We start from the raw sequence: 288,358 nt of genomic DNA, 5'->3' as shown, positions 1-288,358 counted from the left end.
TTCTATATACACTACCAAGAAGTGGCCTATAATGATGTGTTCCTCATGTGACTTTTTCTTAAAAGCTTAGGGGGGCCTACCCTCGAATGGTTTTGTCGTATACCCTAGGGTACCCTTAAGAACTTTGCTAATCTTTTTGAAGCCTTTGTGGCTCAATATGTTCATCTAGTTGAGACCAAGTTATCTATAATGGACCTAGTGCATACCAAGTAAAAGGGAGGAGAAAGTCATGTTGAATACTTACAATGTTGGCAAACCCTCATAACTAGGATCTCATGCACTATCCTTGAACATCATCCTGTCAAAATGTTCATTAACAATGCACATCCTAGTCTTTCCCATCACATGGTTATGAACTATTTACAAACATATAAAGACATTAAACAAAAAGAGATGGGACTCGAGTAAGGGCTCATCAAGGATGGTCACATCAAAATTTATAAAGAAAACACCCAGGACTGAGGTCCAAGCAAGGACAAACCATGTTATTGGAATAAAAATAATAACATAGTTACTGATGTCATCACCAACTCTCGATATGTTCATATTGTTGGGGCAGAAACTAACATTCCCACCATGTTTTGTCAACAACAACTTTACCAGCAACAACCACTAGTGTATCAATAGCCACCTATGCAGAACAATCAACACAATGTCCAAATACCTAGCCATCACAATCAAACTACCTAAACCATGTGTTCAAAGAAAACCTCATGTATACACCCCATTGGGGGAGCCCCTCGATGCAATCATTGAAAAACTAGCCAAGGATAATGTTATTTGACATCCACAAACACAACCCTTGGAACCAAATTAGCCTAGGGCATCCTGGTATAAAGATAATGAGTTTTACAAATTCCATCCTGTCAAAAGACATACCACCCTCAAATGTATGCAACTCAAGGACTATGTCCAAGACCTTATTGATCATAAAGAGATCACAGTGGGAGCAAAAGCCTCACCAAATGCAAGATTACTAATATACCAAAAAAAAATTTCCTCCCCATAACACAAACATAGGTAAAGCACCTACAAACACTCCTATCAACAAATCCAACAATGCTGAAAACAAACAAGGAGATAACCATGATAAGTCATAGAGCTATACCTCAACATACTTAGACTATGGAAAACTTATCGGATGCATATCACAAGTTGAGCCTTCTATCAATGTTATAAACATCAAAGGCCTAAATGCCCAGTGTGTAGTTACTACTCGACAAGATCAACTCAATATAGCTAGCCCATCTATATCTATACCATCAAGAACACCTCCATTGAGATTACCTTCATCAGGAATGTCCCTATTAGGACCACAATATAATATCTTGGAACACCTTGGAAATATGCCAACCCAGATTTCCATTCTAGATCTCTTATGAACAAGCCCACTTTATCAACAGATCCTTGATAGTACTCTTCATGAGTCATGCATCCCCACTAACATAAATGCCACTGAGTTTCACAAATTGGTCAAACACCTTTCTACATCATGCACTCTATCCTTCAAATCCTTTAACATCCCAGCAATTGAACCTAATCATATATTTCCACTTTGCATAGCTATCATGGTTTCTAACTTTGCAATCAAAAAGGTCATGATAGATAATGGATTGGCTTTAAATCTATGTACTTTAAAATTCATCAAAGAAGAAGGATACATTGAGGTAGATATTCTTAATGAGGTAATTACCATCAAAGCAAATGACAACTTGGAGCACACTACTAAAGGGACCATCTTGCTACCTCTCTAAGTCAACCTGGCCACTCAAGAAATAGTTTGTCATGTAGTTGATCTTAACCTTCCATACAACATCCTCCTTGGTCAACCATGGATTCATGCCATGAAGATTATTCTATCCACATACCATTAGTGCATCAAATTTGTGCATTATGGTACTGAGGTAACTATCCATGCAAATCCTGAACCCTTTGCTTATTGCAATGTGGTCAAAGTTTCATACACCAACTATTGTCCTAGCATCAAAATTGGCCACACCACAGCTAGTTCCTCTGGCACCTGCCATGATCTAGATAACATTTTAGCCTCCACCCTCTCCATAGTTAAGATAAAGTACCAAGGTTGTGGCGAATACAATCTCACAAATGCTTCACGCTCTACCACTTGATCCACATACTCAAGAGCACCCAACACATCAAGGGACAAGGCCAAATACTACATCTCAACTCAAATAGCTAGGCCCTACCATATTTATTACCAAAGGTATCCTTGATGGAGAGGAAACAACTCTAGACATTAGTACATGGCTATACAAAGAGCCACCTCCAAAAAGTGAAGAACTTCTTGATCACCTTAAACAAAAATATGCATGGTCACATTGCCTTGCTACTAAGCAATGGGATTATCAAGGAGGTGGTCTAGGTTGTCTAGAGTCAGGCATTAGGTATCCTATAGAAGCATACCAAGAAAGAAAAAGAAAGTCTTACGCAACAGACTCCTCGTAACTAGGGGCACCACACAAGAAGGCCATGCCTTCACAAACATCCAAAATAGTCTCATTGAGGTTGAAGACATTCCTAAGGAGGTAGAAAATAAATCCTAAAATGATATCTTCCTTAATGATATCTTCCTTGATGAAATCATCCTTGGAGCCTCTGTGCTCTATCAATTATCCCTAAATCTCATAAACCTATGACTCTCACCCTGAATTCATTGATTGGGACCAACCAAGTGTTGTCCATGTTGATGAATTTTCTACAAAGCACATGCTTCTTAGATTCATGGGGGTAGAAATAATACATAAATGACCACCACCACCATTAGGATATGTCTAAAAATTGGATCTAGTAGGTTACTTTGGGGAGGATGAAATCTCCAGTCATAAAATTGAATCAAAAAATGAAACAAAAAAGAAAAAAAGCAAAGTAAAACCATCCTCTAGTAAAAACTCCTCTGGAGCGCCATTGAATGATTCAAAAAATGAAAAGAAAATAAATGATGTATCTAATGGTGAAAACCTCTTATAGGCACTCAAGGATGGAGATTTCATCCTTTCCCCACAAGATCATAGGCCTACCATTTCATCAGTCTTGATAGAGGAAACTAGACCAGTCAATATCAGTTTAGCCATTGTACCACAGATCACATATATCGTGGCATCTCTACCACCTTCACAAGCAGAAATTCTCATTGAAGTCCTCCATGAAAATGTTGGTCACTTTGCATGGTCCTATCAAGACATGCTAGGTTGGAGCCCAAGTTAGTAGTACACCATTTGGCCATGGATCCAAAAGCTAAACCTGTCAAGCAAAAGCTTCATAAGATGCACCCCAAAGTTCCTTTGCTAGTTAAAGAAGAGTTAGAAAAATTACTAGAGGAAAAAATCATTAGCTTGATTGACTACTTAGAATGGATCTCTAACATGGTACGTATCACAAAGACTTCTGGTTATATTGGAATTTGCACAAACTTCAAAGATCTCAATAAGGCTTGCCCAAAAGATGATTTCCCTTTACCAAACATAAAAATGATTATTGATCTCATTGTAGGCCATGAGCTCTTATCACTCATGGATTGTTTCTTTGGATATACTTAGATTTAGATAGTAGAGGAAGACCAGCATAAGATAGCATTTAACACCCCTTGGGGGACATTCTATTATAACATGATGCCTTTTGGGCTAAAGAACACTAGGGCAACATATTAGCATGCCATGATAGTCATCTTCCCTGACCTCATCCATAAAACTCTTGAGGATTATGTGGATGATATCTTAGTCAAATATCTTAATGCCCTTGATCACTTATCTCATCTTAAGGAAGTGTTTGATCGACTGGCTAAATATCATCTCATGCTCAACCCTAAGAAGTGTGTCTTTAGCATTACCTCAGGAAAGCTCCTAGGATTTATTGTATCATGGTGTGGTATTGAGATTGATCCTAAGAAGTTCAAGGCTATCATGGATGTGGCTCCTCCTAAGACACTCAGATAGCTTCACTCTCTTCAAGGGAAGCTACAATCAGTCAAATGATTCATCTCCTAGCTCGTTGACAAGTGCCAACCATTTACACATTTACTCAAGAAGGATCAAAATTTTAGGAGGGATCCCATTTGCCAATGCAACTTTGAACTAATCAAGTAGTACTTGGCTAATCCATCTATTTTGGTTCCTTTGATTGTAGGCCATTCGCTCATACTATACATCATAGCTACCCAACAACACTAGGTGCTCTTCTAGCACAACTTGATGATGCAAGCAAGGAAAGGGCTATTCACTACATCAGTCGTACTCTAGTAGGATATGATCTCAATTATACACCAATAGAAAAAGCTTTCTTAGCTATGGTATTTTCTACTAAGAAGTTGTGTCATTACATGTTAAGCTACACTATGCAACTCATATCCAAAATTGATCCTCTAAGTATATGTTGTCACACACAGTGCTCACAGGGCATCTAACTAAGTGGTTCATGCTTCTCAATGAATTTGACATCCAATATATTTACCAAAAGGCTATCAAAGGCCAAGCTATAGAAAATCACTTGACAGATGCACCTTTGGTTGTAGATCACCCTCTCATTATGGAATTCCTAGACGAACACCTTTGTTCAATAAAAGAACAACCATCCTAGAAACTATAATTTGACAGATCTTACACCTCCTATGCTCCAATTTTGGCATATTCTTGGTCACACCTTAGGGGGATTGCATTCCTAAATTTTTTAAACTATAGTTCCAGTGTACCAACAACTTCTCAGAGTATGAGGCTCTTATTGCAAGGCTCAGAATCGTAGTTGAGTAAAACATCACAGAGCTATAGGTCTTTAGAGATTCACAACTTATCATCAAATAGGTCCTAGATGATTATTAGACCAAATATGAAAAACTACAACCTTAAAAGGAGTTAGTAGATCAATTAAAGGAGCATTTTACTCAAATTCAATTCATATAAATACCCAAATTGCAAAATAAGGTCATGGATGCCATGGCCACTATTGGTTCACTTCTCAAGATCCCTCGAGAGGCTATGCAGTATGAATTCTTAGTAGAGTAGCTACACGAGCCTGTGTACAAGGATGATGAATCAATATGGGTATGCATCTTGGTTGGTCCCCAATCCCCATGGTAACAAAAAATTCATGCTTACCTACAAAATGGTATCATATCTCCCCATCTCACACAAACCCAATGCTAGAACCTTATTCACAGAGCATCTCGTTATACTATCATAGCTCAAACCCTATATCACCATGGCTATCACAATACTCTCTCAATGTTTAGACCAAAATGAGGCTGCAATGGCCCTTAAAGAGGTACACATCAGACTCTATGGTGCTCACATGAGTAGAATAGTTCTAGCTAAGAAAATCCTTCAGGCTGGATATTATTGGCCTACTCTAGAGCATGATGCATGTGACTTTGTGAAACAGTGTCTACCCTATGAACAACATGCTAATCTAATTCGAGCCCTAGCTCAAGATCTACACCCTATTACACCACCATATCCATTTTCATGTTGGGGGTTTGACCTTGTTGGTGTTATAGCACCTCTCTCTTCAGAAGGACACAAGTGGATAATCACTACCACTGATTATTTCACTAAATGGGTAGAAGCAGTCCCCCTTGTCACTACCATAGGATTTCAAGTATCCAAGTTTATTCTCTATCATATCATATGTCACTTTGACATCTTGACTACCTTTTTTACTAACCATGGAGGTAATTTTAAAAATCTCAATATGGAGGAATTGTACACTTCCATTCATATCCATCACCATTTTTCTATCCCATACTTCCCACAAGGTAATGGTTAGGTGGAGGCAACTAACAAAACCCTATTCAAAATCCTAAAGAAAGTTATCAATTATTTTGGCCATGATTGGCATTTACAAATCAACCCCGCCTTATGGGCCTACCACACCTCATACTTTACATCCACAGGCACAACCCCATACTCCTTGGTTTATGGTGATGAATTAGTATTACCTATTGAAGTTAAACTCCCATCCCTATGCATTTCTTTGTGGGGCTAGATATCATATGAGGATTACAAAGTGGCTAGACCTACCTAGCTAGATTTACTTGATGAAAAAAGGCAATAGGCCTATGACCACCTCATGGTCTACCAAAATTACCTTAAGCACAACTTCAACAAGAAGGACCATCCATGCCAATTTCAAGAAGGACACATGGTCCTCAAAGAAAACATGAAGGTCTAAGCTAACTATGAAAAGAAAGACAAGTTCAAGCCCACATGGCTTGGCCCTTACATGGTCACAACATCTTTTGGCTCAAGTGCCTATTAGTTATACACACTTGAGCTTGAAGTCCTAAATGATCCAACCAACATCATTCACGTCAGTAAATTCTATACGTAAAAATCCTCAATGTATCCTTCTCCCTCAAAACAAGAAAATGGAAGAGAAAAGAAATGAAAAACAAAAATAGTAAAGATAAATAAGCATCCAATGTTGAAAACTTGGCAATTCAAGTATCTTGGATAGGTACCTTGGTGAAAACCTAGCAATTAGGCACTAGGTGTGCTTAGCCTTTTTATTATCTATCAATGGCATGCCTTTTGCCCCATCACCCCCCCACACCACATTGTCCATCTTCCCATTTCTCAAAGTGTTCCAAGAATTCCATCCTTGCACTCCACCACACTCCCAGCATTTCCTTTTTGCATCCATTAGCATAGAAATCCTACCTAAATCACATATTCTACCATGATTAGCATATCTATCCCACCCTTGTACCTTACCATATGTACCATAGCAAGTGTAGTTTATCCTTGTACCTTACCACATGCACCATATCAGATGTAATTTATCCTTATACCTTATCACGTGTATCATATCAGATGTATTATTATACCCTGCCATGTGTATTATATCAGGCTTATTTTATCCTTTATATCATGTCTATGTATCATATCCTTGTAACAATAATAGTATTCTATGTACCATACCCTAGTAACAAAAAAAAACTTTGTGTATCATACCCATGTAACAACAGATGTAATGCATCAATGTTATCTTCAAATCCCAAGCTTTTCCCTATCATACACACACCCCCTACTATATTCTATCATACATTCCTGAGTCACCTTCCCATTGAATAGTCCTTCTTGTACATTTTTTTGAGTCTTATAGCAAAACCCTATGTTGCTAGTCTATTTTCTATAGATACGTATAGTTGCCAATTTTTTCCTCCTCCCAACCATACTATCACTAGGTCCTTACATGATTCATGCTTCCTCATCCTTAAAATTGACCTATCAATATCCATTATCCTAATCTCTTTGGCAAAAGTTTACTTTATCATGGATTTATTCTTTCTTCTACTATTTTTTTAATGTATTTGCATAGGTCATTTCCAAGCGATTTGGGTTGTTCCCTCCTCAAGGTCACCATGATATTTTAAATCATGGTGTGTTGTGAATGGGGAAATTTGAGAGAAAGGTTTTAATCAGGTCTTTTTCATCTTCTTTTATGCTTGTGAGTTAGTTGGATATGACCCTTGCATAGTCCAAACATGTGATCACTTGTGGTTACATGGTGCACTTGGGAGATATCATTTTCTTGTGGGTTACCCAATATCATTTCCACTCTAATTCCTCTAGGATTCATGAGTGATGCTAGGGCAATCCTTGTGTGTTTCTTTCAAGTCAATCCTATGTAATATTGGTGCAAAGGCCTTGATTTTCTTAGTAACCTTGGCATATCCCCAATATTCCTATATTGAAATAAGTTCTCAACTATATGTGGCTCTACCCTTTGGAACACCCCCACACTCAAGCTTCAACGGATTACTTCACATCCCATCCTATCCAAGCATCCCATCCAATCAATCCTGTCATCATGATCAAACAATCTATCAATTCCATAGTATCCAATCCTACATCAATCATAATCATAGCTCCTACATCAAATCATAATCATAGCTCCTACATCAATCATAATCTTAGTCATCACCAATCCTAGAATCATAAATTCCCCAACCTTACCATCTTCCAAATCACTTCCTTGGGCTCAATTTCAAACAACCAATCACCCTCCCCCCTCCCCTTATAACTAGTGTTCTTAACTATTTCTTTCTTAACTATTGCTTATCCTTGTGCACAAGATTTTCCTTTTTATCATTCTCCCATAGTGAGAGTATGAGCTTCCTTAAACCCCCTCTCTTAGCCACTCTTAGTCCTCATACTCGCCTTTGATTCTTATACTTTTCAAGAAGCTATCAGGCCTCGCCTTCTCTCCATGCCACCTTCTTGAGGGGCATCATGTAGTCTATTTTCTCCTCTTCTACTCGAGATTGGGGACAACTTTGTTTCTTTAAAAATCTTCTCCGTGTCATTTATATACGAACTTCTTTGAAATAATACTATTCCAACACTATGTCAAAGAGGTACAAAATGTAGACACCTAAATCTGATTACATCAAATAGGTAATCGTATTTAGTCATCTCCTAGGACATTACTAATTAAATATTTAATATTTAATTAATTAATCGTCATCTCCTAGTTAATTAATTAATTTAATTAACTATAGTCCAATTGACAAAATCAAATGATAACCCAAAATCAATTTAGCAATTAAATCCGTATTCTTCTATTAAATTAAATAAATCCTTAAATCTATTTAATTTAATCTCACATCCCCCGTTTATTAAATAAATCATTTAATAAATTATCCAAACCCCTAAAAACATCCCTAAACCCAACCTTTACCCCTAATCCATCCCATTCACCCATACTAACCTCACTTAGCCACCTAACTAACCCATCCCATCAAAGCTAAGCCACTTACCTACTAACCCCCTTTCTAAACTAAGTCTAATCCCCTCCTACACATGTGCACAACTTTAAGAAAGATTTAAGACTTGTTAACCCAAGCCAAAGTCAACAAGTCTCTCTTATCTTCTTCAATCCCTATCCAAGAGCATTTATGGCTCTTACATGCCATTAATTCCTCTTACATCCCTCTTACACACTCATCCTCCCTTATTACTCCCTTTGACCAACCCTTATCCCATCTTCTCACACTCATCCTCCTTGTGACAAGTGTCACTCCCCTATTGGCTCTAAACAAGCACAATTCATTTGCTTCCCTTTCAAAGCATCTTAGTCTTCCCTCACCATTCTCCCATCCTTGCATGCTAACCCTCCATTTTTATACCCCTTAGCTTATAAATAAATCCCTTCCCTCTCACAATCCATCATCCACTTTTATGCAAACTTATAATCCTATTTTGAGATCCTAAAAGCAACCAAAATACCATCATAATGCTTAAATCCATCCATACCTCCATTGTTGAAACCCTCACCCATGTACACACTTGGTAAAAACTTTCCACCTATTGGAAGCTTGAGCAAACCATGAGTATACATCCCCATCCATCGGGGACATATCTATTTCATCATAGGTTACACCATAAGGAGCCTACCATTCTTGATTTTCCTTCCTTCTTGGTAATAGCCTTGGTCATATCATAAGTGTTAATCTTTTTAGTATTGGGAATGCTTTTGTTAGTATTAGTATTGAATTTACACTAGTAGATTAGGTGGTACAATCTCCACCTAATTGTCTCAATTCACAACCACATGAGGGTACATTTGTCAATAAATATAACTTTTGTTCAAGATTTTGATTTCTTGGTTTATGGCCCTTCACAACTCAATAATGCACACAAGTGTGAGACTCCATATTATCTATGCCTGATTTTCTCAATTCACAAGCACGTGGGTCTACCTTTATCAACAAGATATAATATTCATTCAATATTTTCATTTTTTCAGCTTATGGTCTATTACACAAATAACACACACCAGTTCCCAACTACTATGGAAGTGACATTGTATAAAAACTTGCATGCAACCTCTATTAAGTAGAATAAAATGTTGCACAAAGATCTATTTACTACTTACAATCAAGCATGATCTTGCACAACATTTTCATTCTCTCATTTGCTATATTTATTCCCCAAACTCTATTCTAAGGAAATGTTGAGGACTATTATAACTAATAGTGAGGTGCTCCAATATTTCAAGATTAGCAATGTGTATTCTTAAGCCAAGAATGGATAAAAAATTTGGCATAACACGTGAATACATGAGTCTTTAAAAGAACAATGTGACAAAATGATTATATCAAAAGATGAAAAGGTGTGGAAAGAAATTACTTACATTTTGCAACAAAGTGTATCACTCTCATACTCAAATAGAATTTTTTTCAAATTGCTCTTTACACCATTGCTTCAAATTGTGAGTTGTCCTAATTGGGTAACCATGGTGGGGAGAAGACTGGTGGCCCCCAAATATTGGCCTTGGGTCTCTTAGGCATTGCAAAACATTAACCAAGAATCAATCTTAAATACTTTGGGTACCATTTTTAACTTCAATTGAGAAGGACACAAAAAGAAAATGGTAGAATCTAAAAACTATTTAAGTCATGTAATGTATGATGATTTTTTATCCATACACATGATTCATGATAGCAATGAAGGCTTCTTCTCAAGCAGAGAGAAGAGAATGATTATAAATTTTCCCTTTGGCTTGGTGCTAATTGTTGTCAAGTTAAAGGAGTTTGATTAGTAGGTGTTATGATGAAATGTATTCTTTCTTTTGTGGTCTTCTCTTAAATCAAGAGTTATGTTCATTAGTAAATGTTTGGTGTGCCTTCATGATATTTTTTATGTCAATTAGTGATCTCTCTTTTGGAAGCATTTTAGCGATATGTGGTAGGTAGCTTTGCTATCAAAGATTGTTTGTATTTTTTTGAGGAGTGGGGAAGCATTCCTACCATTTTGTATATTTTCCTCTAGTACTTAGAATTGTTATATGTTCCTTTGTAGTTAGATTTCCTATGCAATGTTGCTCACTCTCACCATATCACTACCATATGCATTTTCTACTTTATACTCCTTTATTATGCTAATATAATGAACACTTCATGCATTTTACACATAAAATAATAAAATTAATAATAATAAGACAAATATTACCTTTTTTTGGGTAATTTTATCCATCGACACTTGGGATCATACTTCCATATGAAAGAATAGCATGATATCCAAAATAGGAAAGAATATTAATAATAATAAAAAGCAAAATATTTTATTCAATTGTCAACTACTTAATCTCAGAGATCATTAAAATATTTTTTTTCATTCAAATCTGGCCCTCCACATGGCCACCCTTAAACATCACACAATAAGGGAAGAATTAAGCTTGGAAAATAAAGTCAACTTTCACTATTTAACACTTTTGGTCTAGGAATTAATCTTAGTGTGTGATGTTTAAATATTTTCCACATGATTATAGATGAATGCCTAGTACAATAGTTCATTTTCCCTTAATGGGGGCCCAGAGCAACAAGAATAACGTGTGAGATCCTTTGTTTTGTTTTGAGAGGCTAATATTATAATACTTTTGATCATGTGTAGAGAAATCAGTGAGATCCAATTAGGAAAATGTATTGTGATGTATTTAATGTATATATATTCTAGTTCCTTTCTATGTGGAATGGCTGACAAACTGAGACAATTAGCAAAGTAAACTAGATTAAATGATACACTTGCAAGTGAAATTAATATAGAATGTAGGCCCTCTAATGTTGTTGGTAAATAGATTTGTCACTTAAAATGGACCAACAGAGTGTATGTGGCAAACTATTCACAATAGTTGGATAGGCCCTTGATACGCAACCTTCCTCTATGTTTAGAGTGCTAGCTCCCTCATATGATATAATTTTGAAGTTTTTCAAATAAAGATGAAATCAAACTTTAAAAGATCAATAGAAATCCATTGATGATGAATGCACCACATTACTTCAAAGCTTTCCTGGACTAACTTAAACCGCTAATAACAACAATCAAGATCTACACTTGAGAATAACCACTAGCACAATGTTGATCCAAAGATTCATAAACATCTAAACAATACCATGAAAATGCTCACTACAAAGAGAATCAACATTTTTAACAATTTATATTTTGAAAGAAGATAACTCAAATAGCATTTTCCTTTATTTTCTCGCACCAAGAACCTAAGAGGAATTTTTGATTGCAAAGATAAAATTTGTACACACTTTCCAAATATTATCTTATCACCAAAATTTTAACCCAAGCCTTCTCCTATTCAAAAGTCCAAAAAGTCCCTAGAAAAAGGTGAGATGATTCCTTATATAGAGATGGAGGTTAAGAACTACCCTTTTGTGGTTAATAACTACTTCCCAAATATGTGATTGGGTGAGGTTAATTAACCTCTACAAAATTAACCCACTATGACTTGAAACTTAGATCTTACATCTTTCAAGAGGAAGATTAAATAGTCAATCCTTATAGATCTCCTTGTGATATTTGAATGATTTATTCTTGAGTTATATCACTTTATTAATGAACATGTATCCTCTTTTCATGAAGAGATCATGAGCATGAGACATACATGAGTGCACCGAACACTGACTTTATGTTAACAATCTTTCCAATTGTGCTTATATCTACTCTACATTTGTCCTCTCACAAATTTGTGAGACGAATGCTAAATCACTTTGTAAATCAAGTGATCCCTCAACTATATATGAAGATTGATATTGTGGTGCTCTAGAAATGTTATGTAGAGGCTTGGTTACAAGAAAAGGGAGATTGGTAAATAATTTTATATTTGTTTCTATCCTCCACCTCCCAATGTGTATGTATAGTGTTTGTCTTCCTATGAAGCTTTATAATTGTGACCCTCCATACTCCAATTATTGCTCCTAATGAATCTAGTCAAAGCCTGTTATGCCACTATCAAATGATGCTTTCTTTACACCCATCAACTTTTCGGTCATAATAATGAACTCTACATCAAACACCTCCATGTTTCCATTATCTACTAAAGATGTCTTATGGAGGCTATCATATGGCATAGTCATTATGTCAAATAGATTACATTCTTAGATTAACAACAACCTATCAGCATTGAGAAACATCCATTGCATTGGTGTAATGATATACATTTCCTTGGTACTTCATCAAACAAATCAGTGGCTTCGCTTGGTAGAATCTTGACAATGATTGATCACAAAATCCATCTAAACACCCACAATTGCATCTATTTTTCCAAATGTATACAAAATTTTTAATTATGATGAATTCTCTTTAGTGTGGAATTTGGTCAAATAGTTTATGTGCTTTGTCTATACTGCCCAAACTGCAAGGATACCATCATTTTGAGATAATTGATCAACTAGTTTCCATATCTTGTTTATGTTTCCACATAATTAGCATGTCACACAAAGTGCCCGATTGTGAGTAGAAAGTCTATATCTTAGTGCATTTTCTCAAATAGGTCATGAACTTCATACTTTGGCCAATGTTTTCCTTAGACTAGCATATGGCTTCACCAAGTTTTTCTCATGTTGATATTTGCAATCAAATAGAAGGTATGGGGACTGGTTTCCATACAACCTTATCTACATAGGAAAGAAAGCCACCACCTTGAGATAATTGATCAACTAGTTTCCATATCTTGTTTATGTTTCCACATAATTAGCATGTCACACAAAGTGCCTGATTGTGAGTAGAAAGTCTATATCTTAGTGCATTTTCTCAAATAAGTCATGAACTTCATACTTTGGCCAATGTTTTCCTTAGACTAGCATATGGCTTCACCAAGTTTTTCTCATGTTGATATTTGCAATCAAATAGAAGGTATGGGGACCAGTTTCCATACAACCTTATCTACACAGGAAAGAAAGCCACCACCCTTCTCTTATTATCAAAGGTTGATAATAATTGGCTTCCTATACACTAGCACCCAATTCTAGTCTCCTTCATCAATTTACATAGTTGGCTCTTCAATAACCAACTTCACGCTTTACTATCATGCCTCCTACATATTTTTCTGCACCCTAACTCCTACCCAAGCTTCCTCCTTAAGGTTCTCTCATGACTCCTTCTTACCGTTGAAGCTGCCACCTTTCTAACTACCTCCCTTTGTCTAGTTTCATATTGCTAACACTGCCACCACCTTTACATTCTGAATACTAATAGTTTGGCATAATAACTATCTACTCACCTTCTATCATGATCATCAAAATGACAAGGTGAACTTCATTAACACCACATGTACATAGTAGTCCATCCCACTTAACAAGCTTATCAGGCTCCTTCCATTTACACTTGACATCCTTCACAAAACTTTGCAATCCACTACCCACAACATCCACCTATAGCTCTTAAAACTCAAAGACATTCGCATATAAAAGCTGAATGCAAGAAAGAAAAGGTGTACAAAAAATTGTAATTATAAGCACAACTAAGATATATTATAAAATTGCCAATTTTTGTATAACATATATGGGTCTTTTCCAATCTTTGATAACACTAATGAGCTTCCCCTATTGTGTGCCTACTCTCGCTTTTCGCAAATTCGTTTAAAAATTCTAACTTGAACATGGTATTTTGTGGAATTCTACCACAAACCTCATTCAATGGTTTCATGTTTCACCTTTATATTCACCACACTTTCAGCATGAACATTTTGATCAAACATATTCCATGTTATCCATTGACATCTCAAGTATACAGTTTCAGAAGACATTCTAACAAACAATTTACATGCTCTATTTCATATTAATTCATTACTGATTCTATACTCTCATCAAAGGCCACAGATTGGGAAACTGATGGATGATCTTGCCAAGTAGTTCACAAGTTCTGTCATTCCTCCTATGCCAATGCTCAAAGAAATCTTCATAAATTTGGAACTCCAAACTCATTGCAAGAATAAGTTACTAATTCTCTAACACAAACTAATGTCCACGTGGGTCAGAGCTGGGATCTTGATCATGGTACTAGGCACCAAGGATCTGAATCTTCTCCATTTAGTGCTTTGGAAGTATCAAAGATGAGTGGGCTGGAGTTAAGGTATAGGCTGCTTCACATTCTCTTTTCAAGAATCTCAACTCCCCAATGATTCCTCTACACATTCTTTCTTTTAGGATTTCAAAACCTCCATTGAATACCTTGAAGCAATATCTTCATTCTTTCATGATTGAGATGTATTTTCTATCATAGAAAGGATTTTGAGATTACTCACCTTTTGATTCTTATCTTTTAGCATTTAGAAACATAAGTTGATAATTGTTTTAGAAATGCATGTTTTGAGGCTCTAACCTAAACATTTTGGATAAGAGGTTAATTTTGGAAACTTATCTCAACCTTTTTGATGGAGAGGTTAAGATTTTGAAATGAAACACATGTTTTGGGATGCTTCATTAACCTTTGATAACTTGGGACTCAAGAACTAGATTGAAAAAATTTGAAGTGTTGGACGAAGTTGGAGACAAAATGGATGCATCAAGATCAGGAAGTCATTAAAAATACAATAGATAATTGGCCCTTTCAAAGCTTGAAGTTTGATACATTCGAACTAGTTTTCCCTCAAAATATAGATGAAATTTTTGTGATTTGGCAGGTACAAGATCCATGGAAACAAATGTTTGTACTCAAAACCACAACAAAGATTTCATGGACTTATTTTAAATTTGTTGGTTTCATACATCAAATTTTGTGGAATATGTTTAATATTGTCCATTGTTTATGCATACATGGAATTTAAAATTTAGTATGCAGTGTTAAGAAATAAAGGATAGTTAAATATTGAAGATATGGATCAATATAAAACATACATGTTTTTTATTTTCAAATAGAACTGTACACAAGGAAATTGTAGTTTTACTAAACATGTCTTATAAATATCTAAAGTGATGTGAAAGTAAGTCATACAATAGTTAACTTCAAACTGACAAGAATTGAGTATTAAGTGTAAAGATAATGGTTTTTTATACAATCATTTAATTGTGCTTAATTGAGTGGGTAATAGAATATGATTTTCAAATTCTATTTAACTCACAATAAAACTAAAATTAAAGATAAAATCAATACAATATTTGTAATGTTAAAATTTAATATAATTCTTGTGCTCACCTCTCTACAATTTGAAATGCACTCTTCATTGTCTAACGAGGCCAATGACTATCCAACTAGTTTGTTCGACATAGCTGGGTATGCCCATGACCATAGAAGCCATCATATTTGACAACATACTGTCAGAGAACATACTTAATGTATTGTTGATATACCAATATATATAGGCGCGTGTTGAAAATGGTAAAATAATAGACAACAATGTTTACAATTACAAGTTATTAATCATTCAATACACCATTTCCACTTATGATAATATGGTTTTTTTTATTGTTTTCAATGATTTGTTTTGAAATTATTTTTCAATTTCTTATTTATTAGATTATAAAAATTAAAATAAATATATTAAAAGTTAAACATATATTCGCAAATTTTAATAGTGAAGTAATATTACTTTTCAAAATTAAATTTTTTTTTTTTTTATTGCTATATGACAATATATGTAATATATACATACATATATGTATGTATATATATATATATATATATATATATATATATATATATATATATATACATATATACATATATACATACATATATATATATACATACATATATGTATGTATATATTACATATATACATATGTATATATATATACATATATGTATATATATATGCATATATTACATATATACATATATGTATATATATATACATATATATATATATGTAATATATACATACATATATGTATGTATATATGTATATATGTATATATATATATATACATATATATATGTATATAGATATATGTATATATGTATATAGATATATGTATATATATATTACATATATAAATACATATATATATATATATGTATGTATATATATATGTATATACATATATACATATATGTATATATGTATATATATGTATATATATGTGTGTGTGTGTGTGTGTGTGTGTATATATGTATATATATGTATTTATATATATATATATATGTATATATATATATATATAATAGAAAGTTTTTAATAAAAATAATTATTTTAATATTATATATAATTTAAAGGATATTCTTTAAGTTTTTCTTTTATTTATCTAGATTAAAGATGTGATTTTTTATTAAAATGAGTTAAAAATACAATTAAAATAAATCTATTTATTAAAATAAATTAAATTAAATTACACTACCTTGTTATATATATGTATATGTATATGTATATGTATATGTATATGTATATGTATATGTATATGTATATGTATATGTATATGTATATGTATATGTATATGTATATGGAAAGATTTGAAACACTACCAATGTTGTTAGGATAATAAGACGTTCAAAGGTTTATGAATAATCTATTTTAATAATCAAGTTTATTTTTGTATTGGATAGTATTTGTTATAGTTATTTTGATTATTTTAAATTGAAAATAGAAATATAATTGATTACTTCTTAAAAAGGTAGAAAAGAAATATGGTTGACAATATCCTTGATAATCTATTTATATGAATAAATATTTAAAATTTGACTTATTTAATAAAATTTAATATATCATATATTGCAGTTTGTTTGACATGGCTGGGTATGCCCATGGGTAATCAGTTAAAATTAATTACATTTTTTAATTTATAATCTATAAAAATTATTTCTCCAAACCATAAATAAATTGACTAATAAATATCATTATTAAAAAATGATTTATTATTTTACTATGTACAATATTTAATTTGTAAAATTGTTAAGAAAATAAATTACTTAATAAAAATGTTACTCATGTGTGTAAAATGTTTAAGTGTTTCTTTTATTTCAAACTTATTGTCAAGTACATACAATAGAGAGACCTGATATGATATGTTAGTCATGATAGTTGCAAGTGTATGATGGTTTCTATTAACATGGCCATGGGCATACCCAGCCATGTCAAATGAACTAGATGGGTAGTTTTTGCCCCTAACAAGGCATTGGGTGTTAGGGTCCTTGGTCAGTGTTGGTAATGTTGTATTGGCAGTTGGGCCAACAATTGGTGAAGGTGCTTCCCTAGTTGTTGTGTCTAGGTCCTTGGAGGGGTCGGATAAAGTTGCTTTGTTTGTTGTTGTTGGGATGGTGAATGGTGTGCCCAAGCCTTCTTCCATTGCAACCATTACATTAGATAATGTTGTGGTGGACTCTATGTCAGTTTCAGACTCATTTCTCTTCAATTTGGGGGGATCTCTTCTTGGTTTAGGTGGTGGTTGATGTTCCAACATTAGTGTTGTGTGAGTTGGGCTTCATGTTTCTAACATTGTTACTGACCTTGTCTCCCTGATCTACATCAATGAGTGTCAGATTGTTGAAGATAATTATTTACTGGAACATGGAACTCTTCCCTTATGTTAGAGCCTTTCTTATTGTTGTTTTGACTTTTGATAAGGAATGTGTTTTGATATTGAGAAAATTATGGCTATGGGGGAATCCCTTTCTCAGCTAAATATTGGTTAGCTTCCTTCAACCCTCTCACTAAACTGCACAATGTACTCTAGTATGGATTCATCTCCCAAATTTACCACTACATTTTTGGGAGAACTCTTTCTTGGAGGCCATAGACAACTCTAATTGTCACTTACTAAAGGTGGATAAGGCTACTGCAAAAGTGAGTCATTATACCTTTTCTCACAATTTGGTCGACATTGACATCTTGACTCCTCTCCTAGGGATATGGTACTAATGGTTGGGGACAATCCTTAGAACCAACCATTATATTTTGATGACCTTCCTTTTCAATGTAAGTGATGCTTTTCTACTAGCCATTTGGCCACCGATTATTGTTCCTTGCATCACAAGGTTAATGCCACTAGGAGGAAGGATGCAAATGATGATCATTAAATGTTTTGGATTGTGACTTTTCCTTTGAGGATTGTTGATGATGTCCACCCTTTGTATAATGCTCCTATTCTAACCTCTTTTGCTTCATGGGTCCACCCCTTGTTGTTGAGTCAACTCCTAGCGACATAAACTCTTCTTTGAGTGTTGGTGCTTATGATACACTCCAAACCAGAATTTTTAATGTTTGTCAATGCTTTTCTCATGTTGAAATTTTTGGTCCTCGCTCTTTGAGAGCTTAATGGGATTTGCACATGTTCAGGTAGTAATGTTGTTGATTGTACTCTAGGTGTTGAGGACCCCTTTAATTGCATTGTCTAGACATTTGTACATTAGTGAAGGAAGAAACATTCTTCAGCCTCTTATTCTTCATCTTTCTCTCTAGATGCGATGTCTAACCAAACTTGATGTTGACTACTAGTTATGTGGTTAGTCTATTGGCAATTGTCCTTTCATGACCTTGTTCTTCATTATTTTCTAGTAGCATATTTTTGCTTTTGATTTGTGAGATTTTAGGGTCAACCTCATTGATAGACTTCTTTAATTATAATTAAAAATAATAAATCTAATATATAATTGTGAAACATAAATTAAAAAATAGACAGGAGTATGGAGATGGACCTCATGTGTCTACTTCATGTGATATTTTTGTGGCTATCAATTCTCATAGCATGCATGGTGATGCATTTCCTAAAGGAAAAAAAATGTGATGATGTATTTGAGATGGGGGTATTCCCTAAACAAGAAATATTCCTTGGGATTTTAGTGAGCTAATGTTGGGTTTTTTATTTTGCTATGATGTGTCTACTAAGGTGGAAGAGAGTAGGATATGTGTTGAGGGAAAGAATCTGAGTTGTCTACACCCTCTTTTGGCATGCCTCATCACCCCCACAAGGGAAGTGCTTAACATAAATCTTGATTATTCCTAGTTGTGGGTGGTGCTTGGGTTAGAGTTTTCTTAGTTTCTTTCTTTGGCTTTGTGGGAGCCTACTAGTAAAACCCATGTTTTGGTCTTGATTGGTTTGTTCTTGTTTAGATGGGCTATCAATGTATATCTTTTGTAATCTTTATGTAAAGGGTTTCAGACCCCTTCAAAACCTAATTTTTGTGTTAATCAAAAACTTTAATTTTTCATTTGATGTCACTCTCTTCGACAAAAAAAAATGTGCAATAATATTTGGGAGGCAATGCAAATGCAATTGTGTCATCATTTGATTATATCATTCGATGTGATTCTTTTCGCTCTTTAAAAAACCTTCTATAAAGCTATCATCCTTTTCTATATTTAATTTATTCATCAAAATATCTCTCCGAAATACAAGTCTCTATATTAAAAAATTTAAGCATAATTATAAACTACACCAAATACAAGATGTTAAACACACGAGCCCAACTATTGGAAATAGTGTTGTACACCTTGAATAATATTTGCAATGTTAACTTTGATGGACATATTGTCATTGATGTCAAAGTATATTTCATGTACATGAACAAAACTATAAATGGCAGTATCATCAATGTCAAAGGAAATGAAAGATAGCCATTAAACTATTTAGAATCCAATGCTATAGAGATGATTAAAGGAATAGGTGTTTGATACGACTATGAAAGAAACAAATCTCTGTAATTATATAATACATCAAGCTGAAAAGAAGTAGTTTGTGATCTGTGAAAAGAGAGAATAAATACGTAAGAAAAGAAGTGTATATTTCAATGCAGAATATCTAAGAGAGGTGTTAAAAAGGAAGAATGAACAAAAGAAGCGTATATATAAAAGTATATATATAGATTTATTTACATGATATATATTATGCTGAAAGTATGCGATAATAATAAGGACACAGAGAATATCTGAAGAAGTATGTACAAATAGAATATAAGAGGAGTTATATGGATATATTATATCACAAGCCAAATATATATTATAACAAGGAAAATAAAGAGCAGAGTAACAACGAAAGATATGTAAGAAGCTAAGATATATAAACAAAATAGAGGTTGATAAATTAGAGGTCCATTCTATGCAGCCCGATATAATTTAGTAAAGGAATGATCAAATAAACATATCATCTTGTATTGCAAGGATTTATAAGACTATCATGAAAGAACCAGAAAATGATGGTGTATGTAAACAAGGATGATACCATGGAGCAATGATATAAAACAATAGTTTGTTTTCTATTCTAACGATGATATTGTGTTTTTAGAACTAACAAGGAATGATTAATTCAAAGTCTACGATATATTTTTAAGAATAAGATAGAAAGGCCTTGATGAACATTGAACGACAACACTTGTATTATATAAAGTTGAACTTATTGGCACCATGCATGAGACATTCAGTTGTGGGAATAAAAATATAGAAATAGGAATACATATTTTGGAATTGTTATTCTAGTATAGAAAATAAGAATACACTTTCTTATTTTTGTTTGGTTTAGTTAGAATTCGATGGGGAATTCACGGACCCAAGAATTTATGATTTCTAAAATAAATAAGACTAGAATAGGAAAACGTATTCCAATTCCACCTATTTAAGTGGAATTACGAATTCTCATTTTTGGGCTAAAATTGTAATACGTATTCCTATTTACAGTTTTGATTTGGTGCACTCAAATAGAGGATGTTAAATTTTAAGAATTTACATATGCCTATTCCACTCATATTCCTATCCTGAGAGTCCAGAAGTCATGCAATATGTCTGACTTGCCAAAATCCGAAGTGATGACCAACAAAGGTTGACTTAAACATCACATGCTAAGACTACATTCCTAGGCTAAAAGTGTTAAATGGTCAAAACTGACTTGTTTTTTCAAGCTTAATTCCTTCCTTAGTGCATGATGTTTAGCAATGATCAATACATTAATTTTATTTAAAAATAAAGAAAAGCCCAATCACATGATTGTGTAAATGATATACGTGTGTTTACGACCACAAAATGGCAATTATAAAACATATTTATAGTGATATAATTGATAGCAAGAAATATTGTATACACGAGAATTGTTGAAAGGTGCATATCGAAGTCAATGGTCATTATGCAATATGAAAAGATGCCACAATATACTTACAATGGATTTCAGATTGGCAAGGAAATGAAATGGGTTTGGCAAATAAGAGAAATGATTAATAAGGTAGCAGTCGTACTAATTGGTTTTCAAGACCACAAAAATGGTTAAAATAAAAGTTAATAGATACAAATATATGATATCGACAAGTTTGATTAAAAAGGAAGGAGATATGACTCTTGACTTTGAAAATTCATACACTTAAATTATATTTTCAAATATAAATAAAGGTTGTTGGGGATAAGAATAAAAATCAAATATTTTCAAAGAAGCTACATATACATGTGAAATGAAAAAGAATATAGATATGGTTGAAAAATTCAGAAGTTATGTCTCAAGCATATTGATGGAGTAAGGAAGATAGTTGAATATATATATATATATATATATATATATATATATATATATATATATATATATATATATATATATATATATATATATATATATATATATAAACACACACATACATACATTATAAGTGTATATTAGTATTATAATAAAAGTTTAAAAAGAACGATTACTATTTTCAAGACAAAATAAAGAAGGATATTTGTAGAAGTGAATATGGATTCAAAGCTAATATACATGTTAGTTTGAAGAAAAGAAATTGTGCAATTAAAATATCCATCATCAATTGAGTAAGAAACATTGATAAAGTGGAAAAGGAGTTTGTGTGTAGTGGGTAGGTGTTCATGAAGACAACAGTATGGGTTGGCGCTTCCAAAAGGTCGGAGCTTGTGAAGTGGGGGAGGAGGAACTTCAAGTGAGTCAATGCTCATAAACATAGAGGTTGTAGCCTCTAGAGCCTACAAAACATTGTAAAAGAACAATTTATATTTAAAAAAAACATTTATTGTCATAGTTTTCTCCTGCATTGGGTTTCCATGCAAATATTGTGTTATTGTGTCATGTGCATAGTTGTTGATTCCATCATTTAAAGTTATTTGGATAAAAAAGTTTTGAATCCCCCCTCTTAGTATAATCATGTGTTCTTCTAACTTTTATTATTATGTGTGTTGCACTTGGAAGCACTTGGATGGATCTGCCTTATGTTAGAATATATAGTCTACCAATATAACGAGGGGGGAGGGTGAATCATTTATCCAACTAAGATCACAATTATCAACCTTATTAAACTTTAACCACATGAGCAATATAATCAGAAACCACAAAAAGATTCTTATACACAATAACACTGGATATGTTAACTAGGGAAAACCCTGGTGGGGATGGTACCCACAAGATGATGCTAATATAAATGTTCCTTGTTAGAGGATGGACCTTGTTAAGAGTCTATGAATACATTCATTATATATGAGTCCTTGTTAGGAGACTTTGAATCTATGTTAGGAGATTCCAACCCTGTTAGGAGTTGTGGAAGACAGCTGGACCCACTGCCCAATTAACTTCAAGGTTAAGACTCATGAACCTACTATCCAAATGATCTTTGTAGAATAATAGAAAAAAATGCACTTCCTTCCTCTTCCTCTGTCTTGTCAACTAGATTTCTACTCCTTCAAATCTTGTAACCAGGTCACAAAACTCGCATCCAATAATCCCTTAGATCTCTTACACACATTTACCAAAACACTACTCCATTTCACACTTTTCGCTTCATACAATGATCATGACTCATTACAAACCAAGAAAACATCTTTCCTTTATACCATATTTTCAAAATAATTCCTTGGGTCGGCCTTGAGACTTTCCCAATTAATTATAATAAGATAATTGATTAATTATAATTACAATAGCACTGTCAACTCACATTCTATATAAAACTTCACACGTGTGATACTAGGGCTTATGCACTGGCTAACATCACCAATAGATTGTCCTCTATCACTACCTGAAAATGCATCGTCTCATTACATCTCAGATGAAAGATATCGAACAACCATTAGGAACTACTTTCCTAATGCTCTGTCTCTATACTGCTCTTAGTAAATCAAGTATAGCTTACATATGTCATTGATTTAGACTTTGTGTAGTTAACCACATCATCAGGACATATTATAGAACATGTTCATGTCTATGTATCACCAGACAATCAAACCATTGTTCGTATGACTAAGATCTATGTCTGCTACTCAACTAGTCTTCACAAAAACCATATTATGTTGTCATCAATGACAAACACAGTCATGAATGCAACATGTCAATACTTTTCAATGTTTAGGATACACTGCCAAAGTAGTATCATCAGCATTCATGCTAACAATCTCCCCCTTTGGCATTGATGAAAACATAGATGAAAGACATCTAAGTTCCAAGAATACCAAAACAATACTTTGTTGTTGTTGCTCTCATCTTCACAAATCCTCTTCATTATCCAAGTTTGAAATCCTCTGGATTCTAGAATTAGCATCAGTTGTTCAAATGCTAAAAAAATCTCAACAAATCAGGTGCATATCTCCTACTTCCTTACATGAATCTTTCTAAATCTCTCTAAAGAGATATCTCTCCCCCATTGCTTAGGATTTCTTCTCCATTACTTAGGAGATATTTTTCATCCATATTCTCCCCCATTGGCATCAATGTCAAAAGCCTCAATATTACAAATACCAATTGTTAATAAACTGCTTGTCTTCAACCAACTCGATTGTACGACCCTATTCAAAAATAAATTCCAAGAATCCTCAATGACTCATCTCATCATAGATACTACCCCATACAAGAAGCATCAAAATTCAATCCAGTCTAATAATAGTGCTTTGATACCACTTGTTGGAGTGGGATTGTTGTTGCACCAAAAGAATGATATGTCAATGGCTGATACAAGCACTCAACTTATAGTGCACAAGAGGTAGTTAAGTCATTGTCATGAATCTCGAGGGGAGCGCTGATTTTTTTTCAACAATCTGCCCCTCAATGTTACCTGAGGGTCTAAAAATTTGAACTTGTGACCAAGCTTTGATACCATTGGACTAATGCACTTACCGCATCATCTACTCAAAAGTAGGCAAGGGGATAAACCCAAGCATACCTCTCAAGTACTCAAATGTATCTTTAGCAAAAGGTTTCGTAAAGATGTATGCAATCTGATCTTTATTACTCACATACTCTAATCTCATCTCCTTTTCTAATGCTCTCTCTCTCAGCACATGATACTTAATAGATATATTCTTAGTCATAGAATGCAATATAGGATGCTTAAACATACTCACTATACTTGTGCTATTGCAATAAATGATAATAGGTTCTACAAACTCAATTATGATATCCTTCAATATTTTCTCCATCCACATAACTTGGTTGCAGTTATTTGTTGTTGCAACATACTTTGCCTCAACTATACTTTGAAAAATATAATCTTTCTTCTTGCTTAGCCAAGAAACCAATCTTCCTCCAAGAAGGAATGCTCCACCACTGGTGCTCTTTATGTCATCCATATTGCCTTCACAATCCACATCAGTATATGCAAATATAGTAAAATCACTTGATCTATCATATCAAATTCCATAGTCAGATGCTCCTTTCAAATATCTGAATATCCTCTTTACTACTACAAAATGATGCTCCTTAGGATTAGCATGAAATCTAGCTACAATCCCAATTGCATTTTCCATATCTGGTCTAGTGTGAGTCAAATATTACAAACCTCCAATCATGGATATGTACTTCTTCTACTCTATTGCAGGTGTCTCATTTTTGTTGGATAACTTGTGACCAGTTATCATAGGTGTACCAACAGTCTTACAACTTTCCAATCCAAATCTCTTCAACAAATATTTCAAGTACCTAGCTTGTGAAATGAAAATACCATCATTATTTTGCACAATCTACAATCCTAGAAAAAACTTCATTTCAACTATCATGCTCATTTCAAACTCATTCTTCATTTCTTTAGTAAATTCATCATTTTCTTCATCATTTCCTCCAAATATGATGTCATCAACAAATATTACTACTATCAAAAAACTATTCTCAATTTCTTTCAAATACAAGTTACTATCTATCGTACCTTTAGCAAATCCAAGCTTTGCCAAATAGTTGTCCAACCTTGCATACCAATTTCTAGGTGCTTTCTTCAGACCATATAAAGATTTCTTTAGTCTACATACCATGTCTTTTTCTTTTGAGCAAGGAAAGCCTTCAGGTTGCTCAATATATACCTCTTCTTCAAGTTCTCCATTCAGGAAGGTTGATTTAACATCCATCTGATAAACTTTGAACTTCTTATTTGTTGCATAAACTAGGAACATTCTTACTTCTTCCATTCTAGCTACAAGTATATATGTTTCCTCATAGTCTATGTGTTCTTGCTACGAATATCCCTTGCATACAAGTCTATCCTTGTTCCTTACAACTTTACCTTGCTCATTCATCTTGTTTCTGAATACCCATTTGGTTCCTATCACATTCTTATCTTTAGGTCTAGGAACTAACTCCCATGTTTCATTATTCATAATATGGTCTAATTCTTCCTTCATTGCTTGAATCAAATGATCATCTTTACATGTTGCCTTTGCACTCTTAGGTCCAGCTTGAGAAATCAAACATATCTCTTCATTAACTTTGTTTCTTGTCATCACACATTTGTCTCTACTTCCAATTATCTGCTCTAGAGGGTGATTCTTTGTCAGAGTCCTATTAGGAGTAGGAGTTGACATCTCAACTCTTATCTCATCTTTAGGTTCATATCTCTGCTCTCCTCTTTGCTCAACAGTTAGCACAACATTCTACAAATCATTTTTAGTCTCAAACAAAACTTTTGCATTTTGCCTACCAATTCCATAATTATCTTCTTCTCCATCTGAATTATAATCTACCATATTTTCCTTAGTTTCAAACTTTTCATCAATCCTTACATTTGTGCATTCAACTATTATCTTAGTTCTATAGTTAAAACATTTGTATGCCTTGTTTTTTAATGAATAACCAAGAAACATACCTCAATCACTTCTTGGATCAAACTTACCAATGTCATTATCTCTCTTAATGCAACATTTTCTCCCAAATATTTTGAGATACTTAACTAATGGTGAATGACCAAACTATATTTCATAAGGTGTCTTGCTCATACCTTTTCTAATTTGTACACTATTCAGAGTGTATATTGTTGTATTTACTACTTCTCTCCAAAATGTCTCAAAGGCATTATTCTCAAACAACATTGCTCTTGATGCCTCTGCTATTGATTTAATTTTTCTTTCAACAATCTCATTCTACTCAAGTGTTCTAGGTGAGGATAGTTGCCTTCTAATTCCATTTTCTTCACAAAAATATGTTAAATGCTCTAGAGGTGAACTCTCCTCTATCTAATCTCAAACACTTTATCTTAACACCAGATTCATTCTCAACTATATTCTTAAATATCTTAAACTTCTTAAAAGCTTTTGATTTCTCTTTAAGAGATGCTACCCATATCATTCTAGTGAAATCATTAAAAAAAATTCATAAAATACCTTTCACCATAGAATCCTCTTGTTCTTGAAGGACCACTCAGATCTATGTGAATGATCTCCAACTTCTCTATGGTAGTGAACTTCTTGTTAGGAAATGATACTTTCTTCTATTTGGCCAAAATACATTCTTTTGAAACAACGTTAGTAGGCTTAGTTATCTTAGGCAAGTCTCTGACTACAAACATGCTACTAACCTTTACAATATTATCAAATTTTATATGATAGAATATTTATGCCCCAACCAACTATTGTCTACTTTAGCTACCAAACATGTCATTTTAATAGGATTCAATTGAAATACATTACCTCTAGATCTTGTGCCTATTCCAATCAGCTTACCATATTTGTCTTTGATAATGTAGGTCTTCTCAATAAATTGCAACTGATAACCCTCAACTGTCCAACACTCAAAAAATTATGCTTCAATCTGTCAAAAAAATAAACATCATTAGTGTTATTTTTACCATCAAGAGTAATGGATCCAATTCCTATTATATGATAGGTTGCACATTGTTACCACTCTAATAATACCTCCATCATAATTTTTGAACTCAACAAACTTATTCATATCACCAATCATACGATGTGAACAACCAGTGTCAATTATCCAATTAGATTTCTTTTCGACTTGGGAAACTAGAGCTCTTTATTCTCTAATTTCTTTATTAGGATCATCTTCCTTCATAGCCACAAATCCCAATTCATCGTCACTTTCACTTTGACCACTCTATCAGTTTCTTCATCTTCATTTGCATATAAATAATTTCTGTCTCTTCTAGGCTTAAACTTTCACTTATACTTTTTCTCTCTTTGAGGACATTTAGATGCATAATGGCCAAATTCATCACAAGTCCCACATTTAAACATTTTTTTACCATCTTTTTCTCTTCTCACAAGAAGGGTTATACCTTCCTCAATCTTCTTATCTTCATCAAATATGTTGCTACCAGCAAAATCTCCACATGTGCTTGCACTCCTTGTCAAGTTAGGTTGAATGTTAAGGGCACTAAAAGTTGTTTTGAATCTTGCTAGATCTCCAAATTGTCTCAAATCTACTTTTGCAGCTTCTAATCTACCAAGCAATGTTTCCTTGGTGAAATCCTTAGTGTTGGTATCAATAGTTGAATCATCTGAGCTACTTGGTTGAATGGTGGCATCAAACTTTTCAAGACTTCCATACTACCTCATCTTCTTCCTTGGTTCCACCATGAGACCAAATTCTTGTAATAATTTTTGATATTCTATCAATATAGCTTCTTACATATTCATCTTCCATCATTTTAGCATCGTGAAATGCACATATCCAATTTTGCAAAATAATTCTCTTTGCATGTGTATCACCTTCAAAAGTAGATTCTAATGACTTCCAAATTTTATGAGATGTTTGAAGTGACTTTGTCTGATTGTATTCATTCTCTAGAAGAGTTGATAGTAGAGCTTCTTTAGCTCTCATGTTACACATGAATAGATCTCTCTTTGTTTCACTGCAGTCTAATATCTTCTTTCACAATTGTCTTCTCACTCTTTGTTAAGATCCAATAACTTGGACCCATGCACAACATATGAGTCTTCATCTTCTCCTTCCAACTGTCATAGTTGGCCACATCAAATCTAGGAATATCCTTTCTAAAAAGATTTGCCATCGATCTCCCAAAACTATTAAGCTTACCCTTCAAGGACCTAATGCTCTGATACCAATTATTAGAATATATATAGTCCTCCAATATAACTAAGATGGGGGGTGTGAATGAGTTCTCCAACTAATATCACAATTATAAACCTTATTAAACTTTAACTATATGAGCAATATAATCAGAAACCATAGCAAGACACTCATACACAATAACACTAGATATGTTAACTAGGGAAACCCTTGATCAAAGGGAAAACCCTAGTGGGGATGGTACCCACAAGATGATGTAGTAACATAAATATTCCTACTTAGAGGATGGACCCTATTAGGATTCTATGAATACATTCAATACATATGAGTCCCTGTTAGGAGTTGCGCCAACCCTATTAGGAGTTGTGGAAGACAACTGGACCCGCTACCTAAACAACTTCAAGGTTAAGACCACTGAACCCACTATCCAAATGATCTCTTTATTATTCCTTGTAGAATAATAGAAATGAAATTTTCTTCCTTCCTCTTCCTATATCCTATCAACCAAACTTCTTCTCCTTCAGATCTTGTAACGAGATCACAAAACTCGCATCTAATAATCCCTTGGATCGCTTACACACATTTACCAAAACACCCTTCTTCTTTTTGCACTTCACACTTCATACAATGATCATGAATCATTACAGACAAGGAAAACATCTTTCCTTTATACCATATCTTCAAAATAATTCCTTAAGTTTGCCTTGAGGCTTTTCCAATCAATTATAACAAGATAATTAATTAATTATAAATATAGTAGCACTGTCGACTCATAGTCTATACAATACTTCACATGTGTGATACTAGGACTTGTGCACTTGCTGACATCACCAATAGACTATCCTTTTCCATTGCTTGATTGTGCATCTTCTCATTACATCTTAGATGAAATATATCAAACAACTATTAGGAACTTCTTTCCTAATGCTCTATCTCTATATTGCTCTTAGTAAAATAGGTATTGTATGTTTTTGACTTAGAATATGTGCACTAAACCACATCATCAGAACATATTATAGAGCGCATCCATGTCCGTGCATCACCAAAAAATCAAACCATTTTCTGTATGACTAAGATCTTTATCTACTACTCAGCCAATCTTCACATAAACCATACTAGGTTTTCATTAATGACAAACACGGTTATGAATGCTACATGTCAATACTTTCCAATGCTTAGGATACTCTCCCAAAGTAGTATCGTCAACATTCATGCTAAAACATTACGTAGAGATTCCATTCTTGGGGCCACTCAATGAGTTGAATTGTGATATTGTGTTATTCTTTAATATTGACATCACATTGAGATATTATTTAACATTTCATCACATTGGGGAATGAGATTATATTTTATTTAATATTAGAAAGAGATATTTAATTAAGTGTGAACTTACTACCCAAATATTATGTTCCTATGGTGTTTGGTGGATGATTTCAATTCACCACTAGTTGTATTTTGTGTGTTTATGCCTACAAAAGGAAACACATGTTACTAGTTTGGGTTGTTATTGTTGAGAATTTATAAATGTATTTTTGAAGGAAATAACTCGTGCCTTTTGTAGAAAAGACATGGTTTAAGCCACATGACACTTCATCATATATTGTGCATCATGTGAGGATATCATAAGCAATTTGAAGATAAATTTAAGGTGAGTAGTCTAGACAAGCTCTTTGGGGAGATGAGACATCGTAAGTTTACAAACTTCTTGGTCAAGATTTACTATAGAAGAGTTGATAGTGAAAGAAATATGGAAATGTATTAATGATGTATTTATGGTCCCTTAGACCACTTGGTCTTGAGGAAATTATTAAAATTCATTTAGTAAATCATTTTATTCACATTGGCCATCACCCTCAATGGAGAAATCTCATCTTGTTTTCAAGACTTAGATCACAATATTTTATGGATTACTTACAAAGGTGAAAAAGGCCTTATACTAAAAAAAGTTATTTTTTTTGATAAAAACATAGCCATATACCACAATATGAATATACTACACTTTTTTTTAAAACAAACCAAAAGGTTCTAGTTCAATTGGTTGAGCATTGCTAAAAATAATGGTAGGAGATATGTAAGGTCATCCACCAAAGCTAAAATCCTTCATGTGAATTTGTACATGGCTACTTAGTTGAAAGTGACTTGTGCTTTACATATATGCTTACTCAAATGTTTATAATCCACTATATAAAAGTAGAGATGTCACAATTTATATATTTTTAAATACTTTCGACTTTTCTTCTCCCATCTAAAAAAACAAGAGATAACTGAGACAATGATTTTAATAGGGAAATAATACATGTTACAAAACTATTTTGAAATGAGAAAAGTGAAAAATAAGAAAAGATAACATCTATATAACCACAACAACCATCACACAACCAAGTTTAGATGAAATACACATGTGAAAGGACACAACACCACAAACACCAAATTTATATGTTGCTCATGGAGGCTATCCCACTACCTTCAGACATGCTAGTTCATTCTTCCTTTAGTGGATCCTTTTATCTTTTCATTTTCCATAGTATTGCGCATTCAAAATAGAACATTCAAGTCATCCCAAGAAGGCACCTTGAATTTAGGTATATTAAATTATTTAACTATATCATTGTGTATGTTGTGCAGCAATGTTGCATTCTTGGCTTGGAAAAAGATTATTTCAAACCTTGATTCATTAGTGGTTTGTTCTGTTGAATTAGGAATGACTAGATGTTGTCAATTGGCATTTAGCTTTGGTTATTGCATTCTTAAGTTGTATGGCGCTTTAGAATTTATTACTTGTATTCACATTTCTAGGGAGTGGAATGGAGTAGTAGATTCTCTAATCAAATCCAGGGTTAGAATATCGTAGATAGAGGGAAATTATCTTTGGAATTATCTCACATGTTCGATTTGTTAGTGGATAAAGATAAGGTTTTATAGTTCACTCTTCTTCATTAGGTGGATGGTCGTTCTTAATTTGTACATCAGTTTGTTTAGAATAAAAAAAATTTCCTTTCAATTAAATTAAGTTTTTAGAAGTTAAATTTGCAAGTTCTTAGTCAACTAAATTTTCCTTCTTTGAAGCTACCAAATTGACTCTCTTCAACTTTGTGAGATCAATTCAACTAAACTTACCTTCTATGAAGCTACCAAATTTACTCTTTTTCAAAAGATCATAAACGTACAAGATTTTGTAGTGCTTTTTATGAATCTTTGGGAAAATACAACATCAACCTAAAAATGTGGTTGAATGATTTATTGAGTTTTAAGTGCACTCAGTTTGGAAAATCTTCATTCTCAATGACTCTATCCTGCAATCTATCGAACATTCAAATATGTATTTTAGGTACTATTTTCTATATGTGAAACTAAAAACTTATGGGAAATTTAAATATACCACTAAATAATAGTAGGAAGGTACTCAAATCTCTTTATATACTCCAAGAACCTAGTATGCCTTTGAGTCGTTGAATATTTTCAAATAAGTCTCCCCCAAATAATTTTTAATCGTGATTCAGGGAATAAGACAAAAACCCTGACTAGACCATCATCTCTTAACTTGGCAACAAGTTTCATAATATGAAAGAGGATTATGACCTTAAATGGTATTAGAAAATACACGTTCAACACTCAGGAAGCAATGTGTATGGTCGAATTAGTTTCTTAGCCACCCACAGAATTGATGAAGGGTGCCCCCTTAATACCATTAACACATTACAGAAACAAAAAAAAATAACAACAATTTGTGAGAACATAATATGGGCTTCTTATTATTGCCACAAATATAGAATTATAGAATTTTGAAATACAATATCCAAGCACACATGGCTGCTTTCCTTATAATAATTTGCAAGATAGAGCTGAAGCTATCACCCAAAGTTGTCCTAGACAATCTACAAGCATTCTTTATATAGGCAATTTTACACCACCCAGGAAGTTTCTAGACATCAAACCCTAACCCTTGAGGCCGATCAACCCTAAAATTACATATAGAGTCAACTCAAATCAATTATAACATTTATTTTAGAAATTTTAGCTGGCCCAACTTTGGAAGACCATAACCTGTGAACCATTGATCTAATTGGATATTATAACCCCATTCCAGAATCCCTAGCTCCAATCTATAGGGTCTATCTTTCTTAAGCTCTAGTTAGCCACATTTAGAGCCCATCCAAGGCCTCTAGGGCCTTCAAAACTAAGTCCAGATTCATTCTACCAAAACTACACACCAAAAATCTGCAATAACTTGATGAATACTCGTGATATGGTACTGAACCTCAATTGGCAAGCTTATATATCCAAGATGAACCCCCGCATTTGAAATGAGGAAATTATGAGCTTGTATAACCAACTTACTAAGTAGCAAGCCTCCATAAACAACAACTCTACTTCAAGACAACCCTTATTCAAGAAACATAAAGGAAATACTTTTGGGTGGTGCAAGTTTTCTCTAACACCCAAGATACTCCTGCATCAAGATTGATCATAGACTGTGCAAACTTGTGCTTCAATTTTATCATGCAACTTTGTTTTCCTTGAATTCACACACTGACACAAACACCTTGGGTTGGGTCCTCCTTATTGTTGAATCCAATATGGCTAAACTGTGATATACAATCCCCAACATTCAACAGCTACCAATTCAAGTTTGAACTTGCAATGCACTTTGTGTAAATACACACAAGACATGAACTTGCTAATAAAAATAATGGAATATGGGCGATGTCCTATTTTGAGAAATAGAAGGGATTTTGTCCTTCATAAAACACAATTTACCTTTGCAAAGAAGAAATGTCCATAACTATGTATGCCTTTTACACACTCATAATACACCCAAAAAGACTCTCAACACATGCCAAATGCTAAGGAAGGAGGCATTAAAATAGGCCCAACACGTACTTGAATTCCTAGACATTACAAACATAATTATAGGAGCATATTCAATGACCCGAATCCCAAATAGGAAGCAGTAAGTAGTAATATGCCACGTAAAATAAGAGACCACACCAAGACTTGTATTGAGGAAGATAATTATGATTGAAGTGCAAATTAAAAATAATAAACTTTTACTCCTATTTCCACAGACAAGACACCCCTAGCTTAATGACTTGAGCCTATCGAGGTGCAAAAATAGGCTAGGTGTTAACTTTGAGCTTAGTTGATAGGAGGGAACAAGACAGTTCTACCTTCTCAAGATTGTTTGTCCCTAAGAAATTGAAGCACTAGGTGTTGGAGAATCTAATCACCTTCCCATGTTGTATCTTCAATTAGCGAATTGGCCCATTTGACTAGATACTCTCTACTGGTTATGATTCTAAATTGCTTTTCTCTTCTGTCAAGCACTTTTGTAGGTCAAATTCCCTTCATCATCAAGTGGAGGTAACCCTAGTGAGGTCGTAACATGTTGCCCCAATTCCCTTTTGAGGCAAGCAACATGAAAGACATTATGAATTCATCTATCTAATGGCAAGTCCAACTCATACACTACTCCAATTTTTCATGCCATCTTGTAGGGTCCATAAAATTTAGGCTTGAGTTTCTTAGACCCATTATTCTTTAGTGAACTCTTCCTATAGGGTTGGAGTCATAGAAATACCATCTCCCCAACCTTAAAAACTCTCTCAGAACAAAATCTATCTTCATAAATCATTTTTTGATTCTAAGATCGAGACATATTCTCTTAAAGAGCAGCTATAATATATTGTTTCTCTTGCAACCAATCTTTTACCAATAGTGTCTGACTATCTGATGAAGATAAATCCATAAAAGAGAATGGTTCATAATAATTAAGTTCTCTAAAAGGGGACATGTCAATGGTCATGTGATAAGTGGAATTGTAGCAGTATTCACTCAAATACAACCCTCTAACCCACACTCGTTATCCAGAAATTTAATTATGGACGTACCCATCTATCTACTTCCTTACTATCTTTGTCTGACCATCTGTCTGATGGTGGTAACTTATGTTGGGTATCAGTTGAGCCCCTTCAAGTCTAAAATGTTACTACCAAAGCATGCTAAGCAACTTCTTGTCCCTATCATTGATAATGGTGTTTAGCGTATTTTAATGTTGCAAGTTTGTAATCTTCCAGTATCATTATTTTTATATTCTATTTTTTTAGTAGGATACATTCAATATTATAATTATGTTATATTCAATAATATCAATTATTATTGTTTTTCCTTTTATTCTTCTTTCTCTAACACTTTGTAAATGCAATTCTCTATTCTTAGTCAAGCTTTTTTTACTTGCAGATTATTACTCTATCAATTATGTCCTTGTTAATTATTGCACTTTATATTGGGTTAACATTTTGTCTCGAAGAATTCATAATAGTATTTTAGTTCAATAATTTTCAACTCTAAGGATAAAAAGTTGAAGTTCATTATTGCATGTTATAAGCTTCTCTCTCTCTTTTTTCAGAGGTCTTTTTTTTTTTCTTGTTTCCATTTATAGTTGGCTTTTATATAGAGTATTTTTAAAACAAAACGTAATATTTCAAATTTATATCTTTAAGTAAAAAATTGATAACTTATTATCTTTAAATCGTTAATTTAAATTCAATAGTTAAAAGGTTTAAATACAACTCAAGGGGGATTTTTTTCTTGCAATTCATTTTAATATTTTACCATGTCTAATTTAATTGCTGAAATCAAACTTAAATAGTTCTAATTATCATTCATGGAAAACTCGCATTTCATTTATTTTCTATTTTAAACATATTTTGGATGTTGCAACTGATGCTTCTATTTGAGCCTGTTGCATCTGCCACCCAAGCTGAAAGATGTTTGGAAAACTAAGAATGAAGAAGCCTTGGGTTTAGTTGGAATTTCAATGATTCCATATTTATATGTATTACTTGCAAATTGTTCTAAAGATCATGAAGCATGAACCATTTTGCAAACCACATATGATAGCACAGATGAATCCCACAAAATATAATTGCAAGACCAACTCAAAGATTTTAGATATACCGATTTCAAAACCATGGATGAATTTATTTTAAAATTTGATTATCTTAAAACTCATTTGATTGGTTTAAGTGCTACCTTTATTGATATTCATTTAATGCATATTATTCTTTAAAAATGTTTACCTAGATAATTTTAGCAATTTATTACTAACATTCATGCTCAACTTGCAATTCCTAGTTTATCTTCTCAATTGACTGATGTTATTTTTTAGAACTTATTGGTCAAGAAGCTAAACTAATTCAATTTGGTAATCTTAAATCAAGTGAACATGCTTTCATGTCTAGGAATCAATATAATAATTTTATATCAAATCATAATAATAATTATCATAAGTCTAATCATTCAAATAACAAATGTCAAGTCTCTTCTTCATAATAATAATTGTAATAATACAAACCATAGCAATAATAATCAAAGGAATAATTCAAGTCACAAACCTCATTGTACTTATTGTGGCAAAGATGGTCATGTGATTAATAATTGTTTCAAAAAAAAGTAAAATGATAAGAAACCCACGAACAACAATAATCAAATGATAAGAAACCCAATAAACAAGAATAATCAAAATAAAAAATCTAATCATAAAAAGTGGGAATTTAATGGTTGTCATTCTTGTCATGCTTTTACTTTTACTTATAATATATCTAGACCATTAGAATGGATTGTGGATAGTGGTGCTTCTCAACATGTTACTTCTCATAAGGAAGTTTTTGATTCTTTGCAACCTTGTTTGGCTAACATTCTTATTCAATTAGCTAATAATCATACTTGCAAAGTTGAAGTCTTAGGTGATATGAGTGTTCCTAATGGTAAATTGCATGATTGGCTTTATGTTCCTGATTTGAAAACTAATCTTATTTTTGTTGCCAAGTTATGTCAAGATTATAAAGTTGAATTTTATAAGGATATATGCTATGTGATTAATCCTCACTCTAATCAATTTGTTGCTAATAATAAATTGGATCATGATAATTTATTCAGGTTTCATGAATTTGCAAATTCAAGGTATTCCTTACATACCACTATTGATTTCAATATATGGCATGAAAGACTTGGCCATTAAATTTTGATTATATCAATTTGATGCAACAAAAAAATGGTTGATGGATTACCTCAGATCATTCCTTCCAAAATTGTTTGCATAGGTTGCACGAGTGGTAAGTTGCACAGGGAGACCTCATAGTGGAGGGCAACTCATAAGTTGTTCCTAGTCCATAGTGACCTGTTGGGACCCATGGAATAAATCCATCCAAGGATCAAGGTATGCACTTACTTTTGTTGATTTTTCTAGAAATGCTTGAATCTATATTTTGCATAGAAAAGATTAAGTTCTCGATACTTTTGTTGAATTTCATTTATATGTTTAGAGACAATCTGGGAACTGATAATGGGAAGGAATATGCCAATAATATTTTTCATTCTTACTTGAAATCATGTGGAATTAAACATAAGCTAACTATTCCTTATACACTGCAAAAAAAAGGTGTGGTGGAAAGAAAGCAAAGGAAAATTGTGGAAATGCCTAGATGTAAGTTACATGCTAAGAATATATGTTATAAATTTTGGCCTGAAGCTATGGCTTTTGCCACTTATCTTGTTAATAGCCCTCGTACCAAAGCTCTTAAGGACATAACTCCCAAAGATGTTGCTCAAGTAGGAAGTTCGATTTACATCACTTGAGGATTTTTGGATCTATTGCTATGAACATCATACCCCTAAACAAAAAATACAAACTACATGCTAAGCCTTCTCCTTATATTTTTGTTGGGTATGATGAAAATATTAAGGATTATAATGTTTATGATCCCAATTCTAACAAAGTGCAAGTTGTAAGGGATGTTTGTATTGTAAAAAACGGAGATCATGATTGCTCTAATATGCAAAATGCAAAATTTAGTGGCACTAAAGTAGTGCTAGTGGAGAGGACCAACCTCCTTCTCTAAACCCTACTCCTACTCTCAACCCTACTCCTCAAGCTCTGTATTTTGCTCCTCCTATCTAGTGATAGTAATGATGATAATGTTGACGCTAATGATGCACCTATAAATCATGACTCTTTTTCTAGTAATGAATCTATTACTACCAAAAAAATCCTAAACGGTTTCAAAACTTAATGAAAGGGATGATTATCTTACTAGATTTTGTGGACTAAGCCTAGGAGGATTAATTATTGCAATTATGCTCTAACGAATTATACTATGAAATCTAATGATCCTAAGTCTTTTGAACAAGCCACCTCTCAACCTCATCGGCAAAAGGTCGTGCAAGAGGAATATGATTCAATTGCTAATCAAACTTGGTATTTAGTTTTTGATTAAGGAAAACAGATTTCGAAGGGTGCCTAAAACCCTTTACACAACAAAAGATTTTCAATGGAACCCAAACAAAAGATACAATAGACCAAAAGTGAAACAGGTCACCAACCAAAAAAAGGTGACCAAGGTGGCCTCATATATAACATAGTACACATTTGCCACCAAAAAAACTCAAAAAGAAAAAAATCAATTAAGACCCCCGGCTCCCAAAAGAGTGAGATCTGAGAAGAAATCAGAGGACTATTGGGAATGTTTGTATTTTTTACCTTTAATCTTTGTCCAACCTTCCGCCACCCGAGAAGCCTCCTTCTTCCAAACCAAAGCTTCACAATCTGACCCAACCAAAGAACCGGACAAGATCACACCCAAAACTTTATCCACTAGAACCTGACCCATAGAGGGAGGGGCAACTGTGACAGCCATATCCAACAATGGATCAAAATCTGGATCAGACGGCATAGAGCTACTGGCACCATCAGCAACCCTAGATGAGGGGGAATCCTTCAGAGCATGGTCTTTAAGGATAGAGTAATGCTAAACTAAAGCCCCGGACCACCAACATCTTTTCTTTGATTTATGTACATCCATAGGGCAGCGCGCAACAATATGTCCAATCCCGGAGAAGACCCTACAATGGAAAGGAATTCCTTCATAGTCTAGAGTGTGAATCCAAGAACCATTAGGGACCTCAAGTTTGATCTTCTCAGGAAGGCCCTTCGACATATCAACCACAACTAGGATGCGAGCATAAGTAGTATGCAAGATATCAGATGATTTAGAATCCATCATTTGGAAGTCACCAATGGCATCTCCCACAACTTCAAGGACCAAATCTAGCCACAGGTGAAGGGAAAGATTTGGGATCTAAACCCAAAGGGGCATATGAGAAAAATATTTTGATGCAGGATCGAAGCCCTCATGCCATGGTTTGGCCAAAAGAGGGTAACAATCCTCCCAGCTGAAATGACTACACAAAATAGTCCTCCTATCAACAGCAACATCAAATTTTACTATGGAAAAACCCCTAGCCATAGGGTAAATCTGGACAAATTCAGAAATCAGCAGATCTCAGTGCTTAGACATCCAAGCATAAAGAGCCTGTAGGGAAGGCCAAAAGCCATGAAATCTGAAAATAGCAAACCTCCTAAACAAGTCGTCACTCATATGAGCAATTTCTTCAACTATAACATCCTCCAAAACCAACTTGATAGGACTGCTAACTGAGACAAGAGTCACAACCGAGGGAAAAGTCGGATGATTCACAGATTGAATCCCCAAACCATGGACATCAGCTTTGAAAGCTACCACATCCACAAAAGAGGCAACTTTGTCACCAGCAGCAGAAGCAGACCTAAACCCCAAACACCCATCGGAAGAAGCAGTCCAGCAGCCACAAGGTACACTGTGGAAGCAATGTGGAGAGAGGCCATGACCAAAATGCAGTGCACAGAGTGTAGAGTGGGAACATAGAGCGAGAGAGCCGACCCATTCAAAAACTACAGAGCAGGGGTCATTAGAATAAGTTAAATTTTGAAAGTTAAAAAACTTGGGATTTAGTTACTTTACCTTATGGTAAGAATTTAGTTTCATGTAAATGGTTGTATAAAAAAAAATTGAATGCCAACAATCCAATTAGTACATTTAAAGCTAGATTAGTTACTAGAGGCTTTTCACAAATTGAGCAATTAGATTACAATGAAACTTTTACATATGTTGCTAAGATGCCTACTATCAAATTTGTTCTTGTTTTAGCTTCTAAAATGAATTGGCCTATTCATCAAATGGATGTTAAAAGTGTTTTCTTGAATGGTGATTTACATGAAGAGATCTATATGGATCGACCATCAAGTTTTGTTTAAAAAGGAAGTGAAAAATTAGTTTGCAAATTGAAGAAATCTATTTATGGCCTCAAACAATCACCTAGAGAATGGTATTCAAAAATAAATTCCTTCTTTCTTTCTCAAGGATTTTCTATAAGTAAAAATGATTCTAACTTATATATTAAGTGTGCTCAAAATGACATTATCATTGTTATTCTCCATGTGGACGATTTGATTCTTACTTTAAGTTCAAATGCTTTAATTTCTAATATTAAATTTCAACTTAATCAAAAATATTAAATGATTGATTTATGTATTTTACATTACATCTTAGGCATGAAAAATTGGCAAACACCTAAAGGTATTTTTTACTGAAAGCAAGTATGCTCATGATCTTTTGGAAAAGTTTAAGATGAATGATTCTAGCCATGTGAATTAGGAACTAAATTAATGGCTGATATGAATACTCCCTTTATTGATGAAACGTTGTATAGGCAACTAGTAGGAAGTTTGAATTATCTAACTCTTACTAGACTTGATATTGCTTATAGTGTTGGTTGAGTTTTAAGGTCCTCAACAAACACATTTTAAAGTTGCTAAAAGAATATTAAGATATGTCAAAGAAACATTTATTAAGCGTTTATTTTATGATGCAAATTCTGATTTTACTTTACAAGGCTTTACTGATTCTGGTCTAGGTAGAGATCCCAATGATAGGAAATCCACTTGTGGTTATTGCTTCTTTGGTGGTTCAAGCGCAATGTCTTGGAAAAGGTAAAAAAGAACATTCCATTTCTCTTTTCTCAACTGAAGTTGAATACATAGGTTGTACTAATGCATCTAAAGAGGTTGTGGCTTAGAAGGATACTTGAAGATTTGGGTCCATCTTGACAAGCACCTACTCCACTATATTGTGACAATCAAAATGCTATTGTCTTAACCAAAAATCCAATTTTTCATACAAGGACAAAGCATATTTCTCTCTAACATCACTTCATTAGAGAACAAGTTGAAGACAAGAAAGTGAAACTTCTCTACTACAAGGGTAAAGATCAAGTAGCCGATATTTTGACAAAGCCACTCTCTAAAGAGAAATTTCAATTTTATTGTTAAAAATTGGATTTACAACCCCTTGATGTAAACTCCCCAAGTAAAGATTAAGTGGGGTGTTAGAAATATTAGTCTTTCTTTGGATGTATTTAATTTGGGATATTCCAAGGGTTTGTGCATGTTGTTTGTCCTCTAGTCCACATGTGAGGCCATGTCATTGACTTGTCCTCTTGTCTATGTGTGAAGACAACTCATTTATGTAATTCCTTTTATAAAGGAAATTAGTTTATCCTCTTTAGGAGGATTTTTACACTTTGCACACACTTATTATGAATGTGGCAGTCATAGAAGTTGGAGTTACAAATGCAACTCCTTTCACATCTCTATAAAAGAGATGCTTCTCTCACATTCTCTCTACTCGTCACATTGATGTTATTGTAATGCACTATTTTGCTCTCTCTCTCTCTCTCTCTCTCTCTCTCTCTCTCTCTCTCTCTCTCTCATTTCCATAGGCTTTGACTTCATTCATAATATTACACAAGGGGTTTTCTTTTCTTTCCCCTTTCAAAATCAGTGTCTCCTTTGTTGCTTCCTTCGATGTATGCTATTGGAACTTGGTTATTTCATGGTAACATCTCTTCTCACTTGACTCGCTTGGATTGATATAGTTTTCTTGTTCTCCTTTATTTTTCTTACAAAACCCTATACGATTCCCTACATTACCGTCATTATTTTTGAAAACAATATGGTTGTTTAGGGAGTGTTTCAATTCCTTCAATTTGTTGCTAGTGTTTATCATTTTCCCCATTGTACCTTAGATTTCATGATTGTGTGTTTCAGATTTGTAATCTTTTAATAAAGGCCATATACAATTCTTTGACTGTTATTAGTCTTGATCCCTAGTTATTAACTTATTTCTCTATATGGTTCCCTACGATGATATCCAACTCTTATCCATTTGTATTTTCAACAAAATAATTATTCTCTTATTCTTCCATATATCACTAACCTCTTGAGGTGAACTATGCTAAAACGTTAGTAATGAGTCCTCATTTATTGGCTACCATAGAAACTCCCAATGGTAGTCCTCTGTTGATTACATCTCCCATTACTGTTGATGGATTTTATTTTATTTTGCACATTGGAAGTGTGATTCTTTGACTCCCTCCATGATTTGATATATGATATGAATGAAAACTATTGTGTAGCACAAATGAATTCGTACTTGTTTACCGATTATGAATAATGGTACGTCTCCTCAATTGATTCTTTGTATCCTCTGATATCCTAGCCACTTGAATATATCTTAGTACTTCTGTGATGGGATGATTGATAATTGATTATTGACTATTGCAAGAAAGCTCAAATTCTCCTTTATTCCACTCAACTTTGATTGCAACCTTTATCTGTCGCTTGTGGAATTTTTTTTGTATAATAAAGGTTGTATATCCATTCATGATCCTCCCCGATTACTAAGGCTCATATTATAGGAGTGGGTAGTTGTTGCTGAGGGTCGTGACTCATGTCTTGGTGGTGATGCTTCAACTAGTCACCTTTTCTTTAATTCGAATATGTATTTTGTTTAGATCATCGTTATTTGGATTATCTAAGTTGACTACAATTTGGATTATGATTATTATATTCAAAATATTATTCTCTTTTAAGTATTTTAATTAAGTATATTTGAAATTGATGTTTGGGCGAGGGCCCTAGCTCGGTTGGCTAAATCTTCCTTGTTGCAGGGAGTTGGTCACGGGTTCTAGTCTCCCTCGTCCCCGTGGTACCGGTGGGCGTGTCGCGCCAGCGCTACCGGTCACATTAAAAAGTTTACCAGGCGCACTGCAGTTTATAGGGGGGGTCATGCTGCACCCGATTCCTGCAGTCTTTTTTTTTTTTTTTTTTTTAAAAAGGTATATTTGAAATGAGTTTATTGCAATGTCAATTTATAATAGTAAGATAATTCATCAAGATTTTTATATTTTAATTAATAAGGTTGATTCTAATTATGTTTGATTTATATTGGTATAAGAATGTATAATATATTTGTTATGATTATAGTTTATGTATTTTAATAATTTTATTTATTTATCATATTATTGTATACATCATATTAATTAAATTATAATCATATTAAATATATGATTATAAATAAATTTTATATGTTACTAATTTCCTCTTATATTTATAATATATAATAGTCAGTTATATTGTAACCTATTATTATTTAGTCTATTATTTATTTCTTTAATATCAAATCTTATAAATATGCAGACATGACAGTCTCACCCTTCCTCAAATTGCTAGGACAAGCAATCGTGAAATGACAATTTCAACTTTAGGTTAGAAGTGTAGTATATTCATGAATATAAACTTCACATCCAAAAAATTCAATTAAAAACTTATCTTGATGTAACGTAACACTTCTCCTTTGATTATTGTTTCTTGCCTCTTATGAATAAGTCTCTAAGAGATAGAATCCCCATAAGTGTTCTCTACCAATAATGGTTGCATTCCACAAGAATGCCCTCTGTCGTAAGTGGCAATGTTCACTAAGAACATCCTCTGCCCCCCAATGGCAGTGCTCACTAAGAACACCCTTTGCCAAGAATGTTGGGGCACCTTAAGAACACCCTATGCCATGCATGGTGAGATTCACTACGAACACTCTCTACCAATAATGGCAACATTCACTAAGAGCGCCCTCTACCAAGTGTGGCCGTGTTCACTAAGAACACCTTCTATAGCCACCATTCACCAAGAATGCCCTCTATGTCTAACATTCAAGAATGTCCTCTATGGTTGGCATTCACATGATGTTCTTTGTGACCACCATTCAAGGATGCCCTCTATGACCGACATTCATAAAAAATGCCCTATGTGGCCAACATTTAAGAATGCCCTCTATGGTCAACATTCACCATGAATATCCTTTGTGACCGACATTGAAAAATGCCCTCTACAAAATCTATTGGATCTTTGAATTCCTTTTAAGAATCTCATCATTCTTTATGAATGTCCTCTTTTAAATCTTGTAAAATTTAGCACACGTCATCCTTAAATAATCTCAGCAGGTTCCTTATTCTTTCATTCTGTAATACAACTTTGAATATATATCATATATATCCCTGCAATTATGTTTTCTTTTCTGAAATTAAAACTTGTCAAATCTTGACTAAATAATGATGTCCCTTCTTTTGAACTATTTAATTGATACTAAAAATATCTTCTGTCAATATCCTCTATAAAAAAGCTCTTCTTCTCCTATAGTAAAATGCTATTTTATTATATTATCTTTTATAATTGTTAAATATCTCCTCAATTTACGTATTACGCACGCCATTGCCTTATTATTTGTATCTGCAATTAATCCTTATCATTATTTGGCTCTATTCTTATTCCTCTTCAAGTTTTACTCTCCAAATATTATATATAGCAGTTACTAAATAAGGTATTCTAGCTTCTTCAAGTTATTTCTTGTTATCGGTCTGCATTAAGTTGTATTTTGTGCTCGATTACTATGAAATCCTCTAATCATCGTTTTATATTTTTTTTCCTCTCATCCTTGTGTTGAGTCAGCGCTTGCAAACTCTTATGTTTTATTATTTCCCTTACTCTATTGCTCTGTAATTCTGATCACCAGAATCTTCCCACATAAGCATGCCTAAATCAAATAGATTGTTTGTGGTTTTTAGGTGTTATTACCATTGTCAAATCCTAGATCATTCCCCACATTACCATCAGTATTTTTGAAACCAATATGTTTAGGGAGTGTTTCGGTTCCTTTAGTTTGTTGCTGGTGTTTATCATTTTCCCTATTGTACCTTAGATTTTATGATTGTGTGATTCACTAAATTTGAGATCTTGTAATAAAGGCCATATACAATTCTTTGATTGTCAGTAATCTTGATCCCTGATTATTAACTTATTTCTCTGTATGGTTCCCTACGATTAAATCCTACTCTTATCAATTTGTATCTTTCGTAAATAAACTAGTATCTTTCGTGAATTATACTAAAAGGTTAGTAATGAGTCCTTTATGCGCTAACGTAGAAACTCCCAATGGTAGTCTTCTGCTGATTAGTTCTCTCGTTACCAATTACCATGGATAAAAATTTAAAAAAATTGCTGCGCATTGGAGTGTGATTCTCTGCTTCACTCCACGTTTTGATAAATGTTCATGTTCAAAACTTTGTATGCCTCCTTCACGACTGTGATACACCCAAAAAGAATGTCAACACACTCCAAACGTCGAGGAAGGAGGCGTTACAACAGGCCCAACATGCGCTCGACTGCCCAGACGTTACAAACGTAACTACTATAGGAGAAGATTCAATGCTGTGGCTGCTAGATAGGAAGCAAACTTTTGCTTTCGGGAAGAAACTGAAATTCCGCTCAAGTATATGCTCTATTTATCTATAAAATAATCATTTGAAAGTGTCATTTGAAGAAAATAATATTCGATTCCACTCTTTTGAGATCTACCATCCATAATGCTCCGATGATTGTTATTCTCCATCTCCCAGTGCCTTAACAATTATGGTGTTCTTATATGTTCATAACCAGTATTCTGAATGTTTTCCCATAGCTACCTCTAAAAAAACTTTTTATTTCTAGTGAAATTTTGAATCAAAAACTAGATAAACCTAACTCCTTATCTACTAGATAGTTCTCTCAAGGGAACGTAAGAAATCGTTTTGAAATCAGAAATACATTACAAGAGTAATAGTTTCATATAGAGCCACCATGACCAGAAATTGTTATATCATTGTTTTATGGAATGAGAGTTACCACTTCTAATATTCTTATATGCCTCAGTTCAATTGCAAAAGCTAACAGTGCAACTTCTGCTTCCAGTGATTCTTAATTGATATGTGTGGTGTATAGGCACTTCTGGACAGAAAAGATGTGATAGTTTCAAAAAATTCTAAGAGATAAAAATGTATTATAAGCTTTTAAGACACAAGAAATGTACACCCTTGGGAACGTCTCATTCTTTAGCCTGGACAACATAGGAAACCAATTTGTAGAGGAAAATTTATTTCTGTTGGACATATTCAACCATTTAATTTAGAAGAATTTAGAGAGATTAATTATCATGCCCTCTAAATCACAAATCAAAACTAACATTTGATTCCACTAACAAAATTTAGAGAGAGAAAAATCAAAAACCAGTCTAGCTTTCTGCCAGCTACAGCTCTGTAGGCAAAACGTTTTAGCTTTCCTGCACTGCTACATAATTATGTTATGGAGAGCCTCCAACCTGAGGCAGTTATTGCAGTATATTTTGGGTCCTTAAGAGAGAAATTGTAGGACCAATGGCACTGCCCCTTAGTGACTTGAACGTACGTGAAGTAGGAGTCACATTCCCCTGTTTAGAAATACATGGATTTTCTTTTGTAGCTTTTGATCTGGACTTCTTTGAGATTTTTGTTGGTTTAGCATCCATGTTTACAGGCTCCAAATGATCCTCCTTAAGGGAAAGTTCAGCTTTCTTAGAACTGAATGCTTGATTAATCTCATCCCACACACTCATATTTTCTCCATCCCCTGAATTATAGAATTATACAAATCAAAGTCCATAGAGAAAGGATATTCATACAGAAATAGAGATTGTTTTCATCCTACTCTATCAGAGAACCCAGTGAAGACTCCAAATTAAATGAGGACATCATCCCTCAACTTTCATACATAGACAGCCAATCTTTCTTGGTAAGTTACAATCTAGCATTCTAATAGTGACTAAAATTGAAATATATTGCTAATAAGCTTCACAGACAAGCAGAGGACTTCAAATATCTTTTATTTTTGTAAATTTATTTTGAATGCATTCGCATTGGGTCTTTCACACAACTACCAAATCTCTCAAGCAACCAAACGAAAACAACTTTGATGTATTATTGAGACTTCCCAGTAGACTGCACAAATGCTAGAGCTTTTGAGAATATCAGAAAAGTATGCAAACAAATATAAAAAGGACAAGTCAATTTAAATAAAGCATGCTGATAGTTTTGGCTCTCCGAAAAGGATCTAGGCTACTTTGTATGTTTTATTCCTTTAAATCTTCAGATAAATCAATAGGCTTCACACGAAAAATTAAAAACAGATTTCTCAAACTTGCGACATTGAAAATTGTCAAATATGACTCTTTGACTTCCACTCACCATTTGCATTAGTTGCAGTAGTGGACTCCTTAGTAATTGGAAAACCTGTGTTCATATCTGCACCGCTATTGCAATCCCTTTCACCATTTCTACCCATTGCTACTTCACCAGCTACATCAACATCTGGAATATCAGTGTGCATATTGGTACTACAATTTTGGTGATAAATCCAACGGACATCAACAAGCGATCCAAAATCTACCTGTTGTGATGACAAAATATAGGTTGCACAAAGCGTCACAATACATGATATGTAAGCATAAACAACATGAAGCAAGAAACAAAATGCAGCTCCTGGGATTCTACCACAACACAGGCTTCTACCTCTAGTGAGCCATCTTCATTGTAAAGTGAGATGTCTGTCTCTTCAGCATATTCTTCACTCAGTGAATTCTTGACCATTAATGGATACTCTGAAACTGGTACCAATCTGATCTTAGTAGAGTGACTATCATATGAAGCAATTTTGCCAACCTGAAAGAATGATATTTGTATACACAATAGAAAAGGTGAGACCTAGTTTTTAACAAGATAACAACAAATCACCACCCATATTTAAAAGAATTAAAAGGCGCATACTCTGAAAGAAGAAAGTTCAGGACACCATGAAGTAACAGATAGTTCCACCAAACGATAAGCAATTACATCACCTTGCTGTACAAGGAAGAATAAGCCCATATCAACCACAGAAACAAAGTATATGGTACCAAAAGTGAAAAATTTAAACAATTTTAGTTATCATTTTCTCTCAAGCAACCTAAAATTTACTAGCAAAGAAGCAAGAAAAAGTACAAAAAGATACTACCTGTGGCAAACCTGACATGCTGGGAAGCTTGTCAAAATCAAGAGGACAGTTGTTCAGGGTCTCTTCCTTCATATCATCTGAGGAAATATTGTCTTCTTCCCTAGGACATACAGGTTCCTTTAACCTGTTGACACTACTATTCTTCTCTTTTCCCCAGTTCTGGCCTTGCCTTTTAGTAGTGATTCCATTCCACTCAAACACAGGCTGCAAGATATATAGTGATGCTAACTCATTATAGTCACTTCATTTTTGATAAGTAAAGGGGTTAAACAGGTTTCTTGTCCGCAGAAAAATAATAAAATGACAATTTAATTTTATGGAAATCAACTCTACCAGCTGGGAGTTTATTATAGTATAGTTTTATAAAAGCCAACAGAAAAATTTATCTTTCAGCATGGCACACATATTACAGCTATTGTAAAAACTAACAGGAAACCAGCCATTTAAGATGGTACAACCGTACAAGGGCCTTCATGTTCTTTTCTAGTAATTTTAGTTTATAAGATTAATAGTTTTATTTTAATTGTTTACTTTGTCTTGTCTTCATAGGTTGCCAGTTCATCTACATCGAAAAGAAATTGGAGCACATATTCTCTCATCCACTCAGTAAAGTGCAATAGGTTGCAATCAAAAAAGGGGGAGAGCTTAGTATATGTGCATTACAACTTGCATCTCATCTCACACAAGAATTAAGAATACAAAGGGGAAACGAAGATGTGGGATCTAAATGAAATGCATTCAGACTTGGATGCTTCCACTTTGCTTCCAGTTGCTAAATTTATAGAATTTGACATCAGTAATGTTATTGGTGCAGCTGATCTCATTGGCCTCGGCACTATTTGTTAATCAACTAATGCCAATAGAGGAGGAGGAGAAGAAGATGATGATGATGATGAAAGGAGAAGAATAAATTATTAATCCATTAGTTGAACTTGAAACAATGATACTTGAACTTGAAGTTATGATTTATCACGTCATTTTAATATTTTGAGTCCTTGATGTTGAACTTGAAGTATATGATGCTATGATGGTACGATCATGATGCTATGATACAAATTTATGGTGTTTATATTTTTTTATATACTCTCTGAAATTCTAATCTTAACTCTTGCTTCTAGGCCGTGCACACGTGCACACACACACATGTATGTATGCATGTATACATATACATACATACATACATACACATAAACATATATATATATATATCGAACCCAAACCCCATTTCAAAACTTTGCCATGTTGGCGAACCAATCCTTTGAACCCAAACCCAAATCAGCAACTTCGAAATATATCGAACCCAAACCCCATTTCAAAATTTTGCCATGCTAGCGAACCGATCCTTTGAACCCAAACCCAAATCAGCAACTTAGAAATTAAAAGCATCTCAAACAGTTATTTTGAAAAAAAAGCCCAATATAAAGTCTCTTTCAGGTGCCTTTTAGTTGCATTCTTCAATTTCCATGTGGCTCTAAGCATTCGGTATTGTACTAAGGGGTTATTCACACTGTTGATTATAAGGGGAGGATGAAAGTTGCTTGAGGAAGAACTGACTTTGAGCACCATAACACAATCTTAACATCAAAGTTTCCACTCATCTGATTGCACCTCAGACATGAGAATGGCTATTTTATCTCCAATGTTTCTAGATCATCCCATGAACCAATACTATCATCAGGCAATCTTCTGAACTAGTCCCTTGCATCCTTAGAAGAGTGAGTGCACAACCAATTTCATAACCACATCCTCATGCTCCAATTCATAGTCATTTAGCATATCAGCGAACTTTTTGAGATGCTCTTCACCAATTATAGCATTGTTTCCTGAGAATTTAGTGATCTTATCTCTTAGGTCATTGGAGATTGCATGGGTAAAGCCAGGGATGCCTACAGAGGACATTTGTCTGTACCTCTCCATATAGATAGTGTTGACTTGGTGGTCAACACCTCCTTCGGGGTTCGCGACATGGCTTAACCACCTCTCGTGGATTTGGGTACGTCTGGTGTTTGTGACATTTGTTGATAGCTCAAGCTTTAGGCGCAAAGGCAAACATACCAACAATTGGTATTAGAGCCTTGGGTTAGGAGTTCGAATCTCAAGAGGTCTCCTTCATTCCATCGATGTGGAACCCGTGGTGATAAGGGGGAGATTGTTGACTTGGTGGTTAGCACCTCCTTCAGGGTTTGTGACATGACTTAACCGCCTCTTGTGGATTTGGGTAAGTTTGGTGTTTGTGACGTTCGTTGATAGCTCGAGCTTTTGGCACAATGGAGAAATACCAACAAATAGGTCTCTTCTGGAAACCTAAGACATTTGAAGTACTTGGTCCAGCCCCTTGGATCTGTGTAGGGATTTGAACTTGTTGAGTTACAACTATTTGGCTAGTAGTTGTGGAAGAGGAAGTTGGTATTGACTGAGAAAAAATTTGGCTATTTATAATAGGTCCACAAATTGGAACAGAAGGTAGAGCTTGTGTAGTCTGGTTTTGCCAAGTTGTTAGGCCAAAAGTGGATTTAAGGAATTGGATCTTCCTTCTTGTCTCTGTAGCTTCAGCTTTATTCTCAACTTTTTCCAACTCTTTTGCAAGCTCTTCTCTCTCCTCCTTTGCTCTCTCCAATTCTAAGTCCAGTTTTAACATGACATTGTTTTTAGGAGGAACATGAGGCTCATTAATTTTTATGCCTACAACCTTCTGCTTACCTTTATTAGGGATTTTAATGGTAAGATCTATAACATTTTCTTCAATGGCTTTGTAGGGTTGGAATTGGGAAATGACAAGTCCTTCCTTCTCCCATAGAAGGCGTTCTTGCTCTTTGATTCTTAGCCTTATATTTCCCACATCTCCAAATATATTTGATTTCAGAGTAGATGATCTATCTTCCAACTTCTTATTTTGTTCTTTTGGAGCTTTCATTCTTCTAAGCAAGCTTTCTCTCTCTATGAGAGCGTTCATGGTGATAGCCTCCTTTTCTTTTTCCAAACGAATGCATTTGGCATCTTCCTCAGCAACCTTCTTCCTTAATGTTTCAATCTCTAACAATAATTCATCAGGGTCTGCAGAGGTGGTCTCAGAATCTATAGGATCATCTAGATCTATAAGGTTCCTTTCAATATATGGGACTTGACCTATATTTGGCCTAGCATTCAAGGTGTTCTTATACCCCCACCTATGATTTATTCTTTAGACACATTGGGTCTTAAAATGGTATCTCCTACAGAAGAGACAATTTTATTTTGGAAGATTCTTTCTTCTGGCAATGGGGTATTGAACATTTCACCTAAAAGCTTGCTATTCTCAGATTCAGAATTTAAGGATGAAGATCCTCTATCTGCCACATGATGGTATTTGGAGTGGGTTGAGGCATTTTCTTTGGGTTTCCATGTGTGGTTAGGATCACCTTTCTTCTTGGGCTGATTCTTCTTACCCACATGAGGTAGTTCTGTGTGTAATGGGACCTCTGGATTGGCCTTTGTATAAGCTCTGGTGTTTTTTCTTCTATCTGCCATTTCAACAACACCTTTCTTTTATAAAAAAATAGCACTAGCTTCTAAAACTTTGACCGAGTCGCCACCCACTTAGAGGAAAAACTTTTAATATGGCTAGAAGACAAAAAATAACACGAGAACAGAATGTTTGACTACAGATCTGACACAAGAACTTCTATTATGACACACTTTTATAAATAGAAACTCTATCACACAGAGAAGGCACTATTTGGACAGGACCCATGTCATGCACTTCCTGTTGTGTTGGAATTTTGTAGATTCTCAAGGTTTGTCTATTAAAATATACCAATACAAGCATTCCCCAGCAGAGTCACCATTTTGTTGGCTTCTGATTTAACAGAATTTCAACAACCTTTTGGATGATTAGAAAACCTAGGAAATAGCTATAGACCATGATGGGCATTCTAAAATATAAACCTAAAGGACCAATTGACAATACTTTGATGTCTTCTCCACTTTGAATTGCAAGATTCGGGCGGGTGTACCTAGGAATTCGCTCCTTCATTAAAACTCCAAACTCAACATGAATTACAAAATAACAAATGGTTTAGCCTTAATTCTTCTAATTCTATGATAGTAAAAGAGATGATAAATGGCTATCTTATTAAACCCTAGAACTCCATGAATCAAGTGCAAGCTGACATTTCGAAACTTCAATACAAAACATTAAAAGATTGATTTATGTGAATTTCTGCACAATATAAGGTATTCCAACTAGATCAACTTCAAAGGACGACCAATGCCTTATCTATTGGGTCATAAACTCACAGGAATTAGACATCTACTTCTGGACCTTATCTTAACACTTTGTGAAAAGATTATCAGTATTAATTTTCAGATCTCATACTTATCAAAAGCTTCAATGAAAACTATAAAGTTCTTCCAATTTACATTAAGCATTTACATAACCCATTAGATTATTAGCAAGCGAATTACAACTGAAATTTAATAAACTTTGCTATTAAATCTCAGAGAACAAAATAGAGATAAGAGAAGAGACAAGATCTAGGATGAACAACTAGCTTCCTGCATTTTGTATCAACTTTTTTGAAATTGTATACAATTCATTGACCGTCCCTATCAGTAAACAACTCAATAGACCAACAACTGTTAGCTTTCTATTCAATTTTGGAACAAAATTACAATGTGCATTGACCAACTCAAAACTTGAACAAAACCTAGTTCAGCAAAAATGAATCTTGGACCCCTCCTTTAGCCTTGGGAACTCACTTATATAGCAAGAGTTGCAACAAGCTTCAGGTCTAGAGGGAAAAGGACGGCTGTCCTTAAACAAAACATTTAAAGATTGCATACAAGACAAAAGGTCACTTTCATCGTTGCACGAGAAAACTAAAAACATTTGTGGCCTTTTGCTTGATAACAGAATGACTCCTTTATTCGTTGCTTTGTGGTGGGGCCTATTATGTTTTGTCCTTTTCTTGTTCTTCCACGATTCTTGATGATTAGTGTTCTTCTTCTTGTTTTCCTTAGGTTGTGGGGCCACCTTTTCTTCTTTAGTTAGGCTTTGATTTGATACTTTAATATCTGTAGCAACCAACTAATTATCCTTTTCCTCAACCACATGTGGTATTATGCCTTTAACTCCTTGTTACATCCCAATTTTCAACCCAATTTAAAATGTTCATACAGCCGTTGAGGTTCACATGAAGCCAGTTAAGAGTTAAATTTGTTATAATCCTACGAAATGGTAAAAAGGTTAGTCGTTATAATTCCATATGAAGATAACATGCTAGTTGATTATTTATCATGAATTCATGGAATTGAAAAGGCGGTTAGCCACTATGATTATTTATGATTAATAACTTGTTATGGTAATATGACTTAAGTGCAGAGAATTTCCTTGTAGGGAGCATGTCAAAGGGGTGGAAGCATTGTTAGAAAAGAATTGGGCACAGGAGCATCACCATCACTGGGAAAATGGGTATAAATCGTGAATCACCATGGTCAAGGACCTAGTGACTGCATAACAGGATACAAACATTAGACACGCATGACCTATTAGATAAACATTAAAAACAGTAATGATCTTAACTGAATTAAAGTACATACCTTTATTGGATTATGGTTGACGTTTCCATCACTTCATTATAATACATATTTATGTACGTAGATATTAAAATAAAGGTGACACCATAGTATTATTTTTATACAAGATTTTATCTATTTAATACGTACATTTAAATGCATGTACAAGAAGATAAAATAATCTTGCAGATGAAACATGTATTTAGATATACAAATTTAAAAGGTACGAACTTGGATAAACATTTAATATGGTGTCATCTTAATAAAATATATTTGCATGCAAGTAAATAAATATGCTTATAAATTATCCTCTTGATTTATAACCTTTGAGTTCTTTTTATTTATTTATTTCCTTATAAGAGGCCGAAATATACACTTGGCATATGATATCGGTGATTCAAGAAGACAAATCTTTTAAATGCTCAAGACTTACGACTTCTTGGAAGCCTTTGGTATTTCCGAATGCCTCCTTATTTATGGAAGTCAGGTGCCAAAGATATATTCTTTCCCACGATTTTACCTTTGCTCTCCTACATTATTTCCCTTTTGTTGCAAGTGATTCAGACTAGTCATAATCCATATCTACTTTGAGTTTGCATTGGGATTCCTCACGTCTAAGGAACCAACTGCTTAGAATTAAGCCAAGGCTCATGTCTTCTTTTATATACCAGCCGGAAGAGCAGAGAAAATGGGACTTTTGCAGTGTCACTTCCGCTCCCCTCCTTTTATCTCATTATTCTTATTTTGTGATGTCCCCTTCTAGCTAGAGACATCACTTTAGCTTGTGATTAGCCTATCAGAGACCCTCGTAGGCTAGTAGGATTGGTTAGAGGGTCACCTTGGTGTGGAGATCTTCCAAGGACCTGAGAAGAGTACACTTCTGGGTTGCCAGAGTTTGTTTATTATGAGATTGGCTTGGTCAGGCTATTTTTAGCAATTTTGGAGTTATAAAGGTGGACCCCTGCTATTTTTAGAAAAAGGGGTATGGTCATATGCAGCTCTATCATGTTAGCTCCCGGTTCAGACGACATTCAAAAATGTTGAGTAATAATGGAGATATTAATGTTTATTTAGTTAGAATAAACATTATTGGTTTTGAGCTTATATTATTAAGTTATAATATGTTTTTATATTATAACTTAAGTGAGGGTCATGATATCATAAAAGGGGGCCATATTTCAATTAATTGTGGGTCCAAGCTTATGGGAAAATTAAAAGGGGTTTTCTAAGTTCTAATGTAATAACATTTTTTATGTTATTATTATATTCTTTTATCCCACATTGAGCGTAGAGCCTCATTCTGGAGTTGAGGAGTCTTTATAAACAAACCTTGTCTTCCTTCAAGAGCATGTTATGAGAATTATTTAAAACCAGGGTTTCTACAAATTCGAGAAGAATTCAGACTGTGGAGGACGTAGTTTCTTCAGAGTTGATGCAATTTGAAGGTGTGAAATATCACCCGAATTTTGCCTGTGAGTTGGCTTCATCCAGAAGTCAATATTGTGTTTCAGTAGGAGAAAATTGGATGGATCTGTTTGCAGATTTATAACAGCAGCTACAGTGTCGTGAACAGTGACGTGAACAGTGCCGTGAACAGTGCCCGTGAACAGTGACGTGAACAGTGCCGTGAACAGTACCGCGCTACAGTAAATTCAAAATCAGAGATTTAATATTGCAGATTTTGATAGGCGCTGCCTAGAGAGGGAGCAATCAGCAGCGTGTTTGCATTTTGGGAGTCAAAAACCAGAAGTAGCTTGAAACATTCAAGAACCAACAAAAAACAATCATTACACTCAGGGAAACAAACAGTGATCAGCATAGAGCCTATTTGGGGTTCTTACAGTGGTATCAGAGCCTAGTTCCTGCCATCCTGAGGGTTTGGGAGTCATATGCAGCCACTGGAAATTGGACCACACAGGTACTATACCCGCAGGAGAGCTTTGATTGACAGAGAACAGCTACAGGAAACAGGAAATATGGAAGAGAGGTATGATGGTAGTCCACCTAGAAACAGGAGGAATAATGATGATCAGGATACCAGAGAATTCTTTCGTGCAATGGTTACAGGGCAGCAGCAGATGACACAGGCATTGCAGGCACTCACTACTATGGTAGAAAGGATGAACCCACCTGTTAGACAGAATGGGGAACAGGGAGTACAGGGAGATAACAGGAGTGCTACAGGTAATCAGAGACCACAACGGACCCATTCTAGAACAGCTGATAGGCCTACACGCCCTACATTTGTTCCGGAGGAGCCAGAAGAAGATCCGACAGAGGAGGCGGCAGGAGACCCCGTATTTGCAGATGCACTCATGGCTGCAAATGATGAATGGGAATTATTAGCTCCACAAGTTCGGGAGAGGATGACCTTTGAACGCTTTGTTAATCAGAGGAGAGAGCATTACAGGTCACTCAGACAGGATAGGAGGCCTAGAGGTCAAAATAGTGAGCTGAAGAGGGCTACAGGCAAGCTTACTATGCCTACATTTGATGGGAGTGGTAAGATGACAGCTCAAGCTTGGATTCATAAGCTTGACACATTTTTGGCACTGAGGCCAATGACAGAGATTGAAGCTATCAAATATGCCACCTTGCATTTGGAGGGAGTAGCACATGATTGGTGGTACCATGGTATGGTAACACTTCAGCATAACCAGGTGACAGAGTACCAGGACTTCGTGGATAAGTTGGTTGAAAGATTTGATAAGAAAGATCCAGAGATTTACTTCCGGGACTTAGCACAGTTGAAACAGACAGGCAACTTGGAGTATTTCATTGGTGAATTTCAGCGGTTGGCAGTGATGGTGCCAAACATTTCAGAGCGTAGATTGATAGTTCTTTTCATTGAGGGCCTATCCGAACCACTGAGAGGGTGGATAAAGGCATTTGATCCTATTTCTTTACAGGAAGCGATGAAAAAGGCAAGAAGTATGGAACATGCAGTCCCAACAAACAAATTTCAGTCCAAAGGAGCATCTTCTAGTAAGGATAACAAACCATTTTATAAAAAACCAGAGAGGACTGATTTTAAAAATGATTCTAAAGATAAAACTCCAGCACCTTTTGACAGGGAAACATTAAATGATTTGAGGAAGAAAAAATTATGTTTCTACTGTAAGGGACCCTATGATGCAAACCATGATTGTCCTCTTAGGCCAAAGGGAAAAGCTAACAGAGTTATGTGGGCATACTATGAGGAATCAGAATCAGATAATTCAGATCAGCAGTCTGATATAGAGGAAATGGATGGTGGAAAAGAGGAAGACAAGGCTGAAAACTTGTTTGAAATGGAGTCCAAGGATGGGGAAGGAGATGGGCAACTTAGGGAAGCTCGTCTCACTAGTATTAAGCAAGAAGGATCATTCCGGATGAGAGGAGTACTTGCTGGACAGCGAGTTATAACTTTGGTTGATACAGGTGCCACTCATAATTTCATCGATGCTAGGATGGTGGAGAAGCGTGGCATACAAACAGAGGAGTTTGGGGGAATTAGAGTGAGGGTAGCGGATGGCTATGTTCTCAATTGTGATCGTAAGATCACTAGACTCCCATTGAAAGTTAATAATTATGACTTTAAGGCAGATTTCTATGTTGTGCCTATGGGAGATACAGATATAGTTCTTGGGATGAGTTGGTTGCACGATATTGGTGAGTTCACTCTTAACCTCAAGGAGATGGAGATGAGGTTTAAAGTGAATGGGAAGACACATATCCTTAAGGCAATTAGGGATAGTGATCTCAGGATGGTCTCTTTTCGGAGGATGGCTAGATTGATTCGACATAATCAGGTAGAATGGGCAGCAGAGTGCATGTTAATGCCATCACAGGAGGGACAGCAGAAGATTGAATATCCTCCTGATATTCAGGAGCTTAGAGTTAAACACTCTAAGGTGTTTAGTGACATTCCACCAGGTAGACCACCAGACAGGGGTATTGAGCACATCATTGAGTTAGAGGAGGGGGCTAAGCCCATCATGATTACACCTTATAGGCATCCGAAGAGGTTGAAGGATGAAATTGAGAAAACCATAAAGGAGTTACTTGCTATGGGCCACATTAGACCAAGTAAGTCTCCTTTTGCTTCTTCAGTGGTGTTAGTAAAGAAGAAGGATGGGACATTGAGGATGTGCATTGATTACAGGGTGCTTAATAGGAAGACAATTAAAAACAGGTACCCCATTCCCAGGATCGATGAGTTGATAGATGAGCTTCATGGAGCTTGCTTCTTCTCAAAGATAGATTTGAGATCAGGTTATCACCAGATCAGAGTTAGAGAGCAGGATATTGAGAAGACAGCCTTCAGATGTCATTGTGGCCATTTTGAGTTTGTAGTTATGCCATTTGGGTTAACTAACGCACCCGCTACTTTTCAGGCAACAATGAATAGGGTTTTCCATCTTCAGTTGAGGAGATTTGTACTTGTCTTCTTCGATGATATCTTGGTATATAGTAGATCTTGGGAGGAGCACTTAGTTCACCTTGACACGGTGTTGGATATATTGGGCAGAGAATCCTTGTATGCAAAGGAGTCGAAGTGTGATTTGGGCATGACAGAGTTGTTGTACTTGGGTCACATCATCAGTGCAGAGGCCGTACGCATGGATCCTGAAAAGATTCGTGCCATTGTGGAGTGGCCTTCACCGGTGAACCTTACACAGTTGAGGGGCTTTCTGGGACTATGTGGTTTCTACAGGAGGTTTGTGGATGGATATTCCAGGCATGCAGCACCCTTAACAGATTTGATGAGAAAGGGAGCTTTTTTGTGGACTCCTGAGGCATAGGAGTGTTTCGAGAAATTTAAGGAGTTGATGACTTCTTGTCCAGTGTTAGCATTACCAGATTTCAACAAACCTTTTGAGCTACACTGTGATGCTTCCGGAGAGGGCATTGGAGCGGTGCTTATGCAGGAGAAGCACCCTATTGCTTATGAGAGCAGGAAATTGAGAGGGCCAGAGCGGAGCTTCAGTATATATGATAAGGAGATGTTAGCCATTATGCATGCTTTGGCTAAATTCAGGCAATATTTGGTAGGTAGCAAATTTTGTATCAAAACCGACCATAATAGCCTAAAGCATTTTCTAGGGCAGCGAGATCTCAATGATAGGCAACAAAAGTGGGTGAGCAAGTTACAGTCCTATGACTTTGATATTACATATTTTAAGGGGACGCAGAATGTAGTTGCTGATGCCTTATCACGTAGGCCCCATTTGAGCTTATTGACAGACATATCGGAGGATTGGAGACACTTGATCCTTGCAGAGTATGCGAAGGATACTTGGGCAACTGGATTCATAGATGGGACTATTCAGGACAACAGATACACCCTTGTGAATGAGCTCATCATTTACAAAGGGCGAATATTTTTGGTCCCAGGATCAGCGGTGAGAAGGATGGTTCTGAAATCTTTTCATGATTCACCTATGGCAGGACATCCTGGTTTCTACAAGACTTACCGGCAGATTAGAGAGCGCTTCACATGGAAGGGGCTCAAAACAGAAGTACTTCAGTATGTTAGGGAGTGTCTCACTTGCCAGCAGAATAAGCAGGAACACTCCTATCCAGCCGGTTTACTGCAGCCACTTCCGATTCCTGATAGGAAGTGGGAGTGTTTGTCTATGGACTTTATCACAGGACTACCTAGAGCCCAAGGCAGGGACTGTATATATGTGGTTGTGGATCGCCTTACGAAGTTTGCACACTTCTTTCCGATCACTGCTACATACACTGCTACACAAGTGGCAGAGTTGTTCTTCAAAGAGATATTCAGATTACATGGCTTACCTCGGAGCATTGTGAGTGACAGAGATAGAAGGTTTATGAGTCACTTTTGGCAGGAGTTATTCAGGTTGTGTGCGACAGAGCTCACTCCGAGTACTAGCTACCACCCTCAGACAGATGGTCAGACGGAGATAGTGAACAAATGGGTGGAGGGATATCTCAGAAATTATATAACAGGGCAACAGAAGGCATGGGTAAAGTGGATTTATCTCTGTGAGTATTGTTACAACACCACTTATCACATGTCTATTCAGATGTCACCCTTTATGGCCCTGTATGGGTATGAGGCACCCAATTTTATGGATCTGCTTTTGAGTGACAGTAGAGTGCCCAGTGCAGGTGATTTGTTACAGGAGAGTCAAGACATTGTTAAGACTCTCAAGGATAATATAACTAAGGCACAAAATCAGCAGAAGCAATACGCAGATCAAAAGAGGACTGAGCGGACTTTTGAGGTTGGAGATATGGTGTATCTTATGTTGCAGCCATACCGTCAATCCACTCTCAAGAAGAATGGTGCCGAGAAACTTAAGCCACGATACTATGGTCCATTTAGGATTATCAGGAAAGTGGGAGAGGTGGCTTATGAGTTAGACTTACCGGCAGAGAGCAAGGTGCACAATGTTTTTCATGTGTCACGTCTCAAGAAGGCGTTGGGGCATCATATTGTGCCTTCTACAGTATTACCGCCCCTGGATGATGAGGGAAAACTTGTTTTGATTCCGGAGGCTATCATTGATTTCAGAGAAAGGAACTTGAGGAGACGTACCATCCGGGAATATTTGGTGAAGTGGAAGGATTTGCCGGTAGAGGATGCTACTTGGGAGAGCGAGGAGATTTTACAGCATCCAGAGTTGATATTGCTTGAGGACAAGCAATTTCAGGGAGGGTGGACTGTGATGTCCCCTTCTAGCTAGAGACATCACTTTAGCTTGTGATTAGCCTATCAGAGACCCTCGTAGGCTAGTAGGATTGGTTAGAGGGTCACCTTGGTGTGGAGATCTTCCAAGGACCTGAGAAGAGTACACTTCTGGGTTGCCAGAGTTTGTTTATTATGAGATTGGCTTGGTCAGGCTATTTTTAGCAATTTTGGAGTTATAAAGGTGGACCCCTGCTATTTTTAGAAAAAGGGGTATGGTCATATGCAGCTCTATCATGTTAGCTGCCGGTTCAGACGACATTCAAAAATGTTGAGTAATAATGGAGATATTAATGTTTATTTAGTTAGAATAAACATTATTGGTTTTGAGCTTATATTATTAAGTTATAATATGTTTTTATATTATAACTTAAGTGAGGGTCATGATATCATAAAAGGGGGCCATATTTCAATTAATTGTGGGTCCAAGCTTATGGGAAAATTAAAAGGGGTTTTCTAAGTTCTAATGTAATAACATTTTTTATGTTATTATTATATTCTTTTATCCCACATTGAGCGTAGAGCCTCATTCTGGAGTTGAGGAGTCTTTATAAACAAACCTTGTCTTCCTTCAAGAGCATGTTATGAGAATTATTTAAAACCAGGGTTTCTACAAATTCGAGAAGAATTCAGACTGTGGAGGACGTAGTTTCTTCAGAGTTGATGCAATTTGAAGGTGTGAAATATCACCCGAATTTTGCCTGTGAGTTGGCTTCATCCAGAAGTCAATATTGTGTTTCAGTAGGAGAAAATTGGATGGATCTGTTTGCAGATTTATAACAGCAGCTACAGTGTCGTGAACAGTGACGTGAACAGTGCCGTGAACAGTACCGTGAACAGTGACGTGAACAGTGCCGTGAACAGTACCGCGCTACAGTAAATTCAAAATCAGAGATTTAATATTGCAGATTTTGATAGGCGCTGCCTAGAGAGGGAGCAATCAGCAGCGTGTTTGCATTTTGGGAGTCAAAAACCAGAAGTAGCTTGAAACATTCAAGAACCAACAAAAAACAATCATTACACTCAGGGAAACAAACAGTGATCAGCATAGAGCCTATTTGGGGTTCTTACATATTTGCTGCATTTTGGCTGATGATAAAGCAAGTCATAGTCTTATCTAATATAAGCTCTACGTTGAATACATAACTCAGAGGAGCCAACTATATAGAAATCAAACCGAACTCATACTTTTGTGATCAAGTTACGTGATCTGTGTTTCCCTTTCGTATTGCTTTACTTATGCAATCAAAATTGCGAATGTAAGAAATTAATTGGTGTCTCACTATTGACTATATATCGACTTGCATATTCGATGAATCATTTTCTCCCTAAGTTAAATCTGAGTTAAATGTAATGTTATGCCAAGATGTGTCTTGTTTCGATTCGGATTCCATTATCAATCTATTGATTTGAAAATTCTCAAGAAGTTCTCGTGTCATAGGAATTGTATTATGATAGTATGGAACCATATTATTCTTTCACCAGCTAAAGTTCAATGAAGGAGTTGAACTACTTTGAGATTTAACACTTAGGACTCACCTAGCTGAATAGCCAAGAAAAAGGGTGAAGAGGTGAGAGAGAATCTGCAAGAACATGAAATCTAAATTAGAAGCGAATCATAAATTATTACATTTAAAAGAAACATTTAATAGCTCATGCATGTCCAATTCATTCTCTGTTGTCAAGTCGAGTGGTGTGATTAAGTACTAGAATGCTCAGTGGCTGACAGGGTGCTCCATGTCTATTCTAGGTAGGGAGGACCTTTCTAGTTAGAGAAAATGTAGGGATTAGTTTAAGATCCGTGTTTGGAAGGTTAAGCCCTTGACAATGTTTCCCCTCTCCACAAGACGCTATGACATCCATCAGTTACAGATGAGCATTCAAACATTTATTGGTAATAGGTATTTTTACTTTAATGATCTTTATACAAGTAGAAGATATGATGGATTAATTTATATTGTTGAATTTAGTTATTTCCTTTGATGAAAGCAACCTTTCTCGTCGATGTAATTGGTAACCAGTTAGATCAACTGACCTTCCAACTGAACATGGAATATATCTATATGCAAGAGATAGGTTTTGTTATTTGAATAATGAATAAGAGCATATTTTCCTAAATGAATGTTGATGCCCTATGATACAGTGGTATTTGAAGCCCTAGATGATCCAATGGTAATTGATGCCCTAATTAATATGGTGGTATGTGATGCCCTAAATGATCCAATGGTAATTGATGCCCTAAATGATATAGTAGTATTTGATGGTAATCGTCATTTGATCCTAAGTGGTAATTGTGGACTAACCTAGGTTTTACAGAAGCATCCCTAGATTGATTTCGGTTTCAAATTCCAAGATATGTAGATTTTGATTTCCAAAGTAAATTCATTGATATGTTTTCAATTGTTAGTTATGAAATTTTTGTTTAACTGATTGTAATCGTTAATCTCATTCACATGAATGCGATTGACATAATTGTCTTTCTATGAAAATGAAGTAAAAGTTGTATTTCTTTGATATGTTAGTTGTTAGTTAAGACCCGAGAAAAGTGGTTGTTACACTCCTAGTGCTGGTTGAGGACTTGTCTCACCTATTTCTGCTATCCGAGCTTCATTCTCCTGAGAGATTTGTAAACTCCATTCTTCTGCTCTCTCATTAGTCGTTTGAATACCTTTGTCAACAAAATGCAATTCTTCTGTAGTTGTTGATTTGTCTACAAACTTATCCTCAGATGCCACCTATAGTATTTGTGAGGCTGAAGAATACTCTGCCATCCACTTGTTGAAGATAGTGTCATCTAGCCAGCTGGAGTTTATGATTTCTTTTTCTCTTTTCAAAATGTCTTTTCCCAACTTCTTTATTTCTTCAAAATCTTGTTGGAAGGAATCAAAGAATATTTGGACATTAACTACCTCCTCAACAGTTCTTGCAAACCAAATATAATTTTCCTTATTAACAACATTATTCATCCTTATGCTCATTATTTCCTTTAACTCATTTCCCCATTCCTCTTTTTCTCTTATAATGCCAAGGCCCTTCAGCACATGAGGGAAAAGATCAAAATCCCTGCTGAGATACTTGGAGAAACACATTTTCAACTTTCTTTGTAACATATCTCTCTTTTGATCAAAATCCAATAGGTCACTTGCCTAGTCATATGTTTTCTCAATTTGATCATCAATCTTGTCAATAATAGTAAAATATAAAGTAGTGATGTTATCCTCCCTACTAATCCATTTATTCAAAATTTTCCTTAAGGTAGCATCATTACTCTCCAACACTTCCCAAATATTTGCTAACCTTAACATATCTAAATGGAAAAGGGGCCAGTTTATTCTATCTACTAGGAACAAAATTGTATCTCTGACCCTATCCTCATATTGAATCTACACCTCTACCTATGCTGCTCTACGTTTGGCCTTTTCCTCACTTAGCTGCTATGTCACAAGGTTCGCCGAATTTCCGGCTTCAAGTTCAGAAATCGGCGAACATATAAATTTCAAAAAAAAATCGTATAAATTCGGCCAAATTTCATACGGCTCAATGAAACAACAGCGTCTGGAAGGCGTTTGTTTATTCAGCACAATTGTTTGTCGTCGTCACTGCAACCAAGGTTTCTCCTGTTGCCGCACCGAGAATGGAATGGAGGCCATCAAAAGTATCGTTATGTTATTTAATTTTGGTTTATAGGGTTCGTAAAACTACAGTATCGCTTTGTTATGTTTCATAAAGTCAAAATAAAGTTATGTTATGTTTTATGTTTCATAATTTTATACTTTGTTCTATAAAGTCGAAATAAAAAAATTAATATATTTCCATTTTATGTGTTTAAAGATAGAGTTTAGTGATTTATTTTGTATTAAAAAAATCAAATTTTTTATGCATAACTAAAGTATATCTTTGTTATGTTATGTTTTATGTTTCATAATTTTATACTTTGTTTTATAAAGTCAAAATAAAAAAATTAATATATTTCCATTTTATGTGTTTAAAGATAGAGTTTAGTGATTTATTTTGCATTAAAAATTTAATGTTCATAAAACTAGCATTATTTTTAATATTTTGATTGAAAAGAGAAAATAAAAATAAATTATTACATATATTATATTTTAAAGAAATTCTATAAAGCGAATTTAATGCCGAATTTTTCTCGAATTTTTTATCGCTATCGAACTCCATCCGAATTTTATAGTTGTCGAACTCGAACTCGAACTCGAACCTTGTGACTTAGCTTAGCTGTGTCTGGGGTTTCAATGATTGGCCCAGTGGGAGGAGGTGTGGCAGGAGAAGTTGCAATCGTGAGCTCGCTGGATCTCTCCCCTACTTTTCCCTTCCCTTTCTGCCTCTGCAATCTTGAAATGATATTTTTCCATTTCATAGATTTTTCTTCCCCTCTCATCATAAGCTTCTAATACTTTCTCAAATCTAGCATTTAGCTCAAGGAACTTATCTTTCATTGCTACTTCCACGCCAAAATCAGCCATCTCTTTATTCATGCGAGCGGCCTTTTCGCTATCTACATCTCCTACTTTGTATACAACCAAGCTTCTTGTATGCTCTACATTTGAAGCTTCCTAGAGTCTTGAGTTGTCTCTCTTTTGAATAGACCATATTACTAGGGCCTTGTGGTCATTACTATATATCAGCCCTTTATGGGCTTCTTTGACATCTTTTCTATTAAATTTTTTTTTTTCCTTCCTAATTGCGTCAAAAACCATTGCATTAGCAATGTCCCATTCTGGAAGTATAAACACACCTGATCCTTTAACAATGACCTTCCCCCTTCAGGGGTTATTTGATTCAAATCTTGCATCAAATCAACTTTGATTTCCTCTTCAATCTCAGAGTCTTATTTATCAGGTTCTGCCTTTGCCTTTTTGCATTTTGCCTAAAAATTGGATATATTACTTCTCCACAAAAATTGGACAAAAGCCCTAGACTTTACAAAGTTGTCATCATCCATCTCTTTCCCTTTCAAATCTTCAACAATGAGGGCTAAGAGTGGCATTGGGGGTTCTTCAGGTGTTCCTTCCTCCACTTCTGATGTAGTAATCAGGACATCATCTTGACTCCCTATTTGTTTCAATTGCTCCCTCAAGGAGTCTTCATTGTCAAAATGAACAGGGGTTTGGGAGGGAGAACACTCTTCCACCTTTGATGAGGATCCCTCCAATTTTTGCCTTTTTGCTGCTAGTTCTAAGGACGGGCTCTCTAAATGTTATCTTTTCTAAAATGGCATAGGACGTGTCCCTACATTCATGGCAACCACATACCCGGTCTTCCTCGAGATGGTATACTGCCCTAGACTGATAACAATCCTATTTGCCATTCTCTTCTCTACCTCCTTGGCTTGATCTGGGTAGGCTTTTATCAATGCTTCCTTATTTTTCATTTAAGGTTTGCATGATCCCAACAAAATGTACCATCAATTTTCACCTTATCCCCCCAAAATTTGATATAAGCCAAAGGGTCATATTTTCTATCCAACATATTAATAAACTCCAAAACCCTACTATAAACCCTTCATTTTTCTTTCTTTACTTCCTACTCTTGTAGAGAAAAATCATTTATGATAACATCTTCAAGAAAGTAAAATATTTGTTCATAGGATTTGGCTCTACTTCTTTCTTTGAACATTTCATAAAATCCCTATGAATCAATAAAACAAGAATGAGATTGGGCCATTAGATATTTATCAAGAAACTTACACAAATGTCTCCATCCTCCTTTAGTTAGCACAAAATTGTGTACAACTATAAAATTAGGAAAAATTGTTCCCCTAGACCTTCCCACCAATTCCCTCTCTTCTAATCTTCCAAATTGCCATAAGAATTCAGCAATTCCTACCTTCAAAGGCACTTGCTATGGTAGGACATGAGGTTTCCCCTGGAAGCCATATACTCTGAAAACAGTAGAAACTTAATATGGGATAATGTCTCCCTAGTTGTGACTAACCTTCAGACCCTTAGCATGATCCTTAGGCTTGATCAACTCCAGTAAGGTTTGGGGAATTCAAGGGTTGTCTCCACTTAACAACACCCTCATCTTTGATGCAAAATACCTGTCAAAATGGACAAAACTGGCATTTGTGACTTCCCAAGTCATATCTGCACTCCAAAGCTACACAGATAACTTCTCTCCATCCTTCTCTCTCTAGTTTCATGTCTTTAGCAAAGACAAAAACAACCTTGTATAGACACATATACATCAAAAAGGAATACCAGCAAAAGGGCTTATCAACCTTACCCTTACTGATGCGAATTAGCCCATTGTGTATCTCTTCAGCTAAATGGGATGCAAATAAAAAATGAAGCTCATTCCATATTGCAAAGTTTGAGCCATCATAAATATTAAAGACCCTGGGATGTGATCCTGCTCATCCATGCCAAAAATTTTGCAAAGGGAAACATAGAGGGAATGTGCCCTAAGGTTGAAATACTTCTTTAACAAGGGCTCTGGGGTGGAAGACGTTGCAAGTATTAGATGCCCTACCTTAGAAAACTGCTCTTGGAGTGGTCCCCCTCGAAGGTATATTCTCTGAGCATCATACCTTGATAGTAAATCATCCAAATCTATCTTTTCATGCAGAGCAAGGTTAGGGTTTGGCATAAAAACCTCTTTGATTACCTCAGCAATTACCCTAAATAGGTTGTCTCCAACATGATTCTTCACCACCCACAACACAAGGTTATACCTCTTTGCTAGTATTGTTAATAAATCATCATCCATGAAAACGCCAGGCAAAATAAGCTTCCCAATGTCGAACGCCCACTCAATGGTGTATCTTGGTTCTTTGAGAAAACCATTTCCTAAACAGCTCTAAAGCACCCATTGATGTATCCGCATCTCTCAACCAGTTCCCCTTGTCATAGAAACCCTCATCAATTCTCAGTCTAGGGTTTTTAAGGACCAATTCCTTTCCTTTTGCTGTCTCATTTGTAGAAAAGGGCAATTGTTCGAGGAAGTCATCATGTACATTTCTATGTTGATAATCTATCTTTTCAGAGAAATCTCTTCGGGGAGGCATCTTGTTAGTTCAAAGAATATTTGAAAATGAAAACTTCACAGCAATGTCAGGGCACTTACTCACAAATCTTCTGATCTCATCAAGACAATTCGTTCACCACAATTCGCAATAAAGAGACTCAAAATCTGAGCTCTATTTACTCTGCTTTAGTTCCATTTTGCTTTGTACCAGATCATGGAATGGATTTCAGACTTTATGCAAATTTCGTTCACATGGGATCGCCTTGAAACACCATTAATGCTCTAATAGTCAAATTTTGCATGTTGCACAAGGAATTTGAACATTGGCCGTTGATCAAGGCAAAATCTGACAACTATGATTCAAACTTGAAACTGCATCACCTTTTAATTAGTGGGACATGTGTCGAGTTCTCATATTGTCGCTTCAATTAAAACCCGAACACTTTCATTTTGCGTGATCATGACAACCCTTGATCTACCTTACATCTAACAATCAGCAAACATGTTTTCTTAACATTCCGCTTGGGAAGTTGGCCCACAAGGACAAGTGGTGATCCCTCGCATTCTCTCTTTCTTTAAGCATCAAAAACTTTTACTTTGTGAGGATGCGAGAATTGTTGATCTACTTTTGATTTGACAGCTGGGAAAAGATATCATTTTTGACATACATAATGCTCAGAACGAAACAAAGCATGTCAACTAGTACTTAATGTTGATATCATCCCTTTTACAACTCATAAAACAAACTAGACCCACAACTCCACGTGTCACTTCCTTGCATTCTCACTTTGGTTAAACAACCTTCATGTTTCCTTTGCGAGGATGCGAGAACCCTGGATCTTCATTTGGATTTGCGGCTGAGAAAAGTGCTCGTTCTTCAAACTAGTTAATGTAATGTGAGCCCACTACGACACTTGTCAGTTGCTTTTGTTGTCACATTTTTTAAATAGCTTGCATCTCCACTATGCAACAACACAAGGATCGTTAATCTTCCTTCTAATTAACAATTGTGAATATTGCACGTTATTCCATCCTTTGGGGACCCACATGGACACATGGCATCCCCTTGCATTCTCGCTTTCCTTAAACACCAATCATTTTCATCTTGTGAGGATGCGACAACCCTTCATCTTCACCTAAATCAACGATCAGCAAATAACCGTTAGATAAAACTCAGTCTTGCTTAAGAACCAATTGTGACATGACAGTTGGCACATGATAATAGAGCATTTGAAGTAGTCTTTTACGGGCCCACACTGTATATGCGTCAAACCCTCGCTAAGTCAAATTAGTTAAACTTTGAACATCTTTACTTTGTGAGAAAGCAAAAATTGTTGATCTTAGCAAGATCTGAGGGTTGTTAAAACTGTCGATTGTTGTGTTTCTTTTGGTCCCACCAAATAGGTGTCATCTCCTCGCATTCTCACTTTGCTTAAACACACTGGATCTTTGAATTGCGAGAATGCGACGATCGTAGACGTTTAGGGAGATCAATGGTTACAAGAATAACTCACCACTAGGGTTAAAAGAAAGTAATTTATGAAGGATGCAGGCTAACCAAAATGAAACCACGGGTTGAGGAGAGACACGACTTAGAGAAATAACCTTATTCTGTGCAATTTCAAGGATAATAAAGAATAAACCCAACCAAGAAAAATTTAAAGTAATACTAGGGTTTTTTAAGGTATTTCACATTAGCATTTAGGGTTCAAATCAAATGTCCCACCCTTATCAAAGGATATAACTGTTAAAAAATTCAAAATCCTGCAAAACTATTTTGAAATAATATGGCACAAATACATGGGCTAAAAAGACCTATGGAAGACGAAACTGGTCAGTTGGATAGATCTAGAGCTCAATTGAAATTGAAGCATAAGATGAATGTTTCTAATTTCTCAGGTACTTTCAATCCTAACGACCTAATTGATTGAATTGGTGAGCTAGAAGACTATTTTGAGTTAAAGGATATCGTAGATCTGCTCAAAGTGAGGTTGGCAAAAACTAAGTTGAAAAGACATATTGCTTTATGGTGGGAAGAATTGCAAAGAGATAGAGAAGAGGGAGGTGAAATGAAGATCACTAGGTGGAGATTGATGATGACAAAATTGAAGCCTAAATTCATTCCTACTGATTATGAACTTGAGTTGTTTAAAAGATTACAAAATTTGAAGAAGGCTATGACTGTAAAAGATTATACCAAGGAGTTCTACAAGTTGACTATTCAGTCTGGACATGAAGAACTTTCTAAGCAAAAGGTTGTTAGATATATTAATGGCCTGAGATTCAATATTCAAGATGAGATTGGCATGCTAAAGATTGATTCAGTTGAGGATGCCTATTAGTATGCTCTGAAGGCAGAAGATAAGTTAAAGCAAAGACATCAAGCTAATTCTCGAGGGAAGTAGCAGCAGGTGAAGGATAAACAAATTGCTGAAGATGAACCAAAACATGTTGAACAAAGGAAGTGAATAGATAGGGGTGTATTTAAAGGTACTTGCTATAGATGTGGAGGACATAGCTCTTTTGAATGTTCCCAAAAGGTTGTTGATAAAAGAGTTGTTGTGCTAATGAGAATGTAGATTAAGTGAATGAACCCGAGCAGGAGGAGAAGAACTTGCTAGTTCGGTGAGTGTTGCTTGGTAAGAAGGTGTTAGAACCTTGTCAGAGAAGAAATTTGCTTAGGACTCGTTGTAAGTCTGCTAGTAAATGCTGGAATGTAATTGCGGATGGTGGTAGTACTAATTACATAGTTGCTAAGGAGATGGTTTAGGAACTTAGTTTGAAGAGAGTGAAACATCCTTGTGCTTATAGGATCAGTTGGTTACAAGAACATGCTTTGAAAGTGAGGGAGAATCGTCTTGTTGATTTTCAGATTGGGCAGTATGTAGATCAAGTGTTATGTCATGTTGTGGACATGAGTAGTTCCCACATATTACTTGGTAGACCTTGGCTGTATGATTGTAAGGCAGTGCATGATTGTGTCAAGAATGTGTTTACTATTGAGAAGGTTGGCAGCATGTTTTAATTGAATCCTTTGCAGAATGCAAGACTTGGTGGGAGAAACCTGAGTTTTGGTAGCCTAGTTGAGTTGAAGGACTCTCGAAGGGTTAGAGATCAGCATGGGAACTAGACTTATGGACACCTAAAGATCCCTTGCAGCAATAGATCTGAAGATACCTATTGCTAGAAAGGATCTACAAATGTGGAACAAAGGCAAGAGTGTACAAGTTGATAATTTGGAGGACGTGTATGTGAAAAACTAGTTCGATGTTTAAGTGTTGAACCCTGAAAGATATTCTTCTATCTATTGAAAACATCTTTTCTTCGCACTTGGGGTATCTGATGCAGGAGAATCCTACAGTAGTCAACAATCCTGTATGCAGAAGCGTCAAGCTTGGATTTGTGGACCTATGGCTTGCGTAGTTGGGGATGTGTTTGAGGCACATTGGTGAACCTTGTCCTAAGTGCGCATAAAGATTGGAGTTAGAGCCTTTTGGTGGCCACTACTAACGTGTTACTCATTTCCTAAACAAACTTTGTTAATTGTTTTCGCAAGTTTCGATCCATGGGAGTTGGCTTAAAGCTCTCGGATTGGATAGTTGGATGACACATGGACCTATGCCTAAGGGTGTATCCTTTTATGTTGTCATTTGAGTTAGTTATGCATTGTAAACTTGGGGCTTGTCCTAAGTATTTAGTTATTTCATGTATGTAATTTTTGTTGTCAAGTAGACTTGTGGCTTGAGGGTTTATTTAATGTAACTTGCTAGGCCGACTTGTGGTTTGGTTTAGTATAAGTAGAGGGTCATGTGGAGTCTTAATTCATTCAATTCATCATGGAGTAGCTGAGAGGAGTGAAGTTAACAAAGTTAGTAGCTATGTGTGGGCTTTGGAAAACAAGAAGGTTGCTTGGTGGCTTGCGAACAGAAGTTTAGATTCTTCCTGAAGTTTCTACCAGATTGTGGATCTGGGCTAGCTAGTGTTTGGATCTTGCAAGGTCTTGCAGGAATTGTTATTGAATTTGCTTTGTATTTGGCCATAACCCGAAAGGCCTTACAATCGGGCATGTTGGATGTATATCTTATGATTCTATTATGAAAATTGACATTATTTTGGATCAAATATCTGTATTATTGTTTATCTTCCGCTGTGTAGTTATTTGCTAGGGGCTAGGACATCTCTGGGGATACACCTGCCTTGTACTATGCCAAACAATAAGATGATTACAGAATTAGATCTCCATTCAAACCACTGAATAAGGAAGAGAATATAGCACTTGTCCCAAGTTTATCTCTAAGACATCTCCTCTGGGGATACACCTACCTTGTACTATGCCAAACAATAAGATGATTACAGAATTAGATCTTAATTCAAACCACCAAATAAGTAAAGAGAATATAGTACTTGTCCCAAGTTTATCTTAATGACAATGAAAATTTATGGGACGGGACTCTAATTGTTGGAAGAACAAATGTTAAGAGATTACAGAATATGGAGAGTTGGGCCCACAGGTGAACCAAGAAATAAGGTAATTAAAGGTATGAATGCATTTGTTCACACTTATATAATATTGGAGATGGTATGGTATGTATGTATATATATGTATATATATATATATATATATATATATATATATGCAAGAATTTTAAATCATATTGCATTTACTTATTTAAGGTGTTCATAAATAGATAATATTTTAAATTATATATTTTTTCTATAATTAAAAGGAGCTTTATTCAAGTGCATGTGATGTATTTCAGTGTCATGGAAGAGGTAGTCTGAAGGGGATATTATAGTTGAAAATATATATATAAATTTTATTGGAATGATCTTATATTATTATGTAAAATTATTCATTATTCTTGAATATTATATTAGTCTTTCTCTTATATTTTTCAATGCTCTGTAAGAGCTATTTGCCTTGATCTTTTTCAAGAATGTTATTGCAGGAAAAAGGAGATTGATTTCAGACTCAAAGGGAGTCTAACACTTCATCACGAGCAACATTGGATGAGTAGCTCAAAAGATAGATGTTTAGAGGAAGTTTGACACATCCATCTGAAGGCGCAGATAGAGGATATGTTTTCGTTGATCCTTGAAGATCTTGATCATACCAAATTCAGAAGGGGTATGACACTTGACCAAAGGCGACTTTGGTTGAGTAGCTCAAATGTGATATCAAACCTTTTGAGTACTTGGTGAATATCGAATGTCAATATTCTAGGAGACCAACACTCATGATATCAAATGTGTTATCAAACCTTTTGAGTACTTGGTGAATATCATATGTTGATATTCTGGAAAAACAATACTCATGATATCAAATGTTATATCAATTGTTACTTAGAGTATTTGGTGAATATCATGTGTTGATATTCTTGAAGATCAATAGTCATGATATCAAAATGGGGGATATCTTCTAATCAAAGATCTTAAAATTTGTCATTCCTAATATTACCAATGGTGTAATATTTGTCTTGTGTTTATCCTCCTTGGCTAAGAGGGAGTGTTGATGTTTGGTTAGCTTCAATAGGATAAACCTATATATAATTATATATGAGATATAATTTATATATGTGTTCATCATATATGAGATATAAGCTCTATTATATTAATTATCTAATTAATGAATGGACATGTCTCATGAAGGGATGTGTTAGAAATTTGTTCAGTGCTCCCATCGGGATTCATGACAAGGGCTTAACCACCTCCTGTGTACTATAAGTTGAGTGGTTGTATTGGGCATTAATAGATCGGTCTTTTGGTGCAACGGAAACCCCACTCTAACAAGTGGTATCAGAGCTTGGTCACAAGTTCAAATCCTTAGACCCTTGGGTAAAGTTGAGGAGGAGATTGTTAGAAATTTGTTCAGCGCTCCCGTCAGGATTCGTGACAAGGGCTTAACTGCCTCTTGCGTACTATAAGTTGAGTGGTTGTATCAGCCATTGACAAATCGGTCTTTTGGTGCAACAGCAACCTCACTCTAACATGTGTCTCTTCATCACTTATTCTCAACTTAAATAAGAGGTTGCTACCAATTGGAAAGCACATACCAATATTAAATGACAATGCTATTACATTTGCAACGATCTCAGAAACTTAACAAACTCTTTATTATTTTTTATCTCAAGTAGTTATAAACTCCCTAAGAGATCCTCCAAATATTTTTGTAAAAATCCATGCCAGTACTTGTTCACAAGTACTATGTTGACTCAATCTTCAAACAAGATAGAAGCCTGGGGACCAATGGTTATGAAAAGCCACTAATTTCTAATCAAACTTGGACCTTGAAATATCTCATATTTTCTAGGAGATTGAGAAAACAACCTTTAGGTGGTGATATTGCTATCAGGATTTAACTGTGTGATTTTGAGTCAAACTCATTAACCCATGTTTCATGAGTAGTGATTCAACATGAATCTATCTCTCATGAGAATAAATGGAACACTTAGCACTCAATGGATCTAGGTGATGCTCACAAGGGTGAAGCACCAGGACTTCCCGAGAGGTCACCCATCCCAGTACACATTCATACAAAGAGATTGTGGACCTCAAAAGCTGCACATATGTAAACTCGCCTTCCATTTCAATCATCCAAAGCCTCAACTTTTTGAAGAAATTCCATCCTTGTGTAGCAACTATTCTCTTTTTGAAAAGCAAATGTGATATCCACATTTTGTGCATGTTGTATGAAATGTAAAGACCTTATTTGCAGACCCGGTAATGTCTAGAGAAGTTCCATATCTAAAGAAAGTTGGATGGGGAAGTCTAGGAATTGTATGAGAGGAGCCAATGGCCTCCTTAGGGGATCAGCGATAGGATACTAGGTTTTAAATTGATGTAAAATGCCTTTGTAAAGTAAATTCAAAGAGTCCAATGTGATCAAAGGTAATATTACCCAAACTAAAAATCCCAATCATTGATTGAATTATTGATCAATGGACAATTATCAACTTTGTAAATAGTAAATAGCAATACACATACCAAAGCAAGTGCTTGAAGCAAAAACTCTAATTTTACAATTAAATTATCTGCTGCATTTAATATAATGTACATTGTATTTGGCATATGGATAACATTGGGACCTCTAACATTGACAATTAAAAAAATATTCAAACTGAAATTATTTAAATACTAGGATAATGAAATGTCCCCACTATTAGGGATGGTTCAGGACAAGTAATACCTCTAAAATAATGTTAAAACTTAAACAATTATAAATCTAACTACACTCTTCTACCCTCTATCTTAACCCCAACCTTAAACGTGTCCCCAGATCGAGTTTCCTAACCCTTAGTTATTCTACCATCTTCCCTGAAGCGCAACCCTTAATATTCTTCTTGGGCGGGACATCCTCTATCTAAGGCCAATAACCTATGCATATGTTGACATCATCAAAATATTATGGCACATGGGGATTGTCTATTAATCTTAGTCATGGTGGTCAGATGGAGACCTTAATGCCTCACATGAGCCATGATAAAGATTCCCTTAATCTCCATTGTGTCAGCCCAATGGACTAACACAATATTATCCATTTCTCCTCTAGCCATTCATACAGGGTTACTCATCTCTCACACCGGCACGATAGCTATTCATACAAGGATCTCACTTCCTGCATTGGCACTATGAGGATTCCATCTAGTTAGATGGAGCTAATCAATCTCTCATACCAACACTATTAAAGTTTAAATAAATCTCTTCCTTATATAAAACTATATCAATCTCTTCTTAACATATCAATTTAATGAACATAATAGGCAAAAGCCTACAACGCAATGGTAACTTGTGAGCCTCTCATGTGGGAGGTCTTGGGTTCGAATCTACCTTCGCTTAACATATAATAATCATTAATTCCAACAAATAATAATAATTAATCTAGGCTTTGGCCATTTATCGATCAAAAGAAATATATATATATATATATTAATAAACATAAAATATCCATATATTATCTATTTTAAAAAATTCTGGGATACATAACTTTTCTGCCCTTTAAACTATTGCTGCCTTTTTCTCATTTAATTGCTTATTTCGTGGTTTTAATGCATTTTGTATGTTATGGTGCATTCCTCCTCCATTGGGTAGGGGTGACGTGGGTCATTTTCAACGTGGCACTGAACTTTCTATTTCGCTGATGTCACCTTGCTTTGAATGTTTATTTTCTTTTTATGTTTGTAGTTGATAGTCTTATGGCTCATATGCCTGATTCCTTTTTAAATATATTTCATTTCATTTGCGCCTTCTCTCCAAGATGATACTTAGAAGTTGATTCCATCGTTTCGTTTTATTATTAATAATTATTTTAAATCCTATTATTATATATGTGAATGGGTGGGTATGAGGTCATGACCAAATAACCGGTTCCCCACTTATTTAATTATAGTATTTGTTTTAAATCAATATAGTTTGTTATATTAAATTTTAGGATTAGCTTTTAATGATTACTAATCAATTATATCTATTTCTTATACTTAATTTAATTATTTGATTATTTATTTAATTACTTAATAACTATTGACTGAATTATATTTGATTATTATTTATTATTAGTATTTATTTATTTATATTTCGATTATTATAACTTAATATTAAACTGTATTATTAGATGGGATATTATGGATAAACACCATATAATAGCCATGTTTGTTGATCCATGTGAAATTATGAAAAAACAATTAAGTAATCGTATATGGATGTGACAAAATCCTAAACTTCTGTTATGAGCCGGTCTAAGAGAAATGATAGGCAATGGCATAACCAAAACAAAAACTGTAACAGACTTGACAAACATAAATATGGCTGGTAAAAAGTAAAACCATAACAACCAGTATTTCAAAAAATGTGATGGGCCCATCAAAGCATTATCATATTGTTGGATTTTACAAAGGGATGTGACAAAATCCTACATTTATGTTCTGAGTAGGTCAAAGATAAATGATAGGCCATGGCATAACCAAAACAAAAACTGTAACAGATTCGACAAAAATAAATATGGCTAGTAAAAAGTAAAACCACAACAACCAGTATTTCAAAAAATATGTGCTGGGCTCATCAAAGCATTATCATGTTCTTGAATTTAACAAAGGGATAAAGATAAAAGAAAAACCTCACTTCAATATCAACTTTTACACTTGCATTTAAATGATTAGAAGCACTCATGAGCACAAAGGAACAAGATGAACTGTAACTATTTCTACTCCTGATTGTAGAGATAAATTCCCAATGTCTTACCACTGAATCTTGAATCTCCTGGGACTCGTACTCTGCAGCCACATGAAGAAATCATAGCTGTAAAGTACAGAGCAAATAAAAAAGAAAAAGCATATAAAGGTCAAGAAAAAGCTACTGCTAAAGATAGTATTATAATTTGTATAACAGAAAGCCTCATTTTTTTAATTGATTGTAGTAACCCCCAACCAGCTCTAACTTTGAAAACACTAATTTTCTTTTACCCTTCAGAGTCTCTTCTGATGCATTGAATTTTATTTTTTTTTTTTTTGTTTTGATATATGTAATTTTTTTTGAGTTTTTGAAGATGGTTTGAACTAAAACAAATTGCAAACTAATACTATACATCAAACTTTCAAATGCTTGGATTAATTAAATCTACATGCCATAATGAATCCTTGTAAGAAGAACTTTTTTTGATTGGGAATGAATACATAAAAACATATGCACAAACTTCATAGAAACCTGGTATAAAACATCAGTTGCTGCTGTAGTATTTTATATTTTTGTCCCTCAACGACAGCATTAAACCTTCTTGCATGTGTTGTAGCAGCTTAGTACTGTAGCATTTACTGTTCACGGGTACTGTAGTGTGTTATTATTCACGGTACTGTAGTGTGTCACTATTCATGGGTACTGTAGCGCGGCTACTGTAGAGCTACTATTCATGTCACTGTAGCAGCAAACATAATTTTGATTTGCAAATGATTAAATCTTAATCTTCCACAACCAGCAGATATACAAACCTCTAACCTTGAAACCCTTGAATAATCTTTGCATTTCTTCACCAATATGCTTGAATAGAACACCTGTGTGATGTCCTCCCAACAGCAAATTCATTGGGTATTTCACCAGCTCAAATGGAGGCACACAAAAGAACTCTGTTCTCCAATGGCAAATGCTGAAACCCTTGCTCAGAGCTCAAAGAAATCAAAAATTAAATATGTAAATAATGGGTGCCTAGCAATGAAGCTCTTGCCTCTATTTATTCATTTCCTTCACCCCGTCTAGAAGGAAATAAAATATTATTTAATTGCACTTTCTAGAACCTTCCCCTTTCTAATACGGTAATTATTTGTGCTTCTAGAAAATTAAATTAATTAAATATAAAGTCGCCTTTAGATTTTTTTATTTATTGACTGACTTTAATTTAATTTATTTCTCCTTGTTTCTCTGCCTAGCCTTCGGAGAATGAAAGGCTAAGAACTCCACTGAAGGCCTAAAAGATGGGGTACATTACAACAAGTATTTTATTTAGTCACTTATACTTTGAACTATCAACATATTGTAGATTGTAATTACAAATTAACAAGATTGATACAAAATCCTGATGGACGTGCCTTAGTATCTTCTCCAAATCGCACAGGCAATGTCTAGGCGCAATGCTTATCTTGCTCAAGTCAATTGCAGCCTCTCAAATCCCAGTCCCAGGTCTTGACATTAAATTGCTGGTCAAATTTGTAGATCGCAGACCTGCTAGCAGGGCCAAAATATTATTCGCAGGTCTGATATATGAATCGCAGGGCCAATATTTGAAACACTGGGCCTGAATATTATTCACAAGTCTGATATATGAATCGCAGGGCCAATATTTGAAACGCTGGGCCTACTAGGATTGATGCAGGCTTCCAATAAACACAATTACTGCCACAGAATGGACAGTGGTCACCTTGTTTATGCATAGGCATTCCTAAACTAGAAACACACGTCTCCAGAATTAAAAGCAGCAGTTATAATATTAAATCCCAGGCAAATTCTTCAATGATATTAGCTTCCCAAGATAAATCACAGGATTTTCAAATAGCAGACAATTCCCTTCAAATCACTCAATGAACTTCAGCATCAAAACTTTCCACTCAAAACACCTGTACATCAAATGCAAGAACAGAATTCTGCCCTTACATATGCAGACTGATTCCTTTCAGCTTGCAAGAGGCAATGCAAGTAAGTCTACAAAATGATATCTCCTAGCAAAAGTAAATACAGTAGGAGACTTTCAGAATCATTGACTTGATAATTCTCAGAATAATGATGACCCAGTTCGCAGGAGCACCAAATTGATTCTCCAACAAAAACCAAAGTTTTTCTAGCCACAATATGAACAGTAAGGAAGATATCAAGAAAATATCAAGTCCATTATACTTCAGCAATGGAATGAAAACACTTCTCAACTTTACAACCCTTATACTTCACCAAGGGCACACAATTCAAAAAAACAAAAAAGATAACAGAAAAGCAAATAAAAATTCAAGCGTGTTTTTCCAATGAAACGAACTCACATTTATAATCCCATGTTGACAAAAATTTCTGAAAAGAACTCAACCTTGGAAATTGTAAAATTTTCTCAAAAGAACTCAGCTCTTGAAACTTTACAACACAACTCTTTTAGTAACTTTTAATAATTGACTTAAGGCATATAATTAATTAAATAAATGGCCCCTTCCAATGATGACTCAACCCTCAACTTAAGTGAAGTTATAAAGTTAAGTTATAACTTTATAATAAGCCATTTAATGATAATTTGGCCACTAAAAATATAATAACTCCCAAAATACTCATCATTTAAATATGTCGTCTGGAATAGGAGTCACACCAATTATTTCTCCATGTGATCAATTGCACTTTCCAAAAATAAAAAGGTTTCATCTCAATCACACCCGACTTACCACAAATAGTAAGTATACAAAACTAAGCCCAAACAAAGTCCATCTAAGCCAAACCGAGACCAACCTGTAACTTACTGAATTGTGGAGAAGACAAATCCCTCCCCAGCCAGGTAACTGCCTTAGAAGACCCTCTATTCACAATAATTAGCCTACGAGGATCACAATAATAGGCTAATATCTCTAACTCCAATGCTGGCAAAAACGGGACATTACATTCATTGACACTCAAATATCTATTTGAAGAGTCAATATGAAACTAGCAAAACAATAAACTTACCAAACTTAACCTTGATTCAGGTCAATGAAGATTATTCTCAGCAATACCATGTCATTAACAAACCACAAACTTAATGAACTATACAAATAACAACCTATCATATCATAATCACAATATAGATTCTTGCAAATACACCTATGTATTAATATAAATTCTTGCAACTGCACAATATAGAATCATTTATCCTTTGCATTCCTTGATTTTGCAACGAACCAATTTCTTTGGATATGTAAGCATGTATGGATTGTGGATTCTTCACAAGACTGCTAATACTTTCTCTCTACTCTTGCTCATGCATATCTCTTTGACTTTGGTTGTATATTCTTTTGATTTCTGTAATGACCATCCCAAATCTGATGATGCCAAAATCTGATTTTGTTGCTTTACTAAATTTCTGATTCTTTTGGAAGGTGTTGTCATTTTTTTATTTCTCGTGATTTCGTATTTTAAATTTTTTTGTTTGTTGTTTATTTGATTTTTCTTGATTTTAAGTGAAGTGCAGAACAAATAGGAAATACAACCTGGAAATGGATGTACAACAAGAACGTACAAATACGGACACTAATACTGATTTTATTTGCATCAAATATTCAGTAACATACCCATACAGTCAGGTATCGATCTGATACAGAGATCTGAAAATGCAAATCGGTCGCTTCATGCTCTAAATGGTCACCAAGAGACACTCCCCTAATGCCCGATCAGTAAATAGGTCTGAACCTTGTGTCTGATCTATGGACACTACGTCCAGCTAGGGCTTGGCTGCAACAACACCAAGGAGGGTATGGCTGGCTGTGTTTGATAATAATTGTTCATAAGTAATGTTAAAAAAATCTAGATCTGCGACTTGTTACTTCAAATCTGCTTCTCACACTAGTTAATCTACGATTTCGTTTCCACCAAGCTACAAGATAATCTTTCTTGAAACCTGTGGATGATAAACTGCGAGAGTGCCCTTGAGCTAAGTCACAAGATACGTCAAATTTCATTCATGAAACTCGAATTTCACCAAACTTTTCCCCTTTCCAAACTTCATCCGAATTTTATGATATTTAATATCATACTATTATTTAATATAATATTATTTTATTTTAAAATGATATTGTGTTATTTAGTTAACTTATTTAGCAATGTTAAACTATTTTGACAATTTTGTAAATATATTACTAATATTAAAGAATACATTATTTAGTTAACTTATTTAGCAATGTTAAACTATTTTGTCAATTTTGTAAATATATTACTAATATTAAAGATTACATAAATATATATAACTTAAATATAACGTCAATTTTTTCTCCTGAATTTTTACCCTTCGTGGAATTTCATTCAAATTTTATGATTGACAAACTTGAATTCAAATTCGAACCTCATGACTTAGCCGTTGGGTGAAAGTCTCACACTTGTAGGCACTTGATCTTCCAAGAATTCTCATTCCCAAAAGCCTGAAAGCTACTTCTGAAACTCGTCTTCACTCCAATTTTTCTCCATGCAAAGAATGACAAATGGAATCCCCAAAATAACACTTTATGTACCTCCAAGATGGATTCATCCCTTTTATGATTACATACTTGAATTTTATTGTTTCGTTTTTTTTCTTTTTAAAACTCATCTCTCTCATGAAATTCGATTCCGTTATGTCTCTTTTTATTAAACTATTTTTAGAATCAACCTATTGAACCTCCCTAGGTGTCATGCACATTGTGGTCTCCTTATTTGCTGTAATGTTCCTTTCCAGCAAAAACCAAGGCCATCCTTCCTCCGCTCCAAAACTACACCTTCAGAATCGACTTCTGCTAGGCCTAGAGGTGAAACCGGTGTCCATAAAATTGATGGGGAGGATAGCGGTTGTATGGTGGCCACAATAGGGGTTGTACGATGGCAATAGGCAAGGTCATACGGTCGGGAATGCAAGCAGCACAATGACAACCAAGCAAAGTTGTACGATGGAAATAGCAAGTCGTACAGTTGGTGATACAGGTAGTACGGTTGGTGGAAGGTCGTATGGTAACCAGGTTAGAGATCGAGGGTCTGTACGGTGTGACAGAAGGATGTTGTATGGTGATGGTAGATGACCCATACAGTGAGGGACTAAATATGTTGAGCATGACGAAGGTGATGCAGTACAACGTTGATCTTGGTATACGCTCAAGCTAAGTCCTCCAGAATGGATTAACAACTCAAGGAAATTGTACAAAGAGACACCAGAATATATTGTGATAAACACAGATATATATATATATATATATATATATATATATATATGTATATATATATATATATTCAAACTAAAATGGTGTTTCGGATTTGCCAGATCTGAAGCAAAGTAATACAATAATGGAATAGGGTGAGGGTTGAATCCCATTGAAACCGGAGAAACCAAGTAGGGAAGATCTTTCACTTCCGAAATGGCGAACAATAAAGAACTCCAATAGGAATTCGTAGTACAAAGAAATAATCCAAATTGAATACCTACTACTACCTACATGCCGTGAGTTACCCTTCGGAGAAACTTCTCGACGGTTTACAAAGATAGCAGACAGCCATACCTACAAAAACAATTAAATAAAAAATGGGTTCAAGATATACTAAAGCAATCGACCCATTAAGAAAGGTTTGATTAAATAATTATTTTATGACAGGAACATTACAATCCTTCTGTCCCAAAATTTGCTTGTCCTCAAGCAAATGTAAATCTGATTCTTGGAAACCTTCTGTAATCAACTTCTTCTATTTCAAGTCAGGTACCAAGTAGATCTTATCGTCGTAGTAAATGATATCATCAATAACTTGGTGTTACATCACAAAATTTTGACCTAAATTAAAATAAATTATAGCCATTGAGTTGATTAGTTAAAAACTATTGTTTTCCTTGATCGTGTGAAAAGGGTAGTTATAATTAATCATTATTTCATATGAACTTGGTTGTTAACAATTATTATGTATTATTGCTTAATGATTATGGTAGTTAGTCGTTACATGTCATATATTCGATGATAGTAGTTAGCACTTGCTTGTTTACTGGATGATGGTAGTTAACTATTTTTACAACTATTTGTGTTATATGTTGATATCAATTTATTATGGGAGAATTTGTTATTATTGTGGAGTTGCACGGGTGGTTGCAGGAGCAAACGAAGGGGAGAAAGCATTGCTAAACGGAATCTACAGAATCAGGCACTACTTTATTCCACTGACCCGATCGTCAAGTATGGCCTCTAACTTCCTTGGTAAGGACCTAGTGACTACATAACAAGGTACATACATTGGACACACATGAGCTACTAGGGAAACAAATAAAAACATTTATATATTTAAATATAATCAAAATTTGTACCTTTGTTGTTCTATGTTGGCATCTTCATTATTCATATAGATATATATATGCACATATGTATAAAGGTATGATGCCACCATGATATTAAATATCCAAGCTCGTCTCTATTAACATATGTATAAATATATGGGGTAAAGTGTTGACTGTCCTATTTTTACTTGCAGCGTCTGGGATCATATCATGTTTAAAAATGGCCTCCATTTTCTTGATTGTCACTTCCCTTGATCCTTTATTTGACATTCCTCGTAGTAACACCTTTCCATCCATCTCAAATGAAAAGTCCATCCTCTTGAAACATTGGGTGTACTAGTCAAGGGTCTCCATCCACTAGATCCCCAAAATGATATCAGTATTAACCAAATCTCTGACAAAGAAATCATCTATCAAGGTATAGTTTCCCATGGAATTTTTTAGCTATGGGATCACATGAGTGCAGGGTAACAAGGTTCCTTTAGCAACCTTAACCTCAAATCCTACATGCTCTACTTCATGCAAGCCCTTACTAGTAACCAAAGATGAATTGATGAGATTGAATGTGGCGCCACTATCAATCATGACTATGACTCATTTCCCGTGAAGTGTGCCACGGACCCTGAAGTTACTAATTCCAGCCATTGTAGTGAGGGTAGAAATAGAACCCCCTTTTTGTATCAATGCATTTATTCTCTCCTACTGGTTAATTTCTTCATCAGTCACTCTAGGTACCTGTCCTTTGCCATCATCAAGAGACACCTCAATGTATTGAATCTTTCCCTTCCCAAGGCAGCGATGACCTAGTCGCCATGGTTCCTTGCACGTGAAACAAAGTTTTTTCCTCTGGAGCTCTTGCCGAGAGTCTTCATCCAATAGAGGTTTTTTCTGAAGTGGCTCCTTGTCTTTGTCTTCTTGTGGGCACAATGTTGGCATAGCTATGTGAGTTTTGGAGGAAGATGCGGCCATGTCACACACCTTAATAGCTTCATTGAGTGAGCACGGATTGAACCCTTTGATCCAACCTCTAAAAGGCTCTCTCAGGCCATCCATGAATAGCACGATTCAACGTCTTTCAGAGATGTCTATGACTAGTACTGATAGCTTTTGGAATTCGGTGATGTAATTGTCTACTATACCTATTTGCTTTAACTGAGCTAGATGTTTGAAGTTTAGCTCAGGATTCTTCCCATTGAAACGGCCAATGAGTCTCTCAATGAACTCAACATAAGGGGTTACTTGGTCGCGGACAAGAGTGACCAATCCATGGTGCCTACATTCTTGCGCCGCGCCACTCCTTCTAGATGGAGTGTTGCGAACTTGATTGCTTCCTCTTCGGGCATCTAGTTGAGTTGGAAATAGGTGTCTACCTTCAGAACCCATGCTTGTGCAGTGATGGCTCTAGATCCATCAAATGGTGATAACTTTAATTTTTCGATCTATCTCCTAAGATCATTAAAATAACCACGATTTCTCCCACCTGAATATCTCATTCTTAGATCAACATAGTCCCTATAAGATATATCACCTTCCATATTCGCGTTCCTCCAATCTTCCTGAAGTTTTTCTTGCATTTCTTGAAAAGTGGGCTCTCTTTCTTTGCGCGGTGCTTATGTCCTTGGAATGAAGATAGGTATCGAGGGTCAAGAGCGAGAGGGTTAAGAGTTTGTCCTTCCCATAACAGATTCGTTGTTATGCCCATTTTGTTCTCCTGTTGTCTTTTCCTCGGCCAATTTTTGTAGTGTTTCCTACATAAGCCTTTGGGTTTCATTGATTTGTATTTGATTTCTTCTTATCTCTTAAAACATTCATAAGTTCTCGCATAGGATCCTGAGGATCTGTCATTCTACCAACAAGGTTATTTCACCCTCTCCTTCAGGCATTCACTTCCATAGGCTAGCAAAAACACTAGCTCTGATACCACTGTAATGTTGCTTTCCAACAATAACCAAGGACCTCCTTCCTCCGCTCCAAAACTGCACCTTCAGAATCGACTTCTATTGGGCCTAGAGGTGAAACCAGTCTCCATACAGTTAATGCGGAGGATAGTGATTGTATGGTGGCCACAACAGGGGTCGTACGATGGCAACAGGCAAGGTCGTACGGTAGGGAATGTAGGCAATACAGTGACAACCAAGTAGATTCGTACAGTGGAAATAGCAAGCTGTACGGTTGGTTATACAGGCAATATGGTTGGTGGAAGGTCGTACGATAACCAAGGAAGAGATCAAGGGTTCGTACAATGTGACAGAATGATGTCGTACCGTGATGGTAGATGAGCTGTACGGAAAGGGATTAAAGATGTGCGTGAAGGTGATGGAATACAGCATTGATCTTCAAATACACTCAAGCTAAGTCCTCCACAATGGATTGACAACTCAAGGAAATTGTACAAAGAGATACTAGAGTATGTTATGATAAACAAAGATAGATATATATTCCAGACTAAAATGATGTTTCGGATTTGCCAGATTTGAAGCAAAGTAATACAACAATGGAATAGGGTGAGGGTTGAATCCCACCGTAACAGGAAAAACCAAGCAAGGAAGGATCTTTCACTTCCGAAATGGCGAACAATATGAAACTCCAACAAAAATTCACAGTACAAAGAAATAATCCAAATCGCACACCTACTACTACCTACATACCGTGCTTAAATACCCTTTGGAGCAACTTCCCGATAGTTTACAAAGATAGCCGACAACCATACCTATTGAAATAATTAAATACAAAATGGGTCTAAGATATACTAAATCAATCGGTCAATTAACAAAGGTTTGATTAAATAATTATTTTATGACGGGAATATTACATTTGCTACTTCATTAAAATAATATATAGTCACTTTATTAAATTGCAAACTTTATTTATTTCATTAGAATACTAAAGCCATTACTTTAATATCCCATTTTATTCCAGAAAACCATCAACTAAACTGAAAATAGAAAACTGAATGTTGCTACTAATCAAAGGGTATTGCAAGTCCCCTCTTAAAAGATTGGACCATCTCCTATAATTTAGAAAACTTTCTACAGCCATCTGAAATGTCTCAAAATGCATCAATGGCCATCTCCTAATCTCCTAAAAATTATGGATCCTCCTAAAAAAGAAGACTACCCCAAGATGTTTAGAATGGCTCGCAAAGCCCCTTGCTAGAGTTGAAAACCCCCAATTAGCTCCTTTAACCACTCTATAGACCTACGGGAACTCCTAATTGTAGGCCAAACCTCTGTTATAGTTTGGATAGCCTAAGAAGGAGGCATTGCAGTCTGCCCTCCCCATGATTGCTTTTCCTCAACCAACTTCAACTTAGGATGTTGGAGTATCTACTTAGTCTCCCTTCTTGAGTTCACCACATAATCCTCCTTAATCTTTGCCCTTTGGTATCAATGATGGCCTTGGGGTGTTAAGATTTAAAGAGACAGAAATTACAATTACATGCAAATGTATCCAATCTCAGAAAATAATAATGCACACAGAAGACAACACAAGACACAAATTTAACGTGGTTCACCCAATCCATGGGCTATGTCCACCAAACAGCGAGTCCTGTATTTTATTATCCAATGATTACAACTTTATTACAATCTGTAGTACCTTACAGCTCAATACCACCATGAGAAGCTATTATTGCATCACACATCATGAAATCCCTAACCCTAAGCCATTTTATACAAGATTTTTTTCACTTTAGGGTTATAGTTAGAACATGTTGGCCCAAAAACTTGTCGATAAAATAGGCCAAAATTATGAATTGTACAATATTTCTCTGATCAGTCACCTCAAACTAACAATCTCCCACTTAAGGACTAATCAGGCTCCACACTAGACAACAATCTCCGACTTGGAGACTGGTCATGTAGCAATACCGGTACTTCATGAGGCTCTTACTGGATCGAACCACCCTGGACTTAGTTGTTGTTTTATTCTATTTAATCTAGAAGACCAACTGAAGTTGAAGATGTAATGTTCCTTTCCAACAATGGCCAAGGATAGCCTTCCTCCGATGCGAAATTACTCCTTAGGAGTCGACTTCTGCTAAGCCTGGAGGTGAAACCAGTGTTAGTACGGGGGGAGGAAATGGTGGTCACAAGTAGGAGTCGTACGGTGGAAAAGGGAAGGTTGTATGGTAGGGAATGCAATCCGTACGGTGGAACCCAAACCAGCAAGCAGGTCGTACGTTGGAGATGTCAGATGGTTGTATGGGGAACAGAAGATAGTCTGTGGGATCAAATGGGATCCATACAGTGGAGGAGTTTATCGTACGATGTGGGGACAATGTACGGTGATCCCAGATAGTAATACAGTAGAAAGAATGAAAGATGTATGGTTGATGGGGCCAATACGTTGGGTTTTGCACAAGGACACCAAATATTTGAGAGATGTTCCTTCAGGTCGTACGGTTATGTGAGTGGTAGGTCATATAGGGGGAGAGAGTGAAGTGCACGGTAGTGAATATGTATGTCGAGGAAATAATCAATGCTGAATAAAATATCCAAATTGCAAACGCACAGAGATAATATAGATAGATAGATAGATAAAAATTTAACGTCCACGAGGCTAAAAATAGCCTATGGGACAGCAAGACAACTCAAGCAAACTTAAGTAACAATGTTCATTGCTTGTGTAGGATGATGATGAGTCCACCCAATTGCTCAATGTACTCTTCGTTGAATAGGTTATGCCAAGAACTGTCACATATAGTGTCCGCAAATTTATCTCTACTACTCTTGTAGGCTTCACATTCTAAAATAAAATGCTGTTCAGTTTCCACTTTCCCAAAATTGCAGAATCTGCAAATTCTTTCTTCCCAAGCCTCCTTTGGCCTCTTCCAACGTCCGGTCTCACAACGAAGTTGGTGAGAGTTGGTTCTCAGCTGAGCAATAAGAATTTTAGCCCTCCAAGAAATGTTGGTTCCTATGTATGCTTTTTGGAGTTGATCACAAGCGAGGTTGAACTCATTTATATAATATAATTTCTTCCTTCCGATCTCGCTTCTCCAATTTCTCTTGTAGAATTTCTCCATGACAAAGACCTTTATTTCTTTATTATTTGTGGGGCACATATTGAATTGAATATTCCATTTACTCATCCATTTAATGTTTTGTTGCATCCATGTCCTTTTTCGCTGACATAGTGTATCACTAAAGACCACTTTAGGCCATCTATCCTCTTCCATTTTTTCGATTCTTTTTAGATAACTTAGAAGGCGAACCATAGCAAGTGCCTCAATAGGAGCAGCCCCCATTTCACTTAGCATGATATCATATGGAACAGTGCTTTTGATTTTAAACTTGCTTGTGATCAAGCGCTTTTGGATTCCTTCGATTTGTTTCCATTGTGCTATAGTAGTGTTGCTGGCCCATAATTCACACCCATAAAAAACAACTGGCAGCACAAGAAGACCGAACAAGGTTTGAATAGTTTTCCAATCCCACAACTCTGCTTCACGGCACCTATTCTGAAGAGCATAAAAAGCCTTCCACCCACCTAATATCCTTTTATACCTGTAGCTAGACCAGCTTAGTTTTTTGTTGAAATCGATGCCAAGGTATTTATACTCCGCAACTTCTTCAAGAACACTTCCATTGTAATAAAATTCATGTTGGTGTTGTTTTTTATTATTAGAGAAAATCATAACCTTAGTCTTGCTGATATTGACCTGCATCCCCACCATTCCGCAAAAGCGCTCAAGAGAAGATAGATGATCTTGCAAACCATAGGCAGATTTAGCAATTAAAATGAGATCGTCCACATATAGGAGCAGCTTTATAACAAATTCACCTAGCTGAATGCCTTCACCCTTTTGCATGTTTAACCACTCTTCCAGTTTGTCAATATATAAACCAAACAAAGTAGGAGATAAAGGGCAGCCCTGTTTGACCCCGATATCGCTCCTAAAACATTCTGAAATGCCATCTGAAGTTCTGATTTTAACTTTCACCTCTTTGTACATCCTATGAACAGCAGCTCTGAGATGCATAGGAATCCCCAATTCTTCCATCCTAAACCAAAGCTTGTCTCTCGGGACGGTGTCAAAAGCTTTTTAAAGTCGACAAAGCAACAAAATACCTCTTCTTTTTTCTCCCATTCTTTTTCAATAATGTGTCTCAAAGTGACACAGTGATCCACTGTCAAGTGCTTTGGCCTAAAACCAGCTTGCCCTTTAGCACATTTATGGTTTTCTTCTGCCCATTTGCTGATTCTAGTTTCTATCATGCTGCCAAAAAGTTTAGCAAAGAGGGTATTGATCATTATAGTCCTGTAGTTGGAGGGATTGTTAACATCACCACTCTTAAAAAGTGGTATTGCAAGGCTGATTGTCCAATCTTTCGAAAACCCTTCTTGGCAAATTTTGTTGAAAATTTTAATGATGTGCGGTGCAAGAGTTTTCATACCCCACTTCAGATATTCTGCTTGAAGCGCAACAAAGTCTTTTGCTTTACCTCCACCTAACTTCTTAATCCCTACCTCTATCTCTTGCACAGTGAAAAGATTTGTATCATCATTGACCAAACGTGGCTGTCCCACTCCACCCTCTTGTTCATAAAGTTTCTTAGCATATTCAAACCATTGGGTGGCAGTGATATTATTATTTTCAGTTTGTTTTCTCCTTGGTTGGAGTTCTTTCCAAAAACGTTTCGGGTTATTTCTGCCCAAGAAAATTAACTCCTCTCTCCTTGTGAACACAAAATCAGTTTTTTTCTTCTTTAGGATCTGTTTGTAGGCCTTAATGTCAAGGTTAGTTTTATTTGACTCCCTTAGGTTTCTTCTAGCCCTCTTGTATTCCTTATCAAACCAAGCATTGGCTGGAAAACAATTAGTTTCAGATTTTCTATTTTTTGCTCTCTTGCATTTTGAAAGAGCCTCATGAATCAAATTTGATAAATCATAACTGTTAACACCATGTTTATACATAGGGTGTCCCATACAAAGTTCCTCAAGAGTAGTTCTGAAAGTGTTACTGTTTTTTGAAGTTAACAAAATTCTGCCCTGAGAAGGGGGGTATTGAGGGCCTTGGGTTTTTGCTCCAATCCGCCTATCTTTTGCCCAATACAAATTTACGTACAGCGGTCTATGATCTGATTTGAGATCCCAAATGTGTTCTCCAATTGCAACTTCTTCAATATTTTTATACAAATTCTGCGAACAAATTACATAATCTACCACACTTGCCCCGTTGTATGTGTTGCAAGTGAAAGTGCCTGACTTAGCCCATCTAGCCAAACCATTACAAATTATGAGATCAAATGTGCCACATAGAGTGATCAATTCTTCTCCAAAATGATTGCAGCCTTTAGCATCTTCGGATATTCTTTCCCATTGATGATTTCTTTCTTCTATGAGCCAAATAGGGTTATCATTTACTTTGGAGCTGAAAATACTTGCTTGCCAATTTGCTGTCCTATAATTGAAATCTCCAACAAGAAGAACATTCCCATGCTGCGAAAAAATAGCAACATCTTTCTTTAACGCAGCATAGGGGTCATTGTGATCTAAGCCACACTTTTTATAAGTTTTAGATACTTGTGGAGCAAAGTAACAGGCTGCAATCCTGATAAGAGTGTTATTTTCCACAATTTTGAGCCATATAAATTGTTTATTAGAATCAGTCTTTTACAACTGAATGGCACGACCTTCCCTTTCTTTTACTAGAACCATTATACCTCCATGACCTTTACCATTTCCCACTACCTCATTCCACACTGCCATCTTCCAGTAGCCTTCAAACAATGGGGTCTTACATCCCTCATGCTCATGTGTCTCTATGAGACAAATAATGTCTTTGCCTTCCACAATAGGTCCTAACCCAGGCCCACGTCTCCATGGATAACCTCTGCAATTCCAACAAACTAAACTTAAGGACGCCTGGGTTAAGTTTGATTGCTATTTGTTTTGATGTGAAAGACTCGAAGTTGAGTTATTATCGCTAAACGTGATTGCTGATCTTGTTGTATCGCTGCATGCTAATGTGTTTGTTGTCACACCTTTGTTGCCTTCTTGCTGCCCTTCATTGGAGCGGTAGCCAAAATGAGCAATAATTGCTTTTCCCTTGAACATCCAAGCTCTTTTGCCTTCATTTCTAGCTGTTCTGATTTTTTCCATTTCCATTCTTCTTTCTACTTGCTGTCTCATGGTTAAATCCTCCTCTATAACAAAGCGAGAACCCCTCAAGAGCTGTTTTTTGTTAAGTAAATTTTGTTTGTCGCTAATGTTGGGCATGACTACCTTGATTGGCCTATTTCTCTCAGCTTGTGGTTTGCCAACCCTCCAAGCTTGACAGATTTGTCCTTGCCACAACAACACATCTTGTAGGAAATCCCTCGTTAAGTCGAGGGTGTGTTCGCCTTCCCCATAATCTTTTATCCCTTTGATAATTATATTGGATGCCCTAAGCTGCCTTTCCTTGACCTCTCTGTCTTGTGTGTTCACACGAATCTTTGCCTCTTGTCTTGCCATATCAAGGTGTTTGTTGTTTTTGTCCCAAGTTTTGGTGACTTCTGAAAAACTTCTCCTCTCCTCTTCAACCCCTGCCTTTCCCAACGAATTAGTGTGAAAAATCGGTCTCTCCTTATAATGAGATGACTCGATATTTGTTGTGACCTTGTTTGTTTCCAATGTAGCATTCAGATTTTTCCATTCATCCTTCATGTTCTGCCATTCAAGCTTCCCTGCTAAAAGTGTTTCTTGCAGCGTTGAGATTTGAGTTTTTAAAATGTTGTTATTATCTGCAAGAGTTTATTTGCTGCAATTAACACCTGCATATTACGATAACTTTCTTGTTCCTTAGCCTCTAAGAGTTCCAACCTCCTCTTGGCCCTCAATAGTTCTTGCACATAAAGATCTGGATGCGAGAGGTGTGGAGTTAGGGCTGTAAGTGATAGAATCAACAAAGTTGCTACTACCACGCAAATGACTGTCACCATCTAAGTGTGGAAGGGGGTATATTTTGACAACATCTTTTTATTTCTTCTCTGGTTTATGCAATCTCTGCCTGTGTTTCTGCTTTTCATGTGACCCTTTCAAGCGAGCAAGTCTACGTTTTAAAATGCCCTTGAACTGTTTAACGTTGACCCAAATATATTTCCTTGTCTTGTCGAGTGATGCCATTTTGACCTGACCTAAATGGTTAGTTTCAAAGTGCACCAGAATTTCTTGACCGTTTTTACCAATGATATGGTTTGTTTTCCCAATGCTTGCATATCCACCGTTTGTTTTCCCATTGTTTGTGTATCCACAATTTGTTTTTCCATTGATCAAAGGAAAGAAGGACGAAACAAAACTAACAAGAGCAAATATATAAAACAAAAAAAAAAAAAAAAGTCGAAAAGTGCACCTGGAAACCCCTGGCTTAAAAGCCTACCCCTATCTTGCTGTGGGCTGGGCCCAGCCGTTGTTTTTCCCTTGGAAACGAGCCTGTCTGAAATCTGAGCCTGTCTGGTATTGTGTTTGCTGCCTAGTCCCACTGTGATGCTCCGGTGTGATGTTCTGGTCCCACTATGCCATTACCTGCTTAGTGCCCTGTCTTTTCTGCCCTTATTTTTTCAAAAAACACTCTAGAAAACCAATTACCGAGCCAAATTTTTCACCAGAAAACCAATCCACAAACATTGATGGTGAAAAATGTACACACGCTCAAATCCACAAACATTGAGCAACATTTGCATAGATTGCATGTGTCGCCTATTACCAATACTATTTCCTATTCATTGTGTTAGGTAAACGTTGCTTTCAAGTGTAAGACGAAATGCATCTGCTGAAGGAATAAGCCACGATGTGCCTCGTCCCACCGCGCATTGCAATTTATAGAGAAGGTATATCAAACATGAAATAGAACTTATATCGCAATGAATTATAGATTGAATTTGCAAACAAGGGTGGTGCTCTGACTTGCCAGATCCGAGCCAAGTAATACACCAATGGAATAGGGTGAGGATTGAATCCCATCGAAACCGAAATAAAAAAGTATGGAAGGTCTTTCACTTCCGAAATGACAAACAGAGAATCCCAAGTGGAATCTGCAGTATAAGAAAATATAATCCAAATCACCTCCCAACTACTACCTAGATGCCTTGCTTGAATACCTGTTGGGAAAACTTTCCAAGGGTTTACAAAGATAATCGATAGCCACACCTACCTACGTAAACAATAAAAAATGGGTCCGAAATATACTAAATCAATTGGCCTATTAACAAAGGTTTGATTCATTATTTATTTTATGACGGGAACATTACAGTCCTCCAGTCCCAAACTTTGTTTCTCCCCAAGCAAATGCAATGTCGGATGCTGCAGAATTTGTTCACCTTCCCAAGTCGCATTGTCCAACGAGAAGTGTTTCCAGTGTACTTCCTTCAAAGTACAATTTTGCAGGGTCTTCTCATGTACATCAATGATTTCAATCGGTTCCACTATGAGCTCCCTTCATCGAGCGGGATAAGTTCTACAGCTACCGTGATGTTTTGTCCCACAACTTTCTTCAGGCAGCTAACATGAATGCGGTTTCTTCTGGAAGTTCCAACTCATAGGGGACCGCCGATATGGCGAGCTACACGATAAAGGTCATAAAACCATGGCTTCAATTTTTCTTTCCCTTTTTCCTTCAATGAGGACTGCCTATATGGTTGGAGTCTAAGATAAACCAAGTCTCCTATTTCAAAACTTCTCTCGATCCGATGACTATCAGCGTACATCTTTTGCTGATCTTGTGCCCTTCGTAAGTTCTCTTTCAAGCATCTCAGGATGTCTTGTCCTTCCTGAAGCTAATCCCTTGCCCTTGGTGTGCAATTAGCACCTAGCACCATGTCGATAAATGAAAGGGGTTCGTACCCATATAGTGCTTTGAAGGGTGTCATCCCGATGGATATGTGATAAGTGGTATTGTAACAGTATTCCACTAGATGCATCCATTTGACCCATGCCCATTATTGTGCGGAAACGTAGTTCCAAGCCTTCTAGCCACTTGTTCACAATCTCTATTTGTCCATCCATTTGAAGGTGGTAGCTCATACTTGGCGATAATTTTGTTCCTGCCAACCTAAACAATTCTGTCCAAAAAATACTGACAAACCGCCCATCTCTGTCACTGACAATGTTTCGGGGTAATCCGTGCAAATGAAAAACTTCCCTGAAAAATAAGTCTACTACCTGTGCAGCCTAAAAGTCTAAGGGGATGGTGAAGATGTGTTCATACTTTGTCAGCCTATGCACCACCACAAAGATACAATCCTTCCTGTTTACTTTAGGAAGTCCAGTGACGAAGTCCATAGAGATGCTTTCCCACTTCCGTTCTAGTATAGGTAAGGGCTACAGTAATCCAGCAGGTAAAGTGTGTTCGGATTTGTTTTGTAAGTAGACTACACATTCTCATACATACTGCAATACATCTCCTTTAAGTCCCTTTCATGAAAACCTCTCCCTGAGTTGTCTATAGGTTTTGAGAAACCCTGGGTGCCCGACCAAGGGTGAGTCATGTATTTACTTCATGATTCTTTGCTTCAATTTGGATTCAGGTACCAAATATATCTGATCCTTATAGTAAAGGATGTCACCCACTACCTTGTATCGGTCATGCTAAGTGCCACCATCCATTAGCTTACATGCAAATGTGTTTTGGAATATTCCACCAATAAGTGTGCTTTCTAGTCAACTATGATCTGAGATGGTAAACAGATGGCAGGTTTTCTTGACAAGGAATCTGCAACCACATTGTTCTTCCCCTTCACATATTCAATGTCGAAATCAAAAGCCTGAATCTTACTTACCCTTTTTTGTTGTCTTTCATTTAGATCCTGTTGCATTAGAAAATATCTCAAACTATTATGATCGATACAAACAACATACTTGGCACCTCCTAGAAACTGCCAAAATTTGGTTAGTGCATGCATGATGGCCAACATCTCTTTGTCATAAATGGAATATAGATGCTCTACTTTTGTTAGCTTTCGACTCTCATAGGGTATAAGATTTCTATCTTGCATTAATACTGTGTCAATTCCCTCTCTGGATGCATCACACACTAGCATGAATGGTTGTGTGAAATTGGGTGAGGTGTGAATCGAACATTTACTCATTGCTTCTTTTAACTTATCAAAAGTGTGTTGCTCTCTTTCATTCCATTAGGAGCCTTTTTTAGTTCTGTTAACAATGCGTTGAGCTGAGTGAAACCGCTTACAAACCTCTAGTAGTAACTGCATAGACCTAAGAACCCTCGCAACTCAGAGAGTGATTTTGGTGGAGGCCAACCCAGGATAACTTGAATCTTCTCTTAGTGGACCTGCACTCCATATTTGCTGATAATGTGTCCTAAGTATAATATCTCTGTCATTCCGAATTCACACTTGGATTCTTTAGCGAACAAGGACTGAGCCTTCATGATCCCTGGGAGCAGTTGTTTGTTGAAGATGCAATTTATGCAAGGCTAAAAAGTAGTTGGTGCGTTCGTTATTCTGAACGGCATGACCAGGAACTTGTAATGCCCATAGTGACAACAGAAAGCCGCCTTCTCCACGTCTTCTTCCCGCATGCGGATCTGATGGTGCCCGAGACAAAGATCTATTTTAGAAGATTAAATAGACCCATGTAGCTCACCCAACAATTCACTGATACTAGGAATAGGGTATCTTTTATTATTATCTTCTTATTCAGCGCACAGTAGTCCACACACATGTGCATCGTCCCATCCTTTTTACCCAAAACCACTGATGATGCAAAAGGACTAAAGATGGGGCAAATCCATCCTTTCTTGAGCAGTTCCTGAATTGTCTTCTCGATGTCATTTTTGAATTTCTTGGGATGACGGTAAGGCATGGTGATAATTGGTTTGGCATTGGCTTCCAACTCGATGGTGTGTTCAAACCTGCAATGGGGGGGTATGCCAAGAGGAATGTCTATAAAAACTTTATCATGGGTCCTCAAAATATTTTGAAGGTTATCGTCCCAAGGAGGGGTATATTGTCCTTTTACAGGTTCTGTTCAAACGAAACAAATGTCAAGCCATGCAATGTCATCATGCCGAAAAATTGCTTCCACCTGCTATGTTGAAACTCCCTTCGGTCCCTCATTGGCCATTCCACGGAGAACAACCTTCTTCCCATCGATAACAAAAGTGAAGTCCAACCATTTGAAGCTTTGAGTGTATTCATCAAGTGTCTCCATCCATTGTATGCCCAGAATAACCTCCATATCATCCAGGTCCACTATAAAGAAATCCTCTGTCACATTGTGGTTAGCCATGGTGATACTTAATCAGGGAACAAGGTGTGTACAAGGCAGAAGTGTCCCTCCGTCGACCTTGACCTGAAATCCTGCGTGCATCTTAGTAGGTAAACCTCTTCGTTTCACCAAAATGAGTTTATGAAGTTTAGAGTGGCTCCACTATCAAGCATCACCATGACCCTCTATCCTTGAAGGGTTCCCCATACACGAAAATATTGTACACCTTAGGTTCTCGCCTAAGGCGATGGTTCCTTCGCGTCGTACCAATGTTGCAATTCTCTCTGTACGGCTCAAATTAACCATTTTGGTGTCCTCGTGGGAATGGTTGTCTTCTGTGGGTAGATCCTCTTGATCATCCTCATCATCAGATACGACTTCAATATAGTGTATTTTCCCTTTACCAAGGCATTTTTGTCCAGGCTCAAGCAGTCCCTTGCAATTGCAACATAATTTCTTCCTTCGTAGCTCTTGTTTGGTAGCTTCGTCTAACGAAGGCTTCTTCTGCAGAGGTTTGTTATCTTTATCCTTTGGAAATACTGGCGATTTGGAGTGTGAATAACCTCGAGAGGATGATGACGATGATGATGCCATGCTCCGCGCCTTTTTTATAGCCTCCGAAAGGGTGACAAGATTGAAACCTTTTACCCAACCCCTCAATAGTTCTGTCGATCCATCCATGAAGAGCACTATCTATCTCCTTTCACAAATGTCCGTGACCAAAATAGAGAGTTTCTGAAATTCTATGATGTACTGGTTGACTGATCCAATTTGCCTCAATTGTGCTAATTCTTTGAAATTAAGTTTTGGGTCTTTACCATCAAATCAATCTATTAATCTTTCAGTGAATTCCGCATAAATATTTACTTGGTCATGCCCTAGTGTGATGGTGCCATGATGTCACCAATCATGTGCCACTCCCTCCAAGTGTAGTGCTGCAAAATTGATTGTTTCTTCTTTTGGCATTGGATTAAGTTGGAAGTTTCAGCCTTCATTACCCAAGCTTGAGCGGATATGGTCCTGAATCCATCAAATGGTGACAGATTTACCTTACTCAACTTTCATTTGAGACCATGGTTAAAATATCCTTAGTTTCTGCCTTTGAAATATCTCATTCTCAGTTCTGCGTAATCTTTGTAGGATATATCTTCCTCCAAATTTGCATTCTTTCAGTCTTCTCTCAACTGTCTCTGAACTTCCCCAAAGAGTCTTCTTTCTTCCAAGTGGTACCTCCATCCGTGGAGGGAAAAACAGCATGGAAGGTCAAGAGCATGCTAGATGAGGGTTTGCCTTACCCGACACTGAGTCCGCGCTGCAACCATTTTTTTTACCAAATATTTTATTATCTGCCAATTTCCTGAGAGTTTCTTCCATAAGTCGTTGAGTATCATTGATCTGTGCCTGATTCCTCGAAAGATCTCTTAGTATTTCCATGAGTTCAGCATTAGTGGGTTCTTGCTCTGCCATTCTCTCAACTAAATGAGATCTTCTCTTCTGGTCATGAACTCTCATTCATTGTCAACAGGCTAGTAGGATGATTGGCTCTGATACCATTGTAATGTTCCTTTCCTGCAATGACCAAGGCTAGCCTTCCTCCGATATGAACTTGCTCCTTAGGAATCGACTTCAGCTGAGCCTGGAGGTGAAACCAGTGCCCGTACCGGGGGAAGAACATGGTGGTTGTACAGTGGTCACAAGCAAGAGTCGTACAGTGGAAAAGGGAAGGCCACACGATAGGGAATGTAGTCTGTACGATGGCAACCTAGTACAGCAAGCATGTTGTACATTGGAGATGGCAGGATGGTCATACCGAGAATAAAAGATAGCCTTCGGGTTCCAATGGGATCTATACGGTGGAGGAGTTTGTCGTATAGTGTGGGAACAAATGTACAATGATCCCAGATAGTCGTATGGTAGCGAGAATGGAAGATGTACTGTTGATGGGGCCAATAGGTTGAGTTTTGCAGGATGACGCCAGATATTTGAGGAGATGTTCCTTCAAGCCATACAGTTATGTGTGGTAGGTCATACAGTGGGAGAGGGAGTGAAGTGCACATTAGTGAATATGTGTGTCGAGGGAATAATCAATGCTGAATAAAATATCCAAATTGCAAACGCACTGAGATAATATAGAGAAGGTATATCAAACATGATATAGAACTTATATTGCAATGAATTATAGATTGAATTTGTAGACAAGAATGGTGCTCCGACTTGCTAGATCCGAGCCAACTAATACACCAACGAAATAGGGTGAGGATTGAATCCCAACGAAACTGGAATAGCCAAGTAGGGAAAGTCTTTCACTTCCAAAATGGCGAACAACGGAGAATCCCAACTGGAATCCGCAATGTAAGAAATATAATCCAAATTGCCTCCCAAATACTACCTACATGTCTTGCTTAAATACCCATCGGAAAAACTTTTCGAGGGTTTACAAAGATAGCCAATGGCCACACCTACGTATGGAAACAACAAAAAATGCGTTTGAGATATACTACATCAATTGGCCCATTAACAAAGGTTTGATTGATTATTTATTTTATGACGAAAACATTACAGAAGAGAAGTTCAACTTCTCCCTTGCCATTTTCCATTTCCACATGTCCTTTTGCTTCAACTTCCATTTTAGTATCATCTCCCACGAAGATGTGCAGTACCTTTGACTGCTTCAATGAAGAAAAGTCTCCCTTTGAAGAACTCATATGATAGGAGGCACCTAAGTCAAGTATCCATTCCAAAGAAGAACATGAATTTGCCATAAGTGCTTGCCCTTTATCCTTTGAAGAGGTTGGAGTCGAATCCTTGGAAGTACCTGGCACTTGAATCTTGTTCTCCTTGAGTAGACTTTTTAACTCATCAATTCTTTTAGTCTTGCAATGATGCTCGTCATGATTTGCCTTTTTGCAGTATGCACAAAAAAGTTTGTCCTTTTCATTACTTCCCTTCTTGTTGGAAGAAGAATTGCCTTGCTGTGAGGAGGATTGTTGTGTCTTAGATTGTGATTTCTACTTCCACTGCTTCTTGTTGTTGCTAGAACTTTTCCCTCCTTGACTTGATTGGTGCTCATCACTAGCCACCAAGGGTTTGGTGTTTGATGACTTGAGAAGTCCGAAATCCATCAAGTGAGATTGTTCAACAATCAACATCTCTGCATATGCATCAAAATAAGGCTTCTGGTAAGCAGATCCCATGGTCAACCTGTGAGTATTAAAACTCGAAACAAATGAAGCATACTCTAAAAGCAGCCTCTTCAGGATGTGATGAATCAACTTGTCATCCTTCATGGGATTTCCACAATCTTTAAGAAGTGCCCTATACTCATTGGCTTTGTTGATGTAATCCTGAATTATGTCAAAGTTCTTTGGATCCAAGAGAAGTAGATCGTCTTCAATCTAAAATCCCTTTTCTTCATCCACCTTACCATACAATGTTTCAAGTTTGTCCCAAGCTGGTTTGGATTCTTTACAACTGGCAATGTGAAAGAAGAAATCTCTATGTACACAACTCCTGATAATTCCTAAAGCCTGTTGGTCTTTTTTTTCCATTCAATGAGTTCTTTTCATCAGTAGGTTTCGTAATTGTACCATCAACATAAAGACTATATCCTTTTTCCATTAATATACTTTATGCAATATATTTCCATGTAGAATAATTGCGTGAAGTTAGAGGTGGACATTTAAATGAACCCATGATGCAGAAATGAAAAGAGCACAAAAGAGACACAAGAACACAGTACACATCCCCCCTTTTCACTCAATCAAAAGACTGCCCCAAAAAAAATGCTTTTGGCACTTTCTAAGTAGTGCGTGTACAATGGGCCACTTGTCAAAATGAACAAAGTGGACTTTCTGATTTTGCTTTTACAACTGTCTTTTGAGGCCTAAATTTGTCACTAAGCACTGCAGCTCAGATGTAAAACAATTTTGAAAAGTAATCAAAGCTTTACAATGCAGAAAAAGCCCTAATTCTGAAAGTGAGAATTTTGTCCACACAACCCTGGAGTCTGACTACAGATCTGGAAAGTACACGAAAAATAATGCACTTTCAAAAAAAAAAGGAACCTGAAAATGTCACCAAATGTGCCCATACGGAGCGTTTGAAGTTGCAAAATGCAAGATTAAGCATGTGCAGTTGCCAAAAAATGCAATTTTTGAAAAATCCTTGCACCAAAACTAGAAAATAACACCACCACTGGAAAGTTCAGGAAATGCTACCCAATTTCAAAAAAAATCGCACCTGAATTGAAGTTTGAATGTCCAACTTATGGGCTCACAAAGTCAAGCTACAAAATCAAAAAACAATCTGGAGAGGGGTTTGGCAAGAAAATTGCGTGCTTAAATTTGACAGTCAAACGGTTGTCACTACAATTGAAAAATTTGACGGTCAGACAGTCGTCAATTTTAACCTCGTGCTTGGTTGACGTCAACGAAAAACAATAGCCCAGGTGACATGGCAGTAAGGAAATCTGACGTGTTGTACAGACTGACACGTGTCGTACGGATTTGTACACGTGGCACATGACATGTCAAGTGCATTGTCAGTCCACCATGGCAAATGCTGAGTCAATGGCTGATGTGGCTTCCAGTCCACATGGCAATGTTTGAGGTCGCCACGTGGGATTGGCGTGTATCTGCTGACTGTGTATGTTGCAAATACAAAAGCGCCACGTGGGCGGCTGTGAGGCCTTCTCGTGTCTTGCTGTACATTTCTCATAGGTTTTTACATGTGTTTAAAACATATGCAGTTAGCTTGGAATTTGCCACTTTTGACTTAAGCTAAAGGGAACAATGTATTTTTAATCATCAGCACATGTATTAGGGTCCAAAATCACCACTTTGGCTTGATATGGGTAAAGAACTCATTTTTAATTTACATTTACATGTTATAAAGACATGCAGATGAATTTCAAAACCCCACTTAAATGGAAATTTAAAAATACATATGCATTTGATTATTAAAAATGAACTTTAAATACAATAAGATATGTAATCGTATTTAAAAAGCACACTTTTAAAGATGTTGGGAAATAAAATTTATTGAGTGGATTTTAATTAAGTGTTTTGCATGTGGATATATGCAATATGAAATAAAAATCCACTTTATAAGCTTAAGTTGTCTCATGTAATTATGTTTAATATTTAACTACAAATTTTAATAAAATAACATGAAAAATAGTCTAGAAATAGACTATTTTCATCAAACATAAAAAATTATGGTTCAATCAACTCAGAATGAGTTGAATTTTAAAATGGACCACAAAATCCACTTTAAATATAAAATATAGCTTTGTGTCGTGCAATTACCAATAAAAAGCACACTTTTATGAGGTTTTTAATAAAGATATGCAATTGACGTGAGAAACCCCACTTTTTACCTTCTAACTTGAGCTAGACTACTCCAATTTGGATCTAAGTTAGCTCAAATTGAATGGAATTCCAAGGGTTATTCACCAAGGCAAAAACAAGACCAAAACCTATTTACAATGCAAAGAAAATCAAAGAAAGAATGTGAAGATTCACCAAAAATAGTATTTGTAATGTGAGAAGAAAAAACTCTTACCAACAAATAATTGGGAATAATCTCGACGGAAAACCTTCAAAAGAAACCATAGACAAGACTATACAAAAAACAATTTGGAGATAATGAATTGTTTTCATGACACCTCATCAATGCATTGAAACAAAAACAACACACCTACGAATTCATTAGAAAAATCCATAGGGTTGCCTCAATTTTGTGATGTCAAAATTAAAGACAGCACAAGGCTAAAGTTGAAAATGAATCTGGAATGAGAATCAAATGTTTGAGGTCTGATAGAGGAGAATTTACTTCTAGCCAATTTAATGCTTTTTGTGAGGACAATGGAATCCGCAGACAAGTTTCAGCACCTAAGACTCCACAACAGAATAGGACAGCAAAAAGAAGGAACAAAACAGTAAGTGAAGCAGCTAGAGAGATGTTTGAGCATGTCTGTTGGAGAGAAACTATTACCACTACAGTATACACTATGAACAGAGTTTAAATCAGCAAGGAATAGTTAAGACATCTTATGAGTTATGGTTCGATCAATGCCCCTACAGTAGAGGATTTCAGAATTTTTACGAGTTACATCAAAAGAGAAGATGATATAGGGAAGTTTGATCCTAAAAGTGATCAAGGCATATTTTTTGGTTATTCTACTAAAAGCAAGGCATATAGATGTTACAATATGAGAATAAAGAAGATTGTTGAGAGTGCAAATGTTAGGATTGATGAAAGATTTCAAGTTCACGAGAGATCACTTGACTATGACTCAAATGATAGATCAAATAATGCTAGTACAAGTCAGGAACTACTAATAAATCATAACACAGAACAATAATAATTCTTTGAATTGGACAATGAAATATAGGTATAGATTGAAGAAATGTAATGGACACCCTAGAATTGCCCAAAAACTAAACCAAGTGCAGATAGGAATTTAGTCAAATAATTTGCATCCAACTCTTAATTTCTCCATTAAATGTTTAAACCCCTTTATGGCTCCGGAAATAAAATGTTTGTTTGTTTTTATGTCTTTGCATAGATTTGAAACCACATAACATGGACAAGAAGGAATTTATAATAAGATGCAAACTGAAGATTAAACTACTACTGAAATAATATTAATTTTCAACTAATAAAATCAAATACATAGCAGACTTTTCAACTCGCTAATTACTCCAGCATTATAAAATAATTTTCCACTAACGACTTCCCATCTTGCTGCTACGGTAATATGAATAGTGTTGTGCTACAGTGATGCTACAGTAAAATATGCCTTCAATCAGATCAAGATCCTCATAAAATCATCCCTTCACAATGGCATAAGCATCGGACAAGAAGCGAGAATGATATGGGCAAACACCCAATCCGCCTATAGCTGGAAATGCACCCAATCTGCCTATTCATGAAGCTGATAGCAATGAACTCCAAAGGCCAAACCCCAAGGGAATGATGTCTAGAATGTCACACGAGAGGATAGACGTCCTCTAATGCCAACAACGAATCTGCAACTCACACATCAATTTTCTTCTCATATTTCACTTACTGAATAAAGCCACTAACGCTCCCTTTTATTCTTTCACCAAAAGTCGATTCAACTCACATGAGCAATCTGGGTTAAAAGATGTGCAATATAAAACATATTAAAATAATCACTTATGTCTCCCTTAGGCACCCCTTTTTTATTTGCACACATTCCCATAAAATTTAATATTAAATTAACACTTTAATATTTTATAGCTAATTCAAATGTTACTTTAATAACACTTCGGGCACTAAAATATATTAGCTATCAGACTCTGAATAGCATGAGTGATAGCTTGTCGGAAAGCTCTCGCCGAGTAGTATCAAATTCAATCACCAAAACTAGTCTCCCCTGTGTCCTGCTGACTTACTAAAAATAGAATTCCTAAGACTAAGTAAATCAACTCCGTTTTGGCCCAAACTGGAGATGACTAGGCCAAAACACTCTAAGATCCCTTTAAACCCTTCGTTAGCCCTCAAGACCATGTAGAACTAGGCTAACACGCACACACTTGGTCGACTACTAAAGTGGGGACATTACAAGAAAAACCCTGAGAAGAATAAAAAACATCGAAATATGTTGCAAGGAATCATCCTGAAGATCAGATCATTGGTAATGCTAGTACAGGAGTGATGACAAGAGGTAAGGTAATAGAAGAAATTTGTTTGATTTCACAAGTTGAACCTAAAACTATTGATGAGACATGTAAAGGCGAATGGTAAATGCAATGAAGGAACTTGATCAGATAGAGAAGAATAATACAAGGGAATTGGTCCTCAGACCTAAAAATAAGAATGTTATTGGTAGAAAATGGGTATTTAAGAACAAAATGAATGAACAAGATGAAGTTGTGAGGAATAATGAAAGGTTAGTATGTAAGGGCTATAAACAATAAGAAGGTATAGAATTTAAAGAAACTTTTCTCCGATAGCAAGATTAGAAGGTGTAAGAATGTTTTTGGCTTACGCATCTAACAAGACTTTCAAAGTGTATCAGATGGATCTGAAGTTAGCTTTCTTGGATGGTGAACTTGAGGAAGAGGTATACATTGAACAACCTAATGGGTTTCCATTATCCGAAGACAAAGACATGGTATGCAAGCTGAAGAAAGTACTAGATGGACTAAAACAACCACCTAGAGCCTAGCCTGTAAGACTAGATAACCATTTATCAAGTTTGGGTTTTAAGAAAAGAAATGCAGGCAATAACATATGTCTAAAGGCAATGGCTTGTTAATCATTGAGGTATTTGTTGATGATACTATTTTTGGTGGAAATGATGAGGCAAGTAACAAATTTTCTGATAAAATGAAAGATGAGTTTCAAATGTTTATGATTGGCAAGATCAAATATTTTCTAGGATTACAAATAACACTGACTAAAGATGGCATCTTTATATCTCAAACCAAGTATCCTAAAGAACTATTAGTGAGATTTGGTATGGAAAATTGTAAACCTGATGGAACACCTATGGTGACTAGATGCAAATTGTCTAACAAGAATGAATCAAAATAATGCTATGCAAACAAGGTAAAGATCTATGAGTGTTGTATTACAATATTTGACTCAGACAAGGCCAAATATTGCTAATGCAGTTGGGATTATAGCAAGATTTCAAAAGCAGATCCTAAATAGACGCATCTAGCAGCAATAAATAGAATTTTCAGATATTTGAAGAGAACAAAACATTTTGGCTAATGGTATGGCAGATCTAATGATTTCACACTGTGTGCAAATACTAATGTTAATTGGGTAGGAAATGTTGATGACAAAAAGAGTACAAGTGGTGAACCTCACTAATTAGCTCCTCCCTCTGCATCAACTTCACAATTATGAAAATTAGGAGATGGAAGTGAGCATATTTTTGTATCTATGACTACGCCTTATTGCCCCCTTTCAGAGTCAAATACTTTATGAGATAAGGTAGACGAAAAAATTTTAGACAACGCGGTCTCAGTTCTTTAGTCCACATCCACCAATAGTGCATTCTTCCTTGGTGGAAGATTGGTATCTTGGTTGAATAAGAAATAAGATGATATTTCACAATCCACAACAGAGGTAGAATATGTTGCAGCGGCTAACAATTGTAATCAAATTATGTGGATGAAGCACATGTTGAGTTCTTTTGGGAAACTTCCACAATTTCTAAAGTGGAGTTTTTAAGGAAACTTTGGCCAACAAAGGATTATAAATCAATGTAACCCCAGTATAGGGTTACGTTGGGACGAGGGGACGTCAGGACGAGTTTTCGGGATGAGAAGAAAATGGGTCTCATTTTCAAAACAATGGGGGGACGGCCAAGGGACTATGGCAAGGGGAGCACGAGGCAAGGAGGGGTGTTGTACAGTATACATATAGAACTTGAAATGCTTGTTATGAAATGATGTTTCAATAGAACATACCAATTAAAATACTTGAACATATCAAAATTGAAACATCAACAAGAACAACTGAACATTCAACATAGTAATATATTACATACCCAATAGTAACATTCAAAAAACAAAATTCAAATAGAAATCCAAGTGTCCATTCCAGTGGAAGCATGGTTGTGAAATGGCGGAGCTGGGGGTACGTGGGTGCGCAATTACCCGATGTGGGGACATCTTGGGGACAGGTACTTCAAGGTTTGGGAGGTGGATGCTGATGGAGCCCTATTTTTTTGCGAAAAATCAGGGCCTCCATTTATGACATTGGAGGTTTGAAAATGGATAATTATTGATGTCATATAATCTCATAACCAAATACTAATCAATGAAAATGATAAAATCAAATATATACACGATACACTTAACATCTGTCTTTTAATTTCAGTCACTTTGAAGTTGTGGTGTAACTCCGTGTTAATTAAGGGTTGTGAATGGACTTATAATGCTTCTCTAATCAGCAAGGTGACCTGCTGAAGTGTCCAAAGTCCATGACAATCATACTCATGTTTTGATACTGTCATTTGAAATCCACTTTATCATAATCATTTCTAAAAGATCGATCCTTTTTCAAACATTATTCCCCTCCATTGGACAGAGATTCCATATACTTGGCTTATGTCTGATCATCAGAACATTGTTATAACTGTCAGGAAAGTAACAGTCAGGAGTTGTTCATTCCTTGGAATTTGTTTATCCCTTACAACCATCCCAAGGACATATTGCTCCCTTGAGAAAGATGTAATCATGGCAACAACGTATCATATATTAAGTGAGCATAATTCTTTTGTAGAATCATTCATCCAATGCCTAATGAAAGACAAAATGACCAGCTCGAGAGATTTGATGGTATAGTCTGAAGAAGCAATACAAGATATTTAAGTAAACATGAAAGATGTTTTCAAATTAGAATATTTGTGCAGAGATATTTGTTGTGGTAGAGCATAAGACTTCTGATGAAGAGGAAAACCAAATAAGCATCCATCATCTAAAGCCATGATGGAGACGATAGTGCGCCAAAAATAAGAGTACCTCATAAATTTGAAAATTCTCAAACCAGTGATATATATAAAGCAAAAATCATTAACCCATTAGCAAGAAAGAAACCCGGTGGTAAAGGAAGTGAATTGGTTTTCCAATCACATCAATATCAATGTTGTGTTCATCAGTGAACAGTATTGATTAGTATTGGCAATCATTATTGAACATACAATATCCAGTAAATGAAAAGGAATCTCCAAATGTTTGAAGATAACCGGCAACGATGAATACTCTAGAATTTACAGCATGCCGTCAGGAATATGTTATTATCTGAACAGAGCCCTGTCACCCTTCGCACAAGTGTATGAATCAAGAGTACAAAATACAGCAGAGTGTTGAAATTACCCACGCGTCTATCCTTGCAATATCCATCATATGAACGGTATCATCCATACGCAGCGGCAGTATCATACCTTCAAGGAGGATCAATAGGAAATTTGAAGACAATGATACAAATGGCGGCAACTCAACTATCGGGAGCAGCTTTGAATGAATCAATAATAAAATACATAGTTCCAATACATATGATATGTAAGGTAAAGATATATTAAAGAAGATTATTGTTGATGATTAAAATAATTATGTTATGAGAAACTACGATTTATATTTGAGAGACACAACCTTTGAAATTTGAAAAGTCGTGTTGCTTTTATTCTCTAAGATATAAAAGGAAGATCATTTACCCAAAAAAGACAAGATTCAATATCCGAACATTTTATATTCTTAAGAAGTATTTTATATTACTTGCATGGAGGGATAAGGGCTACATTATGACTTTGTAATATAAATTCTATTATTTTATTTTAATAATAAAATAAAATGGTCTTTGTTTATTATTAAAGGCATGGAGAGTTAAACTACAGGCGAATCGTCCTTTGTAATTATTTTCTGGAATTTTGTATACAATTTAAATACTGGATAAATGGACATGGTCATTTAGCATTTTAAATTTGATCATCATAGATATTGTGAAATATTAAATCATTTATGTATCTATGTCCAGTTTGTCTCCCTACCAAAGGAGTTAAAATTCAATCTAGAATAATTTAAGATTGTATAAATATTTGATCTGTCGCATCTTGATTATTTAATTGTTGGCAATATAAGTACGTAGAATATTATAAATTTGTACATTAAAATTCACTAAAGTTGAGTCTATTGCTCGGATGAGCAGAGGCACTAGTGTTTTTATTATTGAAGTTAGAAAATCTATATATTCCTTCTACAAGCATCAAACTAATTATTATTTAATTATACAAAACATTTAACCATTATCCAGCATCCAATTTTCATTTTGATCAAGTTGGAGGACCTTGCCAGTCAGAGAACTCCAGAAGTTTAAATTCGCTATAGAAAAGCCTTGAACCAAATAGTCAGCGTTTGAGGAGAAGGTCTACCCGCCTAGTTGTAGCGAAGCCTGTAGTGCAAAGGAATCGAGAAATATTTCCATTCGTTACCCAGAACTGATTGAGAAGTCCTATCGGAGAAGTGGCAAGCTCTTGGATTTCCAATCTGCAGTTTTGGGAACCAATAGGTGCGAGTCCCCATGTTACAGTGTTATAAATAGGAGTTCATTTCATTGGGAAAAGCACGCTTGAATACATATTTGCTTTTGTTGCCTTTTAAGCTTTTTCTAAGATTCTGAGAAGTTCTTGGCAATTGTGATGAAGTAAACAATTCGCCCACATCTCCTACTATATTTTTTGTGGCTAAGGAGAATAATCTGAATATAATTATTTGCTTTTGTTGATATCTGGCTGAGAGTTTTGAAGTGTGGAAATTATTCTGAAGGGTTTCCTTGCAAATTATTGCAGAAGTATAATAATTTGCAGTCTCATCCTCTACAGTTCATTTTGTATCTGAGGTGAGATTTAGTGAAAGGTGTCACCATTTATTGCTAAGAAAATGTGAATCGTTAAAGCAGTAATTCCCAACGTATGGAGCTGGAGATTGCTTGTGTGTTGAAAGAGGCAGATTCACTAGGTTTGGAGGCTGCGTTAGACTTCTTCTGAGAACCTGCGATCATTATTTGGGGTGGTCGGCCTTCACAAACAGCTTGTGATCAGAAAATAAGGGCGCAGCTGAATATAAGTTGGGGTTGCATGTTATACCCTACAGCCTGCAATTTCATTGAGCCATCTAACAGGGCCAACAAATCTGTTCTCCAGACCTGGGTGCATGACTTTGACGGCTGCATTGTGGTTAGAAGGGGCTGTGTTGAACACCAAGAGCCTGCGATTAAATTCTATATACCTGCATTGAGAGTGTAGGGCCCTGCATGGAGGATTTGAGGAACCACGTTGGAGTTCAAGGCTAGTGTAGATCATACTGAAAGCTGCAATTTTGGAAGCAAGCAGCAGATAGATATTTCTGCTCATTAGTTGAGGGTAAATGAAGCTGCTGGAGACCACGTGGAACTTGGAATTGAAAGCCTTCGCTACATTCAGACATTTGACATCACTTATTAATTAGGTTCCAAATGTGAATGATAGTTGTTTTATATTTACAATTACAACCAAGTTCCATGTGTGAAAAGTTTGAAAAGAGTCGTTACTGTTGTGCCTCTCCATTCTCTTCATTTTATTTGTTTTTTCTCAATCACACTACTGGAGAGTTTGTTTGCGAACCGTTTGACAAAATGTCAAAATTCTGATTTGATAAGGAAATAGATGTGATAAAATTAATTTCAATAAGCCATAACCGGAATAGAGTTATTACATATACAGGGCACCTAGATGAGGATGTTCATCAAACGGGGAGCACTACAAACTGATTTTTGACATAGTGGCACCTTTGTCATTGATGTCAAAGGGGGATAGAATCAATGAAAAACAAAAAAGAGAGATCTATTAACATCAAAAGGGGACTATCAGAGTATGGCAAGGTTGTATATGTTGGGGATATTCAGAAAATTGTAAAAGCTATATATGCAAAGGATATTTAGAAAAAGGTTTGAGAACAATTTTAATAGTGAGTATTATGAGTACAGTTTGCAAATTGGTTTACTTGTGAAGGGATGTCAACTTTGTGTGCCTAAGTGTTCTATGAGGAGAATGTAATGAAAGAGAAGCACCAAGGAAGTCTAGGGGGTAACTTTTGACTAAACAAAACACTAGACCTAGTTAGGAAGTTCTATTACTAGCCCAAGTTAGCAAATGATGTCAAAACGATGGTAGAGAGTTGTGTTATAAGCCAAAGAGCCAAGGGAACATCAAGCAATGTAGGGTTGTACCATTCTTACCTATTTCCAACCAGGGCTTGGGAGAGCTTGAGTATGGATTTTGTCATGGGGTTGCCTAGAACAAAGACTGGTCATGACAATGTATTTGTAGTGTTAGATAGATTCAATAAAATGGCTCACTTGGTCCCTTGTAAAACTACAAATGATGCCATTTTATAGTAGGATTGTTTTTCAAAGAAGTTATCAAGTTACATTGATTGTTATTCAACATTGTGTCTATTAAGGATAGCAAATTTGTGGGACACTTCTAGAGGACATTATGAAAAAATATGGGAACAAACTTGGCCTTTAGTTCTGCCTATCATCCTCAAACTAGTGGGCAAACTAAGGTGGTGCACAAGCTACTTGGGAACCTACTAAGGTATCTAAGAAAGGATCATAAGCAGAAATGAGATGCAATACTATCACAGGCAGAATATGCCTATAATGACTCAACCAATAGGAGCATTGCTATAAGTCCTTTTGAAATAGTTTATGGGCAACACCCTAGAGGAGTTTTTGAATTGAGGGCTATGCAAGGCTTAGAAAAAAGGAGTCATTGTGCTTAAGATATGGTAGAAGCCATGAGAGAGGTTCATCAATAGGTGAGAGCTCATTTGCGGAGTTCACAACAAGCCAAGAACAGGGCAGATGTGAGTAGAAAAGATGTGCAATTTGTTATAGGAGAACTAGTGATGGTGTATTTGAACAAGGAGAGGCTTCCCAAGGGTAGTCATACTAAGCTTATGATGAGAAAAATTGGTGCCTGCAGGATCTTGGGAAAATATGAACAAAATGCTTACAATTTGCATTTTCACCCGATATAGGTCTTTCTCCTATATCTAATGTAGCAGATTTAACCATGTTCAAAGGATTTGAGGATGGAGATGCTCAGCAAGCAGATTCAACACTGAATGATGAAGACTAGGTATATGAATTACCACGAATAGAAACACCACAAATTGAAGGTATTTTGGATACCGGACAAGCCAAGAGGACAAGGCACAAGGTGTATTGGGAACACCTGGTTAAGTGGAGAGGGTTACCAATCTCAGAAGCCAATGGATAGTGGAGGAAAACATTAGGAACCAAGGCATTGATATGGATCAATTTTTCTTTAAGAGGACTTTAGACATTTTCCTAGGAAGTATGGTGCGGGAGCACCTCAAGTTTGCATTGGAGGCCCAAACCAATTGGATTCCTAGTAGGGTAGATTGAATGTAATAAGGTCACATCAATCATGTAGACCAATAGTATAATGGGTCAAAGTTGTTATGGATTTGTACTTTACGACGAATTAGGGATTTTGAAATGATTTCTGGGGAAGATTGTGTGAGAGTTTTTTCATCAACGTTTCGGATCATACTGTATGATCCATCATCAGGATGCCACTGAGTCACTGAGAGCAAAAAATTAGGGATTATTGGATATATTTGGTCAAACGGGGTCAAAATGTGGGGAAAACCATTTGATTATGATTTTCATGACATTTCAAGACTATTATAGTCATTTCATGTTTTTTGGGCCTTCGAGTACTTAGGAAGTTGAAACATGCAAAATTGAAACAAAAAAGTTGCAATGTTATCAATAACAAGATTTGCAAAAAGTTGTCAACTTTTGCAAACTAGGGGATAACATGCAACTAATTCAAAAATTAGTTATCAACCATTGAGAACACATTGAAAAACCTCTGCAATGGCTTGTACATGGGGTGGTGAAGGAGATTTTGCAGGTTGGTGAATGAAACAGCGAGGAATTGCAGCAATTTTTTTGTTTCATGTGCATGTTTCCTATGTTATGGGATTGGTAGGCTCGAATGATTCATTGATCTGGTTAAATCATTGTTTCATATTTCATTTGCATCAAATTTGAAGATATGAAGTTATCGGATAAGGGAAAAAACTTAATTTTTTTATAGCTTGGTTAAACCCCTTGTCACCTAGGTTTCGAGAAAAATCATGGGTGTTGGACATGCATCCACCGATAGATCTGAAACTTGGGGGATTGCAAAGCTTGTGTATGTATATTAATATTCTAAAATCATGAGGGCAAGCCCTAGCAGTCTGGCATCGTAATGTGACAGGCAAATTGGCCTAATAGAGTAGTGTAGATTGCTTGAAATGTAGAACCAAGGGATTTGATCATTACAATAAGATTGTTTGGATTGTATTTGAACTAATTTAAGTCTTGACAGTGTCAGGTTGAATAAATGAATGGTAAAAAACAGGAGTCTATCAGCAACCCTATGAAATAAGCCAAACTAAGCCTAATAGGTGCCTTATAAAGGCAACCCTAATCAAATAGTGTCACCTTGACTTAGGAATCTGGAAGAAAAGCCAAAAGGGTATCCAAATCAGGTGTTAGTTTTGGGAGATCCCAAGTTCTATTAGAGTGTGAGTCAAAAACTGAGTTAGGAAGGCCATTTGGGGGCTCATAGACCTAACACCAAAATTGGTGAGACAGGGTAATTGGAAGAGGTTGGATCCCTAAAACCAATCAGGTTTGTGATCATTTCGCCATAGGAGATAATCCTAATCATAGTTTCGTTCGAGAATGGGTGTAGGTAGTCAAACCCGTATATGTCCTTGTTTACACCTTTGTATCGAAGTATCCAAGAAATGGTTGAAAGTGGAACTTGTGGACTTACATAATGAATAGATTGTAGATACAATTTGACATGCTAAGGAAGTGATTTGGAAGGGTGAAACCACTCCTAGGGCTTTTGTTTCACAATTTTGTAAGAAATAGGGATATAAGCCTATTGTAAGGAGAAAGACCATCTCAAGCAACTTGCCTCCTCATCAAATTGGTAATAGAGCAAGTTGACCTATGGGACCAGGAAAAAAGAGTTTATGTCATTCCAAGAATCTGAGGGAGAGATATCCATTATGGTATCCAATGCAGAACTTGCAAAGAAATTGCAAGAATAAGAAAAGGATAACAAATGGCTAAGAGAGGAGTTGAAAAAACTCAAGGATTAGATGAAGGCAATGGAGAAGAACTCTATTACAAAAAAAGGGGATGAAGATGAAGAGGAAACCCATGGGCAACATGAGGAGGAAGAAGTTCTTGCAAAACTTAGGGCCACTCCTTAATGTCCTAAAGTCCATGGGAGTTAGGGCCATGGAAGGAAAAGTCGAGGTAACCACATTCAGTAGAAGAATGGATGTTGATGTTGTGATGAACTGGTTGGAAGCCTTGGAGAACCTATTTGAATGTGAAGGCACACCCATAAGGTGAAAATAGCCAATTCAAAGCTACGGGGAGCAGTCCTTACATGTTAGCACTTTGCTCAAACAAAAAGGGCAAAGTTTGGGAAGAATGCAATCTCTTCTTGGAGCTCAAAGCCTTTATCGAAATACACTGGTTTCGATATATAATTAAGCATTCAAAAGGGGTCTAAGATAATAAGGAGCCCTAAACATAGAATGAGAAAAAGAATGAATGGCAAATAAATGTAAAAAATGTGAAACCAGCGAATAATAAAAGACCAAAACCTCTTATTTCCAAATGATGACGTGGATTCTACTGTGTCAACTGTGTAAACAATCGACAAATTTGCACAATGTTGTGCCTCCAAAATATGAAGGAAATTATATTATGATGCATATATGGAGCAAGGTGCTATATTCCCCCATTGAGTATCGTTCACCCAAAGTAATATGGGACAGACACAATAAAGGTAATAGTAAAGTAGTTGTTATTGGTAATATTCATTTTATATTCCTTCCCATGTTTAATATGACACTTAATAATTGAGGTTATATGAAACATTATATAAGACACTAGAATTCACAATGGTAACAAATTCATTATATACACACATATGATGAATTTTTCAAATAGATAAGTTATATAAAAATAATGTTTATTAAAGATATAATCTATTTATAAAGAGGTATGGTGTTTGAGAAGTCATCACCATCATATGAAAAGTTAGAATAAAGTTATAAAAATATAAGAGAATTAAAAGGAAGGGAGGAAATGAGAACGTGAGTAGAAGATAGTAGAATATAAAAGTATGTGAAGTAAAGTCTTGATAAGGACGAACTCTCTTATACTAAAATCAGATTCAAATCCTAAGAGGATTCATCATTTTAACATCATTCTTTGACTACATGAGATAAGTATTTTCTTTTGAGTACAATTTTAAGTATTGTATTTCTAATATAGGCAATCTCTCATTTATATTTCCAGTACATACTATAGAGCTATATACCTTGATCTTTTCCTCTGAGAATGTTCTTGTAGGAAAAAGAGAAGGACTAAAATTCTGAGAAAGGCTGACATTTGAGGCAACCTTAAAAGAGAGGGAGCATATAGAGGATATGATTCAGTCAACCTTTGGTGATCTTGATCATATTAAATTCAAAGGGAGTAAACCAAGTTGTGATGGATTCACTAATGATATTAATTTATAATACACAGATTGCAAGATGTGTGTAATATAGATTTAATCAAAAGATCAAACAAATACCTTTGCATGAATAAAGGAAATTTGAGTTGTGAGACGTTAATGAAGCTTTTAAGAATTCATTTGAACCATCTATGAGTCTCTCTTTGATGAATGAAACTCAAGGTATGAGTTGTAGATTCATTCATGTGGCACTCTCATACTCAATCAAGATATTGACTTTGAGAAAATGGAAGGACATGTTTGCTTCTACTGTTAAGCTTAATGAATGTGTGGACCTTTAATGGATGAAAAAAGCAAGTTGGGACTTAGAAAGTTGTCGTATTTGATGTGATGCAAAAGTGTTCAAAGATATAAAAGTGGGAATTTTATAGTGTGGGGGGAATAATAACCAACATTTCATTATAATAACCAATGTTTTATTCCCAATTGAACCATCTTCAGAAAGGAGATGTTCCATGACCCTCATGGGCAAATAAGTACTCGCATCTTACATTTATCTATTCATTTATTTATAATCCTATACATACTATAAGAGTTATTTGCCTATAAGAACTATTGGCCTATTATAGGATGTTCTTGCAAGAAAAGAAGTTTGGCACTTAATCTTATGATATTAGCTTCAAAGACATTGATAATCATGATGGAGGCTCTTGAAGCAAATATATTTGGTGATTGAGATTATGAGATCCTTCTACATTAAGAGGGAGTATGACACCTTTTCTAAGGCAATGCGAGAGCTTAGAAGGTTGATACTCAGAGGGAGTCTAGAAATACATGTGTGTGATTGCATGATTTCAATGGGCCTACTACTATGTGTATCATGAGAAAGTAACAACCTGTCCCCAGAAAGTCAAAAAATTGATATCAGATTTAGAGGGAGTTCGATAGACATCCTTAGGCAAAGAGAACTCTAAGGGAGTGACTAGAGGACCTGACTTCCCAGGATCATTGTTCAAAGGGAGAATTTTGAGGTGCAATCCTTTGTAAATGATATCTTCTCTATGAGGAGAAGTTTTAAGTGAAATTCCTTGTAATGCATTCTTCTCTGTGAGAGAGAATTGAGGTGAAAGCCTTTGTACCACCCTCTAACTTGGTTCATGGTGGTTACTATTTCGCATATGATATGTAATGAAAGGTGACGATCTTTTATGTTTGTAAGCTGACGACCTTATAAATAGTTTGACCTATCTCCTAGATACGCTACATTAACTTGTAGCACGTAAATATGTTGGATGTCTAGGAGCAAGTGTTATCATGTTTCTTTGGGCCAGATTTTGCTGGACACCATGACAACCAACTCATCATGGTTCTTTGGCCCGGATTTTGCAGGACACCATGATAACCAACTTGTTATGGTCCATTGGGCCGGATGTTGCCGGACACCATGACATAGTTACTATTATAGACCACACTTAAGGTGGTGTTTAAGCTTATATTAAAGTTATGGAGATTGTCTCAATTGTGTGTTATGAAAGATGAGAAATTTAACCTCATAGTGAATTGAATATCATACTAAGATGATATCTCTTCATATATTTGACAGCATAATGTGTTCTACAAATCCTCCCTAGGTAAGAGGGAGTGTTAAAGTTGCAGCTTCAGTCGGGCTGATTCGATCTGATATACATTATTGTTATTGGTAAATCATCATTTCCTATATATACTTATCCATGTTAAATAATATATATTATTGTATATAATACATATATATATTATTGTATATAATATATATAATAGTATATAATATATATATATTGTTATACACATATTGTTATACATATTATTTATGTTAATATAATATTATTAAGTGATGATTACATCACAGAGACATGTCTCTTCATGAGGCATGTCTCCTCTCATATTTATATGAGATCAAAATTTGCATTTGGAATAGATCAATTACAATGGTTGCTAAGATAAAAGAAACTTGTGTATGTAAGGACTATAACTTCATAGGAAAAGACAAATCCTAAGACAAAGGGAAATGGATGTGAATGCATACACTAAAGAATTTCAGAAACTATGCATCAGATCAAAGACTACAGAAGAGGAATGTGCGAAGGTAGCCAAATACCTAAATGGTCTTAGGATAAATACTCAAGAAGAGCTCAAACTTTTGTGCCCTGATACAGTGCACAAGTGTTATTAATTGGCCCTAAAGTCGAACACAAAACAAAGAGAAAGGAAGAGCAAAGTGAAAGAGGAAGAGGTAAGAAGATAGAGGAAACTTTGTGGGTAGATCAAACCAATGAATTGTTTTCTAGCCAAGGAGAGAATAAAGAAGATTCTAATAGAAGAGGTAGCTTTAGAGGAAAGAGATCTAATGGCAAAGGTGGTACAAATGGATCAAGTAGTGGATCCAAATTTGCAAACATGAAATGCTTTACTTGCAACCAATAAGAATATCCTTCATAATGATGTCCTTAAAAGGCCTCAACTTCCCATAGTGGAGAGAGAAGGACTACATTGGTCCAAGAAGATGCAAGGAGTGTGACATTTCATGTATTGAACCTGAACTCAAAAGTGGGAGAGACCTTGATGATAAAGATCCTGATCAAGAAACCAATTGTTGAAGAGAAGACTGATCTACCTCAGACGAGAGCATTGTTCAAGATCAACTGCAAAATTCAACGTAAGGTTTGTAAGGTGATTATTGATTCTAGTTCTACTGATAATATAATCTCTGAAGAAGTTGCTAATAAGTTGAAGTTAGGAACTATGCCTCATAATAGCCCCTATAGTCTCTCGGTTAAATATGGATCAAAATGTAGTGGTTAATAAACAAGCTTGGGTAGAATTCAATATAAGACACTATTTTCAATAAGTTGCCATTTCAAGGAATCAATGTTTCTATATTTAGTAGGGCATCTAGAGAGGCTCAGTTAATCTCCTTAATCATCTGGAGTATTTAATAAGTTATCATTAAAGGCACTTTAATGATAAATAAATAATATAAGGTCAAATGATAAAGTTAAAAAGTCACTTTATATTCAATGAGGCCATGATCCTTCATTTAAGTGACTTAAAAGTGCAATTAATGGATTATATTTTGGAGGCCAATATATTAAAGTATTTTATGAATTCAATGTGCACACAAGTAATATTATTTTAAAAATATTTAAATGCACTTATAATCAATGGATCTGGATGCCCTCTTTTGAAATCTTATAATAAAGTATTTATTAAAACCCTGAAGAGGACTTCAAAAGCAATTTAAACATGCTTAAGAGGATCAACCTCCTTTGTGAAGATATATAAAGGGCAAATAGAATTCATTTTGGGAGTTATTTCAAACTTGTGCTTTTTGATGTATCAGTTGTGTGTAGAAACACACAAGGGTTCCAGTCATCTTCAGCCATTGGAGAGATCAGCCACATCATTGTCGTAGTGTGGGCTTCACCCAAGAGTCCAATATGAGCATAAAGAACAGATTTGTGCAAGGGTTTGAAGCATATTGGAAGTCTCATCTATTGCAGACCTATAGCTTCATTATGGCAGCCATTGTTGGACAGATATCAAACTTTTTACTGCTACTATTGTAACACGTTAATAGTAATGCTAGAGTACTTGTTCCATTTTAGTTGAAGATTCATAGGCTTTGAATGTTTATTTGTTGAAGAATAGAGATATAAATCTGGGATTGCATTTCCAGCCTCTAAGCTTTCATTCCTAGCACGTGGTGAAGCTATTAGAGGTTGTCCAGCTGCTATACAGTCTTGATGTGTGGATTTCCCTTATCCTTTTATCATTGGCATCTAGCTACAGCTATCCCTACGCAGTGATTTCAAGAAGGAACTAATATTTGCCAATAGGCATTGACTGGAGGGTTCCTAATGTTGTGAATGGCCAATTCCAAGCTTGCTGTTACAATTCTATCAGACCTGCCATAATGATTTTCAGACTTCAACATGCCAACTGTGATTTACAGATATGATAGTATTTATTGTAAGAAATAAAAAGTTTGATTTAGAATATACAATGTACCTTTCAAGTCATTGATCTGATAATAAGAATCACAACAGTGTGTCAATTTGTAATTGTTATCATTTCTCCCTTGGCATTGGTATCTTTGTTTCTATATATTTTTCCCTGGCAATTACTGTGAAGATACAAGAAATTCACATATCATGAAAAAAATTAGTCAAATACATCATTTGCATAGCAAATTAGTGGATTGGCAGAGTTAGAACCTGTCAGGGTTCTTACATCTAACAAGTTGGACTTCATCACAACAAAAGCTTCTCAGAGTCCCTGCAAATCTACAAGAGACAGTTCCCCTTCAATGTCTTTGTGACCCACAAGAGCTATCCACAAGCGATCTTCCATTTCCTAATGAAGATCATCAATCTGAGTGAGAGTTGCAACAACCATGTCTCCATTTAGCCTCAATTGACATTCCAAGAGATGTGACATCTGAAACGAATGTTCTCATTTATCTACAACTCCTTTCTCAACATTTCTTCGACCAAACTCATGCTCAAACAAATGATTATCAACATGACTGTATATAGGGTTTTTTACCTTGTGCTCCTCTTCAACTATTGTTGAGAAATCAAACTGTGGGCAATCTGCATTTCTGATTTCCACCATGTGTTCATCAATCCACTCTTGGCTATCTTCAATATAATGTTCATGTGATGACAAGGAACTGCTGGTTAAATTCAAGCAGATTTGTGTTCCCTTGAAGTGTCTTCATCCCCCCTTGAAATAACTAATATTTGCTGATAGGCATTGACTGGAGGGTTCCTAATGTTGTGAATGGTCAATTCCAGGCTTGCTGTTACAATTCTATCAGACCTGCCATAATGATTTTCAGACTTCAACATGCCAACTGTGATTTACAGATATGATAGTATTTATGTTAAGAATTAAAAAGTTTGATTTAGAATATACAATGTATCTTTCAAGTGATTGATCTGATAATAAGAATCACAACAGTGTGTCAATTTGTAATTGTTATCATTTCTCCCTTGGCATTGGTATCTTTGTTTCTATATATTTTCCCTGGCAATTACTGTGAAAATACAAGAAATTCACATATCATGAAAAAAATTAGTCAAATACATCATTTGCATAGCAAATTAGTGGATTGGCAGAGGTAGAAACTGTCGGGGTTCTTAAATCTAACAAGTTGGATTTCATCACAACCAAAGCTTCTCAGAGTCCCTGCAAATCTACAAGAGACAGTTCCCCTTCAATGTCTCTGTGACCCACAAGAGCTATCCACAAACGATCTTCCATTTTCTAATGAGGATCATCAATCTTAGTGAGAGTTGCAACAACCATGTCTCCATTTAGCCTCAATTGACAATCCAAGAGATGTGACATCTGAAACGAATGTTCTCATTTATCTACAACTCCTTTCTCAACATTTTTTCCACCAAACTCATGCTCAAACAAATGATTATCAACATGACTGTATATAGGGTTTTTTACCTTGTGCTCCTCTTCAACTATTGTTGAGAAATCAAACCGTGGGCAATCCACATTTCCGATTCCCACCATGTGTTCATCAATCCACTCTTGGCTATCTTCAATATAATGTTCATGTAATGACAAGGAACTGCTGGTTAAATTCAAGCAGATTTGTGTTCCCTTGAAGTGTCTTCATCCCCACTTGAAGGAACTAATATTTGCTAATAGGCATTGACTGGAGGGTTCCTAATGTTGTGAATGGTCAATTCCAAGCTTGCTGTTACAATTCTATCAGACCTGCCATAATGATTTTCAGACTTCAACATGCCAACTGTGATTTACAGATATGATAGTATTTATGTTAAGAATTAAAAAGTTTGATTTAGAATATACAATGTACCTTTCAAGTCATTGATCTGATAATAAGAATCACAACAGTGTGTCAATTTGTAATTGTTATCATTTCTCCCTTGGCATTGGTATCTTTGTTTCTATATATTTTTCCCTGGCAATTACTGTGAAGATACAAGCAATTCACATATCATGAAAAAAATAAGTCAAATACATCATTTGCATAGGAAATTAGTGGATTGGCAGAGTTAGAAACTGCCGGTGTTCTTACATCTAACAAGTCGGATTTCATCACAACCAAAGCTTCTCAGAGTCCCTGCAAATCTACAAGAGACAGTTCCCCTTCAACGTCTCTGTGACCCACAAGAGCTATCCACAAACAATCTTCCATTTTCTAACGAGGATCATCAATCTGAGTGAGAGTTGCAACAACCATGTCTCCATTTAGCCTCAATTGACATTCCAAGAGATGTGACATCTGAAACGAATGTTCTCATTTATCTACAACTCCTTTCTCAACATTTCTTCCACCAAACTCATGCTCAAACAAATGATTATCAACATGACTGTATATAGGGCTTTTTACCTTGTGCTCCTCTTCAACTATCGTTGAGAAATCAAACCGTGGGCAATCTGCATTTGCAATTTCCACCATGTGTTCATCAATCCACTTTTGGCTATCTTCAATATAATGTTCATGTAATGACAAGGAACTGCTGGTTAAATTCAAGCAGATTTCTGTTCCCTTGAAGTGTCTTCACCCCCCCTTGTTGTATCTCCAATAAGTGTTGTTCTATGATGCTGAAAGTCATGTGTCCTCCTAGCTTCCTTGGCTAAACTTGAAATGCTCTAAATCTAAATCTCCTTAGCTGGTATATCTCAGTCACAACCTACCTCCATGGTGAAGCATTAACAACAACCCAAACGTTATCATATTGTTAGATAATCTCTTAGTCTCTACAATCAGCTCTCAAAGAAAGACTGCCTCATCTGAACAATTATTCCTCAAATGTAATCATATGTATGCAACTAGGGAGATCAATCTTACTGCATCACTAAATATCATCACTGTCCAAATTAAAAATTGATTCCTTACCAACATGGTGTGGAGGTGGATCATGCAAAAGAACAAGGGTAGAATTCAGATCTCCATGTAGCTGATCAATCAATGCTGGTTTGGAAAAACGAACTCTGTGGAAGAATTTCCCTCAACATTGTAGCCACCAAGAAGATTTTTGTGTTCTCCCATTGAATGAACAATTCTTGTTTCTTGCTTGTGCATGTCTTCATATGGCTGAAGTGAACTGTATATGACTTCATCATCCTTAGGGCTCATTGCACCATGAAGCCTACATCCACATCAATATCACCAACTTTCTTATTCTTATGCGAGTGTTCACATTCCCTCTGATATCCCCTTTTTAGCAGGTTTTAAAGGCATGGTAGTGTTAGCTCATCATTGCAACCCTCGTGATCTAACAAATTGGTTTCAGGGTCTCTAGAAATCGACTTACTATTTATAGAAAGTCAGCGATGGCTAGTTTCCATTTTTGCCATAGCACTTGGGCACGATACTTGATCAATGTGGCTTTCGCATTTGAGTGAATTACTTAATGAATTATCAGCTATTATGAGCTATGATTATAATTGCTATTATTTAATTAAATTATACTTGATTAAATAACATCATAAGCCTAACTTGAGAGACAATAATAATAAAGTGCATTATAGCAACTATAAATATTACTTACATTTTAATTCAAATTTAATTATGCAACCAAAAAAGCAAAAGTATGTTTTAAGTGAAAAATGTGTAGATGAAGCTACTAGCCGCTGGTGTAATGGAGAAACTATGTGGATCGATTTTATAAATGCATCCTCAAGTCCAAATTGAAATCATTCTATGCATGTGTATTTTTATGAGATTATTATGGTGAGAATTTGACAAAGGTTTGAACAAGTTCGGTCTCCAGGAAATAGGACGATTTCTTGCATGTTTGTTCACACTTTGAACAAGCGTGAACACTGATGAATTGTCTTGGTTTTTACTGATCATATGGCAGTATGGAGACGGTTTGTTGTAATGACCCTGCTCAAGTCTGACCTCAAAATGCTGATTGAAGGCTCAAGGAATTTCATTAAACAATTCACATGCAAACTTCTAACTTGCTGGTCTGAGTTATCAGACTGATTGTATGCTTGATAAATGTTGAAAGGATATTTCAAATGATTACAATTCAACACTTTAATGTCTTACAATGCACTTCAATGATTTCTATATGTAAATTATTCATCTCCTGCCACTCGACATTATGTCAAAAAATTGACATACAATGGGTATATGACTGTTATAATATTTCAGTTTGCAAGGTCTGCCCTTTGACTGAAAGTGGGTGATGCAAATGTTTAATAATGAATGCCAAATGATCTAACAATGAGCTGAGAATGAAATGCACTCTCCTTTACATGAGTTCCTAATATATAAATGCATACCAATAGCCAAGCACATTTTTACAAACACTTGGCATGCAACCCAATACTTTAATCAAAATGAACATTATGCCAGACAATAGACATGCAACTTATCTCCCCATTTATTGACTAACAGTTTGCATCCAATAGTGACATAGATTAGCCAAGACTTTTGGCTTTCCAATGATATCTCATACAATGCCAAAATCTGAAATGAATAATAATCATCTACAACTGCAACACTATCAATTTTATGTGCAATACAAAATCTGACTTCAATGTTCACCTACAGCAGCTCAATAAAATACACCTATGTAATCATTAAAATGCATGTAAATCACAAAGGAACCTGATATATCAAATCGCCATATGCCATTGATGAAGAGGCAAGCAATATCACATGAAATGATGATCTCATAAGCCCAAATTGAATTTCTGAAGTAGCCGCCCCTGTTCTTGCATAGACTGATCAACCTCCATCACCACAGATTATGAAGGTCTGAAAATGCAATTGAATGATGCACCAAGTTACTGTAGCGAACACTATTCATGGGTACTGTAGCAGCCAACACTAAATCTGATCTGCAAGTAATAACCTTTAAACCCTTTATTCAGAAAGTACAATAATACATCAACTATTGTACTCAAATATTTTTTTCCCAATGTAGCACAAATAGAAGACTGAAGTATCTTCCTCCCAGCTGCAATAATTCAAGTGATATTTCACACCCTCAAAATTGCTATCAATAGTAAGTTTTTGTTTCCTATGACAAAGTAGTAATCTGCAGAAACCCTAGGCTCCACAAGATGAAACAACAACAACAACATCAAATCTGCCTTGATGAGAATGAAGCCCAGGATGCCTATTTATTCTTTTTTCTCCACTTCCTCCAGAAACTTCTAAAACATTATTTTATTTTATTTATTAAGTGACTTTATAAAATATTTTATAATTCAAATCACTTTATTAAATTAATTAAATATAAAGTTACCTTTTAATATTTATTTATTTGATAACTTTATAAATAATTAACTTAATACCACTTATTTATTTAGTTAAAATAATTAATTAGTCATCCTCATAAAATATTCTTTATTTTGGACAACTTAATTAATTAAATTAATTAAATCAAATTACCTCCAAAACGGGGACATTAATTTGTGAGCCACCTTTGGTCTCTACAATCATTTAAGCCTGGACGGCATTAATTGGTCTGACCCCAGCTCATTATAGAGGTTGTATGTGCATTGTTTGAGGCAGACGTGACTCACAAAATCCATACTTTGGCAGCGTTTGGAGATGGCAAGGCAGTGTCTACATCTCAGGGCCTGTGTAAATGATAATTAAATTTCTTTCAGATTTGATCTATCTATGACTTTTCTATTTTCAAAATACGATTCTTACAATCACTGTAATTTCTTGTAGATTATAATCAAAATATTGAACTTCAATAGAAATTTAAGGTGATGCTAAATCAATATTGAGTAATACTGATTATGCATTTCCAAGTCTGAATTTTCTTCAATGATACTCAATCTACAAGAGCAGAGCACTAATTGATTACTATGATGCTCTCTTGACTGAATGGGTTTGAATATAAATAGAGTTTGTAGAGGCATGTGAACAAATAGACATGCCTCCACGTGAGTGGAGACATGTTCCCTTTCCACTTTAATGATGCCTTATATTACCTTTAATACTGCCGATTCGATTTGGCAATAACAAACCCTTAACCAAGGCAATTATGATCAGCGATATGAGTAATCATCAACAGACTTGGGTTTGTCATAAAATATGCAACATTTTCTCACATATCGATACATATAATCAGTAATATAAATCAATCAGAATAGATCAATAGAATCAGATTTATAGTAGGAGGTAAAGATCAGATTTAGTGGATGATAATATAACAATTTGTATTCTTATGTGTATGTGGATGTGGATGTGGATGTGCATGCACATGTGCATGTGCAGGTATTAATATAAACAAAGTATATTGGTATATATGCATGCATGATATATACAGATCGTTATCATCCAATTTTATCTAAACGAACCTATTATATCAACACTCCCTCCTAGCTAGCAACGATAAAGAATCTGACCAAGTATATATCACAATAGGCTCATCTATTGTGAGAAAAGATGTGACCTTACTCATGAAATCAGAGGATATAATATGCTCAAGAATATCAAGTCACATGACATTCTTCTTATATATCCAAGTTATGGTGTGTGCACTAACATCAAGTCTTATGATGTCTACCATAACAATTCATGGCATATCTGTGGAAATGCTTATCCACCATGAATATCTCATTAGAAACATAATGACCTTCAACTGATATCAAGTCTCATGGTATCTATCAAAATGTCCAAGAGATATTATCTATCATGACATGTCCACAAATATCAAGTCACATGATATTCATCATGACAATGAACTAATCATTGTAAAGTCATCACCTTACAATGTTAAATACAAGTGTTCATATATATATATATATATATATATATATATATATATATATATATATATATATATATATATATATATATATATATATCATCAATCTCAATCTCAATAACTTACATTTCAACCATACCAAGTTTCTTCTTGAAGTGTTCAATGATCACTCTAGAGAGAGGCTTAGTGAGAATGTTTGTTGTTTGATCGCTTGTACTAATATACTCCAACTAGATCACATTCAATTCTACCATGTCTCTCACAAAGTAATAAGGAATCTCTATATGCTTTGATCTATCACGGAACACTGAATTCACTGAAAGCTTAATACAGCTCTGATTGTAGCAGTGGAGGGTAGTAGGTTTCAAGGACTCACCAAATAATCCCACAAGTAGTTTCCGAAGCCATACTACTTCTCTTGCTCTCATAGAGGCTGCAATGTACTCAGCGTTGAGGTTTAGGCCACTGAAGACTGTTTCTTGCTTATCCAAGAAATCATAATTGATCTTAGACTGGAGCAACATCTGGGTGTGCTTTTCTGATTGGTTACACTTCCAACCCAATCTGAGTCAGAGTTCCATGTAGATCTAGGTCAAGATTTCCATATTTCAGACCATATTCAATAGTACCTTGAAGGTATCTCAATATATGCTTCATACCAACAAGATGTATCTCTTTTCATTTGCGCATAAACCTTCTTAAGGCACTCACTGCATAACAAATATTCGATCTAGTGTTAACCAAGTACATCAATAATCCAATTATCTATTTATAGAGAGAAGGATCTGCATATCTTGACTCTACTCCTACTTCTTTCAATTTATGTAATTTGGTTTCCATGGGTGTAGACATCACTCGACAATTCATCATCCCAATTCTCATTGTAATATCCCCATTTTTGAGATAGATTTTAATTATAATAAAGTTAAATATAAGATAGAATGAATAAATAAAATATAATTATAATTGTAATAATGATTATGTTGATTAAAATAATAATAACACCCTATAATATATTATCATCCAAATTACTATTATTATGAAAGAAAATATTGTAAATAATATTATAAGAGATTTAGTGAATAAATAACAATATCAAAATATAAAAGATAAATATAAATAATAATCATTATTATAAAATTAGATAAATAATAATTAATGTAATATATATATATATATATATATATATATATATATATATATAACAATTAAGTAAGTTTAAATCAATTTAATGAAGACATAATCTATTAAATCCTAAAGGTTGTGACTATTGGTTAATATCATAGAAGGGATATAAATAATGGGAGATATATCAAGTGATGGGGGAGAGGGAAATAGTTTATAAGAAGCAAACAAATAAAGACCATACAGTCCAAACACAAGCATTGAATTAGAAGGGCAGATGAAGTCATTTAGAGGCCAATTGAGAGGAGATAGAGAAGGAGAGCCCGCGTAGAGTCAGAGGAATAAACAAATACAATCTGCAGCAAAGAACATATCCAATTCATCAGGGAGAGGAAACAATACAGGAGACATATATGAAGCATTCATGGCAGAAACGATGATGACAGACCCATATAATTTACAAGGCGTAACCCATCTACAATCAATATCAATTAAAAGACATTCAATTCCAACTCAGCATTGACAAAGTCTCCAGTCAAAGAGTTGCAAGAATCAACAAGTGAAGGTTAAATATCAACTTAAATGGGACATCTACGAGGAAGATATTAGGATAGTCGGCAACAATGAAAGAAGAGCATAGAGTATTGAAGACATATCAGAAGAATAAGATATGATGTATTTATTTCAAATAAGGAGAATATACGTGAGAGTAATGAGAATATAAGCAGTAATTAGAATATATGCAGCAAGCAGAATATAGAACTATTTTTTATGTCCGCATATCTTCACCAACATAGATACAAATCCTGTTCATCCCAGATATAGTTGATTCAGCAATACATCATATGTAATTTCGTATAATTACTCTAGCATGCACATCAATCCTGTTATTAGAACCCATCCATCACACCTGTTAACTCTAAGCATACAAAATTATAAATCAGATAACATTTCCAATCTCACTTTCAGAGAGTTTAGTTGAATTTATAAAAGCAGAGCGATAGAAGATTTCATTATCAGTAGTAAAGACCAATTGCAGCGATTATTTTATGCAGTAGTGGGAATCTAAATGGTGACGGAACTAGTAGAAGGAGGCATACACAACATGATGGAGGAGGTAAAGAAATAGACAAGGATGATATAAAATCATCAAAGAAAGCATCAGTATCATCAATACAGAAAGTACTAAAAGTATGGAAATAAGAGACTGATCAAACTTATTGATTAAAATAAGAATGGTCAAACCGAAGTAATGATATGATTATAAAGAGGCACATGAGTAATTAAGAGATTACAATAACCAAATACATTATGAAGACAGTGATTATCGAGGTCTAATTGATAATCAAAATTGAAATGCATTATTATAAAAACTTAAAGAATATAATAATTTATAAAATATAAGGTAAGTCTTTTGGAAGGCAATTCACAAGCATTCATTTCCACTTCAGTGATTATGGATTGGAGTCCTTTTTTGATATGAAACAAATGTAATACCAAACTCTAATTGGGAATTTTCAGAAAAAATCAAGTCCTAATAGGGGACATCACACTCTTCAAAATCAATAGTATATTTTGCCTTGATTTAAAATGACACCATCTGATCTCTACCAAAGTTCCAACCCAAGGAAGTAATATAAAATGCCTAAGTCTTCAATATCAAATTTTGAGGCTAGGTCCTTCTTACATTGAACAATAAGGTGATCTTCCCCTGTAATTAACTAGTCATCAACATATAAGATTAGTATTAACATATCACCTTTAACTATCGTAAAATAAAGATTTGGATCTGCATCGTTCTTTGAAAACTCTAGTCCCATAAGATAATTGTTGATCCTTTCATACCAAACTCGGGGAACCTATTTAAGTCCATATAGGGCTTTCTTCAATTTGCACACATGTGAATCTGCATTATGAATTACAAAACCTTCAAGTTTCTCTAAATAGACTTCTTCTTCAATGGTCCCATTTAAGAATGCAATTTTCACATCCATTTGATGAATCTTCCAACCTTAAGCTACTGCAATAACTAATACTACTCTAACAGAAGTATAACGGGCAACAGCTGCAAATATCTCTTCATAATCAATACCTTCCTATCGTGAGAACCCTTTGGTAACAAAACTTTCTTTTTCTTTCTCTATACTTCCATTTGCAGCATGTTTGATTTGAAGAGCCATCGGATGAGACTAGATTTCTCTTTAGCCCTAATTACTATATCTCATACTACTCTATCATAGAATCTTTCCATACTTGATGATTGAGAGCTTCTGTAACACTAGTAAGTTTTGAGTTAATGATTTCACTCATTAAGGAAACATAAATTCGATATATGTTGGTCTCTTACTTTCTTTGAAAGTTCCTTTGAGTGCTACATAATTCTCAGCTTCCTCAATCATCCTTCTAGCCCAAAGTGGTCTCTTTTTGCTATTGTTATTAGGGTTCTCTTCTAAAGTGATTTGGTTTTCATTTATGGTTTCTTCTGGATACTCCCTTTGAATCTCGGGAGCAAGATCCTCCTCCATATCTTTAAGTGAATCCTAAATTTCTATCTCATTAAACCTCTATGCTTTCTTAAAGGCAAGGTTCTCCTCAAATATGACACCTCTGCTCAGTTCTATTTGTCTTTGTCCGCGTATTTAAATTTTGTAGGCTTTTGAGGTTTCACTATAGCCTACAAATATCCTATTCTTTCCACTAGGTTATAATTTAGACTGTTTCTCTTTAGGCACATGAATCTAGAGAAGGCAACCAAATTTTCTAAAGAGACATATTAGGTTTTGCACCACTAAATGCTTCTTCGAAATTTTTCTTATCAATATGTGAAAAGAGGCATCTATTTTGAATGTAGACAAATGTCTTAGAGGCTTTTGCCCAAAATGAAGTTTCTATGTTTTGGTCATACAACATTGCTCTAGTAGCTTCTACAAGAGTTCTATTTTTCCTCTCAGTAATAGATTTTGTTGTAGCTTATAGGGTACAATAAACTCCCTCTAAATCCTGACATTTACAGAAAATTCCTTAAAGGTTTCTAAGGTTGATTCCTTTCGATTGTTTGTTCTCAGCACTTCAATTTTCTTCCGTAAAGAGTTTTTTGTAAGAGCTTTGAACTCCTTAAACCTTTTAAGGATTTCCTCTGACTCTTTACACTTTAGATAATATGTCTAGGTCTTTTTGGAGAAGTTATCCACAAATATTATATGCATCCTCCCATGGAGGGTAAAGACATGGATCCACATAAGTCAAAGTGGACTAATTCTAATGCATTTTTTGTTCTACTCAAACTATTTTGGAAAGTCCCCTCAGTGTTTTTCCATAAAGCACACCCTTTCCATGCCCCTACATGAGTTTGATTTAGTTTGGGTAGTCCTGTTACCAATTTTTCTATAGAAGTTAGGGCTCAAAAATGAATATGTCCTCATCTTCTATTCCAGATTTTATTTGAGTCAAAAGTCTCATGAATAAGGGCTGAATTTGTCTTAGTGCAAAGTTTGCATAAATATCCTTTGATAAGTAGGAGATAATTTCCACAGCAAGCCAACTTGTGATATTGCTATTAGGATTTAACTGTGTGATTTTTGAGTCAAACTCATTGACCCATATTTCATGAGTAGTGATTCAACATGAATCCATCTCTCATGAGAATAAATATCCTTGTCTAATACCTATAATTTGAACTTTCTTTATGCTAGAGTTCTTTGGCCATGCCAGAACTTTCCCATCCATAAAGATACACTTGTGATGTTCCTGTCCTCCTCTGAGTTAAAACAACAATAAAATAGTGGTGTGTGTCCTATAGGAGAGTGGCGTACGGATCCGTACAACGTATGTATCAAAGGATGTGGCTCAGGAAGTCCGTACAGGAGGCCTGGCTAGGCCATATGGCTGGAAGTGAGTATGTCGTACAATGGAATTGACTTGGCCATACGACAGGAAAGGAGTAGGCGAAAATGGATGCAATATGGTAGGGGAAAGTGGAGAAAAAGTACAGTGGATGGAGGAGTACGGTGGGTTGAGAGGGTCGTATGACAGGCCATACGTTGGACTAATGGACGTCAGCAAGAGTGTGGGTGGAAGGTGAAAGCTGTACGGCCTCGGAAGTAGCAGTGTGGACAAGGGAAGAAGTGGTACGGATGGATTTTTGCGCCCTATGGTGAGAACACTACTATTCATTCACAATCACAAAGAATTTTAATGGAATCCAGATACCAAATAATAAAGATCGAATATAGATAATTCCCTCAATATATATATATATATATATGCTGAAAGATGGTACTCCAATTTTCCAAATCCAAGCAAAGTGTTTACATGTGACGGAATAGAGTGAGGGTTGAATCTCACCGAAAACGGACAAGCCAAATAGGAAAGGTCTTTCACTTCCGAAATGGTGCACAACAGAGAACTCCAACAGGAATTCGCAATACATAGAGAATAATCCAAAAGCATACCTAAAGACTACCTCTAAGCCTTGCTTAAATACCCATTGGGGAAAACTTTCTGAGGGTGCACAAAGATAGCCAACAGTGACACAAACTATGAAGGCAAAATAAAAATGGGTCCGAGATACATAAAATCAATCAACCCGTTACAATAGTTTGATAAATAATTTATCGTATAACGGGAACATTACAGTCCTCCTGTCCCAAATTTTGCTTGTCCTCAAGAAAATGTAATGCCGGGTGCTAGAGAATGTGCTTGCCTTCCCACGTCGCGTCGTCCAATGGCAAGTGTTTCCAACGCACCAGATATTCCTTCATCGTGCGGTTCTGCAAAATCTTCTCACATACTTCGATGATCTTAGCCGGTTCCAATATGAGCTTTCCTTCTTCATTGAGTGGTGGAAGGTCTATGGCTACTGTGACGTTCTGCCCTACGGCCTTCTTCAGACATGAAACATGGAAAACGTTATGAATACAGCTTCCCTCCGAAAGTTCCAATTCGTACGCAACTTCACCAACGCGACGAACTACATGATAGGGGTCGTAAAATCGTGGCTTTAATTTTTCTTTTCCCTTTTCCTTCAATGAAGATTGTCGGTATGGCTGGAGTTGGAGATAGACCAATTCCCCTACTTTGAAACTCCTATCCATTTTGTGTTTGTTGGCGTACATCTTTTGTTGATTTTGTGCCCGCTATAGGTTTTCCTTCAAACATCTCAGTATGTCTTGTCCCTCCTAAAGCCAGTTCCTCGCCTTTGGTGCACGGCTGTCACCCAGAACTGTGCTGATGGAGGGGTTCGTAGCCGTATAGAGCTTTGAATGGTGTCATTCCAATGGACATGTGGTATGTGGTATTATAACAATATTCCCCTAGATGTAACCATTTGACCCATGCTCGTCGTTGTGCCGAGACGTAGTTCCGAAGGCAACCTTCAAGCCATTTGTTCACAATCTCTGTTTGTCCATCTGTCTACAGGTGGTAACTAGTACTTGGTGAAAATTTTGTCCTTGCCATCTGAAATAGTTTTGTCCAGAAGATACTGATGAATCGCCCATCCTGACCACTAATGGTGTTTTGGGGTAACCCGTGCAAATGAAAGACTTCTCTAAAAAACAGATCAGCAACCAGTGTGGCCTGAAGATCGGAGGGGATGGCAAAGAAATGTGCGTACTTTGTCAATCGGTCAACCACCACAAAAACACAATCCTTTCCGTTCACCTTGGGAAGCCCTGTTATGAAATCCATCGATATACTTTCCCACTTATGTTCTGGAATTGGCAGAGGTTGTAGTATCTCGGCTAGTAGAGTATATTCGAACTTGTTCTGCTGACAAACCGCACATTCTCTTACATACTACAATACATCCCCTTTAAGTCCTTTCCATGAAAACCTCTCCCGAAGACTTCTGTAAGTTTCGAGGAAACCCGAGTGTCCTGCCATAGGTGAGTCGTGTACTTCTTTCTAGATTTTCTGCTTCAATTTGGATTCCGGCACCAAAAATATCCGATTCTCATAGTAGATGATTTCATCCACCACTCTGTACTGATCATCCTAGGTGTTGCCATCCATTAGCTCACAGGCAAATGTGTTTTTGGAGTATTCTACTAACAGATGTGTCTTCCAGTTAGCTGAAATTCGGTTTAGTGAGCAGATGGTGGGTTTCCTGAACATGACATCTGCAACCACATTGTTCTTTCCTTTCACATATTCAATGTCAAAATCAAAAGCTTGAACCTTGCTTACCCATTTTTGTTGCAAATTCAAGTCCCGTTGCTCCAAAAAACACCTCAAACTATTGTGATCCGTAGGGACGACAAACTTGGCACCTACCAGATATTGCCAAAACTTGGTTAGTGCATGTACAATGGCCAACATCTCTTTCTCGTAGATGGAATATAGGTGTTTTGTCTGCGTAAGCTTCCTACTCTCATAAGCTATGGGGTGTCTCTCTTGCATCAGTACCATTCCAATGCCTTCTCCGAACGCGTCGAACTTCAAAATGAACGATCAAGTGAAATCAGGTAATACAAGTATGGGACAACTGCTCATTGCCTCTTTCAACTTATCAAAAGTAAGTTGTGCCTTTTCATTCCACTAGAAAGACCCTTTCCTTGTCAGATTCGTTAAGGGTGCGTTGAGCTAAGAGAATCCTTTAACGAATCTCCAGTAATAACTGCACAGTCCGAAAAACCCTCGCAAAACCGTGAGTGATTTTGAAGGAGACCAATCAAGGATAGCCTAAATATTTTCCTAATGAACTTGAACTCCGTATTTACTGACACCATGCCCTAGGTACAATATTTTTGTCATACCAAATTCACACTTGGATTGCTTGGCGAACAAAGACTACTCTTCCATGATCCTTGGGACTTCATCCAGATGCTTCAGGTGCTCCTCCCATGTCCTGCTATAAATAAGATCATCAAAAAAATACCAATAAGTACTTATGCAATTGTTTGTTGAAAATGCGATTCATGCATGATTGGAATGTAGCAAGTGCATTTGTCAATCCGAACAGCATGACTAGAAACTCATAATGCCCGTACTGACAACAAAAGGTCATCTTTTCTACGTCTTCCTCCCTCATGCAGATTTGATGGTATTCAGAACGGAGATCTATTTTTGAAAAATAGACTGCTCTATGTAATTCATCCAGCAACTCGTCTATCCTTGGAATGGGATATCTATTCTTTTTTTTTTTGTTCAACGCACGGTAGTCCACACACATGTGCATTGTCCCGTCCTTTTTGACCAATACCACATATGACGTGAAAGGGCTAGAATTGGGGTGGATCCATCCTTTCTCTAGCAGTTCCTAAATCGTTTTTTCAATCTCATCTTTGAACTTCTTGGGAAAGGGCTCCTACTTCCAACTCAATTGTATGTTCAAACCCTCGATGAGGCAGTATGCCAGGAGGAATGTCAATGAAAAGTTTATCATGTTTACTCAAAATATCCTGGAGATCATCATCTTGTAGAGGTGTTCGTTGCCCCTTTATAGGTTCTGCTGAGATAAAACAAAATGCAAGCCACGCAACATCATCATGCCAAAAAATGGCCTCCATCCGATGCGCAGAAACTTCCTTCGGACCCTCATTTTCCATTCCACGAAGAACAACCTTCTTTCCATCATCAACAAAAGTGAAATCCATCCGTTTGAAACTTTGAGTGTATTCATCAAGTGTCTCCATCCACTGTATGCCTAGAATAACCTCATGTCATCAAGGTCCACTATGAAGAAATCCTCGATCACCGTATGATTCACCATTGTGATACTTAGCTAAGGAACAAGGTGTGTGTAGGGCAGAAGAGTCCCTCCAGCAACCTTGACCTGAAATCTTGCATGTGTCTCCGTAGGTAGACCTCTTCGCTTCACTAGAGATGAGTTTATGAAGTTAAGAGTAGCTCTGTTGTTCAACATCACCGTAACCATTTGTCCTTGAAGGGTACCCCATACCCAAAAAACTATGCACCTCGGGCTACCAGCTAGGGCAATAGTTCCTCCACGTCATACCAAAGCTGCAATTCTTTTCATATGGTTCAGACTAACCATGTTGGTGTCATCGTGATGTCGGTTGTCTTCAGCGAGCATTTCTTCCTATTCATCCTCATCATCAGACAGGACCTCAATGTAGTGTATCTTTCCTTTTCCAAGGCCTCTGTGGCTAGGTTCCCACGGTCCCTTGCAATTGAAACATAATTTCTTCCTTCGGAGTTCCTATCTGGTAACTTCGTCCAATAACGTCTTTCTGGGCGGAGGTTTATTATCTTTGTCCCTCGGGAACGCCGATGGTTTGGGGTGTAACTTCGAGAGAATGATGTTGATGACGATGCCATGCTTTGTGCCTTCTTAATAGCCTCTAATAGAGTGGCAAGATTGAATCCTTTTACCCAACCTTTCAGTCGTTTTGTCAGTCTATCCATGTAAAGCACTATTTGTCTTCTTTCCGAAATGTCTGTGACCAAAACAGAGTTTCTGAAATTCTACAATGTATTGGTCGACCGATCCAGTTTGTCTTAGCTGTGCCAAATCTTTGAAATTGAGTTTTGGATCTTTACCATCAAATCGCTCTATCAATCTCTCAATGAATTTCACATAAGTAATTATTTGATCATGCCCTAGTGTAATGGTGTAATGATGCCACCATTCATGCGCAACTCCCTCCAAGTGCAGCGCCGCAAATTTGATTGCTGCTTCTTTTGGCATAGGATTCAGTTGGAAGTAGGTATCGGCCTTCATTACCCACATTTGGGCAAATATGGTTCCGGATCCGTCAAATGGAGACAGATTTACTTAACTTTCTTCTGAGATCATCATTAAAGTATCCTCGATTTCCACCTCCTAAATATCTCATTCTCAGATCCACGTAATTTTTGTAGGATATATCCTCAAAATTTGCATTGTTCCAATCTTCCCTCAGTTGTTCTTGCATCTCTTCAAAGGTTGGTTGTTTTGCTCCGTGTAGTGCCTGAAAAGGTAGCATGGAAGGTCAAGAGCGTGCTGGATGAGGGTTTGTTTTACCCAACACTAAATCCGTGCCGTGACCGTTATGTTCTTTGGATATTTTATTGTCTGCCAACTTCTTGAGAGTCTCTTCCATGAGCCACTGAGTATCGGTGATCTATGCTTGATTCTTTGGAAGTTCTCTCAGTAGTGCCACGAGTTCAGTAGTTATTGATTCCGGTTCAGCAACCATTCTATCAACGGAATGGGTTGTTTGTCTCTTCTGGCTATAAACTCTCATTCACTGTTCACAGGCTTGTAGGATCGAAGCGCTCAGATACAACTGTGATGTTCGTGTCCTCCTCTGAGTTAAAACAACAATAAAATAGTGGTGTGTGTCCTACAGGAGAATGTCGTACAGATCTGTACAGCATATGTATCAAAGAATGGTGGCTCAGAAAGTCCGTACAGAAGGCCTGGCTAGGCCATAGGGTTGGAAGTGAGTATGTCGTACGGTGGAATTGACTTGGCCGTACGATGGGAAAGAAGTAGGTCGTACGGTTGATATGGACAGTCATACAGAGGAAATGGATGCAGTACAAAGGGAGAAAGTGGAGAAGTACGATGGATGGAGTACGGTGGGTTGAGAGGGCCAACGTTGGACTAATGGACATCAGGAAGAGTGTGGATGGAAGGTGAACGCTGTACAGTCTCAAAAGTAGTAGTGTGGATAAGGTCAAGAAATGGTACGGATGGATTTCTGTGCCCTATGGTGAGAAAACTCCTATTCATTCACAATCACAAAGAATTTTAATGGAATCCAGATACCAAATAATAAAGATCGAATACAGATAATTTCCTCAATATATATATGCCGAAAGATGGTGCTCCAATTCGCCAGATCCGAGCGAAGTGTTTACAGGTGACGGAATAGAGTGAGGGTTGAATCCCACCGAAACTGGACAAGCCAAATAGGGAAGGTCTTTCACTTCTGAAATGGCGCACAACAGAGAACTCTAACAGGAATTCACAGTACATAGAAAATAATCCAAAAGCATACCTAAAGACTACCTCTAAGCCGTGCTTAAATACCTGTCAGGGAAAACTTTCCGAGAGTGTACAAAGATAGCAGGCAGCAATACAAACTACGGAAGCAAAATAAAAATGGGTCCGAGATACATAAAATCAATCAGCCCGTTACAATAGTTTAATAAATGATTTATTTTATAACGGGAACATTACAAAACCTATATCTATTGTCTTCAAGAGCAGATATGGATACAAAGTTCCTCTTAAATCCCAGTACAAATAGTACCCCAATTAGTTGGAGACGCCAAATTTCAATTTGATGGTGCAAGTTCCAACCCCTTTCACTGGATGTGCAGAATCATTGCCAATCGTTAGTTCTTCATCAGTTTCTTCTACCATAGTATCAAGGTATTCTCCAAATCTTGTGATGCATCTTGATGAGCCACTATCAATAACCTAGGTGTTAAGTTTGTTTGACAAGTAGCTTGATAATGCTAAGTAGAAAACAAATTTTGTAGAATCAGTAAAGACCTTGTCTTACCCCTGACTGGAAATGCACGAAAGCCTTCATGTCGTTGTGAAAAACTCACGTTGAATGTATAAGGCCCTTTGAGGTATAAACCCAAGTTCAAATGCTAGGAAGACATTCACTTATACAACTTGTTGGCTGTGACATGCATCATTGAATGGTAGCAGATGTGACTCCCACAATTCAAAGAATTGATATCCCTCAATTACAGCATCTAAGATCTCTTCACCCACTAAATTTCCCAATAGTAGCACGATGTGATGGTTAAGTTGTTGTGTTGTTCTCAACATCGAGTATTAAATCACATTGGGGGTAAGGTCCCCAATTTGTGGCATCACCAGTTCATAGCTGCAGACCAAAGTGTTTACCGTTTTTAATTTAAAAAATTACAGCATATAAGAAAAGGCACCTACTCAATAACATATAACTGCACCATATTTACATTTCCATTGTTGTGCTGTTATATGGCTACAAATAATTAAACTTCAACGTGCTAAGATCCCTATAACAATCCACAATACACACTACTCTGAAGAATTAATAATCATTCTAAAAAAATCATTGATATTCTTTCTTCAAAAAAGACAAAATATATATTCACCACCTATAAATTTGATAACCCTAAAAAGTAAGCCCTGGCCAAAAATAATGAAATCCAAAACCCAATGAATAAATCCAATCATACCTTTGTCAAGAGGTAGAAACCGTATATGTCCAGGCCTGACAACCACAGGAAGGCTCTCTTCTTCAGCTTCGATATCATCATCTTGATTTGATTTTTGAGGCTCGTCACTTTTAGGCTGAAGTTTTCCGTCAAGTAAACCGTTGCTCTGAACCAACTGCTCTTACAGGTCAACAAAAACTAATATGTGATAAATCATCATGGATATTGATGCGATAAACTTGAGATTTAAAATAGGAGAGAACTTCAAAAATGACAAACAACATTTCAAAAACCAAAAAGCGACATATTACATTAAGCATTGCAGAAAGCATGTCAAATACTTTCAAGTAGAAAACATTAAAAATTTAGATTGTAAATCCAATGTGGACTTTTTCTTTAACATCTCTTTTAAGTAACATTGCCAAGTATGGGAAAACTCTATCTGTTTGTACTTACATGAATAATATATGCACAGATACAGCATGTCATACTTATCATAGACAACTCCGAAAAGAGTTAACATTATAAGAGGATATTCTGTGTTTACAGTTTCAAGATAGATAATGGTAGAGGAAGAGTTTGTATTTGATCTAAGTAAAAAATTTACAGATTTAGGAGGGAAAAAAAGTTTCAAGGTATTAAAAGAACAAGAATATACCCAGTAATTGAAGTACATACTTCCTGATTCTTAGCCTTCTGTTCTCGCAGCCAACGTCTTTTTGCTTTTTTCCTCTTTGAACTTCTGCTTGGAGACTGATAAAGATGATAAATATTGCAAATGAGTTCCAGATATCCGAAACCAAAGTAAAATACTGTGAAGGATTGCTTAGAATTAGATTTGAAATTAAAACCAATCAACACGTTCAAAACTATTATATGAAAAAGGGAAAGTGACATGATACCCAGAAAATAAAACTCTGCAAACCAGCAAAAGTCCTCCATTAGCACAATTCTGAACCATAAACCACATTGATACCTACATATATCATTTGTCCAACTCTCTTCAGGCCTTGAGGTTAGTATCGGAATACAAAATTAATTGCCAAGCTTAATTTGATGTTCATACTCATGGAGAATTATCAATTTTACATAACCTAAATCTACTTCTGAGCCATGGATGGTGAAAGTGCAGCTGTTCCATGCTGAGATAACCTTTTCTTCCTCATCTGAAATGGACCTTTTAGTGTTCAAATTGTAATTATTTATCAGCCCTTGTTGAGATGTAATCTTGTTTGTTAACAGTAATTGTATGAGTGATGTGTCACGTAAGTACGCTTGTAAGCCATATGTTTGTCTCTGAATTCAAGAGGGGTGATTCTTTGAGAATGTGGTCGGTGGTTGACAATAACTGTTGCTTTGTGAGATTGGAACCACGGATAAATAATTTGGAAAACCTTGTAGAAATTCAAGTCTTTTTTCTTAAATTTTGAATTTCAATGTTACCACGTTTTTAAAATTAGTGTAAATGCTATTATTAAGAATGTAAATGATATTGGAAAAATCCATCCATGTATCCATTGGATGTGGACATGAAATTGTAATATTAATGGTATATTAAAGCTTGATCAAATACATATGTCTAAATGCAAAACTTCTATTTGACTAAAGTAAACACTATTTTACAGAAAATTTGAGAAGCATGATTTTGTAGCTTTTAAAGAGATGATTATGATATTGTTGTCATTTTAATTGCATTGGTATATAAAATTCAATTCCAGATTTGTCATTAAAAAGTTATGCAAGACATTGAGATTTGTAGCCTTTTGCTAGTACCCATAGTTTACAAAAAAAAGCAGCGGTATACCACCAAAACTGCAAGATATTGCATGAGAAATATGTCACCATATAATCACGGTTTATATCAGGACTGAATTAGAAAAAAAACTGCTGAAAAATTGCTTCCAAAAGTCATCCAAAATTGCCAAAACCACCAAAAACTTTGTTGACGAGGTCAACAGTCAGGATTTCCATCGTTTTAGGTTTTCATTTTCTGAAATATTCCTATTTTCCCAGTCACGAGTCAGGACAACTACAAGGCATATAATTTTACACAGACAGAAGGTTTACCAATGAGTAGAAATGGCACACGCAACATCCATTCTGAGCATCACACACATTGTTTCCTCTAACCATCACATGTACAAGTCATTTTCTCTCATTGCACACACAGCATCCATTTTGAGCATCACAGGTTTCCTCTCATTGTACATGTAACATCCATTCAACAATCGACACTAACAACACATGCAGGCCTTTCTATGTTAAATTAATTTTGGATAATTATATTAGAAACCATCTTCAACATTTTCTATAAATTTTATATCAAGTTTTTACAGTCATTCCTTCAACGTAAACAATGACAAACAACCACCTGCTATTAAGTCTTTCTACTTGCCCAAGCAAAATTTGAAACTCTGATGCATTGTAATTCATGGTTTGCCACTGCTAAACAATCTTTTATCCCAGTTACTATCCTAAATTGCATATTTTATGAAGAATAAAGATTTCACCAAAGACAAGTTTGACATAGTGCTAGTTCGCTGGTCACTAAGTCTTTTTTCATGCAATATTATCAAATTCGCTCAGGTTAGTGCAATAGTGATATAAAGCTATGTTACCCAGTTTGTCCTCTCGCCCTCCAAACCATATCATGTAGTTCAACTGCAAACTTCACCATATCAATTTGGAATCTAGATTATCATAGATTGCTCTTTGATAAATTTTGATCTCAATTACTTCAAAGCTCATAGTTGTCCTATTTATTTGTGAATTCTTATCCCACATTTTTAATTGGTTATCCTTGGACTTGCAAAATCCCAGTGTAGTAAATGGCTGGTGGCAAAAAGAGGGGCCTTTTATGGAAACATGGGATCTTAGGGCCAAATCATGGAGATGTCCAATCTATCCATGGCCTTAAGCAGATGAGTTTAGGCATAAGCTGACTAAAATATCATCTTGCAAAGATTCCATTAGATGATATTACACTATGTGATAAATGACTGAAAGAAGCTACGAGAGAGGCTTTGGCAAGCCTTGAAGCATGTTGACAAAACAAGGTGGAAAAAAAAGGACATCAAAGGCCATGGAAGCCAATTGATCAGAAATGATGCAGAGAATGTTGGCACAAGGAGAAATGGGAAAATTTTGAAATCTAATTTTTCGGTTTTTTTTCTATGTTTTAGGGCTTCGCAGTAGGAAGGTGTTGCGCTTTGCTAAAACCTTTTGACACTGAATATAGAACTCTTGGATATCTTTCTAGCATAGTTAATGGTCCACGATTTTGAGCTACAAGTAAAAAGTTATGCCTTCTCCAAGTAGACCTAATTTTTTTATATAATATTTCATAGTTTTTAGAGTTTTTGGAGTTTATTTTGTAATTAATTAATATGTGGACTTTTCAATTTCATTTCCAAGTACTAGTGACCCTTAGGATCCATCAAACTTTGTATAAACCCCAATTTCGAATAGAATGGATCACTTTTTGGCTTGCAATACTCTATTGTTAAATTTTATTATTCTTAATTGAATCACAATACCGCAGGTTTCACACTAGGTATTGTAGTCTGAATTCTTAATTCGGATCAGTGGTATAAGAGCTTGTTTTCTCCTTATGTCCCATCGTACGCAATCAACTTACCAAAGGTTGGGATTGAGCACAAGAGATCCCTCGAATTACCTTCCTTTAAGAGTCACGTCGTTATAAATTGCAAAACAATAGGTTGACAGGATAGAAGAATTCTTCAAAATGCTAGTGGAAAAGGCATTAAATAAACATGAAGAAATGATGAAGCAACTTTTAGGGATGCTTGAAAAACAAGTCATAGACCAACTCGAGAAATTCAACATTTGGCAGCCAAATCCCATTCAAAGTGCACGTGAATTTTGATATTCCAACTTTTCAAGGGAGAATTGATGCAAATGCTTTTGATGACTAATTGTCTAGATTGGAGAGGTACCTTTGTGTGAATAATTTCTCATATATTGAAAAGATGACATTCACCCTCCTCAAAGCTGAGAATCATGTGAAGTTGGCGTGGGAAGTTCATGTAACAACTAAAGAAGCCCAAGATGAACATGAATTTTCTGAGTTATTTGATGGTAGACCCACATGTGAAGAATCTGTTACATCCCAAAATTTTGACCTTATTTTAAATTTGTTCATAACAGTTGGATTTAACAGGTTATCTTTTCATGATCATGTGAAATAGGTAGTTATTTATATACGTTGTATTAACTGCTAATGAAGATGGTCATTAACCATTAATTGTTATTAAATGACTTGTAGTTGCTTGATTTAAAATAATAATTAGTATGGTTATATGAAATTATTATAGAATTGTTATTAAGGCGAAAGTGTTTTCATGGGTGATTGCAGGAAAGGAAGAAGAGGGGGGAAGCATTGCTAAACAAGATCATCGGAATGGGATGTTATTCAATTCAATCGTCAAAATCAGCAGGTATGACCTTAAACTTCTTTGGAAAGGACACAACGACTTGATTACAGGATACATTTATGGGACCGCATGAGCTATTGAGAAAATAATGTAAGACAACATAAAATAATTTAAATTAAATATAAAACATACCTCAAGGGGTTTTTAATTGATCTTCATCATATTATTATAACAAATATTTACATACATACATATAAATATAAAAATAAAATGGCACCAATAAATTATAATAACATAATTTAATGATGTCACCCGATTGATATACTTACATGAACATATATAACTATATATTATAATAACAATTGAAATTATAATGTTCCAACTCTTCTTTCCAACCTTTTATTTTATTTTTCTTTCCCTCTCTTTTACTAATCGATTTAATACATGGAAATTCGAATGGTTTATAATCTTGAAAACCGATGGAAGCCAAGAAGGCACGGCTCTCCTTTTAATTGAAGCCGTGTATGAAGTCTGGCACCTTAAATTTTTACTCATCTGCCTTTCCGTGGAGACACAATCAACCTTCATTCTTATTGCATTCTTTTTCCTTCTTTTTGTCATCACCAACACCCGAATTCAAACCATACTGTGAGCCGAAGTTCCTTCTTCCAGTCTTAGCATCCACTTCAAGCAGTAACCCTATCATACGAACTCGGCATTGAAGTATTCTGCATTATACGTCTACAACGTCAAAGGAATAGTAGATTCCAATTCGGTTGCAGGGAACTAGGATCTTTCTTTTTCAAACTTATTTTCAAGATTCAATTATAAATTTTGCTACATATTCAACATCCTTTGTTGTTTGCCATTTCCTTAAACCGTCATAGTAATTTAGATACCACCTTTATGTAAGTTTTTTTTTTTTCAAGTACAATAAAATCTAGGACGAGATACTATCCAATGAATAATGCCAAACTCAAGAACAAGTATTATGATGTTACAAATTATGTTAAAGGATAATAAGAGCAAAATGCTCGTCACATTTCCAAACCACCTAGGAATCACCGGCAATGTAGCCTTGAAGGGTGAAGAGGTGTAAAAAGGGCAGAGTGCTCATAAATCTTTCAAGCACTTAGGAATCATCGGCTATGTAGCCATACATGGTGAAGAGGTGAACTAAATGTGTAAGAAAAACAAAAGAGAAATCAGACATGAATCACTTAAAAGAAATATACTTAATAGCTCATGCTCATCCCTGTAACGAAACCTGTTGTCAAGTCGAGCGGTGGTGATCGAGTCGTTGAACCCATCGGAAATCCTCGGCCAAGGTAGTTTTATAGGCATGTTTAACATCTAATGATCACTTGATGTCAGTAGCGCCAGTTATGTAAGCATGTCTGTTTCATAACTGAGCAGACATTCAAAACACCAAGATGCTCAGGTGGCTAGACTGAAGAACATCCCAAGCCCGATCCTAGGGTAGGGAGGGCCATTTTAATTTAATAGAATGTGTGGGGATAAGTATGGTCTGAGGTTAGGATGTTAAGCCTATGTCAATGCTTCTCCTCTCACCAAAGTCAAGGCTTGCACAATCAGCTAAAGATCCTCCAATGATTCTTGTATGTTCCTTTCATTCTTTTCTTGTTAAGCATTTACTTTATTTGTTAATCAGTTGATCATGAATATGGTTATGCTAGTTAACCGTTAATCTATTTATTTCAGCTGATCATGAATACAGTTGTGAATAGTTAATCGTTGATCTAGTTATTTCAATTGAATATGATCACAGTTATTTTCTATTAATTGTTAAAAGTAGTTAATGTCATGTGAAAAGGATTCAATTATCTATTTATAAATGCTGGGACTTTTTAGTTTAAAATGTCTTTGGTTTAGATATGAAAATCCATTTGTTACAAAATCTGTAGAGCATATAAAATAGGAATACTACCCTAAGGATACCTATGAACAGAAATGTATGCAATAGCAGTTGCTCCAACAAAACCCAATCAATTCAAGAGTACACCAACACATTTCATGCTCTCTTTGCGGAGCTTAGTATCAGAGACTGAGGACAACATCGAGTTTTGAAGTATCCGAGTGGTCTTCATAGATACATTTAGACCGAAATGGATTTCTTGATTATAGAAACAATGTCCAATGCTTTCAAATATGCATCAAAACTTGAGGAGAAGTTCAAACAAAAAGGGAGGAGGAAGAATTCCATGAACAACAAATGGAAAGGTGAAAGTAGGAAGCCTAGAGGAAAACAAACAGCCAAGGAGTCATCTTTGAATTCACCAGCAAACGAGACATGGGGTGTGAAGAAAAGAGTAAGGAGTCATGCTAGTGGAAAAGGCATTAAATAAACAAAATGAAGAAATGATGGAGCAGCTTTTAGGGATGCTTGAAAAATGAGTCATAGGCAAACCCAAAAAATTCAGCATTTGGCAACCAAATCCCATACAAAGTGCAAGTGAATTTTGATATTCCAACTTTTCAAGGGAGAATTGATGCGAATGCTTTTGATAACTAGTTGTCTGAATTGGAGAGATATTTTTTGTGTAAATAATTTCTCAGATATTGAAAAGATGACATTCGCCCTCCTCAAAGCTGAGAATCATGGGAAGTTGGCGTGGGAAGTTCACACAACAACTAAAAAAGCCCAAGACAAAGATGAATTTTCTGTGTTATTTGATGGTAGACCCGAATGGGAAGAATTCGTGGAGCATATATAACAAGAATACTACCTTGAGGATACCTATGAACAAAAATGTATGCAATGGTAGTTACTCTGACAGAAGAAATACCAATCAACTCAAGACTACACCAACACATTTGATGCTCTCTTTGCGAAGCTTAGTATCAAAGACTAAGAAAAACATCGAGTTTTGAAGTATCAAAGTGACCTTCATAGATAAATTTAGACCGAAATGGATTTCTTGATTATAGAAGCAATGTCCAATGCTTTCAAATATAAATCAAAACAAAAAGGGAGGAAGAATTCCATGAACAAAAAATGGAAAGGTGAAAGTAGTAAGCCTGGAGGAAAACAAACAGCCAAGGAGTGATCTCCGAATTCACCAGCATAGGAGATATGGGGTGTGAAGAAAATAGAGCAAGAATCAAGTATGTGGTGTGAAGTGCATAAAGCGCCTCTTAGAACACTAAGGATTGCTGAACTATAAAGAATTTAATGATGAAAACCCACGAAGAAACAACTGAACCCGAGGTGACAGATTATTGCAAACAAAAGGAAGATGAACAAATCATTGAGGCTGAACCATATGCCACAATGGCCACTGCAGAGGTATTTTCTCGAGATGATGACGAGAAATTACTCCATTCATAGATGTGGGTAAGAAGAAGGCTTTGCACTTTATTGTTGATAGTAATAGTCAAATGAATTTGATATCTGTTGAGATTGAAAAACGATTGAATCTAAAGACAACATCATACCCACAACCATATTCCATAGGATAGTGAGCCAAGGGCGAGATATTCAAGTAATCAAGCAATGTTGTCTTTCATATTCCATTAAACCATTCAAAGATGAGGTGATCTATGATGTAGCTCCTCTTGATGTGGGTGATATTGCGTTAGTGCACCACACATGTATCAACGCCATGGGATGTATGAGTCTAGACCACAAAGAGTGACAATCAGTTTGGGTGGACAAAAGTACCGGATACCAAAGGTAAGACCTGCACACTATGCATCTTTGATTATTGGAAAACAATGTAGAAGATTAATAGCCCAAACTAGTACATTTGTGTTATTAATGATCTGTCATAAGGAACAAAAACAAACTGTGTAATTTTCATGCCACGATGACCATCACAACAAACAACAAAGGTTAATGGAACAGATTTTAACAAAATATTGTAATGTGTTTGAGTTACCAATACAGGTACCCTCACACTACCATGTTAGACACTATTGATTTAATACCAAGAACTCTATTGCCTAATGAGGTAGTATATAGAAGGTTAGTATTAGAAAATTATGAGATAAAAAGGCAGATACAAGAATTGATTCAAAAACGGCATATTTGCCCAAGTGCATCTCCCTATGGTAGCCCAATTGTTCTTGGAAAGAAAAAGGATGGAACATGGGGCTTTGTATTGATTGTAGATCATTGAATAAGATCACTATGAAAAATAGATATGCAATTCCTCAGATAGACAATCTCTTGGACCAGCATAAAGGGGTAAAAATTCTACCTAAAATTGATTTGAAATATGTCTATCATCAAGTACCAATTGGTCCAACATATGGTATAGAGGACTCCTTTTAAATCTAATGAGGAACCATTTGAATGGTTGGTGATACATTTTGGCCTCACAAGTACTCCAAACATATTTATGAGGATGATGAATGATGTACTTGCATCATTCACTAATTCTTTTGTTGTTTAATATCTAGCTGATATTCTCATTTTCAGCAAAACTTGGTAAGAAATCTACAACATCTAGAACAGGGATTTCCCGCCTTGCAAGGAAACTTGCTATTTTTATGCAAAGTATTAAATCCTTGGGTTATGTTATTGACAATGAGGGTGTTCATATTGATCCCGAAAAGATACAAGTAATTACAGACTAGAGAATCTCACAGTGTTGTATAGCTTATTGAAGTTGGCTAACCTTTATCATAGATTAGTGTTTGGGTTTTCACATTTGTCTTGGCCTTTAATCAGCCACTATGAAGAGTGCAAGCAAAATTCAAGTGGACAAGTGCTCAACAACAAGCATTTGAGGAGTAAAAACAGAGGTTATGTTTGGCACCAGTTTTATTTCTTCCTAATTTACCACAATCTTTTGAAATACAAACTGCTGCATCAAAATATGCCATATCCTCATGTAGCATGGACATCTGGTTGCCTACCATAGTGAGACCTTTTCTGATACAGTGTGGAGGTATCCCACCTATGATAAATAATTATATGTTATTGTTCAAGCTTACAAGCAATGGAACCAATTATATTTTGGGAAAGAAAACTATCATCCTGACAGATCACAAACCTCATTTTTTGCAAATACAAGGCAAATTGCAAGATGATAGGCACCAAAGGTGGTCAGCTTATCTTCAACGATTTCATCTCAATATTCTCCATAAGAATGGAAGCACCAATAAGGTAGCAGATTGTTCGAAGAGGCCTCCAATTTTATGAATAAGCATGGTGTTATGATCATGTGGTCACCAAATAGAAACTTGGGTCCACTTGTATGGACATGATAATAAATTTGCTGATGTATATGCTCGGGTTGTGAAAGGTAAATGTGTGAATGATTATTATTTGCGAAATGGAATACTTTGTCACCTTGGCCAAATCTGTGTGCAAGTCATTTTGGAATAGCTAAGACTATTGCTATACTTCAAAGACGTTTTTACTAGCTGAAAATGAAAAAGGAATGTTGTACCATACATTCAAGCTTGTACAACATGTGACATCGCAAAGCTTGCAAATCATAAGCTTGGTTTATATTTACTTCCTATTCCAAGAAAACCTTAGCATTAAAGTTCTATGGATTTTATGTCTAGTCTTCCTACCACTAGACAGAGGCATGATTGTGTATATGTTGTAGAAAGATTTTCAAAAATGAAAATCTTGGTAGCTTGTAGAAAGGCAATCTCTACAGAAGAAACTGCAAAACTCTTCATTGACCATGGTTGGGTTCATTTTGGGCTAGCAAGAAGCATTATTTCAGATAGGGATAGTTGATTTCTTAGTAAACTTTGGTCTTCATTATGGGCAATGATGGACACAAAACTAAAAAGGTCCATTGCACTTCATCCTCAGATAGATGGTCAAACAGATGTCGTCAATCAAATGATTATTCAAATTCTATGTATGTATCATTCAAAACATCCTCATACATGAGATGAGAGCCTTCCATATGTACAACATAGCTACAACAAGGAAATTTATATTTCAACTGGCCACAGTACATTTGAAGTCTGTCTTGGATATCAACTTTTAGAACAAATAAATGTTTCTATATCAATTATGCAAACTGACTTGGTACCCTGCTTGGATGAGGACAAAGCAATGAAGTTCATTGATAAAACTCATCGCTTGCAGCAGCATGTTCATGAAATTTTGGAACATACCACTAAGAAGTATAAACAGAGGAAAGATGAGCATCTAACTCCTCATGATTTCTAGTTTGGGGATAAGGTATGGTTGCATTTTCAGAAGGAACTAACGCAAGGCCCTCATAGGAAGCTTCAACCTCTTCATTATGGTCCATATAAGATCACCAAAATAGTTGGTGAAGATACATTTGAACTCAACTTACCTCTAATTTTGGGTATTCATCCAGTCTTCAATGTAGAACTATTGAAGCCTTATTTCCCTCCTTTACTAGACATTACAAATGTTGCTAAGGAAACAAATCATACAAAGTTGAAATGAGAAGTTGTTGATGCACTTCATAGTGATGAAGTCGTTGAGGTTGTTGTGAACAATTTAAGGAACTAGACTATCTATTCGTACTGTGTTGTGAAAGGACAGTTTGTTCATCAGGGCACATGGCTAACAAGTGAACAAATCCAACTTTGTCTTCCATGTCTACTACAAAATGTGGATGAAATGGGGCCCATTTCCTCTCAAGGGGGAACAAATGATCAAAAGATGGTTCAGGATGATGCAGAGGATGCTAGCACAAGTAAAAATGGGAAAATATCAAAATCAATTTTTCAGTATATTCTATGTTGTAATATTTCGCAAGCTCTAGGAAGGTGTAACGCTTCGCTTAAACCTTCCAGCATTAAATATAGAACTATTGGAGATCTTTCTAGCAAAGTTAACTGTTCACGATTTCAAGGTATGAGTAGAAAGTTATGACTTCTCCAAGCAAACAAAAAAAAAATCATGTTTTTGGTAGTTTTTAGAGTTTACTTTGTAATTAATTAATATGTAGATTTTTCATTTTCATTTCCAAGGACGACTCGTGACCCTTGAGATCTATTGGACTTTGAATAAACTCCAATTTCAAATAGAACGGATCGCATTTTGGCTTACAAGAATCTATTGTTAAATTTTATTGTTCTTAATTAAATCACATTATCCCAGGTTTCACACCTGATATTGTTGTCTGAATTCTTAATTCAAATCACCAATGAGGGGGTTTTAGTTCTATAGGGACACAAACAGGTGCAAAGGCTTCTTCTTCCATTGGGCCAGAGATATGAGGATCGGGAAATATGGGCGGGTATATTTCAGACTTTTGGGTTCCATATAAAACTCCTAGTGCTCAAACCAAATTGCCAAGCACTGCATGGTACAAAGAGGTGCATGTAAAGACAAGGATGGAAGCTGCAAGGTTTTGGTAGTACAACAATATTCCCTTCAATGCTTTATGTAGTCCATATTAGGATGAAATGGTCGTTGCGATTTCCATGTCTGGCAAGGGATTCAAACTCCCAAGTCATTATGAGGTGATTGGACCCTTGTTACGGGATGAGGTACAAAGCATTTATCAATTTGTGGAAGAGAAAACAAGAGTTTGGGAATATAGAGGTTGCACTATTAAATCTGATGGGTGGGCAAATGGAAGGCATAAGACATTCACCAAATTTCTAGTTGCTTTAGAAGGACAATTAATATTCATAAAATCAATCAATGCCTCTGATCAAGTGAAAAATGTAGACGTGTGCAACATGTTGGATGAGGTGGTGGTGGAAATGGGAGTGAACAATATCATCCAAATTGTGGTTAATAATGTAGATGCACATGTGGTAGCCAATAGACTTTCAATGGATATGCATGCCACATTATATTGAAGTCTCTGTGTTGCCATTGTCTTGACTTTCTCCTCAAGGACCTAGGGAAATTAAGTTGGGTGGAGAAGGTGGTTGAAGATAGAAGGAATATCACAAAGTACATCTACAACCACGCATGGATCCTGAGTTTTATAAGAAAGCACAATAATGCTAAGGATATCATGCCACCGAGGGCGCAAACTTTGCTACTAATTTTCTCACCTTGTATAACATATTTGCCACATTGCCCAACTTGAGGATGTTTGTGAGTGACAAATGGTTGGACAGTCCTTATGCCAAGAAGCATGAAGCAAAGAAGGTTGTGAAGGTTGTGTTTGATGTTAGATTTGGCAAGCTAATGGAAGCGATCATCAACATAAGTTTTCAAGTCTTGATTGATAAATTATTATTTAAATTTTAAATATTTCAATTCACTGTTTTTGTATAATTTTTATATCCAAGTGTTAGAATCATCGGTGAGGGGTTGGACAAATGGTGGATGGAAATTTTAAAAACCATGGAGTATATATATGAGGCGATAGATAGGGCCAAAGAGGTCATTCAACACTTGTATCAACCAAATGAGACCAAATATAAACCCATATGGAACATAATCGATCGTAGGTGGACCTGACAAGTCCACCAACATATTCATGCAATTAGCTACTACTTCTACCCCAACTTCTATTTCTTCGACAAATTAGGCAAAGATGCAGATGTTCAAATTGGCCTGGACACATATTCGAAGATTGCTTGTTGATTTAGACCTTCAAGACCTCGTACTTGATGAGTTACAAAGGTACAAGAGAGAAGTGGGGCTATTGTATTCTTCTCTTGATTACAAATGTAGGAAATACACCCTGCAGCCGGGTAAAAAAGAACATGTGTTTGGTTTTACTATACCATTTATTTTGCTCATTAATCTTATTGGAAATCTTCACCACATTTGAAATGGCCTTTTTATCCTTGTAGATCCATAGTGGGAAGATTATGCTGCCACAACACCTAATCTTCACAAGTCTACCATCCAAATACAATCACAGCCCTGTAGTGCTTCTCACTGCAAGAGATACTAGAGTACTTTCGAGAGCATATACACAAAGAAGCACAACTTAAATGACTTGGTTTATGTGCGGCACAACCTTCAGTTGCACAAAAAGAAGGTGCAAGGACAACGTTCATATGAAGCACTTGACTTGGATGAGATTGATGCATATTCAACAAAGTAGAATGCCCCTCTTGATGCTGATGATGTCGACACTCATGTGGATGATCCTTTATTGATAATGAGAAGCTAACTGAGTTTGAGATGGAGGCAGATGAATGGGATACACAAGTGGCAACATGTAAGGAACATGAGCTTTGTCATGCATCAGAGGCTTTTATTGAGTCTAAGGCACCTATTGAAGATGTTGCACTTGCAACTACTTCAGCACCACCCGCATAGCAGCAACAATATTTCTTGAGGTTGCCATAGGCACAATTTATGATTTTAACTTCTAGTTTTGATTAGTACTGAAACTTGAAATTAATATGTATTCAGAAGTTGTAGTTTCGTGGATTTTGACTTCTACATGAACTTATTTTTATTCAGATGCCATATTTAGATTTTGGTATATGATTAGATCACTAGGTTAATTTACTAAGTTTTAATTGTTATGATTTACTATTTGTTGTCCTCCATTTTGTCACCACAAAATGGAGGCAACACAACGAAACTTCTAATGAAATTCACATTTCTCTAAGTTAACTCATTATTTGATTGGCAAAAAATTGATCAAACAATTATCACCAATCCATATAATGAATCTTTTTACCAAAGGTATTCATCAAGTCCTTTTCATTTTTTTCAGTTTGTTAAGCCTATATTTGATTTATGAGGCCTTCAAAGTACTTTTTGTGATTTTGAGTATTTGCTTAGATTGTTTTTAGCTTTTTGTTTCATTCAATCTCTTGCTTTCAATCATGCCCTCATTTTGAGATATCTTGGGGCTTAATCGGAGTTGTTAGTCAAAAGTTATTAAGGTTTAAGTGCATGTATAAGTGGGGTTTAGAACCCCCACTACATATTTAAAATATTAAACATTATAATGTCATGTCCCTTTTTTTTGGAGGTAATTTGATTTAATTAATTTAATTAATTAAGTTGTTCAAAATAATGAATATTTTATTAGGATGACTAATTAATTATTTTAATTAAATAAATAAGTGGTATTAAGTTAATCATTTATAAAGTTATCAAATTTATAAAGTTATCAAATAAACAAATATTAAAAGGTAACTTTATATTTAATTAATTTAATAAAGTGACTTGAATTATAAAATATTTTATAAAGTCACTTAATAAATAAAATAATGTTCTAGTAGTTTCTGGAGAAAGTGGAGAAAAAAGAATAAATAGACATCCTGGGCTTCATTCTCAGCAAGCAAATTTGTTGTTGTTGATGTTGATGTTTTATGGTTGTGGAGCCTAGGGTTTCTGCAGTAGTCACAATTGGCCATTGAGAACGAATACTCTCATTTGGTAGGCAATTTTGAGGGTGTGAAATATCACTTGAATTATTGCAGCTGGGGAGAAAGTTACTTCAGATTTTCATTTGTGCTTCATTGGTTAAAACTTTGGGGCCTTTGGCCAAGTTTTGTATGATATTGATTGGTGTTTGCTTTGGAGACTTTTTGGAGTGCATAGTCTTCAACGAATTTGCATTGAGGAGGTGATTTGCAACATCTACAATTTATTTAGAAGTCTGATATACTGCTGCTGGGGCATCAGTGGAAACATAATTTTGTTCATATCTTCACTTAGAGGTATCCGATGGTTCTAGGTATTGTTGCATTCAATTGCTATTGTCAAGACAATCATTTCAAGGACAAATTTGAGGAGCTTAGAGGCTGCATTTATTTTTCTGAAGTATTGCCAGGCAAGAACAAGGGCGGCTGGGTGAAAGCATTGATTGAGCCTAAGAGAAGTTCATTTTGCTTGAAACTTGATTCTTTCATCAGCTCTTTTCTAAGGCATCATCATTTGTCCAAGTTCCTTTGTTTATCATTCATGTTAGCATTGCATTTTAAGTGTTATAAGTTTCAGCTGTAGGTGTGCATTATACCAACATTATCATATTTTGTAATCCATGTAAATGCCAAAAGTCTTAGCCATATTTCATGAGCATTGTATTAGAAATTTCATTGTAATTACGGAGATAATAGTTGCTGGTGTCATTTGAGCAATTCAATATCATTTATTATCAGCTAGTTAGTTTGCATACCAACTGTTTGTAAAAATGTCAGTTGGTTGTAGGTGTTCATTTCTCATGCTTAGATCATATATATGCATTGAATATTGCCAAAATTAGTTGCACACTCATGTTAGGTCATTGTTTAGACAATCTGGAGTCTTCTTGCAAGCATTCTTATTGATGCAAATTGAAGAAAAGAGTCATTTTAGCAAATTGAAAAGTTATATCAGTCATATGACCCTTGTATGCAAAGTGTTTGACAAAATTTCTTGAGCCTTCAATCAGAAGTTTTCAATCAGATTTGAGTAGGGTCATTACATATAACTTGATGTTGAGTTGCACTTTTGAAATAAATAACTTAAATTCAGCCTTTGAGGAGATCCACGAGAGTAAGAAAGCAGCCAGAAAGGTTTGGTTATTCTATTTTAGATTCCAGTTGTGCCTTTGCTTTGATTACTAACACTGATGAGCCTAGATCTGTGAAAGAGGCCTTGGATATGGAAGATGCAGGTTCCTGGATTGAGGCCATGGATGATGAGATGGCTTCATTGGATAAAAACAAAACTTGGGACCTTGTACCTTTGCCTAAAGGTCAGAAACCTATTGGTAGCAAATGGGTGTTCAAGAAGAAATTATGTGCAAATGGTAGTGTTGAAAGGTACAAAGCTAGATTGGTTGCGAAAGGGTACTCACAGCTAGACGGAATAGATTATGGTGAAATATTCTCTCATGTTGCAAAGTTGACATCCATTAGATTTTTGTTATCTCTTGCTACATCATATGATTTAGAGACAGAACAGATGGATGCGAAGACAACTTTCCTTCATGGTGATTTGGAGGAAGAGATTTATATGTCACAACCTGAGCACTACATTGTTAAAGGTAAAGAATCTTTGGTTTGCATATTAAAGAAGTCTCTGTATGGTTTAAAACAATCTCCTAGGATGTGGTACCTTAAGTTTGATGCCTTTGTGTTGTCAATTGGATTTGTAAGATCAAAATCAAATCATTGTGTTTATTTCAGAGTTGAAAATGATTGCCTTCTCATTGTTGCATTATATGTTGATGATATGTTGCTGTTTGGGAAGGGTAAGGATATGATTTCTGATTTTAAATCTCAGTTGCCAGCACAATTTGAGATGAAAGATCTTGGGGCAGCAAGGTACATCTTGGGTATGGAAATTGGTAGAGATAGGTCTAACAGAAAATTGTGGTTGAGTCAAAGTATGTGAAGTTTGTGTTGGACAGGTTCAGCATGGCAGATTGTAGACCATTGTGTGTTCCTATTTCTATGGGAACAAAGTTATCTGTAAATGATTGTCCAAAATCTCCTAGTGAGGTGGAGGATATGAGCAGAGTACCTTATGCTAGTGCAGTTGGCAGTCTTATGTATGCTATGGTCTGTACTAGACCAAACATTGCCCAAGCAGTGGGAGTTCTAAGTCGGTTTATGGCTAATCCCGGACGAGTACACTCGGATGCAGTTAGGCGAGTATTCAGATATTTGAGGGGTACATCAGATTATTCCATTTGTTATCATGGTAACTCTTCTGGAGCTCCGCATTTAGTTTGTATTCGTGGGTTTGTGGATTCAGATTGGGCAAGTGATATTAATAGCAAGAGATCCACCAGTGCTTATGTGTTCACTATGTTTGGTGGTGCCATTAGTTGGATGACTAAGCGACAACCTGCGGTTGCTTTGTCCACTACAAAACCTGAGTACATGGCTGCTACTCATGCTTGTAAGGAAGGTATTTGGCTTAGGAGATTGTGTTCTGATATTGGTGTTGATGCAGGACAGATTACTATTTGGTGCGACAGTCAAAGTGCTATTTGCCTTGCAAAGAATCCAACTTTCCATGCCAAAACAAAGCACACTGATGTGCAGTTTCACTTTGTTCGAGATATGGTGGAAGATTGAAAGGTAAATTTGGAGAAGGTAGATACTATAAAGAATGTTGCAGATGTATTGATGAAACCAGTGGGCACAGAGAAGTTCAGATGGTGTTTGGAGTCTATGGGCCTTTCAGCCTATAGTGGTTAGTTCCTGTTATGTTCCTGTTGCTCTTACAAGTGTTCGACAAGTGGGAGAATGTTAGGAATAAGGTGTCTCAACCTTGGATAATTCCTCTTCTTCTATTTTTTTTGTAAATGTATTTTTTACAAATAATATAATTAAGTGTGAGTGTACATGTCTAGTTGGCATGTTGATGTGTCACTCCATTTACATGTGTCAGCATCTTGAATTGTGTGTAAGGAGATCATGACTGAAACGGTTATGACGGATTCCTATGATGCATAAGAGCCATCTTTGGAATATTTGATGATGGGTAGACATGTGGCAATTGATCATTAAATATTGTACACTCGAGTCTCCATCTAGCGCGCAGGGTTTGAGGCATCACCCCGAAAAAAATTTGGATTCATACTTTTCCGAAGAATGGTAAAACCCTAATATGGTTCTTCTTTGGAAGTTGCCCTAAAATGGAGTGCGCATGATATAAGTCACTTTAGGGTTGCTGATAGGAGAGAGTGAAAAGTGTATTGTTGGTTACTATTGGATTAGTCTTCTGTGTCCTGAAAGAACTTGCATTGCAAGTGTGTTGTAACCTTTGTGTTAAAGATAATACATTGTACAAGTTTTGGAGAGGTGGGGTTGTTTTACCGAAAGGCTTTTCCCCACCAACATATCTTTGTGTTTGTGTTTTCTTTCTCTATCTATTTTCTATATTCATGGTTGACTGCAATATTGTTGTTTACATAATATCGAATCTGAAATTGTGAGGATTTAAATAGAGTTTTCACAATACTTTCCTTAGGGGATTGGTGTAGGAAGTTGTTTCCACACCTGAGTTTCCTTATAGGTTTCAGTGGCAAGATCATACTCTTGTAGCTTTTTTACTAGTTCTGTAACTACCTCATCAGAGTCACCTAGTTTCATTTGCAGAGACAATACATTTTGTTTCAACTTGAACAAGAAGCTTTTAAACTCTTCAATTTTGATGAAATTTTCATCATTTATAAACTCATTAGCTTCGATGATCCTATCATCAATCATTTGGGCCAATAGCCCTAATTTATTATCCCTTTGCTCATCCTCAGTAGAGTGATACATTAGATAATTCCTTCTTATATCATCAAAATATTGATTACCCATTGGCAATATTTGTAAGGCTTTTTGTTGGGATTTTTGTGGAATCTCCACCATTTTCTGCTTCTTGCTCCTCTGCTAAGCCTATTCTAAGCTTTCAAGTTGATATTCTTCTTCATCACTTATCTCTACAATAATGTCTTCCTAAAAGGACTCAGGATCAGCCTTTCTTCTTATTTCTTCACGGACTTGTTCCGATATCTCATCAAAATTCTACACAAATTTTTCCAGCCTAGACCAGTAATCTTCTTCAGGATAGAATCCCTTGAAGAATGGATCTACTTTTCTCATTTCCTACTCAAAACTTAGAACATCTCTATACTTGATCATTCTCTCCCTACATACATTCTCATCTAAGCTGTCAACAATGACATCCTCCTCTCATAAACACTTTTTTGGAGGTAAAGTATATCCCCTCATGTTCTTTAAGGCATTCCTAACTACATCACAGGGGTCATATGTTCTTGTTGGCCCAGTTGGCAATTTAAAACTCCTTAGGAAATAATCAATTTCCTCTATAGCATTTTTCCCTATGTCAAAATCTCCTACCTTGGTGCATCTACACAAAAATTCCCTTTTTGACAGCTTTGCCTAGGTATTCTCTATTCCATGATATTTACTACTAGAAAATTTCTACAAAACCTAGCCTATCTAGGACATATTTTGGTAGAATGTGAGGTGGTTGGGGGAATCCATAAATTCTAAAAACAATATATTCTTCAAATAGAAAAACACTTCTCGAATCATGCCCTAGTTGTTTCCCCGCATCAAAACACATATTGGGCTTAACCACCTTCCTAACACTTATAGGCACCCTTTCACTATTCGTACATCCAGCTCATATCTCTTTTTTCCAGCTTGGACATGATCGTTTTAAAAAAATTAAACTTTTAAAATTGAAGGTTGTGACATTGTGATTCCTCTTTATTTTCCACTTCGCCGCACTTTTCTATCTTTCATTACTTCTAGTTGCAATCATGCAAAATGAGTTGTCTTTAACTATTTCACAGCTTTGCTACCCCTTTTCCTAATTGCCAGGCCAAGCTTGTGATGTTACACTTTCTTTTATTCGCCACTTCACAACCTTATTTCCCTGTTGAGCACTCTGGCTTGCAAAATAACAATTTCTTCGTCTTAACCTTTATCACTCCTTCGTAACTATTCATCACTACATTTTACTAACCACTACGAAATAGATAAATGCTTTGAAGTTGACCTTATTACAGCATCAAAACTTATTAACTGTAGGAATCTAGCAAAATGGTTACAAGATAGCTTATCGCAACATCGTTGCTTTTAGAAACAAACTACATCTTAACACTTACAAAGGCGCGAACCCTTTATACTGACCTTTTCATGAATTCGTCATGGTTTAGGGCTTAACATTTCTTTCACTAGTGATGTTGCGATGACTCAAATATTTACCTTGTCGCCCCTTCGCAACCCCCAGACACAATCCTTGTTTTAATAGTGTGATGTTGCGATCACTATCTTGAATGACTGCTACATTATTTCATGGATTTGCAACCAAAGAACTTAACTGCCACTAAAACCATGTGATGATGCGATAGCCTTTAACTTTAACCGCTCTGATCACTTTTCGCATCTTCGTGGCTTAAAAAGTCTTATCTGCTTTGTCACCTACGATGTTCCTGTAATCACTTTGAAGTTAACCATTTCCTTAGTCACAACCTTGCCACATAATATTTTAACTCATAATCAAACCTCAAGATGGTGCGATGGCCATATATCATTGCTTTGCATCCTTAACCATGGGTCAATCTTGATTGCATGTGATGAAGCGATAACCCTAAACTTAACAATTGCTACTATCTTTCGCTGCTTCGCAACTTAAAACTCTAACTCATCATTGAACCCTACGAATCCACAACTATGATCTTTTTGCTACTTTGCCACCTTAACCATAGGTTAACCTTAACTTCTTGTGAAGGTGAGATAGTCTTTATCCTAGCGCGTGATATAAGTGTTTTTTAGGGTTACAGATAAGGGGGTGTGAAAGTGTATTGTTGGTTGCTACTAGATCAGTCTTTTGTGTCCTGAAAGAACTTGCATTGCAAGTGTGTTGTAACCTTTGTGTTGAAGAAAATACATTGTGCAAGTTTTGGAGGGGTGGGGTTGTTTTACCAAAAGGTTTTTCCCCACTAGCATATCTTTGTGTTTATGTATTTTCTTTCTCTGTTGGTTTTCTGTATTCATGGTTGACTACAATATTATTGTTTACATAATATCGACTCTGAAATTGTAAGGATTTAATAGGAATTTGCACTATACTTTCCTTAAGGGATTAGTATAAGTTGTTTCCGCCCCTGAATTTCCTTTCATCTACAAACCACGATTTTAAGCAATTGAAGGAAAACATTACATGTATTGGACTCCCTCAAACCTGATTTTGGCTCTAATGCATTTGCATTGCATATTTTAGATATGCATTTGGCTTTGTAAACCCCAATATAGGTATAAGAAAGCAAAAACCTTACATGTAAAAGACTAGGAAATCACGATTGGACTCAATACTTCCATTTTGTGATATGCAAAGCAATCTATAAACCACAATTTTCTTAGGCATTTAAAAGACATTTGCAAAAAATATTTGTTTTTCTTTCATGCACATGTAAAAGCATTTGAGAACCATGATTTGCTCTTGAAGACACACTGAAAACATGCAAATCATTTCAAGAAGAGCAATATACATTTGAAAGGAGTTATGCAAACACATTGCATCATCCAATCAATGCATTTGCATTTAGAACCATGATTTGGGGCTGATGTTTGAATTTTTCGAAGGCATTTGATTTTTACGTGCAAACACACTTGTAAAACACGATTTTGGAGAGACCAAGTTCATTCCAACTTCTTCCTCCAAATTTTTCTCTTTGCTCTCCAAATAAGTGTAAGATTCCGGTTTTGTTTGCCTGTCTTGATCAATTTACTTGTTTGTTGAATTCTTTTGCTCCACCTCTTCCATTTGTTTCAATGCAGCCCTAGTTTTTTGTTCCAAGTTAAATAATAAGTTTAAACTTTCATTCTTTTGTATTAACTTAGTGAAAATATCTAGGTTACATCAGTAAAATATAGATCTTTTGAGTTACAACATCAATATCAACATCAAAAAAAAAGTCCCAGAGACGATCAGGTAATACCAGAGTATCTGCCTGTCAAGCATATACATATATATTTGTAATCTGAAGTAAACTATTGACTGCATAAGTAGTTAATACAAAACAACATCATGGAACAACAAAAAATGAGAGACGTATCCTTGCTAATCTTTCTGTCCAGGAAGTGCATAGTCATGGTGTACTTTGTTGATATCAGCAGATCTGTCCTCAATACTTAGCCTCTTAATGAACTGGTTTAGATTTTCCATTTCTCTTTGGTCAAGCATATCTTTGTGAAAAGTAAAGTACTAGCATGAAACTACATCTTCTTTGTGGGTCATAGTTTGACCTTCCCACATCAGCATCATAAATTTGTCTTTGGATATTTCTAGAGCCACTGCAACCTGTGACATAATATGAAAATGAATGAATTTACATCCAAACTCAATAAGCTGCCTCCTTCTCTTTTGAAAATCCTCTACATTCCTCTCCTTCCAAAGAAATCATAAGATTTCACAGGTTAGGACAGACCAGAAAGTGTTGGCTTTAAAATCAGACTCCACAAAACCAGCTAAGATTTCACTCCAAAGAGAGACCTGGTCTACTGCTGCATACGATAGGTGACCCAAAGAAAATGGACCACACTACGGGCATACTCACATTCAAAAAAAAGATGTTCAAAAGACTAGAACATCACATACACCACAAGCAATAGGATTACCTAAATCATAGGGTAGAGTATTACCAGCAGCTAGTTTTCTCAAAATCAATAACCATCTAAAACAAGTCTTTTTTGGTTCACAAGGAGAGTGCCAAAAGAAATTAAAGATAAACTGCCACTTAGAGATCGAATAACCCAGCCCAAAAAAATGGTTCACCTTGTCAAAAATAGAACAATAATCTTTCAACATATTATAGATCTTTGTACTTTCCATTTGATCCATTGCATAAACTACTCAATATTCATAGAGTGGCCTGGGAAAAAATTACCCACAGCTTTAGCAATTATAGAGTAGGTTTTCTTTTGAGTACAAGGAATGTGATATTTAGCAGAGATTTCCTCCCAGTTTCCTAACCTATTGTCAACCATCATATCCTTGATGAGAAAGATGACATAATTATACAAATTCTTAGTAGAACAACTTTGGGTAAGTGCCATATGTTTACCATTGGCTTCTACCCACCAAATAGATATATCCAATACAGAGTATGTAGGAGAATCCCCACTGGCACCTCTATTTAAGATAAGATTACTAACTTGAGTCCGTGCCTTCTAGATAGATTGAAAGACTTTGGAACCAAAAATTGTCAACTGAAAGTTGCCAAATATCTTATAACATAGAGGAACATCAGTCCAACTTTTACCATTTTTATTCCAGATTTAGAGATAATTGTTTCTAACCAAGACTTCCCAGGGTTGCTCCCCTGCCAAAGCTTGAGTAATCCACTCATTTTATGGGGGCTAACCGGTAAAGAAAAGCTATTTCCCCAAAGGGATAGACGCTTAGAGGCTAGAGCCATACCTTGAGCTTCCAGATCTTTAATGCCAAATCAACCTTTTTCGTTCAGAAAACAACACCACTCCCATTTGACACAATGCCTCCTTTTGTTTCCTTTTCCATCAAACCATAGAAAGTTTCTCATGATCCTTTCCAATCTATCAGTTTGATAATTAGAAAACAACCAAGCAGTATAGAAGTAAATATGATGAGCAAATAGAACCTTTTGGACTACTTGAACTCTGCCAGCCAATGAGAGGAGAGGAGTTTGCCACTTTAGATATTTCTTTTCAATTTTGAAAAACAACCAATTCCACATATCTTTAAGAGATGGGTCTATAGAGAAAGGTATTCCCAGGTATCTAATAATGTCATTTGACCCTACCTACTGCCACCCTTGTTCACAACCTAATGGAAGACTTATGTGGAGCTATTTTAGCCAGCCCCAGAGACCATACAAAAAAACTATAGTCTGTGAATCAGATTATCAAAATTACTTTCCTCCAATTCTATAAACAAAGCAGTGTCAACTACAAAATGGGCATTGAGCAATATATCTTGATTAGGGAGAGTAATCCCTCTAATAAGAGGTCCTAATTGAGAAGCTCTGAGAATATAAAATAGGTCATCAGCTGCTATTACAAACAAGGGGCAATTGGGCAGCCCTATCTAATGGATTTTTGTAAAATAATACTCAGAGTGAATTCTCCATTATTATCAATGACAGTAGAAGAATCCATAAGGAAGAATATCTATCAATTTGCCAAAATAGGGTGGAAAACAAAAGGCCTGCAACATTCCCTTAACAAAAAGCCATTCAATTCGGTCATATGCGTTCTCAAAATCTAGGAGAACCATTACTGCATTTTGATCTTCATTTTTAGCCCAATGCATGGATTCCCACAAAGGCATTTGATTTTTACATGAAAACACACTTGTAAAACCCGATTTTGGAGAGAACAAGTTCATTCCAACTTCTTCCTCCAAATTTTGCTCTTTGCTCTCCAAATAAGTGTAAGATTCCGGTTTTGTTTGCCTTTCTTGATCAATTTACTTGTTTGTTGCATTCTTTTGCTCCACCTCTTCCATTTGTTTCAATACAGCCTTAGTTTTTTTCCAATTATTTAATAAATTTAAAACTTTCATTCTTTGCAAATGCAAAAGGTTCTTAATTCCAAAAACAAAATTGCATGCAAGAGTAAAGTTTTGTAACTTATCAAGTTGAGTCAAAGCAAGAGGTGTGTTCTTCGTTCTTGTTTTGTTTGCTTGTTATTGTTTGTTTTTGGTTTGTTTAGGAAGAAAAGTTGGAGATCTTCCCTCAAAGAATGCAAGTATCCTTCACATTCCCATCATTCATATCCAATCCATCATCCAATTTCACCAAACTCCATACTCTGTGTAATGGGACTTCTAAAACCTGACTGCATATCAACACAACATAAAATGATGATCTTTTCACCACATGTAAATGCTCTCTAAAACCTGATTGGGTAAAAAATCACATTTTTAAGCATAGAAACTCTCATCTTACACACATCCATATGCTTCCAACTTGCATTTTTAACCATTCAAAACAAAAACCCTATCTTGCCTACATGCAATCCAATTCCTAAAACCCGATTTTGGATATTTTTGCCCAAAATACAAGCTACTCCATTTCCAGCCTTCCTAGTGTTCAACAAGTATCTCAATCATACTTTGGACACTTATCCTTCATAGATCGGTCATTTTGACCCAAATACCAAAGTTGTTATGGATCCAACTCCATCATATGATGTTTAACCCTTTGGAGTTTCCATGTTGCAACTCAAGATATGTTCGAGAAATCTGCATCTTCCAAAAGCAAAGGAAAAATGAAATAGCAATATAACAAGGAGCTATCACATACAACTCCATCTCAGATTTTGTCCTCCTTTGATGATATCACGGCTACGAAGTTGGTCATGTTGACATGACTGATTTCTTCCAAGGGATTGAAACATCTTCCAACCAAGACATGTGGATTAAAGAATTAACATTCATTCCGTATCTACCTTCCCTATGGCATCCCTCGAACCGAGTTCGTGTGGGAATGTGCAAACCACTTTGATGCCAAATCAAGAACGGTTGAAGATTCAGATGGGAAGGGAATTTTTGGCTGACATCTGAATGTGATTGAAAAGATCTTCAAGGTTCCTAAAACTCCAGAGTGTGTAGATCTAACAAAAGAAAACTCCTTGCAATTGTGTACTAAGAACAAGAGTGATTATCTTAGGCATGTTAATGACAAGTGGTTGATCAACGAGTGATCAAATTTCTCTAGATGGCCTAAGACAATACACAGATATGATTTCTCCTAAGAAGCTCTACTAAGTAGAGTTTGTGCACTCAAAGAATCCAATCACTTTGAGCCATGAATGTTCAAGTTCATCTACCAGATTCTTGAAAGGAGAGAACCCATCTACTTGGGAGAGATCATTGGTACAGCAATATGTGAACAATTGGTTCATGGGAAGAGCTCTCTCATTCCACATGAATTATTATCTGGTTTACTTTGCTGCAACTAGTGGAACATTTTCAGGAATCTCTACCAAGGGAGACAAGGCCCTAGTTCATATATGGAGCTATTATGAGCAGCTCAGTCTTACACAGAGTAAGCACCACCACAGAAGGGTACAAGATGCATTTTGTAGGCATTTCAAGTGTTGTTTCAACAAGGAGTTGGAAACAAAGAGTGTCAAATGAAGCATGGTAAAAGGTGAGTCAATATGAATGCTTGTTCCTATAGTTTCCAACTTTTACATACATGAGAGTTGCCTACTTTGAAGGAGAACCATAAACCTTACATAGGTATCCTACTGATAGGACAATCCTCATGGAATTAGCAAGACAGCTCATGACAGTGCAGTCATATTATACCAGTCAACATAGGCCCGGATTTGGGATCTACTCCACCAATCCTCTTAAAATAAGTAATTCATTGACCAAAGTGTACAAAGCCAAGCCCATGAAATCTGAACTCTAGCTAATTACATTGAAAAAGTTCAAATCCAGGATGGACTTTGATTTCAGAGGCATGAATTCTAAAATGAAGAGGGTATTCACCCATGTTCACAGCATGGAGGATGTATGGATAGATCTGCACAGTGAAGTAGATGTGGTCAGAATGGACCATTGTCGGCTTACTTTGCAGCAACTCATTGATCTTCACTTAGTCCCTATTCTGAAAGGGGTTGAGGATAACGAGATGATTTTGGACAACGAATTTCACAATAGCCAGATTGAGAAGCTTCTTCCCATTCCAATCTAGTGGCAGCTGAAAGAAACGGCTTCAATTTTTGATGGATTTCAAGCCATATTGACGAACTCCAATTCATGGTTGAAAGGAAGGAATCTAAAGAGAATCTAAGCTGAAAACCATGGTAGATTGTACTCATTTTGGGCCAATAGGTAGTAAATCTCGGGTTGAAGGTAAGAAGAAAGAAAGTTCATCTTGTTGGCACAATCATAATCATAATACATTATAAGAAATAAGTTTAAAACTTTACAGCAGTTTATAAAAGTTAGCCGACTTTTAGTTATGCATGCAGTTACTAAACTGCATATTATCTATATAATGTAATGTCATTCATTGAATTATATATCAAAACATTAGATCTCTTATTTAAAACTCCAATATGGGGTATCAGAGTGCAAATGGAGATCAACATAGTGCATATATTTTTTGAGAATTATGCAATGTTGCTATGATAAGAACAGTGTACATAGTTAAAGACACATAATGCTGGATGCAGATAAATGATAGGAGGAAGTAAAAAAATGTTGGCATATCTACGTTCCATGATTTTAATTTCTTAAGCCTAGCGTGAAATGCACCCTTCATACTCAGAGTTTGATGTCATTGACACGCACCCTTCATATAGGTTTCTAAGGTCTAAATAAAATGATATGTTTGCAATATTTAATGCCAGTGTGTTAAGACAAGGAAAGTTGGCGCAAAAGAAACTGACCTGTTAGATCGAAATTCCTAGGACATTAACCCGTCTAATCGGAGTTAATGGTGCGGAGCGTGGAGGAATTTAAATCTGTTACATGACCCATTCAGGCCATCTCATGCTTCTGTCGCCTTCATGCTGTCACTTGATAGAACTATTGCAATCATCTACATAGAGAAATTATCTGTCTGCATAAGTGTTTATTGAATCCATATTTCATAGAATAGCATTCTATAGTGTGTGAAAGTACAAAAGCCATTCTTATTTGTTTCAAGAAGGCATTCAAATCATTTTTTAGCACTTTGAAGGTTCAAGTCTGAAGACAGCCACAAGTACCTTTGTCAATGCTACAAGAGTTTACATTTGATGGCCCTCTTTTCAATTGTTGTGGCTCCGATTAAATTACTCATTCATCTATCGAGAAGTTCTAATTTCTTTAAATAGGTACATGATTGTTAACAAAGGCACATTCTCTTTGGGTGGGGTGTCTTTGGGTGGGGTGTCTACATAGTGCTGCTTTGGCTTAGCACTTCATCTTTTAAGTTGAAACCTTTCTTTTAGTATGCATCCAATATTGTTTAAATCAACTTTATTTATCATTTAAATATGGTCACACAGGTCTCCATTATTGATGATATTAGTGGTGGAAAAGCTAAGATAGCTATTGCACATGATTTGAATAAGCAATCTGCTTCAAAATTGAAAGAAGATATACAATATTGTGATGATCATCCTAAAGAGATCAATAAGCTTCAAAAGTAAAGGACCGAGATTATGAAGAAAAAGGTTTCATGATTGATAATATTGGGAAAGTTCTTGATCATGGTGAGAAGATAGAACTTTGGGTTGACAAAACAAGAAACTTTCATTTTTAGTTATAGAATGTAATCTTGATCATTTTGGAGGTTGGCAGCATCGGAGGATGGAGGAACTTCCATCATCTCAAGTCAACTTCTTGCTTTGACATGGTGCTCTACATGAGAAGCATTTTCAAAGTATTTGGTTTTCTATTTGTTTTGCTTTATGATGCTGACAGGTTTAGGACTTGATATTGCGCTCAATATAGGTTGTTGTCAAGTGAGCTTTAGAGTATATGATCGAGAATTATACCCTTTTGCGGTCACTAGACAATGATAGAGATCTGTCACATCTCCTAGGAATCATTATCGGTGAAAAAAAAGATTTTGTGGATTAAGAACACAGCTTGAAGCTACGCCTTCCGAAGGGCACAAGACAACTTGATGGAGCCTTACATAGTTCAGTGTTTGCTACTTCAGAAAAAAACATTTATGTATTCATATATACTTAGCATATGTTGCTATGTAAACCCTAGGGGGGATCCCTAAGGTGGATTTGATGTCTTCAAGATCAATGTATTACGGGGGAATGTAGGTGTAATCATAATCATAATACATTGTTAGTATTAAGTTTAAAACTATAGAACAATTTATAACAGTAACCCAACTATCAATTATGCAGTTACTAAACTGCATATTATCTATATAATGTAATATCATTGATTGAATTATATATCGAAACATTAAATCTGCTATTTCAAACTCCAATATATCTACATCAGGATTGGAAATGGGTTTCAAAATGAAACTCAAGGGAGGAAAGATTGTCATTCCTAAATCACATTCTTCTCCAGCTCCTCTTAGAATGCAGGAATCAGAAGATGAAAAAGAACCAGCGATCATTTCTCCCTCACATCAGCCAAATGACCAAGAACAATCTATCCTAGATGAACCATTCTTGGCTGCAATAGATGCCGATGTGGATTCTTTCTCTACCGTGTTCACACCTACCATTCCTATTTCCGAGGTGAATACTTCAGCATTGCCTATCTCTTATGTGACCCCTCCTAATCTCACCTTTGAACAATGCAAAAACTTGGATAATATCTTTGAAGCTTTTTATTCTTTTCCGGCTCTACAAGAGGGACATGTTTCCCAACTTGATACCTCGACTACAAGATTCACAATGTTCATGTCAGAGTCATTACACAGAACACCCATGGTTCAGACCATACAAATAAAGGCATGCACTACGATGACGTAGATTCAATCAGGATTAATGTCTATCATAACCACCATCCTAGTTTTAGCAATGTTACTCTGGAGAGGAGAAAGATCAAGTTGCAACCAGATAATCTTCCTTCAAAGAAGAACAAATCTAAACTTCCAATACGCAAGGCAAAAGTTGTCTCACCAATACTTGTTGATTCTGAGAAAACTAAATATGCTAAAATTGCATAGCCCTTAGTGGACAAACCGCCTGAAGAGCTTCACCACTCAAATTACAAGCTCATCAAAATTGAACTTGGAAAATATTCGCAGGTAGGATGCCAGCAAGATGCACTGGATGCAATCTCTACTTTGTCCAGCAGAAACAATGAACTCCAAGAGGAGAAAACCTAGCTCAAGTTGGAGAATGCTCGCCTTTATGAGATAATTTGCCAACAATCTTCACAATCCATTGTCACCACACCACATTCAGTATAGGTGAATCAGAGAGTTGAAGCGAAAAAGGCTTGCTGATGCAGGAACATCCAAGGATCAAGGCAATTGACTTAGATGTAGGTTTTGGTCGAGGATCAAAACTTTTGACTCGGATGTGGGTTTTGGCTAAAATTTTATAGGTAGTTGCATGAGGAGTTATTTAGATTGTCGATCGAGCTCAGCTCGATTAGTGGTCGTTTCAACATTTTTCGAGAGCCTGAAATATCATCTTGGCCTCTGAAATTGAATTTTTGTGTTTTTTTCTAGTTTTTTAGAAAGTTGTTTTTGTAATAAAGCCGAAATCATATTCTTGATTTCGTAGATTAATTGGCAATTCATCTTGCCTTAGTTGGGGGCTTTTCGTGGGAAAAATCAGAATTCGTAGGATGGGTTTTCAAAATTACAAAAAATGGAAAAATCTATTTTTCACAAAAATTTGCCAAATATGGTAATTTTTGAAATTGTAATAAGTAGTTTTTTTTCTTTCATTGTAGAAATAGAGTAGAGTTGGAAAATTTGAATGAAGAATCTGGCATTCTAAACTTCTGTGTTGTGTAATTTTCTGAGTTATTATTTTGAAGGGTTTGGGCTACACCATTGGGACTACCACATACATAGCGAGGTAATGACTCTATCTTTGTAGTTGTGCACAGATTCTCAAAAATGGCTTATTTCATTGCTTGTAAGAAAACTAGTGATGCCACTAGGGTGGCCGAGTTATTCTTTTCTAAAATAGTCAAATTGCATGGGGTTCCAAAAACGATCACCTCTGATCGAGATACTAAGTTCTTGAGTCATTTCTGGAGGCCCTTATGGAAGAAGATGGGGACAAAGTGTTACATCCCAATTTTTGACCTAGCTTGAAATATAGTCGTTAAGGTTCGCATGAAGTCAGTTGGCAGTTTAATTTGATATAATCTAGCGAAATGATAAGATAGTTGGTCGTTATGATTTCAAGTGAAGATGACATGTTAGTTGATCGTTAATCGCAAATTCATGGAATTAAGATAAAAGGTTAACTGTTATGATTATTTATGATTAAATAATATATAAATTAATCACGAAGAATTTCCTTGCAGGAAGCATGTCGAAGGGGTGAAAGCATTGTCTAGAAAAGAATTAGGCAGGGCATCACCATCACTGGGCAGACGGGTAAAGGACTTAGCCAGAATACATCTGCGGGACTTGCATGAGTTATTAAATAATTTAATTAAAATAATTGAGTTCAAATATAAAGCGTATTTTAAAGAATTTTAATTTATCTTTTGTTATATTGTTTTTAATAATTATTTATTGCGTACATCTAAATATAAAAACATTTTAGCTCCAATATAATTGAATAATTAATTAAGTGATGATTGCTTGTTTATATTAGATTTTAATAATTATTATAACTTTTAAACTTCTTTTCCTTCCTCCTTTCTTTTCCTTTTAAAAATCGATTTGAAAGAAATTTGAATGGTTTCTTTGTAACTGTTTGGTAGCCGTAAGGTCAAGCTAAAGCTTATTATATGAACCCTTAACATATCGGCATTCATCTTTGCCTTGGGCATTCTCTTTTTCCTGTACACTTTATCGTTTTCCTACCTCTTGACGTTCCGAAGCCATTGTTAATTGAATTTGTTAGAGACTGAATACGGCTTGATAGTAACTCCACCCCGAAACAAAACAGTATTGTTTCCACAGTCACTGAGCCAGGTTATACGGTTGATGTCAGTGCAAATTCATCTCAAGAAAATTGGATTTATAGAGTCATGTAACATGATTTGGCTTTAATAATCGTTTTATGTTTTCCCTTGTTTATGACTGCATCCTGGAGCCGGCAAGTTATTTTGAGGAAGTAAAACCCGAATTAGTCTATAAAACTACTGCACTTAAATACCAAAATGCCATTTTTCATTATACTGAAGTATGTATGCCTCCTAAATTATTGAAACTTCTCTTATTTCTATTCTACCAATTGCTCTTCATTTATCATCATTGCTATATAAATATATATTTGTTTGTAGAAGAAATATTGGTATCTTTTGTATAATCCAATAGTGTTGTGGTAGAGAATATATTGCGAGCATTCAAGATGGATTGTGAGTGCATTGAGTTGTTCATTTCTAGTTAGCAAGCTGGATATATTGAGTTCATCTGTTGTATCTGTGTGTTGTATATAAACTCTCTGATCATATACGACTATTGTGTATTGAAAATTTGTTTTCAAGGATATAGATTTTGGAAATTGGTTAAAGATATAAGTGTAGGAGACAAGTAAGAATGTTGCTGAATTTAGAATGGCCAGTCGTGGTTTCTTTCTAATGCAGCTGTTGAATCAAGAATGTTCAATGTGTCTCTTTTTATTAATATAATTGCAGACTGAATCGGGGTGGTCAGTAAAAGATTTCTAGTTCTTGGAAACTGCCTTTAATCATAGATGTTTCTTTATTCATAAGGGAGTATTAAACATGTATAAAAGATATGGAAATGCAATGATAACTGTGAATAACTAATTCAGTTTAGAATGTATTACAATCATTCATACCTTGCAAGAGTGAAATAATTATTATGAAACAAGCACCTAGGAATCATCGGCTTGGAGGTGTGTGGAAAGGATCATCAATAATATGAACCAGTAAAATCAGTTATGACATTTTAATATATATCATTTAATATGAATTAATAATAGCTCATGCATATTCCTGTTATAGTGATCTCCTGCTGCCAAGTTGTATGGTGTGTTATATATCATGATGCCCAGTGGATGGAATGATGTTCCCTGTCAATTCCGAGTAGGGAGGGCCTTTCTCGTTAGAGATCATGTGGGGATATATTGTGGTCCAAGGTTGGTTGGTTAAGCCCCTGACAATGTTTCACCTCTCTCAAGATGTCGGATATGCGTCAAACAGAAATAAGCTATGCATTCAATTGTTTATCAAAAATAGGTATTATCATTTTTAATTATGAAGAGGTAAGATTAAATTGAGTTAAATTCATTGTGATCATTATTTTACACCTGGATTGATTTGTGAAATTGTTTTCATTCATATGAATATTGAATATAAGTATTTATCTAATCTTGAGAAACTGTCACAGATAAGTAATCGGAAGGAAAAGAAATCTGAAGCCCTAATTGATTGGGTGACAGCTGGAACCTTAATTGATACAGTGGTATTGGAAACCCTAGTTGAAATTCATGGTCGTGGAAGCCCTAAAATGAATCTATGGAATCGAAAGCCCTAAATTGCATCTGTGGTCGCAGATGCCCTAAAATGAATCTATGGTATTGGATGCCCTAAGTGAGATAGCGGTATCAAAAGCCCTAAATGAACCGAAGGTAAACCATGCCCTAATTGATACAGAGGTATGTGATGCCCTAATTTAAAATAATATAAGTATTTAATTTGATTTTAAGATAGCGGTTTTTAGATGATAGATATCATATGAAATTGTTGTAGTGTATCTTGGACTAATCCAGGTGGTTGTAGAAGCATTCCTAGTTTGGTTCGAACTCAGTTTTCCGAGGTATGTGGTTTTCAATTTCTGTAGTAATTTCTTTTGATGGTAAATCAAGTGTTTAGTTAAGAAATTTTGTATAACTGCTTTTAACAGTAAATCTTATTCACATGAACATGAATGAAATAACTGTCTTCCTATGAAACGAAGTAGTAACTATATTCCTTGAGTATGTTGAATGTTAAATTAGACCCAGAAAATCAGGATGTTACACAAAGTTACAGTTTAATAGTGCTTATCATCCACAAACTGATGGACAAATAGAAATTGTCAATCGTAGTAGGGGTAATTTTCTGCGATGATTTGTTGGGGAGAAGCTCAAATAATGGGATTTGGCATTGCCCCAGGCCGAATTTACTTATAACAGCTCAGTGAATAGGTCAGCTGGTAAGTCAGAATTTCAAGTTGTTTATGGTCTTAATCCTCAGGGTGTTCTCGATTTGGTGCAACTTTCCTTGGGTGACAGAAGTGATGATGAAGAAGCCTTTGCAAAGCAGCTCTACCAATTGCAGGAAGATGTAAGACAGAAGTTATAGGACAGCAATGAGTGGTACAAAGTGTCCACAAATGCTACTAGAAGGTATCAAGTTTTTAGTGCACGTGATCTAGTGATGATTTATCTCAGAAAGGAGAGGTTTCTTACCGGGACTTATCATGAAATATAAGAATATTGGTCCCCGCAAGATTCTAAAGAAGATTAATCATAATGCTTATGAGGTAGAGCTCCTCAGTGGTCTTGATATATCTCATGTGTTTAATATTTCCGATTTATATACTTTCCATGGTGACGATGCTTGTATTGAAAATGAGGATACAGTAGACTGGACACACACTATCCCCATCAAGAAATGGGAAAAGGTTGCACATATTCTAGACAAGAAGACTGTTCAGACTCGCCAGGGTGACTACAATAGATATCTCCTGCAATGGGAAGGGTTGGCACTGACAAATAGCACCTAGATTACAAAATGGGATTTGCAGAAGCCAGATGAGTCTAACTAGAAGTAGTTTGAGAACCAGAACTTGCAAAAGCTGCGTTATTTTCAAGCAGGGGAAAATGATGCAGGAGCATCTGAGGATCAAGGCAGTTGACTCAGATGTGGGTTTTGGTCAAGATTTACTTTCAAGGGTCATAACATTTGACTTGGATGTGGGTTTTGGATGAAATTACAAGCAATTGCATGAGGAGTTATTTGTATTGCCAATCGAGCTCTGCTCGATAAGTGACCGTTTCGACATTTTTTCGAGAGCCTAAAATATCATCTTGGCCTCCAAAATTGGATTTGTGTCTTTTTCCAATTTTTTAGAAAGTTGTTTTTGTAATAAATCCAAAATCATATTCTTAATTTTGTAGATTAGTTGGCAATTCGTCTTGCCTTAGTTGGGAACTTTTGTTGGAAAAAATCAGGATTCTTAGAATGGGTTTTGAAAATTACCAAAAATGGAAAAATCTATTTTTCCCAAAAATCTGCCAAATATGGTAATTTTTGAAATTGTAATAAGTAGTTGTTTTCCTTTCATTTTAGAGGCAAAGTAGGGTTGGAAAAGTTCAATGAAGAATCTAGCACTCTAAAAATTTTGTGTTGTGTAATTTTCTTAGTTATTGTTTTGAAGGGTTTGGGCTACATCACTTTGTTTGAGCAAATCACCACAGAGAGAGTTCATCCATTTGGGACGTGCTCAAAGTCCTTGAACGTCTCAAAGGTCGAAGAAAGGCTCAATGACATGCTTTCTTGCTTCAATCAAGAATTAAAAACCTTGAACAAAGATCTAAGCACATGGGCCAAAATGTCGGAAACTAATTTCAAAGTCTTAGTCACATATGACATCATTCCATCTCCGAAAATGTTCTATGAATACTAAGGGCTCATGGGCCATATGGTGCAAATAATGGAAAATTTGGTGATAGAGGTACAAGAAGTCCTCAAAAGGCGCAATACAATGGAGATTAACGTCGTGAGTGATCTAAGGCAAATGGGTTGCATGGTGCTTCCTGAGGATGACAATTTGGTGACAGAGGAAGACATGACTTCAATAATCACCAATAGGGTCAATGTTAAATTTGAGTTGGATGATTTCGGAGTACATATGATGAACAAGTTCTCAACAAAACACCTATGGGAGTCCATTGCAGAAAACTACCAAATTGTTATAAAGTGTCACACTGTTGTAGTCAAGGTTAATGCAATTTCATAGAAGATGGGAATTCTAGATCCTCAAATGCTTTGTGATTACATCACAAAATACCAGACCTTTTTTGACAATCTGGAAAGATTGATTCAACATTTTTACAAGTTTTCCATCAAGCTTGTTTACATGTTTTCAGCTTTAGTTTTCGAAGATATGTTGCATGTAATCCGATTACACGAACCTTCACTCATGTAATCCAATAAATCTTCTTCCTCATTTGACTTAGTCAAGGTGGTTGTGTTCCTTCCACTTTTTCTCTATTTTTCTCTCCTTTGCCTATATAAAGGAGTGCCCTTCATTGTAAATAATCATCTTTTTCATATGCAAGAGAGCTCTGCCAAACTTGTGCAAGCATAACTGTAAATGTGTAGTACGATTTTGAAAGAAAAAGTGAATATAAAGAGAGCATTTTGTTTCGAAGTCGTGTCTGGAAATAGTTGTGACTACAATTTGTGTTTATTATCTTTAATTAATGGTATTCTTGTGTGTATTAGAGCAAATTGAGTACGACAAGCAATTGAATTTGAAGCTATGACTCGAAGCAATTGTCGTGGTTTATATTACTGTCTCATATTCATACAAAATGTTAGAATTAAGTTAATTTCATGTCTGTGAACTGAAATAACTTATAAGATTATAATGTAGAAATCATGTACTTCTAGAAGTTTGTGTGCCCCAATAGTAGAGATTTACCTTTGAAGAATTGCATAAGAGTTTGTGAGCTTCATGGTTATTCTTATAGTATAGAAAAACTAGACATAGATCTAAACCGGTACACTTTCAATCAGCCTATGAGTTGGTGTGAATTTATCGATATCACTGTTTTCATCTTTTAGATAGAAGTGTAGTTAAAGAGATCCATCTTGCCCATTGCCCACTCCACCAGTAAGTGGATCCTTTCCTGAAAAAAGAGGAAAGAATATTAGTAACAGCCTCTAAAGCATCTCTTAGCTTCTTGCTTACCTTGAATTGATCAAAGGAAAGGTGAGAAGGGGGAGCCTTCCCTTTAAAGTAGGAGACTTTGTCTAACACATTGTAGCTAGCAATAAACTATCAGTTGCAAAATATCCACCCAACATTGTTGAACTTTAAACTTTGATTTATATATGGTGGATATCTCAATAAGTATGTGTTCTACAGATTTGGTGTGTGTGTGATTTTAAAAATATTTTAAAAAATTGTATATTTTCAAATGTTCAATAAAAGTGCCAATTTTTTCGTCGAGCTTTTGGCGATTCTAAGATATTCAAAAGGTTTGGGTCAGCCAAGATATTGCGAAAACCAAATTTTTTAACTTTGCTAATAATAGCTATTCTTTTTCTTTAAGCATTTGGGAATGAGAGAATGTTTTTGAAATCGTAGTCTTCTTCTAGGTGAATATCCTCCCAAGACGTGACAAAAATTGCAAAAAAATGGGCCTTTGTGCTCTATTGCCTTCCCTCAGTCTTTGTTTGAACTTGGCTGGTTCCAGCAAGAGGACAACAGCATTTTCATCAAGGCAAATGCATGTTTGCTCGATGAAAATTATTATTGGCAAAAAGGGTGAACATGCCCTAAAAGAGCAAACCAAAATAGGTGGTTAAAAATATATAAAAAATTCTCAATTTGCAAGAAAAAAGGAGTGTACTCACCTCTGCCAATAGTGGCATGTTGTGATGGTTAAGTTGTTGTGTTGTTATCCTTGCCATCAAGGTTCAAATCTCATGGGGATGAGGTCCCCCGTTTGTGGCCTCACTGGTTCATAGCTCCAAGTCAAAGCGTTTACCCCTCTTTTACAAAAAAAATTTAAAAAAAATTTTTAAAAAAAAAAAGTTTACTCACCTATAAGAGATGAAGGGTAATAAGTATTAAAATACACAAAAGACTCTACAATATCAATATAAAATTAAAATATCTCTAAACTGAGACTTTTTGAAGCTGCTTGGATGAATATGGAAAAGAAAAGAAAATAAACATGAAGATGGACAAAGACCATATATATCTGCCTAGCAAAAGAGAAAGCACCCCTATAGTCCTCAACAACAACCTAGAGTCTCACCCACATGCCCAGCCAACACGTCATCTCACTTGGCAAAGTCCCTCTACACAGACACATGCAGATATCTTTAAAGATTTATATCATATGGAATATGTAACTTCTACCGTATTGTGGTAAAAAGTTCTGTCTCCTTCCCGATGTGTGTAGCAGAACGGTTATCATTAAGGGAACAAAGTATTCACAGACAATGTATGCAACAAGTTCATCGCAATTAAGAAAAAAAGAAGACTATCATATAATGTAATGCTAATTATATAACAAACCATCTGTTAAAATCTTAAATACAAAGGTCTGCACATTGAATTCTAACATTTATAATAACAATTGTACCTTTTTTCCTCCTTCAATGGGCATGGAAGCATTCTCCACTGCAATGGCAATCTCTTCAACATCATCATCTTCTCTGAGATACAAAAGTTCCAATTAGAGAGTACCAAAGAACAGCTTTCCAAAACTAAAATCAGATTTAAACAACCCATGGAGAAATTACTGTTACCAAATGAAATATGCATGCCAACTATTGAATTCCTTGATTTAAGATCCCATTAATGACATTCAAAAATGTAATTATAATAGTGAAATTTAGCACATGGACAATTCTATCATTATTTAAATCAATATCTTTATAACCATCAAGTACGGCAATCAATTTCAAGCCATAACAAAAACGGTAGCAAAGATACCTACAACTAAAGTTAAATTTTGTACCCCACAACAATCAGTCATCAATAACAATCAAGTTTAAGTTCATTTCTGCTCAAACAACAGTAAGTTTTGGAGAAAAAGTAACAGGCACATGTGATGTCCCCTCTTTCCGATTAGGATCAAATGCTGTAACCTGCAACCATTTGTTAGTACAATATCGAAAATCATATGCAAAACATATTAGAAATATTGGATATAAGCAAAAGTTAATCTAAGTACTACCCAACCTACCCTTCCTAATCCTTCGGAAGAGATTCTTTCTCCAGTCACCTAACCCTCTAGTGAGAATTTTATCTCGATTAGGTAATTGTCTCATCTCTGACATATGCATATGTTTGACCACTAAAATATATATATTGTCTCTTAGAGATTCTCTAAAAATCTCTCTCTAGGTTCCAATTTGAAATCCCGACATTCAACTAAGAATGCCCTCTAGTCACTTAGTTCTCTTTATGAGAAACTTGACATCCATAATTGGATGCCCTCTACCAAGATTAACTTGGACTCTATAAGAACTATAAAGGTCTCTTTCATATATATATATATATATATATAATTGGTAATCATTCTCTACACTGGGTATATTAAGTTTATACATATTAATTATCACATTCCCCTTCAAGTCCGCAACCATGTATGCCCCTCCAATGTATATAGTCCTCTATCTTTGGATATGAACTTTGTGGCTTACTGCAGCACATGTAGGTGTATCTATTGAATAAGAGTTTGGTCTCTAGAGTCTTCTTTTCACTATATCTGTTATCACTTAACTGAACTCTATGTTTGGCTATTGTTCAGGCCCTATTGTTTCTACTTAGAGGGTTTATTAGGTTGACATTGCCTTAGTCCATATTAAGTTCTCTCTTTCTTGAATCATTGCTTGTTCCTCCCATCACCATGTATAGTTTTGAAATAATTTTGATTTACTGATGTTAATATGCTAATGAGCTCTGTGTTTAATGATTTCATTAAGACTTCACTATCATTATGCATGTATTGGGATAGGGTTGATCGACAAGTTTAACGATATATTGGGAACGTTGCATGCCTGGAGTTTCCCTTAGTATCATTGTCTTTATTCTAGATACCAACCCTCTTATGCCATTGCTATTTTAATTTCTTGCTGTTCCAATTCTTGGCTTAAGCTTTCCTTATGAGGCTGACTACAGTACTTTACTCCTGGTCTTGTATCTTATTCAATGCTCTTGAATTTGTATCTAATATCTTTTAATCCAATACTCTATTGTACCTACTTCTTGGTTGTTGTGATTGGTGTATAGGAATAATGAATTTGTTCTTGATGCTCCTTATTCCTTCTCCCGTCACTGAGTTATCACGAGTTGGATATGAACATAGCGATACCTCCACTTTCAATGATTTTCTCTGCATATCATCTGATGGCTCTCCTTGCCTTGCCCGATATTTGTTTGTTTCCTGTTTTGATTACTCTAATCGTCTATGTTTGACTTGTTCCGTCTATCCATTTGGTGTTGTCTACACTGGCAAGTTGTTTGTTTTATTGTTTTCTCTGCTTTCCCAGATCACTAGTTGATCCGTAATTTCTGAGATGATATAATAATGAAGACAACGTGTAATGAGAAGTAGTATTTGGCCCGACTGTATGTCTTGTTGTGTTATCTTTCCAATTAATATAAAGAAAAGGTATTACTCCATTGATATTCACCTTGCGATATCCGTAGATGACCTAGAAAGTCCTCTATCCATTGACGCCCAACAATTCTTTGTTTATTATTTCAATTGGTTTCTCATTCATATTAGTCTTAGAAATAGATGTAATCTATCGTATGATCTCATTTCAGTCTCCTTGCCTCCCCTCTTCTAGCCTCAACGATTGTTCCTTATATCTCACTCGAATGCCTGAGTGGTCACGACTCTTAGGGTAATGTAATCATATTAATATAATTAGATATTACAAATTATATGTATGTCTTATACTATTATATTTATCATAATATTAAATCGATTATTAGTTTATCTATTTAGATTTGACATATTTTTTATTACTATAAATAATATTATCATTTTAAAAATATCATCTTATTATTATTATTAAGTATTAAAATTAGGGTTTCATATAGGGGATATGACAGCACACTACATAGTATATAATACATATCAATGTTGGCTATCTCACTGCAGTCATCACAGGCTTTTCTGACACCAACATCTTTGAAGCTCCAAAACATTGCTTCCATCCATCTAGAGTTTCCATTGGAAAAATAAAATAGTCTTAATTGTAGTCATCGATGAGCTGCATTTGATGCTTCCTGACATATGTAGGTTCATGAATTCATTTGTTACATATGATTGGGAACTAAGCTCAATCAGCGGTAGAAGGGTAGCAAACATTGCTATAATTTCTAAGTTGGTAGGAAAGGAGATACATATGCATAAAATTGAACACGAGATGATTAATTATAAATATATGATGATGTGTCAATAAGTTTCTAAATAAGTTGAGATATATCAACTATACTTATCTAATTTGGATCGTGTGCCTTATCTCTAGTCTCAAGCTTTCCTCCAATAAATCCAATATGCAACTAAGGATTATCTTTAGTGAAGGACTTTTCATGACCACAACACCAAGAAGTAAATTAGATTTTAACAACAGAAAATATAGGTGAAACTGTTCATGAAATATGGTTCAAACAAACATAAATGAAAACAAAATGCAAAAATAAATCAAGATCATTCTACTCTTGCATTGCTCACATTTCTAAATTCTAATATTAATTATAATTTGTATCACATTGTTTGAGTAAATTACATTATAATTATTCTAAATGAGAAGACCAATAAGACATCTTTAAATATTTTGGTTGCAATTGCCACTAATCAATTCCCAAATTTGAAACCAAATTTTTATGGCCTTCAACAATCAAGAGGACGGTAAGTTCTAGAATAGTGGAACTTGATACTTCCAACTTTTTCATTCACATGTTCAACTACATGGAAACAAACTATTATTTTATTGATATAATAAATTTACACCAAGTTTGTCAAGGGTTTAATGAACACCACTTATGGCTCCACACAAAGAATTACGCTCCCACCATAAAAGGTGCAAATAAATATATATATATAGCAATGATTAATTTTTTATTATATTAATTATCTAATTAACCAAGACATGTCCCATGTCTCTTCATTGCTTATTCTCAATTTAAATAAGAGGTAGCTGACATTTGGAAAACACATACCAAATACATGGCAGTGCTTAGTACAATTGCAGCGATCCTGGAAAACCAACATGGTATCAAAGCCACATTGCGAATGTAAATAAGAAATAAAGGATGGATAACAAAAATTTGGATTAAAGCCCAATCAAAAAAAATATGAATGGAGCAAGTTGTATTTAACAAGACAAAACAAACAGGTTGTCAAAGTTTGTAGCTACGATAGAGATCTTTATCTCTCAAAATCTGGACGTTATTACCGTTATTATTTTCCTCAGCTGAAAAGGACACTTAAGTTTAAATTGTAAGATTAAACGTAAATGAAATGTGTCATTCTCATGCATTGAGGTATGAATATTCAAAGAGTTATTATTAATTATAGGAATTATGGGAATCTCAAGAGACCTTTCAGTTATAATATGAAGAGTCTCTCCTATTGTTATATATTTGCATCAAGCAAAGGATATTGTACACTTGAATTCTATTATCAATAAAATTATTTTTTGTTGTGTGGCTGGATTTTTCCCTTTATTCTTGAAGGGTTTTCCCGGGATATTTCCGGTGTTCTTTGTTTTAGTTTTGGGCTCTTTTCTTGTTGCTGTTGATTATCAATGATTTCTGGGTTGAGGTTTTAACACAAGTCCTGATAAAAGACAAAGTGATCGTGAATCAGATTGGCAGTTAAGATACCGGATGGAAGTTGAAACCAAAAAAACATAATTATATGTATTTTGTGATTCATTCAATTGAGAACCAGTGAAGGTGTATCGTAATATCATAGTATTGGATGTGTGATGTATTCATTCTTGTTATTTTGAAGTACAATAACAATTTCAATTTGAATGGATGTACAAAGAAGGATAGTACAGTGCTGGGGTTGAATAGAGATTACTAAACAAATAAGAACAAGAGGATGTAATCTATGACAATATTATACCAGTCCGCAAAACTCTACATGTGTGAAGTTGTATCAACTCATACCAACACTAGGTCAAAACCTTAGCAGATTAATTTCTAAAGAATTGATTCATAAAACCAACTGGCATAATCACTCGACAAGATATAGAATTTTCATGTTTATCAATTGTGAGGTCAACATAAGTCTAACGGAACCACAAGCAAGGAAGTAAGAAGCAGGGAATAGCCTTTGACCAAGAGATCTCAGATAGCTAATAAGAAGAAGCCTCGCAAAAGCATAAAGCCAAAAGATCGAGTAGGGTTAAATGGGCATCGATCCCCACACGTAGTAAGGAATTGTACCACATTAAGGGTCAAGGATACCGAATAAGGCAGGGAATGGGTGAAATATTTTTCTCAAATATTCTGATTCACTAAAGTCAGTCAATACTGGAATATAATGGGAATGGACAGTAAAAGTTTAAAAGGAAGGCCATAATAATCCATCGGTCCAACATTTTGTAAGAACCCCGGTTGGTCTCTAACTGCTGAAATTGTTAATCACCTTTTTTTTGTTTTGCAATTTTATGGTTTTTTTGAAATTTCCAAGGGTTGTTTGAACAAAAAAAACAAATACAATATAATTCTGGAATTTGGAAACAATGAAATGACTGCTGCAATTCATATTGAATTCACTATTAAAAGATAAGTACAATGACTACATATTTCCGATGAAAAAACTAACGAAAATCATGTGCCACAACAAATTAGAACCTGTTTTATGATTCGTAAACTGCTGCTATAAGTTGATATGCACTGGCAAGGACGCAACTTGATGTAGCTGAAAAAAATGTTGATGAAGCTGCAAATTTTACTATTCACGCGCACTATTCATAGCTGCAACTTTCTCTCCCCAGTTCTGTAAATAGATGAATACTGAAATACGTATTGTTGGAGCACAATCAAAACCTCTATATGAGATTCTCTCTGAAATATCAAATTCACCAAGTATTTCACTGGCTCAAATGATGAACACATAGAAGCACTACGCTCTTCAATGGAACAGCTGTAACCCCTTCTCAGAGTTGAAAATCACAATGAACAAATATATTTTCCTCCTTCACAAGGATGAGCTCTTATTTATCCTTTATTCTTTCTTATGAGAGCTCACACGCCTTCCTGGCCAATGTGGGATAAAAGATCTACTCCCACTCCTTTTTAAATTTTCACTTAAAACCCAATAGTTGGTACACCAATAATTCTTTTAAATTGATTGTTCACTTGGCCCTATCTATGATGACCCTTCACTTAAGTGATTTTAAAAATAAAATAAAATCATCTTATAACTTAATAGTATAAGCTCAAACTATTAATATTTATTTAGCCAAACAAATATTATTCTCTCTTATTATTCATATGTTTTGCACAACGTCTGCACTGTAAACTGGCATGAGCATTTTGCATATGACCAACCCTTATTTCTAAAAATAGCAGGAGTCCATCTTGGTCACCCATTGTCTTACTATAAATAGTAAGTTTTGCATGTGAGTTCTAGAAGACGTCAAACGAACACCAATCTTTCATAGCTCTGACCACTAAAGAAGAAGCTCCCCTCAGATGACCCTCTACTCAACCTCATCAGCCTACAAGGGTCTATTATAAGCCAATCTACTTAATTGACATAATGTCAACTAGAAGGGGACATCACAGTCCACCCTTCATGAAATTGCTTAGTCATTAAGCAATCTCAATTCCAAATGCTGTAAAATTTCCTCGCTCTCTCAAGTAGCATCCTCGACCGGCATGTCCTTCCATTTGACCAAGTGCTCCCTGATAGTGCGCCTCCTCAAATTCCTCTCCTTAAACTCAATGATAGCCTCTGGTACTAAAACCAATTTCCCCTCACCATCCAAGGGTGGAAGCACTGTAGAAGGAACAATCTGGTGCCATAACGCATTTTTGAGACGTAATACATGAAAAACATTATGGACTTTGTGATCAAAACACAGTCCAGGAAGATGCGGAGGATGTTGGCACAAGCAAAAATGGGAAATATCAAAATCCATTTTTTTGGCATTTTCTATGTTCTATTATTTTGCATTTTCAAAGGTCTCTGATGCATTTCTAGGCTTTGGCAAGGCTAAGAAGTCATAGCGCTACACTTAAGACTTCAGACAATAAATGTAGAACTCTAGAATATCTTTCCACAAATTTTGACGATTTGTGATTTTGAGCTACGAGTAGAAAGTTATGACTTCTACAAGTAGATGTAAATTTTAATATAGTTTTTTACAATTTTTATAGTTGTAGAGTTTATTTTGTAATTAATTAGCTTGTGGACTTTTCATTTTCATATCCAAGAGATAACGGTGACCCTTAGGATCCATCAAACTTGTATAAACTCTATTTTTCAAAATGGATGGATCACTTTTTGGCTTGCAGAACATCTATTGTTGCATTTTAACTATTTTCAATTTAGTCACAATACCGCACGTTCTACACCAGGCATTGTAACCTGAATTCATAATTCAGATCACTCTGCTTTCTGCTGGCAAATCCAACTCATAAGCCACCTCTCCAACTCTCCTAATCACCTTAAAAGGTCCATAGTATTGTGGCTTAAGTTTCTTGGCACCACTCTTTTTTAGAGTGGACTGACGGTAAGGCTATAGCATCAAATATACCATATCACCTACCTCAAAAGTCCACTCAGTCCTTTTCTGATCAGCATACTACTTCTACTGATTCTGTGCTTTAGTGATGTTATCCTTAAGAGTTTGTACAATGTCCTAGCTCTCCTGCAATAAGTCTCCAGCACTAGGCACTCTACTATTTGATAGCAACTGATCCATGAAACTAGGTGGCTCATACCCATATAATGCCATAAATGGTGACATCTGGATAGACATGTGATAAGTAGAATTATAACAAATACTCACATAAATATATCCACTTAACCCAAGCCTTCTACTGCCCTGCTATGTAATTCCTAAGGTATCCCTCGACCCATTTGTTCATTATCTCTGTCTGACCATATGTTTGTGGGTGATAGCTAGTACTCAGAGTGAGCTCTAACCCACAAAATCTGAACGACTCCTGCCAGAAGTGACTCATAAACCTATTGTTCCTGTCGCTGACAATGCTCCGAGGTAAGTTATGCAATCAGAATACCTCTTTGAAGAATAAATCTGTCACCTCGATAGCAGTGTATGTAGTAGTGATCAAGAAGAAGTGGGCAAATTTCATAAGTCGATCAACAACAACATATATACAATCTCTACCCTAGGCTCTCGGCAGTTCAGTGATGAAGTCCATGGACAAACACTCCCACTTCCTATCAAGAATCGGAAGTGGTTGAAGTAAGCTGACTGGGTAAGAGTGCTCTTGTTTATTCTGCTGGCAAGTACGGCACTCTCTAACATATTGCAACACCTCAGCTTTGAGCCCTTTCCAAGAAAAGTGCTCACGAATTTGCCAATAGGTTTTGTAAAAAACAGGATGTCCTACCATAGCTGAATCATGATAAACTCTCAACACCATCCTCCTCACCTCTGACCTTGGCACCAAATAAATGTGCCCTTTGTAAATGATGAGCTCATTCACAAGGGTGAAATCACTATTCTAGACTGATCCATCTATGAATCTCGATGCCCACGTATCCTTTGCATGTTCTGCAAGGATCAAATTTCTCCAATCCTCTTATATACGTGTCATCAAGCGCAAGTGGGGTCTTTGTGACAAGGCATATGCTACTACATTCTGTGTCACCTTGAAATAGGTAATATCAAAGTCGTATGCCTATAATTTGCTTACCCATTTTCATTGACTGTCATTAAGATCTCGCTGCCCAAGGAAATGTTTCAGGCTATTGTGGTCAGTTTTTATGCTAAACTTGCTACCCACTAAATACTGCCTGAATTTGGCCAAAACATGCATTTCCTTATTATAAATGTTGAAGCTCCTCTCAGGTCCCCTGAGTTTCCTACCCTCGTACACAATTGGGTGCTTGTTACATGAGCAACGCTCCAACACCCTCACCAAATGCATCACAACGAAGCTCAAATGGCTTACTAAAATCTGGTAATGCTAGCACTAGGCAAGAAGTCATCAACTCCTTGAATTTATCAAAACACTCCTATGCATCAAGAGTCCACAAGAAAGCCCCCTTCCTCATCAAATCTGTCAAGGGTGTTGCATGTCTAGAATATCCACTAACAAACCTTCTATAGAACCCACACGACCCCAAAAATCCCCTCAACTGTGTTAGGTTCATTGGAGTAGGCTACTCAATAATAGCAAGAATCTTTTCAGGATCCATGTGTACGCCCTGAGCACTGATAATGTGACCCAGATATAACAACTTTGATAATCCTAAATCACATTTGGACTCTTTCCCTAGTCAAAATGCTCAACACATGGGATGAGCACACATGCTCATCCCATGTCCTACTATACACCAGGATGTCATCAAAGAAGACTAACACAACTTTCCTCAACTGATGCTAAATGACCATGTTCATTGTGGATTGAAAAGTAGTTGGAGCATTAGTTAGCCCAAATGGCATAACTACAAATTCAAAATGGCCACAATGACACCTAAATGTCGTCTTCTCTACATCTTGCTCTCTTACTCAGATCTGATGATAGCCTGATCTCAAATCAATTTTAGAGAAGAAACATGCTCCCATGTAGCTCATCTAATAACTCATCAATTCATGGGATGGGGTACCTATTTTTGATAGTCTTCTTGTTCAGGACCCTATAATCTATGCACATCCTAAGAGTTTCATCCTTCTTCACCAAAACCACAAAAGAAGTGAAAGGCGACTTACTTGGTCCAATGTGCCCCATAGCAAGTAGTTCCTTGATGGTTTTCTCGATCTCATCCTTCAATCTTTTTAGATGCCTATAGGGTGTGATCATGATGGGTTTAGCACCCTCCTCTAACTCAATAATATGCTCAATACCTCTATTTGGAGGTCTACCTAGTGGTATTTCACTGAAAACCTTGTAGTGCTAGATTCTCAGTTCCTGTATGTCTGGGTGATATTCTAATTTTTGTTGCCCCTATGATGGCATTAAAGTGCAACGGGTTGCCCACTCAACCTGGTCGTGTCTCAACAAGCTCTCTATGCATCTGCAAGACATCATCCTAAACCCACCGTCACGAATGGCCCTAAGTATATGGGTCTTCCCATCTAATTGAAACTTCATCTCCATATCTCTCAAATTGAGAGTGAACTCTCCAATATCATGTAGCCAAGTCATGCCAAGAACTAAATCCATATCACCCATGTTAACAACATAAAAATCTGCTTTGAAATCAAAGTTGTTGATCTTTAGGGGCAGACTTGTAATTTTCCTGTCACATTTGAGAATGTAGCCATCAGCTACCCTCACTCTCAGACCCTCAAACTGCTCTTTCAATATACCACACCTCTCAATCAACCTGGAATCAATAAAATTGTGAGTAGTACCTGTATCAAGCAAAGTGATAACTCGCTGACCAGCCAATACCCCTCTCATCCTGAATGATCCCTCTTGTTGTACACTAGTGAGACGGGCCTCCTTAAGTCTACCCTCAATCTTCTCATCACTTGTAGCCATTTTGTTCAACTTTTCATCATTTGTGCCTTCCTTTTCTTCAATTGATTCCTCATTTTCAGATTGTTGCTCTGAATTTTCAGAATCTGAAACCTCATAATAAGCCCACATAACTCTATTTGCTTTCCCCTTTGGCCTCAAAGGACAGTCATGGTTCATGTCATAGGGTCCTTTGCAATAAAAATATATTTTTTTCTTCCTTAGATCATTCAACGTCTCTCTATCCAAAGGAGTAAATGATTTATCTTTATTTTCAGCCTTTGTTTCATTCCTCTCAAGTTTTTTGAAGAATGGTTTGTTGTCTTTGCTAGATGATGCACTCTTGGCCTGAAATTTATTTGCTAGAACTCCATGCTCCTGGCTTTCCTCGTAGCCTCCTGCAAAGTGAAAGGATCAAAAGCCTTTACCCAACCACTCAATGGTTCCAATCAGCCTTCAATAAATAAAACTATCAACCTCCTCTCTGATATATCTGGCACCATAACTAAAAACCATTAAAACTCATTGATGAAATGCTCCAAACTCCCTATCTACTTGAGTTGTGTCAGGTCTCTAAAGTAAACCTCTGGGTCTTTCTTGTCAAACCTCTCAACCAATCTATCCACAAAGTCCTCATAAGAAGTCACTTGATTGTGCTGAAGAGTGATCAACCCATGATACCACCAATCTTGTGCTACTCCCTCCAAATGTAAAGTTGCATATTTTATTGCCTCAATCTCCGTCATAGGCTTTAATGCTAGAAAAGTATCAAGCTTGTGGATTCAAGCGTGCGTAGTCATTCTACCACTACCATCAAAAGTGGACAATGTAAGCTTGCCTGTAGCAAGCTTCAGCTCATTATTCTATCCCATGGGTCTTCTGTCCTGTCTGACTGCATGTTAGTGTTCTCTTCCTTGGTTCACAAACCTCTCAAAAGTCATTCTGTTCCATACCTACGGCACCAATAATTCCCATTCATCATTAGCAGCCACAAGGCTATCTGCAAATGTCCCATCCTCAGCTTCCTCTATTGGCTCCTGTACTGGTTCCTCGGGATGGGTGGGCCTGTGTGTTGTTATGGAAAGCGTTCTATGAGCTCTAGGTGATCCCACTGCACTCCTGTCATCCCCTTGATCTTGATTTTGTCTGTCATGTGGGCTCATGCGCTTAACCATGGTGGTGAGTGCTTGCAAAGCCTGAGCCATCCGCTCTTGTCCTGTAACCATTGCTCTGAAAAGTTCTCTTGTTTCCTGATCCTCATTCCTATTGTCTCTTGGTGGGGGCTATCCTCATGCCTATCACCCATGGCGTCTGGCTGCCTATCAAATTCTTGTTCCTTGTCAAACAAAGCTTGCTTGCAAGTGTAAAATTTGTGAGAGCCAACCCCAAGTGGCTACATGTGATTGCTAAACCCTCAGGATGGCAAGATTTAGCTCTGATACCAATGTAAGAACCCTAGTTGGTCTCTAACTACTGAAATTGTTAACCACCTTTTTTTGTTTTGTAATTTTATAGTTTTTTTGAAATTTTTGAGAATTGTTTGAACAAAAAAAACAAATACAATATAATTCTGGAATTCTGAAACAATGAAATGACTGCTGCAATTCATATTGAATTCGCTATTAAAAGATAAGTACAATGACTACTTATTTCCGATGAAAAAACTAATGAAAAGCAAGTGCCACAACAAATTAGAACGTGTTTTTTGATTCGTTAGCTGCTGCTATAAGCTAGTATGCACGGGCAAAGACACAAATTGATGTAGCTAAAAAAAATGTTGATGAAGCTGCAAATTTACTGTTCATGAGCACTATTCACAACTGCAACTTTCTCTCCCTAATTCTGTAAATAGATGAATACTGAAATACGTACTATTGGAGCACAATCAGAACCTCAGTATGAGATTCTCTCTTAAATTCACCAGGTATTTCATTGGCTCAAATAATGAACACATAGAAGAACTACGTTCTTCAACGACATAGCTGTAATCCCTTCTCAGAGTTGAAAGTCTCAATGAACAAATATATTTTCCTCCTTCCAAAGATGAGTTCTTAAGTAGTGTTCTAGGACTCTGCGAGTCCGAGGAAGAGGCAGCCTTTCCGAGGCAAATGGCCTCTAGACTTAGACTCGGCTGAGTCCTGGCAGAGTTCATGTGGACTTGCCAAGTCCCAAGCCCAGGACTCCCCCGAAATTTTATTTTTTATTTTTTTAATTTAAAAAGATAGAAATTTCTGGAAGGTGTTTTTTTTTAGTGTATATTAATTCTGAAATTGATGTTGTGGTACGTCATGAATTTATTAAGGATTGAATCTTAAATCTTAAATCTTCAAATTTATGTTTGAAAATCTTGAATATTATAGGAAATTTAATGTTTAAATCTTCAAATTTCGTTAACCAGGTTATAGCAAATTACACAACTGAATAACCCTACATCTCAAAATGAAGGATAGTTACCCAAATTGAAAGCTCACTCCTAATATTGGTTACTATCTAGGTTTCATTATGAAGAAGTCGCTTTCAGCATTGTAAGTTCAATAATGTTGTACTGATATTTTCAGATTTACATATATGCGTTAGAATTCTATAATAGTGTATATGAGCTTTTCTTTTCTTTTTAAGACATGTGTTCATGAATGTTAGAACACTCTAGTGTTATACATAAAGTTATAAACTTTCAGACTTCGTGTATATGTGTTGCTAGCTATGTCCTTGATCATTTTCTTGGCAAAAATTTGTAAGCCAACTATAATTAATATTAAGAGATTTTTACCGTTAAAGGTTGTGTTTTACCAAGCAAATTGATAGATATACTCGAGAGCCCTCTTGTTGTCTACAATGGGCGCATAAGCTATAACAAACATATTTCTCAATATCTAAGTCCTCCATGACTTATCTTAGGCATATTCGTAGGAGGGCATAGGCTACTATGAACCTTAGTCTTCTACACTAGCTGATATTTTGATATATGTTTTCAACTTTTGATTCCATGGATTTCATATATTGTAGACATTTGACAGTGAAACTATGTTTAACTTTATATTATGTTATTCAGTTTTTTCCTTCAGAAATTCGTTGTTATACTTATGTGATCTATGCAAAATTGTGTATAAGTGTTAAGTAGCTTCTACTTATCTCAGTTATTGTGTATTTGATTTTAATTGACTAAATGATGCATGAAAAAATCTTTAAATCCTTTAAAAAATTGAATTTCATGGGTTTTTCGATTTCCCAAGTCTTTGTCAAGTCCTAGCCAAGTCCGGTCACCAAGTCCGAGTCAAAGGCCAGTCCGAGTCCTGTAACTATGCTCTTAAGTCTCCTTTATTCTTTCTTATGAGAGCTCACAAACCTTCCTAACCAATGTGTGATAAAAGATCTACTCCCACCTCTTTTTAAATTTTCACTTAAAACCCAATAGTTGTCGCACCAATAATTCTTTTAAATTAATTGTTCACTTGGCCCCATCTATGCTAACTTGACCCTTCACTTAAGTGATTTTAAAATAAAATAAAATCATCTTGTAACTTAATAATATAAGCTCAAACTATTAATATTTATTTAGCCAAACAAATATTAATATCTCTCTTATTACTCATGTTTTGCACACCGTATGAACTGTAAACTGGCATTGAGGATTTCACATATGACCAACACTTATTTCTAAAAATAGCAAGGTCCATCTTGGTCACCCATTGTCTTACTATAAATAGTAAGTTCTAAATGTGAGGTCCAAAAGACGTCAAACGAACACCAATCCTGCATAGCTCTGACCACTAAAGAAGAAGCTCCCCTTAGATGACCCTCTACTCAACCTCATCAGCCTACGAGGGTCTATTATAGGCCAATCTACTTAATTGACATAATGTCAACCAGAAGGGGACATCACACATTCCTAACATAGCAATGACACCGTAGAATGCTCAGCCAATCATCACCACATGATGACATGTGCTATCCAACAAAAAGGAAAGGGTAGTCAATCTCAGCATTAAAGATGTATCAAATAATTACAAAGAACCTTAGGGTAATGATCTCCTTAAGGTAAGTATATGTGATTTAGGTTTTCCTTTCATATTATTGTGAATTATATTATTTATGTTTTTTTTAATATGTTAATTAATACATAACATGTATTTAATAAACATCAAAACATAAACAGAGATAGAAAAGTAGATGATGTAATGTCCCCTTTTTAGCATTCATAGCATGATGTTGTCGTTAGCCTATTTCCCCACGGTCCCGTAGGCTAACCAGGACATTAAAGGGGCTTAGAGGCCATTTGGCCTAGATTGTTTTAGTTGCAGGTCTTTCTAAAGGGTTTTGAGGCAACTTTGGGCATACTTACTATTTATAGTAAGTCATCTTGGGCATGGGTGGACATCCAGTGGCAGCGGTATGTTGATGGTAATTGTTTAAAATCAGCAAGAAGACTTGTTTATCATTGATAAGATTTGTTTTACATTGATGAAGCTATTTTATAAAGTTAAATTTAAATATTTAACTTTATTAATGCATAGACTATAGTTTGTGGAAAATATTTAAATTAAAAGAATCCCCTTTATTTTATAACACATTGGAGAAATAAGTTACATAAAGGGAGTTATGTTTTATCCCACATTGAGAAACGAAAGATGGAGCTCTTGTGAGAACACTATAAAAGAAATGGAAGAGCTTCTTTTAAGCATGCTTGGGAAAATCAAAGAAATTGGAAAATTTTCTAGAGATCGTGTCTCAATAGTTTGAAGAACGAAATCCCTTCAAGCTAAAAATCTTGACGCCATTGAAAGATATGGTCTGGAGATTCAACAGGGTAGCAGTCTGAAAAAAACAGATACGAAAAAGCAACCCGAAAAAGCGGAATCGAAAAAACAGACCGAAAAAGCAGCCCGAAAAAAGCGGAACCGAAAAAGCAGGCGGAAAAAGCAATCCGTAAAAGCAGTTCAAAAAAAGCAAATCCGAAAAAGCAGTCGAAAAAGCAAAACAATCAAGTTCTTCACTTCTCATTTGGCATATTTTCTGAGAAATGTAAGTTTTCAGCTGAGTACAAAATATAGCATCAGCACTTCACTATTTTCATATTGTACTTGTCTTTGTTTGCCATTTGGCATTATTGGTATCAAAGGAAGGCAAGGATTTTGCAATTGAAAGAGCATTGTAATTTTTGGACTATCTATATTGCAAACCTAGAGTTTGATGATCAACTTATTAGTTTGCATGCCAATTGTTTGACAAAATGTCAATTGGCTGTAAGTTCTCTTTTTGGCATAAACAATGTCATAATTTTGCATACTAAGTGTTCATATTAATGCCACTTGGTTGTAAGTGCATAATGTCATCTTAGGTTGCATCCAAAGTATTTGTCATAATCACTAGTTGTTGTAGCTGCATATTGTAAGTAGTTTAAGTCACATATTTGTATTGAATATTGCCAAAATTAGTTGCACATTCATGTTAGGTCATTGTTTAGACAAATCTGGAGTCTTTTGTAAGCATTCTCTTTGATGCAAATCGAAACAAGAGTTATTGCAGCAATCTGAAAAGTTATATCAGTCATATGACCCCTTGTATGCAAAGTGTTTGACAAAATTCCTTGAGCTTTCATCAGCATTTTTGAGGGCAGATTTGAGGAGGGTTATTACAGTGGTATCAAAGCTTGCTTGCAAAGTGTTTGACGAAATGTCAAACAACTGAAATATAAAGATTTTTGGTGTTTGAAGAAGTTATTACCTGTTGGGGTTATTACAGATGACTAATATTTTTCAATAATGATATAATGTAACATTAATTTGTAGTAAAGACAATATTTCAAAATAATGATAGTTGATAATCTAATATTATTAACCTGTAATACCCCCTCTATTAATGAAATTTTATATTAATTCATAATAGAATATATCTGAAATAATTAAATAATTAATAAAATGGAATGAATAGTTAATCATTAGAAATTACCCATAATAATCACAATCAAAGAAAAACTAAATTAGTAAATTAATATCCAAATAATCAATGATTGTATCTTAAGTATCAACTAATTAATTAATTACTAAATATCAATTAAGTAATAACTAAAGATTAAGAGTAATTCTTAAACAAAACTAATAATAAAATAAAAATCAATTATTAAAATAAAACAGCAGGTTTCATAAGATCACGACCCTTAACATGGGCTTGGGCGATATTAATATTCGTAAGAGTGTAACTTATGCGACACCAAAAAATACATATGGAAAATAACCTTAAAAAACGATAAATACTCTTACGTGCCATCAAGCAATTTTAAAAGGAAAATAGCAATAAGAAAATGGATAGGAAAGTCCCATACATTTGACCACTCATATCACATGAGAGCATATATTATAAGGGTGAATTCCAATGGATATTCTAAACCACTTAATATCCTACCAAATTACAGTTTTCCCTTACCTTGAAACAAAAGACAAGGCTACAAATCCACATAAGAAAGGTATGGAAGCATGGTTTATTAGTAAAGAATTTCAGTAGTTAAATATTTTTTCCTTATTCAGTGAAGTAGAAATGTTAAATAAGTTAGAATTGTTCATAATTAAAATATTTTATATAAAAAGGTTATTATCTATATAATAAACAATGTGAAAAGTAATGAATAAAATAAGAATAATTGAATTGGTAATAATATCAAATTTTTAGTATTATTGTGAGGTTTAATTCTTAATATTATCAGGATTCAAGATATAATTAAGTCTAAATATGTAATGATAATAAAGCTAATTTCGAGAATAGGATTAATTCTAGATTATTAAAAATAGTATTGAAATTATAATACTATTATTACAAATATTTATTAAATGGGATTATCTCCAATATTATAATTTATTTAATTAATGATCAGAAAGTTACAATGTTAACAAGAAGGGGCTTGTCGAAGTCCAAGCAATTGGATCTCTATCTCAAGAGAGGGTAGGGGTTAGCGATTTGTAATCTTATGCAATGCAAACTTGGACCTGTAAACTTTGAGGGAATCCATTGCACATTTCGCATCTAGGCAACTTGGATAGCATTTGTATCTTTAGATCATAAATCTAAATAATCAAACATCACGTGATAACCCAAATGACTATTATGAATATTACAATTGAGTTTAAGACATTAATAATGAAGGACCCGGAAAGGGGACATTACATAATCTTAAAGGATTATCAAGATAACAATATAGCTTATCAGTAGCATTGTGAGTTACTAATATTGCTATTGGATAGAATGAAATATGAAGTTCAATGATAAACAAGGAAAAGAAGTAGTGATAAATAAGGAAGTCATCTGGAGATTCTTTGACTACATGAGATAAATATTCTCTTTTGAGTACAATTTCCAAGTATTGCTTTCTTAATATAATAAATCTCTTATTTTATTTTCTTTACATACTATAAGAACTATGTGCCTTGATCTTTTCCTCCAAGAATGTTATTGCAAGAAAAAGAGGCAGATTGAGATTCAGAGGGGACTGGAATTTCATTAGAGGCAACCTTGAAAGAGAGGGAGCGGATAGAGAATATGATTCAGTCAACCTTGAGTGATCACGACCATATTGATTCAAAGCGAGTATAATATGTTGAGACAGATTCTGTTCTGATCAATAAATTGTGGTAGTCAAGAGGACTGTGATGCCTATGTGATTTTAAAGGCCTACCCCCTATGTACATCATTAGAAAGTGACGACTTTAGAATGATGTCACTTGTGTTTGCAGAAGTTATTGAAAGTTGGCGATCTCACAATAACTTAATTTTCTCTTATGATGGATATCTTACGATATTTTTGTAGATCATGACAGATTGTATTTTTGCATGTTGGATGTTTATATGGTAAGCATTGTGAGAATAGGTCCACAAACCTTATAAACATTTTTTTAGTAGATGGCAAATGTTATGCAACTTGATGTTCTAGAAGGCCATTACACAGAGTACTTGGTGAATATCATGCAACTTGATGTTCTACAGACCATTACTCACAGTACTTGGTGAATATCTTGCATCTCGACATTCTAGAGGTCATTACTCAAAAAGTATTTGGTGAATATCATATGTTGATATTCTGTAGACCAATACTGAAATGTGATATCAAAATGGTGAATATAATGTTGATATTCTACAAACCATTACCTTATTGCGTACATGGTGAATATCAAGTGTTGATATTCTATAGACCATTGCTCATAGTATTCAATGAATATCATATGTTTCTGTACTGAAGGCCAATACTCATGATATCAAATGTGATATCAAAATGGTGGATATCTTCTAATCAAAGATATCTTTAAAATTTGTCATTCCTAATAATACCATCGGTGTAATATATGTCCTCTGTTTATCCTTCCTAGCTAAGAGGGAGTGTTGATGTTTGGCAATTTCTATCAGATAAACCTATATATAATTATATATGAGATATAATTTATGTATATATAAGTTTATTGTTATATATGATATTAATATAATAATATAATATATATAACAATGATTAAATTTTTATTATATCAATTATCTAATTAACGAATAGATATGTCCCATTCATCTTTTCATGGCTTATTCTCAATTTAAATACGAGGTCGCTGCCATTTGGAAAACACGTACCAAATGCATTAGTACATTTGCAGCGATCCTGGAAAACCAACACTTTGCTCATTCAACCTCAAGTGGATGTGCAAATGGAATCTCCATTTTAATATATGCCTCGCTAATAATAAAAAAATAGAGCTCTTTGTTATAGGGAAATTCTATAAGAAGATTTGGGATGATGGACTTGGAAGGAAAAAAAACTTATTATATCAGGGAGTTCAACCCCACATGTGATCAACTCCGAAAGGCATACATAGGGGCCAACATTTCTTGGAGAGCTAAAAGTCTCATTGCACAACTCAGAACCAACTCTCATCAACTCCAATGTGAGACTAGTCGATGGACGAGGCCAAAAGAGTCTTGGGAAGAGAGAATTTGCACATTTTGCAACAATGGGAAGGTGGAAACGGAACAACACTTTATCTTAGAATGTGATGCGTACAAGGACATCACGTTCAAATTTGCGGACATTATATCTTGAAGCTCTTGGCACAATTTATTCAATGAGGAGTACATTGAGAAGTTAGGGGGCTCATCATCAGCTTGCACAAAAAAAGATCAGAATTACTAAAGCTGGTTTAGTCGGAAGGCTGTCCCATAGGCTATTCCTAGCCTCGTGGACGTTAAAAAATCTATCTTTCTATCTATCTCAAAGAAGTTTCTGAATAAATTGATATTTGAAAAAATTATCATTTAACTGATATTAATCCTACAAAGGTATAGAAATTATTTTTCAAGCTCCTCTAACTACGATACAAGTAAACTTGAATAGGGTTTGTTTAAATGAAATGTGTCTCGTCATTAATTTGTCAGAATTGTTCTGTTGTTTGTGTATATTTTTACTCCGGCATGCAACACAAACATGTTTTATTTGTTATAAAATGTAAGCTGAAAAATTTATGAAGAAATAAAGAATACTCAAATCCAAATATTGATCATGATTTGGCATGCATTTGAAGAATCGTATGGATCTTAATTTTTAGTTAACATGTTATTTATGACTTTCAATTTGAAATCAAGCTTTAAACTGAATGTTAGGAACCCACTCAACTTTAGACTTTTAAAGTGTGGTTAGATGTCATTTATGGTAAAAACAATATAAGACATATTACACATTCCATATACATCAAATGGTAGATTGTAAGAAAGTGGAAATCACATTTGTGTGGAACTTATATAATAATAACATTGAGAATGCGCTTACATTCAATCCATGGAAGGAAAGCATACTCTTTTACTTCTCATGAGATATACAAAACAAGCATTATGAATATATATTGGCAACTTAAAGGTGTTATCAGTCTATGACTAGAATTAAAGAATGTCAATGTTCACAAAAGAAATTTACACACCTTTCCAGACATTCCTCTGCCATTTGATTAACTTGTGGAAATTCATTTGATTCTCTATTTACCTTGACACGCTGTTTCTTTTTTTCTTTTAGCTTCTTCCGTGGCACCTTTTTTTTTAACTGCAAAGCAACACCTTCTGGGTTTTCTACTTCCAGTTCAAGTGCTTTAGTATGATTGTTGCCTTTGACAGCATTACATGGTATTTCTTCACTATGGCTTATTTTCTTACGCTTCTTATGGATACACTCGTCATCGCCAACTTCTCCCACAACTTGGAGAGAATTTCCATGTTTGTGAGGCACAACATTCTTCACCCTGCCAACAGTAAAACAATATATTCAAACTTCAATTCAGAAATATCTGTGTCTTTAACAGAAATAGAATCGCAAGATAAGTAAAAAAGAAAAGTTACCTAAAAGATTTAAAAGTACATTTAATTCAAGAATTACCTAATTATCCATTTAGATCACAGTATGTATCAGTAATCAATATCAAATGTTCTGTTAAGAATATTAAAATTATATTCTAGAACGAATCAAGATGTTTTCTATAAAAGAAACTAATGAGAACTCAGGCTTTAAATAAGAAAATTCTTGCAAATGGCATGTTCCAGGAGGAATATTACAGAGATTAGGAAAATACAAAATAATACTTGCTAGGAAAGAAATTTATTGGAAATCAAAATCAAGTAAGCATGGCTGAAAGAAAGGGACCTCAACACGAGTACTTCAACAATGCAACCGTAGTTCAAAGAACACAAAACATAGAATCTATTTTTCTGGATGATGGTACTATCATCATAAGGCCAGAAGAAATCAATACCAAAAGACAAATCTTTCTTCAAATACACTCTTGGCATCGAGAAAAGATTTTGGCAAACATTCCTATGGTGCTTTAAGAAGAGGACAAGTTACTGATGCCACCCATAAAGAATAGCAAATGTCGAATTGGTAATGTTTTCACTTCACTCAGCAAGGCCCCAAGACCCCAAGTGTAGATTGTTGTTCCATTTGCTTCTATCAAAAGTGTTGGGAAACTGTGTGCCATGATGTATTGAAAGCAACTAAGGACTTCAAGAGGTCCAAAAAGATCTTGAACAATATCAACACCACCAACATTGCATTAACCCACAAGAAGCGTTCATGAGATTCCTTTTCTGAAATTTGGCCATTCTTTATGCAACAATTTCTATAAAGTAATTTCAAAAGATTTATCATAAATGTAAATAGATTGAAATCCATTATTCTAAAGATTGATTTCACTCAAGATTGGAAAATATCACAATAGAACATGACATTGTTCATTCAATGTCTCCACTAATAAAAAATGCATGGCCATAAAGATGGATATCAGTAGAGCCTATGACAAAATCAATTGGTGTAATATCCCCATTTTAGCAAGTTCTTGTAGCTGGGAGAGGTCAGTTCATCATTGCGACCCTCATGAGCTGATAGTTAGTTTTGAGGGTCTTTGTTGATTGACTTGCTATTTTTAGTGAGTCAATTGTGGGCAATTACTATTTTTAGCAATGCAGTGGAGGCACCTCGTGCTTGGCACCTTCAGTGTTTGATTGTATCAATTAATGGAGCTTCATATTATAAGTTATTTATTAAAACTATCATCATAAATAATTTTATCATTATGATGTTATAATTTGAAAGTGTGTGAGACAAGCATGTTTAGTGAAAAGTGTATAGGAGAAGCCAAGTTGCATTTTGTGTTATAGAAGAGACTCCGAAAAGAAAATCAATTCAGTCTTGATTACTGCATTTTTATCACTTGTGGAGTTTCTTGAGGGTTTTGATCATGGTTTTGTGGGAGGGCTGCATCCTCCAAATCTGATTCGAACTTTGAGCTGTTGCAACACATTGAATTTTGTATATATTCCTGAATTCTGCTGGTGATCAAATTGGTGTTGTTGTATACCTATTTGTTTAACTCTGATCTGCATTTTGGGCACTAAGATTGGAGGCTTTGTGACATACTGTTTCTACTGTGTTCAAGGAAGAATCCTTCAGCTGCTGGGTATCAGAATTGTCTATAATCTGCTGCAAATCAACATCATTTTTAGAATTCCTTGGGGCTGCAATTCTTATTCTATTTAGACACCAGACTTGTTTGCCTGCAATACTGTAATCCCTGTTACTAGAAAGCGTAGAAGGACCTGCAAATAGGGGTTGGTAGACTGCAATCCAATTCATGACCTGAGCGGCCTAATTAAGGAAGTGATCAGGAGTTTTAGAGAACCAACATTTGCACACTTTAGGGTGTGTTTGATCCTGCTGAGGTCATGTTGCAGCTGGAAGCAACGTGAGAGGGGAATTTGGAGGTTGGCGTGGAGTTTAATGAGTGGACTGTTACTTGCATTTGGACACCTATTCAATAATTGGGCGCTTCATTGAATTTCTCTCTACTTTATGAAACATTATTCTAACAGTTTGCAAGTGTTATTATTGAAACAATAAATCTGAAATAATTTGTATTGGCATTGTGAGAAGTTGTTATTTCTAATTGATTTCAGTATTTCATATATGTTTGAAAATACAAAAAATAAATAAAAATTGCCAAACAAAAGAAAAACATATTCTTCAGCAGACTTTCAGAGTGAGCCAACAAGGCTCTTTACAATTGGCAATTTCTTATGACGATTATGGAAAGGGAGCCATTATGGAAACCCCAACTGGCCTTCATCAAGCAGACCCCATTTCTCCTTTTGTTTTTTGTCATTACATTGAAGGCTTTAGGCAAAGCCATTAGATCAAACACAGTTTGAGTTGCCTGGTTTGGTGTTCATACTACGCAAGGCATGCCTGCTCTAACTTGTTAACAATTTGCACATTACACAATCCTATTTGGAGATGCCCAAACAGAGAAGGCAAAATCATTTAACCTCACTTTGGACAAATATATTATAGCCTCTAACCAAGTAATCAATCAAAACAAATCAAACATTCTTGAACATACGAAGATAATCACAAAGGCAAATTGTGAAAATATTGGCATGATCACAAGCAAGCATTTAGGAGTTCCCTATGCAAAGTAACAATGAAAAATTTTGTTAGTACCATACAATCAACAACCACAGATCTAAAGTTGGAATCATGTTGTGATGTCTCCCATTTGATGCTGGGTCATTTGCAAAACGTTTTTAATTGGGTGACATATTTGAATTAATTTATTAATAAATGTTAATCACTAAACAAATTTTATTTGAGCTTTTTGGGCAAACCTCCGGCCTAGGGCAGTTTTCTCTTTATAACAGCCCTCACCTCTGGAAATGACATGTTCATTGAAGGTAATAATAGGAAGTTGAGAAAGCTCAAACCCGTCAAAATTTTTTATAATATATATTATCTACATTAAACGAATGCTAGTGTCGTTGGGTTGAAAATCTTAGTGATCGTTGCAAGTGGGATGATGCTTCTACCTACTCATTCTCCATGGCTTATATTGCCCCTTCCTTCCATTCTAAGGAGGGGACTGCAACGTTAATTTCCACTGAGGCATGTAGGCTAAGACAATAGACATCTAACCATGTTTCACGAGAACTATTGTCCTGAGCTGTTAGGAAGGGAAGATGTTGTTTAAGACATTGAATGCACAAAGAAGGATTGAGAAGAGTTGTTGCTAAGTGCAACACTCCCAATGTGCACAATCATTATTGATCCCTTAACAAGGGATAAATCATTAATTGTGGAGGAGAATTAACGGGATGCACTAAATTGTATAAATCAACGCTTGTAAGCAGCTATGAACTGAGATCATGATTTATGTCAATCATTGATTTGCATTGTACTTGAAGGCTGAGAACTGTAAGCAAATAGAGCTATGAACTAAATGTAATGAGTCCTGCTGGCTGTCAAACAATTTGTGCTGAAGAATTGATTTTTCTTTTCCTTTTTGAGGTTTGCAATGTTTGATAATACAGTAGAAAAATAGAAGATATTGCAATAATAATTTCAACTCAAATATTTGGATATTACATAGAGAATATACAACTAAAAATTCTAGATTTTAATATCAACTTAGATACTGAGTATTTTCAATATTTCACAAAATACCATAAACCTAGATGATAAAATATCCCCTATTATCTAAATCAACAACACCTAGAAAAATTAGAAGTTACAATCCATGAGCTTATAAGTAAGACATGCCTTGAAACCCTCTGAAATCAAGATTATCAGCAGCAAAAGAATTCTTCAACAAACAAATGCAGTTGAAGATATGGAAAATGCGGCTCCCAAAGTGCAGATTGAAAATAATGCCCAGTAGCAAGTATATAAATGGGCGCTCAACCAACTCCAAATTAACCAGTACACAACTGCTTCTCAACAACAGTAATAACAATATGAGAAGACACCAAGATCAAGCAATCAATTCAAGTACACCTCAACATTGAATTTGTATAATCAATTCAACTTCAAGCTCCAATTCAATTCGTTTACAACAGCAGCAATTGTTGAATTATTCAAGAGGAATCAGCCCCCGAGAATCTCAGAAAAGCACAACTCCAAAACCCTTAACAAGAAATATATCAAAAGCAACAGACAAAAATAGTCAATTCTCATAATGTGAGGCATATTTATAATCTCCATTGTGCAACTTAGCTTCAATTACACACCTTTCACTTAAAAGCCTTTTTATTTTATACTTAGGCACATAATATAATTTATTAATTTCCTTTTTGGCTCCCAAAAACAACCTTTTCAACCATATCATGAAATTCTGACACACAAGGTCATTGGTTCTTCTGCCCAAGATTTAAAACTTCTCAACTAGTTCCAACAAGCTATGACACTAAGGTGACCAACATACAATACCATAAAAATAGAAACCTCATCATATTTAGTTAAATTATAATAATAATTCACCCATCTTGCAAAAATGATTGAAGAAGCATCAGAATTGAAATCTGACAACACAGGAGTGATCCTAATAAAGAAAAACGATGAGTGAACTTGATGGAGTGACTTACTAAAAATAGATGCTCCCTTCAAGATTCTTGGAGCCCAAACCAAAAGCTTGAAATAAAAACTGAGAGCATCACTCTAACTCCTCTAATTCAACTAAACATAATTCTCTCAAAATGAAGCCAAAACACATCATAGGCCATTGGAAAGCCTAATAATTCCACAACAAGGACCCTCAAATCTCACTGTCAACACACGAGGGTTGCAATGATGAACAGACCAAGCCAATAGCCATAACTTGCTAAAAATGGGGACATTACAAGCCTCGCTCCCTAAGATTGCTTGTCCCCAAGCAATCTGAGAGCAAAAATGGACAACAAAGTCCACCAAGATCCCAAGGGTGGAACTGTTCAATATCATTGCCACTTACAACTGGAACCTGAAGCACCAACACCCAAATAATGGATATCAATAACAGAATCATCTAAAAATTGATTGTAAGCATTGATGGAGGTAAAAACCCATCGGAACTCATCCCAACTAAAACACCAACTCTGTCAATACCCAAGTCCCCATCGAACTGACACTCACACCCTACTGCACTGTGGAGATGATAACACGCATAGGTACTCAAATCGCTACCACCACCTCCAACCTCCGACAAACTGTTCTAGGTGTGTCGATACTACAAGTGGTCTAACTTGGAATTGTGGATCCCATCAGCGAAAGATGGTACTAACCCATCCCCTAATGAATGGTATGAAACTAAAGCCAACCCACACCGACATAAAACCAAAACCTCTACCTATGGGTCAAAAGCCAAATGATGAGCACACCCCATTGTATAATGTTAGTAGAAAGCCCCAATCTTTGCCAATGGCTCATCAGAACCAAACCAGGAATCGAAAGATGGCTGCAACCTTTGACTCTACACAACTACTAGTTGGACAAGGTCTTGGCCAACCATCTCAACAAACCCAACCACAAGATCCCTGTGGGGAAGCATCATAGACAAAATATCTACAATCTTTCCCAACATCCTCTGAATAGCATGAGAGCCCCAAATGAGAGTATCCTCATACAATCTATATGAATCCTCTTGCAAATCTGAACTCTTAAGTAAATGCACCATGAACGACTCAGTGCAGTAGAAATTATATGAATATGCATCAACCTTTTGCACCACAATCCATAGTTGATTCCTCTAAAAATGTAGCACATAAAGAATCACATTGCAGTCCTCCATTGATGCTCTTACCTATTCCATACCTACTGCACCAATATCCTGGATGGATGTGACTGCCACATCATATCGTCCCTCATTCCAAACTATAGAAGAAAACTGACCACCAACCACAATATGCAATTGAACAAGGTATGGGATTGGTGTCGACTGTACCCACTCCAGCTCCACAGTAACCTCATCCAACCATGATTGTGATTCCTGAAGATCCAACTAAGTACACTGAAGAGAGTCCAGAGTCACCTCAAGTTCGTGGGTGAGCTCAACCACCTCTTCCTCTTTCCCTAACAGTGCCTCATAACATGGTCTACCTTAGTCCATAAGGTAATCCATGTGAACTAACTGAGAATAATTATGCTTCAAGATCATGGCAGCCTCTCAAAGTGCATGAACCTCTACTAGGAAAATTCTCCTATCTTCGTACTAATTTGACATAGCACCCTAACCAAATGGGGCCAACATCTGATGAATAACATCATAATGCACAAGAGTTGAAGAGATATCACATTCAATTACCTTCAACTAGCGACTCACATGATGCCTACGTAACCCATGCCTCCTTTTCAAGCCCTCGGCCTCACTAACTACATTATGATAGGGAACAGAATCAGAAGTGCTCATCACAATATTGCTCACTGCATGTGTGCTACCATCCTTGCACATATCTACAACCAAGATACAACTACTTGGTAACTCAATCAACTCCATATTTAAAGACGTGGAAGTTCTAGCTATATCTGCTTCCTCCTCAACAAGTACCTGTAAATCCTCATCCTGGGACCCATCCAAAACCTCCTCGGACTTGTCACCTATCATCAGACAAGGTAAATCAAACCCACAACATATAGCATTCCTAAACGCTATTAGTATCCCCATCACCTGACAGAGCCTCAATTGATGTCACTTGACTCTATGCCAGGCTGTGGATCAATAACGATGGAGCATAAACCAACATCCATTGACTCCACAATAACACCCAAATCACTAATATCATTGCTAGATAGCTTCATGCCCTCACCTATCCCACCCAAGAAAGATGTTGCCCCTCACTTAGGAGCAGCACTACAAAAACTGACATATAAATCTCCAATAACAATCCCCTCCTCGAGAGAGTCTAAAAAATCAATGGTAACATCTGCATCAACTGCCTCTGCACCAACTGTAGCAACAACTCTAGAATCCCCAACATACTAAAGCTTAATGTTGTTGTCCACCGATGACACTGACACATTCATGTCCTGTGTGGAAATTCCATCATCAGAACTACGGATAGGACTAGTGGTGTCATACTGAACATAAGTGCATCTGCTTCCTGAATCCTAGCTAGAGAGAATTCAAGCCTTCTTCGCTTTATCCTCCACGTCGGTCTACCAAAAGCGGAAACCATATACCTCACTGCCCTATCAATCGATTCTAGATCTGACAGTCTCACTGCCAATCTTTGTTGATGAAGCTTAAGTCTTTCCATTCTCTCCCTCATGACATTTATTTTTTCACTATCTTCCACACTACTCTTCTAGCTCCCAGAACAGTTAGTTCTCCTATGTGTGTTCATAACTAGAAAATGAAGGAGTGTTGATCACTCCAAATACAACAACAAAAATGAAATAGAAAATACTTTCCTACTCCACAGGATGGCAGGAAACCACTTTGATACCACTGTAATGGGCCCTCATAGGTTTCAAACAATTTGTGCTAAAGAATTGATTTGTCTTTTTGTTTTTTGAGGTTTGCAATTTTTGATATAACAATATAGCAGCAAAATAGAAGATATTGCAATAATAATTTCAACTCAAATGTTTTCATATTACATAGTGAAAACAACTGAAAATTCCAAATTTTAATATCAACTTAGATACAAAGTATTTTCACAAAATACCAACAACAAAGTGGATAAAATATCCCCTATTAACTAAATCAATAATACCAAAAAAATTAGAAGTTGCAATCCATGAACTTACAGGTAAGACATGCCTTGAAACGCTCTAAAATGAAGACCATCAAGAGCAAAAGAGTTCTTCAACAAACAAATGCAACTGCAAATATACAAGGTGTTGCTCGCTAAGTGTGGATAGAAAATAATGCCCAACAGCAGATATAAATGGGCACTCAACCAACTCCAAATGAACCAACACACAATCGCTTCTCAACAACAGTAATAACAGTATAAGAAGACACCAAAAACAAGTAATCAAATTTAGTATACCTCAGCACTGAATTTGTATAATCAATTCAGCTTCATATACCAATTCAATTGCTTTACAACAACAACAATTGATGAATCATTCAAGAGGAATCATCCCTCAAGAATCTCAGAAAACCACTACTCCAAAAGCCTCACCAAGAAATATATCAAAAGCAATAAACAGGAATAATCAATTCTCATAATCGGAGCCAAATTTATAATCTCTATTGTGCAACATAGCTTCAATTACACACCTTTCACTTAAAAGCCTTTTTTCATTATACTTAGGCACGTAATATAATTTATTAATTTCCTTTTTGGCTCCCAAAAAGAACCTTTTCAACCATATCATGAAATTTTGACACGAGTAATTATTTCTTGTGCCCAAGATTTAAACCTATTCAACCCAGTTCCAACGAGCTATGACACTAAGGTGACCATACAATACAATAAAAAATAGCAACCTTAGCATATTTAGTTGACCAATGAAGCATCACAATCGAAATCTAACAACACATGAGTGATCATTCTGAAGAAAAATGATGAATGAACCTGACAGGTGACTTAGTAAAAATAGATGCTCTCTCCAAGATTCTTGGAGCCCAAACTAGAAGTCTGAAATAAAAACTGAGAGCATCACTCCTCTAATTCAACTAAGCTCATCAAAACCAACTCTTGACTTACTATAAATAGTTATAGCAAGTCCCTCAAAATGAAGCCAAAACACATCAAAGGGGAAAACCTAATAACTCCAAAAAATGAGACCCTCAAATCCCATTGTCAATTCACGAGGGTCGCAATAATGTACTAACCAAGCCAATCGCAAGAACCTACTAAAAATGGGGACATTACGCAAAGACAATATTTCATATTGGAATGATTAAAAATGGTTATTCTTTATCTATATCTGTAAATTGTTGTAGTGTTATTGTTGAAGACTGTAGCTGCGATAGAGATCTTTATCTCTTAAAATATGGACGTTATTATCGTTATAGTCAACTTCATCTGAAAAGGACATTTAAGATTAAATTGTAATATTAAGTATGATGACATGTGTCATAAAACATGCATTAACGCATGGATTATGAAGAGCTGTAATTGTGATAAAAAGTCACGTTTTGGGAAATTAATGAGACCTTTGGTTGGAATGTGAAGTGTCTCTCCCCAAATTATATATATTGCTCTAGCGACCGGTACTATACACTTGAGTTCATATTTTTATGATCAATAAAATAATTTTTGTTGTGTAGTTGGGTTTTTCACTTCATTCTCGAAGGGTTTTCCCAGGATATCTTATGGTGTTGATTATATCTCTTTTATGGTTTCTTTATTGTTGCTTTCATCTTTAGTTTCTCGGCTATAGCTTTCATGTAGTATCAGAGCCAAATTTGATTTCAGTAATATCTTCCTTGTGAGGTTGTTTTGTCTGCTCGTCTTTCTACTCTCCTTCGGGTAAAAATTTCACTTGTTTATCCGTTATTATCATCAAATTTAATTTTAACATTGCAGCTCCCTATAGCTGAGTCTTTTGGTTCTCTCTATCATCAAACTGTGTAAATTTAAGTTTATTTGGGTTTTGAGGCGGGTCAGATGTTTTCTACTCATGTAACTCTCCAATTAGCTTTGAAAAGAATTGATTATGTCTTGGCATCACGGGTATTTGGGCATGCTATCGGTCTGTATCTTTTATTTATGTTTTTGACAGGTGTCATTAGTTCATTAGATGCAATTGTTGGTGTGAGGATGTCGTTTGAGCTTCCTTGTGAGCATGTTGTCTTTGTATCAACCTTCCTTTTCACTTCCATTATAGTTGCTTGATTTAAGATGTCTTGACATCGTATTCTCTCTATCTTCTCCGCTCATTCCTTTTTGTAGAGATCTAGGATCAACTGTTACTTTTTTGACAATCGAACTAGGAGTATTAGGTAACCATATTCTAGATGGAAGTCACTGCTTGAATTTGTTGCTCATAATTCTGTGATTTTCGAGAACCTACATGTTTCTTATTCTGAGAAAGCAACTCTCGACAATAAAGGATGAGAAGAAGTTACCAGTCTGAGAACCATTAACAAAGTTTTCTGGGCAAACGATTGATCATTTCATATACACAAGATTTGGAAAACAAGCTTTCAGTTTGAAACGAAGATATTAGGGTATCATGCGAGTGGTCGCAAATCCAATCGCAAGCTGAGGGGAAGTTATTTCACAATTTAAATTGCGCTTTTCAAATACTGTGAAAACTTACAGGAGTTGGAACAAGGAATTATTGTGCTTGTGGACTGTCAGATTTAATCATTGTACCACGAGCACGACTTCATTCGCAATCTTATTTTGGCACTGCAAGAGGATAACCAGAATTGGAATATTGTCATCCATCTAGAATAGAGTTGGTCAACGCTAAGTTTGGCATGTGAATTTCAAATCAATCCTTCAACATGGACTATTTCCTGTCTAGACGGAAGTTACAGAAGTTTTAATAGAATTCTTTAACATCTAGGCAACTCACAATGTGTACTCCATAACCACGCATTGCAGCTATAGATTTAGTGTTGAGGAACGAAGTATCAAACACATTGGAGGTGAGGCAAGATTAGTGGCAATATTCTTAGTGTAATGAAGTCACAGAAAGGGAGCATGTCTGCACAGAGAGGGAGCATGGAAGCATGTAACCTAAGGATTGGACCAGTCCCAAATGATCTCAAGAAAATGAAAGTGATGGTCAGATTGAGAGTGCTATAAGTGACAACTGACAATCATTTCCTATGCATATTCTCCCAGTGAAGAATCTTGTCAGGTTGTGCTTGCATGGGTGTATCTTGTAACAGACGTCTCAAAATCATTTCCTCTACATAGTATGGAGAATGTAGTCTCCTTAATTTTAATAGCAAAAATTGTTGGTGGTTTTCTCAAACGATGTCTAGCAAAGAGGGAGAGACCTCTACTAAAATTGTAAGCGCAAACACAAATATGCAACCACTTTCTGAATGGAGTCTATAAGAGGGGAGCACCATGGTTATCTTCTACTAGCATCTACACCTACTGAGGAGGATTGATATTTGTTTCCAGATATAAAGTGGCTTGCTTCATGATTCTGCATATTTATTGGATCACCATAATATAGAGATATGTTTTTTATTGGATATTACTCTTTATTTCTCTTGGTTGCATGAAAAGAACGCAACAAATTATGAGATGGGGGATTTTTTTTGATGTTACACTTTCAAAAGGAGATGTTCAGCCTTATAGGGAAGTTACATTTTCTTGCTTATTGTTGTGATCAAAATAATTCTTCATTACAAGGGAGTATTTATGGAATTTTCTTTTGTCAATTTTAGACATGCTCGGCATTATAGATTGTGAGACTCATGTTGGAAGAGTTTCAGCTATAATTTAATTTATAGTAGGTTGTGTTGATGCAGGTTTTGTATCACTTACATAACATATTAGTAATTGAATATCTGATATGGAGTATCAAACATACAATTCCTCTCTTGAAAAGTTATTGCTCATGGGATATGAGAACAACTCCAATGTTCCTTACACTTATGGATACTCACTCAGTTTTATCGATGTGATTCGCTGGTAATCACATAGGCGGCCTTATGCAAATTGTTGAGGATGATTTGGACTTTGATGGGATGATGGAGATGGTGGTTTCGTGTGAATGCTAGATGTTGCTGATGGTGACAGTGATGGTGATGGAGGGTGAATGGTTCTTACGACTAGTGTTTTCTAACTCTATTTTCCTAAGTTCTAAGTCCTAAATTACTTGCTACTCTACTCCTACTCCTATGGATGGAAGACTAGCAAATGGACTGGGATCGAACCTAATGAAAACTAACCAACGGCCTCACTTCCACAGGTGCAATGATTCAAAGGAAAAAATAAACTAGTTTGCCACACAAGGCTTCCCAACAAGCCGCTAGGATGCTAGTGGTCTAGTATTGATCCCTATCAAACACCTACTAATGCTACCATGCAACTATCCATCTACTTTACTCCTACTTAGCAACTTGAAATGAAATTTGCTTCAACAATTTGAAAAGAAACTTTTTGGAGGTAGAAACCATGCAATAATACCAAAGGCCCTTAATCACCACACAAGTCACAACAATGAGAAAGAAATATCGAATTTTGGTATTATCTTATGTAACAATTTTCTCCAACCCTTACAAATGAGAGCAAATGGCCTTTTATAGATGCCAAAATTACAACCGACGATAGAGATCAAATGCAAAACCGACGATCCAGATTGAATCCTAGAAACCCTAATTAGGGTTGTCACCCGATCGGCCAATGAGAAGACGCCACCTCGTCAATGGACCAATGAAAAAAGTGTAAAAGTAGCAACCAATGAGAAGGCACCAAAATGGTGGCCAATCAGAAATAGACACTTGTCCTATTCTAGAAGAAAGAGAAATTGCCACTCGGGCTTACATTAAATGATCTTCTAATACGACTCTCCCTTTTTCTTTCGTTCTTTTAGCTAAGGCAATGAACCTAGCTAGCCTTTCATTGACTTCCTCTATAGGAGGACAACGTGTGTGCTTTATCTTGAGCTCCACCGATTTCATCATACTGTTTGCTGCTTGTAGTGTCTTCTCATGATCTTTCTCATACTCCTTTGCAAATCCAATGAAAGCATTTAGGGAGAAAAGGGTGTTCAAATGTTTCTTCTTGATAGCAACCTTTCCTAGCTCATCCAATCTTGATCCAAGTCTCGTCTCATTGATATCCTCTTCTCTGATGTCTTCAAAATCAAGCACCATCCCAACGTCGCTCATCATGGTTGAAATGGAAGTGTCGACGCCCGGGCTGTGATGTGCAACTGCTTTCTGTATCTCTTCTTTGCCAAGGGGAATTGTCCTTCCTTTAGTTTGTCCTTTACCTGTATCATGTCTACTATACCGATATTGGTGTCAATTATTCACTTCATTTTCGAGAAGAAAGGTGTTTTGGGCATCATATCCTCTGTCTTTCTTAGTGTTTGTCCCCTTAAGATTCTCGCTTGTACTAACATCCTCCATCTTGTTGCCCTATTACGAGATGGTAAAGTGGGGGACAATTAGACTAGCAGAACCAAGGGAGGCAATCTTTAGACTAGAACAAAAGAAGGAAGTCAGCTTAAGGACCCCTTTCAACTCTAAATGATTAAAAGTCACCTCTACCAATAGCCGGATCTTGACTCTTTTGGAATTTAGGATCAGACCTTGAGAATTTCAAACCCTCTTGCAAATCATAAATTTAAACACTTGAAACTATCCACCATTTGTCCACAAAAATTCAAACCTTGATCTCAATAATTTCCCAAATAAAATCGCCCAATTTAGGGCAGAAATCACAGCTCCTTTAACAAAAATCAGAATTTGCAAAAAATTGCCTAACACCATGAAAATCTGCCTTCCAACAAAAATCACCCAAAAGAAAGAGCCAATCTGCCCAAGGAAAATTGCTTATGAAGGAGAAATCTGCACTTCCAAGAAAAATCACCCAACAATGGAGCATTGCTCCAAAAAAAATTCGCCCAAAACAAGAGAAGACTGCCCTTGCAAAAAATCACCAAACACCAAAGAGGAGAAGATGAGAAGTGAGGAAAGAAGAGGAAAAAGTTTCCTCTTATACCCAACTCAACATGCCTTCCCCAGCTGGCCGACTTGGACCCTGGGAGGAAGAAAAAAAATAATTAATGCATAATTATTGCCCACAATTAAATACCTAGCTAAATATTAACTTTGCCAAAATGAAAAATTTAATATCTAAAATTGTCAGTTGGACCAAAATTGCAAAAAGAAAATAAATAATGCCTTGGAGATATTAAATGTTTCCATTTAATGAAGATTTAGTAATTAATACGTCATTAAATTGGATTTTCGCTAGCCAAAAGCCACTTTTCAATATTAAATTACTAATTTCATTAAAGACTAAAAAGTTTTCAAGGCAATTTTAATCCACTTAAAGCCAAATTTTGCAATTTTAATTCTAATCGATTTAGCTAAGCAATTTTGGCATTTTAACACAAATAAATCATTTCTCTTAGAGCCTAAAAATTAATTTTGCAATTTGATTTCAGCATCACAAAATTAATCTCTCTTCACCAAAAATTGAAGATTTTCCAAAAGACCAGATTTAACAAAAAACTTTCATTTTTTGAAAGTTATCCAAATTTACACAATTATATCCAAATTTTCCAAGAAAACATCTAAGTACAAAATTTACAATTTTATCCTGCCAAGTTGGAATTAACTTTGAAATTTGTTCGGCCTAAGGATATAATTGGTGGCTCCGGAAAATCAAGTTAAGAAAAAAAAACCGGGTGAAAATAAGCTAAGTTTCTCCCACTGGCCTGAAGGTGTCCAAGGCTCAAAATTTTCAAAACTCAAAAAAAAACTTTTGGACAACTTCAAAAACTATTGCCTAGGCGATCAAAAAAGGGGGTCCCCAAAAAAATTTTGGGGTGATGGTGTGGAAACCTCACAATAGGTTGTGAGACTCTTGATGGAAACCAGTCTTAGTTGTGATTGCATTTCTTGCTGATTATGAGTTCTTATTCATGAAAGTTATAAGGTCAACCTGATAACTCTTTCACTCTGGAAGTGAACATCATGTTGAGAGTCCATGATGACATCACGTTGATAGATTCCATGATGGGAGCTTGAAGTCATGTTGCGAGAGTCCACGACTGTATCATGTTGAGAGTCTCGGATAAAATACTGGTTTTGAACCTCGCTAACTTGTCATGTTGAGAGATTCCATGTCAGTATCACGTTGAGTGAGTCTGTGATAAAAGTTGTTTGTGATTTTTCATCTTGAGTGATTCCATGATTTTGAGTAATAGTTACAAATCTATCATGTTGAATGATTCCATGATTATGAGTAATTGTTGAATGATTCTATCATTGACATTTTGGTTGTATGCTTTTGTGATTGATCAACTAAAGATCTCTCTCTATCTAAGAGGGAGTGTTGAAGATTGTAGCCGCAATTGATATCATCAAATCTAGAAATATGGAGTTTGTGATAAAATGCTGGTTGTAAACCTCACTAACTTGACATGTTGAGAGATTCCATGTCAGCATCGTGTTGAGTGAGTCTGTGATAAAAGTTGTTTTTGATTTTTCATGTTGAGTAATTCCATGATTTTGAGTAATAGTTACAAATCTATCATGTTGAATGATTCCATGATTATGAGTAATTGTTGAATGATTCTATTATTGACATTTTGGTGCAGCCTTCTATGATTGATCAACTAAAGATCTCTCTCTAGCTAAGAGGGAGTGTTGCAGATTGTAGCTGCGATAGAGATCTTCATCTCTAGAAATATGGATGCTATTACTATTATAGTCACCTTCAGCTGAAAAGAACATTTATGATTAAATTGTAATATTAAGTATAATGATGTGTCATAAAACATGCGTTAAGCATGGAATTACTAAGAGTTGTAATTGTAACAAAGAGTCATGTTTTGGAAAATTAGTGAGACCTTGGGTTGGAATGTGAAGAGTCTCTCCTTAAGTTATATATATCGCATCTAACGATAGGCATTGTACACTTGAATTCATATTTTTATGATCAAAATAATTATTTTTGTTGTGTGGTTTGGTTTTCCCCTTCATTCTCGAAGGATTTTCCCAAGATATCTTCTGGTGGTGATTATATCTCTTTTATGGTTTCTTTATTGCTGTTTTCATCTTTAGTATCTGGGCTATAGATTTAACAAGTGTTTTCAGCAAGTCTAAGCAATTTAAGATTTTGTAAATAAACTCAAAATTGTTTTGTGTTTCTAATTGATAATTGTGTATGTAAATCCGATAAATTTTAAGTGGAATATTTCACTAATACTAGGGCCATCTTCCTGTAAACTTGTGAGTAGTTTCACATTCGTATAGTATTAGTTGGACCCTCTAACTATATGTGGCACCTGGAAGATGAAGGCCCAATAATAATAACAAATCTAAAATATTTCCTCAAAAAGTATTAAAATTGAACTTAAATAAAGTTCATTGAACTTTCCAAATCTTGAATCAACAAATATAGGAAGTATTCTCCACCATACAAGGAAGATATTCACGACGACTTCAAATTGGGAACATATTATGATCAAATATTTCACTTGACTATAGACAGGATTCTTATGAAAAGCATCCCAATGAAAAATTATTATATATGTATCATATGCATTATATATATTAAATAAACTGTCAATTCAAATGTGTTTTTGTTTGAAATAAGGGACCCACAATTTCTCCAAATCTTTTCTTTCGAATACTTAAGGTGCTCAATAATATCAATTATATATAACAATAGCCCAATAAAGTAATGCAACAAACGTTATTAATTTGTCACCACAATAAATATCATCTCCATTTCATTGGTTCATAATCTAAAGATTAACCTTATGCACCAATACCAATATTAATTTGTTTCTACAAATTGTTAATCAAATGGCATAGACCAAAAGCATCATTGGTTAGAATTGTATTAACATATTTGTGCTTATTTCCAAAATTTCTCACTAAGCATATAAAATTCAGCGATATCAAATTCTTCACTCCAGCTTGTTCTTTATTCCAAAAACAATAAATTCTTACAAATTTGTCTTATATATGCAGACTTACAATATCACTCCAATGCAAACTCCATCGCAAATCTACCACTTCAAAGATCCATGTTTGCATCCAACTCCTCCATCAAATCCCTACAAGTTTTCGTCTCCAGAAATTTTCTATTAATATCAATACATAGTAAATCTAACTATCTATAGACTTGCAAAAACCAAAGTTTCAATCCATTGGGCACAAGTTGCACCACTTGCAAGGTCACTATGATAAGTATACCAACAAATGTTCATTGTTTGCTATTGTACAACTTCAAAAAATTCAACCAGACCCTATATAATGATTTAGTAAGCCCTATATATGCTTCCTCACCATGATCCAACAGTTGGTTTTGGTCCCTAATTGTTTTCGATCCAAAATGTTGTCATGCAACTTTGCAAAAATTGCAAATGTTGTCATGACTACATTTTGACAACTTTGACAATTTCCCCTTTTCTTCACAAACTTCACTCCTAATGTTGTAGAATGACAAATCATCATGCCCTAAGCATGACACCAATTTACTTCATCCCAAGCATTTTGGAGCATTTTCACCCACTATGTCCATTCTGGCTTATTTGGCAACTTTTGGCCAATACTTTGACAACATTTTGCCCAAGGCGAGCAAATAACTTCCACATCCTTCCTAGCCTTCTCAAACACACCTAATGGACCTATCCTTAGTCCTTATTCATCACATGACCTAGCTAAGGTCATTACAAGCCAAAAGTTCAAGGGTTCATTTGTCAAACCCTAGGTCCTCCTGCACCAATCTCCAATAGCGAGCTTGTGAAGGAAGTGGCCAGATGTCACACTAAATATATGAACTTAGGCCTTGTCATCCGTCCAGATCTGACCTTTATTGAATATTTTGAGATTCAAACAAATATGCCAAAGAGAATGCAAGGATGACTTCACAATGAAATGATCAAATCCAAAAAGGTATACATTTTAAGCCACCAAGATATTTAAACAATATTAAATGATCATCAATTGATATTCAATATTAAACAAAGGGACGAATACTCATTAAATAAGCAATTGCAAGAGGCCTCTTTTCATTATGCTAACAATCAAGAACTAAAGACAGAATAGAAAGTTACTAAACTAAATAAACTTAAAAGAACAGAAAAATACTAAAAACTAACTTAGAGAAAGTTACCTGCATAAGATAAGATAAATTTATTAATGTCCAACAAGAGACCAACAAGGGTCTAAGGGATTGGGAACAGTACAAAGGGCAAATGCTAGCAAGGAAGGGAGTACCAAACGGTGTCTGCGAAAAGAGCATGAGTAAAACAACATAACAAACAAACAAAGAACTACGAAGTCCTCACATGCGAGAAGTAGTCTAGAATGGAAAGGTGTGCTCTAGGACGAGAAGGCACTCTGGAATGCCGCCTCTGAGGCCTGTTAGAAGTAGGGAGGCATTATCGATTGTGATCTCTGTGGGGTCTCACAGATCTTTTGCAGCTCAAGCCGATATAGAGAGACCGCTTCGACCTCTGAGCAGGAACCACGAGAGTGACGAAGGAAGTGATGAGCTGTGCAAGGGTCAATGTCGAGGGAAACTAGAGCCGTAGGGTGTGGTCAGGAAGCCGCAAGGTCTCCTAAAGGTAGAGTGCGAGACAAAGGGACCAGCACTCTGTGAACAAATAGTGGAACCTCCCCTAGATCTCATAATAGATGGGGCAACAGAAAATAAAGTCTCGGTCTCTGCATAACGATTATTCATTATACTAAATATTATAATATTACTTTAATACCCTCCCTTGGTGGTCATTCTACTAACTACCGTACAAAAGACTTGACATAATCTGCAGGTCATTTGGCCATGAATTTATTGAAGGATGACTCCTCTTCAGAATGTTTTGCAACATGAACCTACTGCTGAGACCCTCCCTAGTTAGACTTCTGATCAGCAAATCATTTTCTATATAACTTGCTCATATGACCAAGAACAAGCTAAGTGCCTTCCAACATAAGATTGGTAAAGAAGCTATCCCTCCCTTTGCTAGAGACATTGAGATCAGCGTCAAAAAAATCACAATTTTAAAAAACAATGATTTTGTCAAGAATCATCAAAAGCAGAAATACCCACAACTTTGCAAACAAATTGTCAAAAATTTCTGCAAAAGAACGTTGTTCGCCCTAGAAAACCTAGGGGCAACCCAAAACAAGTTGTGCAGGAAACCACAATTTTATCCAAAAATCATCAAAAATGTTGTTGTAAGACAAAGACCACCACAACTTTGTGGAAAATCATCCAACCCTCAATGCGATTCCCAAATTACACATGATCTTGTGCAAAAATGGGCAAAAATCTTTGTTTTGTGCAAAAGTATTAAAACCTCATGAGAAATCTAGAGAAAATTGGAGTTGATCCTACAATACAACGGCAGTTGCAACACAGTGTTAATACTCCAATCATGATTTGAATTTCACCAATGAGGTAATAATACCAAGGCATGTTCTTGGTGATGGAACCCTCCATTGTGGCCATACTCCTACAAGCTCTAGTCAAAAGCAGTCATCAATCAAAGAAAAAAAAGAAAGAAAGAAATCTAGAGAAAACTGACCATGAAGCTTTGGGAAAAAATAATGCAAAACACCAGAAAACATAGAAACCCTCATACTACTGGCAAAGAGCTTCATCACGTGGTGAAACAAAAACATATTATGCTGAATAAGTCCCACGATTTTTGCCATCATTGAACACCAAAGCAGAGACTTCTTAGCTACTATATGTATGTTTGAGTAGCAGCTCTGTTACACCTTTCTTGGTAAAACACAAAAGCAACCAAAATCAATAAATATTCACATATAGTTCTCTTTAGCACTTGTGCTTTCCATGGCATATAGCTTTCCATAATCAGATCTACTGTTATCTTTTGACAAAATAGATCAAAACCGTCTCCAAAAATAATGTAAAACACCAGAAAACATTGAATTCTTCACGCTACCACCAAAGCCCTTCAGTCCCATGATTTTTGCCATCATTGAGCACCAAAGCAGGGGCTTCTTAGCTACTATATATATGTTTGAGTAGCAGCTCTGTTAAGCCTCTCTCGAGAAAATACAAAAGCAACCAGAATCAATAAATATCCACCTATAGTTCTCTTTAGCACTTGAGCATTCCATGGCACTAAAGCTTGCCATAATATTATCTTTTGATTCTAGGCAGCATTTTTCAATTGAACAATTATGTGGCCATTGAAGGTAGATTGTACTCTGTCAGATGCAACTTGTAACAGTATTTTCCGATCTATCTATTTATGCACACATGCATACATGTCCACTTCAACTTTTTGTATAAAAATTATCAAATGAAAAAGTTATATCAACCTTTGAAGAACCACAAAGCAATTCAAAGAAGGTCAAGGAAAACTGAAGAGAGATTCTTGAGTCTTGATTTCCTAAAGAAAGCAAAATAAACCAATATAATTTGATTCATAAACCATTGTAGAAGGAATTAAATAAGTGATTTCCTGTAGGATCTGCCTAGTATTTGAAATGGACTATTCCAACTTACAACTATTCCCTTCTCAAAAAGATGATAATCTACTTCATTCAAGAAAACTTGAGGTCAACCAACATTCTTAGATGTGCATTGGTCCACAAAAATTAGTTGCTCAATTCAGCCAAGTGAAGCTATAAAGATATTGGATTCACAAAATCATTGGTTGGAAAGTAGATATGAATCAAGCTATGGTGATCTGAAATATTCTCCAAGTTTACTCTTTCCAGAAAAGTTGCGATGGAGACCATTGATGCAGAAACAAGCAGAAATGTGTTTCTCACTCACCACATAACATCAATAAAATTTCTCTCTAGATTATGACACCACTTTCAGAAATTTCTTCTTTCTTTATAATCAACGTACTGCAGATAGATGCCACCACTTCTGTTTTGATTTCGCCCTCTCACAGAACTATGCTTTAACTATTTATACTCCACTTCAAAAGAACACATTCTAATTAAAGTGCACATATGAGAGTAATATTTTTTTAAATGATATTCTAGCTACGATTAGAAGTCTGGGTTTTCAAAAAACCTTTAAATCAAATGCTACATTGATGGGTCATTGCAATTATCTAAAGATTTGTCATGCAAACATAGGAAAACACAATTAATAATAGAAAACCTACCCAAATATAATCAATAGCCATAGGAGAAACAATTGCATTCAAGCAGAATTGAAAATGATAACAAAGTATCCAGCTACACAATTATAGATGGAGATATAACAACTCTAAATAAAATCAAGATTAATATACACGTTTATATTCAGACCATGAAAATGAAATTCCTTTCTTGAACAAAACATGCACATAAAATAATGATACAATGTGGTTCTCCGGCACAGGAAAAAGGAATGAAAATGCTTTCCAATAGCAGCGCATACTTTGAGTGTCTGACAAGCTCTGATTGTTTCCTCTTCTTCTTTGAGATTTCCTTTTGATTTGAATGTTTTCCCATATGAATCATATCAGCATCATCTTTGGAGTTAATTCCATTGTCTTCATACTCACTTTGATATCCTCCAGCCGCTTCCTCAAACTCATCAATTGCAAGCAGCTTGACACCGTTATGTCCTTCAACTCTTTCTCCAAAAGTTTGTGAGTCTTTTGGGCTGGCCTCCTCACAGACTGAAATCCTTTTTTCAGACGTGTCACTTTTCTTATTCACACTGTAGAGAATGAAAAGATATGTACAGTTTGTTAGAAATTTTGAATTCATTCTTTTAAGTGAACCCAACTGACAACAAAAGCAGTCAACCCCAAATTTTAAAAAATTAACAAGCAATACTCCAATATCCACTTTACAGAGCTATTGCAACAACAAAAGAGAAATAAGCTACATAATTGGCCAATATTCCTATTATAGAGTACAGTTCAGAATAGATATAGAAGAACAATCAAGATAGGATTACATCGTAGAATACTCTTCAAAGACGGAACAACTCCATGATAATTGATATCTATCATTGTGAGAACTAGGACTTCTACCCTGATCTTTTCAATAGAAACAACCCATAATTAATGATGCAGCAATGGACAGCAGATTCAATTAAGACGTGTCCAGCCACACAGAAAAATGAAATAACTCTCAATTACATAGTGGAAACTCAACGAAACAACAAACAATGACATAACCTTTATAATTCTCAATCATATACATGTTGAAACCTGCTGCAATGGGCTTTGTGAGACCTCAACCATTTGATTACAATGTGCAATTTATAGAACTCAAAGAATATTGCAATAAAATATCAAACACCCACTTCTTAATGCTCTCTAATGAGTATATTTATCAGTTCCCTCTCATTGAGATGATTTCAGTTGGCCACAAGGTGACACAAAGCGGAATGCCTTGTAAATACATATAGTCAGCCAAACATGTAGATGAACCCACCAACCTTGATCACAGTAATGATTGATTAATGAATCTTCTTATGATTTCCACCTTTAGCACTCTTGAGTCCAATGTATCTTGGCATGTTTATCTTCCTTTCTATAAACTACAAAACACTGCTGCAAGCTGAACAATTGAAACTAAACCTAACCTTTAAGCCCATAATAGAAACTCCCAAATATAAATATGAATTCGGCACACTATCTTTTCCCTCTTTATTTCTTCTGTTTTGTTTTTGAGTTATCTTTTGGGTCTAGTTTCGAATAGTTTCAAAGTTAGCAATTTTGGAACAAGGATAAACTATTGCTGGATTGATATTTGTTTAACTAGATTATCTAATCTATTTGTTTGAGGACTGATTTTTTTTCTTGCATAGGATCTACAAATGAAAGATTGTCAAACTTTGATGGAAATTGTTTTGTACATAGGAACATTCTGATCAGAAATTCTTTAACAGAAAAGGCTCTAAGAAGCATAGTGAATAAATAAATTGGAAAGCCTCAACGGAAGAAAGGAAAAGAGTATGAAAATGCAAGTTGGAGCAAGTTAGAGGTATTATTGGTAAAGCCTTGAGTCCCAATCTCAAAAGAAGATATATTGATGTTAAAAACCAACAGAGATATGTGAAAATTTAGAGAAAGATCATAAAGATGCAGATATTACTGATATGTTTCGCATTGAAGAAAAATTGGTGAATATAAATCCAACTGATTTTGGAAAAATGATTGATTACTTTAATCATAATGAAGTTACATATTTTAGTGCCCAACTAAAGAAAAAGAAAAAAGGATTTTCAGTTGTTTGCTATGGTTGAAAGAAGGCCTCCCCAACCTCTCAAAGGACCTAGGAAAAGGGTTATAAAACAAGACCCCAATGCCCCCAACAAACATTTTGATCAATTGTAAATAAATTGTTGGATCAACTACCCCTTTTGCTAGCGTAAGCATCGCTCAATAGACAAACCAAAGGAAGGAAATTGAGCGGGAACAACACCGCCAGCAGATCCTGCGAAATTTTGCTAAGAATAACCATTGGGAGGGAGAAGAATGCTATGGAACTCGGCGAGACTCGAACCCATGAACTGTAAACCCTCAAGAAGGGAGAATAAAAAGGTCACTGTGAATCTCTTATAAAAGGTCACATAGTTGAAGTGTTGTACGAAGATATGAATATATAAATGTTCTAATTATACATGATGTGTTGTTAGAGAATTTATGCCCAACGTATTAAATAAAGATTAGAATAAGGACAAATTGGATGCCTTGCAAGCCACACCACATGAAGCATTGATTCTTGCACAAGTAGAATGCCGATGCAGGTTAAGGCAACTTGCCAAATGACAACCGGCCAAAGGCTTGCTCAAAGGGGACCACAAAGGTGTCACAGAAGGTGATCACAGGGTTGTTATGGGAGGTGCAGCAACTGAAGGGGAACACCATGGTTCGCTAGAACACCGGGTAAGAAGTAGCGAGAAGGCATTGGAAGAGACATGACAAAGGCTAAACTTGATTTGAGAAAACAAGAGCAGTTAATAAACCTATCTCGTACACCACGGATGGAGGAAACCCAAAGCCAAAGTGACCGAAGGGAAGGGGGAGAAGAGAGGGAAGAGAGGACAACAGGGCTAGGAGTGTTGGTGGGACAACACACAGTGGTCAAAAACACCCATCGAGATCCAACCCAACCAGTTCGAGAACACAACCAATGGGAGGAAACAACCAGTAAAGCTCCAATCAAATCGGTTAACAACAAGCAATTGGAGGAAACATGTCTCAGAAACAAAAACTACTGAAGATCACTAGCAATAGGAAGGAGGATCCTGTGAGATATTGTCAGACCTACGAAACTATTTGGACGACAAACGAAGTTTCAGATAAAGATGAGTGGGTCCTTCAGTTCCTAGAGACCCTTTGAGGACTGATCGTGGATTGGTACTCCGACATGGACAAGGTAAATATAAGTTCGTGGGATGATCTAAGGAAAGAATTCCAAGCAAAACTCAGACTGCTTCAAGATGACAATGGAGCAGTTGATATAATATATAGCTCAAAGCAAGAAAAGAAAGAAATAGTAAGAGCCTATAATCGAAGGCTAAAGGAATTGTTGGGGAGGATGGCAACTCAATCCGCCGAGGAACTAAAGAAAAGATGGTTTGTTCAGGAATTGAACACCTCCCCAAGGAAGAAGATGAAAATAGTATGACCTACGTCGTACGCGGATGCTTGCAACAGGGCCATGAATTCAGAAAGTGAAAATAAGATGTCAAAGAAGAAGAAGAAAAGTAAGTCCTCATCCAAAAGCGATGAATCATTGGACGAGAGCAGCAGTGAGGACGAATGGAGTTTTGAAACGATGAAGAGGAGTACGTGACAAACTGATGGAGAGATGTGGTGCACGAAAAGCAAGGAGAATGGCCACACAAAGGGGTCATGCCCAAAGAAATCATTTTGCGACATCTACCAATAATGGGTCATTCCACTAAGGAAAGCCCATACAATATGAAGACAAGAAGCCAAGAGGCGTTCTTCATCCAAGGGCAACTGTCTACCTCCAGGGTAGCCAACCCTAAGCTACAAACAAATGATAATGCATCATCTGGCAGGTTCTTAAACAACCGGCGTGGAAGGAGAGGAGTTAACGGTAACAGAAGCCAAATACAATACAATTCAAAGGGATGGCCAATGATCCAGTGTCATGTGCATGGCTAGTGGAGCCACTTTGCCCCAGACTGCACAAAGAGCGACACACCACAAAAGTTGTGTCGATGGTGTGGCCCTAGAGATCACGAAGATGCTAACTACCCAAAGCCTGGCATGAACCTTCTCAACATCAAAGAAGAAAAGGTAATTGTTGTCACGCGGAACCAAGTGAAACAAGTAGTATTTCTTGATCCCCATACTGAGAAGCAGAGGATATGGGGGGGCAAAGAAAGAAATAGAAAAGGCCATGAAGTAAGGAAGAACATACACATGGCAGCAAGCACTTTGGGTGGACAAAAGCAAAAAACAACATAATACAACAGATGTTGCAAATGGAGGTAGCGGCCAAAATTTTGGACCTTGTTCATACCATGCCACACTTGAAGATGACATTATTAAATATTTGTCCTCACAGCCTAGCATCGCTTCACAATGCAACACTGTCCAACAACCATGCAACCAACATACATCCTGAGTGGGTCGGGAATAGACCCCATGCTATTGGTGGTGAATATGGCCAATACCCGACAGTCGTTGAAATGGGCATTTTGGAAACAATTCTCATAGATACCATAGGCAATGGCAGGTCAGGGGTAAACGTCCTTCCGAAGGAGACATGGAAGAAACTTGGCAAGCCTACTCTGTGGCCTCCGACCTTCAATCTATTGGGTGCAGACCAACAAGGGATAAAACCCCTAGGGACACTGATAGCCCAACGAGTTACCATCAGAACACAACCGTTTGTGTTGTACTTCTTCATGATCCCACTCAAGAAGAAAGGACATGAATTCATTATGGGTAGGAGGTGGCTTGTGACAACAAAGGTATATCATAATTGGAAGAAGAATACCCTATCCATGGAAAGTGGAGGAAATAAGTTTATCATTGACCTTCGTACACAAATGTTAAGCAAAGAAATTGCATCATCTTTAGAGTTTATGTCTGATGGGGAGCATAATGGAATAGATGAGGGTAGGAAACGAGTGGAACCTAAAGGTGTACGGGAACTCAAGGAATGTTTGGAGGATGATGTATATTCAATCAACAGACTCTTCCATTGCAAACAAAAGGCTATGAACTTTTCCACAGTTACATGTTGGGGGTAGAAGAAATAGAACAAGGGTCAAAGAAGTAGGTTTTCCCACCAGAGTAAGGAGAATACAGAGAAGAAAAGGCCCATGTGAATGAGAGCCCAGCCCACAAACTTGACGTTCAAAAACCAATCAAGTATGAAGAACCATCCCTACAAATTGCCAACCTCGAGGATGAGAAAAAGCCACGCAACATATTGGTAGGGGACAACTAGAATCTGGTATTGAAGGCTGCAACGTTAAAAATATTCATGGAATATGAGGACGTGTTTGCCTAGACTTACAAGAACCTTAAGGAAGTACCACCAAAGTTGTGCATACATTGCATACCTTTGGTACCTAGAGCCATACCTATACGGATTAGGCCATATAGAATGAACAAATATTATGCGGTCAAGGTAAACGAAAAAATTCTATGCATTCTGGAAGCAATGATTATCTTCAAAGTATAGACCAATGAATGGGTATCACCCATAGTAACATCTTTAAAAAAGGAGGAAAACTAGATCCGAATTTGTGTGGACTTCAAATGCCTGAACGCTGTCACCATAAAGGATCCTTTCCCTTTTCTGTTTACAGACAAAATATTTGAGGAAGTGGCAGGACATGAGATGTATTCATTCCTACACGGATTCTCGAGGTATAACTAGATTTCAATTTAGAGGAAGATAAGTTGAAAACCACGTTCGTGGCCGAGGACAAGGTGTACGCATATAACCGAATAACCTTCAGTCTATGCAATGCACCTGCTACGTTCCAAAGAATAATTCTACACATTTTTGATAAAATGTTCATGGGGATACTCTGAGCTTTCCTTGCTGATTGGTCTATCTCCAGTGGGCAAGACACCCACTTGGTACCGCTCAAAGAATGTATGGAAAGGTGCACAAGATTAACACTCAATCTAAAGAAGTGCAAATTTATGGTCCCACAGGGCAAGCTTTTGAAGCACATCATATGTAAGATGGGATTAAAGACCGATCCTATCAAGGTATGCATGGTAGTCAAGTTCATGCCCCCACTATTGTAACCAGAGAAAATCCTTCTTGGGGCACATCAACTATTACAAACAGTCTATAGAGAATTTTATCCAAGTATCCTACCCCCTCAAAGGCTGACACAAAAAGAGGAACCCTCTACTTGGGGTACAGAGCAAGATACTTCCTTTGGTGAATTGAAGACTAGACTACTGGGAGCACCAATCTTGGCATATTCCAACTGGCATAACGAATTCCATGTACATGTGGATGCTTCAAAATTTGCAATAGGTGCAACTCTAGCACAGACGAGTGATCACAGCCTGGACCATCCTATCTATTTTGCCAGTAAACTTGTGTAGAGAGTCAAGAGGAACTATAGCACAACAGAAAAGGAAGCCCTCTGAATGGTCCATGAAGTACAGAAGTTCTGACACTATATGTTGCCAACACCGTTCACATTTTACATTGAACCACCAAGCACTAATGTACCTGGTAAATAAACCCATCATACAAGGGAGGATGAGCAAATGATTGTTGCTACTTCAAGAATTCACCTTCACCATTATTGTGCGGCATAGGAAAAGTCATGTCATCGCAGACCCAACTCTCTTGTATTAAATCACAGGGAGTCGTTGAAGGGAATAAATAATGACTTTCGATATGTACACCTATTTCGCATTACTATTCTCTAGGAGCAGTACAAAAGTATTGGAGAATATTTGTCAGCTTCCCAGTTTCCAAGAGAGATGCCATGAGTTGAGCAACATAAACTAGTACGAAGGAGCAGAACCTTTAAATTGATCAATGGAATCCTCTATAAAATGGGCTCAGACCAAGTACTGCAAAGGTGTGTAATGGAGAAAGAAGTGTAAAGTGTCTTACAAGAAGCCCACGAGGGTCTGACAGGGGGACATATGGGACCCAATACAAAGACACAAAAAGTCCCCACAGGGCTATGGTGACCTACATTGTACAATGACGTTAGGGAGTGGGTGGTTAGTTGTGATATATGTCAAAAAGCGGGAAAACCCTTAAAAAGAGATATCATGCAACTCAACCCCTCACAAGCACGGGAATTGTTCGAGCATTGGGGTTTAGACTTCGTGGACCTTTGAAGGCAAGTAGGGCTCGAAGATGTCGATATGTGGTGGTAGCAATAAAGAATCTAACAAAGCGGGTAGAGACACAAGTATTGCCAAATAACTAGGCCATAAGTACGACGAAGTTTAATTATGAGCAGATTATTACATGTTGTGGCATTCCTATGTGTTGATGAAATGTCCCTTCCTCTGATTTTATATGATATTTCAAGCCTCTAATTAGATCTTTAAGATCAAACAACCAATCTTTCAAAGATCCACCAATTTCTCAATAAACCCCAAATCAGGTATGCCGCAAATAGTGCCAAAAACTTCACAGCTTCACATATTATTAGTAAATCTGAAAGTGGACATTTTTATAGAAATTTCAGCAGCATAACAACTTACAAAATGACATTTTCAGATCTGTATAACATTTACACAACAGCTCCCAAATGGAGGATAAAAACAATGCTCATTGGGCTCTCGAAAACAACATAGAATAGCCCGAAACACCACAAAAACACTAATAATCTATCACAAAAGTATAATCATGACCAAATACATATATTCAGCTCTATTTTAACATCTAAAAGTCTGCAATACAGCAGCAACCCAAACTGATATGAAATACTCAACCGAAAACACCAAACTCTTACAAAAAATACACCCGAAAACTCACAAATCTGCACTGTTCAGCACAAAGGCAAACTCTGCATGAGCATGCACATGGAATGGCTTCAAACTCCCGTCCTTAGCCTTCCTGGAAACCTGCAAACTCCCGTTCTTGGGTCTCCTTCTTCACAGGTTTGGCAGCCTCTGAAGAACAACAAAGCAATGCGCAAAAATCAAGTTCTGGAATGAGCCCAAAATGCCTCCAAACCCCTTTAAAGAGGGCATAACCCTAACTCACGTCAAAGAGGGGTTAATAAAACATATTTTAATAATAATTTTCATTTATTAGTCCATTAGCCTCCAAAGATTATCCCCTTTTTCCGAAACTTCACCTTTTTGGGCCTGCCTGCCTTAGAAAAGATTATTATTTTTAATTATTTGAAAAGGGGGGATGACAGTTGATCAGTGACAAGGGAGGTCACTTTGTCAATCATGTCATCAAACAGCTCACAACAGAATTTAAAAAATTATTCCCTGTCGAGCCCATACTACCCACAAGCCAATGGCAAGTGGAGGCAACAAACAAGATCTTGTTGTCAGTGATATACAAGTCATGCAGGGTAGAGTAAGCAAATTGTGAGGAAAAGCTACCGTCAGTGCTATGGGCATACCGCACATCTTATAAGGTAACAATGGGGCACACCCCATTTCAATTAATGTTCGAACAAGAAGCGATAATGTCGGTAGAGTTTATGGTCCCCAGCCTCCAAATAGCAATTGAAAATAGACTTTGCGATATATGGAAAGCCTTCGGGAGAGATTATACAAATTGAATAAGTTGAACAAACAGAAACTGATGGTGCAATGGGCCACGGAGGTAGCCCAACAAAAACAGAAGGCATGGCACGACAAACATCTCAAACATGTTCAATTCACCCCAAATCAACTGGCATCAAAATATAATGGCAAAAATGAGATCAAACCAGGGATATTTAAGGTAAAGTAGCTCATCCATTTCGTGTATGGGAGGTCAGAGCCAAGGGAGCGATTAATTTGTGCACTTTGGATGGACGAAAGATAGCGGATAATGGCTCAAAACTAAAGATCTACCATGAGAGGCATGAGTGCCAGAGAAACACCCCTCACCTGGAAAGGCAAAATGATTTAGACCTGAACCAAAATTTTAAAAATAAAAAATAAGTAAAATAAATATAAAATATATATATTTATACATAAATGTTCAGGAACCTATCATGGAACCCCACACCATATGGACAAAGGATGAAATATGTCGTACGAAGTTATGAACCCAATTACACCGTCGGGTAAGAGCATTGAGAAAAGCATTCTAAGTGGACAAGGATACCGTATGGACTCATTAGCATATCAACCCATGCGGTCTCATACAAACATATCACCTTACATCATTAGGTAGAACCAACAAAAAACACAAAGTACCGTACGGGCGAGGGAAGCAAAAGTCTCAGGAAAGAAATAACACCATACAGTCACCCAATACACAACTATATAGCCACAAAACTAATACCATACAATAAACTAAAAAATTTAGACAATAAATTGTGCAATCGTGTAGTGTAAAAACACATACCATACAATCCAGGAATGAAATAGCTCTGTGCAGTCGAACATAAAAGCATCTATCAGTGTTGGTAATACTCTGAAGACGAAGGAAAATGGAGAAGTGAGTATCACAAGACATTGGAGAAGTGAGCTAGTAGAGAATGAAGGATTGAATGACATCAAGGAAAAAAAAGTGGGGCACCGCACAAGCAACAAGAGGAATATTTCAACAAGCACAGGATAAGGGAATAGGCAACCAAACAAAGAGAGGCATGAAGAATGCCAAATGCACAAAGCTAGGTGTGACTACAAGGCTGCAGGCATAGACAAGGAGTGAAGGTAAAACCATATGGTGAGAGAGGCATGAAGAATGCCAAATGCACAAAGCTAGGGATGACTACAAGGCTGCAGGCATAGGCAAGGAATGAAGGTAAAACTGTATAGTGAAGGGAGGACAGTTAGGCTTACAAGAAAAGCCACACAGCAAGGACATTAGTAATCAGAGAGAAACGCACGCACAAACTAGAGGAAAATAAGAATGTCATACAACAAGAAGAAATAGGCGAGGAAAGAGTGTCATACAACAATGGGAAATAAAAGAGAAGCAAATAAAGTTGTACAAAAAAGAAGCAGAAATACAAAGCCCTAACTATTTTTCTTCCACACAAAACGACAAAGGGGACAAACAATTATGGATTCAATAGGCAAACCCACTTGGAAAACGAGGCTACAGGTGACTAGTCTAGGTTCAAGTAGCAACATTATGATTCCCAATCAAAATGCACTGGTATTACCAATATGTGTGCGAGTTGCAAGTCACACTGACACGAGCAAAAAGAAAACAAGACCAAAAGTACAAAAACTCAAATGGAGTCTCCAATTTCCTATTTCCTCCAAAGAAATGAAGTAGTACAAAAAAGAAGCAGAAACACAAAGCCGTTACAATTTTTCTTCCACGCAAAATGACAAAGGGGACAAACGATTATGGATTTAGTAGGCAAACCTACTTGGAAGGCAAGGTTGCAGGTGACTAGTCTAGGTTCAAGTAGCAACACTATGATTCCCAATCAGAATGCACGGGTATTACCAATAGGCGTGCAAGTTGCAGGTCGCACTGACACAAGCAAAAAGAAAACAAGACCAAAAGTACAAAAATTTGGATAGAGTCTCCAATTTCCTCCAAAGATTACATCACTCCTCATTCCCAACCGTTGAATTTCAAAGGGTGTTCGGCTTACCTAAAAAGGGGCAAAAGATTAATCTGCAGGCAAGGAAAGTGACTTCAAAGGGATAAGATTTTTATTTATGACTACTATGCAAGGACAACCTCTCAAATGTAGAAAAAGACTCTCAAAAAGTCTTCACAAAGTAGAGCAATGAAGAAGTCTTTTGTTAGGGAAGGGCACTGGCAATGCCTCATGGACGTGGTCATGAGTAGGCTCACAAGTTCAAGGCCTGCTTCGAATATTTCTTTTCCAAAGATATCACTTATAAATAACTTAATGGGGGGCAAAGTATATGACTGAGCCAAAATTCCCTAGGAGATCCTATCAAGGGAGGTCAAATTAGGACCCTTAGCACCAAGCGAGCCTCCCATCATGTGATGGCGCCACTTGACACACCTAAAGGGCAAAAAGTGGCTGCAAGACGGAAGAGGTCTAGGCAAGAGTTGGATGCAGGATCCTATCAAAAAAATACACAATGGACACCTCAACACATCAGACAATAAAAGTGCCATAGAGGGGGATAATACTCAAGTTGACGAAGAGGATGAGGTTGAGGTAGTTGTGGAGCCTCCCATCTTATTTGCACAACCTATCCTTCTTGCTACCGCACACTTGATCCCCATTACCTGCATTGCTTCCATTCCGACTTTTTGCCAAGTAAGAGAACCCATTAATATGCTCCATCTATATTAGTGACAGGCATAGTGACTAAGGAAGCCCCTACAGTTCCTGAGGCAAATGTTCTCAAATCAGACATAGTGTTTGTGATTCTGAAGGCGGAGGTAGAGCCCCGCATCTCATCACCAAGAGTTATGTCAGAAGAGGCTATGGAGATACCTGTGGAAACACCGGCAAAATAGGCTAGTGAGACACGTGGAGCCACAAGAGAGACTAGAGGTTGTTGGCTCAGATGCTTTGGAGAGCGTGGATGTTTCCCTGTTGGCCAAGCCTATTGGAGAAGACTATGGTTGGAGAGGTACCTAGAGGGCCACGCCCATTAGACTGTGTGATTGCCTACCTAACACGGCAATTCAAACTCTCACTAGCCATGCATGGGCTTTTGATAGTCACCCATGAGAGATATACCTCAGCCCAAGGTTGGGGAATTAGGAGGGGAATGTATAGTAGTTGCTACACCCACACCTAATGTGGAAAGTTGTCAGCCAGAAGAGAAGGATGTGAGGCCTATAGAAGGGACTTCTGAGGCTATGGTGAAGGCCATAGAGATAGTGCTCAGTGCACAACAGCCAATTACCGAGCCTTCTAGAGACACACCTGGCGAGGGCATAGAGGCATACTTCGCGAATATAGTCAGACAAGGCCAAGAGGCGGTGGGTTTCATGCAGGCTGGGGCCTTAGATGATATATGGCAAGTATTGAGGGATATGTTATCATTCATGAGTCCGGTGTTTGGTGCCATTTGCCACCTATTTCGAGGCACACAAACGGCTTGAGACAAAGACTCAACAAACAATAGAAGATTGGACTACTAAGGAGTCAGTAGTAGAGAGTAGAGTCAAGTCACTCACTCATGAGATAGTATAGGTATACAGAGAAGCCTACTATGCTCAAAGGCAGACTGTGGCCAACAAGGTTGCAGTGGAGAGGGCTTGGGAGGAGTCAAAGAAGACCTAGCGGGAGTCAAGTAACCAACTACCAGCAGTAGAATGTGACATGGTTAGCCAGTAGTCCACTTGGGAGAGAGCGTGTAGAGCTAAGGGCACAGTTGGAGGCCACTAGGCCTCAGTTGACCCAGTCCCAATAGGAGTGCATGGCGAAGGAAGTCGAGTTGAGGAGCATTGTAGTGATGTTAAAGGAAACAACGGAGACACAGATGCAAGCAAAGGCGAACTTGGAGGTGTTGACTAAGCATGTGTATGAATTGAAAGCTCAACTGAATTCAATATCAGTACTACCTGAGATGCTCCCTCAGCCCTTTCCATCTTCATCTTAGTTTGTCTTTTCTCATGTATATTTGTTTTTTGTCATCAAGAGGCGAAATGTTTTTTTTTTTTTGGTGGGGCGGGTTGTTAGGTAAATTGTGTTTAGGGAATGGTTATATGTTTGGGAATAATAAATCATATGTTACGAAGTCAATCACCGAAGGCATTATAACACACCAATTGAATTGCAACCCTTCAACTATTATTTGTATACTTGTCTTGAACGAGAAAGATATCATTCAATCTTATGTAATGTAATCTGATGTACTGGAGGTGAGCATTGGTGGAATGAGCAATCGGCCTCAAATATACATTTTTTTTTTTCAGGAAACCAGATTGCTCATTGCATTAATGTTTGCCTCCAATAAATCACATCACATTGCATAAGACTGAATAGTATCTTTCTCATTCAAGACAATTATACAAATAATATTCCAAGGGTTGTGATGCAACAGTCACATCATAACGCATTCGATATCTGACTTCCTAACATATGGTTAGTTATTCCCGAAACATATAACTATTACTAAAACACAATTTACCTGACAACACCTAACTACTATCTTTTATTATCTAAAAATTTAGAATGCAATATATATATATATATATATATATGCAGCAAACTTAATTTATTATAGAACCTTATTCTTGGAGATTAACATTAAATGCCAATGAATAGATGTTGGAGTATAATCAAGGCCCACCATAACACAAACCGCAATCCTTATTGGATCACTATCAACAATGATCTTGAAATGTTGCTATACTAGGAACACAGGTTATCAAACATAAATTGTAGCCTTGTAACATGCCCCCAAACGGCATTAGATATTATGCATCTCTTGCACCATCAAGCCGCCTAAGTGTGGTTGTCACTTCACCCACGATATGACGACAATATATTTATTAGTTCTCAGTCCAATGCTTCTCAATCAGTGATCGAGTAGCAGATAATATCTCAAAAAATTGTACACAATTCATTGGCAATTTGAGCCAATTGAGAGTGCAAACAGATTAGAAGAAAATTCAGACTTCCTCAAGCTCACGCCAAAACCCTTGGTCTCCACTTTCATTGAAAACAAATTGTGAATAAAGGTATGAATTCATTTCAAGAAGAGTTCATTTTATAATATTTTTAAGCACAAAGCTTCTTCCATAAACAAACGCAATATAGCTTCTTGGACACACCTTTCACTACTAACGCTTCACCATTACACCATTAATTTAGAATAAGCAACTTGTTAAAGTTATTAAGTTAAACTTAATAAATAGCTTGCAATATGCAACTCATTAATGAAGCTCAATCGAAGTATTGATGAAGCACACTCAAGGCAACACACCTACATTGCCAAAAGTAGAAACTTGCCCATGTGACTTTCTAGAAATAGCAAGTCACTCCAATTGAAACCCTCAAATCTAAGTTTCAGCTCACAAGGGCCACAATGATGAATTGACATCGCCAAGCTACTAGAACCTGCTAAATCGGGGACATTACAATCCTCCCTGCTCAAAATTACTTGTTCAAAAGCAATCGCAATTCTAGATGTTGTAGAATATCCTCAAGCTCCCAAGTGGCATCCTCATCTAGAAGACCTTGCCACTTCACCAAAAACTCTCTGATGATCTGCCAGCGCAAACACCTCTCGCTAGTATCCAATATCGTCTCAACTTCAAGGATCAACTCTAACCCCCTCACATCATCCAATGGGGGTAAAATAGAAGATAGGACAACATATCTTCCTAACGCCTTTTTGAGGTATGATACATGAAAGACATTATGCACTTTGTTGTCCTCTAGCAAATCAAGCTCATAGGCCACATCACCCACACGTCTAACCATACAAAAGGGACCATAGTAGCGAGGTTTGAGCTTCTCAGCTCCCCTTTTCCTGATACATGACTATGGGTAAGGCTGCACCATCAAATAAACCATATCGCCTACCTAGAAAGAGAAAGCAATCCACCACTGATCAGCATACTGCTTCTGTTGATTTTGAGCCTTTTGAATGTTGTCTCTCAAGGTCCTCATAACATCCTTACTATCCTATAGTAAGTGTCTTGCACTGGGTACCCTACTCGCACAAGTATATCCACTTCACCCAGCCTCGTTGGTGTGTTGACACATGGTTCTAGAGATAACCCTTCACCCATTTATTAACAATCTCTGTTTTGCCATCACTTTGAGGGTGGTAACTAGTGCTTGGAGTCTAACATGATCCTGCACAATATGAACAACTCCTGCCAGAAGACTCATAAATCAACTATCACGGTCACTCACAATGCTTTGAGGTAAACCATGCAGCCTAAAAACCTCTTGAAAGAATAACTCAGCTATCTATCACTAAAAATGATGCAGTGAGAAGAAACAAATGCCAATATTTGGTGAGGCAATTGACCACTACAAAGATGCAATCTTTGGCTTGGGCTTTCGACAAGCCCACAATAAAGTCCATAAACATACAATCCCACTTCCTATTAGGAAAGGGAAGTAGTTGTAGTAAACAGGCTAGATAAGTATGCTCTTGTTCGTTCAGTGAACAAACATAGCACTCTTTAACATATTGTTGAACATTTGACTTATACCCTTCCATGTGAATCTCTCTTGAATCTGTCTATAGGTCTTAAATAACATGAGATGTCCAGCCAATAGAGAATCATGAAAGGCCCACAACAATATCTACATCACACTCGATCAGGGATGAATAAAATCCTCCCCTTGTGAATGATCTGCTCATTTACAAGAGTATACCTGTTGTCCTAAATATTGTTATCAACAATACCAGATGCCCATTGATCCCTAGCATATTCCCCAATGACCAAGTGTCTCCAATACTCAAATATCTCTATAATAACACACAAATGAGGCACCTCTGTGAGAAAAAATCAACAACTACAATCTATGTAGCCTTAATATAAGAATATCAAACTCATATGACTAAAGCTTATTGAACCAATCATGTTGCCTCGCATTAAGGTCCCACTGTCCAAGGAAATGCTTCAAGTTGTTAAATGATTGAAGCTTATTGAACCAATTATGTTGCCTCGCATTACCCCAAGGCACAGCTATTGATGCAGGAAGAATAACTAGTACTGGCTAGAAGGTAATAGCAGTTGGGGCTACAACTCAGTGTAAGGTGAGAGCATTACACAATGACGGAATTTGTGTGCGAAAGATAGGAGGGGAAGAGGAATAACTACGTCTCCGAGAAGCAGGACGGGGTGGTGGAAATAAAGCCCCACGGATGCCTTGAAACACCAGGTCCTTTGAGCAAGCTCTCCCTCTTCTCAGGGGATCTTGTAAAATTGGAAAATCAGCTTTCCTGAGTTCTTCAAATACTAGATCAATTTGTCCATGATCATGAACTCTCTTGGTATACTTGGGATTTAGGGTGAACTAATTCTATTGACAATTGATGTGCTTGTCTCAATCTTCTTTGTTGCAACACACCTTCCTAGTACTCAACGATGGCCTCTTGTCTTTCCAATGCAAAGTTGACTCTTCTATACTCATCTAAGGATTTTCTATTTATCCACGGAAGAGTATTCAACTGATTGGTTATATCTTCTTGTTCGTCTTGAAAGCCAAGGTTGGCCTAAATTACTGGGATTTGACCTTCATGAGGCAACATCATTTTTCCTCATGGGTCAAAAGGCATGACTCGACGAATGTGTGAGTGCCAATAAGGATGGGATTCAAAGTTATTCTAGTGAAGCCACAGACAAACTTACTGAGGATAACTTAGAAAATGAAGAATAAGCATAGGATTTTATCTTTCAATACTGGGAAAGATGTGATTTAGATTCTGGAAGGTATCCCCAGTAAAGTCGCCAAAAATTGTTGGCTAATAGTTAGTCTTCCTTGGATTTGGTTCATACCTTGACTCTTAATGTGCCCAGTGTGGTGGAAACCAAAATAGTTAACGATAGAATGGGTCAATGTAGTAATCTATCAAAGACCCCTGAATTGAAAGGTACAGTTGCCTTGTGGTGCAAAGATTTGCAAAGAAATTGTTTTTAGCAGATCAGCTAATTTAGGGGTATGCTCTTAACTAGAGAGCAGAAGAGGTATAACTAGATTGCCCAACACTTCAACCAATCTAGGCCAATTTCAGATTATGACTCACAACCACCATAGATTTGTATATATACAAGTCACTATTAAGCTCATCTAACACCTAAATGCAATCTATTCTATCTTATTATATAATAATATATATAGTGGCACGTCCACTTTTGCTTTAAAAAAAAGAACAATGCAAAACTATCTACCAATGTACACTGCATAAGAAGAGAAAGTATGGTCAACTAGACAACACCAAATTGCCTTAGTTACTGAGATTTGACAATACTCAGATTGCTTCCTATTCGGTCCCTTTCATTCACCAAATCCCGGACATCTCTCACAGCAATGAAATGCATAAGAACTAACTTGCAAAGAACAAAAGAATTGAGAAAATGTTGTAGATGAGGAAAGTAAAGCTTACAACCACTGAAAGGAAAGAAACAAAACCCAGTTTATTTGCAATCTCACAACTTTCATTAACATCACATTTCATTCTAAGCACTATGCAAGAATTAAATGAACAAGAAGATTAAAATGCAAACGTAGAGTCTCACATAGTAGTCCCAACTATAGGGGTTTGGCCACATAATAATTTTGCCGATCTTATTTACTCTTCAAAAAGTTACATTGATAAGCCTTCTTAGAAATGGCCAGTTACATTTGATAATTATATTGCAAAGTATCTCTGAACAGATGAATGCTAAAAATAGGATTGACTGAGTTATCATCCGTTACAAAGTCTAAACCTATAAAGAGAATGCCAAATATGGCTACAATATCAGAAAAGGGAGAGAAGGGGGGGGGGGGAAGAGACACTTGTCATATAGCAGAGAGGGTATATGTAACGCTTCTGACAGAGCATTAGTTCTTCTTCGGAATTATGGATTTAGCTCTGTAGGCCTTCATTGCTCCGATTACATTCTTTAGTTCCATGACACTTGGGATAAGGATGTTGTCAACTCTGACCATCCAATAATCGTGCATTTCTGTCAGTTCTTCCAGTCTGGAAATCTTTAATTGGAGCTTCTCTATTGTACACCTGAGGACACTGTCCAATGTTTTGAGTTCTGGAAGCTTTGCCACTTGGAAATTTGTTGGATTAGAAGTTTCTTCAATCAATGCCAGAAACTTAGTTTTCATTCGCCCAACGTCCACCAGCTAATGGTTATTGGAGACATAAGATTCAGTATGCAAGACCTTTAAATATTCAAATATTTTATCCATTTCCTTTTTCACTGAATCATAGACAATTCATTCTCAGACTTCACTAAACTCTCATATTTATTATATCAAAGATTGCTTCGAATGAAGCAATAGCTCTTGGCTGGATTTAAGTATCATATGATTCACAGCCAAGTTGGTCTTCATGTCAATCACCTCTTGTAACAAAGTCAATTTCTTTTTTAAGCTTTTTGATTCCTTCTTCATTGAGTCTTGGTGCTTTGATACTGCTACTCTCAATCTATCTGCGTCTAACAACAGATTTCCTAAGTTCTCAATGAGGGGAGGACCTTGGGCCTTGAGTTATCTATCCAGGCATGGCCAATTTGACCAAATTGCCTCTCATGATGTAGCTTAAGCAATAGGTTCTCCTTCTCCTCTGCACTTGGATCAAATGTGCTTGAAGGTGTGCTTCCAAGTGCAGCCGTAATGTAATCTATCAACTCTTTGTTTGAGGGTTTCAATGCCTCTTTCTTAGACCATAACTCGTCTTGCTTATCTTCTATCTTTGTATTAGTTGATTTCCAGATGTTGGCCATAGAGTCATGCACTGGAATTCCCAAGTCAACAATTTTGATCTAAAAATCATTAGGAGTTAATTCGTGAAACTTTCCCTCCTCTTGGGGTTCTACAATCTCCATAAGCAAGTGTCCGAAAATTGAGTTTGTTGCCAAACACTGCAATAGTTTTCTGCTTCTTTTCTTTCCTTGACAGAGGCTGGAACTGAGTTGCTTGCACGATGAGGTCTTTAGATGCACTCTCCTCACATCTCCTCTTCTTTCTATTAATGGTCTCTTCCAACCAAGACTCAGTTGAAAGGACATGGAGTGTTGATTGTAGGGTTGTAGCATCAAAGAGCTTCCTCACCACTAGGGGTGTCACCTTGCTCCTGCTCCCAAATGGAAAGGCAGTTGCTTTAGTAACTAAAAGGGCTAGAGTTTGCAACTCTAAAACCTGTATCCGCACACAAGAAAAAGGGGATTTTGTTGATGGAGAGGGGCTTGCCTTTGTCAAGCTCTGGTTGAGCAATTACCCTTAAGTTTAGATAAAGATCACTAAATGAATGCTAACATTTAGTAGAAGTAGATGTAACAATATAGAATATCATAGCAATATTGATGCAATTATATTCAATATGTGATCATGATCAAGTATCTAAATGCAATAACTTCACTCAACACAAACAAAAAGGAAATCGTGTAAGACAATAACTCATGTATGTAAATGCTTGTAATTCACCTTAATGATGGACTAATGAATGCATGAAAGTAGAATCTCCTCCTTAATGACCAACTCCACTATCTCCAATAAAGAAAGAAGCTAGATCTAGGAGAGGAAATGCATGATGGATGAAGATCATGAATACTTGGATGGATGAAGAAGAATGCCATGCTTGCTTGCATGAGAACTCCTTGAATGCATCTTGAGAACTTGAGCATAGATTGCTTAGAACGATGATGGTTGATCAAATCAAGTAAGCCACCTTTTGTACCGATTTTGGGCATCAAAATTGGAAGGGTCAGCTGCACAAGGCGGGAAAAAAGATAACATTCACATTGGGCCCAAGAACTAATCAAAATTGGTCTTCTGAGCAAATGCCAACGTCAGCCCTTACCCCAAGGGTAAAGGTCAACCTAGGTCCTTAACCAGTGTAGAGGGCGATCTCGACTTCTACCAAGAGGTGCAGCCTCCAAGATAAGATGGTCTCGAGTCCAAGAAATGTCACTGATTGGAGGAGAAATGATGAAAAATATGGGGAAATCAATTAAAAATGCACTTAAATCCTTATTTTCAAGATTGGAGGAATAAATGAGGAACCATCCATAGAAATTAATGCCAACTTGAATTTTTGAGCAAGATTAGGAGAGAGAAAAGGACCTTGATTTAAATTGTTAAATGTAATAAGAGATCCTAATATACCAAATCACACTAAGGAGGGCTAAAAGGTCTTACAAAGCAAGTGCACACTTCTTAAAATGGTACACACTTTTAGTTGCCTAAATGTTATTTCAAACACCCCATGTGAATAAAATTTGGTTGATAACTTTAGCCCCTTCTCAATAGTTATGAAGGAAGGTTTGCAATCTTGCATCTATAACTTGTCAAGCAGACTTTTGGCATACTTAAAAAGAGAGATAGGAATGCTACTAGTTGTTTGCCAAACCTCAATACCCAAGCAATAATGAAGACCCCCAAATATCAAAAGCCTAGCACAAATCCTATTTGATTGCTACAATCAAATGTGTTGAACTACCAATACCGATCAAGTCATCAACATGGACAAAAAAAATATCACTAGAGCGTTTGCCATACAAATTATTGTCAAAAGGATTGCACTAAAAGCCATGATCAACCAAGTATTCATAAATCTTGAATTATCATGCCCCGAGAAGCCTATTGCAGTCCAAAGAGTTCTTTCACAAGCCTACATACTTGATGTTCTCTACTAGCAACCTTTAAACAAGGAGGATGTTTCATCTAGACTTCTTCCTACAATAACAACTCTTGAAGGCAATCTTGACATCTACTTGAAGTATCCACCCAAACTCTGCTACAATGGTGAGAAGAAGATGTATTGTGCTCGTCTTGGTAGTAGGAGCAAAAGTTGCCTCGTAGTCAATGCCCTCCCACTGTGTGAATCTTCAAACTTCCAATCTTGCCTTATATTCATCCAAGGTACCATTTGCATGATACTTAAACTTATAAACCATTTGTAATTAATAGGTTTCTTTCCAGGAGGAAGATCAAAGAGGACCCAAGTGTGATTCTTTAAAAGACTATGATATTTTGCCTCCATAGTAATTTCCCACTTTGGAATGCCTTTAGCCTTTAACTATGTTTGAGGCTCATAAATGTTGTGTATGTTGGCCATAAGAGCAAAATTAACTATGTTTTGTTGCTCGCTCTTTCTACAAAGCTGATTTGCCCTTAATGAGCTCATCATCATCAAGATCTCCTATAGTCTTTGCCCACCACTTAGGCCAAAGGGTAGAAATACTAACATCTAGCATAATAGAAACATCTACTAGACACGTTGGAATAAGATTATCTATATGTAGATCCTAAGGAAAATCAAGTGGTGCTATATCATGAATGCTAGAATTCTCATTTTCAGATCCAATATAATTTTAAGCCCTCCCATTAGGGGAACAAAGAGTAAGACAAACACCCATATCACAAGCCTTTATAGGTTGATCCTCAAAACTGGTAGTTGAAAGAAAAGGACCAATAGTCTCATAAACCATAACATTGTGACTAAATAAGAGAATATTTTCACATCAAACAACCTATATGCCTTGTGGTTGTCGCTATAACTAGTAAGCATAAGTTTTTGGCTCTTGGAGTCCAGCTTGGCACACATGGCTTATGGAATCCATACGTGTTGTAGAACCAAGCACTTTCAAATGACAAAATGTGTCCTCACTTCTTCAAGAGTCATCTTCTTAATGGCTTGTGTAGGTGACTAATTCTAAAGGTAAACAATAGTATAAACTACTTCAATCGAGTATTTCTTAGGAACATTTCTATCTTCCATTATAGAGTGATTCATTTTAGTAATAGTGTGATTTCTACGTTCAACAAGACCATTCTGCTGAGGGTGTATATGTGGCCTTGCATAGCACAAAAGTAGAGAAGTTAGATGACCAAAACTACACACCCCCCCCCCCCCCAAAAAAAAAAAAAAACCATTATCAAATCTTAGAGTAACAATTTGAGAGCCTAACTCTACACGCCACTTCTATGTGCACATTTTTTGGTGTTGGCCTTTCCTTCGCTCAACTTAGTTGTTGTGTGTGGCGGGGTTTGCTCTTGCTTTGTTTTGTTGGCCTTTACACATCTTGGTTGTTGTACACGGGCTTGGTTATTGGTGCTTTTCTACTTGGATTTCTCTCCCCGTGCTCTTCCTCCCATGGGTTGGTTTCTTTCTTCTGCCTTCCTTGTGGTTGCACATCTCACTTCAGCCAATTGATTGTTCTAGCCCCTTTCTATAAGGCCTTTGCTCTCGCTTCTTAAGCTCTTGCCTCCCCAGTTGTAGGTTATTCCAAGATCTACTTTCAAGGCTGCAACCTTCTTAACATTATGGATATGTCTGAGCACCCTTCACATCTTGTAACACACTTTCAAACTTACGAAAGGAAATTCAATAGTGCAATCTTAGACCTAATCAACTGGGTTGGGAAGCTTCAGACTAAGAATTTGTCTCTGAAATCATCATTACTAGAATTTGCAGATAAAGTTTATGTTGTCAACAAAAACCCAAACCTCAAAATGCTAGTTCAAACCAGTACGAGCATTCCACAGTAAAAGATAATATCCTAAAATTCAAACAGAACATTCTAAAATTGTCAATCTACAAGATTCACTAAAATGAGAAACAAAGAAGCATATTAAAAGTTGCGATCAACTTGTAATAATGGTAGCACCCCACCTCTAGCTAGTGTGAAGAAACTTGTTCAATCTAAGCATGTTGAAGACCAAACTCAGAGGTTGAAGGAGTTGAACCTAAAGGTCCACATTCTTCCTCCTTCAACTACTAATCCAATTTCTACAGGACAGGCTTTTCTCAATTTCTAGCTTAGCATCAATGGCATCACCCTTAATAGAGGTTGGACATGCTATCGTTCAACCTTGTTTCTACGCTTTCGTACCACAGAAAATAGACTCAGGACCCTCAAGGCCAAGGGAGGTTACTCTCGCTTGCCTTGAAGGTTTTTCTTGATGAGGACCTTACGAGGTTGCAAGTTACTGAATTGAAACACTCCAAGGACTTTGTTGCAGCTGCAAGACAAAATGAAAAATGCATCATGATTTGAAACTTTAAGGCAATCATTCGTGATTCCTTTCCTCTGAGTTGGGAATCCCACTCCTCTAAAGGCTTGTCAAAATGATGTCCATAGCCTAGAGTGCAGGACAAATGTCAAGGCAGCACAAGTTTGTAGGTTAATTATTGGAATGGTAATAGGCCCTTTCGATCCTACCAAACCTTCTTAGTGGAACTCTGCTTTCAGGCATGAGACTAGGTTCTTGAGTGGGGTACATGGCTCTAGCGAGGATGTTCATCTTGTCAGTGATCGACTGTGAGGCCATACCTTTGTAGTTCACACAAATTCTTCAACCATCTTTAAGTGGATTCAAATCAGCCATGTAATCACTCATCTCACAGATCTTATATTGCCATGTGCAACTTTCCTCTGACCGCTTCTTATGTGATTCATAATGGTCCAAATGATGATCTCTTTATTGACTTCCAAAATAGCATAGCTCATTTTCCTTCTACTAGTGATATTCTCATTTTGGGAGACTTCAATGCCCACACTCAATGTGTTAAGGCTCCCCTTCACAATAGGGTTGTACATACCATGTGTGTTGAGGACATGGATTTCACTTCTTCACGACTCCAAAGGTCTTTTGATGATCCTCTTGAGCCTCTCACAAAGTACGGGTGTCACCTTCTCTAGTTTTGCGAGGCCTTCGACTTGGTGAACTTAAACTAGCTCAATTGCTTCCTTGACTCCCATTGTTATACTTGCAAATGAGTGTGGTTAACTATGCCCTTTCTAGGCTTTTGCTCATCCCTTTCATCTTCCACCTCTTTGTCTCCTCCATCCCTCTAACTGATCATGCCCTCCTCCACCTCTTCCTCTAGACCTCCATCCCCCCCTTCGCACCCTTTTTCGCTTTGATTGTGTAAATCTCGACCACTTTATTTCCCACCTCAGGGAACTCCTTCCCACGTTCCCCCTTTTCTTCTCCTCGGAGTGTGTTGCCTCCACATTCAACCATCTTTCCTCATCCATTCGGGAGGTCTTCACCACCCCCCTTTTCACTCCTGCCAAATTGAAAGAACACTTCCCATGAATAAATGATATGATTATGATTGCAAGGATTTCCACCAAAGTTTGCATTCATCTTTCACTCTCCAACACCCCTCCTCTCAGCTAAAAACCACCTACCACCAATTCCTTTGCTGCAAGAAATACCTTTTTGTTTCTTAGCATAAGATAGATAAGATAAGATAATAATATTAACGTCCAACAGAAGACCGCCAATAGGCCTATGGGAGTGAAAGATTACAACAAGACAGCTGACAATAGCAAGAGCACCAAAGTGTCTGAGAAAAGTGTACAACAAAAACAAAGAAGAAGAAGAGAGAGATACAAAGAGAAAGAGGCGCCGCAAGAGGCCAAGAAAAAGACTAGGAGTCCTTTCTTGGTAAAAAGAAATCAGTCACAGAAGGATACAACTGAAAATGGATAGGAGCTCTAATCTATACAAGGAAATATCAATGAATAAGCAATCAATCCCTAGGTGCACCAGCTTTGGCCCTGCAGAGCCTAAAGTGTACAAAACCTTTTGTGCTTTGTTGAAGTTGGTCCAGATCTAAATGAATTCTTGCTGAGTATGGGAAATAGCTAACCCCTAGGCATCTACCTTCATTTTGTATCCTAGTATTGTTTTGCGACCTATAGTTTCGAAGCACCAACAAAATGGTGACTCTACTAGGAAGCATATAAAAAGAAATCATATCTGAAGTGTTGGAATCTCTGACGTAAGCCACACATTTGCAGTCATATGTCCTTTGGTTTTTGTGTTTGTATTTGGTATTGGCTCCTTTTGAGTGACAAACCTTGAGAATTTACAAAAATCTCAATACCATGGGAGTTGTGTGACGTGTGATGTGCTTACATAGTGCCTTATTACCAAATAGAGTTTGCATTTCCCAAAGTATACAATATAAGTCTTTCTGCGTCAGGCCCTTGTGTCAAATCTATTTTCAGAAGTGTTTTCCCGTGAAGTTTATTGTTCTCTAGCCATAAGATAAGATAAGATAATAACATGAATGTCCACGAGAAACCAACAAGGTTGATGGGATTGAGCATACAAATAAAAGAGCTGGCCAAAGCATAAGCACCAAACAGTGACTAAGAAGAAACAAAAGCAAGAAACAAAACAAGAGAGAAGACAAGGTAAAGACTATGGGTCCTTCCTTGTCACAAAGAAATCAATAATAGAGGGGTAAACCCATGAACGATCCATAGTCTTAGAATGCTGTGTAGAATTGTGATAGGATTGTCGTTGCTTCGAGACACTGGTGTAGTGTCTAACCGATCTGGAATGAGAAGTACTGGAAGGCCTTTTCAATCCCCGTGGAGGAGACGAGAGAAAAAGGCAGTAATGAGCTGGTCTGAAGTACGCCCCTAAGGTATATAAAACTGCAGGGTAATCTCCTGAAGGTGGGTGGCCTCCTAAAGATAAAGTGCAAGACACCGCTGATCAATATAGCTGAAGAACATCAAAAGAGAAGAACAATCTCTGAAAAGGCAGTAAAATCTCCCTCTGATCTCATAGTAAAGAGGACATTGAAAAATGAAGTGGATCTCAGTCTCAACCTCTCCTAAAGTACACAACTGACATATCTGATCAGCCCGATCCATATGGTGATTGGTTCGAGCCGTGAGGTGGTGAGAAACAACTCTGAAAGAGCCTAAAGAAAACCGTAAGGCATGATTCCAACGCTGATAGAGATAAACAAGGTGAACAATAATACCATCCTAAATCTCAAGAAAATGCTCAGCATATAAGGCCATCTTAGGTCGCAGACCTCCCAGGGGATTACTCCATGTAGTGGTAATGTATTGTCTATAGATATCCTGTCTGACATGGTCGTTCAACTCCTGACGTGAGGGGAGAAGATGAGCAGGAGCATCAAGTGAAAACTGGTACGGAGGAAGACGATCTATCTCAATACCAATCGAACCCAACAAAAAGGTGGCTTGGGCATACCAACAACGAGACCTAGTAGAAGTGTTAGATCTCATAATCTCAACAGTATGTCAAATGAGAGTAACTGTGCCAGTCAACACCCGACTTCATAAAAACACGAAGCCGAGGAAGAAACCAAATCAAGTCAAAAATGGTGGCAAGTTTAAGAGGATGAGCTCCAAACTCAGATAAGACAATGTTGTGAGGGGTGGGTCTATGACATCTTATGATATGCCGTAACATCAACGTCTGAACCCGCTCAATAGAAGCCCAATCAGAAGCAATAAGAGAAGGCCCCCAAACAACCGAGCCATAGACAATTGTCGGACGAACCAAGGAGTCCAAAAGGGACAACTTGGACAAAATATCCTGAAAATGATGCCTGAAGCATTGTCTTTCCAGTAAAGCCAGGGAACCCATGTCCTTACTAACTCTGGACTGAATAGTTGGTCTCAAGCTAAAGCCCGGCCCTGAGAACTTCACACCGAGATACATATAAGAGGGGGTAATCTCAACCTCCTGACCCTGAAAGAAGAAATGAAGATGAAAGGTCTTTAAACAGTTAAAGACCATAACTCGAGTCTTAGACAAATTGACCACGAGTTGTCGCTGATCACAAAAAGAAGCCAAACCATCAAGGAGTCTTTGCAAGTTGTCGAGAGAAGAGGCCGAGAGAACCACATCATCAGCAAAAAGGAGAATGGAGATCAAAACCTAATGCAAATAGCACCCATCACCCTGTTGAGAGGAGTTCACAAAGAAATCCTCCAACTCATCAATATATAAACCAAAGAGAGTAGGAAAAAGAGGACAGCCCTATTTCACCACAACGGTGCTTTGACTCGGAACAGAAAAGCCTTCCAGAGTCCTGAGCCTACCGGTTACCCTCTCATAAAACCTCATAATAGCAGTCTGCAACATATTTGAGATCCCAATCTCACAAAGTCTCTGAAATAAGGCCAACCTAGGAACAGAATCGAAAGCCTTACAGAAGTCCACAAAACAACAATAGACCTTCTGAGAGCGGTGCTTAGCCTCCTCAATGATAGCCCACAATGTGAACACATGATCCATAGTCTGATAGTTTTCCCGAAAACCAACCTGCCCTTTAGCTCTACAACCTCTTCTATCAAGCTCACTAGATAACATGGTGTTTAGAGCAGTGGCATAAAGTTTGGCAAAAGCATGTCCGATCATAATAGTCCTATAGTTACTCGGAACGGAAGCAGGCCCAGACTTGTGAATAAGGTAAACCACATGTCTAAATCAAGACTCAGGAAACCCAGTGCAAACCAGTGTACGAAGGTAAGATCCGAGAACCGAAGCACCAAGCTTGAAAAGATCTACCTGGAAACCATCTTCATCCACTACTCTGCTGCATCTCAAAGATTTGATGGCCTCAATAATACTGGAGTAGGTGAACAAATGACAGTATGGAGGTGGAATGGAGTGAAGAGGTGGCTGCCCAGGAATGTCGTAAAGCATAATGATATGGGAGATCAGAGAGTGGTAGTCGAGAGTGGAGGACAGGGGGGAGCACCGAGGGAAAAGGGTATGCCAAAAGATCTGGGGATTCTGAATAAGCGTGGAGCAAAGGGTTCTGCATTGAAAAGACGCAAAAGAACGTTCCTTGTGGCGAAGAAAACGGAGGTATGAAAGGCTCAAATGGGTGAAAATAGGAAACTGAGTCTCAAAGGCGGCACAAATAGAGCGATGGAAAGCTTTGCAATCAGTATCAAACCATTTATTCATAGGACAAGTATTCCAACGCTTAGCTCTGAGAGAGGAAGGGGAACGATGAGGAATAGAAAGAAGAGCAAACTCCTAGATGGTAGAGGCAAGTGAATCAAACATGTCAGAGGCCACAAGCGACTCACTAAAACTAGCAAGTGTCAAAAGTCTCCTAAGGCGGAAAGTAAAAAGCTCACCATCGCTCTCGGGGTAATGAAAGCGAGTAGGAAAGGAGACGATATCAACTAGGCAGTGAGAAGACTGGAAAGAGTGACGGTTGGGGTGAAACGCAAGTAGAAATGCTAAGAAGAGCATGATCAGCCAAGGGGAGACACGAAATGGTGAAACTGCGAATGGAAGAAATGAAGGAAAGGAAATGACATAGCCAACAACACTTGCACCACCACAGTGCGACCAACAGGTAAAGAGGTCCGATCCAAGAAGGAAGGATAAACCGTTCAAAATCAACTGCCCAGAAGACTTACGGAGCTGGAGGAGGTGACGACCATAACCTGAGAGAGGTCCAAGAACATCCTCCGAGGTGCGCTAAAGTCCCATACTAGTTGGGTCTAACTCAGAAGTGCAATTTGAATCAGAACCACAATCATGCAAAGGAGTCTAAAGATCCCTAGTTCAAGCGTTGAAGTCTCCAAGAATAATAATATCACCCAAAGCCGCAAACTGTGAAATGCTCTCTTGAAGGTCACAGAAAGGATCTCCATTCTCTGGGTCATGAATGGCATAAGGAGAGGAGGTCGGTGGAAAATAACAAATAGTGATAAAAATATCTCTCTGTCAGTATTTCCGCCGACCAATCCAGACCCACATAAATCTGGCAAAGGCATTAGAGTGAACAACTGAAGTGAAACTGAAAATATTATCACGTATCAAGCAAGCCACACCCCAAACCCACGGACCCCAGCAGAAGTCCGAACCTCATCTCTACAAACTGACAGCCATTGATAACTAAGATATCCTGGAAGAGGGCACATGGGGCTCTCGTAAGTCTCAGTAATGGCCAAAATATCTGAGGACTCCACCGCATCATGAAAAAGACAGTGTAATGACCATAAAGAGCCATTACCATTCCAGCAATTAACAAGAAGAGAAGGGGGCTTCCTCTTGTCAAATTGTTGTCAGAACCATCATGCCGATTTGGAGGTTGTCCTCTCTACCCAACTAGTAGGAGGAGAATCTCGAACCACAGCTCTAAGATTCCTAATAACAGCCCATTTCCCAGCATGCCTAGCATCTGCCAGAATTTCCTAAGCACGTTTGAGTTTTGTAACCTGTGCCTTAGTAAGATCTTCTTCTAGATAAATTTTAGAGGGGAAAGAAAACAACTTTCTCTTTGCTCTAAGGGCACAAAGCCTATCTGAAAAAGATGAAAAGGGTGTCCCCCATACCAAACCAACATCTATCCAAGGTAATATCGGAGATACCTAGTTGATCAAAGAGAAAGGAATGTCCAACAGCAGCAGGGTTGGAAGTGGGTGTAAGACCACAAACCCAAGTTGAGCTCACGTGCACGCCGCACCCACATCATCAATCTTACTTTGGACAATCTTGTCTATACTCAGCCTGGGGGTTGTAGTATCTGTATTAGTGCAAATAGAAGCCCATGATTTCACCTTTTGTTCAGTTTCCGCAATCGGAGAAGAGTGTATTGTTGCCATTTTGGTATATGTTGTTCTTTGATTTTCTCCAACCCATCCAGTTGTTCAATAACAACCTCTAAGTTGGATTTTAAACCTGTTGTTTCAGAGATGAAAGTATCTAAAATATGTTGGATATTCAAGGTGTTCAATTCTATGGACTGTTTGAGGTTTGCAATTTCCGCTGTCAACTCAGCAACCAGTTCTCTCAGCAAGGTTTTATCAGTCTCCAGCATAGAAGAAACCTTATGGCCTACCTCACCTGCTCCTCTAAACCATTTTACCGCACTCTTTCCCCCCACTACTCCCACCTCCCTGTTGAGTTGGACCACAATCATTTGGTCTCCCATAGCACCGTGCTCTAAAACATCCCCAGCCAACACCCCTTGCAAGTCACCTCAACCCTCCCCCCGCAATTGCCACTTATTCACTTGTCTGAGCTCTTCAAGCTTGGGTTCCCTATTTTGGACTCCTAACTTGTGGATCCCTTCAACCATGTGGCCACTAACGGTTTACCCCACTCTTGATCTCATCACAACATACACTCTATCCACAAAGTTGGAGTTGTCTTTAATCCTAGTAATTACAAGACTATTATAATGGGCCCCACATTCTCTAAGTTATATGCTATAGTTCTGTGCACTCTTCTTTCCATGGATCTGGACTTACAGTGTATCTGTGCCATAGGGCATGCAAGCTTCAAACCATGGACCATGTTTTGACTCTACATGCTATCATCTAAGAGGCTTATCACCACTCTTCGAAGGTCTACTATTGCTTTGTGGATTTTTGTAACGCCTTAGACTCTATTCCAAGATCATCCCTTTTTCAAAGACTCTGAGACTTTGGTATTTTGGAGACCCTTTTGTCTACTATTATGAGACTTTATGAGAGGATCATTGGCTATCTAAAGACACCTTATGGATTTTTCTAATCCATCACAAGCACTATTGGGGTTAAGCAGGGTTGTCCCCTCTCTCCCACATTATTCGGGATCTACATTGATGAGCTAGAGACATTCATTCAGCAACACTTTTTGCCGAATGATGGGTGTATCCTCCATGAGGTTTTGATTTCTATTTCTCTTCATGGATAATGTTGTACTCTTGGCCTCCTCTCCTAAGGGTTTGTAGCATTAGTAGGACAATCTTACCTTGATCTATGATTAGCAATATCTCATGGTGAACCTTGGGAAAACTGGGGTTATGGTCTTCAATGGCCTTAAGACCTCTCACCTCCACTCCTTTAGGGGCATGGAGATGGAGATCTCTTCTTCCAACACTTACTTGGGGGTCAAGTTCTCTAGGCCTCATTTCAATAATGAGACTCGCCCTTCAGTCACACATCAACAAGAGTTATGGTTCTTTGGCCCTACTTGAGCGACAGTGTTTCCAACACCACTTTCAGGACATCACATCTAAGATGACCCTCATGACACCCTTATCAAACCTACTATGCTCTATGGTTCTATTGTATGGGGGCTCTCCCTTTTGGAGACAACTTGAGTCTAAGAACGCAAGGTTTATGTTCTTGTCCTTTGTTACATCAGTAGCTGCAAGCAATTGGTTCCATGTCATATCATTATTGCAAAGTTTGGGGCTTCTCCAAGCTCAAGCCCATATTTGATCTAGTCTAGTTCATCCATTTCCTTTGGGGTTTTAGCAATTCTAATTCGAGGCATATCAAGTATCCCTTCCTCACCCTCTACTCCTCAGTGTCTATTGCTATCGAGAGGGCCCATGGCTGTTTTGTGGAGGTTGTTGCTCTCCTTGGTTCCATTGGTATTGAGATTGGTTGCCTCTCTCCCTTTTAGTACTCTCTTCGAGCCCCACCTCATCTCCTCCCCACTATATATGAGTTGAACAAGTGTGTCAGAAATGACATCTACAAATAGTTCATACAAACCACTCAGGCAAACCCCTATGGGAGGCTTCACCCTAAGATGGCATTCTAGGTGGCGCTCTTTCTTGAGATCTAGGATGGGATCATTGTAATAAACCTGTCTGGTTATAGCTACATCAAGCATCAATTTCTTTCACATTTGAATGATTTGACATTTCATCAAGCACTTGGCAAGCATCCTGTTGGCTTTGATTTTCTGTTTGACAATGATTTCTTATGATGATATTGATGCATATAAAAAGGAAGTTAATATGGAATTCTGAAATGAAAGTATTTCTCTCAACACAAGAATAGATAATTAGCTCAAAAGCAATTATTCTAAAGTTTTATTAAAATCAACAATGGCTGCAATGATGTAAATTATTACAAGAAATGAACCTGTCCAACATATAGTTTGTAGAATGATTGCAGTAGACTTCAAATATGCACTCTCCTTATATTAGCAGACCCAATTTGCAATGTCTGGATGTGTAGATTAAACACCAATAATGAGAGCACGCCTTGTAATGTAACTGCAATTCCTTAGAAATTCCAAATGCAGATCTAAATGTTGAATGCAAAGCCTCCGACTGTGAATGTGAACTATAGTAGAACAATCTCAAGCCTCAAACATGTAACCGCAGCCCATAAGCAAGTCAACATAGGTATAAGAGTTTATGGCAGCAGTCACAAATATCCAAACCGGCCCATCAGTTTTTCTTCAACACTTAATCACTTCTCAAAAACAATTAGCAATAGACAAGAAGCTAGGGCAAATTACTAAACTTCAGTAGTAATTTGCAATTCCAATTCCCAGAATAATTTTCAGACTTCACAACTCTCAACCAAATTCAAGATACTAATAAATAATTACTTCCAGCAACAGTAAGAACAGTAGGAAGACAAAACAATTCCTCAAAATTAATTCACAATACCTCAGCTATGAATTACTTGGTACTTCTCCAATCCAGACCCTTATACTTCAGCAAGGGCACAAACCACAAACTTAGAATTGTCACAAAGACAACAAAGGCAAATAGATAATCAAATAATCAGATGCTTTCCTCATCAAATGTCCTCATATTTATAATCTTCAAATGGCACCAGTTTCCCAAAAGAACTCCACTTAAGAAGCTTTCTCTACACAACATTAAAATATAATAAAGTGCTATTAATATAATTTATTAATTGCTTTTCGCTCCAAAAATGACCTTTTCCACTATAACTTAATATTCTGGCACGTAAGGCCGCTATTTCTTATTCTCAGAATTTAAAACTTTTCATCCCGGTTCCAATGAGCTATGAAACTGAGGTGACGAACAAATAACACCAACAAAACTAGCAACCTCAGCATATTTAGATGAATAATAATAATAATTCACCCATCTTGCAAAAACAACTAAAGAAGCATCAGAATCGAAATCTGACAACACCAAAGTGATCTTGATGATGAAAGATGATGAATGAACTTGATGGGGTGACTTACTATAAATAGACGTTCCCTCCAAGATTCTTGGAGCTCAATCCGGAAGCCCAAAATAAAAACTGAGAGCATCATCCAACTCCTCTAACTCAACTAAGCTCATCAGAACCAATAGATTGACTTACTATAAATAGTAAGTCCCTCAAACGGAGCCAAAACACACCATAGGTTGTTGGAAAGCCTATAACCACACAACTGAGACCCTCAAATCCTACTGTCAGCTCACAAGGGTCATGATGGTGAACTGACCTAGCCAACTACAAGAACCTGCTAAAAATGGGGACATTACAATCATTGTTTGTCACTCATACCTATCCCATCATTGATTGCATTCCCTCAAGATCCCTCTTGGTTCCTTCAAAATGCATTGTCATCAGCTTCGTATTGAGACAAATCATCAATTACAAAGAGAGCACAAGGTTTGCCAACTCTACAACATCGGGGTGTCGGAGACTGAGGAGCATTTCATTTTCCATTGTCCTATTTACTGCAAGATCATGGGGAGATTGTACTACCCCTTTAGAGAGTCTCAAGATCTTTCTACCTTCTTTAGATATATTGATCAGAGATACCTTTGTCCTTTGCATTCAAGAGGCTACGAGACCTCGGCAACACACACTCTAGCTTTAGGCTCCTACACAGCCACACTCACACTGTTGTTGACTCGTTACTTCCTTTGTCACCAAGTTCCCCCTAAGTCAGGGTACCAAATGTCAGCTTGGCACCCCCTCGAACTTTTCCAGATCAATTAGACCCTGCAGGGATCCCTCTTAGCAGCGACACACTTCATCTAGGACTCCCAGGGGGTGATCATCCTCCACAACCTCTAAGAGACATTCTAGGGCTGCCCATTGCTCTGCATCTTACCCTTTTCTTCACAGGTTCTTCATTGAGGGTTCCACCTCTTGGTTGCACGATGGTCTCCCTATTGAGTCTCACCCTGTTCTTGCGGTTCTCCTCTTTATTTCCGTTTGCTTGGCTGCTTTGTTTCTTTTCTCCTAGGCACTTTTGATGCCCTTCCTCTAAGTTGGTATATTTTTGTAGTCTTGGCAGTCCCTTTGACCCTTTTTTTGGTCACTTGTTGGACATTAATAAAGTTATCTTACTTTCTCAACTAAATCCCATTATACCGCTGAAATGTACTAATGACATTTGATTTATTTTTCGGAAAATACACCTACATTTGATTTAGGTGTATGGTTTGCAATTATTCAAATTCATTTCTTGAAACAACATATCGTAGAGGCAACATATCAAACAATTCGGGTGAATTATCTATGATTCCACACTCATATGTATGTCTTTGGGATCCTTTTCCATCAACTAATCCACTTTATGCAAAATCTTTTCAATGCATTTAGTCGAACAATTTAGTTGCTTTGTATATGATTCCACATGTTACAAGAATGTCTACGAGGGCATTTCCAACTTATATTTATTATTATCTGACAGAACCATAGTCACACAGCCCTGGAGGACAATGGAACGAGGGGACAAGTTTTTAGGATGGGGGGACAGAGGGGCCTTAATTTGGGGACAGTGGGGGGATGACAAGGGAATGGTCTCGGGGGATGGGAGGGGTTATATATACTACAGATATGGTATTAAAATGATAGTTATGAAAAAATGTATTGCAATATAAGATATAAAGATGTAAAATAGTAAATATTTGAACATTGCATTGAATTGGAACATCGAACATTGAACATAAATAGTTGAATCACCAAATAGTCAATATTGGGAAGTCCCCCATCCTCGACGGAGGTGTTGGAATTTGGTGGCGCCATTGGGGATGGGGGAACGAAGTCCCTAGTGCATCCCTGTCACCGGGACGTGGGGCAAAATGGGGGAAGACGCGTCCCCGTACAACTATGGACAAAACTTAACCACATTTCCTTGAGACACCATGTCAAATAGCTCGCATGCTTTCTCTACAATTCCACAGTTTGCAAGCGCATCTTTGGAGGCATTCAATCAAACATTACAGGCATTGGTCCGTGATTTCACATTTGCACACATGTACATACCATATTTCTAAGCCTCCATTTTAGTGCAGCAGTGAGATGGTTACCAGAGGCTATATGAATCGGCTTCATACCTCCCCATAGCATTTGTTTGAAAAATTCTAAAGCATGTTCAATAAATCAATTTGATGTGTATATTGCTGTCATGCATTCCAAAAACTAACATCTCTTTGAAGTATTTTGTCCAGCAATTCGGTACTCTTATAAATGCTTCAATATCTTGCATATATGCCTATGTGGGTAGCCACCTGAAAGTTTCCAAAGACTTTTCAATAGATCTATTTTGTGTATATCATGAAATCATTGTGTTCCACCCATTGACATCCACTTGAGACATATCATTGAACAGTTCAGGGGCATTGTTAAAGCTCATCATTTGGACACCAATAACTGTAATTAAAATTGAAGACAAAACATAACACCACATGCTATGATGAATATCTATATGCTGTTCCGAGCCTCCCATTTAGGGTGCAGTCTGCAATTATTGCATTTGTTTCCTTGGGATGGCATCTGTTTGGGGGCATTTTGTCAAAAAATTCAATAATGGTGTCCATTATTCCATATTTTGCATGCATATTCAGTAGAACAATTCCAACTATTATATCTGGCCAAAATTCCCTTAAGCAGGCAGGAGGATGGCTATAAAAGGTTTTAGAACTTTATTTTTACAGCATTTGACAAAATTTCTCTGTTCTTTGCGCTTTACTGGCCGTATATACATTGGTAGAATCAGCTTTATACCAGGGAATTAAATTTGCATCAAAAGTTTCTATAGCCCTTCCAACAAATCCATTTTGCAAATCTTGAAATCAACACATTTCATGAGACCACATAAATTCAAGGCATTTTGACAAAGAGTTCAGTTGCATTGACCAGGACTTTATATTCTTGAGTGACTGCCTCTGCCCCAACGCTTCAAAAGTCTTTTGAACAAACATATTTTGAACATTCCCCACAATCATTACATTGCATCTGAGGTGACCCATCTTTGAATCCTTAAATTAAACCATTTAGTTGACTAGAACCTTTCGAACTATAATATTTGATGAAGATATTCCTTCCAAATGTGTTTTCGATAAATCCACTAAAATACAAATCTCGTAATTGCTGAACTTCACAGGAAACCCGCCGTAGGTGGTTATCAATCAATTCATCAGTGTTGTCTATGATTCAACATGTATCTGCCAGGGGATTTCCAACTACAACAACTGATAAAAACCTCCAAATTTAGCGTTTTGATAGATATCCCTTTGTCATTATGAAGTTTCCATTCGATGCAAGCTTATGGATTTCACAATTGGTAATGATATTTCCTTTGGAATTTGTAAAGCCTCTTCATAATCCATTTTGTGCAAATGCTGCAACCATTGAATTTCTTTCCATAACATTTCCAGAGTACTCTGTTCCATGCAGAGGAAGGATGGGGTAAAGCTTAAAATCTTGAAAATTTATTTTAGACTATTAGGCCTTTTGTTAGTAAACTGCTTTGGTTATATTGTTGAGATTCAAAACTAGCATTTTTAACACCACCAACAATCTTTCTTTCATCCATGAGTTTACTATCTACATTCACTTTTCGCCATTCACAATCCTCCACATTCACTTTACAAAACTCATAATGACTTGTAAATTTTGATTTCACAATGCATTGCATTGAACTTTTCAAAATCACAACCTAGTTGTGAGTTGTGAATTTGGATTTCACAAACTTTTAATTTCTAAAATTTTAAGAAGTGAACTTATTTTATTTTTATTTTATTGTAGTCTATTGACTTCTCTTTCTCCCTTTTGGAGATTGTAACACAACTTTTGATTGAGTAATTTGAATTTGATATACTAACTAGACATCAAAGGAGAGGTGACCATATTCCATAAATATTTATCCATGATGCGGTACCAAAAGTGAGAATTTTATTTATTTATTTTAAATAGGCTCAAAAAATGTAAATATTAAAATCTCATAAATGATGAAAATCGGAACAACAAAATGTTAGACATATCTAAACCTATTGAAAGATGATTGTAGAAATGATCCTACCAAGTCATTGTGTACCTCCAACAGTTGCCTAGCCCTCCATGTTTTGCCTTAATCATATCCTCAAGATGCTTACCAAGAGTGTATCCATGGAAAGGATCCATCAGAAAATCATATAGAGGGCAATCTTGAAACCATGTCCAGTTGACAAAGTTGTTGCAAATAATGGTTACTCAAGTGGCCAAACAATTGACGCTAAATACAAGTCACCTCATCTACATGAGCAAGACATCTAAAGGAGATTCTTAAACAAAGTAAGAAAGCTAATCCTTTGGATTGATGATTTTTTTTTCCCACAACAGTAGACCCATTATGCATTTCAATGATTACCACTATATTTGGTGTGCAATCAACTCACTTACCACAACTAGTGTAAGTGATCCAATGAACAAATAGGAGATAAATCCTCAGATTTTCGTTCACCCACATCAACAGACCCTCTACCATACACATCAACAAGAGCGCCATCAAGCATTAAAATGGTAGGCAAAGAACATGTCTCTAAAGAGATGAATCATCTTCTAAAGAAGTCATGTGGTGTGAAGCACCCAAATCGACAATCCAAGAACTTGGTTGTGAAACAACAACTAGGGCCTTGCCCTTTACTTTCCCTTTTTATCTGCATCCATACAAGATTGTTTTGATGAACTTTGTTTGATTGAATCAAGCACCTCGATCTTACTCTTTCTAGAAGATGTGAAAGGTGATGAATTTGTTTCATTAAGCACTTACAATCGTTATGTCATTGGACTCTTACAGTAAGAATAGTTGAGTGTTTCTTAGGTGGTTCATCTTTTAATGAAGAGGTATGATTATCAACTTTTGAAGTAGTAGGTTTCTAATTTTTGTTCTCTCCGACTCTTTTGTTTCTTGTCCTGCTGACTAGCTTTTTGTCCTTTTGTGCCCTTCTTTATAACAAAGACGTGATTTAGACGGTTTAATTATACACATTAGAATGAACCTGTCCTACCCCTGAGTTAGTACTGCAGTAAAATGCATCCGTGAGTGCAGAAAACTAGAATGCAAGGCAAGAGTGTGAATTTAAAGACACACAAGACAACTAGCCTCAAAAATCGAACCCCACACCCCCAACACAAGATAATACAATCGTGGCACATTATAATTAGTGCATTTCAAAAACAAATTATCAAATTACAATGCTATCTAAGCCTTTAATGGCCACAATTACACTTTTTGACACAAATTAAATTGATACAAAATCTGAAAAAAATAACCTTGAAATTGCATAGTACAATTAAATACCTATCAAACGCCTTTTTTTTTAACATACCCCTCTTTGATGGAAAGTTCTTGTTTAAATGTAGCACCCAATGCAAAAGTTACACATGTTTTAAAAAAATGTCGAATTTGCCTAATAGGTACAGCTCGTACCTATTTTTTACTTTAGTTTTTAAAATTTATTAAATGTATGCAAAAAATAACAAATACCAATATACTTTCTCGACCCTAGGAACAAAACTCAAAAAGCATTCTTCTTTTCAAGAATTGGAAGCTAGACTGTTCATGAAAAAATGAAAATGACAAAGATTTCAATTTTTTTATTCTAATTCGTTATTGTGTCCTCCAATCTCTAATTTTGGTGAAATAAGTCGAAACTGATTTTTTCAGACATTTTAGATGCTTTAGAAATGTTAAAAACGATTCCAGTATTGCCAAAATACTACAATAACCTAGATCTCCCAGGAACACATATATGCAAATCACATTAAAAATATGCGTGTTATTCCTTTAAGCTATTCTCATTCTCTAGGTTTTACAAGGATGCAAGAGAAGAGCATATTCGGTTTGAGGAAAAACTTAGCTATCTATTGGTCTCAAACTCAAAAAATCAATACCAAACAATATGGCTTCAATACCAAATTAGATTCTGTGAGAAATAACCAAGCCACACAACTCCACTCAGTTAAAATAAATCAAAAGATATCAAATATAAATAATTTTTAATATGATGAAAATTGACAAAAATAAATATAAAATCTGCAATGAGAGTTAAAATAGAAACAATGCAAGAGAATTTGAGATTACACTCAACATTATCACTAAGCTAGCACTGAACTAGTGAAGGTGGGAGGAGAGCTGTATATATAGCAAAACAGGATATACATATCCAAAAGGTGCATTAACTCCTATTACCTATAAAAGGTGGAAAGTTTTGCTTAATTGGTAAATGCCAAAACATGTAGCATAACCTCTTTAGGTAAAGACAAAACAGAAGCCAATAAAGGTGAGACATAAACTGAAAAGAGGGTGTAATGTCCCCAATTAACCCAACTAACCCAGGTAAGGACAAAAAAAGTGGTTATGATAGGTGCCACAACAAGCCAAAAGAGGGTGTATAACTCAACTGCCTATGTGTGGGAGAGAGTGACACATGTAGCTGATGTGTTTTTCCATATGTCCTCATATTAACCACTTCTGATAAAACTAAGTGAGCTCACTGTAGGAAAAAAGAAATACCTCTAACATTAGAAAATTAGAAAACCTAAACTAAGAAAACAGGCATGTCAATAATGTGGAAATGCATTTTCATTTCATCGCCCAACTTGTACAAGATAGATCTATTTTGTTACAGAATTATCCAACAAAGCAGCAAACTGCAAGCACTCTTGCCAAGTCTATGGGTCATGATAAATTTGTACGATTTTAGTATAAGCTCCCTGCATTACAGTGGGTGTGAATGCAATTATTAGTTAGTAATTGCCAATTAGTCATTAGTTGTAGACTTTGATAAATGTGTTCACACTTTAGGATACTTTATTTCATTTTAGGATTTCTTTCTGTTTATCCGACATTCATAATCTAGCTTGTTGTCTTCCATTGTAATTCTATAAAAGAAAGTTTTTGTTTGTTATTTAATAAATAAATATCTCTGTGTTACATCCCAAATTTTTGATCTTTTAAAATAATATTATAGCCGTTGTAATGGTTGGTTAGAAATTCTTGGATATCATGGTCTTGTGAAATGAAAGTTATGATTAACCGAATTGATTCATGTGTAAATGACTTGTTCGTTGATTATTGTTATTTCGATTAAAAATAAATGCTTATATTTTAAGATAAATGTTAGTGGTGGTTAAAGCATACTCGATTTGCAATGTTGGGCCACGCTAGTGAAAGCATTATTGTGTGGCCACTTTATGGATCAACAATACCAGTGGGAAATGTAGCTTCCCTTAGTAGAATTTGCTTACAATAACTCTTATCAATCCGCTATCAAGATGGCACCCTTTGAGGCCCTGTACGGTCATAAATGCAGAACTCCTGTAAGTTGGAACCGAATTGAGGACAGAATTATCATTGGGCCAAAGATGCTATTAGAGATGGAAGAACAAGTAGTTCAAATCTGCCAGAGGCTGAAGGAGGCAAATGACAGACAAAAGAGTTATGCAGATGCTAAACGAATACCTAGAGAATTCTCGGTGGGACAAAGGGTTCTATTAAAGGTAAAACCACAAAAGAGTACTATCAAGTTCGGAAAGAATGCCAAACTAGCCCCAAGATATGTAGAACCCTTTGAGGTATTAAAATTTATAAACCAAGTGCCCTACAAGATAGCACTACCTCCATCCCTTGCCAAGATGCATGATGCATTCCATGTATCATATCTTAAGAAATATATCACCCATCATGAGCATGTAATTGATTGGAATCTTTTACAGGTACGAGACCCAGGAGTGGTGGAAATAGAGTCGCTCAAAATACTCAAGGTACATGTTGGTCTGGTTTTCACTTGAAATTTATCCTGATGCATCTCTAAGTGAATGTTCCAATTCCCTTTGTAAAAATTAGGGTTCTGTGTTTTAAATTTGACTAACCCTAGAATAACCCTAATTTTTGTTTCACTAAGCACTGCCCTAGAAAGCCTATGGATTATGCTTACATAGCATACCCTTTCAAAATAAAAATCAAGGGAAAAAACCTTTTAAATGCCCCTTTTATTTATTCCTGGGTACCTTTTTAAAAAATTGTTGCATTATCTAATATTTCCTAAGTCTCTGAAATAATTTTTAACCCAAGCTTTCACTTTAATACCCTACGGGTTTATTTGAAAAATAGATCAATTAACGATAACCCTTGATCTTCCTCAAGATCAAGGGTTGTCGCTTTGTCACCAAGAGAAATTGCAAGTTATTTATCCCTAGCGACATAATGACCAAGCAGTACTTATCCGTGAGAGCTAATCAAAAGGAGGAAGATTTAAAGCATGAAGTCTACACCGTCAAATCTTCTCATTATCAACGATGGTCGCTTTGTCGCCAACAAAAGTTGCAAGAACTTTATCCTTGGCGACATAGCGACACCCGCCACATGGATATGTGGCAGGACCAACCCTTGAAGAGGGTGTCGTAAATTCCATGTCATCAAAAGCTTGTCAGGTTGTCAAAATGTCAGACTTCCAGATGCCACGAGGGATTCGCATTAAAGGAAGTGAAACGTTGGTCCGCACCATTAGATCTTCTCAAGATCAACGGTGGTCGCTTTGTTGCTAACGGGAGTTGCATGAACTTTATCCTTAGCGACATAGCGACTTGAGGGAAATGTCACAGGCCCACAATGTATGTAATACAATTATCATAATGCTCTACCGTCCGATGCAAGGTTGATCAACAGTGCTCGCTCTGTCGCCAATTGGAGTTGCTTGCTTTTTACCCTTGGCGACATAGCGAGAACATGACACGTGTCCGAAGGTGTTAGTGGGTCCAATGTAAGTTGCCAACAGTGAAAGAAAAGGGTTACATGGAAAGATTTGATTGGATTAACTACAAGCTAGGAGGGTTAAAGCCGAGTCATAAATTGTTTTATTCCTAAATCATCGAATTTTTCAAAAAATCGACAGCCTATTTTCAAATTTGAAAGGTGATGCCACTCTGTTTCTTTGTGATCCGTTTATGAGCATTAAAGCTCCCCGTGCAAAATAAAACAAGGAATATATTGCAGAAAGTCGAAGGATTTCTTCATGCAAATGTATTTTCGATTTTCTGGAGCCAGAATCTGTTGAAGAGCTATTTTCCCGCCTAGTTGAATTGTGAAAAACTTCCTATATCAGTGATTCACTGCAAAATTCAAAGAAGAAACCAGAAAGTCAAGTCAGTACCTCAAACCGAATATAATTCAAAGAATTTTGGTTTTTTTGCATTATTATCCAATATGCCTCCAAAAAAGGGTTTAGCTACGAAAGTAGAATATGCCAATAGAAATATCCATGATGATTTCTTGGAACAATTAATTGAATCCACAAATGAATCAACCCAAATTAAGAAAATAGTTCCTGTAAACACTGGGCTCCGATTTGCAGATGGTTTATTTGATAAGGGGAATTGGACTAGGGAAGCCACAAGTTCCAAAATAGGGCTCCAATCGTTCAAGAAATGGTTCTCAGAGAGGAAATTGTTTGCCCCTCACGAAAATATTTGGAACTTTGATTTAGGTAAGTTAGTAGTCCCTGGGGTTTAAATGGATTCAGATCTACTCATAGCTATAGCCCGAAATTATGACCCAGCAGCCAGGATGGTGAGGAGAATAGATGGGGAGTGTTTGATGAAAATCATTGCAAAAGAAATTCAAGAGGTTTTTGGAATGGAACCAACCACAAACTATCATGAGGTCATTGATTTTCAAGGATTAGAGAAAGAGCATATGTCTTGTAAAGATCAAATCATACAAGGTGCATTGAGAGGACCCCTGGCCACAATTGGTAATTTGACTTTTGTTACAGCATTAACTAAAGAGCCTTTCAAGAAGTAGTTTTTCAATTCTAGGGCCATTGATATCTACATGACTTTGTGTAGGGTTTTTGGTGAAGATGAACAAGATTTTATGCCAATAAAGTTCATGTATATGATGACCCAGATCTCTTCTTTTCGTGTGGATTTTATGACACAGGTCTAATTGGAATTGCAAAGGGCAAAATTGAGAAAAAATTTGGCTACTATTCTTTATTGATGCATATGTTCCTATATAAAGGTGTTACTTTCTTTGAAAAAGAAATGGTGTTGAATAGAGAATATGAGGGAGAAACTCTGCCAGTTCAATTATGGCGTGCAAACATGACCTGGGATGCAAAGGAGGCTAATTTTGTGAGATTTGACAGATACTTTGCATCTAGGTTGAGGAACCTGTTGTTAAAGGATAATCCTAGGATACCTAATGCATTGCTAGACTTCATCAGGCCTATGGATAATCCTACTGGTTTGAAGGTTTCCCATAATTGGACAGATATCATTCCCTACCCTACGTCAATAGTGTTCAGAGTATATGGATTCCAAGGAACTCCTCATGTACTTCCCTACCAAGTACCTCTAAAAGTGGGAATAGCTGAAATGCTATGGCGAATAGGTGGATTGGAGGAAGCACAACTAACTGGTCGGTCTAGGGGTTCTATTTTCCCATCTTGTACAGTGGCCCATAAATTTATAATCACAAAAGGTGGTTGGTTGTTTTTGTATAAATTCTCAGACCCATACAAAATGGCTGTCTCCCATGATCATTTCAATGACAATGAAGGATTTTTTGATATATTCAGACAGAGGGCTAAGACTGGTACCAAAAAACATCAACCCTACTTCCCTAAAGATATAATAAGAAATGAATTCTCTCTCCAGGAACAAGAAATCAAGGAGAAACGGAGAGTTTATTCTTGGGTTTTAGAATTTATTAATTGTTTTGACAAAGATTATTAGCCTCTGAAAGATGCCAAGACAGAGGCAGATAAGATAAATAAATTGATGATTACTTTTTCAGAGATTATGGAAGCAATGAATGAAAAGAAGACATTCTTTTAAAATTCTTATCCTGACAAGGCCCGAGAGGTAATGAAGAAATTGTCTTTTATGCCTGCAGTAGGATCAAGGCAATTGGTTATTTAGAGGAGGTCGGGTTATAATATCATTAAGAATAAAGAGCCTCCAGTTGACAAGGGTAAACAGATAGTTGGGTCAACTAGTACTGTTATGGAAGAGAGGCATGACGAGCCAAAGCCCAAGAGGCAAAAGATAAAAGAGAAATAGGTACCCCAAATAGAGGAATACTCACCCACTCAATCCCCATTGCATATAGGAGATGAACAGCTCACTAAGGAGCAAATGGAGCAATTAGGATCCCAAGGGGGAGTTTTTATTACTGTGTCAAAATTAGAAGAAGGGAATCCTCAAGAGCCTCCCATGCCTAGCCTGGAATTAACTATTATTAATTAGAGAGGAAGGGAATTGGACCTTGTTGTAGAGCAAGCCAGTCATAAATTTCTTTCTGATGATAGCTTTGTTAAGTCAAGAGCTTTTTATCAATTTGTATGAAGAACCAATATTGAACTATTTGAAGAAAGGTGCAATAAGAAAAAGGCAGAGCATCCTGAAATAGAAGAGGCATCCATACAAGACCCAATATAAGATGAGATGATGCAAGAGTTTAAAAGCTTGACCCCTGAAGAGGGAAGAAAAATGATAAAATCATCTGGGGTCTTGCTTCTACCAAATTGGGACATTACAGATGCAATGGTTTTTAACTCTATTACCAAGAAATTAAATGCAGATGAAAAGGTGAAAAAAGAGCTGAGAGGTGCCAAATTCAATGAAGATCATGCTGCATTAGTTATCTGGTCTATGAGAAGAGGATCCAGAGCTAGTTCCTCCCAGCCTGATGATACTAATTTGATGGGAAACTTAATTGTTAAAAGGGTAGAGGATACTCCAAATGAGGAGGCTGCAAAGCTAAATGTTGGGACAGCCAAACTCACCCCAGCCACAACCAAGAAGGAGAAAAAAGAAAAGTTAGAATTACAAGAAAAATATGAACAAATTCTGGCAGCTTATAATAAAAAAGTACAAAAGAGAATAGAGCTTGAGAATAAGGTGATAGGGCACCAAGGACAGTCTAGCAGGCCTGGGATTACTTATCCCTACCCACTAGTGGAGCCTTTTAAATCCACTCTGCTCATAGAAATTCCAAACACACCACAGAGACCTCAGTATTATACTGCAGAGGATTTTGAAGAAGAAAAGAGCAAACTCTAGGCATTGCATGTGGAATTAGATATCCAATATGAGGATAAGTTGAGAAAAGCAATTATGTATTTAGTAGATAAAATTAGTTGGCCTACATTCTATGAACAATTGGCAAAGGTAATAAATATATGGAATGAGCTGAAAGGAAATGAAGAGGCCTTGAAGCCAATTGTTAATAAATGGAATAACAAGGACAAGGATGTCACTCTCTTGTGTTTTTCAATTATCAGTTTGTCCTGTGAATAAATAGAGAAGACTTTTGACTTGACCAATGATCTCTCTGAGTTTGATGATAAAAGAATTGCATTACAAAAGAGAATCATAAACTATTTTAGAGGTTGTCTCAGTAGTTATCTCAGTTTGCATATAAAGAGATCATGGATAAGCATCAAGCAAAATCTTAAAATCAAAATCAATTTGACTTTAAATGTATGAAGAGTATCATAGCTGGTCAATACTTGTTTGCATTTAATCTCTGAGGTTTAGTTAGCTGTTGTTACCCAGAATTACTTGTAAATCTGAAAAGAATTATGACCAAACATCTGTTATAAGAGATGAGTATTGTAATAGAATGTCATTGAATGAAGTGTAAAGATAATATCAAGTTTTGAACCTTTTTATCCCTCTGGTGCACCCGCCTTGGTTTTGCAGAGCCTAAAGTGTAGAAAATCTTTATGATTTTGTTGAAGTTGGGTCTAGATCTTAAGACCATCTAGCTGAGTATAGGAAGTAGCTAATTCTTAGGCTAAATTGCTCTTCACTATCTTGGTATTAGGTATTTTGCTGCTTGGTAGTGTAAAAACACCAACAATGCATAAGCTTCGCCTACAAAATCGAGACATAAACCAGTGCAAGGTTCAGTGAAACCAATATGCTGAGGAAAATGCCACCTAGGAAAATTATGATGACATCTTCCAAAAAAATTCTCATCTTTTCTCCAGGACAGAAGCATAAAATTTGTGACTTTTTTTTTACTATGCTTTATTACTTAAGTAGAATTTTGTTTTCCTTTTTTGTAAAGTTCATCGAGGACGATGAAACACAGAGGGGGGGGAAGGGGTATATTACATCCCAAATTTTTTATCTTTTAAAATAATATTATAGCCGTTTTAATGGTTAGTTAGAAACTTTCAGATATCATGGTCTTGTGAAATGGAAGTTATGATTAACAGAATTAATTCACGTGTAAATGACTTGTTAGTCAATTATTGTTATTTTGACTAGAAATGAATGCTTATAATTTACGATAAATGTTAGTGGTGGTTGGTCGTTGTGACAGTTATCAGTTAATGTGTTTTCTTGATATTTCAATTTAAATGGAGAAACATGTTATTATTGTAGAATATGCATTTTTGGTTGCAAGAGCAAACAAAGGGGGGAAGCATTGCTAAACGGGATTCAAGGAATGGAGCACCAATTTAGTCCATCGTCAGACCATAAAGTATGGGTTCTAGCTACTTTGATGAAGGATTCAGCGGCTAGGCAACGAAGTATACCTTAGACAATCATGAGCTACTTGGTCAGTTTTTATAACAAGAGAAATATTAAGCATTTAATATCATAAAAACTATTACCTCTCTTTTATTTTGAGACTGTGGAAGTGGTCAATATTGCAACTTTATATATATGTGTGTGTGTGTGTGTGTGTGTGTGTGTGTAATGTCACCATGATATTTTTGTAATATCTATGAATTGCACTTACATGTATATAGACATATATGCGTGTGTACCAAGAGAGAATATAATGATAAAAAATAACTATACATACTCTCAAGTTACACACGCGTATAGATATATGTATATGTATGTACAATTATAGGTAGAATTTAATAACATGGTGACATAATATATATATATATATATATATATATATATATATATATATATATATATATATATATATATATATATATATATATATATATATATATATTTGTTTTAAACCATGAGAAAGTATAATCTTTATGTTTTATTATGACTCCATATCAATGAGCGTTTGCCACCTTATCGGTATCAACTTTTAAATTATGAAATTATGAAGTTCTTGTAACCGATATCTAGCTCTTTTTGTAACCGGAAGCACAGGAGGCTTTATCTTCCTTCCCTACGGTTGAACAATCATTCTTTTATTCACTTCCTTCTTGTCATGCGATTACTCTGAACCAAAATACCTTTTTCTTCTTTATGTCTGTATCCCAGAACATATTACCATACTTGATCTGCAGTGTTGGGCCCTGCTAGTGAAAGCATTATCGCGTGGAGTAGTTGCCTCAGGATCACATCAACAGTTGAATTGTTTTTCTCAGGTCATGAAACATTTTCGCAAATCTTTTCTTATTTCATGCTACGCCTTTTTCAATGCAAACTTCTCTTTATATATCATTATCGAATGAAGGAATATCTTGTTCACCAACTAGGTTACGTATCTGGGCCGTAACTAAGGCTCAAAAGAAGTAAGAATTTATGATAGGTACCAGCCCTGCTCATTCTTTATTTATGACTAGTTTCTTATCTATGCATATTGGGTGCATACCCGTAGGGACTGATCCGATATAGTTCCCTTAAGACTGAATGCTCAACTATTGATTAATGCATAATATTGTACATTGCATAAGGTTTGTTCCATCATTTGGCATAAAGTATTTATTTGACTTATACACTAGTATTTGCTATATACCAGTCGTGATAATAATCATAACGGTATTCACAAAATCTGATTGATGAGGATATCATAATTACCAACAATCTCCTAGGATGCACCCAAGGCTAGCAAAGCTAAGTGTAAATGGGTGAAAAGAAGTATTCCTGTAAGAAGAATGAACTATTAATCAGTGTCTAAAGTGAATGAACAGTTAAAGAAAGAAAATTGTTTAGTCCAAGTCAGCTCATGATTGTCCAAAATATATTCAGTTGTCAAGTCAAGCGGTGGTAATCAGGTTGTTCATTGACCATCTAAATCCTTGGCCAAGGTAGATTCGAGGCATGCTTGCCACAATTGATCACTAGAGGTTAGGAGTGTTGGCCGGCATAGGGAAAGTTGATGGAGGAATTCCTCAGCCTTGTCTACTGCTTAGCTGACACCCTAACACCGGAATACTTGGATGGAAAGACTATATTGCCCCAAGCCTAACCCAGGGTAGGAAGGGCCTTTCTCATAAGAGATTGTGTGGGGATATGTTAAGGTCCACGGTTGGGAGGTTAAGTCTATGTCAATGCTTCTCCTCTTCACCAAATGTCGAGGCTTGCACAACACATTGATAATTAATTCAATTCATGTAATAATTTTAAATCTGTTACTTGTACATACTTTAATATTACTTGAAACATATAATTGTAAATATGGTTAAGTCAGTTAGTTTTCTTTCAAATGTAATCGTAGAAGTTAGTTATGGAAGTTAAATTAATTGTCTTTCATAGGAAATGGATATAGTCGTTGCTTAAATTCTTATTTTATATCTTGTATAATAAATTCAAAAATAGTTTCATGTATGATGTATTGGTTTCCAAATTACTTTCTGTCATTCCGTTCTGATATTTGGTTATAATCTTAGAATATGTTCGTTACTTTCAGCTTAGTAAAAATGGTATGTTGTTACACTCGGTTATCTTTATGTGCTATATTTCCATAGTAATTAAGTCACTCATCATAATCTAAGTCAGTCTTTGGTCTAACCCTTGACTGTAGATACAAAGGCTTATCTTATTGTACATAATGTATCATTCTAAATGCATCTAATCATTTTTTTGGCTACATAGGATTTGCATTGCGTTTCACTTGCATGAAAGGTTTCTTTAGTTGCAGGTGATCCTTCACATATGTGGAGCTCTAGGTTACATTTAGGTCTTTTGCTATAACTGATTATTAATTTTATATGTTAAATTACTAATCACCAACATTTTCGACAAAATATAGAAAAAATATTGCAATACCTGAAACATGGAGAAACAACAGAGGATTGTTCGACATATAAAAAAGGAAAGCAGATTTGTAAAAAACATATTCAAGCATCGAGAAATCAAAGAGATAAGTACTCTCACTGCAGTATTCTAACAAATGCTACTCATAATAAACATTGAAGTTTATGAGAACCATTCCATGTAATATGCTTGCTTTATTAAAGAATTTCTTTACCAACATTCACATCATCAAAATGTCACATTTTCTATGTTTGCCTTGAAACTAAAACAACATATATGAAGAGAATCCTTGATTTACTAGAAGCTTACTTATATTGATAGAAACAAACAAATTGTATTGAAACTTGTCACCATAATTTGTGAAAGATTCCACAAAAAATAAAAAATAATTTATTTGAAAACATATAATACTGCAAGGAAAACAAATATCATTACACTACAATATCCTTGTCCTTCAAAATGCATGTAGGCTGTGTAGACGGCAAGGTGTATCCATCCATCTGAAACCAAGCAAGGGGCTTTTGTCTTTAATTTGCATTATAAGAAAATATCAAATACTTAATTATATGAAAATATAAGAAGTTGACTTTTGAAAATACATGCAGAAATTAAAGTACATACAGTTAACCCATCATGAATGTTGTAGAATAACCAACATAAATATATTATGAACACAGTTGTCAAATATATATTCAAAATATTGTAAGAAAATTAATAGGTTATAAAGAAACAGCATTCCCTACAACATACATATTACATTAGTCTCATTACTACACAATAGACATCTATACTTTTACAAAGTGTAACTGAAAATCTGATAAAAATATTTATAAGAAAAATAAAATGTACAATATATTATATGACTGCCATAGCCCACAAGGCTGCATGACGAAAAAAATTATTGGGTATAGAATGATCAGCTACAGTAAGCTAATTTCAAGACTGGTATTTTTAACTGAACCATTGATTTTCACATAATATTAACAATTGAATTTGAAGAAAACTGATGAAAATTATCATCATGTAGAGAACATTCAAAGGTATACTAATTGTAAAAACAGTACCCACAGAAAAGGTAAACTGAATGCCATTTATAAGAAGAAATCTTTGCAAGAAATGGCAAATCTCTCAACTTTAACTGTTTTTAACCTAAGTTAACAATGCAAGTTCTGATGCTGATGGAGGTGCAGGGTGCTGATGCGCGGATGCGTGAATTTTTTGCGGGGGGCATTTTGGATGTGTTTGGGTGCATCAATATATATATATACACACACACACATACTATAACTTAAGTATGCAAAGAAATGCAAGAAATATACAAAATTAAACCATTCCATAGCATGATACTTCACCAATGATAGTTCAAATTGAAATAAGAAGAGAGCCCAGCTACAAACAAAATGAGAAGAATGAGCAATGAATGGCCTCTTTTAGGGTCGTTTTAGGGTTTAGGAGCAAAAATAGAATTGAAAAAAAATCAATTAACACATGCTTTTTAAAAGTCACTTAAGTGACTGGGTGTTGAAAAAGTCATGGGTGCTCTCCAGATGCGCCCGGGTGCCTGTCTGGGTGCGCTTGAAAGCATCCTGAGCACATCCAAGTCGCTGGGCATGCTTCCTGGACGCACCAGTGCAGCATCCAAAAGCACCAACGCATCCTGCAGCACCAGCATCAGCATCAGCATCAACACCCTGTGTTTCTGGGAGAGAATCGGTATCTAAGTTTTTAACTAATGGTTTTTAATTGGATAACTACTGAAAATTCATCATAAACTAATTATAATTATTATAAAAATAGACAAATAATAATCAATTAGTAAAATGATTTCATGTTTGTGTTTCTCTGTAATGTCCCCTCTTTCCAAGATGATCACTCAGATGTTGAGATTTGCCTTTTATCCATCTTCGTAGGCAAATCCAGTAGATAGGAGATGTTTTTCTTGGCATGAGTGGATTTTCTACACCTAAGATTAGCATTTGATTGGTGTTATTATGAGCAAATGTTTTTTTATTAAAAAATTACTTTTCTACTAAAAACATAAGGCTTCATTGAAGTGACTTTATAAAGTCAAATTATAAAGTAACTTTATGAAATTAACATGTTAAATTAAAAAGTAACTTTGTAAAAGCAAATTATATTTTTTTGGGAAATTATTTGATTTCATCCCTTAGGCACCACACTAGGCCCACCACTTACGGAATTGAAAGGGTGACATTGGAGTCCCAAAGGAGTAGGGTTTTATAAAAGAGACTCATTCTGCTATTCTCTCATTAAGTTGACACCATATTCTGACGATGAAAACCTTGGAGAATTGTAAATTGGATAAACACAGTTCACCATTGAAGGGAATCTACACAGAGTTTCCACTTGTGCTTCACTGGATGAAACTTCAAGTAGTTTTGATAGGTTTGTTTCCGCAATAAAACAACAAGGAATTGGTATATTCAGATCAGTCAAATTCAATAATAATAAATCCGTCCTAGAGGTCAATTTGGTCATTGAATAGTGAAACTCTTCTTTGCGAGGGCTTTAAATTAAATTTGGTTGCAACAGTTATAAGGTGATTTGAGGCAAACAGGTAGGATTGAAGCCTCCATAACTTAGCCATACCATTTCCCAGGCTAGCCATACCAGTCGTTCAATCCTTTTTGCAAGCCATACACTCCTTTCTACAATTCGTACCATTCATAATTAGCATTAGGCTTTGTGCAGATTTCTTGTTCAGTAATTGTAAGCAGCAAAATTTGGATATTCACCAGCCATCGAGAAGACTTTATAGATCAGCTTGTTTGGTACATTAAGAAATTTCTAGTTTGATTCAATAATTCCCATGTTAAGAAGACTTTCTAGTCTATGCCTGCAAGCCAAGCATAGACTTAAGTAACTCCATTATTTCTTTCAATATTTATTTTCAGTAACTATTCTTGATGCAAATAAAACCAACCAGTGCCACAATAACAAGTTGGATGCACATAACAATAAAATCATGCCATGAAGGAAACAGAGTTATATGGAGCAGCACAAACGACTAGGGTTTCGTAGTGGGGACTATGGAGATCGTTTGTTAGGTTTATTAGAATGTCAATAGGGGCCATGGGTACCTTCACGGCCCAAACTCAACACATGTAGGTCTCATGCTACTAAAGGAGTAGGAGAGATGTCTATTAATCATCAGAGCCAGCTCGAAACAAATGGGGTTACTTTCATATTCTGACGTGTGTCAAGGGCGGTTTCAAGCCCTTAGAAAAGAAGGAATGGAGGCCTAGAAAGGATACTCAAAAGCAGTCATTGACTAAAGAGTTACCTTCAACAACTGATTATAGGGTTTTGGACCTAAAGGTGGAGTCAGAGGCATGGAAAGATTCAATCCGGATTATGAGGGAAAGGGCTTTTTTCATGAAATGGGGTGGTGGTTGGCCGACATTTCAAAAGATTCAAAAGAGGTTGGATTATGAGTGAGGTCCTCGAGTTTTCCTTAAAACCCTAACCAACAAGTTCTTCTTGGTTATCAATGGGGCTTGCGCAAGAGAAAACGTGGATAATGTATGATGGGCCTTTTTTGATGAATGGGGTTGGTTTCTACATCAAAGATTGGGTCCCCTATTTCAGCCCTAAGTAAGGTTCAATAGTAGAGGAGCCTATTTCGATTAGGATGTATAATCTTTCACATGAGTATTGGAACAAGGAGACATTTGAAGCTATAGTCAATAAGCTATGTAAGTATATCAAATCTGTAAAGCTATCACAAAAGAGGATTTCAGTATGTATGCATGCATTTGTATTTTGTGGAAGCCGCATCCTCTTCTCCCCAAAGCGATAGAGTTACAATCTGCGAAGGGTTACTAGTGACAAGAGTTGGAGGTGGACGAAATAATGGATAGATGTAAGGCTTGTAAGGAATGGGGTCACAAGGAAGCAGAATACATAGCATTGCAAAAAGGGAAAGGCAAGGCAGTAATGGAGGAAAAACTGGTGAGGCTTTCTGATGGAGACGAAAAATGGGGATCTTCCTCATTCTGTGTATGCGAATCCTAATGTAGGTATTGGAGCTACACCACATGTTCAATTGGGGTCACCAGCTGGAAATTCTGATCTAGTTGTTGAGCTTGTTTTGGACAGTTACGTGAAGGGAGTGAATGGGAGTCAGTGTCTCAAGGGTGATGGCCCTATGGTGCTTCATTGAGGAATGCCCATGGTTCTCCACCAATTTTCTCTAATAGGGATTTGATTTCTGGTGTCCAGATTGGGCAGGCATCAGGAAGATGTTTCAGCTGGCAGAATTGTGGTCCCTATGGTTCAGGTTATGAAATGGTTGAGGTTGTGAACCTGTTTCCTCATGGTAGTGGCTAGCAATTAAAAAAGATAGTTGTTTCCAGAATGGATTATGAGGTAGCAATGATTGTACATGAGTCGAGAGTGGAGGAAGTGCCTTGTAAGGAAATTCATGTGCACCCTTCTCGGGTGGAGTCTTGCAATAGAGTGCCTTCACCAAAGTTGACCACAGGAGAGAGTGAGAACATTTTTGGGCTTATGGAGGAAGTGGGCATTGAGAATTTCAAAACCATACACCAGACAAAGGCAAAATCTGCTAAGGCTAATCTTGGGAGTAAGAGGTCCCAAGGTAGGAGCTTGATTCAACAGTTGTTGTAAGATGTTGATAATATGAAGGGGAGGACAAAACTTAGATCCAAGAGAGATATATTCTCTCCTAGGTAGCCATTAAATTCCTTAATTGGCATGTCAAGGGCTGCAATGCCCCTGACAAGAGGCAACTGATCAAAAGAGGTCTCGATCAAGTGAAAGTTGTTGTGGTTTGTGTACAAGAAACTAAGATGGACGTGGAAAATGTTGCAAGAGCCTTTGGGTTTGTTTTCAGTGGTTGAGATTTTCTAAGGTTGTTGTTGGTGCGGGAGAATTGAGAATATTGTGGAACCCAAGAACAATTAAGATCGAGCCGAAGTCAAAAGAAAGGTATTGGCAATTGGTCAAGTTTAGTTCTTTGTCTTTTAGTTTATTTGGTGTTTTGGTTAATGTTTATGGCCCAGTTAAACAGATGAAAAGAAGCAAGTTTGGGAAGCAATTTATCGTGTTTTGGGTCCTTTATATCAACATGTTATTGTTGTGGTGGGGGACTTTAATGCTACTTTGGCTCTATTAGAAAAGAGGGGTGGTGTTGGGATTTTGAGTAGGCTGCAACAAGATTTTCAGGAGTTTGTTAATGACAACAGATTGTGGGAGGTGGAGGCCAAGGGTGGTTCATTTACCTAGACAAATCGAAGAGTTGGCTTCTCGAATATAGTGGAAATACTTGATTGTTTTTTCCTAACATAAACTTGGAATTCACAACCTTTCACATATGAGGCAAATGTGATGGGGATTTCAGGGTCGGAACAATATCCCGTGTCTTTGATTGTGCAACGAGATAGAGTTCCTGCTAAGTGCCCTTTCAAAATGGAGTAGATGTGGTTTAGGGAGTAGAGGTTTATGGGATATGGCAGTATAGTGGTAGTTCAATGCTCCAATTATACAAGGAAATTTGGCATTCCAATTCAAAAGTTGAAGCTCATTAAACAAAATCTTAAAGTTTGGAATCAAGTACAATTTGGGGATATTTTTATTGAAAAAAGGGAGTTGGAGGGTGAACTGGCAGCTTTAAATAGTAAAGTATTGGATGAGGGGATGGATGAAGTAGATTTTGCTACCAAGAAGGATTTATTAATTATATTTAGGGAAATATTTCAAAGGGAGGAGATATACTGAAAGCAAAAATCTAGGGAGAATTGGCTCAAAGCAGGTCACAATACTATGTTTTTCAGAGCCTGGTCAAGACTCAGAGAAGCATCAACCGAATTATGTTCATTTCCCAAGAAGATGGCTCAATTTCGGAAGATGCTCTGATCATCAATCAAGAGGCAATTAATTTCTTTACTAGCCTTTGGTCTAAAGAGCAAACAGATAGGAGGTTGACCCAAGTAGGCATTTTGGGTGTTATCCCCAGCTTGGTGTGTTAGGATGACAACTGGGTGTTAATGGCACCTATGTTTGTTAGCAAATTGAAGGTTGTGGTCTTTGGTCTAGGAGGTGATAAGGCCCCTAGGCCAGACGATTTGCAAGCTTTTTTCTATTAGAAGTTTTGGGATTTGATTAAATGGAAGCTTCTTGGGATGCTTTAGGAGTCAAGGGCTTAGAGCTTCATCCATAAAGATTTTAACAATACCTTTGTGGCCTTAATTCCAAAAAAGGAGAAACCTATGTCTTTTGATGAGTTCCTCCCAATGCCACCTTGTAACACAGTATATAAAATAATCTCTAAAGTGGTTGCGAATAGGCTAAAGATCATTCTCAACAAGCTCATTTCTCCTAACAAAATGGCTTTACACCAAACAAGACTATAGTTAACGGGATCATAGTGGCGAATGAGGCATTTCATTCTAAGAAAGCTAGTAAGCAAAGAAGAATGAGGTTGAAATTGGATATCAGGCAGGCATATGATAGAGTAGACGGGAGTTTTCTTATTGAGGTTGTGCGAAAGTTTGGGTTTGGTGAGGGATGGATTAGATGGATTTCAAGGATGATATCCGATGACTGGGTCTTTATCTTAGTCAATGAGAGCACCCAAGGATTTTTTGTCACCTCTCGAGGAATACACCAAGGGGATCCTATATCGCTCTTCTTGTTCATTCTTTTGGCAGAAGTGTCGGGTGGATTTATTTCTAAGAATAGGGAGCTTGTCAGTTGAAAGGCATCCAAATTGCCAAGGGCATGTTGAAAGGCATCCAAATCGCCAAGGGTGTGTTGAAAGGTATCCAAATCGCCAAGGGTATTAAGGCCACTACACATTCTCAATTTGTTGACGACACTTTTTTTTGGGGTTTCTTTGATGGTGAAAGCAAGGGTGATGAAAAAGGTTCTAGACTTGTATAGTTTGGCGTCAAGGCAATGTGTGAATTAGAATAAGTCGGTGGTGTTTTTCTTCAACACTGAGATTGGATCCCAACGCTCAATAGCAGGAGTTTTTGGTGTTCGAATTGGGAGGCTACCTGGAAAATTTCTTCGTGCCCCTCTATTTGAAGGTGTTGGGAAGGCAAAGGATTAAAAAGCGTTGGTTGATGGATGTCTCTTGTGAATGGACGAGTGGAAGAGTCGTTGGCTTACTTCAGCAGGGCAGCTTCTTTTTTTGAAGACAGTAGTGTCTACAATGTCTGTTTTTCCCATGGCATGTTTCAAAATTCCCAGAAAGGTGATTAAGATGGTTAATCATCAAATGCGGAAGTTTCTTCTAAATGGTTCATGGGAACATAACAAGTTCCCCTTCATGGTGTGGGATCGAATTTTCCAACCAAAAGGTGGTGGTGGGGCGGGCTTAAGAGGCTCAAACCTTTTTAAATTGGTGATGGGGGCTAAATTAGTTTGGCAAATGTATAAGCAGGAAGACCAACAATGGGTCAAGGTGTTCAAGGCTAAGTATCTTGATAGTATGGAAGATGAATGAATCTTGACAATTGCAAACCCACCAAGAGGATCGACGTTGTGGAATTTTCTAGTTAGTTGCACGCTTTAATCAGGGCTCATGTTACATGGCAGGTGGGGAATCGTATGAATGCTAAATTTTGGAGTGATCCGTGGGATAGTCAAAGTACTTTGGAAAGAGATGAGAACCCTCAGAATATCATCGTGTCTTCAAAGTGATTATGGCGAGAGAGAATTTGTGATTTTGTTGATTTGGATTCCTTTGCTCTGGGAAGAATATTGAAATGGAAAAATCCTAATACATTGGGCTTAACTTTCAATGACACGGCTGTGTTGGAGAAGATTTTGGAGAAGCAGTTTGTTATTGGCTCTACAAAAGAGTATGTCATAGAGCGGCATGGGGTGAAAAGTGGGAGGTATTCGATCAAGATTAGATATACCCTACTAGAGAATATTTGCAAGAAGATAGAATGGGAAAAACAATTGTGTTGGAATGGGGTGTGCCTCCCCAAGGCTGGTGCTTTTACTTGGTTGGCAGGGAATGGACGAGTATTGATAGGTGAAAAACTCATGAGAATGGGATTTGCAAGCCCATTCAAATGTATTGTTTATTCAAGCGGAAGAGTCTTTAGATCACATATTTATTGGATGTGAGTTTTCCCAAGAGGCATGGGAGTTTGTCTTGCAGAAGTTAAATTGGCATGGGTCGATGCTAGATAAGTTAAAAGTGTGGTTGGAGTCTTGGCCAGCACATCATCAGCCATCCACCTTTAGCACTATTTAGAATATGGTGCCTTCTACCATTCTGTGGGAAGTTTGGAAAGAGCGGACTAGGAGGATATTCCAAGATCAAGTAGAAGATGTTCCTAGATTCTTAGTTTTGTTTGAACAGGTAGTTTCGGAGTTGGTTTCGAATGTTGCCTCAAGGATTAACTCTCAGAAAATTCCTTTTAGGAAATTTGATAATGTTGTTCATGGTTGCTTGCCTTTTTGGTATAATTTGGGCCTGATAATGGGCCTCAAAGGATTAATCCTTTGCTCTCTGAGAGGGAAGTGGTGCCCTCTTGAGTCAAGTTAGATTAAGATCAATTTTGACAGGGTCTCAAAAGGCAACCTTGAGTCATCAGGTATTGGTGTGGTTGCACAAGATGATGCTGGTAATGTTGTAGCCTTGGGGGCTAAGTGGTTAGTCACTAATACTAACAATGAGGCAGAGTGTTTGGCAGTCATTGCGACAATTCAGATGGAACTCAAGTTGGGTATTCGGAAGTTGCATTTGGAAGGGGATTCTCAGATAGTGGTTAACGGGATCATTAAAGGACAATTGGGTGCATGGTACCTAAACAAGTACATGAGGCAAATCCAAACCTTATTAGATGAAGTTGATGAGTTCAAAGTCCCATGTGTATAGAGAAGCTAATGAATTGGCAGATAAACTATCAACGATTGGGGTGGTTGGTTCTATTGAAGATAAATTTGTGCTTTTTGAAGATTTTAGAGCAATTAATATTTCAGATATCAATTTTGAAGTTTTAAGGCCAAAGGATTTGATTATTGTAAGGGGTGTTTTTGGGATTTCCATGTCCTTTTATGAGGACAGGATGAAAGGTTGGATGGCAGCTGGTCATACTGGAATTTTAAATAGGCATGTGTGCCATTTTCCATCCATGAAAAACAATGATGGAAACTATATGCATAGATCCCAGCGCCCTTCTAGAGAGTTTACAAGTGTTTTTATATGATGGCTTTTTTCTTCAGAATGGTACAAAGAACGGAGCGAGGTGTCTAGTGCTGAGAGCTAGTGAGATGGAGGCAAATTTCTCATTGAAAACTGACGACCAAATTCCCTCTTTCACAGGATCAATTTCTATTAAAAGGTTGGGAAGTGAAGTCTTCTGGAAGGTTGTTTGATTTTGGAGGAATTGTTAGCACGAATGCTAATAATTTTCCTACGGGGGAATATTCTAGCATTGCTGGAGCATTGGAGAGACTGTTACATTGGTTACATGTTGCATTCATGACCATGTTTGTCATTGATGTCAACATATTGTTGATATTGACGACTAACAGAGCAGCAGACAATGTTTGAGGTCGTATGGTTCGAAGATTGAAGATAAGGTCAAGCGCAATTGAGGACATATTTTACAGTGTCTTGATGACATGGCTAAGAGTGCATGCAGAGAGTCGAAGACTGATGACAGTTATTCGCGATTTACAGAAGACAGTATACAAACAGAGTTCTAACAAGGACAGAATCTGGTTGAGCACAGTTAGACAGAGGTAGAAGACATCAAGATGATGAGTGCGTGAAGTCAGTGATGGCTGTGTATTTACTCCACCTATATGGCTAGCGCAAATCATTAAAATGGAAAATATACATTTCCAAAAAAAATCAGCACAAAAAACTGAACTCATTTGAATCACAGCAACAATCCTCAAGTAAATGCCAGCTAAAATCTAAATGCCCTGGTGCGTTTTTGGAGCATGGTGCAAAACAATTTTAACAACATTCATATCTATCAAAAAAAAAATTTAACAACATTTATGGATAGTATAAACCAGAATCATCAATAATATTTCCATTCCTATTTCAAAAGAAACAGCTTATAAAGTAACTTTCTTACGGAAAGCGAAAGGCCGCGTGGACAGGAGCGATGAAGATGAAATGTGAATGAAATGTCACTCGCAATTTGCTCTACTGTTTTCAAATATGGCTTCACAATCATCCAGCATTGTTTCAAACCTTCTAACCTTTGTCTCCTGTTTAATATAAATTCGTCTTCGAATATCAAACGGATTCTTACAACTTCCCCTGTTCCTTCCATGACTGTTCTGTCAGTTCGCCCGCATTAAAGAAAAGATGGGACTCAAATATATGAATTCTTGTTGCTTTCTGAAAATCCTGAAGTCTGCCGAAACACTCGTAGAACCCTCATTCCTTGAAATCTTTTAGGTGTTGGTTCGAGTCGTGAAATGACCTATTTGAAATTCAGTTTCCCAGATTCTAAGATTTAAAGCCGGATTCAATGGTAACTTCTTTTGATTTAGGAATTTATATTAAACATAATTCTAACATTATTCATTAACAATTTGAATAAACATTATTCTAACATTATTCATTGCCATTATTATTAAAAATATGAATAAATGTTTCTAACATTATTCATTAGTCTAACTTAGGAATTACTTTAGATAAAGGTCATTATAACAACAAATTATGGTAGATTACATGATAAAATGGAAAGTTGGAAAGGGAGATAAAGGTCATTATGGTAGATTACATGATAAAATGGAAAGTTGGAAAGGGAGATGGCTTTCAAATGTAGATTTGGTAACAACGATCAAATCTATGTTTCACCCACCTCTACATATTAAATGTTGGTATTACCTCTTTCAAATGGTGTCAAAAAAAGTTTAGACAATAAATTTAAGATTTTTTTTGACAAGGTACCTCAATCAACAAAAAAATTACAATGATTAAATGGGAAAACGTTTGTAAACCTATTACAACATGCGGACTTGGCATAGAAAATTTATGATGGTAAAATAAGGCCCTTGGGGTAAAACTAATGTGGAACCTCTTTGAGGAACTAGAAAGAAAATGGGCCTCTATTCTTCTTAACAAATATATCCTGAATGCTAACCCCATTAATATTTAGAAGCAAATCATGTCAAAGATTCACATAACTGGAATTTTATGATGGATAGTAAAGATATCATTACTAATAAATTAACATAGGATATAGAAAATGGAAAAAATATTCTTTGAGGAAGATTCTTGGGTCATCTGGATTTAATGGATCTAAACTCTAAAATAAAAGAAACTCTAAAACGGGCTTTAATGCTTTAAGTCTTCCATGCATGTAATCAGTTTAGTATATAAATGAAGGATTATTTGGTGTAATAAGATAAAGTTTTATTGGTTCCTGATTCACCCCTCCCCTCTTAGTAACCTAATCTATCCTTTATTTCCAACAATTGGTATCAGAGCTTTATGGTTCTCAAAGAAGAAGTTTAACCGCTTGAGAAAAGATTAGAGGCAATGGGGGTATTTAGGCTAGATAAGGCTATTGATAACAAAAAGCTAGATTTGGAATTGGCTATTAAACAACTTAAGAAAGCAAAGGAGCAACTCTCTCAATCCTTTAAAAGAAGAAAAGATCTTGTAGTACAAATGAATGAAAAACTCTACACTGAAGAAATAATTGAAGATATCTATTTAGAAAGAAATTCAGATAAAGTCAATGAGGCAATCAGAGACCTATTGGAAAATAAATGCAATCTTCAAGAAGAAGTTAGAAAGCTTAGAAGAGAACAAGAAATTTAGTTTTGATTAATAAGTGTTTTTGTTACTAATGCTAAAGGGGGAGATTGTTGACATTATGGTCAAGTTTGTTTATTAGTGACTCACACTTTGTGAAATGGTGTAATGTCCCCATTTTAGCAGTTGACCAAGTGTGTGTTAGCCTTGTTCTACATGGTCTCGAGGGCTAACGAAGGGTTTAATGGGATCCTGGAATGTTTTGGCCTAGTCATTTCCAGTTTGGGCCAAAACGAAGTTGATTTACTCAGTTTCAAGCATACTTACTATTTTTAGTAAGTCGGCAGGACACAGTGCAGGTCAATTTTGGTGATTGGATTTGATACTCCTCGGTGAGAGCTTTTCGATGAGCTATCACTCGCATTATTCAGAGTTCGATTGCTAATACATTTTAATGCCTAAAGTTTTATTAAAGTAACGTCTAATTTAATTGTAAAATATTAAAGTGTTACTTTAATTTTTATTTTATGGTGATGTGTACCCAAGGGAGACATAAGGGGTATTTTAATATATGTTTTATATATTACACATCTTTTATCCCACATTGCCCATATGAGTTGAGCGGACCCTTGGAAATAGAATAAAAGGAAGCATTTGTGGCTTCATTAGGCAGGTTGAATATGAGAAAAAATTGGTGTGTGAGTTGCAGCTCCGTTCTTGGCATTTGAGGACGTCTATCCTCTCTTGTAACATTCTAGACGTCATTCCCTTGGGGTTTGGCCTTTGGAATTCTTTGTTATTAGCTTCATTATCAGGCAATTTAGTTGCATTTTCGGCTACAGGCAGATTTGGTATTTTGCTCATATCTTCTTCACTACTTGTCCGACGCTTATGCCGCTTGGAGGGAATGGTATTATGAAGGTAGTGGACTGATTGAAGGACAAAGTATTGTAGCAGCAAGTTCGTAAGCATGGGCTGGAGTATTATGTCAATACTACTGAAGTAATTAGTGAGTTGATAAATCTGCTATATATTTGGTTTTATGAATTCTGAAAATAACATTTTATTAGCAGCAGTTCATTTCCACTTTGCATATCATTGTAGTTTCTTTCTTGTTTATGTTGTATGATACCAATTCCATGCACAAAACACGACAAACAATAAACGTTTGATTTTCGGAGTTATAAGAGGTTTAAAACATTAAACGGAGAAATAAGAAGTTGAATGCAAACTGTTTGACATAATTCCTTTCAGCAATTTGGTTTAGTTTTTTTGGGACATCCAGGGGTGCCCATTACAGTGGTATCAGAGCTATAAGTCCTGCCATCCTGTGGAGGTCTTATAGGGAATTTGGAACAGCCGGATAGAGGGAAAAAGTAAGTAAAAAACACAGGCTAAGCATTTATGTTTGAGCATGCGACAGGGGTCTTATAATTTCCGCGATACCAAAGCAAGACAAAATAGGATTTCAGACTTGCAAAGCAAACAGTCTAGTACATCCGTACAGGTGGACATTGAATCCAACCATACAGACTCAGAGGAGATATTCTTTGATCAGGACAATAATATGGGTGATCGAGATGACAGGAATACAGGATTAGGCGGAGGCAGAAATGCTGGTCCAGATCAGGGGGAGGTACTGTTCAGATAGTTATTGGGTACATTAGAGCAGGGGCAACGTATGCAACAGGAGCAGAATAGGCGAATGGACATGATGTTGCAGCTCATGGCTAGATAGATGGGTGTCAATATTAATCCAGGTGATGTTAACAACAAAAACAATAACAACGAGGGAAACAATAACAACAGGGGAAACAATAACCATGGAGGCCAAGGCAACAACAATGGTCCTGAGAATAACATTAATGGTACTAATGGACACGGCAACAATGGGAATGAGGCTGATAACTTTAGACACGTTGCACGCCCAGTGCGGACTACGAGCTTGAGACCTCTTCTACCCACTTTTTCACCCAAAGATCCGGTTCAACCAGTAAATGAACCGCAGATTACCGAGTTACAGGATCAGTTCAAGAGGGACTGGGAGGCTAGTGGACCGGAGTTTCAGGCGGATATTCCTCTTAGAGATTATATGGACTTGAGGATGAGACACATGCCTAAAGCAGGAGGGAGGAATCAAAACTTTGAGCTAAGGAAGAAAGTTGGAAAACTTTCTTTACTTTATTATGATGCTTCAGGGAAGATGACTACACGAGCTTGGGTGTAGAAGGTAGATACATACTTGCAGCTAAATCCTATGCCTGAGGAGGAGGCTATAAAGTATGCAGCTATGCACTTGGATGGCATTGCACATGAATGGTGGCATCATGGCATGGTGACTTTGGGGCATAATCAGATTACATCCTATGAGGAATTCACCGAAACATTGATTGGGAGATTTGACACTAAGGATCCCGAGTTACATTTCAAGGAGCTAGCACAGTTAAAACAGTCAGGTTCTGTGGATGCTTACATTGCCGAGTTTCAACGCTTGTCTGTACTTATTACTGATATCTCTCCTAGGAGATTGGTGGTGTTATTTTGTGATGGTCTTGTTGATCCATTACGAGGTTGGGTGAAGGGACATGATCCACTCACCTTAGCTGAAGCAACTAAAAAGGTACGAGATTTAGCCCCTTCGGTATACAAAGAAAAAAACCATTCAACAGATTCTTCCTACCGCAAGGACAAAGACAAAAAACCATTTCAGAAAGAGTATAGCAAACCCAAAGAAGGATCAAAAGGACTAGACAATGAAACCTTGAATGAACTTCGAAAGAAGAAGATGTGCTTCCATTGTAGAGAGCCTTGGGACTTATCTCATAAATGTTCTCTCAAGGCTAAGGCAAATCAAATGGAGTATTTTTCAGCAGAAGAGTCAGAGTTAGAAGGGGAGGATCAGCACTCCGATTCAGATGAGGGTAACACTATAGAGGAGAGCAACATTCCTAAGGATGATAGATCATTGGCATGCTTGACAGGGGCCCAAAAGGCAATCACATTTAAGGTCAGGGGTACTATCTAGGGGCAGAAAGTGATATCTCTTATCGACACTGGGGCTACACATAACTTCATAGATGCACAGTTGGTAGCCAGGAGAGGGTTACAGACAGAGGAGCATGATGGGTTTAGAGTCATGGTGGCTAACGGTGATAAGTTATTATGGACTCGGAAGATATCTAATCTTCGCATCAGGTTTGGAGATGGCTACGAGTTGGAGGATGAGTTCTATGTTGTGGACATGGGAGATTATGATGTCATCCTCGGCATGACATGGATGGCTTCACTAGTTGAGTTCACACTCAATCTAGCAAAATTGGAGATGAGATTCTAGCATGAGGGTAGAATTGTGGTACTTAGAGGACTTTCAGATGGAGGTTGCAGAGTAGTGTCCTTGAGGAGAATGTAGAGACTTTTTCGTCATGATGACATAGAGTGGGCGGCAGAATGCTACATTATGCCAACTTCACTAGAGCCACAAGAAAAGAGTCATCCACCAGATATCCAGAAGATACTTGATAGACATGCTAAAGTATTTAGCGATATTCCTCATGGGGTTCCTCCTGACAGAGGGATGGAACATGTTATTGAGCTCGAGGAGGGAGCCAAACCAGTTATGATTACTCCCTATCGTCATCCTAAGAAACACAAGGATGAGATAGAGAAGGCGATTAAGGATTTGTTGGAGATGGGGCATATCAAGCCCAGTAAGAGCCCCTTTGCTTCAGTAGTAGTATTGGTAAAGAAGAAGGATGGGATGATGCGCATGTGCATCGATTATAGGGCACTGAATAAGAAAACAATTAAAAACAAGTATCCCATTCCTAGGATTGATGAGTTGCATGGGGCATGCTTCTTCACCAAAATTGATTTGCGGTCCGGATACCATTAGATCAGGATGAGAGCAAAGGACATTGAGAAAACAGCCTTCCGATGTCACTATGGCCACTTTGAGTTCATGGTTATGCCATTTGGTCTAACCAATGCACCTGCTACATTTCAAAGTTGTATGAACCAGGTATTCAGGAAGCAGCTGAGGAGATTTGTCTTGATCTTCTTTGATGACATCTTGGTCTTCAGTAAGACCTGGGAGGAGCACTTACATCATCTAGAGGAGGTGTTATCTATTCTGGAGAGAGAGTCATTGTATGCCAAGGAATCTAAATGTGAGTTTGGCATGATTGAGCTCCTTTACCTTGGGCATATCATTAGTGCAGATGGCGTTCGGATTGATCCTGAAAAGATTAGAGCTATTGTAGAGTGGCCTACTCCCACAAACCTTACACAGCTTAAGGGATTCTTTGGTTTATGTGGTTTTTATAGGAGGTTTGTTAAGGGATTCTCACATATTGCTACACCCTTGACAGATCTTACCAGGAAAGGAGCCTTCGTGTGGATAGGGGCAACACAAAGATGTTTTGAGCATTTCAAGCAGGTAATGTCTTCATGTCCAGTTCTAGCTCTACCGGATTTCACGAAGCCTTTTGAGCTTCATTGTGATGCATCAGGTGATGGGATTGGAGCAGTATTGATGCAGGAGAAGCATCCCATTGCATTCGAGAGTAGGAAGCTCCAGGGAGTTGAGAAAAGTTATTCTATCTATGACCGAGAGATGTTGGCCATAATGCATGCATTCGCCAAATTTTGATCATATTTGGTAGGTGGACGTTTTGTGATCAAGACTGATCACAACAGTATTAAATACTTCATGAGCCAGCGTGATCTTAATGACCGACAACAAAAATGGGTGACTAAATTGCAGGCTTATGACTTTGACATAGAGTTTGTCAAAGGTAAGAAAAATGTGGTGGCTGATGCCTTATCTCAGAGACCTCACTTATGTGCTCTGACAGAGATTTCAGGAGATTGGAGAGATCGGATTATAGCAGAGTATGTCGGAGATGCTTAGGCTTCTGGATTGATTTCAGGTACCATACAAGATGATCGCTATGAGGTGATAGATGGATTGATCAGAGTTCAGGACAGGGTTTATTTGATTCCATCATCACATTTGAGAGAGGCGATACTGAAGGCATTTCATGATGCACCCATAGCTGGACATCCAGGGGTCTTCAAGACCTACAGGTAGATCCGAGAGCGATTCTCATGGAAAGGGCTCAAGGATGATGTTCAGAGGTATGTCAAGGAGTGTGTGGTTTGTCAACAGAATAAGGGAGAGCACACATTTCCTGCAGGTTTATTACAGCCCTTGCCCATTCCTGATAGGAAATGGGAAAGTATTTCGATGGACTTCATCACTGGTTTACCACGAGTACAGGGAAGGGATTGCATCTATGTGGTGGTGGACCGCTTGACGAAGTTTGCTCACTTCTTTGCTATTCCATCCACTTACACAGCAACACAGGTGGCAGATCTTTTCTTTAGAGAGATATTCAGGTTACATGGGTTGCCCAGATTCATTGTCAGCGACCAGGATAGTAAGTTTATGAGTGTCTTTTGGCAAGAGTTGTTTAGGTTGTGTGGTATAGATCTTACACCTAGCACTAGTTATCATCTACAAACAGATGGGCAAACAGAGATTGTGAATAAATGGGCGGAAGGATATTTGAGGAACTATGTAACTACACAACAAAAGGCTTGGATCAGATGGTTGCATATGGGAGAGTATTGTTATAACACCACTTATCATATGTCCATCAAGATGACTCCTTTTATGGCACTCTATGGTTATGAAGCACCTAGCTTCATGGATTTAGTTTTGGGGGACAGTAGAGTGCCCAAAGCCAAAAACTTATTGCAGGATAGTCTGGACATCTTGAAAGTGCTTAAAGAGAATATAAAACAGGCCCAGAATCAACAAAAATTGTATGTTGATCAGCATCGAATAGAGCATAGCTTCGAGGTAGGGGATATGGTTTACTTGAGGCTACAACCATATAGACAGTCATCGCTCAAGAAGAGCAAAGCTGAAAAGTTGAAACCTAGATTTTATGGTCCCTACAGGGTGATTCACAAAGTGGGCAAAGTCGCCTATGAGCTTGAGCTTCCAGAGGGCAATCGAGTGCACAATGTGTTTCATGTGTCTAGGCTTAAGAAAGCCATCAGTCAGAGTGTAATGCCTTCTGCAGATTTACCCCCTTTGGATGAGGAGGGGAAGCTTGCATTAGTACCCGAGGCTATTCTGGACACCAGAGAGAGAAAGCTTAGAAACATGATAGTGAAGGAGTATTTGGTCAGATGGAAAGACCTGCCGGAGGAAGATTCTACATGGGAGAGTGAGCAGGTTATTCAGCAGGCTAGACTGAGATTGCTTGAGGACAAGCAATTTCAAGGGGGGCGGACTGTAATGTCCCCATTTTAGCAGTTGACCAAGTGTGTGTGCGTTAGCCTTGTTCTACATGGTCTCGAGGGCTAACGAAGGGTTTAATGGGATCTTGGAATGTTTTGGCCTAGTCATTTCCAGTTTGGGCCAAAATGAAGTTGATTTACTTAGTTTCAGGCATACTTACTATTTTTAGTAAGTCGGCAGGACATAGTGCAGGTCAATTTTGGTGATTGGATTCGATACTCCTCGGTGAGAGCTTTTCGATGAGCTATCACTCGCATTATTCAGAGTCTGATTGCTAATACATTTTAATGCTTGAAGTTTTATTAAAGTAACGTCTAATTTAATTGTAAAATATTAAAGTGTTACTTTAATTTTTATTTTATGGTGATGTGTACCCAAGGGAGACATAAGGGGTATTTTAATATATGTTTTATATATTACACATCTTTTATCCCACATTGCCCATATGAGTTGAGTGGACCCTTGGAAATAGAATAAAAGGAAGCATTTGTGGCTTCATTAGGCAGGTTGAATATGAGAAGAAATTGGTGTGTGAGTTGCAGCTCCGTTCTTGGCATTTGAGGACATCTATCCTCTCTTGTAACATTCTAGACGTCATTCCCTTGGGGTTTGGCCTTTGGAATTCTTTGTTATTAGCTTCATTATCAGGCAGTTTAGTTGCATTTCCGGCTACAGGCAAATTTGGTATTTTGCTCATATCTTCTTCACTACTTGTCCGACGCTTATGCCGCTTGGAGGGAATGGTATTATGAAGGTAGTGGACTGATTGAAGGACAAAGTATTGTAGTAGCAAGTTCATAAGCATGGGTTGGAGTATTATGTCAATACTACTGAAGTAATTAGTGAGTTGATAAATCTGCTATGTATTTAGTTTTATGAATTCTGAAAATAACATTTTATTAGCAGCAGTTCATTTCCACTTTGCATATCATTGTAGTTTATTTCTTGTTTATGTTGTATGATACCAATTCCATGCACGAAACACAAAAAACAATAAACGTTTGATTTTCGGAGTTATAAGGGGTTTAAAACATTAAACAGAGAAATAAGAAGTTGAATGCAAACTGTTTGACATAATTCCTTTCAGCAATTTGGTTTAGTTTTTTTGGGACATCCAAGGGTGCCCATTACAAATGGTTAGCAAATACCTAGCTTATCTTGTAGTTTATAGTGTTAACTGAGTGATCTAGGCTCTACTAAGTTCTATAGTTGCTATCAAGTTCCAAAATCAGTATTCAATTCACACCGACTAGTATCTACTAAGTTGATAAGTAACAATGCAAACAAAGCTTCATAGTATTAACCAAGTTGCACAGTATCAACTGTGATTCAATTTATACTGAGATCGTAGTATTAGTGTTGACCAAGCCATGCAGTGTCAACCAAGTGATTCAGTTTATATGCCGAGTTCACCAAGTAACCAATTTTGACCAAGTTCAAACTACTTGGAAGTGATTAGTATGAATTGAGCTTCTATGTCTACCGAGAGCATGATGATGTTAAATGTTGACAATGGTTGCCGAGTATCAGAACCTCGCTAAATTTGTCATTAGAACCAGAGTGCCAGCAGTTGAGTAGACTTTGTGTATTTTGGTGATTCTTGCATTGTAGCCAACTCTGATGAATTGTAATTTGGATTGGTATATATAAAATGTATTGTATCACATCCAAATATATGAAATATATGTGTGAGAAATAATAAGAGCAGAAGTGCGAATTGAGAAGGCTACAAGTAGTATAAGGAGTAGAAAAGATTGATCTATCACAACAAGGTGATCATTACACTTCAAAGGAATCTCAACCAGCAAATCAGAGTTGCAAATCAAAGATAAGCCACTGGTTCATCCTAATAGGTGAAACATTTAAATCCTTTCACAAGGTAGACTTAACAGTCTTTTGTAAATCTCTTTACCGAGTGCATACTTCATTATATATTTTGTAAATCCTTTAATAAGGTGGACCTAGCAGTCCTTAATGCTCCTAACATGGAAGATCATCAGAAGTGATCAATTGTAAGCCTTAATAGGCCAACTTTATATTGCAATACTAAAGCTTGTGGGTATCATCCCCACCCCAGTTTTACTTTCTATTTGGAAGGTTTATGGGTCACCATATCTTGTGTCAATATGTTATGAATGTTGTAGTGCTTTCTTTCTTTCATGCATGCAAATCAGATTAGTATATAAATGAAGGATCATTTGGTGTAATAAGATTAAGTTTTATTGGTTCCTGATTCACCCCTCCCCTCTCAGTAACCTAGTCTATCCCATATTTCCAACATGTGAACCAATCTGAATTATTTGTTTTCAACAAGTGCATAAGAGGTATTCTCTACACTCCTCCTTGCTTGTACATGTCCAAGACATGTGCCCCTTCACTTTCACACCCCTATATTGGCACATCCAATCCATTCAACAAGCCCTCTTGCTATTGTTCTGAACAAGCACCTAACCAAAATGCCTCTGCATTCGCCTAGGGCTTGGTATTAAAAATAGCTTCTCTACAACCCATGACTCCAAAACTTGTATTTACACTATTTACAAAGTCTCCTACTTTATTCCAAGAGGTCATGGAAGTTCAACCATTGGAACTCAATTAGGAGTCATTTCTGCACAACTGGCTCTGAACCAGGCAATGAATCAAATAAACACAAATAATTAACAAAATGATAACCAGTCTAGCAAAAAAACCAACCCATTGCTATAATGGATAAGTAAACAACACAAATTTAGATTTCAAAGAATTAGTTCAGTTCTTTCACTCCATGGATGACTGGATGAAGGCTCTGATACATGAATACAACTAATTCTTGCTCTTTCCCAAACCACAATCCTTACAATGTCCTTCCTAACTATCAGATTACAGTTTGGATCTCCTTATATATTCTATTCCCACATGATTGGACCCTTATCTTAGGCTTATAAAATTATCAAGCCCAATTCCAAGTTTTTAGGGATAGTTGTCTTGACAACTTTTGCAAAATTGCAAAGTTGTCATGAGCAACTTTTACATCTTTTGGAATTTTGCAAAACCATTCACCTCATTGGTTCAAATTGACTCCAAACCACTACATAAGACCTTAACACAACTAAAAACATCAAATTCTCAAAAATCATTCCAGTTTGGAGTCTTGGTCAATGTTTGACCCTTTGGTTGACTTTCTAGGACTTAACACCTAGATCCTAAAAAGCCACTCAAATCCCTTGACTCCACTCATCCCAAACTATCCACACACACAAATAAACTTGGGACTTCATATCTTAGTCTTTATTAATTGGTAGTTGGCTAAGCCAATCTACAAGCCAAAATTTATTGAAGAACTTGAGGTGCTCCTGTACCATTCTCCCCCTGCAACAAACAAGTTAGGGAATCTATGGTGTTAGGAAATCCTCACTGATTCCATGCTTTTTGAAGTCACTCTTAGCTATCTAGATAGCCTCTGACTCTGGTTGGTGTCTCCACTTTACCATGTGCTCCATCTATATCTTGTGCCTAGTTTTCTTCTTCACCATAGAATCTAGAATCTTCTTAGCTTGTGGCTTGATCCGATCAGGCACATTGAGTTCCTCCACATCCCTATTAAATTCAATATTGTATTGTTCATTCTCCATCTCTAGTCCTTTTTATTTAGTCAAATCCTTTACATTAAATATGGGATAAATGGACATCTCCTTGGGTAGTTCCACCTTGTAGGCATTTGGTCCATATTTGGCTAGCACCTTGCATGGTCCAATCCTTCTCATCTATAGCTTGCTTGATATACCCTTCTATAATCTAGATTTGTTCAAGAATACCATCACTAAATCACCTACCTCAAACTGTAGATCTCTTCTCCCTTCATCTCTCTTAGCTTTCAGGTTTTTATTTTCCTCTATTAGGGTCTTCTTTACCTGCTCATGTACCTCTCTCATTGGTTGAGCAAAGTCATCAACATGACTAGTGATTCCTTCATATCTCTTCAAATCTCTGAGCTAAAGTACACCTCTTGGATGTAACCCATATACCACTTCAAATGGACTTCTACCAATAGTCATGTTTGTACTGTCATTGTAAGAAAATTCTTCTTGTGGAATGACTTTATCCCATCCTTGTCTATACTCCTTAGTCAAACACCTCAACAAATTACCAAGTACTCTATTGACTACCTTTGTTTGACTATCTATTTGGGGATGGTAGGCAGAGCTATGAGATAAGTTGGTTCCTAACCTCTTCCAAAATGTCTTCAAGAAATGGCCCATGAATTTCACATCCCTATCTACCACTATGCTCATGGGTAAACCATGTATCCTAACTATATCCTTGAAAAAAAGGTGGGCAATGTGACTGGTTTCATGTGTTGTTTTGCATGGAATAAAATGACCCATCTTACTAAACCTATCCACCACTACAAACACACTATCCAAACTAGTAGATGTTCTAGGTAAGCCTAATATAAAGTCCATGTTGATGCACTCCCAAGGCCTACTTGGGATGGGTAATGGTAGATAGAGACCTACATTTGATGATGCCCCCTTTGCCTTTTGACACACTCCACACTGCTCCACATATCTCCTTACATTTTTTTGCATCTTAGGCCAATAGTAGAAGCTTTGTACTAAGTCTAGGGTCGTGTTCAACCCAAAGTGTCCAATAAAACTCCCATTATGTCTTTCTGCATAAGATTCTCCCTCATAGAACCTCTTGGACACACAACTATTTGTCCTTGAATAGTAACCCATTCAACAATGTGTAGCCAGCATATTTGCTATGAAAATGGTTATCAAATTCCATGCATACCTTATGAATCTTTAAGAAGTTTGCATCCCCTTTGTAAAGGTCTTTGAATTCCTCAACTCCAATGCTCTGCAACTAGATCTCCTAAAAAGTGAGAAATCTCCTGCTAAGTGCATATGCAACCTTGTTATTAACTTCCTTCTTATGCTTGATGGTGAAGGTGTAGCACTGTAGTAGTTCCATCCACTTGATATGCCTCAAACTCAACTTGTCTTGGGTATTGATATAACTCAGGGCCTAGTTATTAGTGTAAACCACAAACTCCTTAGGAAATAGGTAATGCCTCCCATTTTTAAGGGCTTCTACTAGAGAATATAGTTATAAGTCATAGGATGAATACCTAGACTTGCCTCATTTAAGCTTTCACTAAAGAATGACACTGGCCTGCCTTCTTGGCTTAGGACTGCACCCACTATAATGTTACTTGCATTACATTCCACTATGAATGACTTATCAAAACTAGTAAATACCAGTATAGGTTGGGTAGCCACTTACTTCTTCAACCTCTCAAAACCTGCATTGGTTTACTTGGTCCACACAAACTTTTTTTTCAGTCCTCCTTTTATGGTGTCAAGGATTGGTGCATAAATTTCACTAAATCTTCTTACGAACTTCCTATAAAATTGAACCAACCCATGAAAAATTATGACTTCAATCCCTGTCCTGGGAGCAGGCCAACTTAAAATGGCTTCAACCTTGCTCTTATCAATCTTCAAGTTGTCTTGTGATACTAAAAATCCTAGGTAGATTAGTTCTTGCTTCATGAACTCACTCTTTTCAAGGTTTATGGTGGGTTTTTACTCTTGGAGTTTCCTTAACACAAGTTCTAGGTATGAGTATATCATCTAAGTATACTACCACAAAGACTCCTATGTAATCCTTTAGAACCTCATTCATTACCCTCATAAAGGTACTACGTGCATTTGTAAGCCCAAATGACATCACTAGCCACTCATATAACCCATCTGTAGTCTTAAAATCTTACTTCCACTCATCTCCCTCTTTCATTATAATATGATAGTACCCACTTTTAAAATCAAGCTTAGAGAAGCATTTAGCACTCCCCAAGCAATCTATTAAATTTTCTATTCTAGGAATAGGAAACCTATATCTAATAGTTATCCTATTTATTATCCTAGAATCAATACACATTCTCCACTTACCTCCATTTTTAGGAGCCAACACTATGGGAATAACACATGGGCTTATACTCTTCCAGATTAGACCTTGATCCAAAAGCTCTTACACTTGCCTTGCTACCTCATTATCATGTTCTGATGTCATTTTGTATATAACCTTATTAGGTAATGATGCTTCTAGTACAAAACCAATTTGGTGGTTGATTGCTCTTTTTGGTGGAAATGTAGCTGGTGTACCTTCACAAATGATGTCCTTGAACTGATCTAGTAGTTGCTTCACCTCTTCTAGCATGGGTGACTATTTATTCTCCTCCTCCCTTGGTTTC

At 36.4% G+C, this 288,358-nt stretch overlaps 1 protein-coding gene across 1 annotated transcript; it reads right to left on the bottom strand.

Moving 5' to 3' along the window:
* Positions 1-46,000: 46,000 nt before the first annotated feature.
* LOC149580157 (sphere organelles protein-like protein) lies at positions 46,001-274,577 on the bottom strand. Its single transcript, XM_089789771.1, has 13 exons — positions 274,174-274,577; positions 264,515-264,579; positions 216,057-216,341; positions 194,717-195,031; positions 174,721-174,793; positions 137,705-137,779; positions 137,048-137,201; positions 76,471-76,502; positions 48,000-48,203; positions 47,774-47,848; positions 47,519-47,668; positions 47,195-47,396; positions 46,001-46,580 (listed from the first exon to the last, which is right to left on the bottom strand). Exons 1-13 carry the CDS (start codon positions 274,372-274,374, stop codon positions 46,303-46,305), a joined length of 2,109 nt encoding a protein of 702 aa, XP_089645897.1. The 5' UTR covers positions 274,375-274,577; the 3' UTR covers positions 46,001-46,302.
* Positions 274,578-288,358: the final 13,781 nt, after the last annotated feature.

Source organism: Cupressus sempervirens, chromosome 1 (genome assembly GCF_028749045.1).
Source record: "Cupressus sempervirens isolate cs-2001-9-10 chromosome 1, ASM2874904v1, whole genome shotgun sequence".
Taxonomy (NCBI): domain Eukaryota; kingdom Viridiplantae; phylum Streptophyta; class Pinopsida; order Cupressales; family Cupressaceae; genus Cupressus; species Cupressus sempervirens.
The sequence above is the reverse complement of the archived record's forward strand: the minus strand, read 5'-3'. Positions and strand labels throughout refer to the sequence as shown.

Coding starts and splice junctions, on each gene's coding strand:
- LOC149580157 (XM_089789771.1), bottom strand. CDS start 274,374: ATGGAAGGAACAGGGGAAGTTGTAAGAATCCGTTTGATATTCGAAGAC. Junction 137,780..174,720: donor CCATTGAAGGAGGAAAAAAG/GTACAATTGTTA, acceptor CATCTTTATCAG/TCTCCAAGCAGAAGTTCAAA. Junction 47,849..47,999: donor GCATGTCAGGTTTGCCACAG/GTAGTATCTTTT, acceptor TTCCTTGTACAG/CAAGGTGATGTAATTGCTTA.